This window comes from Muntiacus reevesi, chromosome 3, assembly GCF_963930625.1.
Source record: "Muntiacus reevesi chromosome 3, mMunRee1.1, whole genome shotgun sequence".
NCBI classification, from domain to species: Eukaryota; Metazoa; Chordata; class Mammalia; order Artiodactyla; family Cervidae; genus Muntiacus; species Muntiacus reevesi.
In genome coordinates this window covers 77440613-77687799 of record NC_089251.1, presented here as the reverse complement: position 1 = coordinate 77687799, position 247187 = coordinate 77440613, and the positions used below count along the sequence as shown (strand labels likewise).

The window sequence follows — 247187 nt, the reverse complement described above, 5'->3', positions numbered from 1 at the left end:
TCTTTCTCCCCAAAACTAACAGCCTCAGTCTAATCATGAGGAAAACATCAGACAAATCCCAATAGAGGGACATTCTAAAAATATCTGACTAGTATTCTTCAAAACTGTCAAGGTCACTAAAAACAAGGCAAGTCTGAGAAACTGTCATATCCAGAAGAACTTAAGAAGACATGACAACTAAATGTACTGTGGTACCCTGGACGGGATCCAGGGACAGAAAAAAGGACATTAGATTAAAAAACTAAAGAAACCTGAATAAACTATGGACTGATAGTCTCTGTATTGTATTGATTCGTTAACTATAACAAATGTAGCAGCCTCATGTAGGTTATTCATTATAGGAGGAACTGAGTGTGGGTACTTGGAAACTTTCTGTACTTCTTTCTCAGTTTTTCTGTAAATCTAAAACTGTTCTAAAAGTAAAGTTTATTATTTTTTAAAAATGCAGTGGAATTAAAAAAAAATGTAGACACAAATCAGGGTAGCAGGTTCATGACAGGTCTCAAAGGGTGAAGTTAAGTGTGCAAGACACTTCTAGTAGTAGTGGTCCAAGGGTCTGACTGTTCCTCCGCTTACCTTGATGGCTGCTGCTTCTCCTCTGCCCCCAAGGCTAACTGTGTTCCCAACTCTACGTATGCAGGCTCTTCTTAGATCTTCCATCCTTTTTCAATTACCCAGAGAACATCTCCATCTGGAATTTCCATAGGCACTACAAATCAGCTTGTCCCAGAACAAATCAGTGGCCCTCTTTATTTCCATCATGTGTAACCATACCACCAACCGCCTGCCTCTGTTCTACACAGCCCCATGCCTCAAGATTCTGACCCAAAAGCATAATAGAACATCTGTGTGGTACTTCCCTAATGGCCCAGTGGTTGAGACTTCACCTTCCAATGCAGGGAGTGCGGGCTCCTGGTCGAGGAGCTAAGATCCCACATATCCCATTGCCAAAAAGCTAAAACAGAACAGAAGCATTGTTGTAACAAATTCAATAAATGCTTTAAAAAAGGTCCACATTAAAAAAAAAAAATCTTTAAGAAAAGAGAGAGAACTTCTGTATGTCATAAACAGGCTTCCCAAAACTGACCCTTCCATGCCTCATCAAATCCTTTGTACTTTTTCCCATCTCAGGCCACATCTATTATTGGCTCAGCCTCATTTTGGGATTCCTCTTCTGCCTGGCCTCTCCACCCAGACATCTCAGCTCCTAGCTTTGGCAACTGATGTCTGTAGCCAACAGGGAGGACCCGAGGTCTGTCCGCAGCCGTGTGAGTGAGCTTGAAGGCAGATCCTACCCCTTGTAGGACCTCATGATGACTGCAACCTCAGCCAGCAAACTGACTGCAGCCTTGTACAAGACTCTGGACCATAGGCACCCAGCGAAGCCTTGCCCGCATTCCTGACCACAGAAGCTGAAATAATTGGGAATTCCCTGGTGGTCCGGCGGTTAGGATTCAGTCTTTTCATTGCAGTGGCCCAGGTTCAGTCCCTGGTCAGGGAACTAAGATTCCGCAAGCTGTGTGGCACGGCCAAAAAGCAAAAACTGAGATAATGGCTGTTATTGTGGGTTACTAGCTTTTAGGACAATTTGCTACACAGCAATAGATAACCAATACCTTCCCAAAGCCTTGTACTACCAAACTGAGTAGAGCCCAATGGCACAGACAGACACCAGATATCATTACAAAGGGCCATGTACCCAGGGCACACGGAAGGAAAGAATGAAGCTCAAGAGCAGGTGGAACCCTTTTCTTATTTATTCAAGCCAGTTGGGGAAGCCTTTTGTCAGACTGGTGAAGCCTTTTGTCTAGGCTGGCTAGTTGCCAGATAATTGCACCCGATTCCTTCTAAGGCAGCCAAGTCTAGCTGTCCAAGTTCCCTATACAAATAGATACTGTGGTACTCTTTCCAGCTGAGTAATGGAGGCAAACAGAGTATTTTTCCTATTCTTAAACCCACTTGAGGCGACAGGTGGAGCTAGTTACAGCTAGCTTCCTTCCTAACTCCAATATGCAATAGTACCATAAGGGCTACCCTGTACAGAGTTTAAGACATTTGTGTCTCCAGTTTGTTTCAAGAGTATGGAGTCAGGACACTGGCATCACTGGGAGGGTTGGGGCCAGTGAGCTGTGGCTCTTGGTATTGTACCTGCTCTGAAATAATATTCTTGGCACCCACTTTCAGGAAGGAGTGGTCAGCCCCTCTGGAATAAGATACCTAGGCAACCTTCCTGGCCGAGCTAGGGGTTCCCTGCTTCTGGCTTAGGAAAGGGCGGAAAGCCATGGTGTGGTCTTACTGGTGAAACAGACTGGACTGAGCCTCTACTCATCCCTCTGGTCTAAACACAGCCAAGTGAAGGCAGAAACTCCTCCAGAAGCCTATAGACCACACTTATGATGGGAGTTTATCAGAGTCTCAGAGTGCCTCCCAAAGCCTCCTGGGAAAGTTGTAAAGCATAGAAGTGGCAGGCCGGGACTCTACCAAGATGACCGCTGCCCATTGTGTGTTCCAAACTTATACACATTCGCAAAACCACCTGCAAGGCTCAGCTACTTTGAATAACCTGTCCTACTCTTTGGCTGCTGCATTGCCCCTGCTGGGCATCAGTACTTAACAAACTGAAGCTTGTAAGGCTTCCTGAACCAGGATGTGGTCAGGTATTTGGATAATAATCCATGTGACAGTTTTCCTTCCCCTGGAAACAGATCCAGTACCTAGGTGCACCCTGGGGTCATGTACTTGTCTCTCCTCCCTGTTCCTGACTAGGGCTCGCTGATAGGGGTTGACAGCTGGTCCAGTCTGGAACAGTCACATTCTCCTGCCTGTAAATCTGGAGCATTCAATGAATCAATATCAAGCCTGAGGGCTTGGGGAGCTGAATCCAGACTATTGCCCTAGAGAATGTGTCCATGACCTCTAGCTGCCGAGGTCCCTGAAGCTATGCTAGTTCCTATTCTTTCCAAGACTTGATTACTTAGCTCCTTTATTTCAATTCTAGAGAAGCCTTCCATTAAACTCTCTATAATATTATCTTGCAACCAAAAAAACTTAACACAAAGTTCAACATATGCACCATTTATCTGTAGTTACTGTGCTAGATTCCAGGAATTTGGGGATACAAAGATTATTTTTTAATCAATCTTTCTCCTAAAGGATTGCATTGTTCAACCTATCCTTGAATATGGCCTCAAAATGTTAAATGTTTAAAAAAAAAAATGAGGGCGGGGCGGGGGCGGGGCGGGAGGGGGGTGTGGAATTCCCTGGTGGTACAATAGTTAGGACTGCACGCTTTCACTGCGGGAGCGGTCTGGGAGCAGTTCAGTACTTGTTCAGGGAAACTGCAAGCCAATCAGTGTGACCAAAAAGAAAAAAAAAGGATGTGGGCTGACACAGGGACTTATCTTCCCTTCCTGCTGCTGGAATCTGGACAAGGCAAATTAGGAAAAGGCGTGAAGCCATGATGTGATCTTAGTGGTGAGATGGACACTGGATAGAGCCTCCAGTCATCCCTCCGGTCCAAGCACAGCCAGGTGAAGGCAGAAGCTCCTTTGAAGACAAAAACCAGGGAGGTAAGGTAAGACATAGTGGAGGGAGGAGCCACAGGAGAAAAGAACCTGGCCCCTAAATGACCTCAAGAAACAGAGTTACCTATAAAAAAAGAAAAAAGCAGTTACCTGCTGACCTACACACGTCATCTCTGATGTTATATAAGAGGGCAGTCAGCTTCTTTGCTCTTTAAGCCACTGAATTTGGGGCTTCTCTTTTGAGTAGTCTTTAGAAACCCCCACTCCCAAAACTAATACGATCGCCTCTCCATTAACAGAGATTCGGTGTTATCACGACCTCAGGTGGCCAACCTAAGTAAGGTACTTCCTTAGTCAGAGCGTGCTGACTCTAGTGAAAGTGATCATGGTTCTAGACTGGAATCTCTGCAGGGCATCAAAGACACAGAAGAGTTCCTGGGTTTGGTGGACTATATCTCTGATCTAATTCCTCTCTTTCCCACAACTTCTCTTTGATTGGTCTTCTGGGGGGAAAAAAAAGCTTTCTATTCACTGAGAATGGTTGCAACCATCATTTGGGGGAAGTTTAAGACCCTCTTCATCCCTATGTCTATGCCCACAGATCCTGACCCACAATTTACACTAGAGATAGATGCCTCCAGTCTTGCAGTGGTGCTACATTCTCTCAGAATCTGTAAGCACAGAGGCCCTAAAATTGGTGGAAGAGAAAAAAAATCAGGAGGGGGTTTATTATTAAAAAAAAAAAAAAAAAAAAAAGAGGTACTTGCAGTAAAGTCACCTTCCAGATCTAAAAGCCAACTTTTAACCTCAAGGCCCCAATACTCTATGACATACAACTGAATTATCAAAGCTTAAGCGCTTTTGGGTCTCTTGAGGGTGAAGCCTGGCAAGTGCATGGAGTCCAATTACTTTTGCATTTCGATCGATTTTAACCTCTCCTTTGCCACAGAGAACAAACTGCCAGATCAATCCATGTTTTCCCAGGTAACCTGAGTACCCAGGACTCCAAATGCTCCCTGAAGAAGTCCACAGGCAGATAACTCCATCCAGACCTAGAAATCATTGCCCAGAACGAACACCAATGTGATACCCAGGAGCTCCATCACCCAGACACACCCCCAGAGAAAGGCAGTTGCAGGAGTAGCTGCTAAGTCCATAGCTGGTTGTTTGCCCTTCTGGGTGAGGCCAGGATTCATGGCTTTGCCTGTGTCCCACACTTCTCTGGAGGTCTCCAGGGTCCTGCCAAGATGACTGATGCATTCCATGGAATGTCTCTTAGACCTACCAACACTCATCGTGCTCTGCTGTGTGAATCCAGACAAATGACAGCCACATTTACCCTCATCTCTGGGCACCCTGGAAGATGGCCTGTGCTAGAATATATTTCCAAACCCCCATTATGTCTGGACTATGATTTGTTCATTTTGTTTATTCTTCCATGTAACATTTATAGAGAAATTTCTATGTGCTAGGTACTGTTCTATTATCTGAAAGTATAAGAAAATGAAGTCTCTGTAGCTTGGGAGTTTATATTCGAGTGGAGAAAAGGAAATGATACATTAAAAAGGAAGTAACAGGGAATTCCCTGGAGGTCCATTGGTTAGGACTTTGAGATTCACTTCCAGGGCCTGGGTTCAATCCCTGGTCGGAGAACTAAGATCCTAAAAACTATGCAGTGCAACCAAAAAAAAAAAAAAAAAAAAAGTAAATATACACAGTACCTGCTAGGGCTTCTCTGGTGGCTCAGTGGTAAAGAATCCACCTGCCAATGCAGGAGACACAGATTCGATCCCTGGTCTGGGAATATCCCAACATGCCGCAGAGCAACTAAGCCCAGGTGCTACAACTACTGAGTCTGTGTTCTAGAGCCAGGAGCTGCACACGCCACTCCTGAGTCCACATGCCACAACTACTGAAACCTGTGCACCCTGGAGCCCATGCTCTGCAACAAGAGAAGCCAGCGCAATGAGAAGCCTGAGCACCACAAGTAGAGAAAAGCCCACGCAGCAACGAAGACCCAGAACAGCTCCTTACAATTGGGAAATAAAATTTAGTAATAATTTTCTTTAAGTAAGCATCCAATATGTTAGTTGCTGATGCGTGCTGTGAAGACAAAGCAGGATTACAGTGGTAGGCACTCTTTTAGATAGGGTGGTCAAGGAGTGAAGGAAAGGAGTAAGGTGTGAGGATTTCTGGAGAACAGGGAAGGAGTGCAAAGGCCCTGAGGCAGCAACATGCTTAGTGTGTTGGAGGCACACAAAGGAGACCTGCTTAACTATGTCTCCCGTTAGTCATTCCATCTGTCCCTTCCTTCCCCCACTTCCTCTCTTCTCTTCCTCACTCGCTTTCTTCCTTCCTTCCCTTCTTTACTGACAAGTGTTTTAACGTTCAGACTGAGAGAATGACTGGATGTGATCCTGAGACCACGTTCATGTGCAGCTATGAATGCTTTAAGGCATAAAGTCCTTTGACTCCAAGGTGTTGTAGGTAGACAGAGATAATACAAGCTGCAAGAGCCCAGAGAAGGTATGTTCCCTGGAAGTTAAATTTTATGTATTTCAAACCATTTTTCTTTTTCATAGAAAAAGTGCCATTTCTTGGTAAATAAAATGTCAAAATTCTCTCGTGGAGTCCCAAGACTTCCTCTTTGCTTGTTAGTGCCAGTCACTTGCTCAGAGAAACTTTGCAGTGTCCAATTACTATCAGTACATGTTAAAGATCTATCCATCCAGGAGATAGCTTGGGCTCTCTCCACAGTCCCACGTCTCTCTCTTCTCTCTCCCTTCACCCCTTTCTCTCTCTCTCTCTTTTCCTTAAGCAGCCCATATCTTTACAGCTAGCCAAAGAAATTATCTAGTTCTCTTGTAAAAGGAGCTTAGCTTTAGTAGATAGACCTGGTGATAGACCTGGTGGTTTGAATACTGGATTCACCTATGGTTAGCTGTGTGATCTTAGGAAAATCACCTACCTTCTCTGAGCATCTGCCTTCTTGTATCTCAGCCATTTTCAATTGTTTTGTTCTGCTTTTTATAAATAAACAGCTGTTGGTTTTTTTTTTTTAATTGGCCAAGCTGGGTATTTGTTGCAGCATAAGCGCTCTTTTTTTGTGGCATGTGAGCTTAGTTGTCCCATGACTTGTGGGATCTTAGCTCCTGAACCAGAAATCAAACCTGCGCCCCCTGCGCAAAGTGAGGAATCTTAACCACTGGACTGTCAGGGAAGTCCCAGAACTTTCTCTTAAAGAAAAAAAAACTGAAAGAAATAAAATTTTTTCCTGCTTATGTACTTTTTAAAAATTTCATATAATTTCATATATTTTATGTTTTCATATATTTCGTACATTTCTTATATTTTCATATATTTCATATATTTCAATATATTTCATATATTCCATATATTTTCATATATTTCATATATTTCAATATATTTCATATATTCCATATATTTTCATATATTTCATATATTCCATATATTTTCATATATTTCATATTTTTCATATATTTCATATTTTTCATATACTTCCATATATTTCATATATTTCATATATTTCCATATATTTCATATTGTCCATATATCTTCATATTTTTCATATTATTCACACATTTACATACTTTTCATATTTTTCATATATTTCATATATTTTCATTTTTTTTACTTTATTTATTTATTTATTTTTATTTTTCAGTGGGTTTTGTCATACATTGATATGAATCAGCCATAGAGTTACATGTATTCCCCATCCCAGTCCCCCATCCCACCTCCCTCTCCCCTTCATATATTTTCATATATTTCAGATATTTCAGATATTTTCATATATTTCAGATATTTTCATATATTTCATATATTTCATATTTTTCATATATCTTCATATCTTTCATATATTTCATATTTTTCATATCTTTCACACATTTTCAGATATTTCATATATTTCATATATTTCATATTTTTCATATATCTTCATATCTTTCATATATTTCATATTTTTCATATATCTTCATATTTTCATATATTTCATATTTTTCATATATTTCACACATTTTCATATATTTCATATATTTCATATTTTTCATATTTTTCATATATCTTCATATCTTTCATATATTTCACACATTATCATATTTTTCATATATCTTCATATCTTTCATATTTTTCATATATTTCCTATTTTTCATATATTTCATATTTTTCATATATCTTCATATTTTTCATATATTTCCTATTTTTCATATATTTCATATTTTTCATATATCTTCATATATTTCATATATCTCATATTTTTCATATATTTCATATTTTTCATATATTTCACACATTTTCATATTTTTCATATATTTCATATTTTCATATCTTTCATATTTTCCATATTTTCCATATATCTTCATATCTTTCATATATTTCATATTTTTCATATATCTTCATATTTTTCATATATTTCATATTTTTCATATATCTTCATATTTTTCATATATTTCATATTTTTCATATATCTTCATCTATCTTCATATCTTTCATATATTTCATATTTTTCATATATCTTCATATGTTTCATATATTTTCATATATTTCATATTTTTCATATATCTTCATATCTTTCATATTTTTCATATATCTTCATATTTTTTATATATTTCATATTTTTCATATATCTTCATATTTTTCATATATCTTCATATTTTTCATATATTTCACATATTTTCATACTCTTCATATTTTTCATATATTTCCATATATTTCATATATTTTCATATATTTCATATGTTTCATATATTTTTTCATGTATTTCATATATTATATATTTTCATATATTTCATATATTTAATATTTTTATATATTCCATATATTTTTGTATATTTCATTTTTCATATTTTTCATGTATTTCATGTATTTTCATATATTTCATATATTTCCATATATTTCATAGTTTTCATATATTTCATATATTTTCACATATTTCATATTTTTCATATATTTTATATATTTCCTATTTCATATATCTCTCTCTTAAAATCTCCAAAATCTCCTCCCTAATCCATATAGTAAATGTCCTATTTCGATAACCTATCTAAAAAAATTTCCACAAGCTCCTAGGACATCATCTTATCTACATGTCCTCATGTTATCTACATGTCCATCATCTTATCTACAGGTCCTCATATTCTTTGCCTTCCATCTGTGTTCTTAGCCCTCCCATTTACACAATACACTATCCCCTCTTCTCTACTCAAAGAAATTGCTCTAAAAATGTCCTTTCCTTCCTCCACCATAAAACTTTCCTTCCCTACCAGATCATTTCTCCAATTATTTCTCCCTTCTTAAAAAAAACACAGCAAAACAAATCAGCACTTTATCTTCCACTTCACTTCCAGCCATGGCCCTCTCTTCTTTTCATAAAATAACATCTACTTCAGTTTACCATGACAGTTGCAGTTTATATGTTATTATTAACAATGCCCTTTTCAAATGCATTCCAGTTTGGATTGCAAATTACATAGCTAGCTTACTTCTTGGTGTTAAACTCCCTAAAACTGTTGTCTGTATTCATTGTCTCCAATGTTTCACCTTTTATTCTCTCTTGTGCCCCAACGACAAACAGATCTTGTCCCCACAATTCCACTACAACTTTTTCAAGGTCGACAGCCATGTTCTTATTGTTAGATCTCACTGTCAGTTTTCACTCATCTTTTTGACCTCTGAGCAGCATTTAACAGTCAACCATTCCCTTCTTCTTAAACAATGTCTTCATTACGCTAAATTTTGGGGCACCACTGTCTGATTTTCCTTCCATCTCCACTTCATGGTCTCCTGTCCTGATTTTTCCTCACCTTTCTGGCCTCTGAACCCTTGCTTATGCACTTTTTAAAAACTGTGTCTATTGTGTGCAACTGGAAGTGTTGCATGGAGTTCTAATAGCCGTCTTGGACCTTGAGACAATAAGCTAATGAAGGTGAACAGCAAGGTAGAAAGAACCCAGGTCTTATGCGGCAGGGGATCTATCATGATTCAAGATGACTACTTGATAAATAAAACGTCAAAATTCTCTCATGGAGTCCCAAGGCTTCGTCTCTGCTTGTTAGTGGTCTAGTGGGACTTCCCTGGTGGTCTCGTGACTGGGAATCCGCCTGCCAATACAGGGGACACTGGTTCAATCCCTGGTCCAGGAAGATTCCACATTCCTTGGGACTACTGAGGCTTCGAGCCACAACTATGGAGGCCTGTGCTCTGCAACAAGAGAAGCCCATGCACCTCAACTAGAGAACAGTCCGCACTCACGGCAACTAGAGGAAGCTGGGAAGACCCAGCGCAGCCTAAATAAATACATAAAAAGGAGACTCCCAGAAGTACCGTGCACTTCTATTTGTATGTCATTGGCCAGAATTTGGTCACATGGTACATTTACCTTCAAGAGAGAATGGGAAATGCCTTTAAGATAGGTGACTTGCTGCCTTTAATAAAATCAGGGTTCTGCAACTAAGAAGGAAGAGAAAAATGTTGGCCTAAGCAATACGTCTGTACCTTTTGGGTACATGTTGATGACATGTATCTCTCTCAAAGGACCCAGAGACTAGTCCTGGAACTTTCGACATGTACATGTAGATAAAAAATAAACCACAGGAGTATATACCCTCCAAAGACCTTCCCTGGGGCCTCATACAATAAAGAGGGCATAGAGTAAATCAAGTCTGTGTACAGAGAAAGGTTGTAGACTATCTCTAAGGCAATTCTGCCTTAGTGCGGACTGGGTGATTAGGAATTTAGAGTGGTCCTTCATGGCCCATGTTTGACCAGAGCACAGGTGTCCCAACCAGAGGCTTTATTGGTTCATGTAACCAAACTATGAGAGGGGTAGAGGCAGCTGGCTTCAGAGGCAACTGGAATCAGATACTCAAATGTCACTTTCTCGCTGCATTGTCTGCATCTTTGCTTCCCAGTGAAGAATGGCTTCTTCTATTGAAGTGAAAACTTGTCTGCCATATCAGCCTCCCTTTCTCTGGCTGGAAGTTTAAAAAAAAAAAAACAAACCTGCTAGGGGAAGGCTCTGGTGCACATCACATGCCTTATCTAGTCATCAGAAGTTGAGTCTGATAAAGGAAGTTCACTTGTGGATGGACAAAACAATACTCATTAAAGCCAATATTGTGTGATAGCCTTGTAGAAATCTTAAATGAAGGGTAAAAATGATATAGGTAGAAAAATTATTTTCCCTTTGTTGTGAGTTTGCCCCCCAATTTGATGTTTGCCTTTAAGTTTTAGTCGTTCAGTAAACACTGCAAAGCACTCATTTTGCACTAGACTCCCGTGTCCTTAGGTATCCTTTCTTCAGTCCTGTTAACAGTTGATTAGGTTGCAGCTTTCACTAAACCCATTTCAATCCTAAGGATATACTTCAGACTCTTGATAGGATTTAGATATTTCTCAAGTCTTCTCAGTAACATCTATTCTAGCCACTCCTCCTATTGAGGCTCTTACCCAGTTGGCTACTGTCAACTAATGAGGGCTCCTTGCTTGTAAATTACAGAAGCCTGTTCAGATCAACTTAGGCAAAAAGGAAGACAGAATTCATGCCTCTAAGAAACTGGGCTTAGGAGGGATTGAAATTTGAAAATAGAGGGCTGTGAGATGCCAAGGCAGGCATTTTTCTCTGTGTTCCTGCCATTCTTTCTTTCTCTCTTTTTTGGACTACACTGAGGAGTCCTGCCTTTTTTCTGCTTTCTCTGCATATGATCTTTCTCTGTGTTCATGGGGAAGATAATTGCCACCCACCCACTATTCCAAAATGTGTATATACTCCTAGATCAAGTACACAGACTCCCAAGTACCTACCTCATCCACAGGTTCTTGAGTAACTGTCACACTTGAGTCAGGAGTCTTCTATTCCAGTCAGCTGTGGTCAGCGGAACAGAGTTGCAAGTGATAAACATGACCCTGGTCCCAGCTCTGTGTGGAGCCTGGGAGTGTGGGTGAGTCCTCAGAGAATGCAAGCTTGGGCTTACGTTGTTAGAATCTGTCTGAGAACTTCCTGGTACAGATCTCTAAGTGTAAAGAGAATAGTCCTGAATACCAAGGACCACTCTGTGCATTTCTTGCCTAACTTCATGGCAACAGCAGTATTTGATGACCAACTAATATCTGACCTTGAGCCTCTAGTTCTTTAATCAGCATAAGGGTTTGTTTCGGTCTCACAGAGATTGGAGGCCTCTAGAACTCCAGGTCCCAGAGATGACAGCAACAACAGAAAACAGCTTGGTCATAAGACCATTAAGATCTTTAACCCCATGGTGTGCTGTCCTCCTTCCCTTGAAATCCAGTGGTTAAAACTCCAAATTCACAATGCAGGGTGCGTAGGTTCCATCCTTGGTTGGGGAATTAAGATCTGCTATGCCACAGGGCGCAGCCAAAAAATAAAAAGTGCTGTCCTTAAAGTGACTTCTTAGTGTATTAACTAATGTCACTTGATTTATGGATTTGTGACATAATAATAATAAGAGACATGGGTAAAAGAATGCTAGATTCTTATCTCACTTGACAATTTACCCTTCAGTGATCCTCTCCATTTCTATGGTTTTTTCTTTTTTTTTCATTTCTATGGTTTTTAAGTGTCATCTCCATAGAAAAGACTTACAAATCTAAACCATAGCCCTCACCTCTAAACTTAGCTCTAGGTATAATTTCCACTTGAACTGGACATTGCTATAAATATTCCAAATTCATTATGACCAAAACAAAACTGTCTTTCTCCACAAATTTTCTCTTGCCACATTGTTAGGGGAAGCACACTGACTGAAACCGCCCACCCTGGCCAGGCACCATAGTAACCATTTGCATGAGTTGTTTTATGACAGGAGATCCTGATAAGGAATACGGAACTAATAAGCCACCACCAGCCGGAAGAGTTCAGGAAAGATTGAAAGAAGACACTACCTGTCCGTCCACTTCCCAGAATCCCTCTTGCTAGCATCCACCTTGGCTGAGCGATGCGTGCGCCACCAGGAAAGACTCTGAACTAAAATGATTGGCCAAAGACTACCCGGAAACGAATCCCATCACCATAAAACCCAAGACTGCGAGCCACGCGGCAGAGCAGTTCTCCTGGGTTCCCTTACCCTCCTGCTCTCCACCCGGGTGCCCTTTCCCAATAAAATCTCTTGCTTTGTCAACATGTGTCTCCTCGGACAATTCATTTCCGAGTGTTAGACAAGAGCCCAGTTTCGGGCCCTGGAAGGGGTCCCCCTTCCTGCAACAAATGGCGACCACGAAGGGACATCTTCTTCGCTGAGACTGACATCCTGACCACTCGGGGTACTCAGGGGCCAGCTTGCCTGCCAATGGACCAGACCCAGCGGCCGCGACTGGGACCCTTTTGTCCCTGGTCTCCTCCTGACGCGGACAACTGGCCAGAGTGCCCCGACCGGTAAGGAACAAGAGATTTTATTGACCTCCCTCCCCTTCCCTCTCTCTTTCCTCTCCTTAGCCCTTCCTATCCTTCCCGTTTTTCTAGTCCCCCGGTCCTGGACGCAGGAATCTGGTCGAAGGGCCTCAGCCTGAGCTGTGGATTGGAGACTGATCACCTCCTCTTGGCAGAGAACTCGAATTCTGGTCTTGTTTCTGGTAGGGCCGAGTTCCAGTCCTCCCTTCTCTGGAAGCCCAGGGAAAAGTCCCGTAACGCCTGGGTGTCTGCAGGTGGCAGGAGACGTCTGTAAGGCCACCCCTTTTGCCCCCCTTTCCCGCCTCCTCCTCCTCCTTCTTTCAACCTGGCTTCCTTTCCTCCTTTTGAAATCTTTAAAGACATCTCAAGTTCTGTGTCTCTATAGAAGGTTTTCTGAGAGACTGCATTCTTGTATTTAAGGGAGTGTCTGATGAGGACTGCCAGGTTTATATGTGTGCGTTTTAACTCTGTTCTGTGTCGTGATTTGTGACGGCCGTTTTGCTTTGTCTAGCCACCATTTAGACCTGCCGCCATTTTGTTAAAACTTGATTTTCTTTCCCTGTGCCTTGAGACCAGGGCTCTCAGGAACACTTATCTAGACCATCTCTAACTCCTGAGACTGAGAGAAAAAAGAAAAAGCCTTTTAAAATGTTATTTAAATTTTATATTGTAATATCTAATTCATGACCAAACTTAGAAAATGAAGCTAGATCTTGCAGTGTGTCTGTCTAAATATGTCTTGGTATGTTTTTGTCTCTGGGTAATATTTTTTAGGTTAATTTGTAAATGAGCTCTATTTAATTGGCTTAAAAAAAAAAAGGTAAGCGCTTACAAATCAAATAATTCTAAATTAAACAATAAATTCCAGGTTCAGGTGAACTGGGAAATATTCAGTATTAAATATCTGATATTAATGTTTGTTTGTTGACCTATCTAATATAGACATGTCTTAGAGTAATTAACATCAAGAAAAAGATTAAACCTAGGTTTAATATAAGTTAAATATTATATCTGTTACAAGTTTGTCAACAAGGAAATTACCTCGAGTGAAGAAACTTCTAAAAAATGTAAATGAGATATGAGTTTGTATTCTTTAAGAATATCTGTCTACAATAGTCTCCCCAGATTGGCGTAACTGAAATTTCTAAGGGTTGTGCTAAACTAAGTATTAGAAGTCTATTAAATAATTAGGTCATTTCCAAATGAAATAAGATTTTAAAACATTTACTACTAAACACTGACTTCCTTTTACAGAAAAACTAAAGAGATTTGGAACCATAAATGAATAATGTTTGATGCCATCCTAAAATGTTTTAAGAAAGCAAGGGTTTTAGAATTTATCACTGGTATTTATGTTCATCAATCTATAAAATGCTAATATAAAAGTTAGCTCTTGGTTGCTAAAGGAAAGCAGGAAGAGTGATTTCAGTAAAAAAGTATGAAAAAAATACTAAAAAGAGTTATGCATAATCAGGATTTTCTAAAATTGGATTACAATTAGTTAGATAAGTAGATTTTGTTAGGAATGACATGGGTGTAAGAAAACTGCTTAGAGCCAATTAGGTCCAAGATGGCGGAGCTGACTTTCACTAGACCTTGAGCCTTGGTATTTACGCCCATTGTGACATATCAACAAGTTAAATGATACAGCCATCAACATTGACTAAATCTGACCAAATGTTCTAAACGCTTTTAATTGATCTTTTCGATAAAAATTCCTAAATCGAATTCTTTTAAAGTTCCTTTGACCTCTAGCTAACTTTGGGGTGCTTCAGAGGGCCCCTGAAACATCCCAAAGAGAGATATTAAACTGTGTTTATTTGGTTGGTTAAATTACATGAAAAAGATTATCAAATGAGCAAAAAAATCTGCTCATGTTATAATGTATGGTAAAATTACTAATACAGATATCCTAAAAATTATATGGAGTTCTTAACATTTTGATATGTCTTGGTGTTCTAATGAGAAACCTGATGACTTCACAAAAGTTAACAAAGGACTGAATGAACCAGCGAATATGCTTATAATTTTTATGGTTTCTATCTGAAAAATTACAGGTTTAAATCTTGTGTTTTCCGGGAGTAAGGAAAACATTCCTCTCAAACTAATTATAAAAATAATTTGGTAAAATTACGTTATAAACAAAACAATTATATTTTCTCTCTATCTGACTCCTCCAGAAATTTGAAACTCTTAAGTTTCCAGTAAGTTTATCAAATGAGCTAAAAAGGTTATCTCACTAACAGGTACAAAAATCTCAAGGAATTTTTGAGACCTTAAAAAGAGAAGAGTTCACCTAGATTTGTTATTCAAAATCTGTGATAAGCCTTTGGTGTGAGTTTCCCAGCCCTGTTTTATAGTAAAAGTTCAGTCTGAGATTCTATAGGTGTTTCAGCAAAATAAAAAGTCTATAATCAATTATGGTTATATAAATCATCAGACCAAAATTAGTGAGAACAGACCTATTTTGCAAACAAAATAGCCTTAATTTGGTTATATTTGATAAAAATGAGGGTAACTTTGGAAAAAAAAAATATTTCAAAAAATGTTAAACCCCAGTTTGTTCATGGAGGTCTGCATGTAGTAAGACTCATTTCTTAGATAGTTCTTTGCTGTTATGTGATATTAATGCAAAATTTAATTAAATTCTTAAAGAACACCCTAAGTTTGTTTCTGAAGCTTACCTCAATAATCTATCTTTGGATGAAAATTGGATGCCTCATGACCTGCAACCAGGACTGGAAAAAGACATAATTTAAGGGACTGTCTCCAACGTGGATGGAAGGACTTTTTATCAGGTACTCTTAACTAACTCTTGCACAATGAAACTGAAGAAAATTAACTCTTAGATTAATTCCCACTTCCAAAGGCCCCTACACTGGATTAATCTATAGAGAAGACAGCTGACCTGATCTCACCTTAAAATGATGTTCAAACAAGAGAAACTACAGTACACCAGGATGAGAAGACAACAACATCAGAGGTAGACAGCTTGTCCAAGATGCTGGACCTGATTCATATGATCATTTATAATGTTTTCTTGACTTCTTAGACTTTTGCATATAAATCAAATGCTTTTCTATCACAGGCCTGATACTATGCTAGTTTTAAAAATCAATCCGATTGTTGGGTTTGTGACCAATTATCTGTGTCTAGCTCCGGGTTACCTTGATAAATTTCTCTACTACAAGACTCTAACTGATTGGCCCTGAGGAAATTTACTTAAAAAAATTATAGTCATATTCAGGTTACTATGATACTACCAGACGGGATCCCTTCACTGGGCCAATTAATAATGCCTACTCTGACTCTGGCCATAAATTTGAGCCTTTTTCTATTCCTCAAGCTCAATCAGAGCAACACAAGAAGTTTCAGCAAAAGAAAAAAGTCTCCCACAATTATGAGATAGATTTATGTAGATAACACTAAGCTATGGTAATTTAGGTTTAAAGTCTCTGTGTTAAAAACAATTAAATCATACTAAAGATAACCAGTCTAGTAACACTAGAAAACTGGGCTGTGTGCCTTATAGATGGCACACAGGATGGCCCCTGTCTATTGGCACCAATGTATAATTTCCCTGAAAGATAAAGATTCGTACAGAGTAGACTAAGTCAGACGACCTGGGATATACTGGGCTACATCTAATAGAAGCTCTTAAGTCTTACTCGTGACTTTACTAATACTGCTGGCTATGTTCTTTGTATTTCACCTGTTTTACAAAATTGCTGTTTCTTACACTGCCAAATGTGTGACTGAGGCCTCTGATAAAATAATATATAGTTCCTTATGAAATCGATGATGATGACAGTGTAACTCTAGATATGAGAAAAAGCAACAAGAGGGAATGTTTTCCTGGACCAGAGGCTAGTAAGACAGGTGGTCCAGAGAATTTTAGATACTGTTTTATGGCCTAATCCAGTAACAGCACATTGAGAGGCTGGTCGACAAAATCTTTGCCAAACCTGAGAATGGACATTCTGAGCACCATGGGATAAAATGGTCATGAAATGCCCCCCTCAAAGTCATTGTCAAGTTTGTGAGCAAAAAGGGGCTTTGCCAACTGAAGATTGACACTTGCCATCTACATCTACAGTGATTATATCATGGCCACTGCAACTGCTGACTTTCAACGGCCCTGAAAGGAGTTCAGGGTGAAGATCAGGAATGAGGCGCTCCGTGCTCTGGGAAAAACTGGCAGAACAGGCCTTCAGATAGTTAGATCTTTTCAAGAGATTTTATGAGTCCCAATTCTTGCATCTTCTCATACCTAGAGAAACACTGACATCATTAATGGTGCCATCTGCTTTGGCTATTAAAGAAAAAATTTTTAAATTAAAAGTCAAAATAGAGTACTCAGCTATGGTTCAGACATCCTGAAAAATAACCAGGTGTTACTATGGGTGTAATTTCAGATTAGACATTGTATTGCTAAACACTGGAGTTTTCTGAGTCGTGTCAGGCTTAGATGCTACCATTCTCAAAAGTGTCTGCTGGAAGCTAGTAACTTCTACCTTACTTTTTATAAAACTAGGCAACTGGCCACCTGGCTACAAGTCTCCCTGAAGTGCCAGGTCCAGACTGGATTTCAGGCCTATTCTCCTAAAAGAAAGAAATTTACTTTGTCTATTAAAACTCCAGTTATCCCTTCTCCAGCTACTACTAACTGGGTATGTTACAACAAAATGGCAGACCAAGGGATTGAGATTTTAATCATACAAGGCTCAAATCTAGGACTTGGAACTCAGGAATACTTCCAATTCAGTGTCTCTTCTCCAAGCTGAGGCGGTCCTGTGCCCCATTTTGACAAAAAGTTATCACAGTCATAGTTGCCCTGTTCCCTAAATAAAACTAAACAGGACTCCGCGGGGTGGCGACTCTGGAGTACAGATCTACTGAACTGTAAAATATAGGCTTTATTCAGCCTCCTTGACCTTCCCTGAGTTCCAAAGGGTAGATTCAAACAATTACCAATCAGAGAAGAAAAAAAAATACAGAAACAGAGGGGAAACAATCAAACGGTGGTACAGCCTTGAGACGGGTCCTGGTTCCGACTCAAAAAAAATATATGCATAACAATGTCTTTTGAGTTCTTCTACAGAACTAGAGCCCCCACCCAGGTGAAAGATGGTAACTTCAGACTAAACATAAGATTCTTAGAACACAGCTCTGTTGCTTGACCACCCGCCAATCATCCCAGCGGTGCCTCCTGTTTCTGGGGACCAGTGATGACCATCCTGTTAGGTCTCCTGTTTGGCCCCTGTCTATTTTACCTCTGAGAGGCGCTGACAGTTTCAAACTCAGTCACTGTTATTACAAGAGTGAAAGCTGGTTTCAGATATAAAACACCCCAACTTAGATCAGGTAGAGAGAGACTTCTACTCTACTAGGCAGGCCTACGCCCAGGCACAGCAGGAAGAAGTTACAGAAGAAAGAGACCTTCGCCCCAATTCCCAAGAAGCATCTTGAGTGTGAAGTCTCTCAGGGGGGAGTTGTTAGGGGAAGCACACTGACTGAAACCGCCCACCCTGGCCAGGCACCATAGTAACCATTTGCATGAGTTGTTTTATGACAGGAGATCCTGATAAGGAATACGGAACTAATAAGCCACCACCAGCCGGAAGAGTTCAGGAAAGATTGAAAGAAGACACTACCTGTCCGTCCACTTCCCAGAATCCCTCTTGCTAGCATCCACCTTGGCTGAGCGATGCGTGCGCCACCAGGAAAGACTCTGAACTAAAATGATTGGCCAAAGACTACCCGGAAACGAATCCCATCACCATAAAACCCAAGACTGCGAGCCACGCGGCAGAGCAGTTCTCCTGGGTTCCCTTACCCTCCTGCTCTCCACCCGGGTGCCCTTTCCCAATAAAATCTCTTGCTTTGTCAACATGTGTCTCCTCGGACAATTCATTTCCGAGTGTTAGACAAGAGCCCAGTTTCGGGCCCTGGAAGGGGTCCCCCTTCCTGCAACAACATTACCAAACCAAGCACCCAATGGCACTGACTTTTTCTTTTCCTTTTTTGGCCACCCTGAAACCATTCACCTAAGTGTGGGACTCAAACCTGGGCAAAACTCATAGTCTTCCAACTGAGATCACACACCAGGTTACAGGACTTAATGAAGCTGAGGTTCTTGATGTCTCATAGAAAAAATATGATAAACCTAGGCAGCGTATTAAAAAGCGGAGACGTTACTTTGCCAACAAAGGTCCATATAGTCAAAGCTATGGTTTTTCCAGTAGTCATGTATGGATGTGAGAGTTGGGCCATAAAGAAAGCTGAGTGCTGAAGAATTGATGCTTTTGAACTGTGGTGTTGGAGAAGACTCTTGAGAGTCCCTTGGACTGCAAGGAGATCCAACCAGTCCTTCCTAAAGGAAATCAATCCTGAATATTCATTGAAAGGACTGATGCTGAAACTGAAGTTCCAATATTTTGGCCACCTGATGCAAAGAGCTGACTCATTAGAAAAGACCCTGATGCTGGGAAAGACTGAAAGCAGGAGGAGAAGGGGACAACAGAGGATGAGATGGTTGGATGGCACCACTGACTCAATGGACATGAGTTTGAGCAAGCTCCGGGAAATAGTGATGGACAAGGAAGCCTGGTGTGTTACAGTCCATGGGGTCACAAAGAGTCGGACACTGAGCAACTGACAACAACAACATCACAGAAAGAATTCAGTGAGAGACAAAGTGATAGGTAAGAAGTGGATTTATTTAGAGAGAAACACACTCTACAGGAAGTAGAGTGGGTCATCTCAGAAGAGAGAGTAGCCTTGAAATGTGGTGTGGTTAACTTTTATGGGCTGGGTAATTTCAAAGGCTAATGAGTGGGAAGTTTATTCCAACCATCTTGGGGAAGGGGTGGAGATTTTCAGGAATTGGGTCACCATGCACTTTTTGGTCTTCGATGGTCAGCCTTGGAACTGTCATGGTGCCTGTGGGTGTGTCACATAATTTGCTGATGTGTTTCAATGAACACATACTGAGGCTCAAGGTCTAGTGGACATCGACCTTGTTGGACTAATTGGTTCTAATCAGTTTGTATCATGTCCCCGGGCTGTGTCATTCATTCTCTTCAAGTTTGCACTTTGTCCCCTTCCCTCCTATTTCAACTTTACACCCCAGGCAGGAGCTTAGTTCCCTGATCAGGGATCAAACCTATACCCCCTACAGTGGAAGTACAGATTCTTAACCACTGGACTGGGCTGCCAGGGAAGTCCCTCAGCAGCATTTCTTGTGTAATAACTACTGCCAAGCTAGAAACCTTCCTGTATCCTCTCCATCTGGTCCCTTTGTCCAACCTCAGAACTTCCCCCTTTTTGTTACGCACTCTTACGTCTTGTCTGGACCGTTGCCATGGCCTTTTCATTAACTTCCTTACTTTCTCTCCCTCTCTGTTCTCCAGTGCATCTCATTAAAAACATGAGCATCGTTGCCTCCTTCCTAAAAACAGGATCACCTACAGAGTGAAACCCAAAGTTTCTTAACGATCAAGGCTCTTAAGATTTTCTGTGTGTATGTGCCCTTAGTTGCTCAGTCATGTCGATCTCGTTGCAAACCCTTGAAACTATTTACCTCAGATTGGGTTTGAACCCATGTAGCTGGCACTCGAACCCAGTCAAAACCCCACAGGACCTGCTTTCAGGACCTAATGGAGCTCAGGTTCTTGATGTCTCATCGCAGAAAGAATTCAGTGAGGGACAAAGTGATAGGTAAGAAGCGGATTTCTTTAGATTCAGAGAGAAGCGCACTCCACAGATAGAGTGTGGGCCATCACAGAGGGTGCGTATGGCTGCTGCGAAATGTGGCATGGTTAGTTTTTATGAGTTGGGTAATTTCACATGCTAATGAGTAGAATTATTCCAATTCTTTTGGGAAAAGGGTGGAGAGTTCCAGGAATTGAGCCGCCTCCAGGGATTGGGCCACCACCCACTCCTTGGTCTTCTGACAGTGCCTTTGAGCTGCCATGAGAGAAGGAAAGATATACCCATTTGAATGCAGAGTTCCAGAGAATAGCAAGGAGAAATAAGAAAGTCTTCTTCAGTAATCAGTGCAAAGAAATAGAGGAAAATAATAGAATGGGAAAGACTAGAGATCTCTTCAAGAAAATTAGAGATACCAAGAGAACATTTCATGCAAATATGGGCTCAATAAAGGACAGAAATGGTACGAACCTAACAGAAGCAGAAGATATTAAGAAGACGTGGCAAGATACACAGAAGAACTGTACAAAAAGATCTTCACGACCAGATAATCCTGATGGTGTGATCACTGGACTAGAGCCAGACATCCTGGAATGTGAAGCCAAGTGGGCCTTAGGAAGCATCACTGTGAACAAAGCTAGTGGAGGTGATGGAATTCGAGTTGAGAGATTTTAAATCCTAAAAGATGATGCTGTAAAAGTACTCACTCAATATGCCAGCAAATTTGGAAAACACAGCAGTGGCCACAGGACTGGAAAAGGTCAGTTTTCATTTGAATCCCTAAGAAAGGCAATGCCAAAGATGCTCAAACTACCACACAGTTACACTCATCTCACACATTAGTAAAGTAATGCTCAAAATTCTCCATGCTAGACTTCAACAATACGTGAACTGTGAATTTTCAGATGTTCAAGCTGACTTTAGAAAAGGCAGAGGAACCAGAGATCAAATTGTCAACATCTGCTGGATCATCGAAAAAGCAAGAGAGTTCCAGAAAAACACCTATTTCTGCTTTATTGACTATGCCAAAGTCTTTGACTGTGTTGATCACAATAAACTGTGGAAAATTCTGAAAGAGATGGGAATACCAGACCACCTGACCTGCCTCTTGAGAAATTTTGACACAGTTCCGGAAGCAACAATTAGAACTGGACATGGAACAACAGACTGGTTCCAAATAGGAAGAGGAGTACGTCAAGGCTGTATATTGTCTCCCTGCTTATTTAACTTATATGCAGAGTACATCATGAGAAATGCCGGACTGGATGAAGCACAAACTAGAATCAAGATTGCCAGGAGAAATATCAATAACCTCAGATATGCAGATGACACCACCTTTATGGCTGAAAGTGAAGAAGAACTAAAGAGCCTCTTGATGAAAGTGAAAAAGGAAAGTGAAAAAGTTGGCTTAAAGCTCAACATTTAGAAAATGAAGATTATGACATCTGGTCACATCACTTCATGGCAAATAGATAGGGAAACAGTGGAAACAGTGGCTGACTTTTTTGGGGGGGCTCCAAAATCACTGCAAATGGTGACTGCAGCCATGAAATTAAAAGATGCTTACTCCTTGGAAGAAAAGTTACGACCAACCTAGACAGCATATTAAAAAGCAGAGCCATTACTCTGCCAACAAAGGTCCATCTAGTTTAAGGCTATGGTTTTTCCAGTAGTCCTGTATGGAGAGTTGGACTAAAAAGAAAGCTGAGCGCCAAAGAATTGATGCTTTTGATGTGTGGTGTTGGAGAAGACTCTTGAGAGTCCCTTGGATAGCAAGGAGATCCAACCAGCCCATCCTAAAGGAGAGCCAACCAGCCCATCCTAAAGGAGATCAAACCTGAATATTCATTGGAAGGACTGAGGCTGAAACTGAAGCTCCAGTACTTTGGCCACCTGATGGGAAGAACTGACTCATTTGAAAAGACCCTGATGCTGGGAAAGATTGAAGGCGGGAGGAGAAGGGGAGGACAGAGGATGAGATGGTTCGATGGCATCACCAACTCAATGGGCATGAGTTTGAATAGACTCCAGGTGTTGGTGATGGACAGGGAGGCCTGGTGTGCTGCAGTCCATGGGATCACAAAGAGTCGGACTCGACTGAATGAACTGAACTGACTGGAACTGTCATGACGCTTCTGGGTATGTCATTTAGCTTGCTGATTGAGGATCAAGGTCTAGTGGAAGTTGACTTATATGCCATCTTGGACCCGTTTGATTTCAATTGGTTTATGTGGTGTCCTTGGGCTATAAAATTGTGCCCTGCTCCTTTTCCTCCTATTATACCATGGACTGTAGCCTACCAGGCTCCTCTGTCCATGGGATTTTCCAGGCAAGAATACTGGAGTGGGTTGCCATTTCCTTCTCCAGGGGATCTTCTCAACCCAGGGATGAAACCCATGTCTCCTGCATTGGCAGGCAGGTTCTTTACCACTGAGTCACCTGGAAAGCTTCTGCTTATCCAGCTTCATCTACTATATGCGCCAGTCATCATATCTCACCTACTCCTTATATTAGGGGAAGCACACTGACTGGAACCGTCCACCCTGGTCCGGCCCTTTAGTAACCATTCGCATGAGTTGTTTTATGACAGGAGATCCTGGTAAGGAATATGGAACTAATAAGCCACCACCAACCAAAAGAGTTCGAGAAAGGTCAAAAGGAGACACTTTATGTCCGTCCACTTCCCAGAATCCCTCTCACTAGCATCCATCTTGGCTGAGTGATGTGTGCGCCACCAGGAAAGACTCTGAATTAGAATGATTGGCCAAAGACCACCGGAAACTAATCCCATCACCATAAAACCCGAGACTGTGAGCCACAGGGCAGGGTAGTTCTCCTGGGTTCCCTTACCCTCCTGCTCTCCACCCAGGTGCCCTTCCCCAGTAAAATCTCTTGCTTTGTCAGCACATGTGTCTCCTCAGACAATTCATTTCTGAGTGTTAGACAAGAGCCCAGTTTTGGGCCCTGGAAGGGGTCCCCATTCCTGCAACACTTATACCCTATTAATGTCAATTTCTCATCTTTCCCAAAACAAGCATTTTCCATCCTAGATACCAGAATATATTTGGTTGGCCAAAAAGATTGTTTGAGTTTTTCACACGATTATCGAACAACTCAAATTAACTATTTGGCCAACCCAGTGTATTCCAGGGTAATGAACAGAAATGTAATGTGCCATTATGGAGCTATGCACAAGTGCTAAGGGACCCAGAGGAGGAGCAACCATCAGCCTATGTGATTGGGCAAGAAGTATTTGTGAGGCCAGAGCAGGAATTACCAGGTGGAGTCAAGGGGGAAATGATCAGCATCAGATACTAAGGTGCAAGCAACCTAAGGGAACTTTCAGAGCATAGCATCTTTGTAGAGTAGCACTGTGTGTAGTGGGGGATGGAGGCAGGTGAATGGTGATTGTTCTAGCCCAGCTAAACTTTACAGAAGGCAGTGGTGCATATTAAGGGGAGGCTTCAAGGGATTTGCAGGACAAAGAGATCCCTCTGGAGAGTCACAAGGAACCTAAGAAAATGCAAGTCTTTGTCCTTAATTCCAGAAAGAAATGCTCTGAGTGAGATGAGAACTAGGGCTCTGAAAGACAAGTTTCTGGGATGGAGAGGAGAGCGAGGGTTCCCAGACAGAATCAATGAATTGGAGTTAATAAAAAATGGAGGGGCAGAGGGAACACTTGTGCCTGGGGAGGAGTGTCAAGGAGAAATCCAGCTTCCTACATGTCAGATAAGAGTGTAATATAATTCCTCCCTCATTAGATAAAATGTGTCAAGCTTGTGGTTTTGTGCCCGGTGCTTGGCAGATTTTTCAGAGAGTTTAAAGTTGTTAAGAGTAGTGATGGCTGAGTGGTTAAGGCATTGGACTCGAAAACCAATGGGGTCTCCCCACGCAGGTGATCCCTGGGTCAGGAAGATCCCCTGGAGGAGGATCTGGCAACCCACTCCAGTATTCTTGCCTGGAGAATCCCGGGACAGAGCAGCCTGGCGGGCTACAGTCCATGGGGTCGCAAAGAGCCGGACACAACATAAGCAATTTAGCACGCACACATGCATGCGAAGTTGATAAACCGTTTTCCATAGACTGCATGATCCTCAGAAATATGGAATCCAAGGCAGAGAACTTACAGATAGGAAATTGTCGACCCAGAGGGTCCAGCTCCCCCAAGTCACAGATGGGCGGGGTTGAGATCCCAGACCCAGCTTTCTGCCGGAGGTTTCTAAGTCTTTGGAAATACTTTCAAACTGGAAGTTCTGGTTTTTTCAATTCTTTTAAGCAGGAAATCCTGAACTTGCATTCCCAGAGAGATTCCGAGATGCGAAAGTAGGGCTCAGTATAATGCTAATCACAGTGATAATAGTAGTATTTAAAAGAAGCCATTTCCGCTAGGGTGTTTTGGAAATTCATTCTGTAGATAGCCAGGTTGGGGGAAGGGAGGGAGAGAAGGGCCTTAATAAAAAAACAAAAAGGAAAAAATTAACTTCAACTAATAGCAAAGGCAATAGATGCGCCTGGTGATTGCTTTGGGCACTTCACTGTGAATGGTAATGGGAAGGCCCCTTGCTTGCCTCCATTGTGATAGGCTTCATCAGTGGCTTCACTCAAACAAAGGCTATGGGGAGATTAGTGGAGGGTGTGGCCTGGCCCCACTCTGGGTCGAAGTCTTTGGCAGTCCAGGGCCCAGAATTAGAACGCACTCCTCTTGTCTTCCTAAGAGTGGGACACATCAGAGCACAGATGCATGTAATCAACTCTAGGGGTGGCTGCTACCAACAGTCCAGCCTGGCAACCAGATTGTTGATCAGGTTTTTTTCCTAGTCAAACCAAAAAGACTTGAAAATAATTATTTGTAGTTTCTCACATATACAGCACGCTAGAAATTTTTTCCTGCTTTTATTCCTTTTGTATATTGCAAATCTTCCCCAAGCATCCATATACATGGAATCTGTGGTACCTGATGGGTTCCCTGCTGTGAAGGTTCACATTTGGATGGGAAACAAGTGAGGAGGCATCTGTGGAGCCAACTAGCAAAACAGTTAGGGGGAAAAAAGGAAAGAAGAAAAGAAAAAGACTGGAGACAGAAATGTGATCTGGGCGGGACATGTAGACAAATAAGTATACAATATGGCAGAATGGGACACATGTCACATGGATCCCATGGCAAGAGCTGTACACAAGTTGGAACAAGGTGATATGGGAGCCAATGGGGTCAGTTTAGGAGGCTTCACAGTGTTGCGTTCTGTCCACTGAGAGGCTGAATTCTGGGCTTAAGTTTTGTCCACCAAATTAGATATAATTTTCAACTTTTAGTTTGTGCATTTTTTTCAGTTGACAATTTTATGAGCTATGGAGGACCGCCCCCCCCACTTCGTGGTGATGACTACAGTCAATGGAGAACTGTTAAAAAAATTACAGATTCTCTGGCCCCTCCCCCAAAGAATCAGATTTTGTAGTTCTGGGTGGGCTCTGGAAGTCTAGTAAAAAAATCAGTCAAAATGGCCATCATTAAAAAATCTACAAATAACAAATGCTGGAGAGGTGTGGAGAAATGGGAAACCTCCTATGTTGTCGGAGGGAATGTAAAATGGTGCAACCACTATGCAACACAGTAAGGAGGCTCCTCAAAAAACTACAAACAGAGTTGCCATATGATCCATCAATTCCTACTCCTCAGGCATATATCTAGACAAAACTCTAATTCAAAAAGATACATGATCCCCTTTGTTCATAGCTGTGCTTTTCACAATAGCCAAGACGTGGAAACAACCTAAATGCTCATGGACAGCTAAGTGGATGCTGGAATACTACTCAGCCCTAAAAAAGAATGAAATAATGCCATTTACAGCAATATGGATGGATCTAGAGATTTGCGTACTAAGTGAAGTAAGTCAGAAAGACTCATATCATATAATATTACTTAAAAGTGGAATCTAAACTAAGACACAAATGAAGTTATCTACAGAAGAGGAACAGACTCACAGACATGAAGAATAAACTCGTGGTTGCCAAGAGGGAGGGAGGTGAGTGAGGGATGGATTAGAAATTGGGGATTGGAAGATGCCAACTATTATAAACAACAAGATCCTACTGTATAACGCAGGCAACTATGTTCAATACTCTGTAATAAACCATAATGGAAAAGAATGTGAAAAAGAATGTATATATATGTATAACTTGTCGCAAAGAGTCAGACACAACTGAGCAACTGAACTGAACTGATATGTATAGCTTTGTCACTTGGCTGTCCAGCAGAAATTAACACAACATCATAAATTAACTATACTTCAGTAAAATAAATTTAAAAGCACAACAACAAGAAACAAATTGTCTTGTGCTTCTGATAATCAGCCATTGGAGTCTATTGGTGCAGTGAGGGGAACAGGCCCAAATAACCACGGGGTCATAACAGAGTGGTATGTTGGTGGTGTTAGTGCTCTAGGGAGACACTTACGCTTAAGTCAAGAAGTTTGCTCAGTAGAGTAGAAGGAAGGAAGGTCAGGTCATGGAAACACAGATACAGAAGCTGAGGCCAAGACTGAATGTTGCCCTGCTCGAGGAGCTGAGGGTAACTCCAAGTTGGTGGAGGACATGAGGAGAAGAGGATGTAAGACCAAGAAGGAAGAGTTGGGGCCAGATTGCAAAGGGCTAGCCTTGAGTATTGTGCTGAGGAGTCTAGACTCGAATGTGGAGAAAATGAAGAACCAGAGGTTACTTTTATGCACACCCATACCTTGATAGAATACTGTGAGTTCTTAAAACCATTATAGGGATTCAGTCATTCTTTCCTTCTGTCTCTTGGGTAAATTAATAAATAATTCAGAATGCGAGTGAATCTAAGTCAATCGGCAAGTTTAGGGCAGAATATGAAGAAGCCTGTCTTAAAAACCATTTTTCACTTGGATGATTGGAAAAGCTTTTTGTAACTGGACTCCTTGCTTCAGTCTGGTCCTTCTCAGATAGGTCTTCCTTTATTGGTTCTGAAACATATTTTTAAAATTCCTGGCACACATCCGTGCTTAAAGTCTTTCAGTGGTTCCCTGTAGTCTCCACAGAATAATAAAGTTTCATCCTAGCCCAGTGTACACAGGTACTCATGAACTGGTATTGTCTTAGTTATAGTAGTTTTTATTGTTTTTCTGTTTGTTGTTGGGTTTTTTGTTTGTTTGTTTGTGTAATCTAAGTTAATTTAAGGAAAATAAATGAAAATTGATTTGATGCAAGGAATAAGGGTGCAGGCTGGATACCCAAGAGAAGTGAATAATCAACTTGGCTTCAGAAAGTATATCTGTAATTTTCTATGTCTCTGGTTTTTAAAATTTGTCATTAATTTAAACAAACTGTATTTGGGAGTACATTCACTGGCAGTCCAGTGGTTAAGAACCCATGCTTCCAATGCAAGGGGCATGGGTTTGATCCCTTGTCAGGGAATTAAGATCCTGAAGCTAAAAAATAATCATAAATAAATACATAAAATTTAAAATGTTTTTGATGCCTGGAGAAGGAAATAGCAACCCAGTGCAGTATTCTTGCCTAGAAAAGTCCATGGACAGAGGAGCCTGGTGGGCTGCAGTCCATGGGGTTACATGGCTGAGCATGCATGCATGAGGGTGGAGGGAGATGGGTTGGTAGCAATAAACTGGTGGAATGAAAAAAAAATTATTTGATGAAAATGTCATGCATGCTCATTGTAATATACTTCTAACAGTATGGAAGTACACAGATGACAATTGAGTTGTTTTTCACATGCCTCCCACTCTCTGTCCCCAGATGTAACTACTGTTAGCTGCAGATCTTCTATACATTTATGTGTCTATATATTTACGCTATGTATATCTAATTGTTTATTTTTCCTAAATGCAATTGTGGGCTTCTCTGCTGGGTCAGTGGTAAAGAATCTGCCTGCCAATGCAGGAGACCAGGGTTCAATCCCTGGGTAGGAAAGATCCCATGAAGAAGGAAATGGCAACCTACTCCAGAATTCTTGCCTGGGAAATCCCATGGACAGAGGAGCCTAGCAGGCTATACTTCATGGGGTTGCAAAAGAGTTGGACATGACTTAATGACTAAACAACAGCAACAAAAATGCAATTGTACCATACATATTTTAATAGTCTGCTTTTTTTCCACTTAATACATTTCTTAGATTTTTTTTGGTGTCTAGCTTTTAGACATTTAAATTATTTTGGAAATGTCCAACCTTGTCTCTGTGAACAAATACATTTTAAAATGTGTGTTTCTATACCTGATTCAGGAAAGAGGATCAGGGTGCCTCTACCTTGGAGGTGCAAATTCTTCTATCTTTAGTGCCCAGAGAAAGATGGCTGAGGGAACACAGGGCCGTATCCTTGGGACTAGGATAAATTCTGGTCAGTCCTTAGCCAACATTTCTTTTCAAGTTGCTTAATATTTACTTTTTAAAAAACTGTTATAATTTGCCATCTGTTATCTCTTCAGTTAATTTTCCAAAGGCCTGGGCAGACTCAGTCTTCATGTTTCTCAAATTTGCATGATTCCTGGTTTCTAAACATCTCCAAGTTCCTGTTGCTGAAAGTCTCACAGGCCAATCACCTCTCTCCAGTTCTTCAACCTAAATAATCATTTCTCACAGGAGCCCCCAAACCTTCATCTGCTTCTCCCTGACAAGAATTCTCGAGGGCATAGGGGACTTCACAGTCCATGACCTCTAAGACGTTAGACAGCTGGGATTTTTGAAGTGGGAGCCAACATATAGGAAGGGTCCTCAGGCAATAATACCATTTCTCATATTTGAGTTGTTTTTACCTTTCCAAATTTTCTTTCTTTTTTAAAATATTTATATATTGACTGTGCTGAATCTTTGTTGCTGTGAGGGGGCTTTTCTCTAGTTGTGGCAAGCAGGGGCTACTCTTCATTGCAGTACTGGGGCTTCTCATCATGGTGGCTTTTCTTGTTGCTGAGCCTGGCCTCTAGGCTGTGTGGATGTCAGTAGTTGTGGCACGTGGCCTCGATAGTTGTGACCCATGGGCTTCATTGCCCCAGGGCATGTGGGACCTTCCTGACCCAGAGACAGAACCCGTGTGTCCTGCATTGGCAGGCAGTTTACCTCTGAGCCACCAGGGAAGCCCCTCTTTCTCCCCCCCTCCATAGGTAAGTTTTGTCATTGTTATATCCAACTCCCCTCCCACTGCCCCCAAATTTTCTTAGACAGTTTATGCTGCTATAACTGAATACCATAGACTGGAAGCTTATAAACAACTGAAATTTATCGCTCACAGTTGTGGAGGCTGGAAGCCTGAGATCAGGGTGCCAGTAAGATCAGGGTGTGGTGAGGATCTTCTTCTGCGTTGCAGACTTGTAGTCTCACATAGCAGGCAGAGGGCTAGAGAGCTCTCTGGGGTCTCTTTTATAAAGCCATTCATGAAGACTCCACTCTTGTGACCTAAGTATCTTTCTGAGAGCCCTCACCTCCTAACACCATCACACTGTAGGTTAGGATTTCAACATAGGAATTTTGTAGGGACAAAGATTATTCAGTCCATAATACCAAAGTTATTAAAAAAAAAAAAAGGAACTCAGACAATGATCTCTAATTTACCCTTTGTCTCTTAAAACACTTCTCTCTGTTGAATTTAAAGATAAGTTATACAGGGGACATGGCTGCCCATCACTATTTTCAGCTCTGGAGGCCCAGAAACTGTATGTGTTTATGCTAGACTAACTCACAGGAAACTCCTACAAAAGCTAAAATGCCAACTTATTGGGAATTCCTGGCAGTCCAACGGTTAGGACTCTCGCTTCCACTGCAGGTGGCACAGGTTTGGGGAACCTCTGGTCCGGGAACTAAGATCCTCCAAGTCCAGTGGTGTGGCAAAAAGTTAAAAAAAAAAAAAAAAAAAAGCTGTTTATTCAACTTTAGCCACTATTATCCTTCTAACTTAATATAAATGTAACTATGTTAGGGTCCCATTGCCTCTAGGTCCTATAGGATTAGGTCAAACCCCTTACCCTGGCATGTAAGGCCTTTGCAATCTGGCTTTGAACCAAGTTTCCGGTTGATTCTCATATGTCCTCCATGAACTTTCTATATACTCTTCCCTCTGTCTGGAATGTCCTTTCTGACTCTTTACCAGGCAAAGATTTTATTTTTAAGTGATGCTCCAGATGAAATGGCACCTTCTCTCAAAGTCTTCTCTGACCAGCCCTGCCCTTACAGCAGGGCATATTAATTGTTACCAACTCTGGGCAATTATGGCTTTTATTTTATTAGATTACAACTCATCATACTCGAATTGCTTGCTTCTTCCATTGGACAGTGAACTCCTTGAGGACCAGAAATCCATTTCATCTATTAAGATAATCCAGAGTATCAGCTAAACACAGGATCTCAATAAATGTTGAACTGAATTGAACTTCTGCCTTTGTACTTTTTGCAATTACTTCCTTTTATTTCCTAAGTTCTTATAAAAGTTAATTTTGAAAATGTCAGGCTGTCTCAGCTGTCTTTAGACGAAAGGAAGATAAAGGTGTTTGTTCATGCGGAGACTGGGAAAAAGCACATCCCTGGGGACCAGGAACAGAGACTGCTGTGGAAATACAAGTGAAGGATCCCACCAAAAGGGAAAGACACAGCAGAAGAAGCCAGGCCAAACCACAACTATTTATTTTCACCAGGAAATTACCTTTGGAGACCTTGTCTTTTCCCATAGTTGGAGATTTCTGTATATCAAAAATGAAGGGACCTAAGACTTCCCTGGTGGTTCAGTGGCTAAGACTTGGTGCTCTCAATGCAGGGGGCCAGGGTTTGATCCCTGTTTATGCAACTATAGCCCACATGCCTCAACTAGGAGTTTTCATGCTGAAACTCAAGCTCCAGCTTGCTGCAGCTAAGACCCAGTGTAGCAAAAAAAAAAAAAAAAATTTGTTTTTTTAATGGAGGGCCCTCCTACCCTGTGTTCCTTTCTGTATAGAGTGTCCTCTGGGTTTGTGTGCAGTAGGTGGAGGATGGCTTTCTAACTGGGACTTTCTCAGGTGAGGTAAGAAGAATCAAGACAAGAGGGCTGGTTCACGGTTGCCCAGCACCCCATCATCCTTCTTGCAGCTAATCAGAAGGTGAGTGTGATCACCTGGGCAGATGCGGTAGACTAGATCTCAGCAGACAGGGAAATGGACAAAAAGATCCAGAAGAATGTGTCCGGTTGGACCTTGTTCTGGTGTCTCCAAATTTCATTCCTACAGAGCCGTAATAGGGTGACCATGACTCTGAATCAATTCCTCTGCTCCTCCAACTCCCCTTTCTTCCTTCAACTCCGAAGTGCCTTGCCAACCCTTTACATCTGCCCTGGAGAGGAACTGGGATCTGAGAGTAGCGGAAAGCCATGGACCAGGAGCCCCCAGCCTTCCCCTATGATCTGCATGGTGTTTACCAAGTGCTCAACCTTGAAGTTATTTGTGGCCCTCTCTGCTTTACTGAAGAGAAATGGATTTTACCTCAACTCATGATTCCTGTTTAAATATTTAGTTTCATCAGCACAGGCCCAAGTGCCTTTTCCATTTCCCGTGGTGCCTGGGAGCCACGCTGACACCAGCATCATAAATAATGCATCAGATCCCAGCAACATGCCACTGGCTGGGAGTTGCTCCATCCCTCACATCTTGGGGCCTGCCCTCGGCTGCAGCTGGCTACCATGGAGAGTTTGGTATGGAACTTTGAAGGCTTCACCTCAAATCTCCTTCTGGACGCAATGATTGTGATGGGCAAGCAGTCCTCACTCCAGCCCGGATCTCAGGGACTTTGTGGGGGTGTGCAGAGATGTGTGTTGGTGGGGAGAGTGGGACAAGTGGGAAGACGTGGGAACACCACAGTCACACACTCCTCAGACTCTCTGCCTTTGAAGTTGCTCTTACCTGGGGAGAGCCTTCAGGCCACCAAAAGAAAGGGTCCAATCTCGGTTCCGTGTGAGTGTGGAGAAGAGACGGGACACCTGACAGGAGGAGGCAGCCAGATTTAAGGACACAGGAAGAAGACTCAGCGAAATGCTGGAACCTTCTCTCTCCCCTTCACTTCCAGAATTATGACTCCTAACTGGGAGGAGGGCTCCACCCTCTACACCCTCTATTCCATGAACACAGTTCAAATTTCACCCACCAAATCAGAAGTCTGTGGGAGGATGGAAGGGAGTTAGGACTTCCAAGGATGAACATTTCATCTCCTCTTGCAGAAACCAACCAGTGATGGGATTTGACTGGACAGTTTCTGGGCAACCTTTACCAAAACTTCAAAAAGGGTAAGCTGCCTCCAGGTGCCCTCTATTTGAAGCCAAGTCTTCAATGCTCTGATTGGTGCAATTAAATGGGAAACATTGCATTAGTTGCCACTAATAATGTGGTCCTGGCCTGGTTTTGTAAAAGAAGCTCCTTGGGGCAGCTCTGAACTACTCATGGTTTATCCTCCAAAACTTCACAAAGATAAAAGGAAACATAAACAACCATTCATTTATCCAGGAGTTCAAAATTTCACTTTGAGCCCTCCAACATTTTCTGTCCTTTTTGAAATCAAGACTGCAAATAAACTTCTGTCAGTCTCTTATAGAAAGGGCAGCAGCTACAAACCTATGGATAAAGATACATGGCAGTGATAAAAGGAGCAAATTCTAGTATTCATCCTTCAGTCTGGGGGATTCATGAGGGCCCTCTCTGCTCTTTGGAGTTATCCACGCTGTAGAATGTCTAAGGCCAGACCCTACTAATTTCTTTCAAACTGCCTAGGATTTGGACAATCAGGAAATACCAAAAGAGAAGACAGAAGGGGAGTTGGTCTCTGAAGACCACCATATTGTCAAATCCAGTGATCGATTAGTTGCTCTGGTTTATCACAACTGGACCCCACTGTTTATCACATGGGTCCTGGAACCTGGGCTTCTCAGACTTTTTTCCTAGCTTCTTAACTCTGTATTGAAGTATGTTAGCATCAAAACAAGTCTCTGTGTTTCCACTCTCCTCAGTGGAGTGTGGGTTTGTGTGTGTGTGTGTGTATAAACTTTCAGGAGGCTTTGTTTCAATCATGATATTTTACATATGGCATCACTTATAACCAAGACACTTTATTTAAGATGAAAAAAATGCAGTAAGTGGCTCATATTCATGGAATTCACATGCTCCCCATGACCAAGATGGAGTTCAGCTGAAAGAAAGGAGAATGGCCTAGGAAAACCTCAGTGACAGTATCAGACATGAGGGGAACTAACTACAGCCTACATGATTGGATGCTGTCCAATGTGATTTGGAAGAGAATTTTAAAAGGTAGCCAGTGGTCATTTCTCTCACAGCCATTGATTAGCACAGGTCTCAGAACCCCAGTTTGGGTTGGAAGGGGTCTCTTTCATTATTACATCAAATGAAATACAGGAGGAATTTTGGCTTTCCATCACATAAACTTCAGATTGGTGAGTTTTGAATCCCTAGTGCTCAGAAGAGGTTTGATGCTTCCAGAGGACACAGTCATGCTGCTTTGGTTTTTGTCTGCTTGTTTGTTTTGAAGCTGTGGGATCTTAGCTCCTTGACCAGGGATTAACCCGTGCCCCCTGCAGTGGGCGTGCAGACTGGGAGCCACTGGACCGCCCGGCAAGTGCCCAGTCATGCTTTGTTGAATTGGAAGTCAAGACTGGCCCCTTTCTATTTTGTGTTCTTCATGTTTCAGGTGATCTTTTAAAAACGTCAGTCAGATTCCTGTCACTCCGGTGTTGAAAGAGTTGACTTAAAAAATACTCACAGCATAAAAGTTGCGAGTTATGCTTTATTTAGGGGAACTTTTAGGACTTCAGGCCCAGGAGACAGCGTCTCAAGTGACCCTGAGAAAACTCTGAGGAGGCGGAAGGAGGAGCCTGGTTGTTACATAGAAGTGCTGCAACAAAGGGCAGATAGTCAGAACATGAAAACAGTATTGTTAATTAAAGAAAACCAGATATCCCAAGTTAAGGAATTTAGTGCTTTTCTCTGTATGGGAAGACGCAAGAGTCTGGGCTTACTGAAATCACTCCTTTGATATGTACCTCAGCTATCAGGGGCCAGAATCCTGTGTTTTTCAGGGTTCACCTGAGGGAGTGCCTGCAGTCTGGTGGCTGCTAGATGGCAGGTATTCTTTCCTTCCTGAGTTTCCTCAGGGTTCACCAGCTTACCTTCCATGGTGGCTGCAATTGCTGATGACTGTGACATCCTTTGCTTACTGATAGGGCAGGAAGTAGTCCATTTCTCAGAAGCCTTCCCAGTATGCTTAGAACAAAATTCAAATACTTTACCAGGGCCATTCAGGCTCTACTTGGTTGAACCCTGCTCACTTCCCTGACCTCGTCTCCTACCCACACTGGTCCTCCTAGGTCACAATCAGATCAGGCTGAGTCTTGCTTTGTGGAATTTGCCTTTGTTCTTCCCTTGTCCTGGCATGTTGCTCCCCGCATGTCCCAGCAGCTCACTCCATTCTTTCATTAGGTCTTTTTTGAGTTCTTACATCCAAGAGGTCTTCTCTGACCACCATCATTATTTTTGGTTTCCATATCCTGATTTACTTTTTGTAGTGCATTTATCATTGTATACTAGCACATCTATTGATGGATTTATTATATTTGGTCATTCTCTGTCTTCCCCACAAGAATATAAGCTCCAGGGGGCAGGTGTTCTGTCTGTCTCCTTCACTGGTGTGTCCTCAATGCCTTTAACAGTGTTCATTACTTATTTGGTGAATGAAAAGGGCAAATTTGTAGACAAGATTATATTCTTGAAAGCCCCCATTCTACTCCCCACCCTAGAAGCATTAATTGGGATCTGAGGAGCCAGAGTGCTTCCTGACAAAGGAATGGAGGGGTGAATTTGTGTATTACCTTCTTGGTAACCTGCTATTGCTCATGGGAATGTGTGATACTCTACAGGTGTACCGGGGAAGAAAGAATGGAGGGGGAGGAGGATTCTTCCACTGACAGCTGAAGGGCATAGTATCTGGGTGTTCTTTTCTGTTAGCAGTAAGCCAACTCTGTCTAAAGGACTTGAGCAGGACTTCAGTGGAGTGGTGTTGGGCCCCTTCTCTCTGTGTAACTCTTTTTTAAAAAAATATTTTAAAATTTATTTTATTTACTTATTTTTTAGTGTTTTCAGTCTTTGTTACTGCACAGGCTTCTCTCTAGTTGTGGCAAGTGGGAGCCACTCCCCAGCCATGGTGCTCAGCTTTCCTCTTGCGGTGGCCTCCTTGGTTGCAAAGCACTGGCTCTTGGGCACACGGGCCCCAGTGGTTGAGACACAGGGCCTCAGTAGTTGTGGCTCCTGGGCTCTAGAGCACAGGCTTAATATTTGTGGCACATAGGCTTAGTTGGTCCATGGCGTACGGAATTCTGTTTTCTTGGGGATGGAACCTGTGTCTCCTGCATTGACAGGTGGATTCTTTACCACTGAGCCACCAGAAAAGCCCCCTCTTTTCTTCTTTTATTCAGCTTCCATGTCCCTTAGTCTCTGCACGTAGTGCTTGGTGTTTTCTGGCTGAATCTATGTTTACTTAAAATCAAGGGGTGGTTACCATCTGGATGAGTTTCCTAGGGCTGCCGTAACTAATTACCACAACTTGGGTGGTTCAACAGCAGTAATGTATTGTCTCATAGTTCTGAAGGTCAGAAGTCAGAAATGAAGGTGCCAGCAAACTTGGTTCCTCCTGGGGGCTTTGATGGAGAATCGATTCCATGAGTCTCCCCCAGTATCTGGTGATTTTTGGCAGTCTTTGGCATTGTTTTGGCTTGTAGCTCATAACACTCATCTTGACTTCCACTTTCCCATGCCTTCTCCTCTTCATTCTGTTCCCTCTCTTCTGTTTCACACAGGGACACTTTTTGTTGGATATATGGCCAACTCTAATTCAGGATGATCTTATCTCCAGATCATTAATTTCATCTGGAAATACCCTTTTGCTAACTAAGTTCACATTCGCAGGTTCTGGTTCCAGGTAGACACATATTTGGGGGGACCACTGTGTAACCCTCTATAACATCTTAGAAGCAAGAGGGTGAGATAGGAATAGACAGATTTGTTTTTCAGGCTATGTCCCTTCCCTTCTCCTCCAGTTCTTTTCTTCCCCCAATCCCACCTTCCCACCCCAGCTGCTTTTTTCACCCTGAGAGCAGACTTCTCTTTCCCTAGCTGAGAATTTTGCCTGTGGCAGGTCAGCCCTGGGGCATGCCCCCTTGCCTTCATCATCTGTCCTGGTCAGTGACTTGCGTGGCTGTCTGCCCACATCCTGCCTGTTGCACATTTGGACCTGGACTCTGATCTCTTGGACCGAGACCGGCTAAACCTGTTTTCTCCCAAGCTGAAGGATTCAGGGAACCTGCTTCTTCCCCTGGGGCCAGGGTTTGGCTTACTCCTCAGACAAGACAGACCAGGCTCTGAGCTGATGGTGACATAGAAGAGGATATTTCTAGCCCAGATCTCTCAAACTCTGGGTCTGTTCATCCACCTCTTTTTTAATGAGGAAACATACCTGCATGTTTCCAAAGGCACCTGGAACACAACTTTTCTAAAATTGAACCTGTCAACCATCCCTTTTCCCCCAACTTGCCTCTGCTCCTGTGCTGTCTGCTCACTGAATCACACCTCTCTCTACCCAGTTGTTACCTTTTTACTTCGCGTCTCCCCAAAGGCATCAGATCTTGTATCTCCCACACCTCTGAGTTTCTCTCAAACCAATCCATATCTCTTATACTCCATGGCCTCTTACCCTTACTCTTACATCAGCCCTTTTCTCCAACCTGCTCTCTCCACCATCTCCAATCCACTCTCTTTGCTCTTGTTGTTGTTCAGTCAGTAAGTCCGGTCTGACTCTTTGAGACCCCATGGACTGCAGCACGCCAGGCTTCCCTGTCCTTTACCATCCCTTGGAGTTGCTCAAACTCATGTCCATTGAGTTGGTGATGCCATCCAACCATCTCATCCTCTGTCACCCCCTCCTCCTCTTGCCCTCAATCTTTCCCAAGAATTTTTCCAATCAGTAGGGTCTTTGCCTTAGGTGGCCAAAGATCTTTTTTGCTGTGGTCTGAGTCATTCCTACAAAGGTTCTTTGTTGCATCCCTCAGCACTTCCCATTGCCTTTTAGGTTTCTACTTCCTGACCCCACACCATGTACTGTTGCCATCTTCCATTCAAACCCACAGCACTCTAGCACTCCATAGGTTAAAAAAAAAAAAAAAAACCTCACAAAACAAAAACACACTTAAATCATTAAACCCTTTCAAAGGCTCATCCCTGTCCACCTTGTGATTTCCAGTCCCTTTTCCAGGACCTGGAGGCATTGTTGAACCTAGAGAAGGAACCTCCTTGTGGATGCCACCAAATGTCTGAGCTTGCTCTCCTTTGAGAGCATGAGAGCACCATGGCCTCCTAAAATACACACTTCCAAAAGTCAAGACTTTCTGAGATTGGCCCTGGCTTTTCATGTTTTTGGAGGATCAATGGAAGAGAAGGCCCCAGGACTGGAGAAACTAGGAAACTCTGACTCTGGTTTTCTTTCCCTTAGGGGCTCAATTGCTTTGATTCTTGCTTTCTGCTGGAATAGTCATCAGCTGGTACAACCTGGGACCACCTTGGAATAGCTGAGACAGATTGGCATTTTTCCAATAATATTTTGCTAAATAACAACATAAGTTAATAAAAGAAAAGAAAGGGGAAAAAAGAGAGAACAGATCAAAGAAAGCACAAAGGACAAAGCTATGGTACTTTATCTAAAGCCTGTTATCTGGTTCCAGATTAATTACATTCTAGACCCCCAGGCTCCTTTTTTTTTTAGGCTCCTTTCTTGAGTTCAATATCACAAAGCTCCCAGACTCTGGACAGCCCTATTTTGTTTTTTTGTTTTTTTTTCCATATATAAAAACTCCATCCTGATGTTGAAGCAAAAACCAACACTCTGTCTTATCTATAGCTTCCTTGCAGCATCCACTTTTCCAGCTAAGCTGTAGAACTCTGGGGATTGACACAGAGAACATTCTGGGCCTTTTGGCAATTCCTTATCATGATTCTTTAATCACAGCAGTCATGCCAGGAAATTTTACCCATGGAGAGGCTGGACTTTTCCTGAAGTTTCTGGCACAATCTGAGAGACCCCTCTGTTTTAGTAATGAGGATGACTGGAATAGAGAGAAAGCACCTACTAAGTATAAAGCTTAATACGTTCCCCAAACTTTGTATATTTCACTTTTTAGTACAAGCGTTAGAATTAGGTGTCAGTAGCTAGTAATGATTTGTAGAACTTGAGGATCAGAGGGGTCAAGCAACTTTTAAAGCCAAACAGCCAAGCTAGGAGTGAAGTTTGGGCTAGTTAGTGACAAGTTTCTGATCTGAACCATGCAGCCTGAGGAGGTAGAAGTGCCTTGGGTTCTTTGAAGCTACTGGCTTTTCCACCCTTCTTTGTTTTTTTTTTTTTTTTTCTATGTACAAACATTTGCTGAACTCCTTTATACACATACTTCTTTGCTATTTGGAAGTATAAAAGTTTCATAGACAAAAGTCCCTGCATTCAACTCTGCACCTGGTTCTCTATGTTAAGTCCATCATTCATGGGCACTTATTCTTCCAGATACTGAGCACCTATTATGTAGAAGACACTGGCCCAGGAGCTAGAGATGCAGGAGGTTACACACGGAATCTAGAGGAAGGAAAGAGCCTGGGTTCTACCACCATCATTACTTCCAACTAATTCTATGCCCCCAAATTTCCGAGGTCTTTCATGGGGGAATGGGGGTGGGTTGGGGCTTCTGGATAAGGCTGTTCCTAAGGAGGTAGGTATGGATGGAAGACGTTTTCTTGGCACTTTTTGCCCATTTATTGTAGTTAGTATCTGGTAAGGTGCACAAAGCTGGGGAAATGAGACAGGCAGACAAGGAATTATCAGAAATACAGAGATATTTTGAAGGGGAGAAACTGCTTACTTATTTAAAAATAATGGGAAAACCCTTTAATAGAGCTTGCGACCTATTGTTCCTTTAGAGTTTATGGTTTCCAGGTGGCCTTTCCACTTGGAGACAATCTTCCTGGCTTAGAGCATTCTAGGCCAAAGGAAAGGGCTGAATTATCCCAACACTGCTGCCAGTTTATGGTTTAACTCCAGCTAAATTATTCAGCCTATTTACGTGTCAGCTCAGAAATGGAGAGAGTGATGTCAGGTACGTCACATGTTTTCTGTGGAATCTCCAGTAAAGGGATTATGATAAATAACAGCTATGCAGTATGCATAACGGAACAGCTTTACTTTTTTCTCTAGGTCAAAAGAGTTGATGTGAGATCACAATTTGACTCACAGCGTAAAACCTTTGGGAATCTGAAACTTGCTTGAGTTAAAAAAAAAAAGCAGCAGACACCTGTTATTTGCATAGTGCTCTTTGCTGAATGGTTTACAAAGCATTTTAAGATATAATCACAACCGTTCGTTCTTACCCCACCTGTGAGGTGCAATTAGTGTGTCTCCATTTAATACTTGAAGAAACTTGAGTTACACAATCAAAGTAATTCAGACAAAGATGCTTTATATTTTAATTTTTTTATTAAAGTGCTTTATATTTTATTTTTTGCTTTCCATACTGTTGTTTTCACCTCAATTTGTGGTAATGGACGATCACAAATGCCATCACCAGACAAAGCAGAACACAGCCTTCTTTTCTGGGGACACTTCTCATCCACAGACGCCAAACCCAGAGTCAACAACACAAGGTTGTAAAGCGCCAGAAACTCCAAACAACCCACAACAGTAAGGGGTCCTCTTCATGTTTATCACCCACCAATATCTGGGAGTAGTTTGGAATGGATTGGCTTCCCTAAAGAAAGTTGTTTGTGTTCATTTAGGGTACAACCAGCTCAGATTCAACTCTATTCGGTTCTTTGTTTCTCTGAGGATCTGAAGGCTGAGAAAACAGGGGTTGTCGAGAGAATTTGCCTGGGAAAATAATAACTTTAAAAGCATTAGGCACATAACCAGTTAACAGTCCATCAACAGCGAGCTGACGGGCACCATCTCCTCCTTTGAGGAGTTGGGGTGACAGTGAACTGTAGGCCCTGTTCCCCTAACGGCAAAGGAAGCCCCCCCTCCTCTAATGGTCTCTTCTCCCAGCCGGGCTGCACTGCATATAGCCTGTCTAGAGGCAAGGCCTCCAGGTGTGGGGAAGTGGGTTCTGCTCATCCTGGTTTTGGGGTGAACGCGGATTGACACGCCAGTGGAGTTAGGGTGGAGTTGGAAGGGGGTCAGTTTTCCTAGTCCCGCCATCCTCTAGGTCTCTGCCCCGAGAAGCTGCAGGCACCTGGCATCCCCTAAGCTCCAGGGCCTTGGGGCTCCAGGCCGGTTGCCTTAACCTCACCAGGAGGAAGGCGCCCTGCTGCGAGCACTTATTTGCATCCAAGTGTTTGCATCCAGACTGGTGCTCACGTGCTGGAGGTCACACTGCCTGGAGGTCTCCAGGGACAGAGGCGGGGAGAGGAAGCCCAGTCAGGGGGTGGGCAGGTGCCGGGGTACGCTAGCTGGGGCGGCAGGCATCGGCCTGGGCCAGGACCCCAGCCCTAGGACCCTCCACTTCCAGCAAGGTCCCCCCAAGCCGCACCCCGCTCCCCAATTCCCTGCTGATCCCAGGCGCTCCGGCCTCCCCTGGCCGGGCAACTGGGCCCTCCTTAGCCCTGCGCCGGGGGCGGGCACCTGCCCCCACCCCTGGGCGTCCCCTCCCCTTCACTTCCCCCTCCCCTTGTTCCCTCCCTTCCCTCCCCCCCGCGGCGAGGAGTCGGCGGCGGCCGAGGCTGAGGCGGCGGCGGCGGCGGCGGCGGCGGCGGCGGCAGCAGCGGCGGGCGGGGCTCGGCTCGGGCTCCGCGGGCGGGAGGGCGGACATGGCGGCCAACATGTACCGGGTCGGAGGTAGGAAGGCTCGGCCCGACCCGGCCCGTCTGGGAGCGGGCCCCGGGAGTGGGGGGGTCGGGGCGAGTTCGCCCTAACGGCTGGCGGCCACGGGCGCCCGGGCTGAGGGCGCAGGCGGCTGGGGGCCTGCGGTGGGGGCCGGGGCCGCCCACCCCCGCCCCTCCCCCTCCCACCGGGGCCCGCAGAGGGGCCGGGGCCCATCCACACCCCCGCGCCCCGCCCCAGGTCTCAGGGCCAAGCCTGCACTTGAGGGTCTGAATTATCACGCACCCCCACCCCCACCCAGGAAACCCACATGGGGGCGGGGGCCGTCAAGCCCCTTCAGAGGGTGGCTTGTCCTCGCGTGGCATCCTGGCATCCGGGGTTTGGAGAGGGTAGAGGGACCCCCCCCCCCCACTCCTCCCCTTCCTGGGGGTGGGTGTGGGTGGGGGCGATGGGGGCCCAGCCAGGGGCCCAGCTGGATGGGCCTGTTTGCGGGGACAGGGCCCGACACCTCTCCGTCGTCACTCTCCCTTCCGTTTCTTGTCCGGTTCCTCCTCGCCCCCCGCCCCAATAATGGGGCTCAGAGGGGCCAGGGCACCGCAGCCTGGTCTGGGGAGTTGAGCTCTGCCTGGACGTTCGCTCTACTGTCTGCCTCCTTCCCAGCCTTCTGCAGGAGAGAGAAATAAGGTCAAACAAACTTTCTCCCTACTCACGACGCCCTCCTGTCTCTTTCCTGGTGAAATAATAATTCAGATAAGTGGCGTGTTTGTGTGTGAGACGTGCTCTTCTTCTGCTCATTAGCCGAGCTTCTTGATGGATGGTGGTGGGAATGGCCTGGCTAAATGAGGCCACTTTGCAGAAGGGAGAAGGGAAAGAGCCACTAAGCTAGACAATACAGCCCAGCCTCTCAAATAAACACACAGTGGGGAGTTTCCAGTGAGCCTATTAGATGACAGGAAAAACCACACTTGAAAATTTTTATCCTTTTTATTGAAAGGCTGCAGCAATTTCATTGTAACAAGACCCTAAAGGGATCTGGATTAAATTTGGTAAATTAGGTATTAAAAAAAAACCCGATATCAAAAAAATAAAAATAAAAAAACCGATATCACCTCCAGAGAGCTCTGCCTCTCAAAAAGTGACCTGTCTCCTTTCTCCCTGCCCCCATCCTTCGGATGGAGCTGTGAAAAAGTTGGTCAGGGTGCTTCTGCTCCGCTCACCTGATTTTTTTTTTTTAAGTTGGTGATTGAAATGTACTTTGGGCTGCTAAGCCTTTCAAGATGCTCTGAATTTGTCTTAGGTCAATAGTTTTATGTGAGAAGCATACTCCAGGGCAAATGGATTGGAGTGAAAAGATGTGGAAGCAGTTAGAGTATGAAAGACACATGTTTAGTCAGCCCTGACTCTCGGTGATAAGAGGTGTCTTTTTGTTTATTATTAAAAATTTGACACATGTGGGACAAGAGTCTAGGAGAACTTGAATAAAACATTAATCGAAGCGAAAATGCCAGGAAAATAAAGATTTGTGAATGGTAGGCACATGAGAGAATATATTAAGTTTGCATTACTAAGTTTGCTTTTACCAGGGAATGAATTATGGGCGTGCTTCATTTTGAATGTGAATTACCTAATATAAAAAGTCACAGATTGGCACGTGTGAACTTTCTGTTGAAAAGATTAAGCTCTTTACTTCCTTTACTTACAGATTATGTCTACTTTGAGAATTCCTCAAGCAATCCGTACCTCATCAGAAGGATAGAAGAACTCAACAAGGTATACATTGAGTGTTATTGATTCTAATATTAAGAAATATTTGTTTCCCATTGAAGGATAAGTGGGTAAAAGGCATAAGAGGTGATTTTACTTGCAGTTCCAGACTCTTTGAAAGTATGGATTTCAGCTTAGAGAATTATGCAGGATTCCGAATATTTCGCTTTTTATAATTACCTCTGATATTAAATATTGATATTGAATATGTAACATCTGCAGAGTTCTATAAATTGCTTGGAGCTTCTCCGAGCAGGCCACTCCAGTAACTCAGTCTCTTTATATTTGAAGTCATAATTTGTGTTTCTTCCTTTTTAGTGAATTAATTTTTTCCTCTTTCAGCTTGAGAAGAAAGACGTTAGGAAATATAGTATTTAAGGGAATTTGTAAAATTCTAGATTAGGCTAACTAATAAGAATACAGTATTGGTATAATTATAAAGTGGCTTTTTTGGTACTGTAGGCCGGAATAAATAAAACTTACACATTGTTTTGTCCATGGTCGAGGGTGTCCAGGACAGCAGCAGCATAATGACTGTTGGCAATAGTTCAACTTTTATATCGGAGGCACTCGAATAGTCATAAGCGACCTGACCAAAAATTTCTGGTGGTTCAGAGTTACCTGTGTAGCTGGTTAGAATTCTTGTGGTCAAAATGTTTGGGGGCTGTCTAGCTTATACTTTGCCCCCAAAATACCATTTGGAGAGAGAATTCTTGCTGTAAAAATGTCTGGGGGCTGTCTAGCTAATACTTTTCTCCCAAAATACCATCTGGAGATTGGTCCAGTTTTGAGTCCCTGGAAGCCAGGTCTGGCCAAGGGCATGCTTGGACGTCCTGGTTCACTTTTGGGGATATCCTAGCGACAATGCATTTTAAAAACTTCTGTAGAATTTGAGACCACCAACCACCAAATGAAGCACATGGCTGTGCAGGGTTAGGTCAGTCTGTGGATGGAAACTGCTGAGATGTTTTCCGGAAGTGCTTCTTCTTTTATGTTATTGATGTAAGGTATAAGAATTTAGGCAATTCCAGGAAATTTCTTTGTAATCCAATGGTTCGGGCTCAGCACTTTCACTGCCACAGCCCGGGTTCCATCCCTGGTTGGGGAGGAAAGATCCTGTAAGCCACTCAGTGCTACACACACACACACACAAATTGTTTTAAATAAAAGGCTTCATAAAGAATTTAGGCAATTCCACACTGTTTATGGTATCAGTTTATTTAGAAAGTTAACTAGGATCCAAAGAAAAATATTGGCCTATGAGATTGGTATTCTCTGGCTGCTCCCTGCTTTGTTTGTTCATTTGGCTCTAAGTGCGGTAAACTCTTTCTTGGCCGATACTGTTTTTCTTTGGCCATGCTGTGTGTGTGTTGTGGGATCTTAGTACCTGACCAGGGATTGAATCCAAGGCCATGGCAGTGAAAAGAGTCCTAAGCACTGGACCATCTTGGCTCTTGCTCATAGGCCCTCACCTTAGTACTGTCTAGTTGTTTGCAGTTCCTTGTACCTTGCTTTTTCCCCCATATCATTTATCACCTTCAAATACACTTTATGTGTTTATAGGCATACCTCAGAGATATGGGTTCGGTTCAGACCGCTGTAGTAAGGCAGATATTGCAGTAAAGCAAGTCACATTAATTTTTTAGTTTCCCAGTACATATAAAAGTTAGGTTTATACCATACTATAGTCTATTATGTGTAAAAAATGATGTACATGCAGGGATTTCCCTGGTGGTCCAGTGGCTGACTTTGAGGTCCCCAGTGTAGGGGGTCCGGGTTTGATCCCTGGTCTAGGGATGATCCCACATGCCACAACTAAGAGTTCTCATGCTACAGCTAAAGATCGCCATGTGCAGCAACCGAGACCCAGTGCAGCCAAAAAAAAAAAAAAAAAAAGATGTGCATGCCTCATTGAGAAATACTTTATTGCTAAAAGAAATGCTAGCTGTCATCTGAGTCTTTAGTGAATCATAACATATATTAAAGGTCACCATTACAAATGGGTCATAATAATGAAAAAGTTTGAAATGTTGCAAGATTTACCAAAATGTGACAGACACTAAGTGAGCAAATGCTGTTGGAAAAATGGCACTGATAGACTTGCTTGACCCATCAGTTTGTAAAGAAACACAGCATCTGTGAAGTTGAGTGAGCCCAAGTGCAATAAAATGAGGTGTCCCTGTATTTTCATTTCCTGATTTTGCAAACTAGAATGAAAGCTCTAGATGTGTAGTGATCTTTTCTGTTCACTAATGGATCCTAAGTGCTTTAGAATAGTGGCTGGCACATAGTTAAGGCATTCAGCAAATATTTCTTGAATTAGTGAATTTCTCAGATGTCTGATGTTAATACTTGCGCATGGCTTTACTGGTTACAAGTACTTTGGTTCATTCATTTTACAAATATTTCTAAGAGCCTGCTACCTGCCAGGTACTTTTAGATACCCACTTTTAGGAACTGAAGAATGAACGAGATAGGTCTAGTAGTGAAGATAGACATCAGCCAATTAATTCCACAAGCAGAAGGAAAATTGCATCTGTGGTAAATTTACAAACATCAGAGCATGTTGCTCTGGAAGCATATAATCTAGGGATTCAAGTTTGTCACCTCTTGAGCCTCACAGTACCTTAAACTTTTAAACTAGATGCATCATGGATTGCTGGGAAGCACCCCATGGTTAGGTAACTTAAATGTCTGGGTTACACATTTAGCTAAAACCTGGATTATTTCAGACTCCATCATTATATTACTGTTTACTTTGAAAGGCCCTCTCCTCCACATCCTCACCTTTTCCCTCTCCCTCTGCTTTCACAAGAAATCATTATTATACTAACAGTCCTTAGGGGACTAGGGCTCACCGAATTGTGAGAGATGAGATCCTCTGTAATTTCAGAGAATGGCAATTTGAGTGGATGGAGTATTGATCAAAAGGAACTGTGATTGGCTAATTAATTATTAGATATTTACATAGGACCTTTATTTTTGAAGGAGTGTGAAAGAGAGATTTCATTTTAAGTAATTCATTAAATATTTCTTGAGTTTTTATTATATAGCAGGTACCATGCTAGGCTCAGAGATACTACAGTGACCAATATGGACATAGTCTTTGCTATGCACGTAGTCTTTGGTCTACAGTGTGTAGACCCACACAGGGTCTACATTCTCATGAGGGAGACACAGACGATGAATGAACAGGTATAAAGAAAATTATCATAAATGGTGTTAATTTCTTCAAAGGAAATAAGCCAGAGTCTTGACAGAATAACAGATTGCTTCCTTGGAATAGGGATTGGATTTTAAGGACATTGAAATAGAAGCTTAAAGGATGAGAAGGAGGTAGTCTTCTTGGGATCGGGGCCATAAGAGTTCTAGAAATGCCCTGAGTGGGTCAGAGGTCAAGTTGGCCAAGTGGGGAAATTTAACATGATTGGAAAAATCCAAATAATTTGAGAATGCTTGATACATTCTAATTGATAAGCTAAGAGAAGGGACATTAACCTATTTTATTAACTTTCTTCTAATTAAGTAGGATGTGTTTTAGGATTCTCTGGTGGTCCAGTGGTTAAAACTTGGTGCTTTCCCTGCTGGGCCCCAGGTTCAGTCCCTGCTCCGGGAACTTAAGATCCTGCAAGCTGTACAGCATGACCAAAGGAGAAAAAATAAAAAGAAATATATATATATATATATATTTTTAACAAAATTCCTAGATAAGCTGTTTGTCACTATTTTTATACAAAATTCACTTTTATAGGTTGATAGTCCCTTTTTTTAAAATCTTATTTGAAATGTTACTTGTCAGTTAGAAAGCAGAACTAAGTATTTTCCTTTTTTTAAATTAAAGAATTGATTTTTGTCTCAGTTTCCCACCCCACCCCCCCCCACCCCCCCCGAACTTTCAGTTGCAAAACTAAATAAGGTGTACTCAGATAGAGTGGTGATGATCTCTTGGAGGAAGACTATAAAGTTAAAATAGAAAACAGCTTTTGGGAAAATTTTAGTTAGTCACTCTAGTTTGGGTGTTGCTCTTCTAAAGATTCAGTCTGCACACATGTTGAAAGAAAGCTTTGTGCATGTAATAATGAGGTACAGTCTCAGGAAGTTTTGGAAATTATGCTTGTGGGTAAATTTGATGTTATTTGCTATGGATATATTTTTTGGATGTATTATGTCGTATAATTTGTGTGTATCTTAATATTTTGTATATTTTATTAGCCATCCAGTTTGCCCTGAGATTTATTTTAATGTTTAGGGTCTTTTTTTTGTTTGTTTTTTGCTGGGGAGAAGGGAACCACTAACTTGAGCATCTAATCTTGTCCCCCATCTCAATCTATATTTGCACATACAATATTTTACACATAATTTCAGGAGATCCCCTCAAAGCCCTTTTGATGTAACCCAAATTAAGGCTCCTCCTGACGTTTAGGATTTGTTGGGAATAAGGACAGAAATTGGGGAAAGAAAGTTCCTTTCCATTTGTTCTAGTTGAAGCAGACTGTGTACTTTCCATGTTGGAAAGTGTTTGGTTATTTTGTTTTTTAAGAATGTACTTTCTTAAGGATAGAAATGGCCATGAGTATGAGGTGGACTCAAAGCCCCTTATTGCTGGAGGGTGTTTTTCTAGCCGTGTTTGACAGAATAGAGATTTAAGAGACTGCACCCTAAGTGGAGAAAAGAACAGAGTACATTGCTGTTCATTGTATGATGTTCTTTATACCTGTCTCCACTTTTCCCACCTGGGGGTTTGTTCAGATCTTTCTTTTTTCTTAGACTACTCTGTCCTCCAGGCTCCACTTATTGGACTTTCTTTCTTTTCTAGTCAACTAAGGACCCTGTACCCCTTTCCTCCTCCTTGAAACTTTTTCTGCTCTCCCCAACTGGTGGTACTTCCTGCCTCCAGCAGTAAGAAATGGAGTCTGGAGGGGAAGAGAAAGGAGTAAAGGAAAATAGTGTTGGTAATTTGTCAGGGATGTTTTACTTTTATACTTAGGTTATGGGGAACTGGTGAAGGTTTCTGGGTGACGACATGATGCCCACTGGGCTCTGGAAGGTTGGAGAGGAGGTGCCATATGAACAGGCGTCTCTGCTGGAGCGGAGGCTCCGTGCGGGTGGGCCCCAGCGGCCCCAGCACTTAGCTCACGCTGAGTGAGGCACGAGAAGAGGGCGGAAGAGCTTTGGTGACTGTGTAGACACAGCTTTTAGCCTTGATCTTCAGAACTGTGCTGCTTAAATTATTTGGGGTGGAGGAGTTTTAAAAATACTCAATATCTTAGGCTGCTTTTGTAAAATTTGAACGAGAGTAGAAAAATGAAATTTAAAGTAGGCTTATAAAAATGCAAGCCCCATTTTTTGTTATTAGATTCAAAAGATAGGAAATTAACTCTCAAATACCATAAGACACTTCATTTCTGTACTGATTTCTGTTACACAGTAACAGCTGTATACTGGGCCTTAGACTACAGTTTCAGTAGTTCAACTTTAGAGGAATACTTGAAGGGGGTGTGTGTGTGTGTGCACACATGCACGTGTGCGTATAATAGAGAAGAGGAATTCTGTAGCTGTAAACTACCTAATAGCCAAGTGTGTACATGATTCAGGAGAGAATATTTGTTTTGAGCTATGCCTGTCTCCCACAAGCAGGTTTAAATAAGAATTTAATTGGCTTTATAGAGTATCCCTGTTGAAGGAACTCATCAGTGAGGCAGAAAAAAAACATGTATACCTTAAAACTCTTGCTTTAGGTTTTTAATATGCTTTTGTCTCAAGAAGAGAAAAAATGATAAAGCATGGGTAATTGAAGTCATTGATAGATTTTATTTACATGAAAATATTGGCCTGTTCATTGGCAGACTGTGGGATCATTGCTTCTGGAGGATGTATTTGATCACGATATTGTGAATATAGAAGCACTTTGGTTAGGATTTAATATGATTTCAGTTTTAAGGGGCAATATTTCTACAAGACTATTCTTCATTCTAGAATACTGCTGCTGAACTTCATAAAATTGACACATTTACTGCAGCACATACATATTCTTATTTCTTTGTGTCTGAGTGTATCAGTAAGCCCAGAGAAATTCTGAAAATTTGTTCTCAAATTTGTTTGGAATTGGAGGTCACAATAGCATTTTGTTGTAATCTATGTGTTTTTACAGTGAACTTTGTAGTGAACGATTGACCTTGAAAGCGCTTAGAATTCATGAAGAATAGGAGGGTAGGAGCCTGGGCCCCAACTGCAGTAAATTACAGTCTAACTGAATATTGATTGCATTCTAGACTGTAGTCAAAAAGAAATAAGAGCTTCAGTGTTCATAACTCAAGGCTTTTAATACTTTCATATGTGAAGGTAGACCAAATTCTACCAAGAATATTGAGCATTATGGGTTCATAGATTCCCTTGAGGTGAGAATGCTTTCACAAGCTATCTGGTTCACCTCATCTGTTGATTTGCCCTGCACCTGCAAAGTGTCACCATCCATCGAACTCGGGGGTCTTTAGGAGAGGCTGGGTGACTTTGCGCTTAGTCTGTGCCTCTGGGAGAGGGTTTGGAGGACTTACATTTAAATGTTTTAAGTTATGCTGTGGCTTTTTAAATTTGGGGGATTAGTTTCTTAAGGCTAATCAGAGTTAACTATGTCTGGCTTTAGCCATTAAAGCTGTCTGATCACTTTAGTTTAATTGATGCCAGTGAGTTATTTTATGTTTGACATTTCAGTTTCACTTGGAACTTTTACAAATGTTGCTAGTCCTTATTTGAATTTTTTAGCTCTCCATCCTGCAGCTGTGGTTGGCACAGTAAGTGAGAGTGATCTTATAATTGTGCTGTCTCTAGTTTTGTTTTATAAACTACTTGAGTCTAATATTCAGTCCAGATGACTTTTATTTTTCTTATTTCTTAGACTGCAACTGGCAACGTGGAAGCAAAAGTAGTGTGCTTTTATAGACGACGAGATATTTCCAACACGCTTATAATGCTTGCAGACAAGCATGCTAGTAAGTTAATTGTCTTTTTCTTGGAAAAAACTTAAAATGTGTTTTGAGTCTCTTTTTTTCATGATATTAGGAAAAATACTGTGTTACCTCTAACTTTTTAGTTTCTCATGTGTTTTTCTCTTAGTTTAGATGGGAGTAGGTTTTTTGGGTGGCTCTTGGTTTTAGTATGTATATTTTTAGGATACAACATATATTTATTAATTAGTCAAAAGGTTGAAATTAGAAGTCTTTGCAAATAGGCTTTAGCAGACAATCAGGGCAGTGTTTTGTCATCTCCCGTTTTTCACGGTGGTTTGAAGTTTTGAATATGAGGAAATTAATACTTCACTGGTATTTTGGAGGACTTTTTTTCCTCCTCTCTGAAACAACTGGGTTATATTTACTGTTTGTAAAATTCTGAGTGTTATTATATGTTTGTAGTAGTAGGTAAGTGTGGAGAAAAAAGTTTGCTAAAGAAAGAAGTGCAAGGTGATAGATAATGGAAAATTCTTGAAGGTAGCAGCTCTGAGTATTTCTTTGCAGTTTGTCATTTTGTGTTCTTTCCTCCCAGTCAACAGCTTTGACACATCCTAGCACCACCCCCCTGTTTTTTTAAAGCAACAGAGGATCAATGAAAAAGTGATTTAAATTTTAAAAAAGAAGTAAAGTAGTTTAAGTACTTTGTCTTAATAGCCATTTTCATCCTTCAAAATATGTAATAAGATTAGGATCCTATGTATGTGTGGATGTTAGTCACTCAGTCGTGTCCCCATGGACTGTAGCCCACCAGGCTCCTTTGTCCATGGGATTCTCCAAGCAAGAATACTGGAGTGGGTTGCCATTTTCTTCTCTACATGTATGTGTATTTTTCAGTTTAATACTATGATGTGTCAAACTCTGGTCTTGGGGATCCTCAAGCTTGTGAAGTGTTTTGGTAAGGGAGGAAAGGAAGCTGTTGTGCAAACAGGTTGGTTCTCTGTCTGCCTGAGATTTCCCCACTGTGTTGCCAATTTAACCAAGCAGATTGGTAGTCTGTCTTGTAACTTAAATTCCTACTATATTTTCTACTGTAGTTTTATATATATATTTTAAATTTCTTTCCATTTTTGTAGAGAAAGTGGTAATTATGATATGGGTTATTCTGTAGTATTTTACAAATTATATATTGACAGATTCAGGGCAGTTGTATTTGTTCCTCATGTATGAGATCAAAGTATTGCTTTTTAAAATGACTTACTAATCAGTTATTTATCTGTAGCTGAAATCTAGAAATTCAACATGTCATTAAAGCATGCAAAACTATTTGGATTTTATTCACCATTTACAACATAAACTTAAGAAACATAAAATGTCTCACTGACATTCATGTACTTTTGGACTTAGTTTAGCTTCTCATGTAATTTGTCATTGCAAAGGTAGTGAGGTGTTGAGATTGTTAGGGAGTTTGCTGACTGCTTGCAGAGGGTCTCAGCATGGCTGCCTTTTGGAGCTGTCTATTTTAGGCTTGTACATAGAAAATCAGGTTTTTCAGAATTGATTAGGCTCTTTGTATTGATTCATAGAAATGAAATTCTAAGAAAATTAAGAATCAGTCAAACTACATAGTGGTAGTCATGCAGTTTAAAGCAATACCTGGGTTCAGATTCTGGTTGGTTACTTGCTGCCTGCCTTGGCAAAAATTCTGAACTTCTCATTCATCTGCATTTTCCTTATTTGTAAAATGAGGTTGAAAAAAAATCACCTCATTTTGAATTATATTTTTATCACAGTTAAGAAAAAATTAAAGGAGGGAATTCCCGGGCAGCACAGTGGTTAGGACTCCATGCTTTCATTACTGGTGGCCTAGTTTCAATCCCTGGTGGGGGAACTAAGATCCCACAGCCATATGGCATGCCCAAAAAAAAAAAAAAAAAAAAAAAAAATCTAAAATTGCATACTTTAAGGAAAAAAATTAAAGGCTAAGGGAAAAATTATGCCAGCAATGATGTGATGACTCAAGGAATGATTTATAATGGGTGCTTAATAAATGTCAGTTTTCCTCCCTCAGTGATTTGTAGATCATCTGTTTGGATGGATTACTTCTATCTACATTTATCTGTTTTCTTCCATTATTTATTGATTTTATTCTCAAAATTAACTGTATATCCATGTACAATAGAGTTAGAGGTATTAACTGTACTTTTGTTTCGGTATTGACTAAACCTTCACACGAAGAGAATAAAAATTGCCTGAATAGTTCATGCTTTATAAAGAGATTTTTAAGGAGGGATTAATGGAGAAAATGTCACATGAAAAACCAGAGTCCTGGATGTGGGTGCCACTTAATTTTCCTGAATCTTAGTTTTTCCACTTCGTTGTGGACTTCTTTAAAACTTTTTATTGCAGAAAATTTCAAACATAAAAGTACAGGTATAATACACATGATGTTTTCCATTATTCTGCTTTAACAGTTATTAATACATGATCAACTAATTCATCTAAACCCCTACTTGTCCCATTATTTTGAGGCTCATCAGAGAAATCTTACTTATCTGCATATATTTCAGAATATATTTCTAAAAGATACAGCCTCATCCAGACTTTGAGGAAGTGCCAAAAATATACAAGGAGCTTCAGGATGCTCTTGACCCAGATCCAGCAATTAACATTTTATCATTCTTTATATATATATAATGTATATATTTCCTGAACCATTTGAGAGTAAGTGGGGCTTTAGAGTGTTTTTCCTAAATGTACTAGAATTCTTTTACATAACCACAGTTTAGTGTAAAGGTCTCAGGAAACCTAGTATTTACAACAAAACTATTACCTCTTTCACAGTCCTTATTCAGATTTCATGTCTCAACAGTGTTCTGAGTAGCTATGTATTTTTTCCTTAGTCTAGGATAAAATCCAGAATCACACACTGTGTTTTATTGTTGTGTATCCTTGATAATGGAACCAGTTCCTCAGTCTCTGTTTTTTGACCTTAACATTTTTGAAGAAAGTAGGTCAGTTATTTTGTTGAATATGGTTCAGTTTCTGTTTGTGTAATGTTTCCTCGTAATTAGATTCAGGTTATGTATTTTTTTTGTAGGGATGCTGTAGTGATGTGTCCTTCTCCATCCATAGTGGTGATATTAGGTTTGATTACTTGGTTAAGGTGGTGTTCCTTTGTATCCAGTAAGTTATTTTGGGGGAGGTACCTGGCAACTGGGTTTCCCTGATAGCTCAGTTGGTAAAAAATCCACCTGCAATGCAGGAAACCCCAGTTTGATTCCTGGGTCAGGAAGATCCGTTGGAGAAGGGATAGGCTACCCACTCCAGTGTTCTTGGGCTTCCCTTGTGGCTCAGCTGGTAAAGAATCTGCTTGCAGTGCAGGAGACCTGGGTTCTATCCCTGGGTTGGGAAGATCCCCTGGAGAAGGGAAAGGCTACCCACTCCAGTATTCTGGCTTGGAGAATTCCATGGACTGTTTATGTGACCCATGGGGTCACAAAGAGTAGGATGCGACTGAGCGACTTTCATTTCACTTCACTTCACCTGGCAACTACCTAAATATCTTGTTTTTGGTCCAACATCAGTGCACTTGTTTTATCATCCATTGATCATTTAGGATTCTGTAAACTTTGGTATCCTTAAATACCTAGTTTTCACATTTTTGCTTTTATAGTATTTTTTCATGTTTATAATTTGTTTACATCAGGATCCGAATAAGGTGATTGGTTGGTAAGACTCTTAAGTTTTTTTTTTTCTTCTCATCCATTTTAATAATTGATAAATACTTAATGTAGCAAATGGAATCATACAGTTTGTGTGTTTTTTTGTGTCTGGCTTTTTACTTAGCATAATGTTTTCAAGTTTCTTCCATTTTATAGTATGAATTACATCATTCCTGTTTATAGTTAAGTGATATCATATTGGGTGGTTGTACTACATTTTGTTTATTTATTCACCAGTTGATGGGCACTTGTATTGTTTCCTTTTCCTTAATTATGAATGATGCTGTTATGAACATTTCTGTACAAGTTTTTGTGGGGACATCCTTAAGTCTTTTAATCTATAGATCCCTATTGTTTCATATTTTATCTCAGTATTTTGTTGAAGATACCAGGTGGCCCATCCTGTTGAGTTTTCTTTGGCTTGAAGTTTGTTGATTGCATCTCTGTTGTGTCCTTTATGTTTTGCTGTAGGTGGATAGTTAGATCCAGATTCTAGAGGGTCAAAAATCTAGGTGTTTTTTTTTGGTGGAATGGGGCTGGGGGTAAACGATCCCTTCACGGGTAGCATTGTGTACTTATGTTATGAGGTCTCTAAAATACTGTTGCCTGTCTCTTTTTAGTAGCATTTTACTTAGAAATAATCTAAGATTTACAAAAAATCTATTAAAAACATTACCAGGAATTTCATATGTCCTTCATTCAGATTCCCCAAATGTTAACAGTTTTACTATATTTATTCTGTTATTCTGTCCTGTTTATTGTTTAGTCGCTAAGTCACGTCTGACTCTTTGCGACTCCGTGGACTGTAGCCCACCAGGCTCCTCTGTCCATGGGGTTCCCAGGCAAGAATACTGCAGTGGGGTGCCATTCCCTTCTCCAGCGGATCTTCCTGACCCAGGGATTGAACCTGTGCTTCCTGCATTGGCAGGTGGACTCTTTACCACTGAGTCATCAGGGAAGCCCATTAATTCTATGTACATATTAATGTATTTGAATTGTCTGAAAATAAATTGATATATTTCCCCTAACCCCTAAAGATAACTTCAGTGTGTATCTTCTAAGAATGAGGATGTTCTCTTTTCTAACACCAGCCTGATGATATATGAACTTAATCAGATTTTGTAAAATTTCCTATCAATGCCTTTTATAACAAAAAATTAAGAATTTTTAATTTTCTTTTTTTTGTGGAGTTATAAATCATTGATTGATGATTACTTTTATTCATTTATTCATCAAGGCTGTAAAAATTGTGCATTTAAAACTATCATTTCCTCATGTATTGTGTGGAATATTTCTATGAAGAGAAATATTCCCTCTCTCAACCAGCTTGTTCTTCTGGTGTAGATCAGGTTAAATGCTTGATGAGGTTTTTGCCCTTTTTAGTTACCAGTTTTTCAAAAATAGTAAAGTGGTTCCTGGGCTTCCCTGGTAGCTCAGCTGGTAAAGAATCTACTTGCAATGCAGGAGACCAGATTCGATCCCTGGGTTGGGAAGATCCCCTGGAGGAGGGTATGGCAACCCACTCCAGTATTCGTGCCTGGAGAATCCCCGTGGACAGAGGGACCTGGGGGGCTACAGTCCATGGGGTCACAAGGAGTTGGACATGACTGAGCAGCTAAACACAGCACAGGGTGATTCCTCGCATTCTCCAAAGATCACCAACTTACCTCTTTTTTAGTTTCATCATGAGTGCAAGTGTTTGTCCGTATTTGATATTTATTATCAATTATTATCTTCATTGACACTCAAGTTGTTTTGTTTTTGGCTAGTGGCGCTTATTTCAGTTTGTCCTGGAGTCATTTTGAAATGATCCCAGGGGTCTTTATTATCTTAGTTTCTGATATCGTAAGATGTTTCACCTCATCTTTTATACTTCTTGCCCCAAACCTTTGTCTCCAGAGTCCTGATTGCTTTTACTGGGAAATGGCCTTGGAGACCACAATCTGAGCGTTAAGGATGGATCTTTGAGAGAGGGTGGTGCTGTTCCTAGGTTGTTGTGCATTTTGTGGTATATTCTTCAGAATCAAAAGAAATCCTACTTGAGTACTTGTTATTGATTCTTCTTTTCTAAGGTAATTTCACTGAAAGCTGGCATATGTACTTTTTTGAGTTTTAAAAGCAGCCATGGTTCCCTTAATTTAGAAGAAATGGAATTTGTCATTAAATGAGTGATACCAGTTTGATATGGATCTGGTTCTCAGGACTGATGGATTCTTTGAAAATGAAGACTTTCATTCATACTCTTTTTGACTTTTCACTTATTTTAGATGTTTTTGACATATTATGTATTGTGATTTTTAAAATGTAAAGCTTTAGGAAATTAAACTTTGTGTCACTTTCATTTTTAACCGGACAGGCAGAAGGATAAAGTGTTTTCTGTACTTGCAGCTCTCTTCCTTTCTTAGAGTTTTCTTCCCAGCTTCTCCGTTGTGTCACTCACTCTGGGCTGAAGTTGGGACAGGGAAAAATGGCTCAAATAGGATAGTTCTTTTACTTTCTAGTGCTTGTTCTGTTTGCCACTACTTTCCCACTCCAACACCCACATGTGTGGAGCTTTGTGGAAGGAGAAAAGGAAGGGAGATGGGACGATTTTATTCTTCCTCAGGTTTATAAAACCACAATTAGCTGTTGGAGAGAATCAGGGAGTTGATCCTGCCTACCTTAAGTCCTGTTCATAAACTTACTGATCAAGTAAGTTATCAACTTACTGATGTTTCTGACACTTTTGTGTTATTGTAAGTAGAGTCAGAAAGCAGGGTTGACATTAATCTTAAAATTTTAAACAATAAGACGCTATGGGATATGATATTGTTAGGCAGTAAGGTTGTGATTTGTTGAAGGTGAAAGGTGAGGTGACTTCTATACCCGGTTCTAATCACCACCTAGTCTGAGTCATAAGCTCTTACAAAATGTTTTGGTGTCAGAGGGCATATTGGGAACTTTGTTTTTTAAGATTCATGCAGTATATAATTCAGAGTTATTAAAAAGATGTAGAATGTTTAATGTCTTACAGAATTTTGGGACTAAAATGGGATTTTGTAAAAAAGTTGGCACTTCTTTTGAAAAGATTTAGAACCAGTAATCACAATTGATTGTTGCGTCGTAGTACCGAAATTGGATGTTTTAAATACATGAGTTCTGTCCTTCCCAGTTTTCTTTCCTGGCCTTAGCACACAGTTTATGCATTCTGAGTGCTTAGTGTTAAGTTCTTCAATGTTGAGACCATGGTTTTGGTTATCTTTCCAGCGTTCATGGGTCTTGTTCATTATAGTTGCTCCAAAAGTGTTTGTAGCTTTGAATTTAACAGGGGAACAGATTTGAAGAACAACCAGGCTACCAGTTGTTTTGATTTAGCATCTTGGTTGGCTGAAAATAGTCTGTGGTGGTTTTAAAATATGGTCCTTAGCTTCTTTGACATTCCTTCCATTGATAGGTGGAGTCCATGTCTTCTCCCCCAGGATCTGGGTGAGGTTGTAGGAGTAATACTGTATAACTCTCAAGGCTAGGTCATAGAAGGCCGTGCAGCGTCTACTTGGTTTTCTTGTAATGTTTGCTGTCAGGATATTTCTGCTGGAACTCAACCATTATTCTGTTAGTACTTGGAGTCTGCATTACACAGACTACATGGAGAGGCCATTTGTAGGTCCCATGGTTGACCTGTCGGAGCCCAGGTGCCACACATATGCCTGGAGGAGCCACCAGCTGATCTAGCCCCAGCCATTTGAGTTCGTGTTGAGGTCCCAGTCACTGTGAGCAGAGACAAGAGTTCTGTGAATTCCTCACCCACTGAACATGTGAGGAAAGAAAAACGGTTGTTTTGTGCCATTAAGTTTTGGGGTGATTTGTAACTCAACAATAGATGATGTAACTGAGACAGGCTCATAATAGGTTTTCCTGTTATGGCATATTTTCAGTGACAGCTTAAAATCAATGTCTAAGCTTATGACTGCCTACTAAAAGTATTTAATGAACTATTAGTTTTCTTTAAGTAAACTTTACTTTCTTTTGACAGATTGATTAAACGAAGAGATCTTGTCCCCATGCCTTACTCCATCCTTACAAATGATTTTTGGCCACGCTGAGCACGTCAGAAAAAATGCCCTCTTTATTATTCTGTAGTGAAATTTATTGATCATATAACTTATAATGTAAAAATAAAACTAAAACTCAATATTATGTTCTAAACTTTAAAAGGAGAAAAAATTTATACTAAGATAATAGAATATTTTGTAATATAATAGGATCATATATACTGTATTTCAATATGTGTAAATGCTGAGGCATGACAATAGTGGAAGATACAATGAAATTGTGAAATGTTTGCACAGAATTACTAGCAATGCAGCAGTTATAAATTAGATTGATATTTTGTACTAGGAACTCTAATATTTGCTGAAATTTTTCAAAATGGTACTATTGGTATGTTCTGAACAAAATGAAATATAGTCTTTCCTCTTTTTACATGATGACTTCATTCCTGGAAAAGTCAGTTATATTAAAACCATACCTCAAATATTTTGTGTTCTCATACATTCCCTGTAGCTTAGAGGGTAAAGAATCTGCCCGCACTGTGGGAGATCTGGGTTTGGTTCCTGGGTTGGGAAGATTCCCCTGGAGGATGGCATAACAACCCACTCCAGTGTTCTTGCTTAGAGAAAATCCCCACGGAAAGGGGTGCCTGGCGGGTTACAGTCCATGGGGTTGCAAAGAGTTGGACATGACTGAGTGAATAAGCACATACATAAAATGGAATTTGCTCTAGTCTCAGATTACAGAATCATATTTTTCACTTACATAAATTCACATAGGGGAACTTCCATGGTGGTCCAGTGGCTAAGACTGAGCGCTTAGTGTAAGGGACCTGGGTTTGATCCCTGCTTGGGGAACTAGATCCCACAGGCTGCAACTAAGAGTTTGTATGCCACAAATAAAAATTACATATGCCACAACTATAAAAGATTTGCATGCTGCAGCTAAGACCCAACATGGCTAAATAAATAAATAGTTTTTAAAATGTCCAAAAAAAATGTCCAGAGGGACATTTTGAAGTCATGTGAATCATGGACTGTCCTTCGCTGTATTCCTATATGTCTATAGGATATCTAACATCCTTGTCTTCTGTCTATGAAATGTTAATACTGCTCCCATTGTGGTAGTAGTGTCCACCCACCTCGCCCTTTCCAAAGGAGTCCTTGGGTTATGGGGTGGAACCATGGCGCTAAACACATTTTCATAAAGCAAAAGCTGTAGCTCACTGTTGACCAATATATTTGCTAATGTTCACCGTAATACTGGGACCATGGAAGTTACTTGGTGTGTACAAATTAAACAGTAACAAAATCTTAATATTTTCCCTAATTCCCCCAATTAAAGATTAAAGTTGCAAACAGTAAAAAGTTAAAGTTATTTATATTCAGCTAGGATTGATACTGTCTTGACCTAGAAGGTAAAAGAGAATTTGGCAGTACCTGGCAAATTAAAGCTCAGTGTTTTTATCACTGCATACTAATCATAGACAAGCGCTCAAAGAAGTGTGCATTGATAATAACAACAGCAACAACAAAAGAGAGAAGTGTAAGTGTCCAGCAGTAAGATATTGAACTAAGTAATAAATAAACTGTGTTTATATTCTGGAGTGCCTTGTAGCCATTTAAATGAATACATAGATTTGTGTGTATCATCATGGACAGATGGCACAATATATAATTGAATTAAGTAGTTTAGATGAATTTGTAGGATATAACTCTAGGTTTGAAATAAATATAAAGTAAAATTTTATAAACACTAATGTGTGAATTTCAATATATGTATGTGTACATGGTATTCATGTACATATTAACCTTGTAAAACAAAAACAGTTATAAAGAATATTCAGAGTAAGGAAATGTTTTGAAAAATTGAAATGCTATTGAAATAAACCAATGAATGAATAATAAATACTGCTAGATTTAAGTAATAAAAATAAATGAGAGAAAGGAATAAATTATTAAAAAGTAGCACACTTCCCTAGAGAAGCAGGGCAAGAATCTTTAGGTTAAATGAATGAAAGAAAGATACTTCATTTTAGAACACTAAAGAAAAATTGAGGATCCTGAAGTTTTTGTAGAGAAAGTTTTCAATGAAGGAATGAGGATCAGATTTCTTCAGTACATACTTGAAGAGCAAGTTATTTAAAGTTGAGAACTCAATAACTGAATTGCCACATAGAGGTATTTTTCAACACATAAGTAATATATAAATCAATAATTTAGGAATAAAATTCCAGACTATTCAAACATTAGAAATGGGAAAGAGAAACAAAAATCTTCTAAAAGTCATTTTGAAAAAAGGGAAGAAGTAAAAATTTTCCAAAACTTTTTTTAGAAAGTTTTGAGAAAATTTTGAGAAAGTTCATATTAGTTATAGCTTTTAAGGATAACCAGTGGAAAGATGCAGATAAATCATTTGAGGAACTTCCCTGATGGTCCAGTGGTTAAGAATCCCTCTTCCAAAGTGGGAGATGTGGACTTGATCTCTGGTTGGAGAACTGGGATCCCACATGCTGTGTTGCAACTAAGGCTCACCCACCACAACTAGAGAGAAGCCCATGAAGATCCCACATGCATCAGTGAAGATCTTGAGTGCTGCAACTAAATCTCAATGCTGCCAAATAAATAAATGTTAAAATCATTTGATAAAAAAAATCACTTGATTTTACAATACTTCATCTGCATTACTAGATTAATAGATGAGGTTAAAGTGAAAGTCACTCAGTCATGTCTGACTCTTTGCAACCCCATGGACTATACAGTCCATGGAATTCTGCAGGCCAAAATACTGGAGTGGGTAACCTTTCCCTTCTCCAGATCTTCCCAACCCAGAGATCCAACCCAGGTCTCCCGCAATGCAGGTGGATTCTTTACCAGCTGAGCCACAAGGGAAACTCAAGAATACTGGGGTGAGTAGTCTGTCCCTTCTCCAGTGGATCTTTTACCAACTGAGCTATCAGGGAAGCCCAGATGAGGTTAAAATGGTCATAAATAGGCCCCCACTCAACAGAATAAGGAAAGCAAACAATAACATAAGAGGACCAGAATGAGTCCAAACATATCAGTGACAAAATATGTGAATGGCATAAATTCTGTTAAGAGACAGACTGGTAATTCATAACACTCATATACAAAAGATGCCTAAAGAAAACCTTAACAAATAGTGAAAAGCAGAAACTACACACAAAAAATTTTTTTCCACACCCCCTACTTGTGGGATCTTACTTAGTTCCTCAACTAGGAATCAAACCTGCACTCTTAGCAGTGAAAGCACTGAGTCCTAACCACTGGACCGCCAGGGAATTCCTCACAAATAATATTCTGTTCAAAGGCAATGACGTAAACAATAAAAGTAACAATAAAAAGAAAATAAGCTATGTTACAATCCAGTTTGGTAATTTAAGAAACATGTTTATGTATGCCTTTGTGTTGAAGGAGAGATAAAACCTGCAGTTGTGAAAGTTTCCAAAAAGAATGACACTAAAAATAGTAATCTTAGAAACCTCTGGGTTGAGGCCAGAGTGATAGTCATAAGAAAATTTAAAGCCTTCAAAGCAACCCTTGAATAAAATGACTAAAAATAATTATTAAAGCCAGGCATTCAAGGTAGCATTGAAAAATAAATGCAAAAAAAGGAGTTAAATATAAAAGCAAAATTTAATGAAATAGGGGAAAATGTAGAAGTTACAAAATCAGAAGCTGGTTTTTTAAATAGTAGTTTTTCCCCAAGTTAATCTGTTAGTTTAAGGAAATCCCAATCAGAATCCCAGTAGGACTTTGTATGGAACTTGGCTAGGTGCTTCTGTCATATACTGGGAGAAGAATAAAAGCAGAAAAGTGAAAAGATTTGTCTTGTTTTCTGGTAAATGCTTTTAAGGTTACATACTTTTCTTTGGGAACCTGTGGTCGTCTCCCCTAGGTTTTGCTGTGTAATGCTTTATTCACTTCTGAGTAGTATGAGTTTTTCAAACAAATGGAGAAGAGCACAATGAACCTGCATTTAATCATCACATGTCTTCAACAGTTAATCAACATAAGCTTATTTCATGGACACCCTGCTTTCTCCACCTCAGACCCCAACTCAAATCTCAGCACATACTTTCTTTGTAAATGCATCTTTTTTTTTTTAATTTTTTTTTTTTTTGTAAATGCATCTTTTTTAACCTAATATTTATTTATATGAATAGGCTTAGTTTGTCTGATCTATTGATTACTAATCTTAATTACATCTGTTAAGTTTGTTGGTCTGTTTCTCCTTGCATTTCTAATAGATTTTGGTCTTGAAGTAAAGATGCCAGGTACTTGAAATGTTTGGTCTTGAGATGGATTCTTTTTAAATATAATAGAAAATATTTTTCACTAATGCTTTTTACTTTGAATTCCTTTTCTTTTTTTTCTGTTATTATTTTGGCCATGTGCACTGAGATCTTAGTTCCCTGACCAGGGATCAAACTCAGGCCCCCAGCAGTTGAAGTGCAGAGTCTTAACCACTGGACTGCCAGGAAATTCCCTTTTCTGATGTTATTGCTGTTCCCATTTTTGTTGTTACTAGCATTTGTCTAGTTTATACATTTTTTGTTTTTATTTTTTTAGGTTTAAAATTTTTTTATTATCATTTTTAATGAATTAATTTATTTTAATTGGAGGACAATCACTTCACAAGACTGGTGGCCCCTGCCACACCTTGACACGAGTCATCCAGGGGTGCACATGTGCCCCCCCCAGCCCCCTGCTACCATCCTGAACCCCTCTCCTACCTCCCTCCCCACCCCATCCCTCTGGGTTGTCCCAGAGCACTGGCTTTTGAGTGCCCTGCTTTATGGATCGAACTTGGCTCTGGTCATCTATTTTACATATGGCAATATACATTACCTGTTCTCTCGGGTTTGTTTTTTTTTAAAGAATATTATGCTTTTTGAACCACATAAAACTGGGGTTTTGTTTGTTTTGTTTTTGATCTTTTTAAACTTGTTCTGAGAACCTTGAACTTCAGTAAGGACGTTTAATCCTTTTAATTATATTTTAATTCCTCTGTGTGTATGTGTTTTCTCCTTCCTCTGTTGGTTTGATCACATTGTCTATTTGTCAGGGAGGTATTCATCCTATTTGTAGTCTCACAGTTTTCCTCACATTTTTATTTTACTTGTTAAAAAACTTTTTGCTTTTAGAAAGGTAATATTTGATTATGAATCAGCAATTAAAAAGTACAGAAGTGGGGCTCCCCTGGTGGTCCAGTAGTTGAGATTCGCCTGCCGATCTGGGAGACATGGGTTTGCTCCCTTCTCTGGGAACGTCCCACGTGTCATGGAGCCGCTCAGCCCGTACGCCCACATGCCTCAGCTGTTGAAGCCCCTGAACCCTAGAGCCCATGCTTTGCAACAAGAGAAGCCTCCACACTGAGAAGCCCGTGCATCGCAGCTAGAGAAAGCCTACTCATAGCAACGAAGACCCAGCACAACCAAAAATAAAGAAATCTTAAAAAAAAAAGACAAAAGTATATTCAGTGCAAAAACTCCCCATATCAGGTCTCCGGAGACCCAGTTCTCCCCCACAGATCACCATTATTCCTAATTTTAGTGTCTTTTCCACAAAAAATTAGTGTTCATAGAAGGAAATCATTCGTATGTGTATACACATATTTTCCCCCACCTTTTTTCTTTTTACAGAAATGATTGTATAGTACAGTGGCTTTCGTATTTTTTGCTTTAGAATTTCCATTAATAATTTTTAAAAGTTTTATTTCCTTAATACATTTGAAATTTGACATCTAAAATTTTTCATCAAAAAATTTAAATAGTTGCAGAGATAAAGTATCTGGTGTGTTGCAGATAGTGACATTTAAAAATGAATGACTAGGGACTTCCCTGGTGGCCCAGTGGCTAAGACTCCATGCTCCCAGTGCAGAAGGCCTAGGTTCGATGCCTGCTCAGGGAACTAGGTTCCACAGGAAATATTAAAAAAAAAAAAAAAAGAATGACTAGGGAATTCCGTGGCAGTCCTGTGGTAAGGACTTTGTGCTTCCACTGCTGGGGGCTTGGGTTTGACCCCTGGTCACAGAACTAAGATCCCACAAACCACATGGCCAAAAAATAGAAAAAAACAATTTGCCCACTGTCACAGGTTAAAAAAACAGCATGAACAAGCTCTTAAACAGTTTGAAATTTTATGTGATCCATTTGTCTCCTTTCCACTTTGCATTTTCTGCAGAATTTTAGCCTAATGTATTTTATGCTTGAAAGTTTTATCATCATACTGTTTTCTGCAACAAAAATTTTACATTAATTAAAATTTAAAAACACTTTGTATGTTTTGAGTTTGTAAGACCCAGAGTCTTAATTTCTTTTGGACTTATAATTATAGTACAAATATTTACTAAAAATGTAATTATTCATAATTTAAATGTTCATAATTACTAAACACAAAAGGACATTTTCATTGGAAATCAAGACGGGTGGGGGGTTTCCTCTCACCTCATTTGGTTAAGGAATCCTTGCATTGCTTCTTGGTATTTTGTTTCTGATTTTTATGTTTGTTCTGACAAATTTTTTTCATTTAAATAGATGAGAATGGTGGCATTTTGCTCATTTATTCATTTATCAAATATATTTTGAGCTCCTCCTCCGTTATGGACACTCTTCTAAGCTTGGATGATAAGCATTGAACAAGCAGAAGTCCCTGCCCTCAGAGTCTCTTTGTTCTTCTGAGTTGTATGTGAAAAATCATATAGTGGTTTTACATCAAAAGTTATTTTTAATGATTTAGCAGCTGACAATTCAATTATGTCCTCCTTCAGTCTTGTCAAAAGCAGAGAATTTGAAACCAGCGGAGTTGGAAGAGGTTTGTTAACCAGTCATCAGTCATTCATGATCTCATTTTCTGAGAAGCAGAATAAAAAGGCTTTACCAAGACCTAACAAATGACTGTTAATTATATTTCTTACTCTTTGACCTATATAGATTTTATCACTTAGGGTCTACCAGATAAACAACTAGTTGGAGATTTTATGTATATATAAATATATAATATCCTATACACGTAAACATAATCTCCAGCTGGTTTATATAAATATATAAAGAGATTTGTTGCAAGTAATTCACTTAAATGATTGTGGGGCTGGCCAGGTGAAATTTTTTCTTTCTTACGGAAATCTGAGTTTTGCTCTTGAGACCTTTCATTTGATTGAATGAAACCCACCCAGATTGTTGAGGAGAATTGCCTTTACTCAAATTCAGCTGATGTTAATCATATCTACATAATACTTTCACGGCAACACCCAGTTAGAATTTAAATAGCTAGGGACCATAGCCTTACCCAATTTGACACACAAAACTAACCATAGGAACCTTATTTAAACCAATATGCTCAGAAAAGCTTGGGGAAGTTGAAATAATGTTCATTCGAAATATACCTTTGCATTTTAAATTTTACTCTGATAAAATGTTTGTATCTAATGACTGTGAGCACACACACACACACACAATGTTTGTACTTATGTGTTTAAATACATAATGTAAATTGATGAATAGAGCATAATATGATCTGGATTTAAATATATTTTCATCGGATTGTTGGAGCTGTGGATTTCATTTATTCAGTGGAAAATGACTACCAGTAAAACTTTAATGGCAAAGCCAGTCCTTATTGACAAAAACCAGGCAGCTAAATCATACTTTCTGTCAGAAAGTCTCATTTTTCCAATTTTAATAAATAAGTACTGTGCGTCCCCAAGGCAACCATCTCCTGAATTCTAAGATAGATTCCTGGATAACACTCAGAGCCTTGCTGTGATAGACTAAGGACTTCAGCATTTTTTACAGACTCTTTTTTTTTTTCCCCTTGGGACTGTTTTCACAGGAGTGTTTTTTTGTTGTTTCTTTGGCTGCAACATACTGTATGTGGGATCTTACACATACAGTGTATATATACACTGTTCCCCTCTCTCCCCCACCAGGGATCAAACCCGGGATCCCTATATTGGAAGTGTGGAGTTCAACTACTGAAACACCAGGGGAGTCCCAGGAGTGTGGTGTATTTTTTGATTACCATTCAGGGGTTGGAGAAAATGAAGTCTTTTTAGTTGTTCGTATAGCTAGCTATCAGTCAGATTGACAAGTAGACACCTGATGGGAGTGTCAAATATTTCTGAATTCATAACATACATTGGCCAAAACACCGTAATTGTGATACCACACTTTGACTCTGAAGTATGTATAAGACACAGAATCTGTCCTGTGAATTTCAGATATCCTGGCTAACAGGATTCTCTGTCCCTGTTTTGTCACCAGCGGGCTCTTTGTTTTGTGCGCTGGAGGTTTTTACTCCCTCGGGCTGTGCTGCACTTTAGGATTTAGAGTGGTGGAGAGGTAAGAGTGATGGAGGTGAGAAAATCCTTTGGCTGGTAAATGTGGAAGTTGGTCTGTTAATAAAAGTTGAATTCCTTAAACCTGTGTTTCTGTGTATTCCTTACAGTGTTTTCTGTACCCCTAGAGGGGTTCAGGCTCACATTTTGAAGACTTCTGGTAACACTATACCATTTTTCCTGGGCCATATTTTTTTCTTACCTTGGAGGGCCTTCCATATCTGTGTGTACTTTTTAATTTATTTTTAATGGCTGCATTGTATCCCATAGTTCGATGTTCTTACTGTAATTTAACCAGTCTTGTAACTGGTGGAGGATTGCGTTTTTCATTTTTTGCTGTCAGTTCTTCAGAGTACATATCATTTAGCATATGTATGAGGAACAGCATCTGTATCTAGGATAGATTCCTACAATTGCAGTTGCGGGATTAAAATGCTTTGTAATCTTGATGTGCTGCGCTTGGTCTTTTGAGTCTGACTCTTTGCAACCCCATGGACTGTAGCCCGCCAGGCTTCTCTGTCCATGGAGTTCTCCAGGCAAGAATACTGGAGTGGGTTCCCAATGCCCTTCCCCTGGGATCTTCCTGACCCAGGGTCGAACCTGGGTCTCCTGCACTGCAGGCGGATGCTTTACCAGCGGAGCCACCAGGGAATCCTGGAATCTCGAGAGGTATTGCCAGGTGGCCCAGTCCATCTCAGGCAGGGTATCAGTTTAGACCTGCCAGCAGCAAAAGAGTGCCTGTTGGCATGCTTACCAGTACACTTTACTATCAGACTTTTGATCTTAACTTAATCTAATAGGTGAAAAATGGAACCTTGGTATAATTTTATTTTACATTTCTTAGGGAAATGTGGATTTCTTATAAAGTGTTAGTTGTCCAGTCGTGTCTGACTCTTTGTGAACACCTGGACTGGGCTTCTCTGTCCATGAGATTCCCCAGGCAAGAATACTAGATAGAGTGGGTTGCTGTTTCCTTTTCCAGAGTATCTTCCCTGCCTAGGAATTGAACCTATGTCTCCTGCCTTGCAGGCAGATTCTTTACCATCTGAGCCACCAGGGAAGCCACTGATGGCTTTTATTTGTTATAAAAACCACTTTTATTTCCTTTTCTATGAACTGTTTGTATCATTTGCCTTTTTTATGTTAAGTAACTTGTGCTAAATGTGTAGTGGGAAAAAGTCTTCAGGTAGCTCAGTACTGTGTTTTTTTTTAATCCAAGCTATCTTGTTTTTTCCCCTCCACCATTCCAAGCTATCTTTATTTTTGAACTACATTTATATTTTGCTTTGGCCTTATCTAAATTTTTTTCCACTAAGTGTCTGTGGGTAATGGGCTTTCTAAAGCTTTGCATACCTTAAAGTGTCTTTACCTTACTATCATGCTTAATGCTAGTTTGACTCTTAATTAAATTCTAGGTTCGAAATAGTTTTCTCTCAAAACTTAGAATTATTTTGCCCGATTATCTTCTGGAATGCAGTGTTGTTGATAACAAGTCTGATGTCAGTATGATTCTTTCTCTTGTGTATCATATTTTCCCTCCGGATGCTTTTTCTCTTTTAGAATTGGCATTCTGAAAAAAAAAAAAAAAAAATAGAATTGGCATTCTGAAATCTCGCCAGACCCTGTCTGTGTGTTGGACTATTTCAGTATACCATTCTATGTGTTTTTGGTGGTTATGTTGGAGTGAGGGAGGACCTGTAATTTGTTTTCAGCTCAGAGGTGTTTTCTTCTAGGATTTCTAGCTTTGTTATGCCTCTCTTCTCTCTATTATAGAATTCCTAGTAACAAATGTTTGTAACTTCTGTTAACTGATCTTATTCTTTTCATTTTTTAGGCCTCTTGTGTGGTTTACTGGGAGAATTCTTTGATATAATACTCCAGCTCACTTATTTGACCAACAGCTGTATTTATTCTGAATTCATTCAACTCAGTTGTTGAAATTGTAATTCTTCCGAGAGTAATACTGTTGGAAAAGAGAAGGGAAAATAAAGCAATAACAGAAAGCTGCCCTGGTATTCGAAGAACCTTTTTTTGTTTCCAGTTTTTGTGCTTTGACCACAAATGTTATTAGCAGTGATAAGGCTAAACATATTTGACTCCTAGATGTCTGTGGTATATTCTTGGGCAGTTTCATGTTATGAGTACATAGCCCATCGGTCTTAGACTGTGAAGTATGTAGGAACATAGACCTCAGCCTTACATTCTCCTTTAAAAAAAAACAAAAACTTTGGCCATGCTGCCTGGCATATGGGATCTTAGTTCCCCAACCAGGAATTGAACCCAAGGCCTTGCCATGAAAGTGTGGAGTCTTAACTACTGACTGCCAAAGAGGTCCCAGTACTCTTCTTTTTTGAATCCATGTCCAAATGTGGCTAATCTGAGACCCTGAGTCCCAACTCCATCCGTCCCTGGAGAACCTTCTCAGTCTTTTCCAGGCAGCTACTACTGGTTGGTTGGAGTTGGCACGAAGATCTATTTTTTGTCACTGCATTAAAAGTAATAAACAGTCATTCATAAGGACATTTTTCTCTTGCTGTTTTATAGTGTTTTTTATTTTTGTAAATGACATTTTACAATTAGCAATAACGGCAAGTTTGTGTCTCATTAACCAGATTATTATCAACTGTAAATATTACAGAGGTATATTGTTTGGCAAGTTAATTATGTTTTATGATACACATTTTCTTATTGATCTGTTACCTTGAATGTTAATGGCTGCTATTATCTTTTTAAAGCAAGTACTATATTAATACTTTAAAATTGATGTCACATTGCTTATTGATTATTAAATGAGGCATTCCAGTAATTAAATGAGGATATTCCAATAATATCCAATCGATACTCTTAAACTTCTTTAAAGGACTTGGGTTAGCTTATTTTGTGGGCTGGAAGGATATAGACTTCATGTTTTGTATTTTCATATGACTGGTTGAAGGAATATCATTTTTGTAGTCAGAGTAGCTAGAGTAAATCTAATCTAAAATTTTCCACAGGTAATCTTTAAAGAAAAACCTATCCACTGAAGTGTATATATTGAATTCTGTAACTTCCTACTGCTGCGTCTATTTCTACTAGGCTTTTATCTTTATATATTGCCCTTTATTTAGAATGGGACTTCCCTAGTGGCTCATTGATAAAGAATCTGCCTGCCAGTGCAGGAGACACAGGTTCGATCCCTGGGTCAGGAAGATCCCCTGGAGAAGGAAATGTCAACCCACTCTACTGTTCTTGACCTGGAGAATTCCATGGACAGAGGAGCCTGATAGGCTACAGTTCGTGGGGTGGCATAGAGTCAGGCATGTCTTAGCAACTAAACAATGACAACATAGCCAGGAAGTTGGAAAATGGTCTCCTAAAGCCTCAGTCCAAGGTTTTAGAAATCTTATCAAGAAGCTGCTGATGGCTGCCGCATTCTTGACATCTAGGAACTTGGAGAATGGACCTTGCTTCATAGAAAGCCGCACCTTCTCAACTTTGCTAATGGCTAAGAGTCTGAGGAAGATGGCCCCTGTCTCATAGCCTCCCACTATATCTTACTAGTTCCCATGCACAGCTCGGGGTGCATAGGAAGCTGGGAACTTATTTTAAGCTTTCTGATCTCTCCAAAGGGAGGGAAGGAGGTTGAGAAAATCTGAATATTTACTATAGTGGTGTTAAGATGGATGATAGTGATGTTGGTGGATAAGGATTATTTTTGCCATGGTTAGTGTACCTCATTCAGAATAATGTATCGAGTGGTAACATTCTAGAACTAGAACTGGAAATTCCAAATCCAGTTATTTTTTCAGTGGGCTGTGCACCTTCTAATCTCTTATTCTTTATTAATTATTGTTATTTTTCCTTTATTAATTAAATAATTCACTGAGCATCTCAGGTGGCTGTTCCCGGTGCTCTGAATATTTATAGTGAGCAGACACTGTCCCTGCTCTCAGAAAGCCTTTAGTCCTGTGGGTTACAGACAGAGCTGTTTTACTGCAGTATAGAAAATGCTGTGGTAGAGGGGACTTTCCCAGGAAGGACTTTGACCCCTGGAATAGCTTCAAATGCCATCTGATACAATATCTTGGTTCTGACCAACTTCTTTGCCTATCTTGGTTCTAACCAGCTTCTTGGCATAAATTATTATTATGGCTGTGCCTCATGACATGCAGGATCTTAGTTCCCTGACCAAGGATTGAACCTGTGCCCTATACAATGGAAATGTGGAGTCCTAACCACTGGACCACCTGGGAATTCCCATAATTATTTTTATAAAATCATTTCTCTTAACACAGTTTTTTCCCCATGATCCCTTGACTTTGTCTTTTGTTCGTTCTGGCTTCAACCCAGTGTATAAAACTTAAAATAATCTTTAAAGCTACATGGATATTTTTATATTGGTTAGCCAAACTTGCTTTACATTTAAGAGTATCCATAATTCATGCAGGTAAAACTGCAATTCCTGAGAGGATATCATGTGAACTTGGCAGAAAATTATTGAAGGTTATGGTGTTAGACATCTCTAGAGATAACAAAATATTTTATTTCCTTTTTTTTTAATAATTGTTTTTTCCTTTAAGGTGTAATATGACTGACTCTTACTGAGTTTTCATAGTTCAAGCAGCAAATCCATTTGTTCTTTCAATGTTGTTTTCAGACTACTCAGTACTCTATACAGTTGGAGAAATGTTTTCCACATTCTTCCCTATTTTAACAGACTTTTTAACTTGCTTAGGATTGTATATCTTTTTATATAAATTACTATAAGTAAGACAGATTTCCCTGGTGGCTCAGATGATACAGAGTCTGCCTGCAATGCAGGAGACCCAGGTTCAATCCCTGGGTCAGGAAGATCCCCTAGAGAAGGAAATGGTAACCCATTCCAGTATTCTTGCCTTGAAAATCCCATGGATGGAGTAACCTGGCAGGTTATAGTCCATGGGGTTGCAAAGAGTCAGACATGACTGAGTCACTTCACTTTCACCATATGTAGGACTAGATGGATTAGATGAAAGTTTTAGAAATTATGAAGCTCATTAGTGAAAGGTTTCCAGGAGGAGATATCCTGCAGAAAATGTCTGTAAGAAATGTAGTTGTGATCCTGTATCCTATGACTGATTCTTGTTTCTAGTTTGTCCATGGTAGACTATAAATTTTCTTACACTTGGTTTCCAGACTAAAGTTTTGAAAAGGATTATATCCTATAGTATGTGATGGCTCATATTTCTTATGTTGGTAATTCATATATCACATAATTCACAATGTTAAATAACATGTACTGTTATAGAATTATTCTAGATTATTTAGTAGTTTACAGTAAAATGGAGTAAAAAAAATGCGTATGACTGGTCTAACAAATAGATTTTCATGAAGTTATCTGTTTTGTCTTTCTTTACTTGGTGGAATGATTAGATCAGAGTGTATGTACAATTCTTAAGATTTTTAATATGTTCCTGAGGAGCCTTCCAGAAAGTATGAATCAGTTTATTTTCATACTTTGATATCATTTTGTCCTTTCTTGTATTTTCTTTTGGAAGTTTCATGGTTTTTCTCTTTAACTAAAGTTTATGACTCATTTATAGTTAATCTTTGTGTTATGGTGCAAGGTGCCCCTGCTTGGTTCCTTTTTGGGGGGCTGCGTGTGTGTTCAGTTGATTCAGCCCTGCTTGTTGAAAAGACTCTTTTCTCCATTCTATTGCCTTTGTGCCTCTGTCACATCAGTTGGTTTTAAATAAGTGCATCTCTTTCTGTCCTTTCTCTTCTGTTCCTTTCATCCATTTCTTGCTCTTGTTGCCATTTTCACCATCAACATGCTTTGGATTATTGTATCTTTCTACTACTACTTGAAATCAAGTAATATTAGCCCTCCAACTTTGATTTGCTCTTTTTTAGACTTGCTTTGGCTATTCTAGATCCTCTGCATTTTTATATAAACTTTAGAATCAGCTTGTGAGTTTTTACAAAAATAAAAAGGTCTGTTGGGATTTTGGTTGTGATTTCATTACATCTACTTGGATAAGAATTGATGGCTTTATAATACTGAGTCTTCTAATCACGAACACATGGATTAGTGGTTTCTTCCTTCTCACTGTTGGGTAGTACTCTGAAAAGGCAAAAAGATAGGACACTAAAAGATGAACTCCCCAGGTTGGTAAGTGCCCAGTATGCTACTAGAGATCAGTGGAGAAATAACTCAAGAAAGATTGAAGGGATGGAGCCAAAGCAAAAACAACACCCAGTTGTGGATGAGACTGGTATTAGAAGCAAGGTCCGATGCTGTAAAGAGCAATATTGCATAGGAACCTGGAATGTTAGGTCCATGAATCAAGGCAAATAGGAAGTGGTCAAACAGAAGATGGCAAGAGTGAACGTCGACATTCTAGGAATCAGCAAACTAAAATGAACTGGAATGGGTGAATTTAACTGAAATGACCATTATATCTACTACTGTGGTCAGGAACCCCTTAGAAGAAATGGAGTAGCCATCATAGTCAACAAAAGAGTCCGAAATGCAGTACTTGGATACAATCTCAAAAACGATAGAATGATTTCTGTTCGTTTCCAAGATAAGCCATTCAATATCATGGTAATCCAAGTCTATGCCCTGACCAGTAATGCTGAAGAAGCTGAAGTTGAATGGTTCTTTGAAGACCTACAAGACCTTTGAGAACTAACACCCAAAAAAGATGTCCTTTTCTTTATAGGGGACTGGAATGCAAAAGTAGGAAGTGAAGAAACACCTGGAGTAACAGGCAAATTTGGCCTTGGAGTACAGAATGAAATAGGGCAAAGGCTAATAAGAGTTTTGCCAAGAGAACACACTTGTCACAGCAAACACCCTCTTCCAACAATACAAGAGAAGACTCCACACATGGACATCACCAGATGGTCAACACCGAAATTAGATTGATTATGTTCTTTGCAGCCAAAGATGGAGAAGCTCTATACAGCCAGCAAAAACAAGACCAGGAGCTGAGTACTGCTCAGATCATGAACTCCTTATTGCCAAATTCAGATTTAAATTGAAGAAAGTGGGGGAAAACCACTAGGCCATTCAGGTATGACCTGAATCAAATTCCTTATGATTATACAGTGAGAGTGAGAAATAGATTTAAGGGACAAGATCTGATAGGCAAATGCCTGATAAACTATGGATGGAGGTTCATGACATTGTACAGGATACAGGGATCAAGACCATTCCCAAGAAAAAGGAATGCAAAAAGGCAAAATGGCTGTCTGAGGAGGCCTTACAAATAGCTGTGAAAAGAAGAGAAGCAAAACGCAAAGGAGGAAAGGAAAGATATAAGCATCTGAATGCAGAGTTCCAAAGAATAGCAAGGAGAGATAAGAAAGCCTTCCTCAGCAATCAATGCAAAGAATTAGAGGAAAACAGTAGAATGGGAAAGACTAGAGATCTCTTCAAGAAAATTAGAGATATCAAGGGAACGTTTGATGCTAAGATGAGCTCAATAAAGGACAAAAATGGTATGGACCTAACAGAAGCAGAAGATATTAAGAAGAAGTGGCAAGAATACACAGAAGAACTGTACAAAAAAGATCTTCATGAACCAGATAATCATGATGGTGTGATCACTCACCTAGAGCCAGGCATCCTGGAATGTGAAGTCAAGTGGGCCTTAGGAAACATCACTACAAACAAAGCTAGTAGAGGTGATGGAATTCCAGTTGAGCTCTTTCAAATCCTAAAAGATGATGCTGTGAAAGTGCTCACTCAATATGCCAGCAAGTTTGGAAAACTCAGCAGTGGCCACAGGACTGGAAAAGGTCCATTTTCACTCCAATCCCTAAGAAAGGCAGCGCCAAAGAATGCTCAAACTACCGCACAGTTGACTCATCTCACATGCTAGTAAAGTAATGCTCACAATTCTCCAAGCCAGGCTTCAGCATTACCTGAACCATGAACTTCCAGATGTTCAAGCTGGTTTTTGAAAGGTCAGAGGAACCAGAGATCAAATTGCCAGTATCCGCTGGATCATTGAAAAAGCAAGAGAGTTCCAGAAAAACATCTATTTCTGCTTTATTGACTATGCCAAAGCCTTTGACTGTGTGGATCACAATACACTTTAGAAAATTCTGAAATAGATGGGAATACCAGACCACCTGACTTGCCTCTTAAGAAACCTGTATGTAGGTCAGGAAGCAACAGTTAGAACTGGACTTGGGACAACAGACTGGTTCCAAATAGGAAAAGTAGTACGTCAAGGCTGTGTATTGTCACCCTGCTTATTTAACTTATATGCAGAGTACATCATGAGAAACACTGGGCTGGAGGAAGCACAAGCTGGAATCAAGATTGCCAGGAGAAATATCAGTAACCTCAGATATGCAGATGACACCATCCTTATGGCAGATAATGAAGAGCTAAAGAGCCTCTTGATGAAAGTCAAAGAGGAGAGTGAAAAAGTTGGCATAAAGCTCAACATTCAGAAAACGAAGATCATGGCATCTGGTCCCATCACTTCATGGCAGATAGATGGGGAAACAGTGGGTGACTTTATTTTTTTGGACTCCAAAATCACTGCAGATGGTGACTGCAGCCATGAAATTAAAAGATGCTACTCCTTGGAAGGAAAGTTATGACCAACCTAGACAGCATATTAAACAGCAGAGACATTACTCTGCCAACAAAGGTCCATCTAGTCAAGGCTATGGTTTTTCCAGTAGTCATGTATGGATGTGAGAGTTGGACTATAAAGAAAGCTGAGCACCAAAGAATTGATGCTTTTGAACTATGGTGTTGGAGAAGACGCTTGAGAGTCCCTTGGACTGCAAGGAGATCCTACCAGTCCATCCTAAAGGAGATTAGTCCTGTTTGTTCATTGGAAGGACTGATGTTGATGTTGATGTTGAGGCTGAAACTCCAATACTTTGGCCACCAGATGGGAAGAGCTGACTCATTTAAAAAGACCCTGATGCTGGGAAAGATTGAGGGCAGGAGGAGAAGGGGACGACAGAGGATGAGATGGTTGGATGGCATCACTGACTCAATGGACATGGGTTTGGGTGAACTCTGGGAGTTGGTGATGGACACGAAGGCCTGATGTGCTGCAGTTCATGGGGCCTTAAAAAGGCAGACACGATTGAGCGACTGAACTGAAGTATTCTATTGTATGGAGGTACCACAGTTTGTCTACTCCTCTTTTTGTGGACATTTCAGTGTTTTCAGTTCTTGGCTATTACAGATAAAGTTGCTTTGAACAGGCATACATTTTTCTCTTGGTTTGTAGTGGAGTGGCTTAATCATTTGGTATGGATTTTTTTTTTTTTTTTTTGGGGTATGGATATTTTTAACCCTTTATTTATTTGGTTGTATTGAGTCTTAGTTTTGCCACAGGCTTTAGAGTATGCAGGCTCAGTAGTTGAACTGTGGTGGCTTAGCTGTCCCTTGGCATGCAGGATCTTAGTTTCCGACCAGAGATTGAACCCATGTCTGCTACATTGGAAGGCAGATTTTTAAGCCCTGGACCACCAGGGAAGTCCCTTTTTAAGAAACTGTGTGGAGAAGAAAACAGCAACCAGCTCCAGTATTCTTGCCTGGAAAAATCCATGGACAGGGGAGACTGGCAGGCTGCAGTCCATGGGGTTGCATGACTGAGCTTGTATGCATGAGGTTGGAGGGAGATGAGTTGGTAGCAGTAAACTGGTAGAACTAAAAAGAAAGAAAGAAAGAAACTGCAAACTCTTTGCCAAGGTGAATCTACCATTTTACATGCTCATCTGCAATGTGGGGGAGTTATGGTTTCCTCACATCTTTGCCAACACTTCATGAAGTCAGTCTTTTTAATTTTAGGCCTCCTAATAGATATGTAGCAGTCATTGTACATTTTAACTTCTTGTGTCCTGTAATTTTTATGTTACAGGATGTTTTATGTTCCTGTAAATCTTCTTAAGCCTTGTTCTGTGATGCACTTAAGTTACTTGCAAACAGTTTGGTCCTTTTGGTTGTTGACTTTATGACTTAATGTATATTTGTGGGTCCAGCACAGTCAGTGCTCATCTAGGGCTTATTTGTTCCCTAGTACTTAAGCAAGACCTTTCTGTGTACTCTACCCACTACGCCGTGAGTTATGAGTTGTACTAGTGTAGTTGTTTGAAAACAAGCATTGTTCCTGGCTCCCTGGGAGCACAGGGCACTGTTGCCGCTGATTCTCTCCCTCGCTTACGGCAGTTTCCTCACTTGCATTCACTGGTGGGTGCTACGCTCGAGGATTACTGGCTGTGATCTCCAGGTTTTCTCACTGTCTTCTGAACTGCGGTTGCTTTGGTCTCCCTGGTCTGTCACCTTTGTCTCCTCACCTGGGAGTCACCCAGGCTCTGCCTCAGTTTCCCCTCCTCTGTTGCCTGGAAACTCTGCCAAGGCAATAAATAGGGCCTGTGTTACGGCTCACTGTTTTTGCTTCCTGTCCCTCAGGGGTTACTGTTCTCCACTGCCTCATGTGCCAGTGGCCTGATGCTTCAGGTATAGTATTAAGTTTTGATTTGGAGGGGGGGTAAATTTGCCTGACTTTTTTTCCACTCAGCGCTGCGTCCGTGGGATCCCGTGGGATCCATCTATGTTATGCTTGTATCGCTTGTTCTTTGTTTTGGTCCAGTAGTAGTCATTCTCATGGTGATGGACATTCAGGTGGTTTCCTGTATTGGCTCCTGTGAATAAAACTGCTATGAACATTCTTTTGGTGTACTTAAGTTCTCATTCCTCTTGGGTAAACACTGATGATTAGGATTGTTGGTTTGTGGGGCAGGTGTAAATATACTTTAGTAGTATATTGCAAACTGATTTCCACAGTGGTTGAACCAGTTTTTCACTTTGTATGTGAATTCTTGGGCTATATTCTTGAAGAGACTTGGCATTTTCAGTCTTTCAAAGTTTAGCTGTTATGGGACAGCAGGTTTTCTTTTAGGAGGCCACAGCATAATACTTAGGTTAAGTAATACGAGGGCTGAAGTAACCAATTCTCCTGCTTTGCCTGAGACTGAGGAATTCTCTGAATGTAAGACTTTAGTGTTTGTTTGTTTGTTTGTTTTTTCTTGGTGGCTCAGGTGGCAAAGAATCCGCCTGCCATGTGGGAGACTTGGGTTTGATCCCTGGGTTGGGAAGATCCCCTGGAGAAGGGAACGGCTGCCCACTCCAGGATTCTGGCCTGGAGAATCCCATGCACTGCATAGTCCACGGGGTCACAGAGTCAGACACAACTGAGCGACTTTCAGTTTCACTTTAAAGCTTTATCTGTTTAAGACTGTGCTGGGTCTTGGTTGCTGCGCGGGCTTTTCTCTCTTTGTATTGAGCGGGTGCTGCCCTCCAGCTGCTGTGTGCGGGCCTCTCGTTGCAGTAGCCTCTTGCTGCGAAGCAAGAGTTCTGGGGTGCGCAGTCTTCAGTAGTTGCTGTTCCCGGGCTCTGGAGCACAGGCTGAATAACTGTGGTGCACGGACTTAGGTGCCACGAGGCCAGGGATCGAACCTGTGTCTCCTGGATTGGCAGGCTGAGCCACTGAGCCACCAGAAAGCCCACGAGTTCTAGTGTTAAAACCAGGATAGTTCCAGTCACCTTACATGAGGCGCTCAGCATATTTAGGCAGCAGAATGTGAAGGTGAAAGCAGGAGACTCACAAGGTTCAAGCCAAACCCAGGTACAGATAAGGCCTTACCCAGCGGTTGTGTTCTCTAGTCAGAAAGACGGGTCCACTCACGCCACCACCTTTATCTTTCAGATCCCAGCATAAACTGTTTCTTCAGAGAAGGGTCGACTGGCCTCTCAGGCCGTGTTAATTTCCTTTGTTGTATTTGTGGAACACCTTATATAACCTTATAATACTTGCCACACTTGCCATATTTTTATTTGAAATCTTTATCAGGGCAGGACATTTATGTCTTCCTCATAGATATCCCCGCAACATATTGGTAGGGACATCAATAAATTTTATTTTTTTTTCTTCTCTTGGGGGATGGGGTGTGGTTGTTGGGGGGGGGGAGTAGGTGAAACATGGCAGGGTAGATCATTAGAAGATTTATAAACCATGAAACTTCTTAAAAATCAAGAAAGAGAGAAATGTGTTGTAGGAAGATGCTGGCTGCTATATCTATAATGAATGGGAGAAGATGATGGACTTGGGGTTCTGGAAATTTTGGTTACTTGTACATCCTTTTGTTTCTTAAGTTTTAAAATTGATAGCAAATGAGAAAATGCATGGTGGCATTTTAAGGCTGCATAAAATTCCAGATGGACTTTGAATATGTTATAAGATTGGGCAGCCTTTGCCAGATGCAGTGTTCTTTGAATAAATAAATGTAAAGCAGAAATAGCTTAAATTTCTGATGGGATCCTAACTTGCTATAAAACAACTTATGAGTCATTGTATCTCACTGTGTGAAGATAAAATTTCTGTGACAGGTTTCTTAAACCCAGTAAAGTAAGAAAGCCTTGTTTCAGCCACTTCATGTTTCTCTTTTCAAGTTAGACTTTGAGTTATTATTTCTTTTGATAAGTCAGTTGTTCCTGAATATCTTTCACGGCATATGTGGTGAAAACAGTTTTCATGATAATACTAAGCTGTCACTAGATGGTCTTCCTGATTCTCTCAGGAGTATTTGGCAGAGTTTTTGCACTTGTCTGACAAGTTGATGACATCACCATTCAGGATAATTCAATATGTGCTTGTGATTTCCTGTGTTTTCAAAAATTTCTTCATTTTATTTTCTAACACAATATTGATAGATATAACCCATGTAAGCAAAACTTTTTTGAAGTCTTTGATGGGATTGAAGAGATAAAGGAGTTCAGAGACTAAATAGCTTGAGAACAGCTGGTATAGGTATTCTGTGCTCCCCCAAAATGTTTTAAAATTAGTGTCTTATACTCTTTTCAACTTTATATGTGATTTTCTTACTTCTTAACTTTTCATCCACTCCCAGTATCTCCCTGTTTATCTCATGCATTTCTTTACAGAAGGGCAGTAAACTCTTGGTGCTTTCCTGTTTTTGAGCTCCAAAATAGGCCACTTTTCTGTTTTGCTCCTCTCCTTTTCTAGTCTTCAGAACCCAAAAGTTAGTTGTATATTTGTAATCATGTGTATATTTCAAAAATTGACGTTATACAGAATGTCACTTGAATTTTACATTTTGGAAAGATGATGGAAAGTTGTAGAGAAGGAAATACAGGTAATGAAATGATTATCAACTGCAGTGGTTGTCTCATTAAGAAAAAAACAGTTTATCATGGATTAGAGTTTAGTTACAGTTTTCCTTCTATTGAGTCCTATTCATTTTTTTATTTTTATTCAACTTTTATTGAAGTTTCTAGGAAGCAGAAAAGTGAATACTGTGCTAATTATGAAACTGCCAGCCAACTTTGTCCTCTCTTATAAAGCCTAGATTCTTTTAGGGCTGTGGGCATTGCTTCTCAGCCCCATTGCTTTTCTGCTTCCCCCATAGGTGTATTGCTATCTCATCTTTGGTGTATCTTTTTCCATTCGTCTGTTTATAACTTTTACATATGTACCTATTTATCTAGAGCATTGTTTTTGCCTTTTAAAAAATGATATTTTGCATATGTGTCCCTCTACAGATTGCCTTCTTGCTCAATATCAAGTTTTTGCAGTTTGTTGGTGTGTGGATTCACTCATTAATTTTTAACTGCCGAGTAGAAATTCATTACATAACTATACTGAAATTTATTGTTCTTTTTGCATTTCATTTCCCTTCCGCCCTTTTTTCCGAGGTTAGCTTGTTCTCTTTTATATTATTCATATACCATATATAACTTGCCACTTTGTTTTTATTTCTTTAATTTTAAAAAATGTTTATTTTTATTTATTTATTTGACTGCACTGGGTCTTAGTTGCAGCACTCTGGATCTTTAGTCGTGGTACGTGAATGGTTAGTTGTGTCACGCCAGATCTAGTTCCCTGACCAGGAATCGAACCCAGGCCCTCTGCATTGGGAGCCTGGAGTCTTAGCCTCTGGACCACCAGGGAAATCCCCACTTACCTCTCTAAAAAGTGTTTTTTAGTATATTCACAAATTTATGCAACTGTAACTATTATTTAATTCCGGGGAATTTTTTTTTAAATTACTCCAGAAAGAAACCCCATACCCATTAGCAGTCCCCGCTCTGGTTCCTCCTGCACTAATCCTCTGTCAACCACCTGTCTACTTCCTGTCTCTCTTTATTTGCCTGCTCTGGATTTTTCATAACAGTGGTGTCATGTAACATGTGACCTTTTGTGTCTTTCTCTTTTGTAATGTTTCATTTAGTTTAATGTCTCAAAGTTCGTGTTGTAGCATGAACCAGCACTTCTTTCCTCTTTATGGCTGAGTGATAAATATGCCATTGTGTGGATATCCTACATTTATTTATCCATTTATCAGGCATTTGGGTTGTTCTACTTTTTTGGCAGTTAGGAATAATGCTGCTATAAGCATTCGCATACAAGTTTTGTGTTAACATGTTTTCAGTTCTTCTGGGTATATACCTAGGAAAGGAATTGCTTGGTTACATGGTAACTCTGTTCAACTATTTGAGGAAGCATTGCGCTATTTTACAGTGCAGCTGCACCATTTGACATTCCCATGGATAATGTACAAAGATTACAATTTCTCTACATTTTTGCTTATTATCTTTTTGATTATAGTCATTCTAGTCGATGTGAAAAATCTCATGGTGGTTTTGATTTGCATTTTCCCTTGTGACTAATGACGTTAAACATCTTTCCATGTACTAATTGGCTCTTTGTGTATCTTTTTGAAGAAATGTCTGTTCAGATTCTTTGTCTATTATTTAATTGGGTTGTCTTTTTATTGTTACAAGAGTTCTTTATTCCGGGTATTAGACCCTTATGAGTTACATGATTTGCAGACATTTTCTCCCATTCCATGTCTCTTTGCTTTCTTGAGAGTACCCTTTTAATCACAAAAATTTTAACACTAATTTTAATTTACCTGTCTTTTCTCTGGTTTCTTATGATTTGTTTAGGGTGCTGTAGTGAGGAAACTATTGCTTAGTCTAAGGTCATGAAGATTTACACTTGTGTTTCATTCTAAGCATTTTATAAAATTTTTAGCTCTTACATTTAGGTCTTTGATACATTTTGAATTAATGGTGTGAGAGTCCAGCTCTATTCATTATATATGGGTGTCTGGTTGTTGTTAGCACCATTTGTAGAAGACTGTTCATTCCCCTGGACTTTCCAGGTGGCTCAGTGGTAAAGAATCTGCCTGCCAATGCAGGAGACATGGGTTCGCTCCCTGGGAAGATTCCCTGGAGAAGGAAATGGCAACCCCTCCAGTATTCTTGCCTGGGAAATCCCCTGAACAGGGGAGCCTGGTGAGGTACACAAACAGTTGGACATGACTCTTTGTGTAGAGTTGGACGCCACTCTTTGGAGCCCAATGGAGTCACAAAGAGTTGGACACAACTGAGCAACTGAGCACTCACGCACTGTCGTTCCCCCGATGATTGTCTTGGCACTCTTGTCCAAAATCATTCTGATTAATCTGTGCCTGTTCTTATGTCAGTACCTCATAGTCCTGGTTGTCATAGCTTTTATCCTCTTTTTTTTTGGCCACACAACATGCAAGTTTTTAGTTCCCCAACAGGGTTTCCTGGTAGCTCAAACGATAAAGAATGCACCTGCCATGCGGGAAACCTGGGTTTGATCCCTGGGTTGGGAAGATCCCCTAGAAGAGGTCATGGCAACCCACTCCAGTATTCTTGCCTGGAGAATCCCCATGGACAGAGAAGCCTGGCGGGCTACGGTCCGTGGGGTCACAAAGAGTTGGACACAAGTGAGTGACTAAGCGCACACACATATAACCAGGGGTCAAACCCTTGCCCCCTTCAGGGGATGCATGGAGTCTTAACCACCGGGCCACTAGGGAAGTCTCTGGGGTTGTAGCTTTGAAGTAAGCTTTGAAATCTGAAAGTGTGAGTCCTTCTAAATTTGTTCATGGCAGTTGAGGGTTGCTTATGTCCATATGCATGCCCGTATGAATTTTAGAATTAGTTGGCCAATTTTTGTGAAAAAGGCTACTGGAATTTTGGTAGGGGTTGCACTGAATCTGTAAATCAATTTAGGGAGTATTGCCATCTTAACCCGGAGAAGGCAATGGCACCCCACTCCAGTATTCTTGCCTGGAAAACCCCATGGATGGAGGAACCTGGTAGGCTGCAGTCTGTGAGGTCGCTAAGAGTCGTACATGGCTGAGCGACTTCACTTTCACTTTTCACTTTCATGCATTGGAGAAGGAAATGGCAACCCACTCTAGTGTTCTTGCCCGGAGAATCCCAGGGACGGGGGAGCCTGGTGGGCTGCCGTCTATGGGGTCGCACAGAGTCAGACACGACTGAAGTGACTTAGCAGCAGCAGCAGCCATCTTAACCATATTAAATCCTCCAATATGTGAACATAGTTTTTCCATTTATTTAGGTCTCTTTAAAATTTCTTGTAAGAATGTTTTGTCATTTTTAGTATATGAGTTTTGTCTTTTGTTAAATATATTCCTGAGTATTTTTTTTCCTTTCGATGCTATTGTAAATGAAATATTCTTAGTTTCAGTCTGAATTGTTCAGTGCTATTGATGAAACTATCATAGGTGTTTGTTGATTGATCACTTGCCTCTAGATTACCAAATCTTTTCTTTCTTTCTTTAATGTTTATATATTTATTTGGCTGCCTGGGATCTTCCATCTTTAGTTGCAGCATGTGGGTTTTTTAGTTATGGGCATATGAAGAAGCTCTCAGTTGCAGCTTGTGGGATCCAGTTCCCTGACCAGGGATTGAATCCAAGTCCCCTACATTGGGAGTGTGGAGTCCTAGCCACTGGGCTACCAGGGAAGTCCCTGCCAAACCTTTTCTTTGTCTTCATTCAGATAGTTCCCTGAAAGCTCAACTATCATAAAAATCCTTCTAATTTTATTCAACTTGCCTCTTTTTTTTTTTTTCTTACCAGGCAGGCTTGAGTTGCATCAATACTGAGCTATTTTCAGTCAAATAATATGCCTTCAAACACTTGAGTACTTCTTAAATGTATCTCTAGACAAAATTTTAACCACCTGCTTTTCTGTATGTTCTGTACCAGCTCACATCATCACTGTGGGCTGATAGTTCATTAAAATGGAGACCTGAGGATGTTTGTTTGAGAATAACCTGTGGAAAACTCTCCTTCTACCTGCCCGCTCCATACCCCCCATCCTAACTAGCATGTAGAAATTATAATTTTGATTAGTTCTGAAAAATAGCCAGTTCAGGCAAACTGAAAGTGAAAGTCACTCAGGTGTGTCTGACTCTTTGCAACCCCATGACTATACAGTCCGTGGAGTTCTCCAGGCTAGAATACTGGAGAAGGTAGCCTTTCCCTTCTCCAGGGGATCTTCCCAACCCAGGGATCGAACCCAGGTTCCCCGCATTGCGGGCAGATTCTTTACAAGCTGAGGCACAAGGGAAACCCAAAAATACTGGAGTGGGTAGCTTATCCCTTCTCCAGGGGATCTTCCCAACCCAGGAATTGAACTGGGATCTCCTGCCTTGAAGGCGGATTCTTTACCAGCTGAGCTATCAGGGAAGCAAAGTCCTGAGAATCAATAATGACTTTTCCTTGCCTAGGTTCTGTCCCTCTTTGTTCAGATACCTAAATTGTCTGTTGCCTGTTCTGGCCCGGTTACGTGTCACCTGCCCACTCTCTCAAATTTTACCTGAGTCCATGACTGTAACCTGCTGTGGAAATTGATCTGTATCCCATACTTGGATGCTCTCTTTCTTCAGATTACTCAGCTAGTTTGATTTCTTCTCTGACACCTGCTTCCTGGACATTGTTTTTGCTAGCGTTACCTAGCCTTTTCAGACTGTGTGTGTAGTTAGCCTTGCTGACTACCACTCTGGGGCCGTGGGTTCTTTCTCATCCTGCAGTCTAAAGCTTTGAAATTTGTAGGGTCCTTGCTGGGTTGATCTCAGTTAAGTACAGTGATACTTATTTTATAAATATATATGTATGTGTATTGTTTGTTAAAACTTCCACAATCCCTTGGTGTGGTTTCTTTCTGTATTCTGTCTCCAGTTTATGACCCTAGTACCTTAGTGCTTAATAAACTGTACTGAAGCCTTGCCAACTGGTATCAGTCTTTTCTGTTGCTGTACTATTTTAGTGGGACCTCTACTTTAATAACTTTTAGAAGGTAGCAAATTTGATATTCCATCAAACTTGGTAAATGGTTTTAAAAAACTATAAATGTATTACCATGGACATGGTTTTTCATGATAGTCATATTCGATCTGTTAAATTTTTAATTGTCTAAATGTCGGTTTTTGCTGTTATAGTTGGCTTAGTGTTTTTAGAATGTTAATGTGATGGGAGTCATTCTTGTTCAGAAGCCAGTATAAATTTATACAAAAATGTAAATGAAACTTAACTAGTAAACTTGAGAAAATGAGTTTTAGATGCTTTAGTTTTAGATGTTTTGGTGATTTCTGTGTTTGGTTAGGTTGAACTTAAGAAATTTTATTCCTTTTCCCCCAATATCAAGAGATTGCACAAGGAAATAAGATTTGCTGTTGTTACCATTATTTGTAGAGCTTGCTGCTATTTTATCCCTAAAGGGTATACATTAGAATACAGTTAGCTGTGTTTTATGGAACAACAATTTATCAAATCCTAATTAGATAAAGAGTACAATTTTGTATATAATATTTGCTGGTGCTAATAGTGCCAGTGCAGCGATAACTTCATTGATCTCCACTGGTGAAATGTTATTTTACTTGCAAGTAAATGGCTCTTTTAGTGTTGTGTTTCTATTTGAGTAGTTAATTATAAAGAACATTCAAAGAATTTTAAATCACATTATTCAGTTTTTGAACTTGGTGGATCTTTTTCTTTTTTTTTTTTTGGATCTTTTTCTAAATCAGTTTTTAATTTTTGCAAGTTCATTTTCAATTCAGAGTTTTAAATGTTTGAGGGTAGAAAACATTTGATACTTAGTCTAGTCATTGCCCTCATACCATTTAAAAGAACAACAGCTAGAGGGTCACACATGATAAAATTTCCTGCAGTCCTGGATCCTTATGTAAGAAATTTGTAGAAAAGGTTGTGAGGAGCAGAAATGTGTTGCTGTTGGTGCGTGTTTTGCCAGTCAGTGTCCAAAAATTAAAGCCTCTGAGGCCACACCTGGGGCTTTACTTGCTGTGAGAGAAGCCAGCCACCCCTTCCTTAACTCTGAGTTCTCAGTACTCTGGCTGTTCCCATAGACACACAGTCTCGTCTGGTCCAGGGAAGGCTGCAGAGCATCTGTGAGCCTCTGCAAGTATGGATTCCAACAAACTGGAAAATTCTTAAAAGAGATGGGACTACCAGACCATCTTACCTGCCTCCTGCGAAACCTGTATGCAGGTCAAGAAACAACAGTTAGAACCAGGCATGAAATAACGGACTGGTTCCAAACTGCTGCACGCCAGGCTTCCCTGTCTATCAGCATCTCCCAGAGTTGGCTCAAACTCATGTCACCATCCATAGTGATTATGGAGCCCAAGAAAATACAGTCTGTCACTCTTTCCATTATTTCCACAACTATTTACCATGAAGTGATGAGACTGGATACCATGATCTTCGTTTTTTGAATGTTGAGTTTTAAGCCGGCTTTTTCAGTCTCCTCTTTCACTTTCTTAAGAGGTGCTTCAGTTCCTCTTCGCTTTCTGCCATAAGGATGGTGTCATCTGTATATCTGAGGTTATTCATATTTCTCCCAGTAATCTTGATCCAGCTTGTGCTTCATTCAGCCCAGCATTTCTCATGATGTAATCCACATATAACTTAAATAAGCAGGGTGAAAATATATAGCCTTGACGTATTCCTTTCCCAATTTGAAACCAGTCCATTGTCCTATGTCCGGTTCTAACTGTTGATTCTTGACCTGCTTACAGGTTTTGTAGGAGACAGGTAAGGTGGTCTGGTATTCCCATCTCTTTAGGAATTTTCCATAGTTTATTGTGATCCACACAGTCAAAGACTTTAGCATAATCAATGAAGAGAAGTAGATGTTTTTCCTGGAATTCTCTTGCTTTTTCTATGGTCCAATGGATTTGTGTATTACTAGCACTAGACATCAGAAGTGAAAAAAATTGTAAAGAAGTTCATATTTATGTATGGGTATTATAATCCATGCATTGATGATGAAGCAGCAGCAATATGACTCCTTATAGTAGTCTCCTGGGATTGTCATTGCTTCACAGTAACCTAGCCTATACTTAGGGCAAGTACACTATTGGAAACATTGTTGCATTTTTTAAAAAAATCACTTACCTGTGATAATATGCTTATGAATAGTTTTTCCAAATACAGGAGAGAGGCATAAGTGTTAGTCATTCAGTCGTATCTGACTCTTTGTAGCCATGAGGCTTCTCTGTCCATGGCAAGAATGTTGGAGTGGGTAGCCGTTTCCTTCTCCAGGGAATCTTCTCGACCCAGGGATCCAACCTGGTTCTCCTGCATTGCGGGCAGATTCTTTACAGTCTGAGCCACCAGGGAAGCCCCTGTGTAGCGAAATGAATGGTAATGTAATTCTTTGAAAGGAATGTTGTAAAATGCTAAGAAAACTAACGTGGTATTAGTTTTTATTAAATATCACTCACCTCATGCCTGTGTAAGGTCAGACTAGTATCTGCATGTTTTATGAATTGATGACCGCTTTTATTAATTTTCTTGACTATTTTTAAATTTAAAAAATTAATTATTTTTGGCTAGTTCTTTGTTCCTATGAGAGGACTTTCTCTAGTTGCAGCAAGTGGGGATCCCTCTGTAGTTGCGGTGCAAGGGCTTCCCATTGCGGTGGCTTCTCTTGTGGATCTCAGGCTCTAGGGCATGTGGGCTTCCTGGTTGCAGAGCGTGGGCTCTGTAGCTGTGACACTCAGGCTTAGTTACCCTGTAGCATGTGAGATTTTCTTGGAGCAAGTGAACCTGTGTCTCCTGCATTGGCAGGCGGATTCTTTACCACTGAGCCACCAGGGAAGTCCCTTCTTGATATTTCTAAGCTACAGGGCTCATCTGTAAATATTTTCAATTGTTGCAAACCTCCGGAAAATTTCCAGTATACTGTATTTAAGTCTAGATATAAGTGGACCCGTTAAGTTCAAGCTCACATCGTTCAGAGGCGGACTTGGTTCAGCGAATGCAAGTTTGGCCTTACTCTATTTTCAGAGGTGATAGTTTACCGTGTGGTTCTAGGTTGAATGTCGTGTTTCCTCTTGGATGGCATTGCTCTGTCTTCTTAGCATGCGGTATTGCCGTTCGTCTGTGATTCCCACGCAGATTCTGGTTTCTTTGGTGTGCTTATCCTTTGTTCCCGTAAATGGTGGTAGTCTTCTCATGCCATTACTTAAAAAAAAGTTAAGTAGGCTGGTAATTCAGTCAGGACACTCATTCTTACTGGACACTTGGTAAGGGGAAATTTTCTTGAATCATTCTTTGATAAGTCTTTCCTCATCCCCACTCTCCCCTCCCTAGACCGCTCCCCCTCCACACACACTCAAAAAAGACGTTAGAGAGTCTTCTTTATTGTTTCTTTTTGGAACTTTTATTAGTTGGATGTTGGATCACATGCATTCTTCTTTAATTTTTTAATCTTTTGGTTTTCAGTTGTCTTAATTTTGGGGAGATTTCATTAGTGTTGTCTTCTAATTCTTCTATTAGTTTTATTTGTGTTATCAAGCTTGAAATGTGTTAACACTCTTTGTTTTCTGATTATACTATTTTTAAACGGAGTGTTCTGGGATACAGTTATTGTGTGATAGATAGACTTTTGGTGCTCTTCTCCTGCTTTTTTGATCTCACCCCACTTTCCCTTCTCACAGTACTTGGTCGCTTCAAGAACTGAATCAGTACATGCTCTCTGCCACACTTCTCCACAGCATCCTTTCTGTACACACTTAGATTGTCACTTCCTCCTCTTGACTGTGTGTAGTTTATTTTTTTTAACATCTCTTTTTCATCTTCTAAAACCGTTGTTGTTGAAAATCTTCCATTGTTGCTTCATTTTTTATTGTCATTGAAATGTTAGTATATTTTCATTGCTATTTTGGTGTGATTTCTTGGGGGAAGAGGAGATACATAAGATATATGCATTGTTTCATCTGCCATCTTAAAATTGGAGTTCTTCGTTTGAGGCCTGTGTAACTAAATGTTATGGTTGTAATTCATATTACAAGTTAAATGTGTAAGTTTAAAATCAATTAGTTTGAACAAAATATTGAATTAAAGCCTGATTCAGTCTATCTTAATAACCAAAGTAGATAATACAGTTTGTAATAATGCATTTTTTGAATTTTATTTGTGTAGAAGAAATTGAGGAAGAATCTGAAACAACAGTCGAGGCTGACTTGACCGATAAACAGAAACATCAGTTGAAACATAGGGAACTCTTTTTGTCTCGCCAATACGAATCTCTGCCCGCAACACATATCAGGTAAGAACTTTTTAGAAGTTGGTCTGATATTCTCAGTAATACTATGACAGTTGAAAGAAACAAAACGAAAACAACCTTTTTGAAGCATTTCCCAAACTCAACAGTCTTGCTCAAATCAGTTCACTAAGGGCTTCATTATGTAGTCTTATCTTGAAAATTTATAGTTTATATTAGCATTTTAAAGCCCTGCACATGTTATGCAGCCAAGTAACCATGTTGGCTTTGTTTTAATCCGGACTTTTCCAGTCGTTTAAGTTATCTATTAGCATCTTGCGGAACAGTGTCCAGCAGACAGCATTTTGGGGAGTGCTGGTCTTCTCCAGATACCTAGAAAAAAGTAGAGTTACTAGGGTCCAAGAACTAGAACCTCAGATCTGCTTCCCAGACAAGTGTCTCTTGACCTTGTAGGATACAGCACCTTTTATTTATTTATTTTGGAGGGCCTCTGGGATGAAAATTTTTTTTTCTTTACTGCTGACTCACTTGCATCTGCTCTGTGCATTGATGGAATGAAAAGTGAATTCAGTCCCTGGTTTGTAGCTTGGGGAGAATGGTGGTGGTCTTTTTCATCTGGTGGTGGTAAGATTTAGGCATAGGTTAAGCTCATTTTAAGTGCTGTCTGCAGTAGGTACATCTTAGAGGTATAACAAAATGTTTGAACTCAAAAAACAGGCAGTTACTGACCCTCAGTGTCAGGAAAGCTTCCGAAGGAGTTGGCATTTACTCAGCCTTTGAGAGATTGGGGGGCATCTTTGAGGTAAAAGGAAACAGGTGAGCATGGGTGTGGGCAGGGAGAAGCTTGTGTCTAGGGTGGTGGGTGTGGGGGGATGCAGTGTTTTTGTCCCCTCTTGTTAAAGAAGTTCCTTCAATTTTTGTTTTGTTCACAATCTTTATTCTTTTATTCAACCCTTCACTAGTTATGATTGACTTAAAAGCTGTTTATGTACAGAAATAAAATGTAATGACTATTTATTTTAAAAAATGGTCCCTTCCTCTTTAATCCTGAATGTCGATATTGTATCTAAGTCTGTCTTCTTTGGGCTCAAACACCTTTGGAGACTTCCTGAAACTCTGGGTTGGTCTTCATAACACTCCACAATCCCCCCGACCTTTGTGTATCTTGTACTTCTCTTTTCAGAAATGGACGCAGAGATCCTTCCTCTAAGACAGGAAATGTATGACAAAGATACTAGAATCCCTTTTTTCCAAATCTTTTCAGAGATAGCTTGATCCTCCTCAATAGTTAGCATCATATATAATTGCTTTTCTTTTTTTTTTTTTTTTTTTTTAAGATTTTTTAGGGAGCACTGTGCTTAGATTGGTGAGAGTTAGTATTAATATGTTCTGTGTGACTTAGGGTCCTTTGTTAGAAAAGATAATCAGGCCAGATAATGTGAGAACAGTCACTTAACCTAAAAATAGGGGTATTTCAAAAAATAGGAAAGTAAGTTACTTTTCGCTGAAAGAGATGAAACATGAACACATATTTTGTAATTTTCTTAAAGATACAGGTAACTAATAAATGCTGAAGAGCCATATGCATTTATCATTTAATTGGAAGAAACTAGAGTATAAAGATTCATTTTAAGCTCAAGAAGTTATGTGGCCAGTCATAAGACTCTTGCCAGAATGAGAATCTGACAAATGGTTTTAAAAATGTATCCAAAACACGCAAGTATATTTTTAATTTACCCTCCTGATAGCTTGGAATCTGTTTATAAGAAATGTTGGTTTCCTTTAACAGATTGCTTGGAATGGAAAAACTAGTGAAGTATTTTTCATCTTTCACAAGGACTGAGAGGGTATATTGCAATGGAATTATCAAGACATGCCTTTGTTGAACATGGAAATTACATAGACTACATGATCATTCAGTCATGTTGAACACATTTTCTGAATATATTCTCAATTAGGGAGGTCACTAACTGCTTGATTAAAAAAAGACAAGGTCCGCAGCTTATAAACTTCAGTTTACCCTGTGCCAATTCTTTTGAATTACGAGGAAGAGAGATAGATATTTGGGGCATTTGTTTTCGGATTTTTTTTTTGTTCTCAGAGTTGAGAGGTTTTCTCACCTTTGGCTCTCATTTTCAAACAGCTGAATGAAATTAGGGGCAGTCTCTGGCCAAAGCATGACACCGTGCTAACCATCCCTCACGTTGGTGTAGAACAAGTGCACTTTGGAGTGATCTTGACATTTTGCTAATGTTGAAGTCATGCCCTATCTGTTGTGCTGTAACAGGAGAAAATGACTGAAGTCCCATTGTTCTTTGGCAGCAAAGAGGGGTAATTTTATGAATACTGGCTTTTTATTCTCAGAGACGTTATCAAGTGCCCAGAATCTCCTTGTGCTGTATGGAACAGGGGAGCAAACCTGACTGAGGCATCCCTGAGGTCTTTTGTAGTTTTTGTGATCTATAATATTAACCAGATGTTACAAACTTCCAGAGTGGCAGGAAGAGACGGCTTTTCAGGAAGAGCCTTCCTTTTTATTTCATTGAAAGAAATGAATAGGACCAGGACTGTTCTGGGTAGAGTTAGCAATTCACCTTTTGTTTGTGAGATAGGTGGGGCTGAACATGAGAATTCCTTTGGAACATTATTTGGGGAGTAAAGGCAAGAGACAGCATGCTTCCTGTATAGTGCCTTAGGTCACTAATAATAGATTGTATGCTGCTTGGGTTATATAAAGCACTGTAAAATTTATTTTTATGCTAGCTAGACCCATCACAGTGTGTGTGTGATGTGTGTGTGTGTGTGTGTGTGTGTGTGTATAAAATACTGTTTTTTCCAGTTTATATACAGACAGTTTCAGTTATATACAGCCCATGTTTATTGAACTTGGCTTTTAAAAATTGTAGTATTTATTGAGTCTTTATGTAAGTGTTATTCCATTTGTTTTACATGTATTTTATTTGATTTTCATGATGAGTTTGTAATGTGTGTATCAGAGACAGAAAGAAAGCTACATTTTAGTAGCTTGTTGGGTAGATAGGCTCTTTAATTTCCTATTTCTTTTTTCACATAATTTTTTTGTTTACTCAAGTTGAATGGTCAGAACTGAATTAAAAACTGAGTTAAGCACATAAACTATACTATCATACAATGTTAGAGATATAAATAGTGACTGGGAACTAGCTACTTGATTGAGGGCCTAAGTTTGTGGATGTGTCTTGCATTTGGTCCAGTGTCACTTTTTCCTTACCTTGAAAGCACAAAGCTTGGTTTTTTAAAAGCTAATTACAGCATTGTACATGTAGTGATTAATACCACTTCCCTGCCTCTGGTGTAGCCAGTTAGTCATATTTAATTAGCGCCAATCCTTTCCTGCTTGCCAACCTTGGGATCTGGATCACAGCCTTTGAAGTCATGCTTCATTGTGTCTTAAAAGCATTTTGTTAGGTACCTGTTGATTATTGGCCCCAACATGTCCTGTTGTAAGGCTTTTGGACTGGATGATTTCTCCAAGTCTTGTTATGAGCAGTGAGTAGTGATAGAGCAACCATTATATCCGTGTTGTTAGACCTGGCCCTTGCTCAGAGCATCACTGGTGAGGATCCTGCCTTCCTCATTGCTTAACCTTGACAAAATCCAGAGACACTCTTATAGAACCTAAATTTAGTGTCTGTAGTAGATCTTAAGGGCTTCCCTGGTGGCTCAGTTGTTAAAGAATCTGCCTGCTATGGAAGGAGACCTGGGTTTGATCACTGGGTTGGGAAGATCCCCTGGAGGAGAGCGTGGTAACCCACTCCAGAATTCTCGCCTGGAGAATAGCCTGGGGGCTGAGGTCCATGGGGTCCCAAAGAGTCAGACACAGACCCGACTTAGTGACTAAGCACAGGAGAACACAGTAGGTCTTAAAGATACAGGTGCACATAGTGTTCAAGCTGTCTGTTAATGACAGGGTGCTTCAGAGAAAACCTTACATTCTTTTCCTCTTAAACAGTTTTTAGCTTGGGATTCCACAATGTGATTATGGTCATCACCATCCCCACCATCATTGCCCCATAGAAGACTGGCTATGGCCACAGTTTATAATGAACTTCTCTTGGTTCAAGCAATGCTATGTTGCTTCTGCATTCTCACCTCCAAAATAAGCTTTCTTAATTCTGTTAAAAAAGTATGTTTAGCAGCTGTTAAAAATCTTGGGTTTTATATGTAATTTGTCTAGGTTCTTCACGTCAGACATCATCTTGGAGGGTAAGATTCTAGAAGCTCATTATCTCTTTTCTTTCTCCTGCTTGCTATGGAACACAGCACCCAATAGTCAGTCAGACTTTGAAGTTTTCATAGTTCTCATTTAATTTTATTTTTGTCCTTCAAGGAAATAAAAGTCATCAACAGAATAATCTTCTCTCAAGTACTCCTAACCTTAAATGAAGTTTTAGGTTGTGTGCCTTTCTCTGTTCGTGAAAATTAAAGATTGATATATGGAATCACAGGTTGCTTAGGACTTTGAGGGAAAGTGAGATATTCAGAGCCAACATCGAGCTTTTACATGGAGGGCTAGGCTAAGGATAGGAAGTCTATTTTGTGTACGTATTATTCGTCATCAAACAAAATGAATTTACAAGCCATATATAGCAACCATGAGAAAGGGGGAAATGGAAGAATTTCTAGCCAATAAGAGGTATTTGGGGGGTGGGATACTGAAGTTCTTGTCTTAACACCCAGTGTTGATGAGGGTAGGGAAACATAACTCTTAGATATTCAAGTGTTATTATAGTAAGAGAAATAAAATTTTAATGTGTGAATATCCTTTGACCTAGCAATTCTACTTTTTGATTTTATCTAACAGAGGCTCTTAGGAAAGGGTGTAGAAATATATATACTGATACGTTCATTGAAGAATTGTTTTGTGTATTGAATTTTAAAGATATTTGTTGCAAATAAATGAAATTTTCATTCCTAACTCAGTCTGCATCATAAATATAAATAGGAACTTGGTATTTGGTAGATTTCAGGATTATTTTACTATCAGAAAATGCAAGCAACTTTCATATTTATACTTTTCTATATTTCTACCTGCTTTGAAATGAGAACATTTTAGGCATATAATGGAAGAAGTATTATTTAAAATTTTGTGTATTAGATAGGGAAAATGCCAGTTTTGTGTTCATTTTAACTCCATGCCTTGCCTGACAACCTGGCTGGTTTTAATGAAGACAGAATAGGCAGGAATCTACTAAAAACTAAACTCTTCTTTATCCCCCATCCCCCAGTAGTAGTAAAGTGGTAACATTAGCTACTGCTATATTAGCTACATTTGATAGCTGACCTATTTCTAATTTAAGGGTACATTTTCCAAATATGTTTTTTGCAAAATGCTGTTTCCTTCAAGAATTATTCTGTCAATTCATATTCCCATCACAGTACATTATGAATATGCCCATTTTGCTGTTTCTTGAAAAATACTGCATGTTAAAATTGAATATTACTACATATTAAAATTGTAAAATAAACTTATTGTTTATTTTATGATAATGGAAGAATTATAATTTACTGTTGAAAAGGGGGAAAAAAACATGAAAAAAGGTGCAGACACAAACCCCTGTAATCTCTCCACCCAGCAGCACTGACATTTTGGTGTATCTCCAGTGTGTTTTTCTTTTCTTATCTTGTGCACATTCTTTGGGTTTGGACTGTGCATTGTTGGGAGTTTACTGGGTATGGCAGAGGAGCTACACTCCCCAAGTGCAGCTTCCTCCCTTGTTAAGTGGTGTTGATTTTTCAGTGCTGCTATTGTCATCTTTGCTCTTTCTAGGTTGGTTTGTTTTTAAATATGTGAGAAATATGGTTGGAAAATGAATGATGGAACAGTAGGAGGAGAGGGGGAGGACAGTTAAATAAAGGCTGGAAAAATTCCATTCTTGAGACATTAACAGACATGCCTGATAGGTTTGATATATCTGAAGTAGCAGAATGAGAGTAACAATACTTTGGGCAACTGCCTGGCTGTCCAGTGGTTGGGACTTGGTGCTTTCACTGCTATGAGTGTGCCCCGCACCCCGCCCCTCTAAAAAAAAAAGAATCCTTTGTCATCCAGAAAGACTGATGCTCATTCAGAAACCAATCCAAGTGTTACTGTCTTGGACTGGGCAAAGATTTCTCAGGATCATGAAGATATTCTTCTGTTTTCTTGAAGTTTTACTGTTCCTCCTTTTATATTTAGGTCTGTTTTATGTATATGGTGTGAATAGAGGTCAGTTAAATGCTAAGTTTAAAAAGATATGATGTACAATATCATCAAGCAGTATCAAACACCTAGGAATAAATTATAAGAAGGATGTCTTTAAAGAAAAGGGAGATGTGTAAAAATTCCACATAGAAACTATGGAGTATTGCTAAAGGAATTAAATTAAAGACTTAGTAAAGTAAACGTGTAACAGTGTGTCTGCTTTTCCCAAGTTGATCCAAAGATTCAGTGTAATTCCAAAGAAAAACTTAGCAGGGTCCTGTGTGTGTGTGTGTGTGTGTGTGTGTGTGTGTAAATTAAGAAGCTGAGTCCAAAATCTGTGGTAATGGAAAGGACCAAGAATGTTTCAGAGCATGGTTCGTATTCTTCTGGGTATCCCCCCATACACATTCAGGAGGGGCCTTGTGAGATCAAAACTATTTTCATATCAACAGTAGGTGTTACTTACCTTTTCCCTGTATTGATTTTGCCAAAACAAAATCTTGTGCAAAAGCAATGGTGGGTCAACTGCTGGCACCAAGCCAGCTGGAATCAAGTCATTGTCACCAAACTGGACTGTAGTTATCACTGTATTGTATGTATTTGCAATTAAAAAGTAAAGGGGAAAAGAGGCAAATTGCACTTAAGAATGTCCTTTGCAAAACAGTACAGTTTTTCAATTTTAATAAATCTCAAATGCCTTTTAAAAAAAAATTGAAGAAAAATTCACACAACATATTAACTATTGTACGGTATACAGGGTACATTTCATTGGCATTCAAGGCACTGATAATGTTGTGCAACCCATCACCTTTCCCTATTTCAGGAGATTACACATCTCTGTTTTACGATGTATCCGTCAAATCACTGTGCTCTACCCCTTAAACTTGTATGTCAATTATACCTCCATAAAACTGGAAGGAGCAAAAAGAGGTCACACATCTTTTTAGCCTTCCATGTACTGAAATGAGAAGTATGCATGAATCACTTTGGCTGTATGCGCAAGCGTGATGGTTATCTTGAGAAAAAACTCATGGTCTTGTTTGAAATATGAGCTGCACTATTAAATAGCTACCTTTGTCATGGAATACCATGTTTGCCTGAAAAAGCCACTGAGAGATAAACTGTTTTTTTTAAGACACGACCATATGGTGGATGTTTTTTGAAAATGAAGTAAACTAGTTACTCATGTGAAAACTTAGTTGTCTGTTAAGCCAGACATTGAAGAAATTTGTAAAACTGTAAAATAGTACCACTGTTTTCATTAATTTTGGAGGGGAAAATATGGTAGTTATTAATAGCAAATATTTGCTAATGTATAATATTTATTTTTATTTTAAATTAGTTGATGTTAAATTTTAAATTTTAATATCTTTCTAAGGTAAATATTGATAGATATAGCCCACAAAGACAGAAGTTCTTTGAGGTCCTCAATAATTTTTAGAAACGTAAAGAGATCTTGAGATCTAAAAGTTTGAGAATCATGATAAAGTCAGTCTTTAAGAATAATAATGTTAGAGGCTTATATCATTTGATATTAAGACACTTGTATAGCTACGGTAATTGATGTAGGGCAGTACGGGTAAGTGGGTTGTGAAATAAACCAGTGGGGTAGGATAGAAAAGCCAGAACAGACTTGCGTATATAGCAAAGTTGGTAATTTGATGAAAACTCCTTTGCAGTGTGGGCTTTCCTGGTGGCTCAAGGGTAAAGAATCCACCTGCAGTGCAGGAGACCTAGATTCCATCCCTGGGTTGGGAAGATCCTTTGGAGAAGGGGATGGCCACCCAATCCAGTATTCTTTACTGGAGAATTCCATGGACAGAGGAACCTGTCAGGCTACAGTCAGTCCATGGGATTGTGAAGATTCAGACACGACTGAGTGACTGCCACACTTACACACCTGGAGTTCCATTAATCACAATTCTTATGGAGTAGTGATATTCTAATTATACTGTTCCTTCTTCATATACTAGTTAGAAGGCTTCTGTGGTTTTTAGTTGTGACTCTTAATTTTAGTTTTATGTTTTAGTGTATAACTAAAACTTTTATATTTTAGTGTATAACAGCAGAGGCTATCAACTTTATCAGACTTAATCTCTGTTTTACATATTTCTTTAAACTTCGTATGCTATTGTGGAATGAAATTCATAGATTATTACTACACATGTGGTACATAATTTGTCTTGGAATTGAATTTTGGGTTAAAGATGACTAACCCCATTGTCCTCAAACATCTATTGTCATTGAAAGTAGTTTATATCACATAGGTTCTCCACACCCTGCATATTACCCAAATTTCCCTTTGTTAAAAGCTTAAAATTCTCTTACCCATTGTTTTCTGCAGTTTCAGTGATGACCTTGCTGGTGAGGTGGTTGTGGTGGTTTAGTCGCTAAGTCGTGTCCGACTGTTGCAACCCCATGGAGCCTGCCAGGCTCCTCTGTCCATGGGATTCTCCAGGCAAGAATACTGGAGTGGGTTGCCATTCCTTTCTACAGGGGATCTTCCCAACCCAGGAATCGAACCCAGGTCTCCTTCAATGCATGCAGGTTCTTTACCGATTGAGCTATGAGGGAATCCCTGGTGGTGAGGTAGATGATTTTAATTGGAAGACAACTGTCTTTGTAGCTGAGCTTTTTTCCCCTAATATTTTATATATACCTTTCTCTTTGCCAGTGGTTTTGGCCTTTTTTAAAAAATTTAGTACAGGCTTTGTTTTATTACTATTTTTTTCTTGTGATAACACTGGCATCTAACATTATATAAGTTTCCTGTGTACAATATTATATTTCTTCTTTACTATGCACTACAGTGTGCTTACCACTGGAGTTTATTTTATTTTCTGTTACCATACAGTTGATGCCCTTTACCCATTTCAGCCTCCCCAGGCCCCTTTCCCTCTGGTAACCACTCTTCTTTACTTTGTATCTGTGTGTTTGGTTTGTTCCTTTATTTTGCTTTTTGTTCATCTGTTTGATTCCACATATGAGTGAAATCTTAGAGTATATGTCTTTCTCTAATTTATTTCACTTTCACAGTACCATCAAAGTCCATCCATGTTGTGGCAAATGGCAAGATTTCATCTTTTTTTTTATGGCTGATTGGTCTTCCCACGTAGATCAGTTGTAAAGAATCTGCCTGCAGTGCTAGAGACCTGGGTTCTATTCCTGGGTCAGGAAGATCCCCTGGAGAAGGAAATGGCAGCCCACTCCAGTATTCTTGCCTGGAGAATCCCATGGATAGAGGAGGCTGGAGGGCCACAGTCCATAGGGTCTCAAGAGTTGGACATGACTTAGCACTATCTTTCTTCCTATGGCTGATTAATATTCTATTGCATATATATCGTACATTTTTATCCATTCATTCGATGATGAGCACTTCAGGTATTTCCATCTTTTGGCTATTATAAATAATCCTGCAGTGAACAAGGAGTGGGGAATACACACATTTTCAAATTAGTGTTTTTATAGTCTGTGGATGAATTCCCAGAAGTGGAATAGCTTGATAACACAATAATTCTATTGTTAATCTTTGAGGAATCAACATACTATTGGGTTGGCCAAAACGTTCTTTGAGGGTTTTCCATAGCATCTTATGGTTGAGTGAAGTTTTTGGTCAACCCAAGATGGTAAAGAATCTGCCTGCAATGCGGGAGATCTGGGTTTGATCCCTGGGTCTGGAAGATCCTCTGAAGAAGGGAATGGCTACCCACTCCAGTATTTCTGCCTGAAATTTCTTGGACAGAGTAGCCTGGCGGGCTATAGTCAGCCCATAGGGTTGCAAAGAGTTGAATGTGACTGAGCAATTAACAGTTAATATTTTCCATAGTGGCTGCACAAGTTCCCATGAACAGTGTATGAGGGTTCCCTTTTCTCCACATTCTTGTCAACACTTGTTATTTTTTGCCTTTTTGATAATAGCAGTTCTAGCTCTAGCATGTGTGAGGTGATATCTCATTGTGGTTTTGATTTATATTTGCCTAGTAATTAGTGATGTTGAATATCTTTGCATGTGCCTGTTGGCCATCTTTATGTCTTCTTTTGAGATTCATCTCCTCTGCCTGGTTTTTAATCAAATTATTAAGTTTTTTTTGTTTTGTTTTGTTTTTGTGTTAGATCTCCCAGATTGGTTGTCTCCTGTTTTTATTTTTTTAAAAACTTGCTTATTTGTTTTTGGTTTTGAGCTAAATCTTTGAATTTTATCTTCTATCTGGTAATGTTTTAATTTTGGAACCATATTTTTAAAATTTCTCAACCTTTTGTCTTCTGCATATTCCTTTTCAATACATCCTATTTTTGTTTTATGAATGTGCTATCCTCACAAATGTTTTTAAGCATTCTAATTGTATCTTCAAATTTCTCTTTGTTGTGTAAGTCACCCCTGTTTCCTCTAGTTTCAGGTTTTTTTAAAAAGTTTTTTGTATTTATCTTTTGTTCTGTAATCTTTTTGCAAATATTAGGTGATTCATAGTGGTCTATACTTTTTTAAAACTAAGGGAATAGTGAGGCTAAACAGGAGTGACATTTATATGGACAGACTGCTGGTAGACTTCTTTCTATTAGCATATATAATGGACTTTTCCAGGTTCTGTTCTTAAGACTGGAATTTTCCTTTCTGGTCTCTTTGTCTTTTTCTTTGTAAAAGCCCACGGTATTTCCTGGCAGTCTTGATGCTGAAAACTTGGCCTCTGTGTAGTGGTGCCAAGTTGAATGTTGGAGACAGAGTTTTGGGTAAGATAGAAAAGAATAGCCTTATTGTTTGGCTAGCTAAAGTGGGGACACGGGGGACTCCTGCCTTCGAAAACTGTGTCCCATCCTGGAAGGATTTGATGAGGGGTTTTATGACAACAGTTCAAGGATGGGATTGCTGACAAGATTAGGGTGTGGAGCAGAGCCTAGGTTTAGTTCAGTTCAGTCACTCAGTCGTGCCCGACTCTTTGCGACTCCATGAATTGCAGCACGCCAGGCCTCCCTGTCCATCACCAACTCCCGGAGTTTACTCAAACTCATGCCCATCAAGTTGGTGATACCATCCAGCCATCTCATCCTCTGTCACCCCCTTCTCCTCCTGCCCCTAATCCCTTCCAGCATCAGGGTCTTTTCCAATGATTCAGCTCTTCATATGAGGCGGCCAAAGTACTGGAGTTTCAGCTTCAGCATCAGTCCTTTGAACACCCAGGATTGATCTCCTTTAGGATGGACTGGTTGGATCTCCTTGCAGTCCAAGGGATTCTCAAGAGTCCTCTCCAACACCACAATTCAGAAGCATCAATTTTTCGGCACTCAGCTTTCTTCACAGTCCAACTCTCACATCCGTACATGACCACTGGAAAAACCATAGCCTTGACCAGACGGACTTTGTTGGCAAAGTATTGTCTCTGCTTTTTAATATGCTATCTAGGTTGGTCATAACTTTCCTTCCAAGGAGTAAGCGTCCTTTAATTTCATGGCTGCAGTCACCATCTGCAGTGATTTTGGAGCCCAAAAAGATAAAGTCTGACACTGTTTCCACTGTCTCCCCATCTATTTCCCATGAGGTGATGGGACCAGATGCCATGATCTTAGTTTTCTGAATGTTGAGCTTTAAGCCAACTTTTTCACTCTCCTCTTTCACTTTCATCAAGAGGCTTTTTAGTTCCTCTTCACTTTCTGCCATAAGGGTGGTGTCATCTGCATATCTGAGGTTATTAATATTTTTCCCGGCAGTCTTGATTCCAGCTTGTGCTTCTTCCAGCCAGCGTTTCTCATGATGTACTCTGCATATAAGTTAAATAAGCAGGGTGACAATATACAGCCTTGATGTACTCCTTTTCTTATTTGGAACCAGTCTGTTGTTCCATGTCCAGTTCTAACTGTTGTTTCCTGACCTGCATACAGGTTTCTCAAGAGGCAGGTCAGGTGGTCTGGTATTCCCATCTCTTTCAGAATTTTCCACAGTTTATTGCGATCCACACAGTCGAAGGCTTTCGCGTAGTCAATAAAGCAGAAATAGATGTTTTTCTGGAACTCTCTTGCTTTTTCAATGACCCAGCGGATACTGGCAATTTGCTCTCTGGTTCCTCTGCCTTTTCTAAAACCAGCTTGAACATCTGGAAGTTCATGGTTCAGGTATTGCTGAAGCCTGGCTTGGAGAATTTTGAGCATTACTTTATTAGTGTGTGAGATGAGTGCAATTGTGCAGTAGTTTGAGCATTCTTTGGCATTGCCTTTCTTGGGGATTGTAATGAAAACTGACCTTTTCCAGTCGTGTGGCCACTGCTGAGTTTTCCAAATTTGCTGGCATATTGAGTGAGCACTTTCACAGCATGATCCTTCAGGACTTGAAATAACTCAACTGAACTTCCATGACATCCACTAGCTTTGTTCGTAGTGATGCCCACTTGACTTCACATTCTAGAATGTCTGGCTCTAGGTCAGTGATCACACCATTGTGATTATCTGGGTCGTGAAGATCTTTTTTGTTCTTCTGTGTATGCTTGCCACCTCTTCTTAATATCCTCTACTTCTGTTAGGTCCATACCATTTTGGTCCTTTATAGAACCCATCTTTGCCTGAAATGTTCCCTTGATATCTCTGTTTTCTTGAAGAGATCTCTAGTCTTTCCCATTCTGTTGTTTTCCTCTATTTCTTTGCATCGATCTCTGAGGAAGGCTTTCTTTTTTTTTTTTGAGGAAGGCTTTCTTATCTCTCCTGGCTATTCTTTGGAACTCTGCATTCAAATGGGAATGTCTTTCCTTTTCTCCTTTGCTTTTCGCTTCTCTTCTTTTCACAGCTATTTGTAAGGCCTCCTCAGACAACCATTTTGCCTTTTTGCATTTCTTTTCCTTGGGGATGGTCTTGATCCCTGTCTCCTGTACAATGTCATGAACCTCCGTCCATGAGGCTCTCTGTCTATCAGATCTAGTCCCTTAAATCTATTTCTCACTTCCACTGTATAGTCATAAGGGATTTGATTTAGGTCATACCTGAATGGTTTAGTGGTTTTCCCTACTTTCTTCAGTTTAAGTCTGAATTTGGCAATAAGGAGTTCATGATCTGAGCCACAGTCAGCTCCTGGTCTTGTTTTTGCTGACTGTATAGAGCTTCTCCATCTTTGCCTGCAAAGAATATAGTCAATCTGATTTTGGTGTTGACCATCTGGTGATGTCCATGTGTAGAGTCTTCTCTTGTGTTGTTGGAAGAGGGTGTTTGCTATGATCAGTGTGTTCTCTTGGCAAAACTCTATTAGCCTTTGCCCTGCTTCATTCCGTACTCCAAGGCCAAATTTGCCTGTTACTCCAGGTGTTTCTTGACTTCCTACTTTTGCATTCCAGTCCCCTATAATGAAAAGGACATCTTATTTGGGTGTTAGTTCTAAAAGGTCTTGTAGGTCTTTATAGAACCGTTCAACTTCAGCTTCTTCAGCATTACTGGTTGGGGCAGAGCCTACATTCCTTTAATGTGGTCTCAGGTAGTCTCTTGATGATCTGCTCTGATTTCCTTTAATCTGGTCTCAGATGATCTGGGGCTTCCCAGGTAGTAAAGAACCTGCCTGCCTGTGCAGGAGACACAGTTTCTATCCCTGGGTTGGAAAGATCCCCTGGAGGAGGGCCAGGGTCGCAAAGAGCTGCATGTGACTGAAGCAACTTAGCAGATAGATGGTCTACTCTGGAATGAAGAATGCAGGCATTTTCCATTTGGGGGGTTTTAGTTCTGTAAAGAGCTCAAAAGTGATTTGTTACAAGTATCATTTGAGGTGGAACCCAGACCCTGACCCAAGACTGTGCTATTGTTTCTTGGCTGTGCCTCTCTTGTCTCTGTTTACCCTTCCTTCACTGATTAGCTACTGTTTGAATCTGCTCTTTGGAACTCAGGGAAGGTCAAGGAGGCTGGAGTCTGGTCCTACAAACAAGCAGCCAGGACTCAGAGGCTTCTGTGCCCAGGAGCTCTGCAGAGTCCTGCTTTGTCCTACTGTCCAGTCCAAGTACTAACTAGGTTCAGCCCTGTTTAGCTTCTGAGATCAGATGAGATTGGGTGTGTTTTGGATAATATGTTCCTAGATAAGACTGGAATTTCTTCAGGGCTCTGCTGGGTAGATCAGTTTCATTTCCCCTAGCATCAGGTCACTGTGCATGTTTTGAACCTTGTCTCAATTGTTGTTTGTTGTCTGATTGTATTGAGTAAAATTACCAATACTATGTTTAATAGTAATAATGTTAAGTGGACATTTGTGCCTTATTATGATCTTAGTGAAAATATCTCTAGTGTTTTCCTATTAAATAAAATGCTCATCTTGGGCTTTGGTTTGCTGTGCTCGGTCTGTCTTACCTGTCTGTCTTCAAGAATTTTTTGACATCTTTTATGTGCTGATGACCTTCTCATTGTACTGATTTTAGGTTCTTTTGTTTCTAATGCTCTTGCTGTTGTTTTAAAGGCATCTGAGAAAAAAGGAGATAACCCCTGGGCTTTGCCTGTCATTAGTTCATTATTATTGTGAGACTCCAAGTAAAAGTACTTTGCAGTATTGGAGTTTATATCTTTGTTTGTCTTTGTGAAACTAGTTATGAAGTTGTTTGAAAATGTTTTGTGATTCTAAGTTATTCAACATTAAAAAAAATGTTTTCATACATTTCAAGAGGTTTAATCTGAAAATCTTTTTGGTTCTTGCTTTACCTTGAGTTGGACTTCCCTGGTGGCTCAGAGGTTAAAGCGTCTGGCTGCATCTGCCTGCAGTGCGGGAGACCTGGTTTCAATCCCTGGGTTGGGAAGATCCCCTGGAGAAGGAAATGGCAACCCACTCCAGTATTCTTGCCTGGAGAATCCCATGAACGGAGGAGCCTGGTGGGCTACAGTCCATGGGGTCGCGAAGAGTCGGACACAACTGAGCAACTTCACTTCGCTTCACTTACCTTGAGTAGTTAATTTTTGAAGGTAGACTTTTTCTCTAGGTGGTCATGCATATCAGAAATTAATAAATGAACAGAAAACAGTTAGCTATATGAAGAATCTTTTTAGAAATAAAATAATATGGGGACTTCCCTGGTGGTCCAGTGGTTAGGACTCTGTGCTTCTCCTACAGAAGGTGTAAGTTTGATCCCTGATCAGAAAACTCTCATGTGGTGTGGCCAAAAGACAAACAAAAACAAACAAATAAAAGTGTTCCAAAGACTGTAAAACTATAGTTAGTAGTGTTACCAAACAAAGTTTGTGTACTCCAAATAGTGGGGTCAGATAAAGGTTCCAGTTTGGAGCAGTGAAAGGTTTATTATAGGGCCAAGAAAGGATAACGAGCGTGGCTCATGCTCAAAAACCTGGAACTTCCCAGTGGATTATGGGGAGTTTTATAGTAAAATTTGGGGTGAGGGCTGCAGGGCATGCAGTGGCTTTCTTCCAAGTGGTTGATGGTGAGGTACCAGAGCAGTACTCCAAGAATCTTGCACTCAGCCCAAAGTTGCCATCCTCCACATGGGTGTAGGGGGGGCTTGGTTCCTACAAAAGAACTAAAAAATACTCAAAATATTATTCTATGTATTCCTTGAGGTGGAATCTGGATCCAGGGTTGCACTATTGTTTCTTGACTGCTCCTCTTCTGATTCTGCATTTCCTCCCTTCCCTGATTAGCTACTATGTGGATGTGTCTTTTAGGATTCAGGGAACCTCAGGGCATCTGAGCCATGCTTGGTTTCAGTAGGTGGACGTTGATGGGAATAGTTTGCCATAGTGAATTTATGAATTACTGAGATTGGGCATAGTTACCCAATTTGGATTAATGCTTGGACTAACCTAGGATCCAAAAGCAGTGAATTTGTTGTCAGGATTAAGGAAAAGTGATTTGGCCCCCCATTTACAAACTTGAACATTTTGAGGGGAAGGGGTACATATTGTATACAGTTCAGAAATAAAAATGTGGGATAAATAATAAAATGTTCCTCTCCTATACAGTCCCCAGCTCATTAATGTTCCTAGAATCTTATGTTTATTTCTAGAAACAATGTGTATAGAAGCAATAAGGTGTGTGTTAGTGTCTTTAAGTAAATAGTGAAATAAATTATGACATTGTTATGTTCTGCTTGTCAAATCATAAAGATGTACCCTGTTGCTTTTCAAAGGTTGTGCTCTGCCTCCTTCCCTCCTGTTTCATGCTCCTTTCCTCAGCCCCATCCGGGCCCACAGTGTTGCCTCTACAATCTTCTGGAGGGACAACCAGAAAATAACTGGCCTTGGGAGGGAAGTACTGTATAATATCCAACCCCTTAATCCTACCCAGCACTGGTCACATTGAAGATCTTGGGGATGCCCAACTCCAGTCCGGGGGTCCCAGGAGGTCAACCTGCCTTGACCTGCCTAGGGATCTTGTCCTCGAATGGTTGTCGTGCCTCAACCTGCTCAGGGATCCGCCAGTCCCAGGGGTCCCAGGAGGTCGTCATGCCTCGACCTGCCCAGGGACCCAATTCTCGGGAGGCTGTCACTCCTCGACCTGCCCGGGGATTCAATCTCTAGGAGGCTGTCATGCCTCAGCCTGCCTGGAGATCTGCACCCTGACCCGGGGATGCCTGGCTCTCAGGTTGCAACAGTACTGGGTAGGATGAGCTTCAGAAAGACTCACCCCTAAGGAAGTCTACCCATGGAAATAGAAGGAAGCCTATTACTTGTGGAACTGTGTCCAGTCTCAGCAATAACTCAGGAGCTCAACAAGAACCCCGTTGCCTTTCTGGAAAGGCTAAAAGAGGCCCTCCAAAAGTCTACCAATCTGGACTTAGACTCTTATGAGGAACAGGTGATTTTCCTGTCCCAGTGTGCATCAGATGTCAGAATTAAGTTACAACAGCTACAGCAGCAGGACCCTGCTGCCTCTTTGGATGAGATGATCCAGACAGTCACCAATACTTTTTATAACAGAGAACAGGAGACGGAGGCCAAGGCCCAGGAGAGGGAGAGAAGGAAAGAGGCAAGGCATGCCCAGATGCTGGCCACGCTCCAGGGAAGCCCTGTGGCAAACCCCAAGTCCTTGAAGGACAAGGCACGAGGCAAACGCCTAATCTGTAGACAGGCAGGGCATTGGGCCAAAGAGTGTCCAAACTGTGATAAGTCTCCTAAAACATGGCTTGCTACAAATGCCATCAACTGGGACATTGGGTGGCACTCTGCCCTCAGGACCCAAGAGCCTCAAGGTCAAGCGCCAAGCCTTCCCGCACGATGGTTCAACAGAACTGACGCGGCCTGCTCCAGCCAGCCCCCCTGTCACAGATAATCACCATGGGGCTGGAGCCAAGGGTGCAACTGGATGTGGCAGAAACCTTGGACCACTGGAGAAAACCCCGAGAGAGATTGTTGGAAGATCGTCTGACCAATTCTGAGGAAATCTGGTACACTGATAGAAGCAGCTTTGTCTTAGATGGAAAAAGAAGAGCCGGGTATGCAGTAGTCTCCAATTTTGAGACCATAGAAGCTAAGCCTCTGCCACCAGGTCAACAAGCTACAACATGCGATGCCAGTTCAACAAAGACACAAAACTACAGCCGACCATGGAAAATATCACTCACCCTTATATGGACACTGCTATGAGCACTCTGAGGCCTGAGACTAGCAAGAGGGGGAGGCCCAATACTCTTCGCCATCCCAATTCAGCAGAAAGTAGCCAGAGAGACCTCAACACCTCTATTACCAAAGAATTGGGCCTCCCATCTCTTGAGGGGGCAATGTTAGGTAGTTAGAATAGGAAACAGGAGTCCAAAATGGGTGTGGCTAAAGGACAAGGAAGGGGAAAGCCTGCGAAAATAGAACAAATTAAGGTCAAAGGGAGGTCCGAGGACTGGAGTGAAGACCTCAGGTAGAACAAACAGCACTCCTGGCTAAGCCCAATTTGCATAGGGCAGGCCCAGGGGGAGGAAAAAACATATAAAAGGAGGGGCCAAAGCACTTTCTTTCTCTCACCCCTGCGTGCGTGCGTGCGCGTGCTCTTTCTCTCTCTCTCTTTCCTGTCTCTCTACCTCTGTGTCTCTCTCCCTCTCTCTCCCCTGCACGCTGGCACATTCATCCACTCTCTTCTCTTCCTATCTTTGGGTTGGCATGCCCCCACGCTTCGAAGATGGATTCTCCTGCTATCTTCTAAATAAAATAGAGCTGTAACACTGATTTGTCTAAGAGCTATAACATGGTTTGTCCAAGACCCGAGAGCTGTGCCGTGCCGAGGGCTTTAATGTCCGCCGCTCCAAATCTTTGTTGTAATGAGACAGAACCGAGGAGCATACACTTGCCTGACACATTCAGTCCAATGGCTGTTTTATATTTCTAATTTATTCTTGTTGTTCAGTTGCTCAGTTGTGTCTGACTCTTTGCGACCCTATGGGCTGCAGCATACCAGGCTTCCCTGTCCTTCACCATCTGTGGGAGCTTACTCAAATTCATGTCCATTGAGTTGGCCATCCAAACCATCCTCTATTTGTCCCCTTCTCCTCCTGTCTTCAGTTTTTCCCAGCATCAGGGTTTTGTCTTATGAGTCAGCTCTTCACATCAGATGGCCAAAGTATTGGATCTTCACCATCAGTCCTTCTAGTGAATATTGAGGATTGATTTCCTTTAGGATTGACTAGTTTGATTTCCTTGCATCCAAGGGCCTCTCAAGAGTCTTCTCCAACACCACATTTCAAAAGCATCAATTCTTTGGCACTCAGCTTTCTTTATGGTCCAAATCTTACATCTATACGTGACTACTGGAAAAACCATAGCTTTGACTAGACGGACCTTTGTCGGCAAAGTAATGTCTCTGCTTTTTATTTTTTTATTTTATTTTTTTATTATTATTATTTTTTTTTGCCAAATCAGAACATGACAATCAGCACAGTGTCTCTGTCCGCCCGTCAGTAAGTTCATCATCTCTGGTTTCTGAGAACTCTAGAGGCCAAAGGTGTTGTACCAAACTTCCCAGATGTTTCAGAATGAGACCGCAACAACCCCTGCCCCGAATACCCTTTTCAGCCTGCTGGTCTAGATTTCTGCACCTCTTTAACACTAGAGCCAAACAAGGTCCTCCTGCCAAAGGGCTCAGGACTTGGATCTCGAATGTTGAGATCGAAATCCAGGAATAGTCCACGGTTTGAAAACGGTCTGGCCCAGGCCCCACAACCCAAGGCCTCTCACCAGCTGACAGGCAGGCCCCAAACCATCCTCAATTCCCGGATATTTTCAGGAAATAGACCTGACCGCGGGTTCCGCTGAGTGCCCGGTGCTATTACAGCGGAACCCCGGAGCCGGATGAGCCGAGATAGCGGGGATGTGCGCGGATTCAGCCATGCCACCACGACAAAGAGGAAGCCGCCATGACACTACATACCATCCCGCCGTCAGAAGCTGCCGGTAGAGAGCCTCTGCTTTTTAATATGCTGTCTAGGTTGGTCGTAGCTTTACTTCCAGGGAGCAAGTGTCTTTTAATAACATTGCTGCAGTCACCATCTGCAGTGATTTTGGAACCCAAGAAAATATAAGTCTGTCACTATTTTCATTGTTTCCCCATCTATTTGCCATGAAGTGATGGGACCAGATGCCATGATCTTAGTTTTTTGAATATTGAGTTTTAAGCCAGCTTTTGCACTCTCATCTTTCACTTTCTTCAAGAGGCTCTTTAACCTCTTTGCTTTCTCATAAGGGTTGGTGTTATCTGCATATCTACAGTTATTGATGTTTCTCCCAACAATTTTGATTCCTGCTGTGCTTCGTCAGTTCAGTTTAGTCACTCTGTAGTGTCTGACTCTTTGTGACCCCGTGGACTGCAGCACGCCAGGCCTCCCTGTCCATCATCAACTCCTGGAGCTTACTCAGACTCATGTCCATTGAGTCAGTGATGCCATCCAACCATCTCATCCTCTTCATCCCCTTCTTCTCCTGCCTTCAAACTTTCCCAGCATAAGGGTCTTTTCTAGTCAGTCAGTTCTTTGCATCAGGTGGCCAAAGTTTTGGAGCTTCAGCTTCAGCGTCAGTCCTTCCAATGAATATTCAGTACTGATTTCCTTTAGGATTGACTGGTTGGATCTCCTTCATCTAGCCTGATATTTCGCATGATGTACTCTGCATATAAGTTAAATAAGCAGGGTGATAAAGCTGAGCACCGAAGAATTGATACTTTTGAATTGTGGTGTTGGAGAAGACTCTTGTGAGTCCCTTAGACTGCAAGGAGATCCAGCCAGTCAATCCTAAAGGAAATAAGTTGGTGATGGACTGGGAAGCTTGTGCAGTCCATGGGATTGCAAAGAGTCAGACACTACTGAGTGACTGAACTAAAGCAGGGTAGCAATATATTGCCTTGATGTACTTCTTTCCCAATTTAGAGCCAGTCTGTTCCATGTCCAGTTCTAACTGTTGCTTCTTGACCTGCATACAGGTTTCACAGGAGACCGGTAAGGTGGTCTGGTAGTCCCATCTCTTTTAAGAATTTTCCTCAGTTTGTTGTGATCCACACAGTCAAAGGCTTTGGTGTACTCAATAAAGCAGAAGTAGATGTTTCTCTGGAACTTTCTTGCTTCTTCTATGATCCAATGGATGTTGGCAATTTGATCTCTGGTTCCTCTGCCTTTTCTGCATCCAGCTTGGACATCTGGACATTCTCAGTTCACATACTCTTGAAGCCTGACTTGGAAAATTTTGAGCATTACTTTGCTAACGTGTGAAATGAGTGCAGTTGTGTGGTAGTTTGAACATTCTTTGGCATTTCCTTTCTTTGGGATTGGAATGAAAGCTGAGCTTTTCCAGTGCTGTGGCCCCTGCTGAGTTTTCCAAATTTGCTGGCATACTGAGTGCAACATTTAACAGCATCATCTTTTAGAACCTGAAATAGCTCAACTGGAATTCCATCACCTCCACTGACTCTGTTCGTAGTGATGCTTCCTAAGACCCACCTGACTTTGGACTCCAGGATGTCTGGCTCTAGTTCAGTGATTGCACCATTGTGGTTATCGGGGTCATGAAGATCTTTTTAATGTAGTTCTTCTGTGTATTCGTGCCACCTTTTTAAAAACATCTTCTTATCTGTTAGGTCCATACCATTTCTGTCCTTTACTGTGCCCATTTGCTGAGTTTTCCATATTTGTTGGCATATTGAGTGCAGCACTTTCACAGCATCATCTTTTAGAACTTGAAATAGCTCAGCTGGAATTCTATCACCTTCACTCGCTTTGTTCGTAATCCAGTAATTGATGGATATTTGCTTCATTTTAGTCTTTTACTGTTACAAATAATACTGCAAAGAGCAAATTTGTGCATAGGTCATTTCACATGTTGAATTATGCGATTGTGTACAAATTAAATTACAAAGTAAAACAGTAAAAAAATGTCTTAATTATGCTTTTTGTATTTGTATTTCTTTCTTCATGTTTCTATATTGGTCAAAGCAGGGGAATTGAACTGAAAGGATTTGTAATTTGTGGATTTATGATGTCTCTGTTGAGACCTTTTTAAAATCTTCAGAGAAAGCAAATTTTTACAGATTCGTGTTTATTGATAAATAAGTAGTAATGAAACTGTAACTCTGGAATTTAAATCTACTGTGTTTTAACTGAGATCGCACATCTTGTATCAGGCTTAATGAAGCTGAAGTTCTTGATGTCTTGTAGCAGAAAGAATTCAGTGAGAGACAAAGTGATAGATAAGAAGTGGATTTATTTAGAAAGAAGCACACTCCACAGACAGTGTGAGCCATCTCAGAAGGCGAGAGGGGTACAGAGTATGGGTTTGTCAGTTTTTGTGAGGGGTAGGATATTTCATAGGCCAATGAGTGGGAGGACTATTCCAACCATTTTGGGCAAGGAGGAGGGACTTCCAGAAATTGGACCACCGTGCACTTGTTGACCTTTGTGACTGACTTTGGAAATGTCATGGTGCCTGTGGGTGTGTCATTCAGTTCTCTAATGTGTTACAGTGGGCTTACCTGGTGGCTCAGCTGGTAAAGAATCGGCCTGCAATGTGGGAGACCTGGGTTCGACCCCTGGGTTGGGAAGATCCCGTGGAGGAGGGCATGGCAACCCACTCCAGTTTTCTTGTTTGGAGAATCCCCATGGAACGAGGAGCCTGGTGGCCTACTGTCCATGGAGCCACAAAAAGCTGAACACAGCTGAGTGACTAAGCACACATGTGTTACAGTGAGAGTATCAGTTCAGTTCAGTTGCTCAGTTGTGTCTAACTCTTTGCAACCCCATGAATTGTAGCACGCCAGGACTCCCTGTCCATCACCAACTCCCGGAGTTTACGCAAACTCATGTCCATCAAGTTGGTGATGCCATCCAGCCATCTCATCCTCTGTCATCCCCTTCTCCTCCTGCCCCCAGTCCCTCCCAGCATCAGGGTCTTTTCCAGTGAGTCAGCTCTTTGCATGAGGTGGCCAAAGTATTGGAGTTTCTGCTTCAGCATCAGTCCTTCCAATGAATATTCAGGTTTGATCTCCTTTAGGATGGGCTGGTTGGATCTCCTTGCTATCCAAGGGACTCTCAAGAGTCTTCTCCAACACCACAGATCAAAAGCATCAATTTTTTGGCGCTCAGCTTTCTTCACCGTCCAACTCTCACATCCGTACATGACCACTGGAAAAACCATAGCCTTTACTAGACAGACCTTTGTTGGCAAAGTAATGTCTCTGCTTTTTAATGTGCTATCTAGGTTGATCATAACTTTCCTTCCAAGGAGTAAGGGTCTTTTAATTTCATGGCTGCAGTCACCATCTGCAGTGATTTAGGAGCCCCCCAAAATAAAGTCAGCCACTGTTTCCCCATCTATTTGCCATGAAGTGATGGGACCAGATGCCATGATCTTAGTTTTCTGAATTTGGAGCATTAAGCCAACTTTTTCACTCTCCTCTTTTACTTTGATCAAGAGGCTTTTTAGTTCCTCTTCACTCTCTGCCGTAAGGGTGGTGTCATCCGCATATCTGAGGTTATTGATATTTCTCCCGGCAATCTTGATTCCAGCTTGTGCTTCTTCCAGCCCCGCGTTTCTCATGATGTACTCTGCATATAAGTTAAATAAGCAGGGTGACAATATACAGCCTTGACGTCCTACTGTTCCTGTTTGGAACCAGTCTGTTGTTCGCTGTGTACTGAGGCTCAGAGTCTAGTGGACTTAGATTGTCTGCCGTCTTGGACTTGGTTTGGTTCTAATCAGTTTGTGTTGTGTTCTCGGGCTGTCATTCTTTTAAAGGTTGTGCCCTGCCCCCTTCCCTCCTGTTTTAGTAATGTTAAGTTTAAAGTGTATAAATAATAAAATAGAACCCCACTGTGAATTAGCAATCTCTCTCTAGAGTTGAATACTAATGTTAAAGAAACTAATAAAAGCAATTTTCTTTCTGTACATTTCAAAGTGCCAGTATTTTTATTTTAAGATGTTAGATTTTTGCGATTTTCTTGGTATCTGTAAACAAAATTTGAATTAGCCAAAACAGTGCTATTGAGACCGTAAGTAGTGCTACTTACAGAGATGAATGTAGCATAAAGAAGTTACTTAGCATGCTTAGGCTTTTAGGAGAAGCAGGACTAGAGGAAAATCAGAAACTGGAGAAAAATCATATCACAATTTAACATTTTTAAGTCTACATGTTTAGCACATTTTTTTCTCAACTGTTTTGTTTATGCTGTGTAATCTTTCCTTTGAAATGATTAACCCTAGTGGTTGAAGTGTTTTCATTTTTTTAATTTTATTTTGGAATTTATTTTATTTATTTATTTATTTTTATCTTTTTTTTCCCATTTATTTTTATTAGTTGGAGGCTAATTACTTTACAATGAAATGTTTTCTTTTGCAACTAAAATGATAATGAAGAAAAGCAGTGGGTATATACCACAGTAAAGCCAGGCTATACTGTGGAACAGTGCTGCTGTTCCACACGGTTGTACAAAGAAACGCTTATGAGACTTTCTTAGTATCAAAACAATTTATTGGTCATCTTTTCTTGGAGAAGAGGTACTTCCTAGTGCCTTTTGAACATTTCACTTTCTCCTAGTTATAAAGGGGAAAGTGGCACCAAGAGAGGATTCTTTTCCCTTGAATTTCTCTTTGAAAGTTTCTTTCATGTTTGTTATCAGTATCAGGGATTCATATCTTGTTGCTTTGGTTCTCTCCACATGCCATAAACACAAGGGGGCTTTCTAAAACATTGCTTGTCATGTTTCTTCACAGAATCCACTGAGCTATTACATTAAGCTCGACCTTCTCTTCTTGGTTTTTTATTCCTCTAGCTCACCTACCTACTCATAGAGGTGTTTCAGTTTTTCTGTTTTGTTTCTTGGGGGCCTGCTTTAACTTTTATTTGTTAACATCTGTTAAAGTAGTATTAACAACAGAAATTCTATATTTGAATAGAAATACTTAAAGTGTCCAGATTTCTTTCTCCTTTATTCTCTTCCTTTTAATAATCCAAAATTGTAGAAAATTACATTTTTTCGCTTGTATAGGCAGTCCTTAAATATTTGTTAGTAAGATATAGTTAAGAAAACCATGGTTAATCAATATCGTGTTCTTATGCAGGAGCACTCTTGTCTCCTAAGGAACATTTGACAAAGTCTGGACAGTTTCGGTTTTCGCATCTGGTTTGGGACTCCTGTCATCTACTGACTCAGCCAGTGGTGCTGCCAGGGTTGAGAAAACCTGATTTAATGTCATCATAACTCTTGCTCCCTTGGTGCATGTACGTGTCTGTGTGTATACACACAAATTTATATCCTTGATCTTATTAGGACCCTCCCCCTTCGCCTTAAATATACGTATATAGCTGTCTAAAATTGTCTCAGGCAGTTATGTGCCTGCTTCTCATTTTTCGGTTGTTTTCAACTTCTCTAACACTGACTTTGGCGCTTACACTACTCTTACACTGCTACTATTCATTTTCAACTTTGGAAATGTCTCTTTGCTTCCTCTCCTCCATTCCCTTTTGTTGTCCAGCATATCACAGTTTTATTTAACTTAATAATCATCTCTATTTTAGGAGCACATAAATATTCCTCACATAATTGTCTCGTACAACCTTTTGTTTTCCTTGGAATTAATAATTGTTTTGCCTTTTCCTTTTGATTAATCTTCTAAAATGTAAAACATTTTAGTCCTTGCTTATCTGAAAATGTTTTTCACACTTGACTGATGATTTGTTTAGGGATATAATTCTGGTTTGGAAATAATTTCCCTCAGAATTTTGAATCTTCTCTTTTGTCCTATCTTACATTGCTGCTGTTGAGAAACATAATCTTCTGAAAGCATTTTAAATTTTTGAACTTTATTTTTAAAAATTTGTTCATTGTGTTAGTGGATTAAATGGTGTATAAAACTATTTGCTGAATTTCCAATCACAGAACCAGGTATGATTCTTTATATGAAAAAAGTGTTCAGAATTCAGTTTGTGGCTAATATCAGACTCATAAGACCAGTGACACAGATGCCGCTTTTTTGAAAGGAGGGAGTCTTAAAAAGTAAGCCTTTTAAAAAAAAAAAAAAAAGTAAGCCTTTTAATTTGGGATACTTTCTGATTTGCAGATAAAGCTTCAAGGATGGCATAGAGAGTTTCCATGTACACTTCATTCAGTTTCTGCTTAATGTTTACAATTTATTTATCATGTCATCTTTATCAAAACTAAGAAATTCACATAGGTATATTACTGTTAACTAAACTCCAGACTTTATTCAGACATTAAGCATTCTTTTCTCTGACGTCCTTTCACTGTTCCCGGATTTACCCTGACATTGCCTTTAGGCATCATGTCTTCATCATCTCCTCTGGTCTGTAATAGTGCCCCTGTCTTTCCTTGTTTTTCATGACCTTGTTAGTTATGAAGAATAATATATATATTTTTAATAATGACTTTATTGAGATATTGTGGGGGTTAAATTAGTGGTCAGCTTGACTGGGCTACTGTCACACTCAGATGTCTGGGTAAAAAACTCTGTGTTTGTCCATGAGGGTGTTTCCAGAAGAGATTATTTGAATCAGTAGACTGAGTAAAGCAGTTTATCTTTCCCAGTGTGAGGGAAACCTCTTCCCATCAGTTGAGGGTCTGAAAAGAGCAAAAAGGTAGAAAAGGGAATTCTCCCTTTCTGTGTCTGACTAAGCTGGGACCTCAGTGTTTTCCTCTCTGACTGGGATTTGTAGCAGCAGCACTCTTGATCCTCAGGCCTTTGGACCTGGACTAGAACTGCACGTTTTTGTTTGCTCATTCATCACTTGATGGAAATGTGGATTGTTTCTACTTTTTGCCTATTGTAAATAATGCCGCTGTGAACATCTGTGCACAAGTTTTTGTGTGGATGTCTGTTTTCTTTTCTCATGGTATTGTACTTACGTGTGGAATTGCTGGGTCAGATGGCAGCTCTGTGTTTAACATTTTGAGGAACTGCCAAACTGTTTTCGCAAGTGACTGCACAGTTTTGTATCCTCATTAGCAAAGTGTTAGTGTTCTAGTTTTGCCACATCCATGTCAACACTTGTTATTGTCTGTGTTTTTCATTTTAGCCCATCTTTGTGGTTTTCTATGAACTGTATCTCACTGTGGTTTTGATTTTGCATTTTCCTAATGGCTAAGAATGTTGAGCGTCTTCACCCCACCACAACAGCAAATTATTTCTTTGCATATTTCAAAAAGTGAAATGTAATTGACATACAACATTATGTTAGTTTCAGGTGTACTACATAGTGATTTGACATTTGCATGCATTACGAGATGATCACAATAAGACTAGTAACCGTCTGTCTCCCATACCAAGTTACTTCAGTATCACTGACTGTATTCCTTATGCTCCATATTATTACATTCCCATGACTTTTTAATTTTCTGATTGGATGTTTGTACCTCTTGATCCCCTTCACCTATTTGCCCCCATGCACTGCTGCCCGCCCTCATCTCTGCCCCTTCCCCTTTGGCAACCACATTTGTTCTCTGTGAGTCTGTTTTCCTTTTGTTTTATTTTTTTGTTTTTACATTCCACATGTAAGTGAGAGATCACATGGCCGTTTGTCTCTCTTTGTCTGATTTATTTCATACCCTCTAGATCTATCTATGTTTTTGCAAATGGCAAGATTTCTTTTTTTTTTTTAATGGAAAAATACCTTTCTTTATTGAAGAAATAATGACTTTCAGTGAACACGGCAGGTTTAAAATTCATGTTTACTGTGCCTAAGGACCACCTGGTCATGCTTGTTAACCACATAGATTCTTGGATCCCTTCCAAGATATTTGGATTCAATTATCTTCCTGTGACACTAAGAAATTTTCATTTTTCCAGGTCCTGGACCATTGTACTTGTCTGTGTGTTCGTGAAGGGAAGACTTCAGATAGTGGGGGAAATGGATGCTAATTTAAACTTCCTTGTTTTCCACTTGTACAAATGGGTAACATCTTTGGTTAAGAGGAAAAATAACCTGGGTGCACATTTTACATAAGGTTTTCGAGTCCTGTGGGATTGTGCTAACATCTTGTTAAGGAAACAGCAGATTTCAGGCTGATTGGCACCTGCTATTAAACATGGGACTGTATTGTGTTGTAATAATTACATTTTTCTCTGTCCCTGTACTCTGCAGTTTCTGAAATAGAATATTTATATATATTATTTGAAATATATTTAAAAAAAACTTTTGAATCATATGTGGGAAAATATCTGTAGAAATTCTGTGCTCCTGTGTGGTTTCCTGTCGAAAAGCAGTATGAATGATTATATGGGCCTTGAGTGATCTTTCTCAGTGTTACAGTCTTTCCTATGTTTTATATTGTTAATGTTTTGGTATCTTTATTCCTTATGGTTTAGTGCTGTGGAAGAGACACAGGTTCATTGCTTGAGATTCAGGATAAAACAATTGCATTATCTATATTCAGAATTTGTTAATAGTTCCTTTAGTTTGCAGTTAGCTTAAAACTTATCATGTTTTTTCCTGTGAGCCAAGATTTGTTCAGCATAACGGAAGCCAACACTTTAAATCTCTTTTTAAACTACTTTATCAACAGCTCTTGGAGTGGTAGTACATGTGTTAATTACATATTCATGTTTACTTCATAAAATAATTCTGACTCAATCTCTTACTTTGTTAGCTGTTAATATATGTACATGAAAATTTAAGTGTCACATTTTGTTTCTAATGGGAAAGGTACAGTATAGCTAAATTAAAGAAAAATTAAAAGTTAAAATTGTCTATTATCCTTTCTATTTGCATAAAATCTGTATCTCCAAAGATATTTTACATTTTAGATTGATTGGGGTGTCTGTGCTTTTATTGGTTTTGTAATCATCTTGGGCCTCTAAAACCAGCATAACCAGTGTTTCCTTACCTCCTGATGTAAATATGAAAATAATGGTTTAGTGATTCGGTTTAGCATCTTTTTTCATGGACTTTCCTGGAGGTCCAGTGGCTAAGAGTCTGTCTGCCAATGCAGGCAGGGGACATGGGGTCTGATCCCTGGTCCAGGAAGATCTACATGCCGCGGGGCAACTAAGCCTGTGTACCTGTGCTCTAGAGTCCATGTGCCTCAAAAGGAGAAGCCACTACAATGAGAAGCCGATACACTGCAACTAGAGAGTAGTCCCTCACCACTGCAACCAGAGAAAGCCCGCATGCAGCAGTGAAGACCCAGCGTGGCCGTAAATCAATGAATAATTCTTTAAAAAAAAAAATCTTCTATCATTTCAGGCAGTATGGAGGCACCTTTATGCTATATTCTTTTTATGAATTTTCAGTGTCTATTATCTTATAAAGTTCAAGTGATACCTATTAAAATAACATTTATAGCATCTGCTCCTTCCCATTTTTTTTTAAAACCTGACTATAGAGAACTTAAAAGATTTTATGATTTCTAGGTGGAGTAAGTATTAAATGTTAGAAATACTGCTTTGTCAGCTGTTACTGAGGCAAGAGAAGTAAATGAAACTATTTTTGGAAATCCCTTTTGTTCCTTAAGCACTCTTGCATGTGTGAGCACATATTCACAGGCCATAGAAGTTCTTCTATGGCAGTAGTAGATGTGCTAACAGCAGCAGAGCAGTTCCCCTTCTCGTAATTCTGTCCTTTGCATGAGCATGTCGGGTAATTATTGATTTTGAGTGTTATATGCACTGAAGTAATGGTGTTATTTTTTTCTGCTTCAGTACTATGCATGAATAAAATATATTGGAAAAACAAGAAACCTTCATAACTCCCAGTAACCGAATTACGGATTTGACAGGATAGTATAGAAGTACCACATGCTCTCAGAGAAACCTTTTGAAGTGATAGCAACCTGAGATGGTTAACAGAGAAAGATATTTTTCTCTTTAAAGATATTTTTTCTATTTAAAAATAGAAAAATTAAAAAAAAATTTTTTTTTTAATTTAGTTTTAAGGAACATACAGTTGCAAAATGCTTAGTGTAGTTTTTGACTTATGTGTTAGTGTTTTACTTTTGCTTTTGGTAATTTTTTCCTTTGAACTGTGTTTCACTCTGATAATCCAACAACAAACTTCCTATGTAATGTGTATTTGATGCATTTGTTTTTACATGTTAATTCATGGGGAGCAAGTAGTTACTGTTGTTTAGAAAACCAAGTGATATTATGACATTTAAAAAGTATTTTGTGAGCCCTGACCAATATCTGTAACTTGAATAGTCTCTCAGAATTCTCCTGTCAAATTTGTAGCTATATTGAATTTTTCAGGCTGGGAAGATAATTTTAAAAGTGGTATTAAATACCACTACGTGAATAACCATAATTTTTCTCAGGTCTAGACAGGCCTTTTTTAAACAGCATTTCATTTTCAAGTACACACCCAGCTATGATCAAAGGTAAATGCCATGAGACTTCAAGATCCGTGAATCTGTTGATTTTTATTTGCCCCTTGCTCTATAGGAGTTCCTTGTGTTTAAATTTTAACTAGTTTTAACTATTGAAACTAGAGCAGTTTCAATAAAGGTAAGTTAGCAATAAAGGTATAGTTACATCAGGTAATCCTGAGGTAAATGTGTATTATTTTTATGTTCTTGTATGCTGTGGCTACTATAAAAATTTGAAGATTATTTTAGGCACTGGTTTACATGATGATTTCTTTAAAAATCCCTTGTATAAAATTACCTCATATTAACTCTTTACAGATTCAAAAACTAACTTTGTCTGAAGATTACAATGTATTCTTCTTTCTTTTCTTCTTAAAGAGTTATGAAATACCCATAAAATATTTTATGTTGCAAGGATTTACTGCCTAACACCCGTTCCTTCCCCAGGTTAGCCTTTCAACATGTCTACAGCCTTGTTTTTTAGGTTCCATAACACCAAGATGTAGAGTCAGTTCAAGTATATACGTGTCTAGATGTTCCTAACTGCCATCTAGTTTCTCAATACTACCTTTACATTTTGAATATTCCTAACTTTGTGTACATCATCTCTGTGAAGGCATGGTGGCTTTTCTTGCATTTATTCACTTTTATTCTCTTTCAACAGGGGGAAATGCAGTGTTGCCCTTCTGAATGAGACAGAGTCAGTATTGTCATATCTTGATAAAGAGGTAATTCACAATTACAATTGTTTGTGTTTTTCCCTCTTTATTTCATACAAAGCCTGTACTTTTGTATTATTTCTTCTTCTAACAAATTATTGCATAATGATAGCAATAATTATGGTAAAAGTATAATGATTAGAATGTATTCAGGTAATTTCATTTTTCTGGTTAACTGAGATAAAAGTTGGCAAAAACCTCCATGTCTGTCTGTCTGTCTTTGCTTCGTAATGAAAAGTTGGTAAAGTATAGCACATGATTGAATTGGTAGTGAGAGAACTTTTTTGGGGGGAAGAACTAATTTGGGCTTTATGAAATAAATAACTTAAAAATACTTGGTCCTCTTCCTTTTTTTTTTTTTGAAGTAAATAACTTTTCTTTTAGGCTCTTTGCAGAGAAAATTTTACCATTGGTGGTCTGCTTTCTTTACTGGAATCCTAATAAATTTTGTCACCTAAGAATAATTTTTTCTGTAACCTTCAAGAGACGTCATAAACATTTTTATGAAATTGAATTAGAGCATGGACGTCATTGAAGGGAGGAAATTCTCGTAAGCAGACTATTTTACATTTTGCAGTTTTATGTGACTTTTATCAATTTTATTGTGGGGAAAATACTTTACTATTAATGGTTCAGTGTTTAACCTTTATAATTTCATAGTGTTTATTTTCCCAGAATCTTTATTACATATATATTTTAAAAAGCAAAATTAAAGGGACATATTTTCTTTTTAAAAAATAGTTTTCTATTCTCAAAAGTGTTGCTCCCTTATCTCAAATGAAGTAAACATTACAGAAAAAGATTGATGCAAACATGTATAACTACTATGCACCAGAAACCTAATAAAATTAGAAGGAAAGTAAGTATTCAAGGCAGAAAAAAAGGCTAATGGTCTTGTGAAATTTGGAAAAGAGGTGGGGTTTATTGTCACTCTGTCGAACAGAATGATGGAAAATATGGATTGATGATGCTCAGAAATTATCTTTCATTCACAGAAGCAGAAATAAAAAGAAGAAATAGTGAATATGTTTTAGTATATTATGTTGTATTTGGCTGTTCCTAGAGCGGGTTTCTTTTTTTTTTTTTTTGGCTGCGTTGTGTTTGTGTGGCTTGCAGAATCTTAGTTACCCGACTGGGGATTGAACCCAGGCCACTGAGTGAAAGCGCAGAGACCTCATCACTGGACCACTTGGAAATTCTCTGATTTTTTAAAGATGATATTTGTTACCTTCTAATTTGTTAACAATTTGTATCTGCTAAGGATTGCAGTAGATGAAAATTTGCAAAGTCTTTATGATTTTTTTTCCTATCCTCTTGCTTTTTAACCTCAGTCCTTTATCAATCTACTGTTCTTTAATAGGCCCTTTCAGGGTCTAATACGGAGAATCATGCAGTAGATGACTCTCACATCCGTGGGACAGGGAGGTGGAGGGGAACAAAAGGCAAGACTTCGTTGGTTCAGATGATTTCTAGTGGTTGTGCAGAATTCAGCTCAAGACTGTTGGCTATAGGTCATTTTATCCTTTAGGTCCAGTGAGTAGGTTGTTTGCTCTTTTAAGTGACCATGGAATGTCAGGTGGGTATGCTGGTGATGATAGAATGTATAGTTATGTTTGTATGCTTACCCATATATACATATGTTTTAGAATTTAAAGGACAACCTCAGAATTATAATTAATGGACAATTGTACTTAAATAGGTAATTGTAATTAAGTGATGCAGTGTGACATATTAGTAAACTGCATATAAACTAAGTTCTATAGTTTTAATGTGAAATGTGTCTGCATTTTAGTATTTTTGATGAAATGTGGGATGGGCACTCTCAAAGTAAGAGTTTCACGCGTCTACGAAGGCACTCTTACTGTTTGGTGTGGGCTTTACAGCTTTAAAATGATTACTGGATTTCAGTGGTCTTTATTTGACTTTAGCTTAACTTTTAGAACAATTAATGGTTTTCTGTTAGACTAACTAAACAAATAATAGTTAACACTTTATTATCCACCTTGATTGTAAGGTATTTGTTTTCATTTTATTTAATTTTATATTGTTTACCTGATGATAGTAGCGTTATGCTTTCCTTAAAGATTTATAAATTTATTCACCAAAATGAAATTTTATGCCCTGTGGAGTTTTATCGTTTCATTATTATGACACTGGATTTATTGCTTTATAAAAAGTAGAAGGAATTAGGTTTATGTCGATATTTCTGTCTTCTGTCATCTTTTTTCCCAGGATACCTTTTTCTACTCATTGGTCTATGATCCCTCAGTGAAAACACTATTAGCTGACAAAGGTGAAATCAGAGTGGGACCTAGATATCAAGCAGACATTCCAGAAATGCTCTTAGAAGGTATGTTTTTCTTTTGAGTTTCAAATCCTGTGAAAACAAATTTCCTTGAAACTGGAGTATTTTCATCAGATGGAAAAAGCACTTTCAGGCTAAAGTTTAAAAGTAATGACCTCTTCCGATTTTAGAAACAAACAGCAATGAAAAATAATTTATTTGATCAATTATTCATTTTTCATTTCACATTTTCATGAGTTTCCTACCTGTGTTTTTCTTTTAAATGCAACTTTAAGAGCATTAATGTTGAACTTGTATTTTAATGTGACAGACTCACGCTTTGAGATTTGATGTGCCTTCACGTCATCTGTCTGAGGTAGTCATGGAATCTAGTGAACACTTACATTCTGGTGGGGATTTTGGCTGAACTGGGAAGTTTGTAGACCAGAGAGATTTAAAACTTTGCATTTTAAAAATATATCTTCCTGGCAAGACTTAATTTTTCTTTTTTCTGTCGTAACTGTATACTTAAAACCTTTATTTTCTGATTTGAAAAGTAAAACATTCTTAACATTAAAAAAATGAAATACAAAATAAAGTGTAATATAGAAAATGAACACCACACTCTTTTCTTCATTCCAAACCCGTATTTCAATTCAGTTCAATCACTCAGTCGTGTCTGACTCTTTGCAACCCATGGACTGCACAGGCTTCCCTGTCCATCACCAACTCTTGGAGCTTGCTCAAACTCATGTCCTCTGAGTTGGTAATTGCCATCCAACCATCTCATCCTCTGTCATCCCCTTCTCCTCCTGCCTTCAGTCTTTCCCAGCATCAGTCTTTTCTAAGGAGTCAGTTCTTTGCATCAGGTGGCCAAAGTATTAGAGCTTCAGCTTCAGCATCGGTCCTTCCAATGAATATTCAGGACTAATTTCCTTTAGGATTGACTGGTTTGATCTCCTTGCTGTTCAAGAGATTCTCAAGAGTCTTCTCTAACACCACAGTTCAAAAGTGCTCAGCTTTCTTTAAGGTACAACTCTTACATCCATACATGACTACTGGAAAAACCGTAACTTTGACTAGATGGACCTTTGTTGGCAAAGTAATGTCTCTGCTCTTTAATATGTTGTCTAGGTTGGTCATAACTTTTCTTCCAAGGAGCAAGCGTCTTTTAATTTCATGTCTGCAGGCTGACAAAACATGGTTCCCTGGAGAAGGGAATGGCAGACCACTTGAGTATTCTTGCCTTGAGAACCCCATGAACAGTATGACAAGGCAAAACCCATATTTTATTTTGGTAATGGCTATGGCTCATAATCCATTCAGGAATGGTCTTTGCGCAGTGGCAAGTTGCAGGTTATTCTGCAACTGCTTCTTTCAGTTAATGGTGTATTTTTTGCATCTTCCCTAATGAGGAGAATGACTATTCATTTTGTGACTGTAGAGCTCTTAATTCTGCATGGATGTGCCATAATTTGTTTCCTTTACTAGTACCCCTGTTGATAGACATTTAGGTTATTACATTTAAAAAAATTCCTTTTGGCTGCACTGGGTCTTCATTGCAGTGTGCAGGCTCTTCATTGTGGTATTCAGGCTTTCCTAGTTGGGGAGCGTGGGCTCTCAAGTGTGAGGGCTTAGTTGCAGTATGTGGTGTCTTAGTTCCTTGATCAGGTATTGAACTCTGGGCCCCCTGCATTGGGAACGCAGAGTCTTATCCACTGGAGCACCAGGGAAGTCCCTACATCTTTTGAGCAAATGATACTGCTAGAAAATCTTCACACATACTTATGCTGTGTAAACATTTTTCAAGCATAGTTTCCTGGAAGTATTGAAAATGCCACTTTGCCCTTCAAAAAGGCTATATTAATTTTTGTATGAGCAAATCAGATGCATTCACTGATAGATTATTAGCGCCCCCATTTTGTTACACTATTGTATTAGCTTTTCATTTTTGTTTCTTTTTTTATTATTATTTTTAAAAGTTGAAATTATGCTTTCCTTAGTTATTTTTAGCTATTCTGTAAATTTCTTGTGTATTTTCTATTTGGTTATTTATATGTATTGGCAAGAGTATTTTGCATATTAAAGGTAAACAAATGTAGAAGTATTTGTCTGTGAGTATTGTACATGTTACCTCCTCACTTACGAAATGTTAATGATTTTATATTTAAATGTTTTATTTATTTTTGTTATACTGAAATTTAGAATTTTGTCATAGAGAGGTTTAGAAATTATTCCTTAAGGTTTTTATAATTTGCATTGTTTACCATGCTTTCCTATAGGAAGCGTATGCAGAAAAGTTAAATCAACACAGGGTAGAGTTTATGAACCATAGCACACACTGTGGTTGGTGGGTTATCATTGTCAGTGGTGGGCAGATGGGTGGTTGTGGATAATACTAGGTTGCAGACTTCTGCATTTTTATGAACTCAGTACCAGGAAAGGTCAGTCAGTAATGACTAAGCTTTGAGAATAGATTGCCATGTCTGCACGCAACTGTGTTTAGAAGTTTTGTTTTGTTGTGTCTGTGTTTTTTTAAAGAGATTGTAAGTAGTGAACCGGTTTATTATAGGCTCCTGCTGTTTGGCAACCCCTTGGACTATGGCCCACCAGGCTCCTCTGTCCATGGTATTTCCCAGGCAAGATTACTGGACTGGAGTGCCATTTCCTTCTCCATTATGACTGAGAGATTGCATTTGTTGGCATTCTGATCTGTACAAATCAACTTGTGTTCCCAAAATAATTTTGGATATTTATATAGTCCTTAATGCTTGATCTTAGACTTTGTTGTTTTATTTTTGAAAGCATTTGATTTTTAAATTTTACAAAACTGCACTGAGTATCCTTTAGATAATGGATAATTTTGTACTCTGGATATAACTAGAAAACATGTTCCCTGGAAAGAAATTGCTAAGCTGTAAGGTGTTGTGTCTGAAATTTTATACAGAATGACAATTGACTTCCAAGTAATCATTTCCAGATTATTTTTCCCTGTTTCAGTTGAGGTATACTTTATATATAGTGCATTTCACCGACTTTTGTGTGCAATTCTTTGAGTTTTGGACAAATGTATAGCCCTTTGTGAGATATTCAGCAAGTCACCTCCACACAGACCGAGAGCCAGGTGTGTCCCTGGTGCGTGCGTCCGCAGCACCTGGCCCACGTTCTGCATCCCCTCAGCAGCCCTCTGTGACTCCTCCCTGCACTCTGGTCTCACCCCTTTTCAGAACTATGTAGGCATGTTGTTCATGTAATCTTATGTGCTATTTTTATTATTTGACTTTTTTCTCTTTTTTAAATTTAATTGGAGGCTAATTAACTTTACAGTATTGTGGTGGTTTTTGCCACACATTCACATGTATCAGCCATGGGTATACATGTGTTCCCCATCCTGAACCCCGCTCCCACCTCCCTCACCATCCCATCCCTCAGGGTCATCCCTGAGCACCAGCCCTGAGCACCAGCCCTGAGCACCCTCTCTCTTATTTGACTTTTTAAAATGTAGGATTGTCTGAGCTACTGATTGTGTGACTCTTTTTCTCAGTAAAAATTTGAATGTATTTTATGAAGTATAGTTGATTTACAATGTTGTATTTTTAATTTCATCTTAAAATGTGTGTATATATATTTATTGAAGTATTTTAATTTTTTATTTTAATCAATTAAAAAAAATTTTGGCCACACTTAGGCTTGTGCCATCTCAGTTCCCTGACCATGGACTAAACCTGGGCCATGACAGTGAAAGCTCCGAATCCTAACCATCTGGGAATACTCTATTATTTTTTTTTTAAGTGTGTGATTCTCTCTTGAGCACCGAGCATAAGCCTAAGTGTATAGAAAGCCTAGAAAATTTTGTGTATTGCTCATGTAAAGATAAATGCTGAAGCAAGTAATAAAGTTGGGATATTTCCAGTTATAGTGGGCAGAAAAATCAGCTCACAGAATCTCATGAGTTCCCACCTACCTGAAAAACGTTTAAATGTGATATTGCCCCTGAAATGCATAAAGCTGGTTAGAGTTATATAATTGGAAAGCATATCTACCTGGCTTAAAGTAAAAAGAAATATATTTTAAGGAAATAAAATCATGTATAAAATGCAATAGTTTATTCTACAGTATATCGTAGTGAGGATTTGAAGTTCTTGAGGGTGAGAATCTTGAGGTTCTTCTTTCAGGTAAAAGGAGTGATTCTTAACAGCTTATGGCATTCAGGGAGTTACACCGGTTACCTGTCAAAGGCATTCTATGTATTTAAAATATGACTAAATGTTCCTTAATATAATAAATCTCATAATTCATTAACAAGTATTAATTGGCTTTAATATAGTGTTTGTCTTGATAGTGTTCTGGGTGGTTGGTTTACAAATGTTATTTAGTTAATAGACCCCTTTCTTACTATACAAGGTCACCTTCAATAAGAAAGTCAGGTTGTTGTGGGTGAGATGGAAGCGAAGGGCCCACTGAGTCAATTTGAAGGCCATATTCAGTACTTCACATCTCTTTTTTTTTTTTTTATTAAAATACTGAGTTTATTTCACATGTATATTTTTGTCTCCCCACCATTTCCATCTGTCTGACCACCACTACTACTGTTCCTATCATAACATTCCATACATACTTAAAACCAAGCAAAGGGTGGAGTTCCATCTTTAAAAACTAAACAGGCATTTTGGACAACACATTCGTGGCAATGGAACGTGGACAACATTTATCAGACATGGTAGGGAAAGTTCTCACTCTGCATTATAAAAAGGACAGCCAGATATCAACTGTTACAGAAATGAAATAAGACGGAAAATTTTTAACAAAGTGTTTAAACTGTTTTCTTAAAGAGACTTCCTCCACTGCCAGAGATCTTGAATAGCCTCCTGGTCAGTCATCCGGAAACAATTCTTCACATAATTGATAAACTTGGCTTCCACTTTGGGAAGTGAACCACCTTTTTCTATACTTGCTTGCATTTTTGCTTTAATGTCTTCTACAGAGCTAGGTCCTTTCGGTGTTTTAGGTGTTTTTTCCTGTTTTTTGAAGGATTCTTGACCTTTTGATCTTGGTGTTGATGGTTTTGAGTCTTTTCCATTTTGGTTCGATTTTTGTGCATTTTTGACTGGAGTATCTCGTACAGATTTCTTTATTGGAGCTTTTTCTTCAACTTCCTCATCAAAATCATCATCATCATCATCATCTTCATCATCATCGTCATCTTCATCATCATCGTCATCTTCATCATCATCGTCATCTTCATCAGCAGCAAGCTTTACTTTTTTCTGGGGAACCTTGCTACCACTTCCAGGGGCAGAACGCTTTCCAGATATACTTAGGAGTTTCACATCCTCCTCCTCTTCATCTTCTGACTCTGCATCTTCCTCCACAGCTACTAAGTGCTGTCCACTGATATGCACAGGCCCTGAACCACACTTCAACTGTAAGACCACAGGTGGTGTAATTTCAAAGCCCCCAAGAGAAACCGTTGGCTGTACAGACATTTTCAAAGTTGCCAGTGTTACTTTAATTGGACTGCCTTCATAATTCATCACCTCTGCTTCAACAATGTGTAACTCATCCTTTGCTCCAGCCCCTAAACTGACCGTTCTTAAAGATAACTGGTGCTCATTTTCATCATTATCCACCTTGAAGTGATAATCTCTGTCAGCCTTCAGTTCACAACCGAAAAGATAGTTCTGGGGCCTCAAGGGGCTCATGTCCATGTCCATTGAATCCTCCATGGGTGGCGGCACGCACTTACGTGGGAGAGAAGCCGGACGGAATTAAACGACTACTATTCGAACGAACAACTGCGCAGGACGGAATCACACCAGGGCAGTACTTCACATCTCTTAGAATCCCATTTCTTCATTGCACAGTCAAAATCCCCAGTCTTCACAGTTAGACATGCTTATTGTGAAGTCTTTTGGAACATAGTATTGGAAGGACCTCCACTGTTTTCCCTTTTCTTTTTCTCACTTTTTTAAATCTTAAAACTTATTTTCTTGCAAGCAGTATGAATTATGATAGCAAATGTAATTATACTGGGAACAAAAAGTATAGTAGTCCCTTAGATCACCCCTTCTAACCCTGTAGTAACCACTGTTACTAATTTAACACGATCTCACAGACTGTTACATAAATATGTATAGACATCCATGAAATTATGTTCTGTGCAATATTCCATCATGTGATAGATCCACATTTATCTGTTTTGTGTATGTTTAAAGGTTGGGCAAATTTTCCCTCAGTTGTTCTTTAACATTTCTTGGTTGTGTGTGGGGGGTGTGGGCTATCATGTCATAGTTTTTTTTCTTACTGTTGAAGTTTATCATCAATTTGTCAATTTCCTCTTTTCCAGATTTCATTAGGATTCTAATTCAAATTGTATTAATGTTAACATTACTTTGGGAGGTAATTGATTATTTTATAATATTTTGCAATATATGGTTCTACTTCTGAGTTTTCTACTCTATTACTCTGATCTGTTTATGCTCTAATAACTCACTGTTTTAATCATAGAAGCTTTGTAGTATGTGTTAATATCTGGTGAGGCTAGTTCCCCCTCTTACTTTTCCAAGCTTGAAAAAAAAAGTCTTCCTTCCTAGTTTTATGTGAGTTGCAGTTAATTCTTAAGTTAATTTAAGGAAAACAGACATTTTTATGATTTTTGAAATGTCCTTCTCTGTTGGACACTACTTTTGGATTCATGGAAGTCTTTTGTTTGGTTGTTTTGCTTTATTATAGATTTTATCTGTTTCTTGTTAAGTTTATTTTAAAGTTTGTAACTTATTATTAGCTTTATTTATAGATACTCATCCTTAACAGTGAAAAACACTGTATTTTTTTCATCATAAATAAAAGTCACTTTGGACTCTCATTTCAACTGGAAGCATTTAGCATATCCAAAATGTTTTTTTCACTTGTAATCAGACAACCAACTAGATGCAAGATTTGAAGAACACGCTGTTTAAAAATATTTATTTTGGCTATGTCGGTTCTTTTTGGGGCATGTGGGCTCTTTTGTTGTGGTATGCTAGCTTCTTTCTGTTTGGGCTGCGCGTGCTAAGCTCTGGATCAGGTCACGCAGGCTTAGTTGCCTCTGGGCATGTGGGATCTTAGTTCCCCGACTAGGGATCGAATCTGTGTTCCCTGCATTGGAAGGCAGATTCCTGATCAGTGGACCATCAAGGAAGTCCTAAGAACCTCCTTTTTCTAAGTAATGTATTTTCTGAGAAGGAGTTAGGTTGGCAGATAGACACACCGTCAGTTAAAACATATTTGAAAAACACAGACATTGCCCTCATAGAAACTTTCATACATAGCTAGTACCTGGTTGCAGAGAAATCAAGTAGTAGAAAGCATCATGTTTAAGGACAGGTATTTAGGGCTTGATGCAGTCTGTGCTTACTAATAACCCTTTTACTTGTCTTAAGTGGATATGTTCAGACCAGTAGCCAGATTCCAGTATGCATTGGCATGGGATGTAAAACTTGAATTAATATCCTAAGTAGGTGGAAGCATCAGCCCCATGCCAGAATATTTTACAGGCTTGCTTTCTTTGTGAATGTGTCCTGGTGAATTTTAAGACGTTGTTGTGGCATTTGTCTTGCTGGTGAATATTTCTTTTTTGTGGCTTCAGAATTTAAAAATTCATTTATGGCTACCCATTGTCTAACAAACTCTTAAGATCTGGAAAAATGAGTATGTAGCTTGCAAACGAAGGTAAAAGTTGCTTTTGAGATTTAAAATCTTTATTGAGTTTGAATAAATACCTAAAGAATTTTCCAAAGAAAAAAGATGTCATATGTAATACATTTTGAATTATTATTTAGTTGTATTGTAACACTGGAATTTTAAGAAAGAAATTGAAAAGTATTATAACATTAAATTATTAAAGGAAAATGACTTTGGATTCACAATTTTGGGTGTAATCTGGCTGCACTGTATTTTAGCTGAGTAACCTTGGGAGAATTATTCAATCTCTCCAAGTTCCCATTCCTTTTTCTATAACACATCAGCGTGTTGTGGTGGTGAAGTGAAGTAACTCTTATAAGGCGTTTAGCACAGCACCCACTGCTTAGTGTTAGCTTCTGCAGTTGCTTCTGCTGGGCCACCGCTGCCTGCTGCTATGAAGTAAGTAGCTCTCGTCTATATTTGGGAACTTAGGCTGTGTCCTTATATGCTTTTAAAACTTGGATTAACTCATATACAGTCAGTCAATAGAAAAGTATCAGTATAGTGTGGAGATTATGTCAGTTATCTGAGGCCTTTCCAAGCAGTTATTCTCGCAGATGAAGAGCATTTAAGAGAAACAAAAGATGAAAATTCTCCTGAAGTGCCGTCCTCCAGAGCAAGTAGTAGCCTCAAAGACTGGGGTGCTTCCACTGTGTTGACAGTATATGTGTCATATTAGAGTTACAGATGGATGAGGAATATTTTCCCCAATGTTTGTAAAAACTTGCACCCTAGATTTTATTTTCAATTTTGTTGAAACCGTGCACAGTGACCTTCATCTCAGTGGAGGAAGTGGAAGTCCAAGGTTTAGGGAGATAAAGGACTGACTGACCTTTGTGCTTCGTACAATGTCAGTGGAGATTTAACTGTGTTGGTATTTTTATTATGATTGTTACTTTTTTTTTTAAAGTTACCAAGTTACCAAGCTCTGGTTACCAAGTTTGTAGGTCTTTAAAGTTTTGTCCTATCTTTTCATAAACACTATTATTTTTAACTGTCTAATTTTGCAGAATGTGTTTCCTATAGTGTGGTGGATGTTAATCAACTGAAAAACATCAGACCATAATAAGTAGTGCGGGTAGATAACTGGTTGCAACTGTGTAAAAGTACTAATTTATAACCCAGGACAATTTTGTCTTCCATGGGACATGAGATGATGTCTGTGACGTTTTAGACATGTTTGGTTGTCACAGCTGGAGGATGGGGAGACGCTACCGGAATCTAGTGAGTGGAGATCAGGGGTGCTGCTGAATACACAGTATCACACTCACCCCACAGTTACTGTTCTCCCCCATACACAGTTTACAGAGAAACCCTATTGTAAAGGGTTTTGGGGACATAGTGGGCACAAAATAAATGTTGGTTAATATTTACATAATTACAAAAATATTTAAATTTTCAAATATGAATTTTATGACCTGGTTTATTTCTGTGGGTTTTGATTCTGTCTTTGTGCCGATACAACTTCATTTGATTACTGTCGATGTAGATTATAATCCCACCCAGTTTAGATAATCTTTCATTATTTCCAGTAATGATAATATTCTTTGTATGTAGAGATAAATATTTGAATTATTTTATTGGTTTTCAAAACTAAACTTTGTTAAATTTAAGTTGAAATACTTGTGCAGAAACAATAGCCTTAAGATTTTAAATTTGCCCATTCATATCCATTTTAGTTCACTGATTCTTAAAATATTGATGTTCACTCTTGCCATCTTCTGTTTGACTACTTCTAATTTACCTTGATTCATGGATCTGACATTCCAGGTTCCTATGCAGTGTTGTTCTGTACAGCTTTAGACTTGACTTCCATCACCAGTCACAGCCACACTGGGCGTTGTTTTCGCTTTGCCTCTGGGCTTCCTTTGTGGCTCAGACGGTAAAGCATCTGCCTGCAATGAGGGGGACCTGGGTTCATTCCCCAGGCCGGGAAGATCCCCTGGAGAAGAAAATGGCAACCCACTCCAGTACTCTTGCCTGGAAAATTCCATGGATGGAGTAGCCTGGTAGGCTACAGGCCATGGGATCACAAAGAATCAGACATGACTGAGCAGCTTCACTCTGTCTCTTCATTCTTTCTGGAGTTATTTCTCCACTGATCTCCAGTAGCATATTGGACACCTACCAACCCAGGGAGTTCCATCTTTCAGTGTCCTACCTTTTTGCCTTTTCATACTGTTCTTGGGGTTCTCAAGGCAAGAATACTGAAGTAGTTTGCCATTCCCTTCTCCAGTAGACCATGTGTTGTCAGAACTCTCCACCATGACCCATCCATCTTGGGTGGCCCTACATGGCCTGGTTCATAGTTTCATTGAGTTAAGCAAGGCTGTGGTCCATGTGATCAGTTTGATGTTTTCTGTGATTGTGTTTTTCATTCTTTCTGCCCTCTGACTGATAAGGATAAGAGGCTTATGGAAGCTTCCTGTTAGGAGAGACTGACTGTGGGGGAAATAGTCTTGTTCTGTCTTGTTCTGATGGGCGGGGCCATGCTCATTAAATCTTTAATCCAGTTTTCTGTTGATGGATGGGGCTGTGTTTCCTCCCTGTTGTTTGATCTGAGACAAAACTATGGTGGCAAAACTATGATAATGAAGATAATGGAGACCTCCTTCAAAAGGTCCCATGCACAAACAACTGTACTCAGTGCCCCTGACCCTGCAGCAGGCCACCTCAACCCACACCTCCCCTGGAGACTCCTGGACACTCACGGACAAGTCTGGGTCAGTCTCTTGTGGGGTCACTGCTCCTTTCTCCTGAGTCCTGGTGTGCACCAGATTTTATTTGTGCCCTCAAAGAGTCTGTTTCTTCAGTCCTGTGTAGGTTCTATAATCAAATCTTACTCCAAAGTCAAATTACCTGGGGGTTCTCAGTCCCTTTGCCACATCCTCAGGTTGGGGAATCTGTTGTGGGTCCTAGAACTTTCTTAACAGTGCAAGAATTTCTTTGGTATAATTATTCTGCAGTTTGTGGGTTGTCTGCTCGGCAGCACAATGGTGAGGTTAATGGCAACCTTCTCCAAGAGGGCTTATGCCACAGGCTGTGTGACCAGGTCTCCTGCAACCAAAGCCCCTGCCCATGCAGCAGGCCACTGCTGACCCGTACCTCCACAGGAGACACTGACACACAGTTCTGGCTCAGTCTCTGTGGGTCTCTGGGTCCTGGTGCACAAGGTTTTGTTTGAACCTCCAAGTGTTCCTGTCAGGTATGGGGTTTTGATTCTAGACATGCTTTCACCCCTCCTACCATCTTACTGGGGCTTCTCCTTTGCCCTTGGACGTGGGATATCTTTTTATGGTGGGATCCAACATTCTCCTGTTGATGGTTGTTCAGCAGTGAGTTGTAATTTTGGAGTTCTTGCAGGAGAAGATGAGTGCACATCCTTCTACTCCGCCATCTTGTTATGTGGCGAGAACAAACTGGTCATAGCAAACACCCTCTTCCAACAACACAAGAGAAGACTCTACACATGGACATCACCAGATGTTCAGTACCAAAATCAGATTGATTATATTCTTTGCAGCCAAAGATGGAGAAGCTCTATACAGTCAGCAGAAACAAGACCAGGAGCTGACTGTGGCTCAGATCATGAACTCCTTATTGCCAAACTCAAACTTAAATTGAAGGAAGTATGGAAAACCTCTAGACCATTCAGGTATCACCTAAATCAAATCCCTTATGATTATACAGTGGAAGTGACAAATAAATTCAAAGGACTAGATCTGATAGAGTGCCTGAAGAACTATGGACGGAGGTTCATGATATTATATAGGAGGCAGTGATCAAGACCATCCCCAAGGAAAAGAAATGCAAAAAGGCAAAATGGTTGTCTGAGGAGGCCTTACAAATAGCTGAGAAAAGAAGAGAAGCAAAAGGCAAAGGAGAAAAGGAAAGATATTCCCATTTGAATGCAGACTTCCAAAGAATAGCAAGGAGAGATAAGAAAGCCTACCTCAGTGATCAGTGCAAAGAAATAGAGGAAAACAACAGAATGGGAAAGACTAGAGATCTCTTCAGAAAAAAATTAGAGATACCAAGGGAACATTTCATGCAAAGATTGGCACAATAAAGGACAGAAATGGTATGGACATAACAGAAGCAGAAGATATTAAGAAGAGGTGGTGGCAAGAATACATAGAAGAACTGTACCATAAAAATCTTCATGACCCAGATAACCACGATGATGTGATCACTGGACTAGAGCCAGACATTCTGGAATGCAAAGTCAAGTGGACCTTAGGAAGCATCACTACGAACAAAGCTAGTGGAGGGAATGGAATTCCAGTTTGTGCTATTTCAAATCCTAAAGATGATGCTGTTAAAGTGCTCACTCAATATGCCAGCAAATTTGGAAAACTCAGCAGTGGCCACAGGTCTGGAAAAGGTCAGTTTTCATTCCAATCCCAAAGAAAGGCAATGCCAGAGAATGCTCAAACTACTGCACAATTGCACTCATCTCACACGCTAGCAAGTAATGCTCAAAATTCTCCAAGCTAGGCTTCCGCAATATGTGAACCATGAACTTCCAGACGTTCAAGCTGGATTTAGAAAAGGCGGAGCAACCAGAGATCAAATTACCAATATCCGTTGGACCATCGAAAAAGCAAGAGAGTTCCAGAAAAACATCTGCTTTATTGACTATACCAAAGCCTTTGACTGTGTGGGTCACAACCAACTGTGGAAAATTCCTAAAGAGATGGGAATACCAGACCACCTAACCTGCCTCCTGAGAAATCTGTATGCAGGTCAAGAAGCAACAGTTAGAACCAGACATGGAACAATAGAGTGGTTCCAAATCAGGAAAGGAGTACGTCAAGGCTGTATATTGTCACCCTGCTTATTTAACTTATATGCAGAGTACATCATGAGAAATGGCAGGCTGGATGAGGCACAAGCTGGAATCAAGATTGCCTGGAGAAATATCACTAACCTCAGATACGCTGATGACATCACCCTTTTGGTAGAAAGCGAAGAAGAACTAAAGAGTCTCTTGATGAAAGTGAAAGAGGAGAATGGAAAAGCTGGCTTAAAACTCAACATTCAGAAAACGAAGATCATGGCATCTGGTCCCATCACTTCATGGCAAATAGATGGGGAAACAATGGAAACAGAGACTTTATTTTTGGGGGCTCCAAAATCACTGCAGATGGTGACTTCAGCCATGAAATTAAAAGACACTTGCTCCTTGGAAGAAAAGCTATGACCAACCTAGACAGCATATTAAAAAGCAGAGACATTACTTTGCCAGCAAAAAAGTCCATCTAGTTCAAGCTATGGTTTTTGCAGTAGTCATGTATGGATGTGAGAGTTGGAATATAAAAAAAGCTGAGTGCTGAAGAATTGATGCTTTTGAATTGTGTTGGAGAAAACTCTTGAGGATGCCTTGGTCTGCAAGAAGATCCAACCAGTCAATCCTAAAGGAAATCAGTCCTGGATGTTCATTTTAAGGACTGATGCTGAGGCTGAAACTCCAATACTTTGGTCACCTGATGCGAAGAATTGACTCCTTGGAAAAGACCCTGGTGCTGGAAAAGATTGAAAGCAGGAGGAGAAGGGGAGGACAGGGGATGAGATGATTGGTTGACATCACCAACTCAATGGACATGAGTTTGAGCAAGCTCCGGGAGTTGGTGATGGACAGGGAAGTCTGGTGTGCTAGAGTCCATGGGGTCTCCAAGAGGTAGACATGATTGAGCACCTGAACTGAATTGAACTGAACTGAAGATCTTGAAATCTTCTGTATTTGTCATCTTTTACTTTCTGAGAGTCTTGTAATTTCTTTATATAAACACGAATGCTAAGTTGGTTCAGTCACGTCCAACTCTTTGCAGCCCCAGGGGCTGTAGCCACCAGGCTCCTCTGCCCGTGGGACTCTGCAGACGAGAATACAGGAGTGGACCATTCCCTTCTCCAGGCGGTCTCCTGGACCCTGGGTTCGAACCCATGTGTCTAATGTCTCCTGCATTGGCAGATAGGTTCTTTACCACTAACACCACTTTCAATTTTGTTTCTTAGTAATTTATATTTTTGTTGCCATAATATATGGATTTATTTATATAATTTTATTTTTTTTACATTTTTGTTTTCATTGTCTTTGGAATGCCTCTGAGTTTTATATATTCATTTTTTAAAATTTTACTTTTCTTATGATTTATTTTTAAAACCTATTTTTATTGAGATATAATTATCATATAACTGTATGTTTAATGTTTTCATATGATTACATTTATATGGTGCAGTTTGAGTACCACCAAAGCATTAGCCATCTATCGTGTCGTGTAATTATTACTTCTTTTTTGTGGTGGGAGCAAAGATGTAGGCTCTTAGCAACTTTGAAGTTTATGCTGATAGTAGCGGTGTTGCTATCTGTAATCACTGTGCCCTGCATTACCTTCTATTTTAAGTGTGTCTGCTGAAACAAAATCTCCCTATTCCCCCCCACCCCCTTTCCACCCCCCATCACCACCATTCTACTCTGTATTTATGAGTTTGACTTTTAAGATTCCACATAGAAGTTATATCACACACTATTTGTTTCTATTAACTTTCCTTTGATGCATAACTTAAAACAGTGCCCAAAACTTTTATAATGTTAATAAAAATGGTGATAAAATGGCATCTGAGTTTCTGAATTGAATATAATATATTCTGATGGTTGTTGTAGAGAAAATGAATTATATTTAGAACAAAGAATATATCTAATTGTCCATCAAAGGATCTGTAAGATGCTATCTTCATACAGCCTTAGTTCTTCCAGTCTTTGAAGAACATTTTGTGCTCTTTGGGGGCATACTTAAGAAGTAGTTTGTTATTACTTTCTAAAAATCTTAAATTGTAGTTGAAGGGTTAGAGCGAACCTTTAAAATCATTGCTGAATCTATATTTTTTCAAAATTATGAAGAGGAACATATGAAGCAAAAAATAGGATGCTATATGTAATTAGTTGGTAAATACAGTTTGTAGGAATTCACAGATTAGAGAGATCTTCGTGGGTGAATGTGGGACCAGAGCAGATTGGAATTGCCCAGATTATCATAAATGGAGGAAGAAAGTGAGATTATTGCAGTCACTGGAATGAACATGACCAGCGTATAGAATTCATCTTGGTTCTGTCTTTGGCTTATAGTACATTCCCCAAAACCATTCTCCAGATTGCTGTTAGCTTTGTTGAGTATTTGGTTATATAGATTCTAGAGCTTCTTAAAAGATTTTCCCTTGTGAAAAGGGATTAAACTGATATAAATGTATTATGTGATGAATCCAAAATGGGGAATTCTCTAGAGTGACTTTAAATAGAACATTCTGTATTTTTTGTTGTTGTTATTTTTGTTCCCATCCCATGGTATTGTTTGTTTCAGTTGTTAGTAGAAAGACACTCAAGAGTGTTTTATTATTGTTTATAGCAAATTTATTTAGAATTCTTATACTGAATTCTCTTTATTCTGTATGCTACAAAATGTATGGATAGGATTGAAGTTTATCAATTTAACTAACTTAAATTTGAAAAGTCAATGTCAGTTTTATTAGCCTTACATCCTGGAATATATAATAGAAGGGGCTTCATATTGAATATCATCTTCATTTCATTTTGTATTATTTGAAAATATAGATTACAAATGTAGATTTAATATTTTTTTTTTTACTGTTCCTCTTACTTAAAAGTGTGTTTCTTGAAGATACATGGAAGTACAATTGCTTCATTTTTCTTTCAAAAGTTTCATGTTTACAGACTTTTGGGTTTGTAACTGGTTTTTTAAAATGAATCAGTTGAATGTTGTGGCTCAGCATGTGTTGTAAGGAAAAATAATGAAAACCAAAATCCTTTTAAATACCTTATATGTCTTTGGACTAGGATTCAGTCTGGTCTGTTTGTGCTTTTTTATTGGTGGTGGTTTTTTCTCTGGTTACCTACCTGCCTTTGCAGAGGGAGCAAGATGGACAGGCCCGCCCCGCCCCCTGGCCCTGAGGGTAGTGGCTGTAATTAGCAGATTGCAGATGGTTGGGGTGGGGATTCTGTGGCCCCCTTCTCCTTTTGAACCTCAGCTCCTGCTTTCTCCCGGCCTAGGAGGGAACACATCATAAGCCCATAGCCTGGATTCATCAGTCACCAGGGGCTGTTCAGCCTCACAGTCTGTCATTCAGCGCAAGTCGCTCTGCTTGAGATTAAGATGCCGTGATCAAAACCAAAACAAAGCCCAGACCAGTCCCTAGCCTGATAGGAAAGTCATAGCTGTAAATTAGAATCCAGTTGCCTGCCACGTCCATTACTATCCTTTGTCCTAACATGAAATCTTGCATGATGGTCTATCATCTTGTGACACATTCCTAAAAGAAAGCATCTTGTATTAGCCTCAGTCTTTTCCTCAGTCTCTTGATTGTTTCCGTCTCTCTGTTAATGCCAACACTGTCTATGTAATTCTCAAGGCTGGAAACCTTCCCCTTAAACCAGTCTGTCATTGATACCCCTAAATATCCTCTCTAGGCTCTTTATTATCCCTGTCAATACCTGTCTCTCTGTCTGTGTCACATGTCTCTGTAGAGCAGATTACTCCATTGCTAAGTGTAAGATGTGAAATTTGGTTCTCGTTCTGACACTCTCCTGCTAACAAGGCAAGGGCGTCGTATTACTTCCAGACAGACATCTATTCAGAAACCCTGTGCAGCATCTTCAGTAGTATTTTTATAACCCACTTCTTAACAGCTGTCTCTTCTCATTCCCTTTGATACATGCACTCCTGACAAAGTTTGCTCCTTTTCTACCACATCCTTAAACCCCACGACTTTGTTCCTATTCTCATTTACTTTCAGTTCTCTCCCGCTGCCAGTGTATCCACACCCTTCAGTTTTTTCGCAGGAACGCCACCTCCTGCATGACATCATTCTCTAGCTAGCCTGAAATGATTTCTGTCCTCTTCAGGATCTTGCAGTCATATGTGTATGTCTTTGCGACACCTGTTCCTATTCGTTTGTATCGTAGTTCTTTATGAGTAAGTTTTATCGTTTGAGTGTCTTGCAAGAGAGCTTTCTTTTGTGTCTCTATCTCCTTTAGCAAGGCTTGGAGCCTCACACATGTGAATACTCAGGAAAGACATGTTGATGACTAAGTAAAGACATCACATGGTTAGTTTGGTTGTGTTACCAACATTCTCTTTACAGAGTGTTCTACATCTGCTATCTGAAGAAATGTACACAAACCATGAACATTTACCTTACAGTTTTAAAGTCGTGGTGACCACAGTCGTCAATCATATGTGACGGTGTATGTGCCTTGTGAGTAACGACTCTGTTTTCTTTGTTCTCGGACAGGAGAATCAGATGAGAGAGAACAGTCAAAATTGGAAGTGAAGGTTTGGGACCCAAATAGCCCACTTACAGACCGACAGATTGACCAATTTTTAGTTGTAGCCCGGTGAGTATGGCGTGGTTGAGTCAAGCTATATATATACACACACACATATATTATATGTATAATATGAAAGAATTCATAGAAAATTTGTGAGTTTTCCTTTCTTTGTGTTCTACTTTTTCATTAGTTGTATTCTTCTGTGTAAAAAAGCCTAATATTCATCACACTACTTCCTAAATACTATGGCTTATTTATTTATTTTAATAATATTGATTTATTGGCATTAGTTTTTGTTTTAAAAATGAAAATAATTTTTATTGATTACTAAAATAAATGCTCCTTGTAAAAATTTCAGCACTGCAGAAAATTATAAAGAAGAAATTCAACAGCTGAAATCCTGTATCTTTAATTAAAGTAGTGATCTCTTTTAAGCCCGTGAGGGGCTGCTGCTACTGCTGCTGCGGCTAAGTCGCTTCAGTCGTGTCCGACTGTGCGACCCCATAGATGGCAGCCCACCAGGCTCCCCCGTCCCTGGGATTCTCCATGCAAGGACACTGGAGTGGGTTGCCATTTCCTTCTCCACATGAGGGACTCTTCAGGTGTAAATGATAATGTGCCCCTCTGATTGCAACCACATGTGAGTTAGGTCGGTTGCCAGGTGTAAGGCTTTCCTTAGGAGTTCTGAGTCCGACTCCCTGACTGTCTCGTGTGCCCCCTGCCCCTTTTCTTGAGAAAATGAATGGGATAGAAGTCTAGTTTTTTTGTTTTGTTTTTTAGAAGTTTAGTTTTATTTTTTCAATTATAAAAGTAAATGATATTCTTGAAGGAATTGCTACAAAACAGAAGTAAAAGATATTATCAGAGCATTGTCATAGCAAAAAAATTGGAAAAAACCCGAAAGTACATGAGCAAGCAGTTGACGAGTGAATTGAGGTTTATTTAGTAATGGAGTATTTACAACAATTAAAATGGATTTAACTTACAGTGATTAAAAGGATGAAATAGGGCTATACATAGCCTCAAAAATAGTGTTGAATAAAGAAAAAGTATGATCAACTGATAAAAATAGTTTACAGTGGGGACTTCCCTGGTGGTCCAATGGTTAAGACTTTGCCTTCCAGTGAAGGGGGTATGGGTTCAAACCCTAGTTGGGGAGTTAAGATCCCACATGCCTGTCACCAAAAAATCAGAAACAATATTGTAACAAATTCAATAAAGACTTTAAAAAAAGAAAAAGTTTACAATATGCAAACAATGTCTTATTATTTCATTATGGGCTTATGTTTGCACATGGATATTATGTATGCATGTATGAGTTCTGGGAACGTATATGGGGGTTCTAATGAAATTTATAATATTTATTTCCTTAAAGAATGAACCAGATGTGGGAAAATATTATCTTTTTAGCTTAGTTTTTGATCTATTTATTTTATTGAAATATGTTTGATTTACAGTAGTATATTAGTTTCAGGTGTACAACATAGTGTTTCAGTATTTTTATAGATTATATTCCATCTAAAGTTATTACAGAGTAATGGCTGTATTTGACTTTGCTGTACAGTATATATTTATTGCTTCAAACATGGCAAAATATTAGAGTGAGGTAGATCTGGACATAATTATAATCATCTCCATTATATTCTCTAATTTTTTGTTGAATGTTTGTCATAATGCAAAGGACAGAAGCCCTTAGCCCATCCTTTGTACTGTTCATAGTGTTGATCACCATGGAAGTTATGCACTGTTATCGGTGGCTAGGCATTCAGACTCCAGAGCCCAGATGCCTAGCCACTAACTGATTAGATGAAGAGACTTGGTTGGTGTACGTTGCTGGGGAGGAGCCAATCAGTGAAATAGATGAGACTGAAATGAAGATTTGGGACTGAATCATTGGTGGAATTGCTGGCCTGGAGTCTCCAGACAGGTTACCTGGATTTTGGTTTATTTAGTAGGCTTTGCAGTTTCAGATTTGATTTTTATTGTTGTTTCCTTTTCCTGATTGCCAAGGGCCATGTTTTCTTTTTTCTTGAAGCCAGCATGAGAGGCACCAAGGAGATACTCCCTGTATCTTTTTCAAGTTTTGTTTTTTAAGGAAAAAAAAAAAAAAAATCTAAGTACAACTTAAGACCCAGTTAAGTACCACCGCACATTCCAGTGTCGAGCATTGGTGCAGAGGTGGGGCAACCGGTTACCCACATGTCCTATTGGTTGTAGCGCAAGTTGGTACAGCTGCTCTGGAAAACTGTTTGCTGTCATCTAACACACACATCCCTAAAGTTTCAGTCCTAAATATATACCCAGCAGAAATGCATGCATCTGTGTGCCAGAATATAGTATAAAGATGGCAGCAGTGGCACTACCATAGTAGCCCCAGACTGGAAACAAATGTTCACCAACAGCAGGGCGGGGGTGGGACACCACGCCAAGTAATGCTCCACAGCAAGGAAGATGGATGAACACAGCTACAGCGGGCAGCACGGGTGAACCCACAAACCTGGTTTTGAACAAAAGAAGCTGGTTATGAAGAGTGCGCAGTGCGTGATTCTGTTTAAGTTCTCTCTTGAGCAAACCTACCTTGAGTGTTAGAATCTGGGATGCTTGCTCCCCTTGGGGACACGTAGTGGCTGGGAAGGAACACAGTCACCTGAGTGCTGTCAGGATCCGGGTCTTGACCTGCATGCTGCTGACATGGATGCATTGACTTTGTGGTGTCGAAAGAGTGGTACAATGTGTGCTTTCTGCACATGTTTTATATTTTAATTAAAACCTTAAAAAAAAATCTTCCTCAGCTAACATGTTAAAGCGTAGACAACAAGCACGAAATCTCTTCATGTTTTATTTCTTGAAGTTGGAGTTCTCTATATATGGAAAAGCCTTCTAAATCATTAAATTTAAATCAGTATTGTGATAATTGTTTTTCTTTCCTTAAATGGAAATCTGTTACATGTTCCTCAAAGGAATATGTAACTACAGTTGTAATAGGTTGCTACAGTTGACGATATCTCATTTCAAGGGAAAAACATTACTGAAATTTCACCATTTGGGCTAAAAAGGTGGTCACAACTTGCTTTACAGTAATAGTCAAATTCTGCATCTAATGTATTTCTCATTTTTGAAACACAGTTGTATACCAGATGGTTAACTACATGAAATTTCACTATAGATCTTTCCCTTGTTAATGCCACACAAGCTTCTTAATTTAATTATAATGACCTATATGTATAGTGAATTGGCTTATCATTTCTTAAATTGTAAAGAAGATACTTTTTATCTGATATTTAAATCTTAAACATCAAAGAACTTGTTTGACTTTTACAATTGTTCGTTTACTACCCAGATTTTTTTTTTTCAAGATAAAAGAACAACAGTGCCTTAATCTTTCCTCTTTGTTGTTATGGTTTATCCAGTGCTGTTGGGACTTTTGCTCGAGCCCTTGATTGTAGCAGTTCTGTGAGGCAGCCTAGTTTGCATATGAGTGCAGCTGCAGCTTCTCGAGACATCACCCTGGTAAGATGCTGTTTGAAATTTGGGGCTTACTATTTCTTCTGCTGCTTGTTTAATTTAAAAGCTGATATAGCAATGTTATGGACCTGAGAACTTCCCGGCTCTAAGGCCTGCTGTTAGGTTGATTTGGCTTGGCTGGTAAGTTAACTGGGCTGTCTCATTTCTAAGTCACCCCCTTATGTTTGTGAGACAAGCAAGAATGACTATTCACTGAGTGGGTACAAAATGATTAAAAAAAAAACATTTTGGAGAAAAACATTTTGGATCAGTATTCTGATCCTCCTGTCTTGACTTTTGTGCTTTTTTCATGTACTGTGTCTATGTACGTAAATGGTTATAGCTCACATGTAGTGCTTTACAATTTAAGTGAAAGTGACCATTTCTTGAAACCATTGCTATAGGAATCCTTTTGTTGTGTCGTTATTTAGTATCAGTATTTAAAGTTTTTTTTTTTTTTTGGTCTGTTCATTAGCAAAAAGTTCTGTTTTCCCAAATTATTTCATTATATTATGGTTACTTTCTTTTAAGACTATTTCCTTTCTTCCCTATTTGATCAAATGAGGCTTTCCACATTCGGTTTATACCCCTGATGCCTGCTGTGGCTGGAGCTCGGCACTTGCTTCTTGCTCTGCATCCTCCATCAAAGCAGACCTGCATACTTTTGCCTGTTGAACTGCCTTAGTGTATTGATTTCCACACCCTCTGAGATAGGCATGGTATGACACTCATGTTATTTGTACAAACGGGAAAACTGAGGTTTGACAAGGTTAAATTGTTTGATATTCGTTACAGATAATAAAAATTAGCATTTTAGTAAATCCATGACTGATTCATGTCAATGTATGGCAAAAACCACTACAATATTGTAAAATAATTAGCTTCCAACTAATAAAAATAAATGAAAAAAAAATAAAAGAAGACACACAAAAAAGTTAGCGTTTTGTTTTCTGATGGAGTACAATTACAGGTTTTATTGCTTTATACTCCAGTTTCAAATGTTTTACACAAAATATTTATCATGATAATATAAAAATTTGTACTAGAATGTGTGACAAATTTGTTTCTTACAAAGCTTTCTTGTATTTTTGTACAATTAGAGGTGTAAACATTAATAGTCTATAGTCTTTAAGGAACCTTTTTCTTTATCCTTTCTCAAAGACTAGAATATTGTTTATAGAAAAGAGTTTTGTTATCTTGTTTCTACATTAATTTTTAATGAAAATTTAGAGGTTTCAAGATAGATTTGTATTTTGGTTGCTTAGCACTTTTAGATGCAAAAGTATATGTGTGAGTTTGTGTGAATCAAAACTACATGGAATCTAATCACTATCTGTACACATAAAATTTTCCCCGATTCTAAAATTAATTATTCTTATTATGAAAAAAAAAAATAAAGTACAGCAGCAACCAAAAAAAAAAGTTTTGTCCTCTTTACCCAAAGTGGAATATTCTTATCATTTTGTTATGTTTCCTTTTGGCGATTTTCTATGCATTGTAAACAATATACTAGCAAATTACAGAATAGTACAGAGGATAAAATAATCATAAAATACGATGCAATGCCACCTAAAGCAGATATTAGTATTTTATTAGTTCTTTGCAATAAACGATTTTTCCACCACTATCAGTCAGTTCAGTCGCTCAGTTGTGTCCAACTCTTTGCAACCCCAGGACTGCAGCATGCCAGGCCTCCCTGTCCATCACTAACTCCTGGAGCTTGCTCAAACTCATGTCCATCGAGGCGGTGATGCCATCCATCTCATCCTTTGCTGTCCCCTTCTCCTCCTGCCCTCAATCCTTCCCAGCATCAGGGTCTTTTCCAATGAGCCATTCCACCACTATATTACTGATGAAATCTCTAATATTCTCTCCCTGATCTTTTCCCCCATCCTCTCTCTGTACCTCTGACCCTGCTCATCACTGCCTCCTGAGAAGAGGCAGCTGCTGTATCTAGTGTACTGTGTATCTAGTCCTGCTTTTCTAGATGTGCTATGTTTTGATGTTTCCAAAAACCACATAAACATTGTCTTACATGTGTTTACGTTTACTTTGTTACATTTTGCTATTTGTTTATTGGTGAGATGGCGCCATGTTAATAAATATGTACCTCCTTCACTCACTTTTACTGGTTGGTAATACTTGTAGTATTCTTTCACAGAATACTACTCCGTATTATGTATGTATTCTTTTACCAGTCATTGAACATCTGGAGTGCTTTAAAAGCGTTTTCCCTTTGCTATTACCCATGACGCTGCATTGGGAATTCTAACACATGTCTTTTCTGAGCATGTGTGCCAGCTTTCTAGGCTGTGATTAGGATTGGAATAATTATTCATAGTGATTCATAGGATAGTGCTCATTTTCAGTTTGACCACATGCATCAAAATGATTCTATACACCATACTAGAGATTTGTAATCCTGTAAGCAGTTAATGACTGTACTTCTTTCTGCCTCCATTTCCTTACATTCTCTTCAACGCTTGGACACTTGGTATGTTCAGACTAAAATTTTTTACTAATCTCACACTATTTTATTTTAATTTATAATTCCCTGAGTACTTAATGAGGCTTAGCATGTTTTCATATTGACTCTTCAGATTTTTTTTTTTGTATTTTAGATTAATGTATCCTTTGTCCATTCTTCACTTATATTATTGTTCTGTTTTTTTCCTAATAGTTCTGAAGTATTTTTCGTATGTAAGACAAATAAATTTGGAGTTTGTTTTTAAGAATGAAATGAGGTAGCAGTCTCATTTTTTTCTCCACATGGAAAATTAATTATTCCAGCATGTTTTATTGAATTTGTTGTTGCCTCAGAATTTTGTAATGCCTCTTCTATCTTATTTCATGATCCTAAAAATGTTTAGGATTCTTAATCTGGTCTCTTGTTTCATTGACCTATTTGTCCCTGTGAAAGCACCATATTATAATAAATTTTGATGCTGATTATAAGTTCCACATGACTTTGTTTTTAACATAGAGTTGAAGTCATTTAAAAAAAGTGTTTTATAGTGTGCCTCCCCTCTACCTCATGTTTTTCCTAACACTATAACATAACAGTTTCATATAAGAATCTGCAATTTTTTTTTCTAATGTTGCATGGTTTTGCCTTGTATAGAGAAACTGTCACTTATGTAGTCAGTCTCTTGTGATATGACAATGTTCTTATAATGGTTCCCAGATTATTAAGGGGGGATATAAAAAATAATAATATTATTATTATTTGCTGTTGTAATCCAGCAAATTCCCTCTACACTGAGGAGTGAGACTACAAAGCCAGTTCCTGAGATGCGACAGGGCTCTTGTGACAAGACAGCTGGGGCTGGGATTTGCCTTAAGTTCAGTCTGACAGGTGAAGAGCAGGTATGTGGGCTCTTGGCTCACAGCTGCAGCTCTGCTTCCCACTGCTGGTAACTGGTGGGACAACCTGTGAATTTCTTTTAGAAGAGGGCAGTATTTGTTTTTGTTCAGTTGAAGGCCATTGTAAAAAGAAACATTTTAAAGGGGATACAATCTTTATATCTTAATTAGTTTAACTATATGGTGTGTGTGTGTGGTATTCTTTTTTAATACTTGCGTATTGCATGCCATCTAGGTAGGTACTTTCACACCCTCCAGTTGTTATCATCTCTTCTGTTTTTATTTTGTTTAGTATTTAGCACTTTGGAGTCACTTTTTAATTACATTATTATCTTAAATTATGTGTTGTATTATAATTTTTTTAAGCATCAGTATGCTCAGAGGAAATTGGGTTTGTATACAGCTTGTTTGTACAGCTGGTTTAAGAGATAGGATCTGGATCTTGACTCCTGAGGAGTTCTCTCCGTCAGATTACCTCTTCTGGTTTGTTCTTGTTAAAGTAGCTTGAGTTTAAACATCATGGTTGTCTGTCTTGGATCAGGCAATGCTGAAGACTGGTTCTTTTTGTCTACAACATTTATGTGTCTTGGTTTCCTGCTCTACCTAGTCTAGGTTCAACTTCACTTGGACTTCCTGTATGTTCTTATGTTGAGATTGTATTACTTTCAGTTGCATAAAATTGACACCTTTTTAGAAGTCTTGAAAGTAGGGTGAAGTTACTGCCTCTTGTTATTTCAGAGGCCATGCCTTCACCTTTAATCCTGTTTGCCCAGTGGTGTCTGGACCTACTACTTTGGTGCTAAAACATGAGATCTTAAGGCCTTTCTATAAAAATGAATGGCAGTGGTTTAGAATTAACATTATGCTGATAAAAGAGTTTGTGGATTGTTTCCAAGAACAGTGTGCAAAAGGTCGCTAAGTTGTTTTGTGCCATTAAATGAAAATGGCTTCATCATTTAGTTGAATTTGAAGATTTGGATTCTCATTTTGCTTTCGTTGGTCACAAACCCACAGGTTAGTACCTTTCTCTATCAGATGACCAGACCATGGATCTGGAGAGCACAGAGAAGGGCTGGGTTGTGGAGCTGCTGCAACCTAGGTTCCCTCTTGGGGTGATCTCGTCTGACTTGTCCTCTGAGAACTACGGTTAGCTTTCAGCTGACACATCTGCTTGTCCAAGACAGTGTATGCCAGTTTATCGAATCACCAGTAATATTTTGGGAGCAGGTAATTGTGCTGCCTGCAGGATTGTTGGATCTAACTTCCTCATTTTGAGACCTGTTACAAACATAGCTGGGCTGTGAATTTCAAACCCTATTAGTCTAAGCCACATAATAAGATTTATATTTGTTAAAACATTGACGTCACAGAGGCTTCATAGATTTCACGTTCATTTCACTAAAATATTAAGTATACTTAGTACAATATTGTACTTAGTACGATATGCAAAGAAAGAAAAAAATCAGTTTACACCAGTCCCCACATTCACTCTCCTTTCCTTCTGCTTTGTGGACACAGAATTCCTTGGAACAAAGTAAGCTAAGAAGTGGTTAGTTAGTAATAGCTGATGGACGTCCTAGACTGCTCCTTTCTGCTTGTGGCCGGGAGGGCCAGGTGCCACGTGCATTATTAGGGAGCCGTTGCTGGAGGAAAGCCTCTGTCTCTGAGAATAGTTATTTGCAGAAGTACCGGGTTTCTCTTTTGTCTGGACTCTGAGTGCCAAAACAGGTGGGAGAGTAGGACTCAAAGCTTTTTGAGTTTGGGGGGGCTTTAGAAATCTTTTAGGATGGATTATATTAGAGATAATGGTTAAATAACTTACATAAACCTAGAAACGTAGGTTTCATGACGCTAAAGTCTGGTTCTGAGAAAGGGTTGACTTAGTAGGGAGAAAATCACATGCTGGAACATCTCTAATTTCTGTATTATTTCTGATCTTTTAAAAATGCAACTTTGATTTTGCTTTCCCTTACCTTATATAAGATAGTGTCTTTTTATTTGTTTTAGTGTCTTTTCATTGCACTTAGGGTAAAAACCCAGATCCTTCGAACAGTCCCCAGGCCTTGGCAGTCACCATTCTACTTTATATCTCTTAGAATTTGATTACTCTAGGTACCTCATACAAGTGGAACCATATATTGGCCCTTTGGTGGCTTGCTCAGCATAACAATCTTGAAGAGAGTTCATCCATATTGTAGTATATGTCAGCATTTCCTGCCTTTTAAGGCTGAATAACAATCCATTGTTTGTATATGTTACATTTTGTTTATCCATTCATCTGTCAGTAGGAGCTTGAGTTGCTTCTACCTTTTGGCTACTGTGACTAATGCTGCTATGAACATGGGTATACAAATGAATGTACTTTTTTTATTCTTTTTTTTTTCCCCTCTAGTTCTGTAGCTTTTGGTCCATATAGCCTTGTGCAAGTTGTTTAACCTCACTGTGTCTGAGCTTTCTCTTCAGCAATGGTAATAATAAAGTCTTTCTGCTCTGAGGTTATAGATTGACAAGAAGAGGGTACGCAGACGTGCCCCTGTTAGTTGCTGATATATGTATGTAAGCATATAGAAGTTGATGGAACTGCGTTGGCTTGCCAGAGTATACCTTGGGGCTGGTATACTCTTGAGGGGCATAGAGCTCACCGTGTCATTGACTGTCCAGATTGGGTGTAAGGCAACTCATTTATTGCTATGTCACAAGTCTTTTTTTTTTTTTTTTTAAATATTATTTTATTAGTTGGAGGCCAATCACTTTGTCACAAGTCTTTTTGAGCTTCCATCAATATTCCAGAAGCAATTGTGTTCAGCACTTTCTCTGTCTTCATTTAAGGTGATGTTTGCAAACACTGAGCTCATCTGGCTCTTGCAGCCCCATCTTCACTAGAAGAGAAAGCAGGCGGTGCCTCAGTGTCCCCCTTCAACCTCCAGAAAAGCCTGCCTCTGACTTACCTTGTGGCATCACCTTGAGGATTAAACAGGATAATATTTGTAGATCATTTAGAAGAGTGTCTGGCGCTTTATAAGAGCTCAATAAACATTAGTTGTTATTGTTGAGCTGCTGATGATGATGATACATTTCCTTCCCCCCATCTTTGTTGCGTCTCATTTAGTTTCCTCTGATTTTATAGCGTTATTGATTGCAAAGGTTTTTTTCATGCCATATTTACTGTCATTGTAGTAGATTATCAAGTTTGAATGTGATCGTTAGGCTATGATTAACCATACATTTTAACCATTTTAACATAGTTGTTACAGGGAAATCACTTATAGTTTAAAGATCTTGTGCTCCAAACAAGCTATACTTTTTACAAAAAAAATTTTTCCCATCAAAAAAAATTAGAAAAAATAGCTTCTTTTTCTGAGAAGAGAAAAATTTATTTAACCAACAGTAGTTTTATCCCTCAGATACTCTGTTAAAATGCCAGCTGTTGACCATAGACTTCACTATTTTTTTGTGATTCCTGTTCACATCAGATACTTCGTTTAGGGCTTTGAGGGTACTGCGAATTGAGATCAGTTTGGAAATCACAGTCATTACATCATTTAAAGAAATTGTACTCAGTACAGTACATTAGTATAAATCTAATGAACATTTTAGGCATCAACTTACATTAAAAAAAAAAATCTAGTCTTCACAATGAATGTAAAATTGATTAAATGAGAATTCATGTAATTTTTAAAACTCATTTTGCTAGAACTTAAGAGTACTTCTGAGTATCCATGTATACAAGACTAAAATTAGAATTTGAACTAATGGATTGCCACTGCAGTAAAACATACAAAACATGAAATTTTCCTTCCTTCTAAATACAGTATTAAGGCAGTACTTGACTACATTAAGCACATTTTCATTTTGTCTGATGATCTAATGCAGGTAAGAATTTAAAAATGATATAAAATGACCTTAGAGACACTTCCAACTGTCTTGGGGGCAATTGTTTCCTTGTGTTAAGCATCTGTTTATCCATCTCTTTCTTTTAAATTTGAGTGTAAATTTGTTTTTGTTTTATTTTTTGTTTTCAGTGTATGTTGCCTTTTACTTGACTTTTCCTCCCATGCATTTTACACTAATAAAAGAAACACTAGAAAATCACTGCACAATTGAACTATGGGGCAATGTAGTGAAAATTGTTTTGACTTCTTTGTTGAGGGTTCATGGTGAAGAGATTTGAATTTATAAGTGTGTGTTAATGAAGGCTTGCTGTTACATTTCTTAAAACTTTATTTTTGTATTTTGAGATAATGTAAAAATAGTACTTACTCTCCTCACCCTGATTCCCCAATATTAACATTTACCATGTTTCCTTTATCATTCTTTCTCTATATTCATATTATTATTTCTGAACTGTTTGAGAGTAAGTTTGGGCTTCCCTTATAGCTCAGTTGGTAAAGAATCTACCTGCAGTGCAGGAGACCCGGGTTCGATCCCTGGGTTGGGAAGATCCCTTGGAGAAGTAAATGACAACCCACTCCAGTATCTTTGCCTAGAAAATCTCAGGGGCAGAGGAGCCTGGTGGGCTGCAGTCCATGGGGTTGCAGAGTCAGGCATGACTGAGCGATTAACACTTACTTACTTACAGATTAGATGTGCCTTTATTTCAAAGTATTTGAGGAGGTATTTCCTGAAAGAACAAGGATCGTTTCTCACTTAACCACAGTACAGTTTTCAGACTCAGGAAATGAACATATAATACTGTTATCTAATCTAAAGGCTTTAGTCAGATTTGCTAGTTGTCTCAGTAAGGTCAGGAGAAAAAAATTTTCTTTCTCATCCAAGATGTACTTGAGAATCACTTACTGCGTTTAGTTGTCTTATCTCCTTAATTACTCTCAATCCTAAGCAGTTCTTCACTCTTTTTGTCTTTTGCGACCATGGCATTTTAAAGAGTGTAGGCCACTTACTTTGTGGAATATCCTTCCATTTGGGATATGGTTATAATTTGATTAATAATTAGAGTAAGTTTTTATTCTGTCTAAGTCATTTGATCAGCTACATCAGGAGGTTTTGTTTTTCCTTAAGTTTTCAAATATAGCAACATAATCTTTCATAGTAATTTTGTTTGTTTTTGGCCATGCTGTGCAGCTTGTGGCGTCTTAGTTCCCTGACCAGAAATTAAACCATGCCCTCTGCAGTGGAAGCGTGGAATCCTAATCACTGGGATTAGGGAATATTCCTGTTATTCCTGTTATTGTTTATGTGTCATTTCTTATTTTTTTCCTTGATAGTTTTGCTAGAAAATTCTTTTTCTTGTCTAAAAGAATGAGATTTTAGGTTTGTTGATTTTCTTTATTATATATTTGTTTTCTATTTATTATTTTCTTCCTTCTTCTTTTCTTTGGCTTTACCCTGATATTCCTATACCAACTTTACAAGACCAATTTTTAGCTCATTAATATTTATCTACTTTTCTGTTATTAGTAATTAGGATTATAAATGTCCCTATATATCTCATATTTTAGTATGTAGCATTTTCATTATCACTGGTTCTAAGTATTTCCTAATTTACTTTGTAATTTTGCATTTGATTGGGAGTTAATTTCCAAGGAAATGCAGTTTATAAATCTATCTTAATTGCTTTGGGGCTTGTGGTCAGAGAACGTGTATGATACCAATTATTTTAACATATTGTAATTCTCTCTAAGACCTGGAATATCCAAGGGTTTTGCTCCCTCAGAGGTGAAAGTGGTCTTGCCCGTTTTCACCTTAGCTTAGTACAAAGCTGACTTTCTGTTTGGTCTGTTGTCTCTTGCAGCAGTTTAGAAATACCCTCCAGGTAAAAGCTCAGATCTGTGTGGAAGCTCACCTCTCATACCTCCTCTTTCTGAATTATCTTAGCCTGCATTGTTTGTTCTTCAGTGTCTCCGCACAGTTGTATTCTGTGTTTGTCTGGTTTGTGTCTAGAATCAGAGCCGGGGGAAGACCCCACAGTTATGCGCCAAGTAAGTGGGAAGTGACATTAGGGCCACGGGGTTACCATCGCCTGCCACCCCTAGAGCTTTCTCTTGATGATAATGAAAGTGTGAGTTCACAGAAGAACATGTCTCTGGGTGTCTTACAGATTGATATGAGTAAATGACAACCAGGTCCTCACAAATCTGATTATGAATGAAGGCTTTTCCTTTGAGTGCTGTGCACTGAAGCAAAAATTAATTGGATGACATGCCACTTATATATAAAAATGTTTGTTTTGATCATGGTTTGAAGTTTAGTCATGAGAATTTCTATTTGTACTTGGAAAAAACCATATGCTCATTAATTTTAAAATAGACTTGATAGTCTGAATGCTGTATATTGTGCTGGTGTTATACATATAAGATTTTTTGTAAAACTCTTTTTAACTGAACAAATCAGTAGTTAGTACTGAATATATATGGGTGTCATTTTGTCATTGCCAAAATGTTACATGTTGGGTTCCTGGGAAACAGATTCTGCGATGAGATTTGAATGCTGGAAATGTATTAAGGAGCACTGTTGGGATATACACCTGTGGAAGAGGAGGGAGGGAGGCAGAATTGAACAGAGGGAGAAGGTGGGCTCTGATGCTGTAGGAATGAAGACCTCAGCCTGTACACTCCTGCGTCATTGGATGCAGGCTGCCCCAGGAGATGGGGGAGATGAATCTTTCTTAAATTGAGATCATTCCAAAGAGGAGCAGCAGCTATAGGCTGTTTGCTCTGCTCACAGCACTGCTAGCATTGGGTGAATAAGCTCTTAATTCCCCAAAGGGAAAAAGATAGGTTGAACTGCCCAGAATGTCATCACTTTATAAACAACAAGCATTAATATCTTGTGCACCGCTCTACGGATTATCTAGGGTTCTGCTGAACTATACTGGGCTGATTCAGGTGTGAAACTGTAGGTTGGGTCCTGCTGTGTATCTCTCTCCTCTTCTGTTGGCAAACATCAGTAGCACAAGTCTAAATGCACAGACTCATGTCAAGGCTCTGTTATGTCACGCAGCGTTAACATCCAGTTGGCCACACAAGTCACATAGCTAGACCCAACCTCAATGGAGTGGAAGAATACACGCTCTTGGAGGCCCACAGAGGGAGTGAATATTTGCTGAACAATAGTCCAGTTTACCATAATGTAATTCTGTTTGATGAACAAAAGATGAGAATTCCACTGCCAAAATTTCATTGTCAGTCTTTCTCCTAAAATACTTCTGTTTGTCATCTCCATCTGTTTTGAATGAGATGAAATGTGACAACACCTTCACCACTATTTGGCAGAGAGAAGAGCTTGTGCTGAGCTGTTATGATTTTTAAAATTTAGTTTTGAATGGATTCTGTATCTGTGTGTATCTGTATCTCTATTTAGAAGATGGTGTCTTCACAAAGTATTTAGCTGGAGGGAGGATTTTCAGTTTTAAGTTCTTTATCTTATTTTCAATTGAGATATACATATAATAAAGTATATTAAGTACACTTAGATGCCCAGCTTATAAAGTTTTACATGTATGTACATGCATATATAACCACCACCGAGATCTAGGTGATGAACAAGGATCCCTTATGTTCCTTCCAAATCAGTGATCTCCTCTTCTCAGGTAATCATTATTCTGACTTCTCTCATCATAAATTGTTATTTTTCCCAAAATTCACATAAATGGACTCAGCCAGTATGTTCTCTTATATGTCTAGCTCCTCGAGTTTTTATCTTAACTGATAAAACAGTAGGTTGTTGGTTATATGTCATGCTCTTGTGTCTTTTCTTAGCTTATTTCTGTGAGTCTTCACTGGATATTGTCTCCTCTGTTTTAGAAAGTATATTTTGTGCTTTACTTGGCTTTTTAGGGTTGGATTAAACTATACAAAAGTTCATTCTGAGGAAGGTTCTTTCTATGTGTGTCTGAAAGATGGCATTAATATGGACTCTGAACAAATAACATGATCCTCTGGTTTCCTTTGTGATCCTTTCTGGTCATTGATTTTAACAGAATTATTCCTTAGGCATTCCACAGTGCCTGTGTCTCATGGGATGTTTATTTTCTTCACACAGTGATCATTACTGCACTTTCCTCTGGGCTGTGGTGTAAATGTGGGCTTGGAGGTTTCATAGCTATGGTCACCCTTAGTCCAACCCATTCTTTCCAGTTGATTTGTGACACAAGGCAGGAGCTAGTCTTCAAAAGCAAAGCTTTGCTTCAGTGTTTAGAGATACAAACACACTGTAAAGAACAGAGTCTTTAAAACAACCTGATCACTTGGGGTTTGGGTTACTGTTATTTGTAGAGGCTAGGATATTTTTCATACTTTGAAGCTTTATTAGATACTAGCCCATCATCATTTTTAAAAGTACCTATAAGAAAGGCATTTTCATTCATCTAACATGAACAAAAACACTGAAAATCCATTCATGCTTCAAATGGTTGGTATAATATCAGCTGAGAGAAACTCATTTAATTCTGTGACTTCTGGTTTCAGAGCACCTGTGTATTATAAAAATTACTTGTACCTCCTGAGGAATCTCAACACAGTTAATTTGTATAACTGTTGATTTTTTAATACCATTAACTTTTTTTTTGTTATGCACTGTAAAATTTGGAGTTTTGAAAATCATTGTTTATGGGAATATATTATTAACTGAAGGGATCCCTAAATGGCATTTGTCTTTGCATTTTCATAGATCAGTTATCTAGAAACAATAGTTTTTTATTTTCAAGGATGGTGTAAGAGTGAATTAACAGTGTATGTACAGTTAAATTGCTGAATCTGTCAACTGAGAGGTTATCTAGAAAGATGAAGTTTAGTTGATTTTGAAGTTTGCAGAACTCAAGTGAAGAATCAAGATCAGTTCCAATATTTTTGTAACCCCTGCTGCAGAAGAGTAAGAAGAGAAGAAATTCACTTGCAAGTTGAAGTTATTATTCCATGATTGTGACAGAACAAAAGACTACACATGGTCAGTGTGGTCTTAGCTGAGATAATAACTAGAAAATTGATAATGAAATCTCTACATGTTTTTGTTTTGTGGAATCCAGTGATTTGAGGGGAGGTGTTAACCCTTGTAAAAGTGGTTAATTACTGTTCCTAATCATGTCCTAAATTCTGCCTGTTCTGTCAACAAATTCATATTCCATACCCTATTCAACATCTTAATGTTATCACAGTGTAAGTACATATTTTTTAGTCATATTGTAGCCAATTTTTTTTCTCTTTAATAGATATTAGCTGCTATTTGAGCTTACTTTATGCTTTTGTACCAGTAGGGAACTGTCCCCTACCAGTTATTTCAGGACCATAGCTAAATTTTTATAACATCAGTTCAGCTCAGTTGTTCAATCATGTCCAACTCTTTTCAACTCCATGGACTTCAGCACACCAGGCTTCCCTGTCCATCACCAACTTCTGGAGCCTACTCAAACTCATGTCCATTGCATCAGTGATGCCATTCAACCATCTCATCCTCTGTCGTCCCCTTCTCCTGCCTTCAGTCTTTCCCATCTTTAGATTCTTTTCCAATGAGTTGGTTCTTCGCATCAGGTGACTAAAGTAAAACATAGATGTGGCTCTCTCCCCATTTATGAAATTTTTAGTTAATTATCAGAAGATACTTTGTGTAAAAGGTTTAACATGTGGCTTTCACATGTTAGAAAGCTTAAACAGAACTAGCTCCCACTTGACAAGGATTTGATCACCAACCACATCTGCGCCACACCTACATGCTTATCTAGACACAGAGCCGACCATCCTGTTCTGCAGTTTTCCTCCTACACATACAAATATGTGTGCATATTGTGAACGAATCTTTTTAAAATAAGCTAGACCCAAGGTACTTTTGAAAAAAGCCAGTTACACTACCCAAATTTTATATTTCCTCCCTTTCTAATTGCTTTTCCGCTCACTCACCTTTGGAATATGTATGAAATCCACACTGGCCTAGGTAGCTGTTTCAAACAAGCCTGGTCATCTGTTCTTGGTCTTACAGAATTTCAACCAAGTTACTATTTTTACATGGATATATTGTTTTGTTTGTTTTGTTTTGTTTAACATGGATGTGTAATTTTGTCTTAACCATCATTCTCAGTTTCATGGTGTTTTTCCTCCAGCTCTCATTCCTAGTATATCATTCTCTTAATACAACCTGAAAATATTTTTTCTCACTCTCTTATACATCACTGTATTTTTCCCTTGTCAAAGAAGGCTGTGCCAGCCTTATGCAATAGCTGAAGTGACTCTGGCACTTTGAACCAATAGAATGGTGAAACTTAACTGGGTTCCCATTTTAATTCCTGAAGGTCCTAGATCTTCATGGTTAGAAGATCTAGCCATTTGTCACTCTAAGAAGTGAATACATTTTTTTTTAAATACACATCTTAAAAGGTACAAATCATCATTTCCTTGAAAGCAATATGTGATGTCTTAAATAATCGAAAAATCTGTTGTTTAAATTTTTCTTAATTATGTTACTTAAAAAATACTAAGTATATTGTTGTTAATTAAGTCCATCATGCATTTTAATATTTCTGTTCTTAAATAATCAAGAAAATTTGCCTTTCTGGCTAATCTCTTCTCTCCATTTTATTTTTTTAGTTTCATGCTATGGACACATTGTATAGGCACGGCTACGATTTGAGCAGTGCAATTAGTGTCTTAGTACCTCTTGGGGGACCTGTTTTATGCAGAGATGAAATGGAAGAATGGTCCGCCTCTGAAGCTAGTTTATTTGAAGAGGCATTGGAAAAATATGGCAAAGACTTCAATGACATACGTCAAGACTTTGTAAGTAAAAAATTGTGAATTAAGTAAAATGTTGGAGTGGGAATATTTTACCTCTTAAAAATTTGGTAAACCTTAAGCTATTCATTAGCAAGCCTATGACTTAGTAATTTTTGTCTGCGCAGCATAGAATGCAGGTCAGTATTGTGGAGAGAGACATTGACATTTGTCCTGAGAAGTAATTGTAAGTAAGACCCAGGGTCGGGAAGCCCCAGATTCTTGTTATAAACCTTGGCAGTATGAATTCATCCTCTTCACCTCTCTCTGAATTCCAGGTTTAATTTATGCACAGCTTTTCTAACCATTTGCACTAGATACTTCTGATCTCTGCTTTTTAAGCTTGTTGTTCTCCTTTAGACCTTCAGTATTTTTCTGGTTATCTTACTAATCATTGAGCCTGAATTTGATACAGACCTCTAATACAGAAACAACCAGTACCAAGCAAAGCAGGAGGATTTGCTTTTCAGGTTTTCAATCTTTACTCTTCCTGATAGTGTACATGATCTTACTTGTTTTTTAAATACTAGGTAATTGTGTCTACTATTGTATACTTGCTTTGTCTTATGGAATTGCTGTTTTTAATTAAGCTTACAGTCTCTTTGAAATGGGGAAGTTTCTATTTGTGAAGTTCATAAATAGCCTTCTATATAAGTCATTTTTTTTATTTATGAAAAAAGACTCTTTATAATAGACTATGACGTATATAATGTGAGCCAATATCCTGCCTTTTTATGTTGTTGCATCTTTTTAAAATTATTCTGAAGGAAAATTTTACTTATCAATATGAGTTGATATATTAAATCCCAAACATGATAATTAAAGCTGTTAGTGTCACTGGCATTTGTTTTGGCAAAACTTTACTCACACCCAGATTGTTATATGTCATGGTTTCAATTTATAGGGTGTGCAGCTGGTAATTTAAAATGCATTGGTGGCATTTAGCTTCAGATGGCCAGAATAACACAGCATTGCAGAGTTACTAATGTAATATACAGTAACTACACCACTAAATAGAAACTGCAGAAACCAAACCCCCTAAAGAACAAAGTCTGCAGATCTGATGAAGGAGTAGAAGATGAGAAGCACCAAAGTGAAGCTGTTTTTCCCTGCACTGAGTGTGGCATGCTCACTTTATGTCCTGGTAATCATTCTGAACTCCGTTCAATTCAACAAATGTTTGGTGAGCTCCTGCAGCACACTAGGCATGCATCAGAGATGTAATGTGGACCTTACCTCAGAGAATGGTTTGTAGTCATGATCAAGAGATCGAAAGATAAGCCCTCAAGTAAAATATAGTGTAATCATTTCTTTCAGCCATAAGGACAAGTATTGTGAAAGTGGTGGGAAGGGAGCTATTGGTTGTGCCAGTCAACTCAGGAGTCTCTTCAGGGAGTTAACTGGCATTTCATTTCTGGACCCCTGACGCGTAAAAGGGGAGAATAGATTGACAGGTATACACTGAGGTGTGAAACTTGTAGACAGTCCTCCTGGGCACTTAATACAGGACTAGGAAATAACGCTCAGCAGCAGCTTAATGAAATACATACACTTGGACATAGAAGCTGGCATTCATAGGAGGTAAAATAATGATGTGAAAATGAGTATAACAGCAATAATGCTGTTAGATGGGTTTTTGTTGCCTTCATGACCTAATAAAATTTTTGTAAATTTGTCACGTTATATATTAGTTTTTTCTGAAGGTAGTTAGAATGCTTGTCAATGAGCCTGTCCTCATTAGGACTGTTGTATTTTGGAGATTTGAATTAGCCACCAGTGTCAAAAACCTTGGGTTTCCCAAATGACTCAAGTGGTAAAGGACCTTTTGCAATGCAGGAGATGTGGGTTCGATCCCTGGGTCAGGAAGATTCACCAGAGGAGGGCAGGGCAATACACTCCAGTATTCTTGCCGGGAAAATCCTATGGACAGAAGAGCCAGAGGACAACGGTCCATGAGGTTGCAAAAAATGTGATACAATTAAGCAACTGAGCATGTCAAAAACCTAAAAGAAGACAAACTATCAGAAGCCTAACTGTTCAAAGGGTTTTTGTTTAGTGTAGTTTTGGATAGTTTTTTGTAGTTTTGGCTGTTTGTTTTTAATCATTGTAGCCTTTGCCTTATTTAATTTTTGGTTGAAATATAGCTGATTTACAATTTTACTTTCTGTTATTATGTATATATACACATTTAAAAATATTCCTCCCCTTTGTGGTTTATCACAGAATATTTTGAATATAATTGCCTGTGCTGTACAATAGAACCTTGTTTATCCATTCTGTATATAATAGTTTGCAGTTGTTAACCCCATCTTGAGTGTTGTTAACTTATTATCTCTCCCCTCCACCACCCTATACTTGAAGTATATAAACTTAAAGGCCATATATGACAAGCCTCCAGCTACCATCCTCATTGGTGAAAAGCAAGTATATGAAAAGGTGTTCAACATCACTAATCATCAGGGCAGTACAAATCAAAGTCACAACAAGATGTTGCCTCATATCCGTTAGCTATAATTTTTTTAAAATGAGAGATGACAGATGCTGGTGGGGATGTGGAGACGTGTTGGCATGAATTCTTTAAATGTTTGGTGAAGTCATCTGGTTCTGGGCTTTTCTTTGTTGGAAGATTTTTGATTACTGATGCAGTCTTCTGTTCACATTTTCTGTTTCTTCATGATTCAGTCTGGATTGTATATTTCTAGGAATTTATTCATTTTTTCCTAGATTATACAATTTGGTGGCATGTAATTGTTCATAGCAGTCACTTAGGATCCTTTTATGTTTCTGTGATGTCATTTGTAATGTCTTTCACTTCTGATTCTGTTTATTTCAATCTTCTCTTTGTTTTTTCTTCGTCTATGGGCTTCCCTTGTAGCTTAGTCAGTAAAGAATTTCCCTGCAGTGCAGGAGACCGGGTTTGATCCCTGGGTTGGGAAGATCCCCTGGAGAAGGAAATGGCAACCCACTCCAGTATCCTTGCCTGGAAAATCTCATGGACAGAGGATATAGTCCACGGGATCGCAAAGAGTCGGGCACGACTGAGCAACTAACACTTGCTAGCACTTACTCACTTCTGATTCTGTTTATTTCAGTCTTCTCTTAGTTTTCTTAGTCTTAGTTTTTTCTTAGTCTAGCCACTGGTTTGTAGATTTTGTTTATTTTTTACTTTTTTTTTTCTTCCCCCCCAAAACCAGCTCTTCGTTTATAGATAATTTCTGTTATTTCTTTGTTTCTTCTGCATTTATTTCTGCTTTGATCTTCTTTTTCTGCTAATTGGAATAAATTTCTTTTCATTCTTTTTTTTTTTTAATCTTTTCCTCCTCTGACTGGATAATTTCTAATGACCTGTCATTGAGTTCACAGATTTTTCTGCTTGATCAAGTCTGTTGTTGATGATCATCATTGTATTTTTCATTTAATTCATTGTATTCTTCAGCTTTAGAATTTGTTCGGCTTTTCTCAAATGATTTCTTTCTGTTGAACTTCTTGTTTTTTTGTTCATTGGCTTCTTAATTTTATTGAATTTTCTATCTGTGTTTTTCTTATAGCTCACTCAACTTCTTTAAAACAGTTCTTCTAAAGTCTTGGTCACAGAATCCTAGATCTATTTCTTTGGGGTTAGTTTCTTAGAAAATTACTGTTCCTTTGGGGGTATCATGTTACTTTTAGTTTTCATGTTTCTCATAGCTTTATGTTAATGTCTGTGCATTTGATTGAACACATACCACAGACTTTACAGACTAGTAGTGGGCAGTGGGTGCAAGGGCACCAGGTGAGTGGTGTGTATTAGTTCCAGCTCCTGGGCAGGCTCACTGGTGTAGTACACTTTCAGCCCCACGAGCAGAAGTCAGAAAGTTGCAGGTGTCAGTGTCAGTAAAGATTGCAGCGGCAGAGAGGGCTGTTGGGGACCTCCTGACCCCTCTTTCTCCCACAGTGCTTGTCATGGGCAGGGGGATCCCTCTTGGTGCTGAGCCTGGGTTTGGAGTGCCTCTGTGGTGGCCGTGGTGCCTGAGGTGGGGGCATGCGTGGATCACTGAAGCTGGGGTGGAGTGTGTGTGCTCACACAGTGTGTGTTCTGGTGCTGGGGATGTGAGCTCATGTGGAGGAGCCGGGGGTCTGGGCCGTGCATGTCTCCTGGGAGGGGTGCAATAACGTCTCCTTCTCTAGGAGGCCAGCAGCAGCAGTGGCTCTTGGTTATTACCTTGCTGGCAGAAGCTGCCAGTTTTCTCTGCAGAGGAGGCTGCTGAGGTTCACTCCAACAAACCCGACAGAATCCCCTAGTGGGCAAGCTGCCCGTATTCCACACTGCTGAGGGGCTGCTGAGTCCTCAGTGACCAGGGCTGTCAGCCTTCTCTGCAGAGCAGGCTGCTGGTGACTGCAGTGGTGTCTGCTGGCTGGCTTACGCTGATGTCCTCCACTCTTCGTTGTTCTCAGCCATCTCCAGGTGTTCCAGCTGAAGTCCATCTCCTCAGTGATCTTTTCTGTGCAGTTGTTCTCCACTTGGAACTACACGGTGTTGTTGCAGGTTCTTATTTGACTCTATTATTCTCCCAGGGCAAGTTTCACTTGTTGATAACTGTCTAATTATTGCACCAAGACCGGTACATCCTCCTCTCTCTTGCCAGCATCTCTCTCTCCCTGTCCATTTTGTCTAGTTTGTTGTCATAAAGTTGTTCATAATTTTATTATACTTTTAAGTTCTGTGGGATGGATTTATAATGATGTCTCCTCTCACATTGCTGATACTGGTAATTTGGCTCTTTTTTCATCTTTAGTGTGGCCAGGGAGGTTATCAATTTTATTGATCTTTACAAAGAACCAGTTTTTTATTTGATTGATTTTTCTGTTTTCTGTTCCTTTGATTTCTGCTTTTCTGTTTATTATTTCTTTCCTTCAACTTGCTCTGGGCTTATGTTCTTTGTGTTTTCCTAGTTTTGTTTTTATTTCTGTTTTGTTTTGTTTTTTTTGGTAAAGTTGGAGCTTAGATCATTACTTTGAAACTTTTCTTCTAACGTAATCATTTATTAGTAATATACTTTTGGCTGACAGTGAATTCAGGTTTGACCGAGAATTGACTTCCGCATTGTTTGAAAAACTTTACTGTCCCTTTTGAAAAGATATTTCATTCTTTATAGAATTCATTAAAAATCTTTTTAAGTATTCTGAGGATGTCTCTCTCGCTGGCCTACATGGCCTCTGATGAGAAGTCCCTGTGTGTGTAGCTGTTTCTTTTCCCTCGTGCTGCAGACTGTCTCTTCACTCTGGGTTGGGAGCAGGTTTTGCCGGTGCAGTGTACGCTGGTAGGCTTCTCTGTGTACGTACTGTCCTTGTAGCTCACTGAGTTTCCTGGAGCTGAGCTTTGCTGTCTGTGTTAGTTTGTTTATACTGATCTGTCTTCTAGTACACGGATTCTTTTCTTGGCTATGTCCAGTATACTGATAAACTTGTTAAAGGAATTCTTCAATACGGTACCATATATTCCTAACATTCCCATTTTATTTTTGTGCCTGTTGTCTTTGTATAAATTCCCCGTCTATTCATGTGTATTGTCCGCCCTTTCACCAGATCCTTTAGTATACTAATATAGTCTCACTGACTAGGTTTGGATTTCCTTACTGTTTGGCTGCCTTCAGTGGACCACTGTACTGCAGGGCCTAGTATTTCATGTACCGTCTTTGAACCCCACAGGACCCCAAAAGCTTAACTGAATTTCCCCTTTCTTGCCAGATATGCCCCTCACCCAGCAGGAAAGGGTGAGGGACTTATGTCTCATGCACCCCATATGGCTAATACACCTAGCCGCCCACCCCCAGCCTTCAGCCTAATGTGTTTCATTTCCCTGCCAGCAGGCAGAATTATTGACACAAGCCAACCACATCCTTCTGTGGGAACCTTTTTCCAGAACCAGGCATATCTCACCCTCTTGTTACATGGCACCGCATTCTGCAGCCCCTGCTGGACTCTCCATTCCCAAGTGCTCCCTTCATCTTGTACAGTGAGTGTCCTCTTCCCCTGGGCTGTGAGTCTAAGTAACTGCTATCAACTTCATTTGTGTCTGGTGTCATGTTTGTATGTCTGGCCACCTTCCAGTGTTTTGAAGGTTAGGTCCCTCCCTCACTGGAAGGGTGAATGGGGGTGAACTGAACATCCACAGACTTCAAAGTCTTGCCTGTGCTCACTGTGGGGCCTGGGCTTCCCAGGTGGCGCTAGTGGTAAAGAACCTGCCTGCCAATGCCGGAGATGTGAGTTTGATCCCGGGATCAGGAGGATCCCCTGGAGAAAGAAATGGCAACCCACGACAGTACTCTTGCCTGGAGAATCCCAGGGACTGGGGAGTCTGGCGGGCTGCTGTCCATAGGGTCATAAAGAGTTGGACACGACTGAGGCAACTTAGTAATGTGGGGCCTGGAAAGCAGGGAGTTTTTTTATTTTTCGGTGTGCCTGTCCCATCCTTGGCAGGCCTTGCACTGTCGAGCCTCCCTCTGCCTTTTCGCCCTTCCCCCTGTGGTAGAGTGGTGTTGGTGGTCCACGGTAAGGGCTTGGGCTTTCTTCGCTGTCCTGTTCCTCCCCAGTCCCGTGCCCGTGTCTCAGCGGTGGTGCTCCCACAGCAGTCTGCCGTTCTTCCAGCTCCCTCGTGGCAACCAGTCTCTGCCTCGTGCAGCCTTTTGTTAGCAGGGATTCTTGGATGTGAGCAAATTTCCAGGCCCTCTCCACTGGCCGCGACGTGTTGCCTGGGACTAGGGGGTGGGACAGTTTCTAGTCCATCTCCAGTGGCAGATGCTTTGCTTTGTGTAAGTGAAGGATCTGGAAAGCAAGGGGCTGTCTTGGCCGGTGGCAGCAGATCACCGTTGTGCACACCCACACCACCGTCCCTGGGCACCTGTCTTGCCCTGTCCCAGTTCTTCCTGCTGAGTATCTGATGGAGAAAGGGAGTGTGTTAATTCCCTCTGTGCTCTTCATCTTAGAAAGTTTGATGAATTGTATGTTCAGTTTCATTTCTTCATTTTCCCTTATGGTTTCCTTTTTGATCCATGGGTTATTTAGAAGTAAGTTCTACATGCTTGTAGGGTTTTTTCCCCATATATATTTTTGATTATGAATTCCAGTTTAATTCTGTTGTTTTCAGAAAGCATACTTTGTTAAACACACACACAAACTTTACATTTTGAAGATATGATTAACTCTACCTTGGTATATGGTTTGTTGATAGTATGTAGTATATGGTGTAGTATATATAATAAATGGTGACTACCATATACTCTTGAAAAGAACAGGTATTTTGCTGTTAGGTATAATATTCTATAAATGTTACTTGGGTCAGGCTTATTAATAGTGTTGTTCAAGTCTTCTGGAGAGTTCTATTACTTGTTGAGAGTAGTATTAAAAGTCTGTAGATAGAGTTGTAGATTTTTCTAATTTTTAAAAAAAATATTTATTTTCATTGGAGGCTAATTACTTTACAGTATTGTAGTGGTTTTTGCCATGCATTGACATGAATTGTATTAGGTTTTTGCTTTAAATATGTTGACTTTCTGTTGTTATGCACATACACATTTAGGATTGTTATGTTCTTGTGATGAATTGACCTTTTACTGTTTACATTATGCTTCTTTATCCCTGGGATAATATTCCCTGTGGCAAAATCTGATTTTTCTTCTATTAACATAACCGTTCCAGCTTTATTGTTGACATGATATATTTTGTTTCCATCCTTTTTACTTTTGTTTATGTCCAAAGTGGGCTTTTTGTACACATAATAAGTTGAATCTTTTTTTTTTCCCAACCAATCTAACAATCTCTGCCTTTTACTTCAAGTGTTTAGACCACTTGCCTTTAATATAATTGTTAATAATATAATTAACCATTTAAATCCATCATTTTAATGTGTTTTCCATTTGTCCCATTGTTCTTTTCCTTTTTTAATAATTTTCTTATGACTCCTATTTTATCTCTTCTAGTGGCTTACTAATTAAACTTTTGTTTAGTGGTTTACAATATATGTCTTTAATGTACCACAGTTTGCCTTCAAATAAATACTGCTTAGATTACATAGATTGTAAGAGCCATGAAACAGTACACTTCCAGTTCCTCTTTCCTACTCTTGTGCTTTAGTTGTCATGCATTTTATCCCATGTTCTAAGTTCCACAGTGAATTATTCCTGTTTCTTGCTCTGGGCAGTCGGTGATTTTTTAAGAGATTAATCCCCCCAATATTTACTTACTTACTGTTATTTATTTTTTAAAAATTCACCATTTCTGCCCCTCCTCGTTTCTTTGTGTGATTCAAATTTCCACCACCACCAAGGCGGGGGGGTCTCTCGGGTTTCCTGCTCTGGCTCAGTTCTTTCTCAGGAACACCTTATGGAGATCTGTGCCAAGTGTGTTTGAATTCCCCTTCCATAGATGCTAAATGGTTGTTCTAGCCCTCTATTGACCTTTAATAATTTGATAAGTTTTTTGTTGTTCTTACCTTTATTTTTGTTCATCACTTGTTTCTATTCTGTGCCAAAGTAAAAATATTTAGTGAGTCCTATCTCTCTTCACAGTGGCTTGGAAATTTAACTTAGTTCAGTTGATTGTCTTATAATCTTAGCGCTCTGATGGACTAAAGAGTTGGTATGGTTTTGAAAAAAAATTTTTGTTTTTCCCCTCATCTTTAGAGTGAGGAAGATATTCTCTTGTGAATTTCTACATCCTAAACAGGACCTGAAATATGCAGAGGAACCTGAAAAATCTAAAGTGCAAGATAGCAAAGTCCATCCCCCCTCATACAGTGGAGTCCTTTGTCATAGGAACTCTTTTCATTGAAGGGTATTTCCTGGCTATTGTATCATTTAAACTTCAGTTGCAGATAACAGACTTATAAGAGCTGTTTTAAACTGAATGGGGTTTAATTTTAGAAATTAGATACTTAAAATCATTGATAGGGTTGGAGAAGTAGGCTCAAGCTGGATCTCAGAATAATACCACATAAATGATCCCAGGTGAGCTCTTACCTCTGCCCACTGTGGGAATTGAGAAGCTGCTGGGTTAACATCTGAGCCAGGGTCACACTGCTGTAGCCATGATCTTGAGATCAGGAAACCTCTGGCAGACTCATGGGATCTCGAACAATTCTGTGCCTCCTACTTTTACTGCTGCAAGATGGATCCCTCTTGATATGCACCATCCATACTGTGCCTGCTTAATTTACTTCTGAACTTGTCTTACACATATACATCTGACTGGCAGAAATGAATCACAGGGGAGTCTTAGAAATACCATGTTTGGATTTCTAGCCTTGGTAGCATAAGAAAGTGAACTAGCAGGAAGTTGGAAAGGATACTGAGCAAGTCATAGTTAGAGACAGTAGAATCCATTTGAGTGAGCCAGTTTGAGGAGGAAGAAATTTATTAAAGGATGTCAGAAAGCTAACAGACCTCCAGAAGGACCAAGGATCCATGTTCCAATGCTTCACAGCCAGGACTTCTGAAGCCAACAGCACTGCCTGACCCCCCAACGGCGACCCTCCAGCAGGAATCCCCCCAGCCCCCCATCATGTTTGCTGCCTCTGCCCACCCACCTCTGCCCACCACTCTTCTACCCCAACTCTGTCAGTAAGTGCCATGTATCTCGGCTCTGTTCTTAGAACATGCTACTTTTTACCAAGTTTTGTATTAGAGTAATTTTGATTATAAGTGAGGGAAACTCAGCCTCACCTAGTTTAGAATAAAAGATAGTATTTTGGTTATATTAGGATTCTTAGTTGCTAAGTACACACTTCACTACATCTAATTTAAGCTGAAAGTCATATAGAATATTAAGTTCTCATTAAAGTCTCTGGGAAGACTAGGGCCCTAGGTTTGGATGCTGCCCATGCCCTCTGCTATTTGAAAGAAAGGTCAGCACAGTTGCCGGCTACAGTCCATGGGGTCACAAAGGAGTCGAACACAACTCAGCGACCAAACACCACCAGTTACCCCTGAATCATTAGAAAATGTGGTGCTGTTTCTTTAGATGAGGAGGCTTAAATTTAACGTCACAGCATCCATCTCTGATGTTTATTCCTCTTCTGCTTTTAGCCACAGCCCTGGCTTTATAACTTGTAACTTCTGCATTAAATTATAAAGGTAAAAACACACCGCCAACAACAGACCTTAAATAAAAATAGAAAGGGAAGTCGGTGCAGAAGGAAAATAATTATACTGAGCAAGGAATGAAATAGATGTTTCTCTAGTCTTCCAGTCTCCCTTTGTGAAACACTTTCTGATGCCTTAGGTGTCATTCAAAGTAGAACACCACCCCCTCCGCCTCCCCTGACTGAGTTTCGTATCAGAGTACTTTTGATTATAAGTGAGGGAAACTCAGCCTCACCTAGTTTAGAAGGAAAGATAGATATTTTGGTTATATTAGGTTTCTTAGTTGCTAAGTACACAATTCACTACATCTGATTTAAGCCAAAAGGCATATAGGATATTAAGTTCTCATAAAATCTCTGGGAAGACTAGAGACCTAGGTTTGGATGCTGCCCATGCCCTCTGCTATTTGAAAGAAAGGTCAACACAATGTCTTAGATGATCAGAGTTCATCTCGTCTGGTGGGGTGACCCACACCTTCACTCCTGCAGGTTCTGGGTCCTGGGTCAAAGGCAGTGTTCTGTGGAAATAAGTCATTCTTAAGTCTGTGTATGGTATTGCTAGCCAATGCATTTCAAGCAAAAAGGAAAATCGTAATCTAGAATAATTGTCCATTCAGTAAAAACAGATAACTGCTTTCTAGGACGCTGAGAGGCTAGTCTAGCGGACACGTTCCCAGGAATGGAGCTGTGCTGGAGGCCTGTGTACTTTGTCCCTTGCAGGTTAGATACTTGGAGGAGTCAGATCAGAGTCGGTAAGAGAGATCCCTCTGGTGGCCCCCACGTGTGTGTCTATTTTGTTTGTGTCCTTTGAGCAGGCATTGAGGGGCTAGGGAAAGAGGCCGGCTGGCGGCCACAGAGGGGATCATCTTGGCCAGCAGATGAATGAGAAACCGCCTGTGCAGAGGACCTTTGTGAGCACAGGGGCTCAAATATCCTCACAGCCAGACCCCCTCCAGGTGTCTGTCCCACAGATCTCTCTTCTAAGCTTCATCGCAGCCAGTCCTCTAAGCTGTTCCTTTCAAGACCCTGATCATTGTGTCAAAGAAATGACCATTGTCCACAGGTGGGTGTAGATTAGTACCTCTGGCCATCTCTCTTGCAATTCAAAGTACAACTCCAGATGTCCACTTTAATGGTCTGCCCTCCACAAGGGTCTCCCCTCTTCACTGTGCTTCAGTCACTCCTGCTTGGGGCTGAAATGCTACAGAATCTAATTCCAGTTGGTGCCAGCATCATGCAGAGCCATCTGTTGCATTTGGATTTTTTCCTCTTCAGTTGGCATATCGTAGGGAACTCCCATGAAACCAGAGTGAGGGTTGAGGGAGAGATGATGGTTCATCAGAAGTAGACACAGACATGACCTACACTTCTTGATGACAGTGTGGTGGTGCTGAGCACAGCTGATTAGGACTTTATGACTTAGATAAAATCTGGCTCATGAGGAAGCTTGGGTTACATGGTCACTTGGTTTTCTTTTTTCAGACTACCAGGTAAACTGCTTGCCAGGGGCTGTTTCCCGAAAGAATAATTAGGAGATAAGAAGTCTTGCTTTGCTTAAAATCCTATGCCTAGGATTTTGCTTTAGTCAGCTCCTTAACACTGCCCCACAGACCCTTTCAGCTCCATTAGACTGCTTTATGTTAAATTGGAGAAAATTATATTTGCTTTGACTGCAGTTGAAATGCCAGCTATGCTGATCTGTCCCTGTAAGGAGGCCACATTTCTTGAAGGTGCCACCCATCTAAACATAAAGATAATTTCGCTTTTCTAAACTCCCACTTATTTTTCTCTTCAGGCCAAACAGTTAAATATGGACGTGATAGGAATGTCATGAATGAATGTAGGTCACAAACAGACCCCTAGCTGCACTGGGGTCTGGGAAGAACTAGTTGAAGCCAGTGGTACATTAGGACAAGCTCAGTGAGGGTCAGAGGGTGCTGACTCACCCATCAGTAAATCTGCCTCAACAGCTAACAATTGAATGTTACCATTCTGTTTGAAGTGCCCTGATTGGCTTCTTGAATGAATAACAGATCTCCCTTTACTGAGGGACATACTAAATATTTTCTTCCATCTTGGGTCTCATAAGTAGACACTCATTGGGCCATTTTTGAATAATTATGGAAAATAGCAGACAAGTTTCCTACTTTGCTGATCTGTACCACACTTGGCTGTGCTCTTTTTCGGAGACTTAGGTTCTCATTTTATTTACAACAAAATAGATTAAAGTAGAGCAGTTTTTGAAAAGATGAAAAGTACTACAGAAGCTACAGACCAATGACCCCTAGCTGTGGATGTCATCTTTGGAAGTTAAAGAACTCAGGCCAGACTCCAAAATACTATTTCTAAAAATTATCCTTCAATCCCACCATAGCCCGAGAAGAACTGATTAAGTCATGAAATGTTATCAGTCATAAGGTTTATAATTTTAAACAAAATGGGGGCTGAGAAATGTGTTGTATCAACATCTCTAGCTGAATAGAACTTGTTTGGGGACCCTTTGCTCAGAATTAATTTCAGTTTTCTTCAACATTTCTACTAGAATGTGTCTCCCATGTAGGTTATTGCCTCATTATTTTTAAGAAGTGATTTTAAAGGAAAATAGTTCCTACAGTAGCTTGTTTTCATTATCATGTTACATATTTTTTCAGCTCCCTTGGAAATCATTGACTAGCATCATTGAATATTATTACATGTGGAAAACTACTGACAGATATGTGCAGCAGGTAATTTTTTCATGTTGCTACCAATATAGTTGCATTAAAATGAGCTATTTACACATTAATATTTCTTAGCAGTATACTTAGTTTTAAATTTTAGTTTTAAAATAAGTTTGCTTTATCTTTTCTAGACCACTATAAACTATGTAATTTCATATCTTTAGCATATCATTTTAAGATTTTAGTCTCAATATTTTCTTTACTTCAGATTCCATTATGATAAATATTTTGAAAAGATAGCAGGAAAGATCCACCAGAGAGGTATTGTTTTCCTTGCATGTTCCTGGTGCTTCATCTCTTTGTTGGTATAGTTGACAGAAATGACTTCAGATGTGTAAAAGTTCTGAAACCTCCTGGACATTTGTGTGATTATACCCCCCGGTGACCTTAAATGTAGTAGTTAGTCTTTACTAGTTTAATGTCTTTACTATTTACTGTACATAAATACAGAACTTTTCCCCAAAAATTATCTCTAAAAGCAGAGATTAACTTATTTTTTAAATCTTCCCCAAGGGGTAATTCTCTCAATTACTACTTTTGGAGGAAAGGTGTATTTTCCTCAGGTGACCTAGTATATTATATTCTTCTAGATATGTGTCAGAACTGGTAGAGACAAAGGGGCAAATAGATTTAACAGGCATTTTTTCCCCCTAAGTACATGCTCACCCAATGCCACCCAATGCTGTAAAAATACAATTTAAAGGATCACTAAAAAAATTACCCTAGTGAGTTGTTGAGGTTGTGAATAGTGAATAGATACCCATGGCTTGTTGAAAAATGTCCAGTGTCGTCATCATAATTCAGAAAGTGCTTCTTTCAAACTAGCATCCAAAACCAAGCAAGATGGTTCTTTAGCACATATGTCTGCCATCTTCTCATCTGTTCTTGACTTTACAAATAAAGTTTGCTTGCGTGCCCCCCGCCACCCCCAGGATCTACTTAGGTAGATGGGAAGACCATGTGCTCTGGAAATCTTTGTTATTCAAAGTGAAAAGAGTTTCTAGAGATGGTGGCAATGATGGCATCGAGGATGGTTGAAACGTGTTTGAATTAAATTTTTTCCAAAAATTTCAACTCCTTATTTAAAAGTTTTAAGTTGTCTCCTTAAATTTTTTTATTTCCTTCTCATTGAGAAAATGAAGGCTTCCCTTGTATTCTGATTTGTCGTAATTTTGAATATCCACCATACATTATTTTCTTTCTCTATTTGCATTTACTGTTGTGTTGATCCATCTCTCGCTTTGATTATATAATCTTTTCACCATGCCTTTCCCTGTATTTGGCTCCTAATTGGTTCCTAAAAATCTGGCATGAGTTCAATCAAGCTTTAGAGTTGACTGCATATCTCCCAAGATTTGAGGGTAAATGCTTATTTAATTGGACTTAATTACTGTCTCTTTCTTTTGCATAGACTTTGGAAACTAATCATCTCTGAGTAATTTTCTAAAAGCAAAGATCATTGTTTATTTTTTATCCCTCCCAGAAAGGCAAAAAAGAAATAAAATAGAAACTAAATGTGAAAAGTATAAATGATTACTTATAAGTTTGATTTATCTGCTCCTGGAGGGATGGGAAATGGAGTTTCTCATTGCTTTATTTTTAAAATTTGTGTCTAAAATGTTTTTAATATTTGTTCTGTACCTCAGAATCTAGTGATTTTTCTTAGAAGTTTCTGCAGTTTAAGAACATGTGCATGAAAAAAAACCTCATCTTAAAAAGGCAGTTTTTGAATTATGTTTTAATGTTTTATTTTCTTGTGAATTTTTTAAGACAGATGAAGTGGTAATAATTATTTTGACATTGTGTGTAAAATATTTCATCTATCTTTTCAACTAGAAACGTCTAAAGGCAGCAGAAGCTGAGAGTAAACTGAAACAAGTGTATATCCCAACTTAGTAAGTAATGGAAATCTTATAAAATATTTGCCATGGTATTAATTCTATCCAAAACAAAATATTTACATTTTTGTCATTTTCAGCAGATTTGAATTTCTTTGTGTATCTTATTTTCTTCCACTACAAAGCACAATTTGCTTTCCATTATAATGCCACTGCAGTGATTTTATTTTAGAAAGAAAAATGGCTAGTGGGGGAAACCCCAGGTTGACTAACAAAAGGACCAGAGCAAAAATGCCATCAAAGCTTCAGAGAAAGTATTAGAAAACTAACCTATGAAAATATTATTTGAAGCAAATGTGTATCAGAAAGCTAGCAACTTTTGAGACTTCTGTATTGTATAATGTATTTTATTTGTGTAATGTGCATTACCCTTTTGAGGTATGTTTTTATTTTATGGAGGATTTTACTTTGTTTGGGGAAAGTGTTAGGGAACATAATTAGAACCAAACTTTGCAAATATTGGATAAACAATGAATAGGTCTTGATTGTTTCAGATGCCTAGCATTCTGTCATTATCCTCTGGGTTCAGGAATGTTGCATATTAAAGTGAATGGCAGTTTTCATTTGCTACATTTTAAATGAATTATCTTTTTTTTTGAGGTCATAAGTTTGACAGTTTATTTGTTCAAGCAGATTTAGTTTATTGAGCACCATGTATATACTGCTATCCTAGGTTCTTTGGGGATTAAAATGAAATTCACTACAAAATTCTATGTACTGATTCAAACTTTTTCAGTATAGTTATCGTATACCTAGCCTTTTCTTTACTGAATTTCAATACATTAATACATATTTTAATACATTAATACATATTTTAATACATAAGAGGCCTCATAGACGATGAATTGTTATATTTCTTATTAGTCTTTTTTTCTCAAGGTAGATAACATGTAATTTATAAGGTCAATAATTTTTATTCAGAGCTATAATGTCCTTTCTAAAATATTAAATGTTTTATTTGACTAATCTATAAAAGAACAACTCCCCAAAGAAAGCAGTGTTATGATTCATGTGTCTTAGATTTTCAAAAGCAAGCATACCAGCATTCCTACACTTTGCAGTGCTGTCACATTAAAGGAAAAGTAACTGGTATTCACCAAATACCACAAATAGTTGTTTCTATTCAGTTTTGCATTGGCTTTGGAGTCTTTTTTTTTTTTTTTTCACTTCGTTCTTTTTAATGGGTGAAAATATTCCATTGTATCAAGGTGCCATAATTTATCCAGTCCTCAGCCATCCCTGACAGAGATAACGGAGTTTAGTCTTTTAGATCTTATATCTGATGAATCAAACTGGATATTCGTAGGTCCAGGATTTATTTCATGATTTCCCTCAGGGATGAGAAGATGCCTAGAATCACTATCCCTATTTGCCATTTTTCTCAGACTCTAAGCACTGAAGAAATCAGTCCTGAGCAGGCCAAGCCCAGAAACTCAGAGCGTTTGGCAGGAAGGAGTACGCCTCTTCCCCAGTCTTCTCAACTTGCCACAGCCTGGAGTCTTGATCTAAGTCGAAGACTAGTCTGTGGGTCAAATCTCACCTGCCACCAGTTTTTGTAAATAAAGTGTTTACAGAACAGCCATGTTCTATAAATCATATATGTAAATAGAAGTTATGAATCTGTTTTGAGTTGGATAAGAATCTGAGTTCTTTGAACAATTTCCCAGTTAACTCTGAAATACTATTTTAAAACAGATTGTAGATTATGTTGGTTTTTTGACCATACCACATGGCTTGTCACGTGCCAGGGATCGAACATGAGTCCACACCCACAGTAGTAAAAGCACTGAGTCTTAACCACAGGACCGAGAATTATTTTTCACTCTTACTTGTTTGAACCTGAGAGTCTCCTATATGCGAAGCACTCTGTTCGGTACTAGAGGTGGATCAGTTAAGAAGACAGGTGGTCTTCTGGAACCTGCATTCTAGTGTGGGGGAGACAGAGGCCAAACAGTTAGTCACCCAGTGTGACAAGTACTGTGATGGGGAAGAAGAGTTTGTGTGAGAGTTTATCCTGGGGACCACACTCAGGTGATGCTGTCAGGGAAGGTTCCTCGTGGAGGTGAGTTTGAGTGAACTCGAGGCAGGGGATTAACTAACTGGGTGATGGGAGCTTTCCAGGCTGATCGAATCCTGAGATGGGAAGGGGCAGAACATAGTTAAGGAGCAGAGAGAAAGATAGTGTGGCTGATATGAAGAGAGTGGTGAGCCATGAGAGGCCAGTATGGTGGGCAGGGGCCAGGGGTTAGCCCTCTGATGAACACTGGAATTGGATTTGAAAGAAGGAAGTGTCATGATCAGTTTTGTATGCACTTTAAGATGACTGGCTGTATTTTGGAAAATGGTTTGGGGAGTCAGGGGAGTGGCTGTAAGGACACCAATTATGAAGTTCTTGGAGAAGAAAGATGATAACAACTTGACCTAGACCTGTGGCCTGGACAGTGCATGCCACTTGGAGGTGATTGACTTGTATGGAGGGGTAGAGGGGAGATGTTGAATCCCAGGTTTCTGGCTAGCTTTAATTAGGTGGATTGCTGTGCTGTTCACCATGATGAGAAGCTGCAGCAGAGAACCAGGTTGGGTCATTTTGAGTTTGCTTTCTTCAAAAAGAGGTGTTGAGTATGTTGTCAGATATGTTGTTCTTAAACTCAGAAGAAACTTCTGGGCTAGAGGTCCAAATTTGAGCTTCACCTGCATATAATATTGTTCTTGAAACTACAGATTTCTTAGAGTAATAAGAAATCAGAGCCTTGGACCAAACTTGAGGAAATCTAGTATTTCTATATCAGATAGAGTATGACAGCTGAAAAAAGAATAGCCAAGTGAGTGCATTATCACACAGCCAGCCCAAGAGAGGAGTGTCTTTCAAGGAGGGAAAGAGGTTAACAGTGTCAAATGCTAATGAAAAATAGCCAGGGAATGTAGCAACATGGAGGTGGTTGGTGACAGTGAAGATTGGCAGCTCTCAAGAAAATTGGCTGAAAAGGCAAATTCCTGGTGTTGAGGGTTGAGTCTGGATAGAGTAATGGAGATTTTTTTTTTTAAATAGGAGAGATATGTTTCCATGGTAAATTTAGGTCCAGGAAAGAGAATCAAGTGCACAAAGTTCTCAAGAGGGCAGGAGAGCTGGAGTCTGGAGCACAGAGGAGGGGAGGAAGGATTTGGGCTTTAGCTAAAGGAAGGGAAGCTTCATATGATGCAGCTTTTAAAACTTTTATTAAAATCGTCACATTAGCATCAACCATTTGTCCCCTGAGAATTAATCTATAGGTTCTTGGTTTTGAAAAGCATATGTATAGTGGTTCACCTGTCTATATTCCACCTTTTCATACTCATTTTCCTTTTCTGATTATTGTAATTAAAGTCAGTGGTTTATTCAGCCACATAACATTCTAGATTCATTTGAAAAACTGAAGTTGTGTTTATTACTCTTTTGCTTTTTTCAGGCTGCTCAACTGTAAATTTGTATTAGCTCTCTTTTAACACATATATATTTGGCCCTGTGTTAAATGTCAGATATTTTCATATTTAGAGAAAATCTTCTGAAATTGACATTACCAGCCATTTGACTTCAAGGGGTATCATTTCTGTCTATGTATAGTAGATTTTTACATACCCTTGGAAATCTCAGTCATTCTGAATCACCACTTTTAATTTTATATGTTTCCAATTGAAATCTATGAGGAGAAATACTTTTTGTCTAGTTTAAAATGTGTTTTTAAAACCAATTTGTCTTTAAAATACATTGCTGGCACAAATAAGAAGTATCAATAATAGCCCTGTTTATAGAATAGGGCTTTTGGTGCACACAGAGGTTAGATGGTTTCTTCTGGGGGGGGTGGTGATAGGGTGTCACTTAAGAGTTACAGTATCACTGGTGGAAAGAAATCTTAACTTGTCATCAGGTCAAGTTTACATATTAGGCTTTCACTGGTAAATGTAAGTGTGGGAATGAGAAGGAACAAAAAGGAAACTCATGAGTCTACTCTCTGCTGAAACTTCAAATGTCTTTCTTAAAGGTTGTGAACTCTCTTTACTTCACTGGCCATAGGAATAGATATAGTCTGCATGTAGTCATTCAGCATTCATTACTAACAAATAATTTGCTAATTTATTTTGTTTATTTTCTGCCCAGCATGTAGACATGAAAGCTCCTCTAGAATGAAAGTTCTTTGTATCAACACTTTTCTTTTCTTTACTGGACCCTGAATAAATATGTTAGGTGAATTAAGAGAGTACTTGAGGACATACTGTGTACACCTAGGTGTACAGTGTTCTTGGGCGTGACTGACAAGCAGGGCAGTTAGGCTACCCCAGATGGGAAAAAGTGAGCCGTGTTGGCACAGTAAATGCCATAACAGTCCAGGCTACATGTTTCTGCGGAATTATGGCCTCTGGGAATCTGATAAATATTACCTTTTTCCTCTTAGAAAGAAATGCCTTGGATACATTTATTGGTTTTTCTAATTTCAAGTGCTCTGTAATCATCTTCATAAAAATTTAAACATAATAGAAATGATGAGTGGTCACAGTCTCCTGAAATGCTTTTCAGTTCAGTTTAGTCACTCAGTCATGTCCGACTCTTTGCGACCCCATGAATCGCAGCACGCCAGGCCTCCCTGTCTGTCCATCACCAACTCCCAGAGTTTACTCAAACTCATGCCCATCGAGGCGGTGATGCCATCCAGCCATCTCATCCTCTGTTGTCCCCTTCTCCTCCTGCCCCCAATCCCTCCCATCATCAGGGTCTTTTCCAATGAGTCAACTCTTCGCGTGAGGTGGCCAAAGTATTGGAGTTTCAGCTTCAGCATCAGTCCTTCTAATGAACAGGAGTTTCAGCTTCAGCATCAGTCCTTCCAATGAACACCCAGGACTGATCTCCTTTAGGATGGACTGGTTGGATCTCCTTGCAGTCCAAAGGACTCTCAAGAGTCTTCTCCAACACCACAGTTCAAAAGCATCAATTCTTCAACACTCAGCTTTCTTCACCTCTCACAATAAGCCCAGCTGATATCCACAGTGTCACTGTTGACATGCAGCTTTTGTGCAGTCCCCTTGAGGGCCAGTGCATAGGGTCAGCAGCTTTCACTGTAGCAGCAGGAATGGGCAGTGGTTTTCCCTAAACACAGCACACTGCTTAATTTATTTAATCCAGAAATTATTTTGTCATGATAAATAATAAAATTTAATAACTTGCATCTTCCAAAATTTCAGACAATATCCTAAGGAAATTGTGTCTGGGTGAGGAAGAGCTATGACTCTACTTATTTTGTGAGTGTCACGCTTATGAGATTGGTTTTTACATAGCCTCGGTTTGTAAAAATAAATGGTTTGGGTTCATTTAAGCACCTTATTTTTATTTCTTCTTCACCAAACATTCAAATGTTTATGTGTGGTTAAGATAAATTAATAATGAAATGTAGAGCCTTTTGCCTTGTTATACAAGTCATTTTTATCACTTCACTTTATATTTCATTGAAAGCAGCAAACCAAATCCCAACCAAATATCCACCAGCAATGGCAAACCTGGTGCTGTGAATGGAGCCGTGGGAACCACATTCCAGCCGCAAAACCCTCTCCTGGGGCGAGCCTGTGAGAGCTGCTATGGTGAGTTTTCTCCAGCAGGGCTTCTTCCCCTCTCCACCCCCAGCCCCCCAGGGACTGGGCTGGCAGCATCCGGTGGGAGGTGTGGGGGTCAACCCTGCGTGGAGAGCAGGATAACAGCCTCAGAGTGAATAGATGCCCATCCTTACCTTCTGGTTGGACTCTTAGTTTAGCTGTTAGGTCCCTTTGATTTTCTTCGGTGGTGTCCTGGGTTTGTTGAGTATTCCACAGCAGTGCGTGCTAAGCTGCATTCAGAGCTGTTTCTAGCTTTGTGTAAACCATGGTCCCACGAAATATACCAATATATCTTTTGGTGTTTCTCACTATATTTTGACAAATTAAAGGCTCCACATAACTTTGTAGGAAGGACTTACTGCTAGAAACTGCTGTTTATGGTCCTCAGACCAGTTGCCTTAGAGCACTGGCTTGGGAGATGCTGTTTTATGATCCTCTTTGTCTCGGGGCCCCAGTGTATTTATCAGTATTTTTCCTTGTTAAAAAAACCTACCTGATGCCGGCAGCATTATATTTGCCTTGAATGTTAAGTTGAGTTGGTGAGATGAACTGTTAGGTAGTCGAAACTTTCTCTCTTTTTTGGCTGCACCTCCCTGCATGTGGAATCTTGGTTCCCTGACCAGGGGTTGAAGCCATGTCCTCTGCAGTGGCAGTGCTGAGTCCTCACCGCTGGACTGCCATGCAGGTCCCAGATACATTTTTTATATTTCTTTAAAACCTCAAACAACACAATAGTCTCTTAAACAGGGCTTTGGTGACACAATCATCCATATATCCTTCCAGTCACAGCAGCCTGGTGTGGAAGAGGGAAGCACACCAGCATTGACTAAAGAAATCTTGGTGCCTGCTTTTTGTCTCAGCAGCTCCCTGGGAAGGGAGTTAGCCCGCTGCCCTGAGGACGTGGGGATGAGGGACGTTTCTGACTCCGCTCCATGCTCCATACCAGGCGGCAGCATTAGAAAAGGCATTAAAGCCAAATCACGTAATTAGCTTTCCTACAACCAAGGAAGAAGGTGTGAGCCGGACAGATTGCTGTCTTAATAGAAATAGCACATGCCTAACCATTTTCTGTACCATGAGAGTGCAAGGGGAAACACTTTGTGGAAAATTAGATTCTTTTGGTCAGAATTTTACATGGATTGCATAGCTGTTTTTGCATTAGGGAAAATCTTAGATTTTGAACTTCATTTATATTTAAGTGAAAGTAGAAAGACTCCTAAAGAAATGCTAGTGGCTTAATGTGTCTTATTTTTGCTTTACAAACCCCTTTCATTTTATATGTAGTCTCACATATCCCTTTAAATATTTATTCCACCATTTTTATATGTGCATGACAAAAAAGCAGTTTTAATTTTATAATCTTTTGAGGTCCATGTATTAAATTATCTATTATAAATTATATTTTAATATAATATACATATCAAATTTATCTTTATAGAAAGAATTTGATGTTTTCTATTTGTCAGTCTAATTGAATTTGAGTTAATTGTATAAAGAGAAAGGCATTTGTTGACATATTAAAATGACATATCATGATTAATTTGGATAAAAATACATATTTAAATACAAGTGAAATTTTATATTCAGAATCCAAAATAAGTCCATGTCTAATATTTAGAATTTTTAAAATTTGTGTTTAAAAAAACTCAGCTTGACTTATTTGACTATTTGGTTTGAAATTACAAGAGGGAACATTTTTAGGTTGCAGTTTGCCTGGAGTCCCCCCAGAATAATACATGATGGGGTTCATAAGAAATAGTATGACTGTAGTGATCACTATATCATCCTTTTTTTTTTTTAGTCATCCCTTTCTGACATTGTCTTGTGAAGTATTAGTTGATACCCCGATGTGCTGTTTGAACATGTTAACCTGATGAAGGCAACGTTGCAGGTCAAGGGCAGAATATTCCTAAGCAAACTTGCAGAATTACAATAACTTTATGTACCTCGTTAACTACACCATCAGTGTTTTCTGTCTTAAACTTCAGATCCATTGTGGGAATACTTAAAATTGTTATATGGCAGTTATTTAAACTTCAGAGCAAAATAACATAGGCCTGTAGTGTTCAGCTCAGGAATAAATCAGCTGAGCTCTCAGGTCTTAATCGTGCTGTGATCTCTGCTGCACATGCTCATTTGATAGGGACTTAGAGTCTTGAAACGGATTCTGTTTCTAAAGAGAGAAAAAGTGAAATAATTGTTTTATCTATTGATTAAAATAAAGGAATGAAAAACAGATAACCTATTTCTGTCCAACTTCTACCTTTATCTGTGGGAGTCCCTCTAAGCACCTTAAACCCTGAGCTAGTTTCTGAACCATAGATTTGGAAACCAGGATTTAGTTTAATACCTTCCTGGTAACTTATCTCCAGAAACATACACAATAGAGGATGTTTTTAATGAACCAACAAAAATTCCTTCAGCAGCATAATGTGTAATAGAGGGCACTTAATAAGGGCCACAGGCATTTGACATGTAGAGAAATAAATGGCTGAATGAAATCTGACTTGAAAAATACATGCGTGTATCAGACGTTCCTATTTGCTGGGTAAACTGGAAGAAGAAAGATGAGATTGTAAACTAAAGATGGCTTTGGACTATTTTTGAAATGTCTGTCTGTATATGTATTGCTGTTAAAAGTTACATCACATTCTTATTTTACTTATTTTTTCCTCTGTCTTTAGCTACACAGTCTCATCAGTGGTATTCTTGGGGCCCACCTAATATGCAGTGTAGGTTATGTGCAACCTGTTGGCTCTATTGGAAAAAATATGGAGGCCTGAAGATGCCCACCCAGTCGGAAGAGGAGAAGTTACCTCCTAGCCCAGCTACCGAGGTACACAAGCAGTGGTCTTTTTAGTGCTGAGAAATGCCATGTTTTTCAGCGCCTGAATCACTCCTCGCAAACAGAAGTAGAGTATAGGAAAACTTAAAAATAAACCAAGCTATTATAGCTAGTATAGTACTGAAATGTTTAGGGTAGGTGTGGAGAGGGGCAGGGACAAATCCAGCTTTTTCAGGTATTCAGTCTTGAGAGATTACTTAGACAGAAGAACAATGTGTGTGGGAGGTGTTAGCATGACAAGAGAGCCTACAAGTTAAATATTGGTTTTAATGGCTTTTTTGGAAACAGTTTGCAACCTTTACCATGTTGAAAATATGCTTTATTGCATAAAGTAATAAATACCAATTGAGCATTCTTCCTGTTCCTGAGCTATCATGGGTAAAAGAGGAGAGCCTGGACTCAATCTTGGGGTGAACCACAGTTTAAATGTGATTTGGCAAAATTCTCATAGATGGCAGATAATAGGTGTTTACCTATTGAAAACTAGCAAGATTTAAGGACCCTCACGTCAATATTTGGGACTTCCCTGATGGTAAGAATCCACTGTAATGCAGGAGACCTGGGTTCATTTCCTGGGTCAGGAAGATCCCCTGGAAAGGGAATGGCTACCCAATCCAATGTTCTTGCCTGGAGCACTGCATGGCCAGAGGAGCCTGGTGGACTAGTCCATGGGTCACAAGGAGTTGGACACAACTAGCGACTAACACACACTTCAGTGTTAAAATAATAATACTGTTACTCCTGGCAATTTTTCACTCTTGTGAATATGATTTGGGATTGCTAAAGGTCAGTTTAGGAGGAAAAAGTATAGGATCATAGACACCCCGCTTCCACCCAGCTTCCTTCTCTAGTCCCCACCTCCTACTCCAAAGCACACACTTTGAAATTCGCTCACCCTGTATTAAGTCATGTATTCTTCAGTGAAAGACGTACACTCGCCCTTTTCTTTGAGCAGAGTGCAGCGGTGTGTATGTGACACGTTCTGGTCTCACATGTTGTCGGTGTCTGGTTTACAGGACCCGCGAGCTAGAAGCCATATGTCTCGCCAGGCCATGCAGGGGATGCCAGTCCGAAACTCTGGGAGCCCGAAGTCTGCAGTGAAGACCCGTCAAGCTTTCTTCCTTCACACTACATATTTCACAAAATTTGCTCGGCAGGTCTGCAAAAATACCCTCCGGCTGCGGCAGGCAGCAAGACGGCCGTTTGTTCCTATTAATTATGCTGCCATTAGGGCAGAATGTAAGATGCTTTTAAATTCTTAACCTTATATGTTGTGCTTCTGACCATCTTCTCTCTTCCCTCTCTCTCTCTCTGTTTTTATTTTTGTTTGCAATAAACATAAGTTCTTGTGTGCAGCCTTTTATTTGGTTTATTTTTTTTTTTAACATTGTTTTGTCTGCTGCCATTTGTATCACGCCAACCTGAAAAGGAAACATTGAAACTTCTGCAGTCTTTGTGAGAAAGTAGTGCTCAGCAAAAGATAGGTGGGAGGTGATCTTACCCAGTGGGGTTTTGTGATGGAGTTGCCTAAAAGCCCTTATTGGGGAAGCAGCTTTACCCATAAGGTAGAATAAGAATAAAGCTTGCCAATTTACACTAATGAGAAATTGTTCGTCTTTGTAAACTTCTCAGTTTCCCACAAACCCTTTACAGTTATATAATATTCTGGAAATTTCAGTGTTTCATAACAAATTAGAAGATTTAACAAGCTGTAAATGAGTTTTAAAGTCTTTTGGGTGAATTTTCTGAAAAACACATTTAGTTTTTACAAGCTAGTGTCTGAATTTGTGTTTGAGCATTCTATTTGTCCAGTTTGACTTCCATTTCATAATTATATGGCATATATATTAGTATATAACACATCATTTTATTACTCTCATTTTCAACACATTCAGTCTTGCTTATGTTTGTTGTTGTTAGAACAAGTGTCATATGTTCCAGTGAATTGCAGGTTGTTCTCATATTACCATGTACCCCTAAACGTGTCCATAATTTGTGTGTGAGCTCTGATTCTAGCCTTGTTACTTTTAGGTACGTTCCTGGTTAGCGTGTTAGAGCCATGGAAGTTTTTTCCCCTGTGGGAGAAGAAAACTTGCTGTCTGACTTAATAGAAGGGAAATCTTAAAGAAATTCAGTAGATACTTTATCTGTGAGAAATTTCTTATTATGAGGTATTCCATTTTGATTTAAAGAAGGTATCTGTAAAAGGAGTGATGATTGAAAAGTAGTTTTTGTTACTGAAGATAATTTTCAGCAGAACAGTTGAAAGGCTTTAAAACGTACAAGTAAAAGCTTTAAAAGAAGAAGAGTGCTTTGTAAAGGGAGTAGAAATTGGAAGTAATCTCTGCGTCCCATGAGGGCAAACCTAGCTGCATGAGACTCATATATTTGGGAACTTAGGCATATCTACTGACGTTTCGTGCTATTTTTGTGCTAGTGTTTCTGAGTTCATGGATTTATGTTATCATTTTCTTACCATTTTAAGGAACTAGAAAACATTTATATCTACCTAAACTGCTTAACTGATTTAAAGACATATTTTTATAAATAATTTCTTAAATATGAGGAATAAAAAATATTATGAGAAAGAAAATGAATGAAATTCTTCCATTAAAATTAGCCAGGCTCCAGGATCATCTTTGTATCTTTGAATGGAAAAGAAACATCACCAACTTAATTGACTTCTGAGGAAGCTTTTTCTCATTAAGCTTCTGTTAATTTCTCAGTTAATTTGCAAATTGCCTTTATTTTGATGATTCTTCAGTGAAGTATGTTTTTTTCTGTCACCTCATTTTGATTTGTTGCAGTTGAAAGGCTGTGCCACTAAAAAGGGTCAGGATTAAATTACCTGTATTATATTTCTACAAACATAGCTATCATAATGATGATGATCATGATAAAAGAACAGAGGCGTTTGTTGTGATGAGATTCAAGGGTCATATTTTATTTTGTAGTTAGCTTCACTGATCAAGTTTGTAGAATCAGATTCTCAGAATAATTTTACATTGGAACTTAAAGTGTAAAAGTTTCACCAGCCATGTACTCAGTCCTGGTCCCCGCAACCAGCAAGCAGCTAATGAATTCTTCCTAGCATCTAGGTGCTTCTTGCATCATCTCATATGTGTACCTTGTTACAACCTGTTAAACAGATTTTTTTGATCTTGGCTTGTTAGTAAGATTAGGTGTTAAATAACCTGATGTGTGTACACAACCATGTTTGTGGTCCAGTGGGAGGGTAAAGCTATATGATTACTATTTTTTTAATACAAGCTTTCCTTGGCTTCTCAAAGGTAGTGGTGACCCTGTCCCTCCCCGTAAAAGTTAAGTCACTATGATGCGGTATGAATGCACTTTCAGATCAGGTGAAACTTTATAATTCTAAAGGTATTGATGGATCAAGAGCTCCAATTTGTATGTTTAGTATAATTCTTCATAATGTTGGAAAAGGGAAATAGTTTTCCCCATGAACTTGAGATTCTTCCTCTTGTAAGAACTACAGAAGCTGATGCCTGTGGCTTCTGGCCTTGACAGCACCACTACAGCAGTATCATAGCCAGAGTTTATGGGATGACAGATGGTGTGAGAGTGAAGAAGTAGGGAGCGGGATAGATAAATTCTCAATTACATGAGGGAGAGCATAGTCATACCTTTGAGTTTTCACAGGTTAATCCTTGTTTAGACGAATTTTTGCCGTTAACAACAGCATTCTCTGACCTTTATTTTCATTAAGAAACGGGTGTCAGAGAATACAGTAGAGTGAGTAGGCGAATCTTTGTTTGCATGTCCATAAAGTATCTCAAGGAAAATGTATGTAAGAGTAAGGTCCTCTGAAAGGGAAACTTGGGAGGGTGAGGGAAAGGGGTGGGAAGGAAACTTACTACTGCATCTTTCTAAACTTTTTCAGTTTTGAGTCATGGAAATATATTTCCTATTCTTAAAAAATTTTAACCTGAAATAAACATATGGTATAACCAACATGTGTTTTATAGATATAGATATAAAAGGGATTTATACAACCAAACCCCAAAATACCTATTTAATAATATACCTTTATATGTGATTATGTAAGTCCATACTGAAAATTACTAATATAAGTACAGAGCCTGAACCAGTTCTAACATGTAAATAGTGCTTAATACAAGTGGATTGCGGGACCAAAAACCAAAACACTTCATAAGGAGAAGTATGATGTCCTGGACAAGATTCGCAGAACGACTGCATGGTTGTTAACACAGCATCAGGTTTCAGACAGCCTGTCTCTTCTCCCTCTTGACACCCCTCCCCTCATTAAAAAAATGCCATGATGTAATGATGGTGTTCCTCCTTTGTTACTGTTATCAGACATCACCACTGAGTTTACTGGATAACTTGTCAAAAATCTGTAAAGTCACCCAACACCTGATGAGTGCATGGTTTCTATCTGAGACTTAGGATACAGAGACTGGGGTTAAATATGAGCAGTATGTTAGCATTCAATAGATGAAGCAAAAGTTCCTAGAGAAGTGGATCCAAATGACTTAGGTGCCCCCCTCTGTAGCTTACATGAATAATTAAGTCATTTTTGAGTTGATAACACACTGGATTTTAATGATAGCACCATTCCCCAGTATGAATGTCTTCAAAGGGGAACCTGGAGTCCCTTTTCCCTGAACATGATAATTCAACTTCAGAAGTATCCCAGGGGCCCACATTTAGAAGAAACTTGTTATATTTATTTTGAGTTTTCTAGAGGTTTCTCAGCAAAAGTTAATAATTATATAAAGTTTTTGAAATTTTAAGTTCTAACTTTAGGAGAGAACACTTCTGGCTTATTTATTTTGATAGTCTGTTATTTTAGTAAAAACTTGTCTTCTAATGGATGTTTTTAAATTTTTCTAAAGGTACAAAAATGGCTACAAGTCTGACCAAATCAACCCCATTCCCATTCATACCTTTTTAGAGCTAACCATTGTCATCCCTGTCGAAAGTATCCAGAGATGACCATGTGTATCTAACAGACTAGGTGTCTTCTTTGTTTTTGTACAAATGCTAATGTCTACATTGCTCTGTACCTTGCCTTTTTTATTTGATGGATCTTGGAGGCCATTTCATACCAATTCATTGAGAGCTACCTCCTTTTATCAGCTGCATAATAGTCTATATTTTGTACTTGAGTCAGTTCCCCTATTTTAAAACATTTTAGGTTGTTTCCAGTCACTATTATAAGTAATGTTGCAACAAATATTCTTATATAGATACCTTTTAAGACTGGTATGTGTACCTTACAGGTGTGTGTATGCAGTGTGTGCTCAGGCGCTCAGTCGTGTCCAGCTCTTGGTGATCCCATATGATCCCTAACAGTAAAACATCTGGGTCAAGCAGCTTTCATTTTGAATTTTGCTAGTCACTGCCCAGTTGTCCTTAGAAAAACTATGATTTACTCTCCCACCACAGTGTCTACAGAGTGCCTGTTTCTCTAGAACCTTGCCAGCAGTGTTATTGATCTCTGAAACCCTTAACTAGTTGGTAAGTGACATGTAAGTTATATCAGCTTGCATTTCTCATTTTGAATAAGGTAAAAAATTTTGCATATGTTTGAAAACCATTTGTATTTCCTTTTTCATCGACTGTTTTTGCCCTGGCCTGTTTTCTGTTAAAAATCATACCAGCTTGTGGGAACTTTTTGGATTTTAAGGTAGTTAGCTCTTGATCTGCAATTCAAATATTGGGTTGGTCAAAAACTTTGTTCAGGTTTCCCATAAGCGAGTATGGCAGAACCCAAACAAACTTTTTGGCCAACCCAGTATTTTCCCCCGTTTTGTCCTTGATTTTCTTGATGCTGTGTTGGCCAAGCAGGTTTTATTTTGTTTTTTTTTTAAGTAGTTGAATCTTTTTTTTCTTTTTTTAATGGCACATCGGTTTTGTGTCTTGTTTAGAAATGCCTTTATAAGAAAATTTTCTCATAAGAAAATTCTATGAATGGTTTTACTATGATAGCAATTTTGAAGGCCCATGCGGGAGACCTGGGTTTGATCCCTCGGTTGGGAATATCCCCTGGAGAAGAGAAAGGCTACCCGCTCCAGTATTCTGGCCTGGAGAATTCCATGTACTGTATAGTCCATGCGGTCGCGAAGAGTCACACATTACTGAGCGACTTTCATGTGAGATAGTTTTGCGAATTTTAATTCAGTATGTACTTTTTGCAAGCTTTCTATTTTCCCCTCTAATATTTCTACAGCATCTTAGAAAGATAGCCATGCGTTACCCAAAAATGGGTAACTTTTTTTCAAGTTTATCTCAAGAAAGTAGAGCTCAGCCTTCCAGGAGCCACGAAAATACGCCTCATACTTGGTCAAGTGTTTGGAGTGAGATGAGGATGTTCTCGCTCTGGCTGGATTTTGATTCTTTCTGGTTTCTGGGCATTTCTCAGTTTGCATTCTTTCCCTGTGTGCTTTTAATACATACTAATTAATCCTCTTTAAATAGAGTTAGGTGAATAACTTGAGAACAAGGTTCCACTGGCCTGGTCTTGAGTACAGATCACAGTTTTTTTTAACCAGCTCAAGTGTGGCCCTGAGCGTCTATGTTTATGATCACTCCCTCCAGACAGAAGCTTTTTCTCTTTTCTGCTGGTATTCAGTATAATCGCTTAATGGTTGCAGTTTTTATGTTAAATAGTCTTAGCACCCACCTCTCACCTTGATTTATTCGTGGTTGAGACTGATTTTCTTGCCACCAACTATACTTCCTTTATAATGATGATTGATGAAACGTGGATCCTTGTAAAGAGCTTTGATCTCCCACTCAAGTGCTCTGTAAGTTGTCACTTAGAACACTGCATAATTAATCCTACTAATTTAGTGAGAAATTAAAAGCAGATTAATATAAAGTGAAATGGTCTTTGGGTATTGTGTTGGTGACTCTTGATGGTTTTTTTTGATTATTGTCAAGGTGACAGTCATGTGGGAGTTCATCGCTTGGAGTCGCTTTGGCATTTTTCCTTTGGGCCTTAGAAATGAGTAAAGACTGAAGTAAATCTTATTACTAACAATACAGTAATGGTTTTTGCCCAAAACATTGAGGAAATACTAAGATGATTCATTGAAACTTTATTTTATTAATAGAATAATTTTCTCTTCCTAAATGGAACTTGAATTTTTGATGAATTAATAATACTGGGAAAGAATTATTACTATTAATTCATAGTGATGTGACAGGTGTTCATTCCTTGCAGGGTTTGGGCTGCATGTTAATGTTTGTTTAGATTACTCCTCCAAAATATGCTTATTATATTTCTGCCTGTAACATCACTATTATTCAACAACAGGTGAAAAGCTTCATAGCTTAGTAATTTTATTTTATTTTTCCTCAAAGGAAATCAGCTGAGTAGGAGGAGAAGAAATTGGACCATTTATAGTTGTCAGTGATTGCATAGTAATTAGCCAGTGCTTGGGATACATAATTCAGATTCCAGGCTCTGCGTTATGTGCTTTGTCTATTTCAATATTTTTAAATGCTACTTTCCCACCTTTTTCTGTTTAGCAGTTACTGGAGAAGAATTTCCTGATGAGAGGGTTAGAGCTTATGAAAAAGTTAATTTTTAATTTTAAATTATTTGAAGTTCCAGATTGAATTATACATTTTAACACTAATTGTGCAGAGAATCCCTGTGGATGTCAAAACTTCCTGTGTATAGGCCTAGAAATGTGGTCTCAATCACAAAAAATCTATAGGGACATTTTTGACAAAAGGCATAAACAGCAGAATCATATCTGCTAAAGCTACTCGGTTAAGCTTTATGACAATAGCTGCAAATTTAAAAAGCGTTTCAATGCATGTATTTTGGTCACTTCAAACTCTGTAACTTAACTCTTGTATGAGATGCAGCCATCTTTCACATCTATTCTTCATCCTAATGACAGCTAATTAAAACAGTGTGTTGTGTGCTTTATTTTTCTCTGAAATGACTGTGATATGAACTTTGTGAACAAATATCCATTACAGAATTTTACTATTCTGACTATTGGATGCAATACCTGTCTGCATACAGGAAACCTTGTCAGTCTCAGTGCTAATGACATCATAATAGGATATGAAGGACAGAAAACTAGTGATAAAATCAAGTGGCCCATTTTTACTTGGGGGAGGCTCATCTAATGGAACTAAAGTTAATCGAGATAGATGAAGACTCCTCCATAGAGATTCATTCCATTGAGGTCAGGGCTGGTCACGTCTGTTGCCTTTTGTCAGCCATCATTTTTGTCTTCCATGCCAGATTTATCTTACATTAGGACTGATAACACCTCATATTTTATGGAAGCTTCTCTACTGTAATATAGAAATGGCACGGCTAAACAGGAAGCATATTTCCACTATTTACAGATGTGCGAACCCGGAAAGAAAGCATGTGCGTGTAAGATGTGTTAGCTGTTTCATAAGGGACTTTAAAGCGAGTGTTCCCCAGGTAAAACCCCATTCAGTAATTTGGAACCAGAACTGGAACCAGTTTATTCTTAAACCCTAGAGGAAATCATGAAGGAAACTGGAGGATTTTTTTGTACTGTTTTTCACTTGCACCTTTTATTTCTGTCATGTGTGTAGCATAGGCAGAGAAATCAGCCTCACTGGTTGTCTCCGTGTTTCTTTCTCCTCAGATGCAGACAGACATGCGGATCTATCTGGAAGTCCCCTGAAAAGCAAAAGCACGAGGAAGCCTTTGGCATGTATCATTGGGTATTTAGGTGGGTACTTCTTAATAGAAGAAAAGCTTGGAGAACAGTATTTGTATCTTATCACCGGCTACTCAAAATTGACATACCTATATTAAATGTAAGCCTTTCAAGTAGCTAAAATTGGATACCTTCATATGAATGATCGATTTATTTTATTTGAGAAGTGTTTGATTACCAAGACACACAGAGAACATAATACAGAGTTAGAGATAGGTTTACTTTTCCTAAAAATGTAATTGAATAAAAATGCAATGTATATTTATGTATATAGATACAGTTAAGCAAGAAGAGGGAAAAGAATCACTAAATTATTAGAGGAGGAATATTCTTTTTTTTTTAATTGAAGTATAACTGACTTACAATGTTATATTAGTTTCAGGTGTACCACATGAATGATTTGACATTTATACATATTACAGGATGATCACCATGATAATTCTAATTACCGTCTGTCCCCATCCCAAGTTATTATAAAATTAAGGATGAATATTCTTTTTTTTCCCTTTGGCTGCATCACATGGCTTGCAGGGCCTTATTTTGCTGACCAGGGATTGAATCCAGGCCCAAGACAATGAAAGTGCTGAGTCCTAACTACTGGACTGCCAGGGAATTCTTAAGGGTGAATTTTTTTTTTCTTTTTAAGATTTTTTTTGATGGGGACCATTTTTAAAGTCTTTTTTGAATTTGTTACAATATTATTTCTGTTTTATGTTTTGGTTTTTTTGCTCCAAGGCATGTGATATCTTAGCTCCCCAGCCAGGGATTGAACCTGCACCCCCTGCATTGGAAGGTGAAGTCTTAGCCACTGGACCACCAGGGAAGTCCCAAGATGAATATTTTTAATATTTTGATATAAACCCTTCCACTATTTTCAAACCCACCTCACCCCTTCCCTTAAATAGAGAAAGATTCATGTACTTTTTTTTAAATAAAAAGAGATAAAACTGGTGTTTAAACCACCTTTAAACAATATTTATAGTTTTGATGTACCAATTAAGGTTACTTGAAGGGGAGCATTAGTATTGCTTTCTGGTTTTTATCCTGTTATTTAACTTGAAAGTCACCAAATATGGTAGTTCCATTTATATTTTGAAATATAATAATTAAGAATAATGTAATATTACCAAGAAATAACCTTTTTTGGGCAAAGTTTTAAGATAAATAATTTGTGGAATAGTGGTTTCTAAAATGGTTCCTATTATACCTAGGAGCTATAATGGCATGTTTTTATGCTTCTAATATTCTTGCTTTTTCATCTTCTCAGTAAAAATGAACTATGTGCACATAGTTGCATATAGCTCAGAGTTGCTTATTATTTTGTCAGAAAGATTTATACTTATGAAGTGTCCAGACTTAAGAGGTCCAGTCTTTTAAAAATCAAAGTGTAGTGCTCATTTTGGCAGCATATATACTAAAATTGGAATGATACAGAGAAGATTAGCATGGCCCCTGCGCAAGAATGACACGCAAATTCGTGAAGCATTCCATATTTTTAATGTATGACAAAACTCACTGCAATGTTGCGAAGTAATTAGCCTCCAACTAATAAAAATACTTGAAAAAAAAAATCCAAGTGTAGTCTTAAACTTGGTATATTATCTGGTCCTTATCAGATCATCCTAGGAGCCAGAGTGCACAGCTTCCTCTTTGATGTTACTTTGCCACCTTATTTCTTATTTTATTCCTTCAGGGCCTAAAGACTTGCTTTGATATCCCCCTAAAATATCACATGGTTATCACAGGTACAGCCTAACTCGTGGTGATCTAGTCCTTGAAGTTTTCTAACTATGTTCCCTTGCAGGGCCTAATCCTAGAAGCCTCTCTCACGTTGCAAAGGAAAGTATCTGATCATAAGATGACCATAAGAAATAGAATATGACATTGCATATTAGCATTTCCGTAGGTAATTGTATGTTTTTCCTATGGGCAAACTGGTCTCTGTCTCTACCAGACAAACCCACAGCGGTGCTGTCCTTACTAACTGAACCACTTCCCTACAGAACACATTTCTGAGTATTTACTATGTGCAAGACACTTCACTAAGTTATTTAGGGAACACTAAGATGAATACAGCCTTTCCCTCAAAGATCCTCCACTAGTGAGGAAGGCGTGCAGGTGAAGACAGTTGAGCTCTTCCTAAATTTCAGTACATAATGCTGATATCCGGGGTGGCTTGTGCATGGTTGGCATGCTGGGTGGCAACTCAGGATCAGTGAGCAGGTTCAGCTTCAGAGAAGAGGTTGCCTGGTTTAGTAGTAGATGGAGGTCCTTAAATTCAGTTTCTGCAGTGTTGCAATTTATGTCCATCTACTTGATCCAAAAAGTATTAACTAGTGCAGGGCTATGTGACTGACAGCAACATACTTCACTTAAACACACGTGTACCACACACACCTTACAGTTTTGTGATAGATCCTCTGGCAAAGCTTTTCTTCTGCTGCTTCCTAACACTAGTATTGGGAGTTGGGTGTCAGATTTCATCTGTATCTGCTTTTGGCCGGAAGTGACTGACCCTGGTCCCGTATTCTGGGTGCAGGGCCAGAGGAGGAATCCTGTTTTCTCAGAAAGCTGCCACACACCAGATGTGCTGCATCCCTTGTCCCTGGTGTGATGGAGTGCAGAGGTAGTGTTTTTTGAGGCTGCCTCTCCAGATAGTCTTTGAATTTCTAATTCCTTCAAAAGTCAGATGCCTTATTCCCTTAGTAAATCTTGTGTTTAAGTGACTCCTGAAGTGGCTTTTTTTTTTTCCTTCTTGTACTCACAACATGAAGCTCAGAGCTTCAGCTCGCAGGAGCAGAACCAGCTCCCTTTTGATAAACAAAGACATGGTAACAGCACTTGAAGTTGATTCATTATGCAAGTCCTTGGGAAAACCGGCTGGTTCGTAAGGAACCGGCTCTCAGCTCATTAAGAAATAAGATGTGTGCTTGTTAGCCGGTGGTAAGTGCACACAGATTTTTAATGCCATGTTCTGAGTTGAGAAACCTTTCTTCCCCCTGTCAGAGATCCATCCTTCGAAGAAACCTAATGTAATTCGATCTACACCAAGCCTGCAAACCCCAACCACCAAGCGGATGCTAGCCACCCCGAATCACACGTCTCTGAGCATTTTGGGGAAAAGAAACTACAGTCATCACAATGGCCTGGATGGTATGTAAGCCCAGGAATTCTGGGGACTGATCCCATAGGCCAGGGCCTCTCTGCCCTTGACTGCTCTGGAGTGTCATCTGCCATGTGCGTGAATGTATAACAGGCAGGTTCTTCTTCCCTCTGATTGGACTGTGCAGAAAGGGGGATATAAGGGAAGGCTGTGTGTACCACAGTGAAGACATTTTGCCAACTGCTATTTCTCCATCTTCTCAGAAGGGAGCTTTTTGCTCCCATTTCCTGTTAGGAGGCTGGTTTGGAAATGAAGTCTGTATTTAGCAGGTTGCCTCTGCTGGATAATAATGCTCTCGCTGTGATGCACACCCACTGCTCACCTCTGTTTTCTTGAGCAGAAGGGATTATTTTTGCCTCGTGTCTGAGACAGCAGTGCTCTCTGGGGGGTTCTTTGGTGTTCTGTGGATCATTTTGAATTTGGCCTTTGTCCCTGACTTCATTCACCTTATAAATTTTCTTAATTGCTCAAGAGTACTATAAGTCATGAAAAGAATTACCTGGGTGATGTCCTAAATACAGAAATAATAATTTGTTTGAAATGGGAAAAACTGAGAAATATCATCTCTTATCCAAAGTACTTCTCCTGGGCTTGGCCATATAATGACTCTTCAGGGGGAATTGAATTATCTTCCCATTCGGACTATAAACACAAGCATTATAAATCATCTGGGCAGTACATACTGTTCATTTCAGTAGTCCTAGAGTTTGAAGCTGTCTTGATTGTTTAAATGTTGGCATTTATTTATGAATAAAACTCCAGGCTTTTCATGACTTGTGGGACTCTAAATTCCTTCAATGGCAGTAAGTTATTTATAATGAGGCCCTAGAGCAAGGATGTGGAGGAGACCTTCTAGCAATAATTTCCCATGGTGGTTTTCCTTCTGTATGATTTTGATGGTCATAGTGATGTCAAGATGAATAAAAAATTGAGGGTGAAGAGTTTAGTTTGCATTTATAGGGTATCAATGTGCAGCAGATATGGCTTTGGAGAATTTAGCTACGTAATAGTCTTGCAGAAATACTTCCTTGTTAATGAGAATATCAGCCATCCTTGCCTCAATATGCCTGATGTCTAGTCAGCAGAGGTCCAAGGAAGGATTGTGTCAAAATGTGGAGACGGGATTGCGTTCCAGCTTTTCCTTGCCTGCAGCATGGGACCCTTAGATTCAACCTTAAATGGAATCAAGAATCTTTCTTTTCCATCTTATCACCTCCCTGGGCAGTCTAGGTATATAGTCCTACTGCAGAAAGTAAGTTCTTATTTATTTTATAGTTATATATTCTGTATGGTAAAAAGAGTCTTGTTATGACTGATGTTGGAAGGCTGGCTCTCTCCACTCACACCCATGGTGGTGGTCACTCTGGGCCCCAGTCCTACCCCTGGTTGTAGCTCCTTTTGTCTTCCCTTGCATCACAGGACCTTGTCTCTTTGGAATTTCTAGAAGGTGCCACCATGTAGTGCTCTCTGTTTAGGGTTATTTGTCCCATTTCCTTCAGACAGATACTGTTGTGAGGGCATTTATTCTCTGCTCTGAACAGGAGGCACAGACAAGAGCACCCGATGAATCCCCGGGTTTATGTTGTTCAGGACCTTCAACCTTGTTAAGGAAAAGACACTTGTCTCAGTTTCAGAGGAACCGTAGCCATTGCACTCTTCTCAAGACCCATTTGTCTCTGCTTCCCTGTCGTGGTGCAGAGAGGAAGGCTGATTACCTGTGCCTTACCTGCGTTATCTCATCTGATTCAGTTGACAGAAGGTTCCAGGTCAGGGGACTTGACTGTTTTGCATACCATGGTATCTCTGCTGCCTGGCATAGTGCCTGGAACTTAGCAGGTGATCAATAAATGTTAGTTGAATAAATGAAAGTGATTGAGAAAAATGAGACCTGGAGAGGTGAATTAAATTTTCCAAAGTTACCAAAGTTGCATAAATGCGTTGGGGTTCCTATTCAGGTGTGACTGATTTCAGAGTCTGCTCTTTTACCCACTGTTATAAATGAAGTTGTGGCTCTCAAATGTGCTGTATTAGCAAAGTAGAAACTACATAAGTTATTTTAACAGCTCATTTAATATGAGAAATCAATGTGATAGATGTTGAAGGACAGAATGGGTAAACAGGGAACACTGTTGGACAGTGGGGTGGGGAGAAGAAACAACCGCCATCACTAGAGCTGGGGGAACAACACGGAGAAATGGGGGTCATCACAGCTAGAAGCCCAAGGAGCTGGGACTCAGACCCTTGAGGAAAGAGCATTGCTCTGTCGGTGCCGGCATCTCTCAGCAAGTGTGATGAGGCTGCTTCTGGGAGTGTGAAGTGAAACTGGGAACTGAAACCCACTGCGGCTGACAGGAACAAGGAGAAGCAAGTCTCTTGCCCAGCCTTGCAGGTACCCTCTAGCCCACCCCACCTCACCTACTGGTGTAACAGGGATCTGAATGGCACAGGAGAAAAGCATTTGCAGAGTCCCAACTGCACCCAGCAGCACAAAGGTGAGTTTAAGTAGATGGATGTGCAACTGAGAGGCAAGAGGGTCACAGAAGCACATACTTCAGAAAATGTCCCCATTTTTGTATTCCCAGTGGACCTGTTCCTTGGGATAATGGGTCTATTGCTTACTTCCTTAGGATATAAGACACTGACTCACCTGAGTTTCCAAGGTGAACTCAAAGTACTAGAAAAAAATCTTAGGCTAATAGTTAATTTTCATGAGAGAGTTAATACCATTATACACTGGAATTGATAACGCACAAATTCATGGAAGAGTCTTACTCTGTGTGATTCAATAATAAAATCAATTAGCACTGCTATGTAATTATCAGCATGTCAGACAGATGAGCTCACCAGACAGGATGTTGGTGGACAGAACTCGTCCACCTGGAAGCGAAACCTGATTGTACTGGAATATCCAGCCAGGTCTCAGCTGTCTGCTGCTTCCTTCTGCTTCTTGCTCCCTTTGCTCAGCCTCCACCTTCAGTTGGAGGTTCTTCGTGGTGGGAAAAGAGCCTCTGAATTCCTGCTGGTAGATGGTTTTTTCAGTTCAGTCGCTAAGTCGTGTCCAACTTCTGCGACCCCATGGACTGCAACACACCAGGCTTCCCTGTCCGTCACCAGCTCCCGGAGCTTGCTCAAACTCATGATAGTTTTTTACCTGACATTAAAAAAAAAAAAAAAAAAAAAAAACCAGACTGGGCAGCTTCTTCTTATCTTCTGAAAGTCACTGTCTTTCACCTGGCCTTGACCCTTTAAAGGCCCTGGTGTGACTAGGGCCTGGGAGTCAGCATTCTGTATCTTTTTAACTCATGGTACTTAGCCACCCACAGACCTCTGTGGCTGTCCTAAGGGAACTTAGATTCTAAGGGTAAAAACACAACCTGCACACATAAAAAGCCTCATATTTTGGAGTCAGTACAGACCTACCCAGATCCATATCAATGTCCGTTTATTTTAGTCTTTGTCGTCAGACTGTATAGTTCCAGTGGTGGCCACATGCCATCAGAGTGCTTTCCAAATCCTGCCTCCTTTTCTGACTTAGAGGTGACAGTCTTATTGCCAGCAAACCAAATGCCTCCCACATCCAGCTGACTTGGGTAACTCCAATGACTGTGAAAACAGAAGGCCCTGAGACCAGTGGGGATAGAAGAGGCATTACTCACCATGTCTGGGAGCCCCAAAGGGAGGGCAGCAGGGAAGATGGGATTTGTCTCTGCCATGCAAAAAAGAACATCTGACTGTTTGGAGTGAGATGGGATGAATTGCTGACTTCTCTAATAATTTCCTGTGTGACTTTGGGTAAATCATTTGGTTTCCATAACCATTTTTTTTCTTCTCTTCTGTAATACAAATACAGATTTCATTTGGCTTAACCAAGTTGTTATGATTAAAAATTTTCACCTACTTTATACCACTTGATCTTCCAAACTCTTTATGAGGTAGATGTTATAACCCTCATTTTAATAATGAAAAACCCCAAGTTCAAAGAGGTGAAGGGATTTGCCCAAAGTCACCCTGCTAGCAATTAGCAGACATGAGATTTTAAACTCCAAATCTAAGGTTGTTTCCACTGGTGAATAAGGATCCCTGATCTGTGTGTTGAGTACAGCACATACCTGGGAGACATTTCTGGTTTTTTTGTGTGTATCAAAGCTGGGTTTGTATTTGTAAACACAGAGAGGAACATAGAGGGCATTTTTCTTTGCTCAAGACTGTGAACCACAAGCAAAGCTGTCAACTCCATCTCTTGCCTCTGCATAGCTCCTCTGCCTGTATGATACTCCCTCCTTTTTCTGGAACTTAGGGGATAGGAGCTATATTAGTGTCAGAGAGAGGGGAGAAAAAAGAAATAGAGAAAAACCACAAACACCTAAAGGTGAGATATGTTTCAATTATATTTCCAGTATCGACTCTGGTGCATAGTGAGTGTTCATTAAGTGTTACCCTGGAGTAGGAAATAGTAACCCACTCCAGTATCTTGCCTGGGAAATCCCCTGGACAGGGGAGCCTAGTAGGCTACAGACAATGGGGTTGCAAAAGTGTTGGACATGACTGAGCACGCACACATAACATTATTAAGATTTCATCTCCTCCTTTAAAGAAGCGATATTATTGTTTTATTTTGAAAACTATTAAATGACCAAAGTTTTTATAGTCATATGTGAATTGTATATGAATAATGTCAGTGCTTTCCTTATAATTTCATTTCTTACCTAAAGGTATGATTCTCAAAACAATGACTCTTGGATTTGCTTAAAGGTAAATGGATATGTTCCAGTGTATATTTGCACATAGACAGGGCCAGTATTTATAAAGAAAAACTACCCTTGTTTAGGTGATTTAGAAAAGTATTCAAGATAAAATTAAGTTTATAAAGAGGGCCCATTTAGCTTCCCGAAGGTTCCTATGGTTAGAGACCCTACAGCAAAGGGGACAGAACAGCATCATCCTGAGACAGTGAAGTCTTTTTCAGAGTGAAGGCTGAGTCGGAAAAGACTCCAGAAGGACTGTACAGGTATTTCCTAACCCCCTAAAGAGATGCCCCGGGATCACCTCCCTACCTAGTGTCAGATGTTTGTGTTTTGGTATATCAGCAGACCTTCCATTGCACTGGACAGGGACAGCGGGCCTTCCTACTGTGTCTCCATCTTTATCACATGGGGATCTTTGAGAACAGCTTCTGCTGTGTAGTAATGCAGACCAAGGGAACATCCGCAGGAGGTGCTCTCACCCTTCCTCTGAGATGGCATGGCCTTTGTCCCAGGGGTGCTACGGAAACAGGACTCTGTGTCAGGAAAACCAAAGCAGCAGTTTCAGAAGAGAGGTGAGCTTTCAGTGGGACAGAGTCAGGGCCTGTGAGCCAAGGAAACTGATGAACTGATGTACAATAAACTTTTTAATCTGCTCTCCTCCTGCTTATTTCCCCTGAGGTTTGTGAGTATACCGCAGATGTTATCTTTCTTATTTGTTTTCTGCGTTGACTAATATCATTTCTCAGTGTCTTTATACAATGAAGCGGGTATCTGATGGGGATGCCTCTAAGTATAATACTATGATCTGGTATGTGAAGACTGTCCTTTGGGCGACTTATTTCTGAAATCAGTGATTCAAGAGCTCCAACTGTTTGCTTCCCACCCTGGGAAATGGGTGGAGGTGAGGCCATTGTACCAGTGAGAGAGCTCTGGGAATGCATCTGCTGTCTTCACAAATCCCAATAAAAATAGACTGCCAGGAGCAGCTGATGGCACTCCTAGGCATGCTTAGGCCCGGACTGCCTTCTGTCAAACATTTTTATGTCATTTCAAAAGACTATGATTTTTTTTGAATCTCCTAAAACTTTTTTTTTGAAGAACATTGAGTGCTCCTGGACTCACCTCTGGTCTCCTGTTCTCAAGCTATAATGTTAAAACCTGATTAAATATATTAAAGTACCTTTGAGTTTCTTTTTTTCTTCAGTTTTTATAATGGATTATTATGGCACCAGAGTTTATTGAACGTGAAGCAGTTATAGAAGATTATCTAATGTATCTGGAGAGTTTCAGGATGGTTAAAGCATTATCTGAGGGTAGCGGATATTCTCTCACACTCTGAATCCATAGGAGTGGGGGTTCTGGAGGAAGACTGGCCCAGGTACCTTAGGTGTGAGGAATCAGTAGCTTGGTGTTTTGGCATATTCTGGAAAGATGGCAAGCTGGCCACCTCAGGGTCCATTGCTGGGTTTACTAGTAAATATCACAGTTTCTCCCAGAGAATACTCTGCATCCTGCCCCTGAGGAAAATGCTAGTGCATGAGCCTATAAGTGGTCTAGGCTTAAGACTCTCAGCAATATGGAGGGCTTTACTTGTAGTTCAGTCACTAATCTGCCTGCAATGCAGGAGACCCTGGTTCGATTCCTGGGTTGGGAAGACCCCCTGGAGAAGGAAATGGCAACCCACTGCAGTATTCTTGCCTGGAGAATCTCATGGACAGAGGAGCTTGGCAGGCCCATGCGGTCACAAGAATCAGACACGACTTAGCAACTAAACCACCACCTGCAAATGGAGATTTTAGAAGAGCGACCCAAGTCCTTGGTAGTTACTCAGAGGCCGACGGCTGTGAGAACCAGCTCTGGCTCCCTCAGTAAGTCTCTTTACCTTCAGGGGTCATGCAAGGAAATCTTTGTGACCAGCCTATCCCTGTGAGCTCCCATCCTCAGTGACGCAGAGGGGGAACCTCTGAGAAAGGAAGTCAACCTCTGACTGGAAATCTGAGTCCTGATTTTGAGGGGTAATGGTAGATGCTTGGGAAAGGAGAGGAAAGAAGTCAGCAGAGGGTGGGAGCTGCGCCCTTGAGAAGCGAATCTTCCTCAGCAGAGAGTGGACTCATTCACCTGAGGAGCAGTCCACGGCTCCTTGATGCTGGCTTTGAGAAACCCAGCGGGACGTCAGCGTTAGATCTTGATGCCCCGGGAAAGTGAAGACCAACTCTAGAAGCCAGCTGATCTAGGCATCCCCCTGCCCAGTCTCTTCAGATCCCGGTGAAGAAGTGAGAAGTCTTCTGAATCTGCAGAGCCCCCAGAGCAAGGACTCCAGAAGATTAGTCACAGCCTCCTTGATTGGGAGACTCCCACTGGGTTCTTGTTAAGCGTCCCAGCCTTGCTCATTATTTTCCTTCAGTGTTTCTTGTTTTCCCTTCCAGATGACTGAGCACTCTTTAAGCTCAGAAAACATCTGAGTTATAATGTATAGCATTTTCTTCCCTCAACCAAATATTTAGTTTTGTCAGCAACTATTTACATATACATGAATATGAAAAGTCATTAATGTAAAACTGAGGAACAAGCTTGGAGGCAGCTTTGTTAGATGAGCCTCCCTGAGAAGATGTGTGCAGAGACCCTTCCCACGATTGTCCCACTGCAGCTTCAGTGAGTGCCTGCTGGAACCCTTTGGGGGCCATGAGTGAGTCCTGGGGAAACAGGGCGCTTACATTTAAGGTATCTGGGACCAGACAGCAGAAAAAAGGATCAAGATACTGGATACTGGACCTCTTACATTGGTTTCTGATTTTCTTCTTGTTTTCCTCCAGTTTTCTTCCCCTGTGTCTTTTTACTCTACTTTCTGCAGAGTACTACTTTACCCTACTTTACATTCCAACCAGGCTTGTCTAATTTCTCCCTAAAAGTTGCCAATTTTTACTTCATATAATTTTGAAATTCTGTTATTGGATATATATGTCGTTGGACTTTTGTATGTCTTTTTGACCTTTTTATCACTAGGAAATGATCCTTTTTGCTTCTGTTAATATTCCTCTATTTTGTCTGATATTGAAATGAATGTACCAGTTTTCTTTTTCTCTTGTTTTTAGTTTAAATGAATTAAAAACTCAGAAGATAATGATTCTTATCGCATCTCTAAAGTCAGCACAGGTTGTTCTAGCAAGATTTTAAATACCCTATAAAGCTATTTTCCATTATCATTTAATTTAAAAACAGCTTTACTGAGGCATAATGGACATTCAGTAAATTATACATATTTAAAATATTCAGCTTGATAAGTTTAACATACACACACACACACACACACACCAGGAACCATCACCATAATCAAGATAATAAACTTGCCTGTCACCCTCAAAAATTTCCTTGCACTCCTTTATAATTGGCCCTCTTGTCGTCCCTATCACCCCCATGTCATCCCAGGCGGCTGCTGATCTGCTTTTTAACACCATAGATTAGGTTACATTTTCTAGAATTTTATTAAATGGAGTCATGCAATATTTACTCTTTATTTGTCAGTTTGAATAGTGTTTGGAGATCTACAAGTTCACTGATTGTTTTTTCAGCAGTACCAAATCTTATGTTAATCCATCCAATGAATTATTCATTTCATATTTTGTATTTTTCAGTTTTAGAATTCCCATTTAGGTCTTTGATATTCCTCCTAAAATATACCATATTGTCCCCCACACATCCATCTTTTCCAATGTATTTTTATTTTTTATTTTTTTTAATTATTTTTTATTTTGTTTTATTTTTTTATTAGTTGGAGGCTAATTACTTCACAACATTTCAGTGGGTTTTGTCATACATTGACATGAATCAGCCATAGAGTTACACGTATTCCCCATCCCGATCCCCCCTCCCACCTCCCTCCAATGTATTTTTAAAACATACTTATAGTAAATATTTTAAGTCCATATCTGCTAATTCTAACATCTGAATCATCCATTAATTATCTTATACTGATTGTTTTTTTCTTTTGATTATGGGTTGCATTTTCCTGTTTCCCAGGTCTAACAGTTTTTAATGAATACTGGTCAGTGTGGATGATAAGTTGTGGAGAATCAAGATTCTGTTATTTTCCTCAGTAAAGTATGTTTTTTTTTTTTTTTCCTGTAGAGTATTAAGATATGTTCTAACAAGAATTAAATTTGATGATCACCTCTTAAGTCTCCTGCATTGGTAGGAGGGTTCTTTACCACTAGCACCACTTGGCTTTATTAGGGCTTGTCTATTTCAGTTTTGCTCCTAGTTCCATGAGATTTCAGTGGAAAGACCAAGTTGTTTGCCCCATCCTTCTAACTTAGTAGAATTTGAATTCCGAACTCTGTCTTCCCAGCACTGGACAGCTGCTGAGGTTGTTGCTTAGCCTTTTTTAACCTTTTAGCTGATGTTTTCCAGTGGGCTCCTTGGAGTCTCATTTTGTGTGTGAGTAGTTCTGAGATCGGCCAATGATTTGAGGGGAGTGTGTATGTTAATCTGGGGACTCCCCCTTACCTGTGTCCTTCCTTTTAGGATCTCTTCCCTCAATTTCCAGCTGTATTGGCAGCCTTGAGCTCTGATGTGTCCCTCATTCCTCAGCTCAGTCAGACTGCAGCTTTCTGCTGGAACCAAATCCCTCTTGTACTGCATGGAACTGCTCACAGGGGTACTGTTAACAGAGAATCTCACCTAGTCTCGCCTTTTTTCAAGTCATCTCTCTTCCAGTTTATGCTTAATTTTGGTTGCTCTCCACTATCTTCAAACACTTGCTTTTATATTTTATATAGAATTTATCACTGTTTTTGGCTGGAGGGTTAACCCAAGCTAAATTAACCCACCATTATAGGAAGCAGAAGAATTGAGCTTTTGAACTGTGGTGCTGGAGATGACTCTTGAGAGTCTCTTAAGAGTCTCTCTTAAGAGAGACTTAACAGCAAGATCAAACCAGTCAATCCTAAAGGAAATCAACCTTGAATATTCATTGAAAGGACTGATGCTGAAGCTGAAGCTCCACTACTTTGACTCACACTGCTTTGATATGAAGAACCGACTCATTGGAAAAGACTCTGATGTGGGGAAAGATTGAGGGCAGGAGGAGAAGGGGACAACAGAGGATGAGATAGTTGGATGGCATCACTGATTCAATGGACATGAATTTGAGCAAGCTCGGGTAGATGGTGAAGGACAGGGAAGCCTGGCGTGCTGTAGTCTAAGGGGTCGCAAAGCGCTGGACACAACTGAGTGACTGAACAACAACAATAGGAAGCAGAACTCTTCAGTCCTTCTCCAGCCTCCCTGCCAACTCTGTTGGTTCTCTCAATTTATTTTGAAATAATATACTGTTTGTGTTTTGTGGACACTGTGTCCTTCCTTACCTGTCTGAGGATATGAATGATAGTGGTTTCTGTTTCTTGAGTTTTCTTCATGAATAATCCATTCTTCCAATGTGTGTTTTTCTCTGTTTTGGTCTCTAATGGTTGTGTTAGAGGTTTCTTCCTGCTGACCTTTGGTTGTGTAATAGTGTTTAAGAGTAGGAAACTAAAGTCAGATGAGAGCTCTGTGCCTCAGCCTGCAGTGCACTTCGCAGAAAGCTGATCAGACCAGGCTGTTTGTTGAGTGGCCCGAGGGTCGGTATCCTCAGGTCTTTTCTGTGGGCTGGGCAGATTTCCCAGAGAAGATGCTTTCCATCTACCTTAGTCCATTCAGGCTCCTGTAACAAAATACTACAGATGGGTACTGTAAACAACAGAAATTTGTTACAGTTCTAAAGGCAGGGAAGTCCATGCATGACCAGGGTGCCAGCATAATTGGCTTCTGATGAAGGGCCTCTTCTGGGTTGCAGACTGCTGTCTTCTTGCTGTGTCATCACATGATGATAGGAGCTAGGGAGCATGTGGGGTCTCTTTTATAAGAACATTAATCCCACTCATGAGCTTCCCAGGAGGTGCTAGTGGCAAAGAATTCATCTGCCAATGCAGGAGACACAGACAGGGGTTTTATCCCTGGGTGGGGAGGATCCCCTTGAGTAGGAAATGGCACCCTATTACAGTATTCTTTTTTTTTTTTTTAAGTCTTTATTGAATTTGTTACAATATTGCTTCTGTTTGTTTTTTTGGCTGCAAGGCATGTGGGATCTTGGCTCCCTAACCAGAGATCGAACCTGCACCCCCTGAATTGGAAGGCAAAGTCTTAACCACGGGACCGCCAGGGAAGTCCCCCTATTACGTATCCTTCCCTGGAAAGTTCCATGAGCAGAGGAGCCTGGCAGGCTCCAGTCCATGGGGCTGCAAAGAGCCGGACATGACTGAGCACGACACAGCAGTCCCATTCACAGGGGTTAGGCCCTCGTGACCTGAGTCCTTCCCAAAGGGTCTGAACTCTGATGCCGTCACACTGGGCATTAGGACGTCAACATACGGATTTTGTGGGGACACAAACATTCAGACCACAGCATAGTCTCTCTTTGAGGATGACGTTTTGGCTACCTGCTTCCTGGGAGCTCAAGGGGAAGCAGGCTGGAGGTCTTACCATTCCGTGGATATGCGTTCACGTGATCCCTCAGTCTGGGCACTGGCAGCCCTGCATGGTGCCTTGTGTTCCCTAGGCCCGCAGCCCCCTGTTTGGTCCTCTTCAGAGAATAACTCTCCAGACCTGTGGGAGGTGGGCAGCTGCCGAGGGGTGTGGAGTCAGGAGAGCTTCTAGGAGTCCAGCAACCTCAGACAGCTTTCAACTGATCTCTGCCGCAGTCTCCCCTCCCCGCCCCCCTCGAGGTGTCTGGTGTCCATTCCCGAGCTATTTTCTGCACACTGGACAGCTTTTCACACTGCCAGCTTCAGGTTTGGCTTTCTTGAATGCATGGGCTGTTATCGCTTGTTTATCTGTTTTCCAGACTCTAGAATCCTGATGGTGGTTTCTCCTCTGGGTTTCAGAAGGGGAAGAAATTAACTCAGATACTGGTAGCTGGAAACCTTAAAAAAAAAAAATTGTTTCTAGTGCAGCAGTTGGTTAGAGTAAAGAACCTCCAAGTCCAGGGACATTAAGTACGTGTGTGTGTGTGTGTGTGTGTGTGTGTGTGTTAATTGCTCAGTTGTGTCTAACTCTTTGCGACCCTATGGACTGTAGTTCACTAGGTTCCTCTGTCCATGGAATTTACCAGGCAAGAATACTGGAGTGGTTGCCATTCCCTTCTCCAGCAGATCTTCCCGACCTAGGGATCAAACCCGGGTCTCCTGCTTTACAGGTAGATTCTTTACCATTTGAGTCACCAGGGAAGCCCTTTAAGTACTTATGAAAAGTCAAAGCAAAAGGGAAAATTTTGTAAAAATAATAAGTGCTTATGAATCGGAGTTAGTATAGACAAAAGTAGCAAATGTAGATTGATGCATATGAGAATTTATTTAGACAAAAGTAGCAAATGTAGATTGATGCATATGAGAATTTATTTATAAAGTGTAAACAGAAATGATCTGGGCTACATCATCTAGAAGGAGACCTGAGAATGGGTGTAGATCTCTTTCTGGGGCCCTGTGTATCTGGGACCCTTCACGTGGCTCTGGTTTCCTGCTACAAGGAAATGCAGTGGGGCTGAGGAAGCTTTGAGCAGGGAGACATGCTGGTGTTACAAGCGCAGGTGGTAAGCACTGGGATGCTTCAGCCCAGAATGCAAGAGGTGACATATCTCAGCTTAAAACCATGGCCAGTGTGGAGAAAGCAGGTGTGAACCTGGATGCTAGATCCTGAGCTGGTGAGAGGAGAGGGTTGCTCTCAAACCTGGGGCAGGTAAGCTTAGCTCAAATAGAGAAAGCACAATTTACCATGGTAGGCCAGAAACTTTGGGAGCTATTTACAAGTGACTCTTCGGGCAGATGGCTTAATTCCATAGGTGGGTGGATAAATGAATGGCAGCGTGGTCCCCCCCCACCACTCCCCACACACACACAAGAGAGGCTTCTGAGAAATACTGGGGATGCTGACACACACATAATCCGTAATTTAGACACTGCAGAGAGCAGTGTGCTCTCACTGGGATGGATGGAGAATGGAGCAGCTTAGAGTAGCAGGAAAAACTCTACCTGAATTAAGAAGATCTGAGTTCAAATCCTGACTACTCAACTTCCTCGCCATGCGGCCTTGAGCAAGTGCCTAACCTTGCTTACCCTCACAAGGGTCTGGTGAAAGCTTGTTCCATAGCCTATGGAACAAAGCAGGTTAGCCCAGTCCTGAACTGAACTGGCTGGGTTTTAATTGGACACATACTTGCTGAGCCCTCTCAAATACCAGGCTGTGTGCATATATCTCCCCTATTCTAGAAAGGCTCATGAAGTGAAGGCGCAGCTCTGCTCTATCCTGCAGACCTTCCTCAGGATGGCGGGAGGCTGTGAAGGTGAGCGTCCCTGTCTCCTAGCCCCGTGTCCTCTCCCGGTTGCAGAGCGTGTGAGGGGAGAGAGTATCCAGGCCCTGCCTTGGCCCGAGCCCCTGATCCCGTCTCAGCAGACACCCCCCAGTTCCCTCCTAGCCACTTACCTAGTAAACAGGCAAAAGTTTTCACAAGCTACTGTGTGACACCAGGTGGTGACAGTGTGGTTGGCCGACACGTCCGCTTCTCATTCCCTTGTTTCTCTTGAGAGTCTCTAGATGCGCAGCTCTGGAACAGGAGAGTTGAAGTTTTGAGGGGGAAGTGGGGGCATTGGGAAGGAGGGACACTGTGACACAGTGGGTGTTTGGGGTCACTCCCCTCCTACGGAAAAATATGTCCCTAGCTTCCGAGCGCCTACATCGTATGATTAATTATGGTCACCTCAGATCAGGGCATGCCTCCTGGAGGCCTGTTGCGTTCCCCATTCCCTAGCGTCCGGCCAGAGAGGTTCCACGATGTTGCTCCAGTATGCGTGTCAGCACTTGCCTGCCTGGCTGGTGACCACTGCACCTGCCCTTCCAAACTCCAGCTGTCAAGATACCTCAGTGTCACTCACAGATTTTCGTGGCCTCAATTAAACTTTCCTTTGGTCCACCCTTCAATGACATTGCGAGCTTCATTTGAATCAATGCCCAGCCTCCTTTCCTTGAAGGCTGTGAAGATGGTGGTGGGAAGTCTGATCCATCCTTCCCTCTCCCCTCGCCTCTGCCATCAGCACCTGTCTAACTTCGACCCTGTTTCTTTCCTTTTCCAGAACTCACATGCTGCGTGTCAGACTGAGCTATTGCTGATTAATCCTATAATCCAAGACTTGCTACACTATCCTGCTGATGTCCATAGCCATGCCCAGGAAGGAGGTGGCCCCATTCCCAGCGTATCCCGGGGGAGACCTCCGCGTGCACCCCACGGAGCCTTGACCAGGCCGGGGAAGAGACTGCAGGAGCACATGTCCCCAAAGCTGCGTCTCCTCTTGTGAATCAGTGTCCCCTTGCTTTCCTCTAGAGACCTCGCTGCCCCAGAGCGGGACCTGCCTGGGGAATTGAGGGGCTGGGGGAGCTACTCCGAGACCTCCTTCTCCGGCACTCTGAACCCCGGGCACCGCGGCTCCGGGGCAGTGGGGCTGCTGCAGGCTCAGAGCCGCTGCCGCCCTGCATGTGCCAGCTTCGCTCTGTCGTCGGCTGTGTCAGTGTGGACTCGAGGGATATGGCATGTTTCTAAATGGATTTTTCTTAAGAAATGTGCCATTGTTGATGTAGTTCAGGATGTTCCCCCCATCCCAGCTGTCACTGTCCCTCAGCTTTTTCTCAGTAGGCTTCATTCCCCATTTTTTTAGTGGGGAAATTTTGTCCTTCACCCTCTGCATCCTGTATTTGTCCCCCTACCTTCATCCCTCCCAGGTACAGAATTACCTGTGGTTCTGACAAAAGATAAGCAAATCGTCTTTGGGGAGCCTGTGGACTCTCTATCTCATCCATGCTTTGTTGTTGGAAAGAGGCTGGCATTCTCTTGGTTCTGCTTAGTCCCAGGCAGTCCAGCGAGAGCAGGTATTAACGTGAGCTGAGCGTGTGTATCACGGTGACCAGCCGTCATGTCCTGCCCTGTTCCTTCACAGCCAAACCAGCCGCTGCAGCCAGGTTGGTCCTTCTAGGACTCTCATTCATCCAGGTTAATTTTAAGCAGGTGGAGTCTGTGTGGCCTGTAAGGTGAAGTAAGAGAGCTGTGTCTGCAGGTGAGTCTGTGTGGAAGCCCCGCCTTCACCACCCTGGTAACCCGGCCATTTCTGTGAGCACCTGTGCCTAGACCCCCGGAGACCTGTCTGTGACCCTGTTTCTGCTGTCTGCCCTGGTACAGGCCCTGCCGGCCTCACAGGGGGGCCGCTCTGCCCTTTGTGTACACAGCTGCGGGGACAGGAAAAACTTAATGCCCCATTTGCTCCCCGAGCAGATGTGAGTCTGCTGCTTCCCTGCCTTTGTTTGCAGGGACAGGCTGCAGGGCACAGGGTCACAGCGACATGAAAGACAATGGGAGTGTGGCCTCCCTGCGGCCCCTGGAGCGTGCGGCCAGAGGCAAACTGGGTGGCTGACAGCAGGTGCCTCCAACGGCCAGCTGCCTGCAGGACAAAGTGTCTCCAAATGAGCTGAATGCCTCCCCCCGCCACCCAGGCAGAGTGAGGTTTCCCTAAAATGACCATGACACTCCAGACGTCTGGTCTTCGCATGCTGGGCTCAGCTCAGCAGAGGACGTGATGCGTGATGACTGAGGGTGATGCTCGAAGCACGCGCTGCCTTTTCCTTTTCCAGTCTCGCAGGCACTGTGGCTTCTCTCCCCAGGAGGGGTTGGCTCTCATCTTAGTTTTTGAGGGATGACCCCGGGGACATTCTCACCACTGCCAACCCTTGGAGCTGTCCAGGTTTTGGCTTGGGGCCCCATGGGTGGGCCTGTGTCGGATGCTCAGTGAGCTGGGTGGGGTGGCAGACATTGCCGTCAGGGTCCCACAGAGAAGCTCCTTCTGTAAAGCCCCAGGGGGAGAGAAGGCAGCCAGTTCTTGCATCACCAGCCACGTGCCACGTCCTCTAAAGAAAGAGACGCAACCAAGCTGTGTCCCCATGCCCTGCCCTGGATTTGCTGCGATAGATACAGAACGTGGAATGGTTCCTTCACCTTGTCCCTGTCCTCTCCTGACCCACATGGGACCATGACTTGTGGTTAAAGGAGCCATTAGCTGCCGTGACTTTGCTGCCAGCTTGTTGGGGAGAGACCCTTCTTTCCCAGGCGAGGAGCTTTGGAGACCGGGGCCAGGCCAGGGCTGCAGGAAGAACAGGGAGGCCCAGGCCGGCTCCAGTTCATGCTTAAATGTGGGACAAGTGCACCCCAATAGCTCTCCCTTCGCTGTGTGGTGAAAACTCCGGGTTCCGCAGCCCTGCCCTCCTACGGGAGGGTTCCTGGCTAAGATCTCAGGCTCCCACTTCATCTCGGGAAAGCCCTCCAGCACTGAACCTTCAGGGACTAGAGGATGGACGCCAAGGAGCCTCTAGTGTCTGCCATTGCTGAGTGAGCAGTTGGTGCCGAGAGGCTTTCCCGGCCAGCCCGCTTTGTTGGGGCCACAGTGTCACTGCTGTGGGTGTCAGTGGCACGTCAGCACTGTGAGCAGCGAGCGTGTGGGTGACAGGCAACGCCCAGCTGCAGGTTTCCCAGCAGACGTGCCCAGGGCTGCCGTGCACCCTCGGAGAAGGACACTAAGGCCCGAGAGTCAGCCTCCCTTCCCCCGTCACCCCCACCCACCCCGCGGTGGAGCAGGAGAGGACACAACTGCTTCCTAGCTTGCCTTTCGTGATTCTACCTTGTCCACAGCCTGGGTTCTATCAGTCAGCATCCAACCAAGAAAACCAGAGAAGTCTATTTAAAACAGAGGGGTTTTAATCCAGGAAATTGTTTAAATGAGAAAGAAGAAGGCCTGAGACACTACTGAGGGGTAACCGGAAACGGGGACCCACAGAGCTGGTGGGACCAGATCCTCGGGATCAGGCCACTAGGTGGGGCCTGGGTCTGCAGAGGGCCTACGTGATGGGAGCTGAAGCCGAGAAGAGACCTGGGCCCTGCCAGAAACATACCCCCCATGCCCCGCCCCAGGCAAAGAGGGAGCAGAATTAGCCTGGCTTCTCCCTTCCCCACGCCCTCCAGATTTCTGCGTTAGCTAAATGCAGCTGGAAACCAGCTGACCTGGGAGCTTGGGACAGGCCACCTGCAGTCAGTCCCCCAGCTCTTAGAGCAGAGCAGCGGAAGGCAAGTGGTGGGTCAGAGGGCAAGCAGTTCCAGGACACGTGTGGCCTTGGTCCGCTCTCTGTCACGTCCAAGCCCACTGTGGATTCCCCATGCTGTCCCAAGACCCCGGTGAGTGGAGGTGGAGGTAGCTGCCCTGGTGGGTTCTGTAGGTTCTCTTTGACTCTGCTTGGGAGGAAAGTGCTTTGGGGAGGTGGGGGAGGGGTTTTATTCGTAACAGTTATCCCAGTTCTCCTTTGGGGGAATTTACTCATTTAGCAGACCCACTTCGCCTGTCCCCTCAGGGAGGCTGTGTCCCAGTTTTCTGTCCATCCCGGCCCATTCCTCTTCCCCCAGTCTCTGGTTTCTCTGCTGGAGAACACCCACCCAGACCACACATCAATGGTCATGAGTGTTTCCCCAGGATAATTCATTCAGCGTGTGCTATTACAGAGTGGTCTGTCTGTAAGTAGATGTCATCCACTGATCAATTTGTATCCTGTTTCCAATAAACTTCTGGAAATTCTGCCTGGTTTTATGCTGCCCTTTGCTGGGACAGTGGCTCAGCTGTAAGGCTGGGTGCAGGGGCAGGCCCCCCCCAGCCCCCAGGCCTAGGTGCTTCCTCCCCTGTGTGGCTCTGGGGCCAGGCCCATTAGTCTGACATCCCCGCCCCAGCTACACGGAGGTGCTCAGAGGCCTTTCCCCAAGGTTGGCACTTTCTCATAAGCCACAGTCTGAGGACATGGCGGTTTCATGAGGCTGAGCTGCGCCAGGGGTGGCTTTGACCCTGTGTCCCCTAGGCCTGGAGGTGGGAGAAGCCCCAGGCAGACCTCTCTCCATCAATCCCCTTCGCACTGCCGTGCCAGAGCCAGGTGGCGGGGACGCGTGCGGGGCCGCTCCCATGGTGATGTGCTGCACTCCATCCAGGGGGTTGACAGGAAGGCCAGTGAGGTGGGTGCAGGTGACACAGTTGAAGTCCAGCGCCCTCGTCTACATCCCACCCTCCTCAGCTCTCAGAGTTGGAAACCAACATGTCTGAGTTGACGACCTAAAAGGCATCAGGAGCCTGATCTGAATGCCCAGCTTCCTTCAGTACTTCCCAGGCCCCCGAGTGTGAAAGCAGCTTGGTAGAAATTACTCTCTGTTGAGTATTTTACTGGTTCAAACTTTTTGACTGTGGTGTAGACTCTGCCTCAGTGGCTGTACTGGGGCCATCATTGTAGGCTCCCCAGGACGTCTCCAGCCTGTGTTTTTGAAGTATGCCTGTTTGCAACCCTTGTTTGCTAAGACTTGAGAGAGATGTAAAAAAAAAAAAAAAGAGACTGAATTCCTTCCTTTCAAGAGATTCACTAGAGAAGCAAGATATCCATGCGCGATGTTACAGGACACTAGAAAAGGTTGTAGAGGGGGCAAGGCCCTGCCAGTCCTTGCAGAAGTCCCAAGAGAAGAGGGCTCAGCAAGGCTGGATGGGGCAGAGCAGGCTTTGTGGAAGCAGAGGGACCCTCAAAGTGCAAGCCAGCAGCCCTGTCTCTGTGAAATCCCTAACGCCCTGGTTCTGACTCAAGTGTCTCCCTCTTTCTGGAAGCTCACCTACAGAGTGCCATCTGCCCTCTCTTTCAAGGGGTACCGGCCTTAAGATCCGTTGCCAGGACTGGGTTTTTATAGTCAAGAGGTTTCCATTTGTCCTGCTCTTGCTCCCAGACTAACTGCAGGGGGTCACTGGAGGAAACCATTTAGCCTGCAGGGACCACCCCAGAGGTGTGAGTGACACCCTCACCAGGCCTCTCTGGGCTGCTTGCTGAGCCTGCCCATTTATATGTCCTTTGGGAGCTTGTTTTCTTATTCCCAGAACCAGCTGTTCTAACCCTTGGTTACCCCTGAAGCTCTCACCCCCTGAGAGCCAAGTCTTCTAAGAATCCCTTCACCTGCGTTCCCCTTCACTGCAGGTGCCCTTCGGCCTCTGGAGAACCCTCCTGGTACCCACATGTTGGATCGTTTCCCGCCCCCCTCTCCCTCCTTAGAGGCTTGCAGTAGAGTGTCTTGACTCAGGCCAGACTGCCACTTACTACTGGGTGACCCTGGGCAAGTTACTTGACCTCTCTGTGCCTCAGTTTACTCGTCTGTAAGATGGGATCATAGTATGTACCTCACAGAACTAACTAAATTAGTGTGTGTAAAGTGTTTCGCATGGGGCCTGGGACAGAGTGTTTGTTATTGCTCTGTCATCATCCTCTCCCTGCTGCCCTCATCTCCACCCTCTCTCCCTTCTCAGGCCGCTTAAACTTCCCCATCCAGTCAACAGAACAAAACAGGCAAACCACCACAGGTCCTCTCTTAGCTTCGCCTGAAGCTCTTGTCTTATCTCCCTTTACTAGCAAACTTGTTTAAAGAAGAAAGCCTTGTCTCCATTCCTTGAAGTCTCATTAATTTCTCAGCACAGTACAGGCCTTCATGGCTTCCATTCTGCCCCACCCCAGCCACCCACTGCGACTGCCATCGTAAGGCCACCAGAGACCTCCTAATTGCTACATCCAGCCCATCTTGCGGCCACCCTCTTTGAGCTTTCTTGAGCACTTGACGTGGTTGTCATCATGTTACTTGTCTTTGTTACTCTTCATTACACTCACTCCTTTATTCTCTACCCAGAGCAACACTGAGCCACATTCAGATATTACTTAAGAGTCATTTCCCAGGGTTTTTTACAAAGACAAATTTCAGAATAGTAGTAGTCCCCTGTGAGAAGAAAGCACTTTCCTTAATTTGGTGTTTCTCATTCCAGTGTATGATTTTATACAATGACTACATATGTATGAATCCATAACCAAAATGGAATATTTCGCATATAATTAAATTTTATGCAGACAATAACCTATCACTTCTTGAAAAGTTATTTTTAACAGCACAGACTATCCTGTGTTAATCCAGGGTGTCAGTACAGGAAGCTTGACCACACAGAGTCGGACACACACGTTGGTTCTCACATCAGCTTTCTTCAGCATGCAATTAGGAATTTTGAAAATACTGAGGCACTTTGCAGTCTGTCTGGGTATTTTATGTTTGGCTTTTACCCTCGTAAAAGATGGCTGTAGTGTATTCCTTTTTTTTTTTTTTTTTTTTTTTTTTTACTTCTTTCATGCTCTTTTTAAAATTGCTGCATTCCTGATTTCCTTCCTATTTAAAGGTTTCTTCTGGGCATTTCACCAGGTCTTCCTTTGTGTGTCCTTTACTTGTGGGGATTTTTTTTTAAGGATGGTTCTTGGTCCTCTTCACTCTTCCCCAGGTGACCTCATCCATTCCTTGTAAGAGGTCAGCTCCCACTGTTTCCAGTCCTAAATGTGCCGCTGTACCTACTTGCCTGCAGGTCCTCCCAGCTCCTCCAACCTGTCTTAACTGTATCTTCTCCTCTGAACCTCCTGCAGCCCCTGTTTCTCCAGTATGTCACTCGCCAGCCGTCACCCACAGAGTCACCTCTCTTCCCGACCTGGGCTGCGCCTATCTGTACCTGTGTGCTGTCTGCCGCTGCCCTCACTTGGAACACAGACTGTTTCCTACTCAGGTTGTCTCCCCTACCTCTCACCAGTCTGTCCAACTGTTACCAGAGTAACTACTGATCAACATGTAAGACTGGGGTTTCCCTGGTGGTTCAGTGGGTTAAGAATCCACCTGCCAATGCAGGAGACACAGGTTCGATCCCTAGTCCAGGAAGATTCCGAAATCCTGCAGGCAACTAAGCCCGTGAACCGTAACTACTGAGCCCACATGCCCTAGAGCCCATGCTCCACAAGAGAAGCCACTGCAATAAGAACTCTTCGCACTGCAACTAGAGGATAGCCCCATGCTCGCCGCAACTAGAAAAAGCCTGAGTGTAGCATTGAAGACCCAGCCAAAAAAGAAAAATAAGCAGGCTGGCCATCGTTGACTTCTTGGAAACCTCACACACACTTGCTTTCCTGCTGGATTGTCCTGCGCTCGCAGGGCCCAGCCCGCCTCTCCTGCTGTCCCCTGACTCCATCCCTAGGCTTCCTGCTCCCTTGGCTCGTTGCTCTCCTCACCCTCCCCGTGCCCACCGGCTCTTCTCACAGCTCCGTGCCCTTGTTCATGCCCTTCCCTCTGCCGTGGGTGTGTTCCCTTTGCTCCTTTCCTCGTCCTCCACATGGAGCGCACGCGCACCCCCGCACCCCCACCCCAACCCTGTCTGCCATGCTCATTGGTGTGTGACTTCCTCGAGATCCCCCTGGCGTGGGCTGCCGCTTGGCCCAGAGGTGCTCAAGGTCAGAGGCGAATCATCTGCCTTTGTGGCTTGGGGTCTGGGCCATGGTGTGTGCCTAGCAAATGCGTGATTAGTGGCTTCAGGCCTGTCAGCCCCATCATGCCTGCCTGCCCCCTGCACGTGAGTCCCTGGGGTAAAGTCAGCTTCAAGGTGAGGGGCAGGGAGGACCCAGGGCAGATGCAGGGTTGTGGGCCCAAGGCCTGTGATCAGCATCTACCTGGGACTCCTCGAGGGAAAGAGACGGCAGTGACAGGCTACGGGGACCGTCGAGTCATTTCTCTTACATGAAGTCAGGCGAGTGAGCCCAGCTCCTGAGGGGCGAGAGGACATGGCGGTGTGGAGGGGAAGGGTCCAGGGAAGGAGGACCAAGGAAAGGGAGGCAGAGGGAGCCCCGCTGGCCACTAGAGCTGCTCAGCCACCAGACAGGTACAAACGCGGGGAGAGACGGTGCCAGAAGGAAGGTGCTGGGTGCTCATGCAGAGTACAGTATATATTAGTGCCCCCTGGAGGTGGGGGCTTCACGAGAAAGTGCTTAAATCCCAGACTCCAGGAGCATTTGGTCTTAGAACTGACGAATCTCAGGCCAAGGGTGGCCAGCTTCTTCCCGTGGCAGCAGAGGGTGGGGAGTCCTAGGAGTGGCTCTACAGTGAGAGGCAACAGCATAGTGGAGGGATGGAGCAGGGTCCATGTAGGGCAGAGATGCCCGAAGAGCCCCTTGGAGGGACCCAGGTGGCACAGCCCTTTCCATCACTTGGTTTGGCTTCTCAGTATCTCTGTGGGTTTCTGACAGTAGTTGGTGAGTTTTCAGGAATGGGAAAAGTGGACGGAGACACACTGGGAGGTGGGTTTTAATACACACCCAACTTGTCCCCCAGGCCACCTCCCCCTGCCTGACACATTCTATCTCCCACCATAACATCCACATGGCATTCATGTGCCTCCCTCCTGGGACACAGGTGACTCTCCTTGGATTGGCCACCACTCTTGAGGACTTTTAACTGAGGAAGGGCATCCCTGTCCATGATATCAGAGGGTTGGGCTGAGAGGATGAAAACAGGTGGGGAGAGGGGGCTTGCTCCCATTGTCAGACCCTGTATCTGAGGGCCAGGGGTCTGTGACTGGGGTGATGAGTAGGGAACACATCCCAGGCCCTTCTGTCCCCCTCAGTGGGGAGAGGGTGTGTGTACTGGGGGCAGATGTTCATTCTCCTGAGATGGCTAGGGTTGGGGATGCATGGGGTTCAGGAGGAGTATATTTGGGGCTTTAGTGACCTCTGAATAGCCCTTTGGAAGCCTTGAAAGCCATGCACCCCCAGTGACTTCCACCGTGGACTGTAGGGAAAACCACTACACGTGCCCCACCCCCTAAAAGAAACCCTTGTTTCATGCCAGGTACACATCTTGTGCCTGGGGAGCCCCAGGTCAACAGATGGGTTAGCCCAGAGGGTCTCAGACGCTGACACAGGCATATGGAATAGAATAGGAAGGAGGCGAGGTGGGCAAGATGGCTCTGGTCCTGGGGGAGGGAGGGCAGTGAGCTGGCTCTGGTGACCGGAGGCCCCTTCCTGTCCTGGTGGGTAGCAGTCACCACAGGTTCCAGGACCAGGGAAGGGTACTTGGGGCTAAGAAAAGCCAGGGGAGGGGGTCCAGGAGCCTGAACTGGGTGGAGATGATAACTTCCCAGGCTGAAGATCCCCACATCGTCCCAGAGGAGAGCAGGTTGGGGGCCTCCTGGGGATCCAGGTGGGCCACCCATCCTGGGAGCCTGAGGACCTCTCCCGGGGAGTGTTCTGACTTTAAGGACATATGAGGCTCCAGGATTCCTGTGGAAGGATGGTGCCCTGGATAGCTTCTCCACTCTGTCCCCAGAGTGTCCCTTCATCTTGGGGAACTCACTTTGAACCCTCCTGATTGCCAGATGAACCTGCAGATACTTACTGGTTTTCCTTAGATCAGTTGAGATAGGCTTGCATTTTCGAAAGGAAGTTTATTAATATTGAAAAAAAAAAAAAAAAACAACCAACTGGAGATCGTAGAAAAAACAGCTGTCCAATTTTGAAAAAGACCCTGATGCTAGGAAAGATTGAGGGCAACAGGAGAAGGGGGTGACAGGATGAGATGGTTAGATGGCATTACTGACTCAATGCACAAGAGTTTCAGCAAACTCCAGGAGATAATGAAGAACAGGGAAACCTGCTGTGCTGCAGTCCATGGGGTCACAAACAGTTGGACATGACCTGGCAACTGAACAACAACAAAATTTCTAAAGGAAGACTTCTGCTCTCGCAGTTCCCTGGCTCTGACCTGGGACAAGGCAGCTGTGGCCCAGTGCTGAGCTGGCAGTCCCTGGCTGTTTCCACCTGCCACCGTGCTCTGTGCTGTCAGGACATCATCCCCACGACATCAGACACACGACTCCAAGCCCAGGCCCTCTTCTCTCCCTGCCACCCACCTGGCTCCTGCAGCGGTCCTTTGGTCGGTTGAGGGGCCCTTGCTGGCAACCGTCCAGGGCCGAACCCTGGCCCTCCAGCCCAGGACCAGGCATTCCTCCGTCCTGAGGCACCCGCAGCAGAACCCCAGTTCTGGGAGGGGCCTTCCTGGTCAGTCTTCCTCCGAGACCTCCGCCTGCAGCCTCCCTGTGGCCGCCGCCTTCCTAGAGCATGCCCTGCGCCTGGCGGAGGGCCAGTAGGTGCTCCTGTCGCCGTCTGAGCCTTGCCAGCCCTGGGCGAGGCCCAGCAGCGCCCGCCCCTGGCGGAGGAAGCTGGGGCTGGAGAAGCAATAGAGCACAGGGTCTAGGACGCTGTTGAGGTAAGTGAAGGCCAGGGAGCCGTGGAAGAGCTGCGAGCAGAGATCCAGGGCGCGGCAGGCACGCAGGCGGAAGGCCACGATGGAAGCGACGCCGAAGACCACGCTAGGCAGGAAGCAGACAGTGTAGACGCCCACCACGGCGGCGAGGACGCGCATGGCCCTCCGCGGGCCCGCCTGCCCGTCCAGGCCGCGGCGGCGGATGGTGAGCGTGATGCTCACGATGGCAAAGAGGATGAGCGCCAGCGGCAGGAAGAACTCCACCACGAACAGGGCCTGGTGCCATCTGAGCGAGGCCGAGGGTCTCGTGCCCAGCCGGTAACTGAGGCAGGACCGGCTGGAGTGGGTGGTCAGCAGCAGGTGCCCGTTGAGGAGCAGGAGTGCCCCCCAGAGACCCCCGGCCACGCGGGCAGCGCCCCCAACCGAGGCCCTGCTCAGCGCGTGGTGTGGCCGCGCCACCTTCAGGTAGCGGTTGAGCGCCACGGCCGTGAGGAAGACCACGCTGGCCGTGCGGTTGGTGGCGATCAAGAACAGGTTGACTTTGCAGGCGGTGTCACCGAAGCGCCAGGTCTCGTGGAGGAGGTAGTAATCGACGCGAAGGGGCAGGTTGAGGATCAGGAGGAAATCCGCGACCACCAGGCTGACCAGGAACACGGTGTTGGACGTCCAGGGCCGCGTGCGCAAGCAGAAGATGAAGAAGGCCAGGCTGTTCCCCACCAGGCCCAGGACAAACTCCATGCCCAGGACTGGCGCCAGGAGGGCAGACACGATGGGGGAGGAGGCCGGGTGGCAAGAAGCAGTGGCCTCTCCAGGTGACCCCAAGGCAGTGGTCAGGGCCGAGGGAGAGGAGGACGGGGGAGAGGGAGGGAGGGAGAGAGGGAGCCAGGAGGGAGAGAGAGAAGGAAGGGGAGCGGGATGGCTCAGGTTAGGAAATCCCATGGGCTGCTTGGGCCGTGGACCTGAGAGACGTTTCTCCCGCTGTCCGACCCCTGCGCAATTGCCGGGGGTCATGCTCACTATCAGCTGGCCAGCACAGTGACTCAATATCCTGGGGGTTTCATCATCATCCTTGCAGCCACCAAGAAACACCCTGTGTTCCTATTTGCACGCGAAGAGGAACCCTGCTGCTCTCCCTCCCTCTCCACCTCCCCAGAGTAGAGAGTGGCCAGCCTGTGAAGTCTCTAAACCCAACCTCAGACTGGAATCTGCACTGCCTCTGGCACACCAGGATGAGGGCTCCGCAGGGTGAGTGGAGGCCCAGAGGAGCCCTGAAGCAGGAGGAAGGCCTGGCTGAGGTGTGGTTGGGGAGCGTGTTTACAGCCCTGAGTGGTCAGACATTTGCTTGCCTGAAGGCAGGAGCTGGTCCTGACAACTCACAGCTCTCGGGACCATGCAGGCCACCCTGGGCCCCCACCCCACTCCCATCACAGATACAGACTGGGTGGCTCCCTGCCCCCACCAACTCTGGCAGCAAGAACTGTGGAGCCAACAAGATGTTGTCTTGGGAGAAGGAGGCGGAGGGTCCAGTTGACACCTTGACCGTTATGCTCACTGCCTAGTGGGAACAGCCTGCTGTCTTGATTCTCAGATTCCTGACAGTTCCAGAGTCTGTGATGGTCCCAGGTCCACATCCATGAAGTACATCCCACGTGCAGAGGGCTCCCCTGCCAAGTTTCTACTGCCATGCCCTGGGGACCTGGGGGCTTCTCCCACAAACAGAACAATCCTGAGAATCCTCGAGTTGCTCTGCCACTGTTCATCCCACTTGGTGGGCCATCACCCAGCATTCACTGCAGAGACAGGAGCAGAAGGCTAGGGCTGGTTTCAGACAAGGTCTAAATCCTGTTCTCCCATTGTGTGGTGCTCTCATGAGTCCATGGGGCCAGGCCTGTGGGCAGAGATGGAGTAACCTGGGACAGCACCAAGAGAGGCTGTGGTTCCAAGCTCTAGTATCAGACCCCCCCTGACCCCCACCCTCGACCCTGGCTGCCCCTGTGCTATATGACTGTGGTCAGCAGATGCCCCATGCTGCCAGCTCAGTCTGAGTCTTGGGGTTTCAGACAGTGGACACTGGCCTCTCTCCCCAGACACCACCCCCTCCCCCAAGCCTCTCCCCTGCCCTGGGCTCCCACTGTCCAAGGCTGAGAGCAGATAGGGTGTAGGGTGGTGGGACCACCAGCCTGAGCTTTGAATGCAGACAAGCCTGGGTTGGAAACAGAGCTGCCTGCTTCCAAAGCTGTCTAAGCCTCAACTGTAAGATGTGGTGTCACCACTTTCTTAGGCAGTTGTAAGGATTCAGTGAGGTCATTTCTGTAAAAACTTCTGGCAAATTCCCTGGCACAGAGTTGGTGGTCAGAAAAACAGGGGACCTAGTTTTCATGATTTTCGTCTTGGATTAGACACATCCTTAGAACTAGGGAACCCTTCTTGTGGCCATCTGGGCACACAGGACGGGGGGCGGGGCTCCTGGGACACTGATGTTCCCTCTTCGCATCCTGTACAGAGGAATGCCTCACTGCCCTAGAGTGATGGAAAGGTAGGGAGAGGCTGCTGGTGTTTATTCCTGGTTGGCCGGAGAGGAAGTCCTCTAGAGGGGTGGTGGGTGAAGGTCCAGACAGCCTTCACGGCCTTTCAGCAAAGTCAGAGTCTCCTTTGGCGGTTTGTCAGTGGAGGGGATCCAAAAAGTGAGCTGGCAGGCATGTATAGGGGAGGCAGGGTTCAGACCAGGTTTTCCGGAGGAAGCCTAGACTCTACCCAGGGACCTGTTTCATCCAGACACAGCTTCAGTTCCCTCAACGAGCGACCCCTCACGAACTTCTCCTTGAAGTCCCAGGATACTGAGCCCCAATCTCCTGCTGCAACTTCCATGATTCATCTCGATCCACTGCTTCATCCTCAACTCCCAAACTCCTGGGCCCCACAGGGGCCTGTACATAGAGAGGGGGGAGCAGGGGGATGGGGCCAGGTGGCGCTCCCCCTACCACCAAGCCCCTCTGAGGCTCGTCACAATCTTCATGTATTAACCGTGGTTAACTCCACCCGGGGGATTTTGTGTTTTTATGTATTTCTACATTTTCTACAATGAGCACAAATCATTCCTGTTATTGGGGAGAAAAATCCTCAACAGATGCTATTTCTTAAAGTTATGTAAAAAGAATAAGTGAGAAAGAGGCAGAGAGACTTCAGCCATGCCCCCAGGACAGGCACAGCAGCACGCATGGAGGGGCACACACAGCCCGAGCACTTCTCTAAGCAAGCAGGGGGACTCGAGCCCAGAGCTTCCACACGTCCATGGTCAGCTGGTGCCCAGACTCCCACATACACCCAGTCAGGGAGCACTCAGTGTCCGACAGAGACCACAGGCCGTGTGTGTGCAGACCCGCAGGCGCTTGTCGGCCAGCAAGCCTTTATTGAGGGCTTCTTGGCGGCAGGCGAGAGCTGCACTGAGCCTGTGGATGGAGGGCGGTGAGGAGCCGGCCCCAGGCAGCACCCCACCCGGCAGAAGCCGCAGAGCAGTGGGCTGAGGGCTGTCAGGGGAGAAGGGGAGCTGCGGCCCCCAGGAAGCCGGCAGCCTAGCCGAGAGGACAGGAGGAGAGTGGATGATGATCGTGTCCAGGGCCCAGTTCGGGGGACACTGAGTCTCTGAGCAGCAGTGTACGTAGGAACAGTGGGGCTGGGAGAGTTACTTGGCCAGGGTGGGTGCTCTGGGCCCACAGTGGGAGGATCAGTCATCCCAGGGACTTCTTGCAGGCAGGATCCTGGGTCACAGACAGGGCCACGGAGCCTTGTCCTCGCTCCCAGCCATACCTGTGGAGATGCAGGTGGGCAGGGTCAGATAAGGACCCCAGGGACCCCAGGGAAAGGAGGGCAGGTCCACGGCAGGGGGTAGATCCTCCCCGGGGACTCACAGAGTCCCAGCTGGCACCAGGAGGCTGTCATCAGGGGTCAGGTTCAGGCGCTGTTCTTCCATCGTCACCACTGAGGAGCCCTCCTAGGAAAGAGGAGTAGGAGAAGTGGATGGAGCCTGTTGGGCCACAACAACTGTCTGAGCATCCCTGAGAGAGCTTGGCAAGGAGGCCCTGGGAACTGGTCCATACTGTGGGCATCCAAGGCCCCAGAGCAGCCCGGTTCCCAGGTGCAGGCAGGAGGCGTGCCACCCTCTCCCCGGACCCCACTTGCCATCTGCCACAGCCATACGTCCACATCCTGTCTCAGGCCTTGGCTGCTGCCTTGTCCGTGGACCATCACCTGGTGGGAAGTGACACAGGTCTTTCTGGTGCATCCTACCCCACGTAGGAGAGGGCTTTGAACCTGGCCCCCAGACACCAGCCCTGTGTGGGGCAGGGGTGGGGCCCACAACACAGCCTCATTTCCGTATGCAGAGCAGAGGCCTGGTCTTAGAGAGGAAGGCTGCCCAGGCCCTCCCCACCCCCTTCCCGTCCCAGCCACCTGCTCCTTGGGATCACACATGCCTGCCCTTCACAGGCACATGGATATCTGCTCCCTCTGACGCTCAACACAACTACTGCTGACCTGTACGGAGGCACACCTACCAGGGACATGTGTGTGAACACGGCACAGGGCAGAGCCACAGAACACACACGTGAACTCCCCAGAGGATGCCCTTCTCCCTTCCTCTGTGTGATGTTCACAGTCTGACCTAAGGAGGTGGAGGGAGTTGGGAGGGGATGAGCAAGAGGGACAGGGAGGCTGAGCCTCTCTGACCTGCATCAGCTCGGAAACCCACAACCGCTGTGTGGGCCATGCTCCTACCAGCCCTGAGTGGGCCTCAGTAGATATTTGCTGGAGTGAATTGGAGCGGGGAGGAGGAGGGGGTCAGAGAATGGGGTGGGAGGGGCTTGGTGGGGCATGCTGGCTCTCATGGCCCTGTGTGAGCTCAGGGCTGGGCTGGCCAGGCCTCTTAGGGTAGGTCTGCATCCAGTGAGCGTCCCTCCACAGGGGTGTCTAATGCAAACTCCCAGGGATGTGACAGTGACCAGCTGTAAAGCACAAGCAAACGTGAGCCTCCTGGCAGGTCTCCACGTTGCCACACTCGCCCTGACGATCTGGTCCTCACACAGGCCACAGTGATCTTTCTGAACCACCACTCTAGTCTGGTCACCCGCCCTGCTCAACACTTAGATGAAAGTCTCTTGTCTCTAGCATAAGTCCTTGCACCTTGCCCAGCCCAGGAGAGCTGCTCGCACATGGGCACTGCCTGCTACGCTGGCCATCTAGCAGCTGTGCCTCTGCCCCTACTTCCCTGTCCTGGTTTCCCAACCTCAGCTATTTGCAATGCCAGCCTGTTTCAAGCCTCCATGCCTTTACTCAGGCTTCTCCTTCCCCTGGAATGCACGCTCCATCTCCCTTTCTTCCTTTTGCAAACTCCTACAATAGGTTTAAAACTCAGCTTATACATCACCTTCTCCAGGAAGTTGTCCTGTCTTCCCTCACAGCCTGGTTCCTCCTTTATCGTCCTATGACTTCCTGTAGCCTCTCTACCACAGAACATATCACATAATCATGGCAATTGTTAATGAACTCTTCCATTTATCAGGCCATACACACTCTGAGGGAGTGACTCTATCTTATTTTCCTACTAAAGCCTAAAACATAATAGACACTCAGTAAATGTTGAATGAAAGGAGACCAGCTTTGGGTCTCTGTGCAACTCTCCACCCAACCCTCACCCCCAAATATCTCTCCCTCCTGGCTCCCAAGGCTATGCTTGGTCAAAGGCCCAGAAGTCCTGGCAGGGGGATGACCCTAAACTCCCAGGAACCCCTCAGTGGATGGGGCAACCCCCTAATCCCTATTCTGAAGTCAAAGAAAGATTGCTGGGGACCATGTAGCCTCCATGGGCTTCCACTCACAGCAAAGCCATCATTCTCAGAGTAAGGGAGGAAACAAGAAGGCCTATGCTTGTGTCCATGACTTGCCTGTGAGTGTGAGTGTGTGTGTGTATGAGTGTGTCTATGTATGAGTGAGTGTGTGTGTGTGTCCATGTGTGATTAGCTCCCATCTCCCAGGGCTGCTGGGCTGATGCCCTGGGTGACCCAAGGCTGCATTACCTGGCTCTCATAGGTGTCCCCAAACAAGCTGAGGGGCGTGCCCGCCTGCAGCTCCTTGCGGTGGCCATCCAGCCAGGCCTCCAGGCACATGGGCTCCATGACGGATCGTGTGCTCAGGGGGAATGGCGGTTCCTTGAGCAGCTGGTCTGCACCCACGGCACAGATGTGGTCAGTGTCCCCTGGCTCCGCCCACCCAGTCCCAGCAGGCCTGGTTCCCAGGGGTCCCAGCTCCCAGTCACTGGAATGGGCTCTGTCTCCAGCCCAGGCACCAAGTAGCCATGTGGGGGTATATTTCATGCCATCTTCTTGTGCCTTGAGTACAGGGCAGAGTACTCAAAAGGAGACTCTGGAACCAGGGCCAAGACCCACCCTTCCCTGGAAAAGGTCAGGGGAGGGAGAGAGAGAAAGATGGTTCCCAGGGGCCTCACCAGGGTTGGGCTTTCCTGTTCTGTACTGCTCAGAGCTGAAGAACCTGCAGGGACAAAGGAGGAGGGGGCTAAAGACACATGTGTGTGTGCGCGCGCGCACACACACACACACACACACACACACACTCCGAAGTGCAGGAGCCCACACATGGCACACTCATGGCACCCTCATATGATCTGCTGTATAGCCACACTCCTTTCCCCTGCCTCCACTCCACAGGGGTGGAGCTTCCCAATCTGGGGCCCTTCCATCCTGGGAGGGGCAGATTTTCTCCCTAAATCCTGGGCATCATTACTGCTGGTGGATACCCCCCAGAGCCCTGCTGGGCTGGGTCTGCTTGCCCCCGGCCAGAGCCCAGGACTTCAGGAGGGCAAGGGGCAGGGGCTGGGGGCTCACTCCTGGATGATGGGGGCCAACTGCGTGCCGAGGTCCTCGCAGTAGAACCACTTCTCATACAGGACGTCTGTGGTGTCCCCGACGTAGTACCTGCCAGAACAAAGGACAGGCACCCAGCTCTTCACCTGGGCGTTGCAGGGCAGCCTCCCTCAGGCCTGGCTCTGCTTGTGGACGACTGGGCCCGGCTGGCTCCGCCGAGCTGACCACCTGCTACATCCTGTTAGCGCGACCTAGTGGCCAATGCGCCCACCCACACCCAGCTCTCCCTGGAGGCCCTGTGTGGCCCCAGTGTGGGAGGGCTGTTATCCACCCCACTCCCATAGCTCTTCCTGGCTCGCCAAACATAACCATTTACCAAGCAGATAGAGCTCTGAGGTTCAGGGGGAAACTATGCAACTTGGCAGCGATTATACAACCTGTCAGTGGCCAAAACAGGACAGGTTGGAGACAGTCTTAGAAGCCTAGAGAGCATCAGTGCAAGTGTTTTTCTAAAAGAAGAAGCTGGGGCTGAGTCCGATTCCAGCCCTGCGGCTGGATTCCCACCGGCCTGCTGGCAGTCTAGGTCAGAGCACACGAAACCTCAAGGATTCAGCGTGCCACAGATGCCCCCGAGGTAGGAGGGGTCCTTCTCCTTTTGGGGTCATGGATGCCTTTGAGAACTAGAGCAAAGTGCTGTGTCTCTTCTCTGGAGGAAGGATCATATGTCTCTAGCAGATTTCCTGTGCCTGGAGAACCCCATGAGCAGAGGAGCCTGGCAGGCTACAATCCACAGGGCCACAAAGACCCCACAAAACCCATGGATTCAACTGAGTGACTTGAGCGTGCACACAAGACTCCCTGAAGCCCACCCAGGCCCCCAACCCAGCCTGGCAGGCAACTCCACTGGCCTGAGTATCTGGCAGACTGGGACCGGGCCTCAGGATCCTGTGTAGGCAGTGCATCTACTGACTAACTGCCTGATCCCCAAACTTAGCTCCCAGGACCAGGCCAGCTCTGCTCTTCAGCTCCCCCCAAAAAGAGAAGTGGTTCTGCTTACAGACAATGGTTCATAGACACACAGTGCATCCACCCTTCCTGACACCCTAAGTTCAATCCTGGGATGGAGCTGGCTACCAGAAAGTCTCATAACTGGACCTCAATGCCTTCCAGGAATTGCCTTCAGAGTAGCATTTTAATGTTGAGCCCCTGGCTTTTATTAAAGGTCAAAAGCAGATGAAATCTGTTATTGACTTTGCTGTAAAAATGTTCCCGAAGATGCTGTCCTCTCCATTACTAAAGACTCCCTATATAAAGCCCCACTGAAAATTTTATTTTCACATTTAAGGCCAGGCAGCTATTTCTGCAAGACTATTCTGCAGTAGGTTTGCATGCAGTCATTAACATCGTGGTTTTTGCAAAGCATTTAATGGTATGAGAAGTACTCATGAGTTTTTCTTTTTTTAATGTAAAAACAAACTCAAACTCATACTTGCAATAAAACTACAATGTTGTAAGGAACAGATATGCATGGAAAAAAAGATGAGATAGAAAGTGCTTTGTTAGGGTTTTTTGGTGGGATGACTTTTTTTCTGTGTGTTTTCTCTTTATTTTTGTTTTATTGAGATATCTTTCGCATACTATAAAATTTACCCTTCTTCCGACAAGTGATTTTAATTTTGTTCATTTTGCTTTCTTGTACATTTTCCAGATTTCAAGGACAAACCTGTAGAACTTTGGTAATTATAAAAAAGGGAAACATTTTAAAAATGTCCTTTATAACAGAAGATGTGGGGCAAAGGATCCTGATTTCAGTAGCTTGTTGGGAAATTTAAATTTCTTAGTTAAAAAATACCTCAAAAATTGCTTAGCTTTTGGAAAAATGAGCCACAAGTTTAGTCCTCCTTTCAGGGGATATTAATCAGGTAACTGATTGGAACCGGATGTGACCTCAGCTATAGAAACACAGCACCCATCTCTGCACCCACGTTCGTCCCCTCCTAGGTGCTGACTCACACTGCCATCTTGTCCGGCCCAGACCAGACTTTGTATTTCTCTATAGTTGCAGTGTGGCCACTTTCTAGCCAACTCAACTTCCCTGGGGCTCTATTTCTTCATCTGTCGAGTACAGAGGATAACAGTACCCACTGGATAAGGTGATAGGATTGTTGTGAGGATCAAAGGAATAAACATAAAGTGGTGCCCGACAGATTGCAAATGTTATACAAATGTCAGCGCTGGGTGTGGAATGAGCTGGGGTAGAGAAACAGCAGAGGGCCGCACTAATGGAGACTGACTAAACTCTGGAATTAGAGACTGGGAGAAGCAGCAGTGTTCCAGGCTGCCCTGGAGTATGATTTTGGCATCCCCCCACCCCTGCCCCGCCCTTCCCAGCAGACTTCAGTGCAGAAAGCATGGATTCTGGGACTTCCCTGGGCATCCAATGTTTAAGACTCTATGCTTCCAATGCAGGGGTTGTGGCTTTGATCCCTGGTCAGGGAACTAAGATTCCACTCGTTCTGGGCCTGGTCATTAGGTATCAGGTTAATGGGCTCCCAGGGGTTCACAGAGAATACACCCTCCCCTGCATCATCAGACCCACCCTGCTACCTACCCAAATCCTTCCCCATCTGCCAGCAAATGTAGGATCTCCATTGCCACCAACCCTCTCAGTGGTGGTTGAGTGGCTTTCTTGGATCTGTCTGGGATCCTTTCCCCTGCTGCTTGCCCCTCTAACTCTGCTCCAGACCCCCGATCTGACCCATTTACCTGAGCCCATCTAGTTCCGTTTTCAGCCGCCTCCGCTCAATCACCAGCCCCACTGTGTTGGCAAACCTCTGCGGAGAGTGGGGGACCCCAGCAGGCAGGAGGAAGATCTGCACGGATGGGGACAAGGTGCCAGCAGGGTTACAGTCCCCCACGGAGACCTCAGTGCTGCAGTGCCCCGGGGCCTCTGCAGCTGACCACGATCCGGCCCAGCCCCCTCTCTGGCCAGCCCCTACCCCAGGAACCAGAGAGGATGTCAGGCTGGGCTGAGATGGGCATGAGGAAGTGCCTGAGGATGGGGCTGAGGCAGGTCGGACAGGTGGGAGGGCAGGAAAGGCTGGGAGGCCAAGACTCCACCAAAGCCAGCAGAGTGGACACCGTGGGCTCCTGTTCCAGGCCCCAGCCTCACCTCTCCCTGCCGAATGACCACATCCCGATGTTTCCCTCGCTCCAGGACTCGGAGAAGCATGTCCCCCTCCAGCTGGTAAAACACCTGTGAGACAGGACATCGGACAGGCTCTGACCTCCCCACTCCCTCTTCCGCGTCTTTGGCCTGAGTTCTGCCCAGAAAACCTGAGAAACTTCCCGAAGGCCCCAGAGTTTATGAGCAGCTTAGTCACTCCTGCCTGAGGCCCCAGCTTCCCCTGACACAGGCAGTAGATAAAAGTGCCGGGGACATGTGAGGGTAATACTTTCACGTTAAAGTGATGATCAAGATACCCAGGACACCTTAGGTGGTGTCTGGCTTGGGGGCAGGAGGCTGGCTGAGATGCCCACTGGATAATTTAGGGACCCATCGCCCAGGTAAGGAGAACCACCCCTTGACTGTGTCCCAGGGGCTGGGCAAGCACGTGACTGACAGACCTTGTTTTATTGTGCGGTGCTTTATTGCAGTTCCCAGATATTGCCTTTCTCTTTTCTTTTTTTTAACAAATTGAAGGTTTGTGACAACCCTGCATCGAGCAAATCTATTGATACCATTTTCCCAACAGTATTATTTCTAAATTAAGGTATATATATATATTTTTTAGACATAATACAATTGCACACTTAATAGACTACAGCATATTATAAATATTTACATGCGGTAGGAAACCAAAAAATTCACATGGCTCACTTTATTGAAATATTTGCTCTCTTTTAGTGGTCTGGAACCGAGCCTGCACTATCTCTGAGGCATGCCTGAACATTATCAGAACTCTTTATAACAACCTCCAAAAATATTGTCAGCCCCATTCTGCAGAAAAGAAAAAAGAAAGGCTCGGAGAGTGAAGTGACTTGCTCCAGGTTTTACAGTTAGTCCTGGAGTAGCCGTGTGGACCTGAGTGTAGCTCTGGAGCCAGTGCTGGCTCCTCTGGCCACAATGAGGCCCTGGAAAGGGGCTGGGCTGGTCCAAACCCCTCTGGAGATCGGCTGGCCATGGGAATGTTGTGCTCAGTCCTGGGAGCTGGGATGAATGGGGGTGGTGCTTTGAGGATGGAAGCCCTTATTTCCTGCTGATCTCCCTGGGGTGCAGCGGGGTGGTGCTGCAGAGCTCCTACTGCACTCCTACTGCACTTGTCCTCTTCCACCCTAAGTCCCTGATTAATGTGTTTACTGAGATCACCCATGGCACTGGGAGGAGGAGGAGGAAGACATATTTTCTCTCTACCAGTAACCACATTGCATGGGTGTTAAAAACCCCAGCCAAATAGTTGAAGGGTTGTTATTAATAATAACAATTACTATTCTCATGTAAGGAGTTAGAGGAGATAAAGGTTCTTGCCCCAGAGTCTACTAAGAGAAAGTAAGTGGGCTCAGGAAAACTAGAGAAATGTGACTTTGCAGTCTGACACATGGGCAAGCTGACACAACGCCCCTGAAGGGCAATTTGGCAAAGGGCAGAAAGAGCCTTCACAGCTCATGCCTCTATAAGGGTTTCTTGGGATGCCAGACTTTTCATGCTGAACTTGACCTAGTCATTCCATCTCTAGAAAAGTGGCTTCAGGGAGTCAGAAGTGCACCTGCCTTGTGGTGGACATGCATGACTGTTTTATCACAGTGTGTGGTAGTTTAAGGCATCACCTGGACCTCAGCTCAGCCAGTCACCATGTACCTTTGGCCAATTCAGTTAGTCTTTCTATGCCTCCATTTCTTTATCTATAAAATGATAGTATCTACTCAGAATGTTGTCCAGGATGCTGTATACAAAGATAGCCAATACATAGTTAGCACTCAGTAATCTCTAGCTATTAATATTAGTGATGGAAAGAATAGAAAAACTAATGCTAATAATAACAAGAAGGGAAATCGCATTATTTTATGACAGAGACAAAATATGGAACATTATGCAGCCATTAAAAGCTATGTTTTTGCATAACTGTCAGTAAAATGGAAAAATGCTAAAGTTATCCAGTTAAAGCAAGATTCAAAATGACATCCAGCAGGATTCTATTTATTGTTGTTGTGAAGTCACTAAGCCATGTCTGAGAATTCTAATTACATAGTGTATAATACATGTATAAACCAGACTGTGTTCACAGTGCCCCCGTGAGTGGTGGGATTATGAATGAGGTACATATTTACATTTGTCTTTTCTGTATTCTGCACATTTTCTACAATAAACAATCTTTACTCATATTATTTAATATAATTCATGCAAGTTATTTAAAACAAATAAGAAAAAACCTATCAGTCTCTCTTAGGGAACAATTCTGCAAACTCCCCCAAACCCTCTCAGCTAGGAGAAAGCCTCTATGTGTATGTATGTGGGGGGATGTCCTTTCATGGTTGGAGGGAGAGGAGGAAGGGCCTAGAGAATTCTAAGGAGATGGCCATAGCCCTTAGGCCCTGCAAATATCACAGAAAACAGGAGTCGGGGGTGGGGCTGGAGTGATGGTCGGGGCCAAAGTCAAGCCCTTTCTGGCAGGCTACACGGTATTAGTGGCCATTAAACAAAAACATAGAAAGGAAGAGGAATTTCAGAGCCCTGCCCTGTGATGGGTGGGCGGTGGCGGGTGGGGGGTGTTCCCCGGTGGCTCAGCAGTAAAGAATCCACCTGCCAATGCAGGAGACTCGGGTTCAATCCTTAGGCTGGGAAGATCCCCTGGAGGAGGAAATGGCAACCCACTCCAGTATTCTTGCCTAGGAAATTCTATGGACAGAGGAGCCTGATGGGCTACAGTCCATGGGTTCACAAAAGAGTTAGACACAACTGAGCGACTAAACAACACAACCTATGATGAGGGACAGGCCTCATCAGCAGAGATGCAGATCCTGAATAGCAGAAAATCCCAAACAGCCACGGGCAATCCAAAAGGAATGATGCTCTATTTGGAAGTAAATGATGTTTGGGGCCTGGGGCTAACTGGAAGATTAACTGTACCTGCTCAAGCAGCTGCTGAATCAAATCTGGCCTGCGCAGCCTGGAAAGGCCTTACAGGCAGGTGGGGCCAGAGAGGGGCTGATGGTGCAGAGAACCCAAGCACCCCCACTCTCTGCCAGGCTCTGTACACATACCCTACACACATTGCATCCTTCCACCAGGCAGGGGCTGATGTCCCCCATCAACTGCAAGGAAATTCACGCAGGCTCAGAGAGGTGGCGTGCATATGTGCTCAGTCATGTCCGACTCTGTGACCCTGTAGACTGTAGCCTGTCAGGCTCCTCTGTCCATGGGATTTCCCAGCCAAGAATACTGGAGTGGGTTGCCATTTCCTACTCCAGAGGTCTTCCTGACCCAGGTGTCAAACCCAAGTCTCCTGCAGTTCCTGCATTGGCAGGCAGATTCTTTACCACTCCACTACCAAACGACCCCCCTGGGTGATGGGAGGTGAAAGAAAGTGAAAGTGAAAGTCGCTCAGTCATGTCTGACTCTTTGTGACCCCCTGGTCTATACAGTCCATGGAATTCTCCAGGCCAGAATACTGCAGTGGGTAGCCTTTCCCTTCTCCAGGGGATCTTCCCAACCCAGGGATCAAACTGGGGTCTCCTGCATTGCAGGTGGGTTCTTTACCAACTGAACTATCAAGGAAGCCCATCCAAATCACGTGGTTGGTAAGAGGCAGACTCCAGGTCCACCTGACTCCCAGCCCAGGCTCTCTTGCACCTGTTCACCCCAAGGGAAGGAATGGGGTAAGTGGAGCGCGTGTGGTGGGTGAAGCCTGGGCACCCGAAAGGCAGAGACCTGAGGTCAGCCAGGAGAAAAATTCAGCTCAGTGACTTCCCTTCCCTCACTGGAGTCTCCTTTGTTCCAGCTGGGTGAGGACAGGCAGGGACAGCAAACACACCGACACTCAGTCCTGTGGCTGCCAGGGTCTGACCTGCGGCTGGCACTCTCCCTCACCTTAGGTGGAATCAAGCCATCAAAAACAACCTCTAGCCAAATTCCTCCCAGCCACCTGAGTGTCCCTCCAGAGCGAGACACCTGCTCATGTCATCCCTCCTCAGCAGCTAGCAATCCAGCAGTCAGGGCTTGGTTTGGACCCCTCAGTGGATAGTCGTCCACCGGAGTGGGTGGGGTGGAGTCTGGTGACCAAGCTGGACCCTGGACCTTGAACCCTAGCAGCAGGTCCTCCGGGAAGATAGGTGCCCCCCGACCATGACGATCCTTTGCCACCAGAGATCCTGAGAGCTGGGAACCCATCTGTGTCTCTCAAGGGGACCCATCTTTTTACTTTTGATTTACTTTTGCTTACTCACTTTGGGGTAGGTAGTATAGAAACACAGCTCAAAATTCAAGGTTCAAAAGGGTTTTCAGTACAAATCCCTCCTCCCACCTGCCCGCCTGTTCATCAGATAGCTCCCAGCAACTGATGTGCCTTGTACCTGCTAGATAAGGAGGGAGGCCTCCCAGTCCTAACCCTTCCCAGAGAACTTGGCTCCTGGGAACAGAGTGGAGCCCCAGGTCCCTCTCAGCATCTGGGTCCCATTTTGGAGGCCAATCTTGCATTGTTCAGGTGTGGGGGTGAAGGGACTTGGGCATCCCCTTGGACCATGGATGGCCCCTGTGTCCAGGGGCTGATGCCCAACAGCTGGAGCCTCTCACCCCCGCAAAGCCTGGGCTCTTTCCTGTGGCTTCTCCAGCAGGGTTCCTTCAAGGATGGAGCTGTCAAGGGGGTCACTGGTGCCCACAACTTCCAGGCAGCAGTTTCACACCGTGGTTTTAGTTGTGTCCCCCTCCCCCCCATCCACAGGCTCTGGTCCCTGCAGGGGAAGTGACCCTCGCTCAGGGCTGGGTCAGGGGAGTGGGCAGTTCGCAGGCCTACCTCCTCACCCTCCTCGATGTGGTAGTCCTTCCTGGAGTTGGGACCCCCCACGAACATGATTTTGAGCTGCTCCTGGTGCCTGCAATGGATGAGGGGGGTGAGATCCTGAACGGACTCATGGGAGAGGACAGGAGGGTTGCAGGGGCCTGTGGGGGGTCTGGAGGAGGCCTGGGTACACTTGGGAGAGGGAGAGGGCTATTTCTGTCACTGTCCCTGAAAGTCTCCATTTTTGTCTGCATGTGCATCCAAGGGTCTGGGTGTGTGTGTGTCTGTGACTGTGTGTGTGCCCACGTCCTTCCTCTGCTCAAAACCCTCAAGCCTCGGGACTTCCCCGATGATCTAATGGCTAAGACTCCACGCTCCCGATGCAGGGGGTCTGGGTTTGATCCCTGGTCAGGGAACTAGATCCCACATGCAGCAACTAAGATCTGGCGCAGCCAGTTCAATAAAAGCAACTTTCCAGCAGCTTCCTATGTTTCCTCTGCCTTATATTCATTCATACGTTGAAATCCTAACCCCAGTACCACAGAAGATGACCTAATTGGGAACTAGGGTAATTGCAGGTGTAATTAGCTAAGCTATGATGAGATCACACTGCCATGGGGTGGGGGGAGTGCTCTAACCTAATATGACTGGTGTCTGGAAGACTGGAAGATTTAGACACAGTCACACTTACAAAGAGAATGCCATGTGAAGATAAAGGCAGAGAGCGGAGTGATGCTGCAGAAGCAAGGAATGCAAAGGTTGCAGCCGAACCTTCGGGATCAAGGAGAAGCTCGGAGCAGCGTCTCCCTCACAGCACGAGGGGACACAGCAGCCCTCGTGGGCTTCCCCCTTCCATCTGCCCTGGGGCTCACCACACCTGCCTGCCTGCCTACCGGTACCCCTTGTTTGTTTCTATGTCTTGGCTGCCTCCTCCCACCAGAATGTCCGCTCCAGCAGGAAGGGGCTTCTGTCACTTTCTTCCTGTCTACCTCCGGGGTCCAGAACTGTGCCTGGCATGTGGTTGGTGCTCACATGCTCACATCTGCTGAATGAGTGAAGGGAGGACCTGTACTTTGTGGTTACTAGTATCAGGGCAGTGCTGGAGAGCGGGGTGGGGGCCTGGAGGCTGGTGCAGCCTGGAAGTGCCCAGGGCGATGAGGGTGGAAGCACAGCAGCGGCGTGGGGCTGGAGAGGAGCAGATGAATGTGAGTCACCATGAGGGGGAGGAGGTGGAGGACTGAAGTGAGACTATGGAGAGAGATGGAGGGGAGAGTTGGGGGTGACAAAAGCACTAGAAGAGAGAAGGTTTGGGGGTAGGGGATGTTGACTGTTACTGCAGTATTGCACAGTCACAAGAGGGTGGACTTTGGAGTCAAACTCTTGCATGGGCTTGGACCCTGCCCCACACCAGCTTTGTGACATTGGGAAAGTGCCTTGTTAAGATTTCCCACCCTAGACTAGGACTTCCCTTGTGGCCTAGTGGCTAAGACTCCATGCTCCCAGGGCAGGGGCCTGGGTTCAATCTCTGGTCAGGGAACTGGATCTCGCATGCCACAACTAAAGATCCTGCATGCCACAGATCTCAAGTGCTGTGACCAAGACCCAGCACAGCCAAATAAATAAATATTAAGAAAAACAAATCCCACCTCATAGGGCTACTGGGAGAATTAGATGAGATGATATGAAAACACCTGGTAGTCTCCAACTAGCCAAGGTGTTAGTGATTGGAGCTGGGTGGCTTGAAAAGCTACCTGGTTGATGTTCTGTGAACCCAGCAAACACAAGACTGTGACCCTGGAGCTGGGGAGCGCAGAAGGGCCCCACCATGCAGGTGACTGAAGGGGAAGGAGGTGAAGAGGCCACAGGGACGGCCTGAGACCTCAGCTGGAGGAAGACTGTGCTGGACCAGGGTCAGCCCTGTTGGGTGCTGGGGGCAGAGGTGGCTACGGAGGCCTGGTGGAAATCTGTGTGTGTGCCCAGCTGCAGAGGGGGCCAGGAAGAGCACCAGAGAGCCTGCCCCAGGAGCTGACCCTCTGACTTCACCCTCCGCCTGCAGCTTCCTGGACCCAGTAGGGGTGTAATACTGGGCGGTTCCCAGACCTCGGTTCTATTATTATTCTGGGGCATCAACCTCGCTGCCCCCCAATTTCTGAGAATCAGTGGGGGTTGGAGTGCTGCTTCTCAGCCCTGGAAGGCAGGGCTACCACTTAGCACCAGCATCTCTCTCATCTCGGTCGGTCACCCAGCTTCCTCAGACGGCAAGGCCACAGTTTCCATGCAGTCACCAGAAAGAGGAACAGAGGAGGGTGGCGAAACCCGGAACAGTCTGTCCTCACCCTCCTATGAACACCACGAGGATGGCATCCCCCTTTCTGCAAGCTTCCGGGTGGAGGAACTCGGAGCGGGAGATTGAGGGGAGCAGTTGTAAGGATGGCGAGGAGGTAAGAACAGAGGGCAGGAGGGTGGGGGCGTGCGTGGGACTCACAGGAGCTTGTTGCAGACCGGGGGCAGGAAGGAGCCCCGGTTCTCCTCCACCCACGCCTTCACTTTCACTGGGCGCTCCATGGTCTCCCGGGAGCCGCACTCCTGAGCCGAGTCCTCCGCTCTGTCGAAGGGGCGCGCCTCTGCCCGGACACCTATTGGCCGCCTGGTTAATAAGCATCCTGAGGGTCAAAGGGCGGGGCAACAACCGGCACTCGTCTTGGCCCCTCTCGGACTTTGGTCTGGAACTTCACCCCCCACCTCGCGCTCGGTACTGCCCAGCCGGCCGCTCGCCACATCCCGGGCTCCCTGCCCACTCGCATGAGAGTGGAGCGCCCGATCCAGGCTTAGGACACGGGATCCAGAACCTTCCTGGTCCCTTGCCCCCAGACTTTCCGCCTGGGACCCAGGGAGACCCCCAAAGAAATCCTGTAGGGAGGAGAAGGCGGGTTTGGAAACCCAAGCGCCTGATCACTGGGTTGCTGACACTGGGTTGAGGCCTCAGCTTCCTCATCTGTAGACTGGGAATGTCGGGGTTGCACAGCGGCCTCCATAGGCCCCGACTGATGTTAGTCCCCTGTCCGGTCACTAGGGCAGAGGTCAGGCTCTGTCAGTGACTGGCTGGAGAGAGGACGGAGCAGCGGCGGGGAGCGCAACGCTGGGAGGCCGCGATGCTAGACAGGGACCCGCCAGGCCGGGCTTGGGGCCTCGCCCCTCACCTGCGCTCGCAGGTGGCAGGCAGAGCGCCGACAGGGTGCCTGGCGCTGTTCTGAGCTCCTTTCGTGTCTTGGGGCATACTCAAATCACACCACAGTTTACGAGGAGTTTCACAGATGCAGAACCGGACACTGGGACCGGGAATCTGAGGTGAGGTGAGGAGGGCGGACAAACCTAATGCGCTGATGATTCCAGCCTGGGGTGAGAGCCGCTAGCCCGGATCCTCGCGAGCGGGCGGAGACGCGATCCTTGCCTGTGTGGGTGCGGAGGCGGGGAAGGCCAATTGGACACCTGATTTCTTCTCTTTCTTCCAGACTCAGAATTCTTGGGAAGATTGCAAGTGTTGGAAGAGGGCCGGGGGGCGGGGGCGGGGAAAGGAACAGAGCTGACACCAGAATCTAGACTGGAGAGTTTAAGAAATTCGAAACTCCTCCGACTCCTGTTCCCCATCCCATCTTGGCCCCTCCCTGCTACGTAGGGTTGGGGGGTTTTCTCATTATCCTCAGTCACAGCGCTCCTGGTGCAAATGAAAACCCAGTCAGGTAGCAAAAAAGATACCTGCCCTCCCTCGCTGGGAGCCTCCTGTTTCCTCTCCACGCACCCCCTTCCCTTTCTCCCTCCTTTTTCTTTTTATTTATTTAGAACTTTTTTTTTTTTGCTGAGTGTTTCTAGAATCTTGTTTGGCACCAAAACAACTCAAACCATCTTCTTTATCTTTCTCATCTACAAGTAAGCAGAGGAGATTTAAACAATGACACATGAAACACCAAGGATCTAGGATGTGTGAGGTTTGCGTTGGATGTTTGTTAAATGGAAGGGTGGGTGGGTGTGTGTGTGGATAAAGGCATGAATGAATTCCCACTAAAAGGGGAAACAAAAACCAAAAAACTCCATGATTTCAGCCCAACAGAAGTTGTGATATGTAGTTCAAGGAAAACAATGACAGTTATCCTGCATCTTATTTTTTTAAACTTTTTATTTTATATGGGAGTCTAGTTGATAAACTGGAGAAGGCAATGACACCCCACTCCAGTACTCTTGCCTGGAAAATCCCATGGACAGAGGAGCCTGGTAGGCTGCAGTCCATGAGGTCGCTAAGAATGGGACAGGACTGAGCAACTTCACTTTCACTTTTCACTTTTATGCACTGGAGAAGGAAATGGCAACCTACTCCAGTGTTCTTGCCTGGAGAATCCCAGGGACGGGGGAGCCTGGTGGGCTGCCGTCTATGGGGTCGCACAGTCGGACACGACTGACGCAACTTAGCAGCAGCAGCAGTTGATAAACAATGTTATATTAGCTTCAGGTGTACAGAAAAGTGATTCAGTTATACATACACATACATCTATTCTTTCTCAAATTCTTTTCCCATTGGTTATATAATATTTTTAAAAACCTCTTTATTTTATATTGAGGTATAGCCAATGAATAATGTGATAGTTTTAGGTAAAGAGCAAAGGGGCTCAGCTATATGTATACATGTATCCATTCTCCTCCAAATTTCCCTCCCATCCAGGCTGCCACATAACACTGAGCAGAGTTACATGTGCTATGCAGTAGGTTCTCCTTGGTTATCCGTTTCAAATTTTTTGCCAATCCCAAACTCCCTAACTATCCCTCCCTACCACCCTTCCCCCACCCCTGGTAACCATCTACAAAATTTACAAACAGCTTAATATCATTTAAAAAAACCCAATTAAAAAATGGGCAAAAGACCTAAATAGATGCCTTTCTAAAGAAGACTTACAGATGGCCAAGAGGCACATGAAAAGATGTTCAACGTCATCTTTGAACAGAGACGTTCCAAGAGAAATGCAAATAAGAACTACAATGAGATATCACCTCACACTAGTTAGAATGGCTATCATCAAAACCACCACAAATAATAAATGCTGGAGAGGGTGTGGAGAGAAGGGACCCCTTCTGCACTGTTGGAGGGAATGTAAATTGGTAGAGCCACTCAGGAGAACAGTATGGAAGTTCTTAAAGAAACTAAAAATAGAGCTACCATACAATCTTGCGATTCTACTCCTGGGTATGTATCTGGAGAAAAATATGGTTTGCAAGGACACATGCACCCCAATGTTCACTGCAGCACTGTTTACAATAGCCAAGACATGGAAGCAAACTAAATGTTCGTTGACAGAAGAATGGATAAAGAAGATGTGGTACATATATACAATGAAATATTCCACAGCCATTAAAAGAATAAAATAATGCAGCGACTTGTATGAATTTAGAGACTGTCATACTGAGTGAAGTAAGTCAGACAAAGAGAAATATCATATGATATCACTTGTATGTGGAATCTTAAAAAAAAGACATACAAATGAACTTATTAACAAAACAGAAACATACTCTCATTTTAACCTAACTAGTCAAACAACATGGATAATTGAGGCTACAATTGATTGTCTGAGGTCTGAACTATCCAGATTAACCTTAAATACAGGCTAGATAATTTGCCACATAGTTTCTGTAAAGTATGCCCTTTAGTTTGTGCTGCATAGATAAAACACCATGTCAATTCAATTGGCAAGCCTTCTAGCTTGGGTGTTGGGCACCATTTGATCCAATGTTCAGAAAATAAATTTTTACTGATTTTCAACAATTCAAATTTTATTTGAATTTCAACAATTCAAATTTTATCTGCGTGTTCTGGCATTGTTTGGTCACAGTCATCTGAACTGCTTCCAGTTATTGACCCATGAGTTCCTTCTAGTTTCTGGATCTTACCTGCTCACAGCAGCCATCTCTCCCCTCTGCACGAAGCAGTTCATTGCACCATGGTATGAGAAGCTGTCTTTACCTTAGGACCAGAGCTCATCAGAGCCTCTCCTGGTCGCTGGTGCCTGGCTTTGGTCTCCCCTGGATGGCAGCTGCCTGCCCAGGTCACTAAAATCAGTAGACATTTCTAGGCTTTACTGAGTCTGACTGCTGCTAACAGTCTGATCTCTTCAATCTCTCAATGAACAGAAGTTTTTTCTCCAGCTGATCCTATCTGAGCTTACCTTGATCTGTCTCTTTCTCCCACTTTCCCTCCCTTTCATATAGTTCAGCAAATGTTTAAGAACATGAGGGCTAGATCATGAATTGTACTAGTTATTTGGAAATCTGGGTTCTGGTTCTGTTATCTCTTTTATTTGTATTATTTACAAGTGTGTTTACATTTTTTAGATACATGATTGGTTTGAGGGGTTTTTGTTGTATTTTGTTCAGTTATCATTTTGTTTGTAATTTCTAATTTTATTGCATTGTGGTGACTGAAGATGGTCTATGTATTATTTGGGGATGGGGGTGTGTTAAAATTTCCTTTGCAGCTTAGTCTATGGTCAATTTTTGTGAATGTGTATTCTCTGCTTAGAATGTAGTTCTATATGTTTCTATTAGCCTAACCTGTTGTGTTACACAAATAATCTCTTTCCTAATTTATCAAGGTGCTCATGGGTGCAAATAATAGGGACCCCAGTTAAACAGTTAGAAATGGACATGGAACAACAGATTGGTTCCAAATAGGAAAAGGAGTACATCAAGGCTGTATATTGTCACCCTGCTTATTTAACTTATATGCAGAGTACATCAAGAGATACTCCGGGCTGGAGGAAGCACAAGCTGGAATCAAGATTGCCAGGAGAAATATCAATAACCTCAGATATGGAGATGACACCACCCTTATGGGAGAAAGTGAAGAAGAACTAAAGAGCCTCTTGATGAAAGTGAAAGAGGAGAGTGAAAAAGTTGGCTTAAAGCTCAACATTCAGAACACTAAGATCATGGCATCTGGTCCCATCACTTCATGGCAGATAGATGGGGAAACAGTGGAACCAGTGGCTGACTTTATATTTCTGGGCTCCAAAATCACTGCAGATGGTGATTGCAGCCATGAAATTAAAAGACGCCCACTCCTTGGAAGGAAAGTTATGACCAACCTAGATAGCATATTAAAAAGCAGAGACGTTACTTTGCCAACAAAGGTCCGTCTAGTCAAGGCTATGGTTTTTCTAGTAGTGGTCAAGTATGGATGTGAGAGTTGGACTGTAAAGAAAGCTGAGCGCCGAAGAATTGATGCTTTTGAACTGTGGTGTTGGAGAAGACTCTTGAGAGTCCCTTGGACTACAAGGAGATCCAACCAGTCTATCCTAAAGGAGATCAGTCCTGGGTGTTCACTGGAAGGACAGATGCTGAAGCTGAAACTCCAATACTTTGGCCACCGGATGCAAAGAGCTGACTCACTGGAAAAGACCCTGATAAAGATTGAAGGCAGGAGGAGAAGGGGATGACAGAGGATGAGATGGTTGTATGGCACCATCGACTCGATGGACATGGGTTTGGGTGGATTCTGGGAGTTGGTGATGGACAGAGAGGCCTGGCCTGCTGCGGTTCATGGGGTCGCAAAGAGTCGGACACGACTGAGTGACTGAACTAAACCAGTTAAACAGTGGCTTAACCATGAGAAAGTGAAACTTATGTAACTGGATGCCCAGAGGCAGGATGAGCCTATGACCCAGTGGTGTCGTCACAGACCCTGTCTTTTCCATCCTCAGATCTGCTATCTGTAGCATAGATTCTTCCCAGGGTTTGCCCCAAGGGGCCATGAGATGTAAACTAACCACAGTTTTTCCTTTAAATAAGGGGTTTTCAACCTTGGTACCATTCACATTTTGGGTGGAAAGTTGTTGTGGGGCTTGTCCTTTGCATTGTAGGATGTTTAACACATTTATGGCATCTCCCAATTAGATGCCAATATCTTCTCCCCAGTTGGGACAAACAAAAATGTCTTCAGACATTGCCAAATGCCCCTGGGGTGGGGGAAATTGCCCACAAGTGAGAACCAGGTGTATTTACTGGCAATAAAGTTTCACATACCCCAACCTGAACCCATTCCTGGAGTGAAAGGAGGGATATTCTGATTGATTTATTCAAATTAAAATTTGTACTTGAAGCTGGAAGCAGAGTTGGCTTCCCTCAAAGTCTGTGGCCATATGGGAGGGGTGGGGTAGTCACACAAAACTCTGACTCATGACTGAGAGGTAGGAAATGATGCTCGGAAGGTAGTGAACCATGTCTGCTACTCTTGAATTTTACTGTTTTCTTTGACCCACTGCCCCCTCTACCTTCTATTCCAATGTGTCTAGTATTTATTCTTAGCTGAAAAAACTTTTTTTTTGGCCATGCAGCAAGGCATGTGGGATCTTACTTCCCCAGTCAGGGATCAAACCTGTGTCCCCTGCATTGTAAGTGAGGAGGCTTAACTTCCGGACTGCCAGGCAAGTCCCATAGTAGTTATTCTCTAAACATGTGCATGAATGTAAACTTGTAATTTCTAACATGTACTGTTAACAAGAATCTGTATCCACCCCTAGATCAAGACAAGAATAAAGGAATCTGGACAAGATCTAACTCCCTGCTGGAATTCCCTACTGGTAACTTCTACATTGATATTTTAGATTCTTATTTAAAAGTTTCATATCGGCAATAGTTAGATGTCTTAATATGTTTCCTAATGTATTAACCAGTTATTAATTGTCTCTCAGCCCCAAACTCACTTTCTATACTCTGCATTACAATATAGGGGCTGGGATTCTGCAAACTCCATTTATGCTTTACCAGCTGGTTTTATTAGGCCCTGCAAAGTGGAGGTAATGGAGGGAGACTGCAGGGATGGAAGAGGGAGAAGGGACTTTGCTCTTTCCTGACTGCTTCCTGTCTGTCTCCTGTCTGCCTGTGGCTCCTGGGCTCATCACCTTGGCTTTTTCCTTTAGCAGTTTCTAAATCCAATTTGCAGTTTTTCCAGTTCTTGAAGAATCAGCTTTAAAGTGACCCCATCAGAGATACCAATTCCAGAGGCTGGCGTGACCTCTCAGAGGTCTGAGTTTCAATTCTGTGGAAGTCTTCCTCCACCTTTCAAGATTTAGTAATTCAACTTCTTTGGTTCCCTCAGCCCTAGGGGATAGAAACTGCTTCTTACAGTTGTTACCTCTGTGATACTGCAGATTTTTTGTTTTACTTTTTAGTTACTAGTTAGCAAGTTTAAACCTAGTTAACAATTCTCTGTATTACATTCTCTTTGTTAAATAACTGGCATGATTTCTGTCTCCTGACTGATATACTTTAATAAGCTTCATTCTCTATACTTTAAAGGCTTTTTTATGGCTGTGACTTGCAACTCAGGGAGGGTTGCTGCTGCTGCTAAGTCGCTTCTGTCGTGTCCGACTCTATGTGACCCTATGGACCACCAGGCTCCTCCAACCACAGGATTCTCTAGGCAAGAATGCTGGAGTGGGTTGCCATTTCCTTCTCCACACGGAGGGTTAGGTTCTAAGATTGAGGCATCAGATCTTAAAGGGGCTGACCCTCCAATATACTGCATCTCTAATGTGATCAAAGTTGGCTGTTGGCCCTGAGATGGAGCCTGCAACCTCAGCTAAGACCCCACTGGACAGGGAAGGGCAGGGCAAGGCAGCTGAGAAGAAAACCCTTCATCTGCATGGTGGTCACTGTTAGCTTTTCAGGGCTGCAAAGAGAGCAGGAAGTGGATGTCTCCTTGTCACCTCAAAGGCGAAAGTCCTCGGAGAGACATTCACTGGCCAGCTCTGCCATGAGATTTCAGTTTGGCTTATATAGCTGCTACATTTCCTTCTTCTGACTGAGGGCCCCTCTCCTCCCTCCTTCCTCCTGTGGAGATGATATTCTATCCATGGTCCTCTTTTCCCTCTTTGCCAGGAGCCACAAATACTGCCTCCTTTCTAATCACTCTGTATTAGACACTCCCACTGCCCTCTTCCCCTATTCCCCAACATCCTGTGGCATCTCCCTCATTCTTCCAAGCATGGATCTCAAGCCTTGGACAGGAATAGACATATGTGGGCTCTTATGAGACCAGGACACTGTGGACAGTGGCTGAACTTGGCATTTCTTGTAGCCCAGGTGTCATGGAGGAATTCATATTTACTACCTACAGAAAAGGAAACAGAAATATCAGCCACTCCCATAACTTAATTTAAAAAATGATCAAAACCTCCAAAACAAAAAAAGACAAAAACAACAAAATGATGGGTGAAAGGTTTGAACATTTCATAAAGATTCACAATAGCCAATAAGCATTTCAAAAAATGCTTTATACCATTAGTCATAAGGGATATACAAATTAAATCTACAATGAAATATTATTACACACCCAGTAGAACAGCTAAAATTAAAAAGATTACCAATACTAAGTGGTGACAAGTATGCAGAGCAATTAGAATGCCCCCCCAAATTAAACACTTTTGTGCATCAAAGGACACTATCAAGAGAGTGAAAAGGCAAACCACAAAATAGGACAGAATATTTGTAAATAATATCCAAAAAAGTGAAAGCAGGACCTTGACCAGCTATTTGTGTACCCACTTTCATAGCATCATAATTCACAATAACCCAAAGATGGCAGAAATCTGACTGCCTATTGACTGATGAATGGATAAACAAAATGTGGTATATACATACAACGGAAAAAGAATGAAATTTTAACACATGTTGCAACATGGATAAACCTTGAAAACTTTATGCTAACTGAATTAAGCCATACATAACAGGGTAAATGGTATATGATTCCACTTATATGAGGTACCTAGAATAGCCTGGAGAATCCTATAGACAGAGGAGCCTGGCAGGCTATAGTCCATGGGTTGCAAAGAGTTGGACACGACTGAAGAGATTTAGCAGCAGCAGCAATCAGAATAGTGAAACTTGTAAAGACAGAGAGTACAATAAAGGTTATCAGGAGCTGAGCGAAGGGGGATGGAAAGTTTACTGTTTCATTGGTACCAATTTTCAGTTTGGGATGGTGAAAAAGTTCTGGAGATGGACAGTGGTAATAGCTGCACAACAATATAAATGTACTTAATGCCATTGAATTGTACACTTTTCTTTTTGGCTGCACCGCACGACTGGCAGGATCCCTGACTAGGAATTGAACCTGGACCACAGCAGTGAAAGCGCTGAGTCCTAACCACTGGACCACCTGGGAACTCCCTGAATTGTGCACTTAAAACGGTTAAAATGGCAAGTTTTACCTTATGTATATTTTACCATGATTAAAAAATGCTTTCAAAAAACTATACAAAAACCTATCTTACAGAAAAATGATACTGATGAACCTATTTGCAGGAATAGAGATGCATGGAGAACAGACTTGTGGAACAGGGAGGCAAGGAGATGGCGGGATGAACTGAGAGAGTAGCAGTGATGAATACACACTACCATGTGTAAAGTGGCTAGCTAGTGGGAAGTTGCTGTATAGTGCTGGGAGTTCAGCCGGGTGCTCGGTGAAGAGCTTGAGGGGTGGGAGGGAGGCGCCAGAGGGGATATGTGTATACTATGGCTGATTCACGTTGTTGTGTGGCAGAAGTCAACACTACATTGTAAAGCAATTATCCTCCAAGTAACAAAAGAAAAAAAATCTATCTTAAGATCCAGCAATTCCACCCCTGTATTTACTGAAAAGAAATGAAAACAAAAGGACTTGTAAAAGAGTGTTTCCAGAGGCTTTGTTTATAATAGCTCCAAACAGGAAATAACCCAAGATGTCCATTAATAGGAGAAAGGCTAACCAACTGTGGTGTATACATGTAAAGAAATATTACTGAAGTCACTCAATCAATTGGTGGCTAAACAGAGATATGCACAAAGGTGGTTTTACTCCAGTTCCTTACCTTTTTTCAACTTCACAGGGTGACCTTTCCTACTTAAACTCCAAAATTTCGGCCTAAGGATATCCCTGAATGTTTCTGAAACCCCAGAGTTCCACAGCTGCCTCTGCTGAGGCTCTCCCTTCCTCCTCCCAAGGGGAAGACTCCCCGCCCCCCATCATTATCTGTGCATAGTTTCTAAGACCTGACATCCCGTACCTGGTCCAGTAGGTGTGGGTTCACCTGTTGCCAGAACTGACAGAGCAACTCCCTCATCTTCTCGGCAGGAGGGCTTTGGGGGGCATTTTTTGGGTGCCCCAGCATACCTGGATCCTACTTTTCATTTCTCTAGTGCTCCTAGCTTTACTTGGCCTTTCCCGTGTTTCTAGTTAGAACCCTCCGGCCACCATCATGCCATATCTCTGTGAGCCCTGGTTGGTGCCTCTTTTGGGTGACCCCCTCATGGGACTCTTTCTCCAAGGCACATTGAGCACTCTACTCCATAGAGTGTTGAGGGTATGGACACCTTGAGTGATACAATTTGTATCCTGGTTCTACCACTTACTAATGTAGCCTCACTGTGCCTCAGTTTCCTCATCTGTAAAATAAAATACTACTACTACTTACTTCATAGGATTGGCATGAAGATTAAATTGGTTGATAAGGTATTAAGTTCTTAGAACACTGCCTGGCACATGGTAAGCATTGTGTTATTATTTTTTTTTAACTGACCTACCCCCATGTTTTCCATATTCTTTGAAAGATTTTGCTCTCATGACAAGTGAAAGAAATAATTAGGATCCAGCCAGAATTCACTCAGGACGCAGTAATTTGAACAGGGAAAATTCAATATAAAGAACTGTTAACTACTAAGCGGGGTAAAAGAAATCCTAAAGGATACAGGAATAACGGAGAAAGCGAGCAGCCTCTACCTCCAGAGATAACAGAGAAAACCCACGGAAGGATAAACTTGGAAAGGGCCCTCCCTCTCCACCGAAGCTGAGGCTCGGAACTCTCTGGTGGGTGCGCGGTGGGGGCTTACTGGATGGCAGAGAAGTTTGCTGAGGCGCTGCAGGCTGGGGCTGGCAAGCAGGAAACTGTGCTGGGGGGATGGCAAAATCTGACTGGAAGCCGCCCACTGGCAGCTGTGCTGTAGAAGCTAGAAGAGCGCTGGAGGGAGGAAGAGAAGACCCTTCAGCATTCTTGTGGCACCTTCCATCCACTGATGGGGCACAACAGTGGTGCTGGTAGGCGAGACCACAGGGCAGAGATGGTGTTTCCAGCAGAGAAGCACTAAATTAACAGCTGACACACACCCTGTTCACGTTCTCATAATTAAACGGCATTTAATAGGGAATCCTTCCTATTTGTGTTTTATGTGTTTGTAGCCTGGTAGCTCAGTGGTAAAGAATCGGCCTGCCAAGCAGGAGACGCAGGTTTGACCCCTGAGTCAGGAAGATCCCCTGGAGAAGGAAATGGCAATCCATTCCAGTATCCTTGCCTGGGAAATCCCCTGGACAGAGGTGCCTGGTGGGCTACAGTCCATGGGGTTGTCAAGAGTCAGACACGAATTAGCAACTAAACAACAACAGGCAGTACATAGCAGGCTATGGTGAGGACAGCCCTATGCTCCTAGTGGTCGGCTGCAGTCACCAATCACGCTGATGTTGTTACAGCGCCCCCTTTCACTCTCAGAAATGTCCCTGTTTGGAGGATAAAAATGTGGTCACACAAACTCTTCACATACTATTTTCTGTCAAACTATTCCCACTGGTAATAGAAACACAATGAATACAGACACACAAATCTGCTTGAAGACAGCCCAGGTGTGGAGGGGTCCAGATTCAGGAAGAAGTGCAGCCTGAGCTGCTTTGCTCCGTGAAGCATTGTTTGGTTTGTAGGTGGGAGAAACCAAGAGGCTGAAAAGCTGAGCCAAAAGCAACAGTTCTCAAGAGTGATATATGATTTTTAAAATGTACATCTGGGTTTGTCTAAAAGAACTCTTTTAATACGTACGAAATAAAGTCTGATATGAAAGCACAGTGTTGTTAAAATGGCAGCATCTTTCCTTTCTTTAATATCACATGAAGTCACGGTACATTTTATAGGATAGGACAACTTATATTTGATGAAATATGGTGTATTTGTCCCCATGTTTGAATGTCTCTGTGGCAGAGATTCCTGGAAGTGGAACTGCTGGGTCAAAGGACATGTATTTGATAGATTCTGCTTAACTGTCTTAAAAAAACAAAAAGACTGAACAGTGTCCATTTCCCCACACTCTTTCTAATACTGAAATGCCATCAGTCTTTAAATGTTTTCTCCTCTGACAGACTCTCACCGTCATTTCAGCTTCTATCTGGAGTCAAGGGAATCTGTACTTTCCCAAATTGTCATGTTCTTCTCCTGTGTGTAATTGGTTCAAATCTGCATCACACTTCCCTAGAGCTTGGGCCATCAGACCTACACATCTTTCTCCTCCAAAGGGCAAATAAAGGGTCATTTCTCCATGTGGTGCTGGTAAGGATCATGGACTATTAGGATAGGAAGGGATTTTAGATGTTGCCAAATCCTAGAAGTTCTGAAAGACATTCAAGATGGTTCTCACTGTTACAGGTGATAGAGCATCTTTTCTATTTCTACTTAGAAAAATAATAAAAGAATTCTTCAGTCAACCTCTTGCCCCATGAATGTGAGATCACTCTGGGGACATCTGATGCCTGCTAACCAGCACCTGCAGGGGTCCTTGAATACCAGGTGTGTGTTTAAGATTCAGCCGCAGTCGTGGGTCCTAAGTGGTGAGTTTTGACTCCTCTGCAGCACCTAAGATCATATATTGCTTCATATACAACCATAATGGAATGCTGGCTAAAAACATAAAATATAAAAAGTTTGCTAAAATAAAGTAAAAGAAGACCATAAAATGAAAATTCTACAAATCTAGTTCAAGATGATCTTCATTTACTTGATGTGCAAATTGCATTCGGCTAATCAAAATGTTTATCTTGTATGTCAGAAGCAAAAACCAAAAAGACAAAATATAGTGATCATTATATCCAGTTTGGTCTTTCATTATTAGGAATAAAGATCAGCCATACCCACTTCATGTTAATTGCAGAATGGTGCTTACACATAGCAGCCAGAACCCTTCTGTTTTAGCTCATCATTTAGACACAAAAAACATGAAAGTAATAAAAATAAACCAGTTTTTAAAGTGCAAAAAGCATAAATTCTAAACATTCATTTAGGAAAGCAGTTTGTGTCTATTTTTTGATGCTACAATGAGTCATTACATTTCATACATTTTAATATACACTTGTCCTAAGACCAGTATATGCTCTTTTAAAGACTGTTAACAAAGCATGCTTTTCTTTTACATAAGTAAAAAAAAAAAAAAGTAAATCAAACATTTTGCATTACATGATAAATGGGAAGTTGGAACTAGTCTTATGATACTATGGATATTATTCAAGTTTATTTTAATATCATACATATATCTAAAATAAGTTTTAAGAATCACTTGTTACACATCACACAAATTATTACATGATTAAATCATCACAAGCTGTTGTCAAGAATATACATGGTAAAAGGAATTCTCCAGTCAAGATAGGATAGAAAACTCTTATCTGGTTTAGACCTCACAGTTAACAAATGAGGAAACAGAAAGGGTAAGAGATTTACTTAAAGTCACACAGCCAGCGAGGGCCAGACTCAGACTCTTAGTTCAGTGCTCTTCAGGATGGGTGTGTATGAGGGTAAGTGATTTGAAGGTCTCAGTATACTTACTCCTGCTGAAAAATCTCTCTAGTAGCAAAGGTTCTGACACTACCCTCTCTAGGTTCAGCACTGCCCTCACCAGGTTCCTCCTTCAGAGCCCTAATTTCCTTGGGGATTAAGCTATTTTAGTTCTAAAAGGCCGTATTAGGTGTTGCCTTCCATTCCTGTGCAACCAGGGTCAGTCAATATCTGCTGAACCAAAACTGTAAAGGGTCTCATACAAAGCAATATCTGCTTGAACCAACACAAGATCTGAAAGTGAAGCGTGGAAAGGGGAGTTGGACCACCAGGGGGCTATCTTTGCTCCTTAGAGTTCACCAGAAATATTCTACCTGAGGAGCTAGCAGCAAGAAAGAGCAGACTGCAAATGCTACTGGATCTGAGAAGATGCTGTGTTGGAGTCCATAACTTACTTTCTTGTCTTTCAGGAAATTTACCCCTTTCAATTTAGGGGAAAAATGATTCCCACCTGTGGGCAAACCATACCTTTACCTTTAGAGCTTGTTCCATGTTTTAGGAGGGACTTATTTCAAAGGCTCACTCTCTGCTGTTCTTGATTTACCAGGGACCCGGCAAAGTGGGCTCCAAGGAGCCCTAATTCTGGCGTTTTGTAAACAGTTCTGCATCCACCATCAGCCTGGTATCTGAAGGGATCTTGCAGGGGTGTTGACCATCCTTCCTGAGCTCTGGATGTGTCTCTCATAGTTCAAAAACCATCTGGAGAGGCTTACCTATCTCCTTTCCCTGGGTACACAACACAGTATGCACAAAACATTGACTTTCCTGAAAACACCCCCTTCAGAGGTCCCTACCTTACCCAGAGCCTGTGTCTGTCACCTCATCCTCTGCCTGATCATTCTAGTCTCTTCTGCTCCAATTTCTAGACTTTTCTACAATCCTACTCTTGACTTCATCACCCAAACACAACCTGTTAATGACAGTCATCATCATCAAGATGATTGAGCTTCCCTGGGGCTCAGAGGGTAAAGGTTCCCGACTGCAATGTAGGAGACTGGGGGTTCAATCCCTGGGTTGGGAAGATCTGGAGAAGGAAATGGCAACAGGCTCCAGTATTTCTGCCTGAAGAATCCCAAAGACAGAAGAGCCCTGGCGAGCCCGTCCATAGGTTGCAAAGAGCCCGACATGACTGAGCAACTTAACACTTACCTTCCCTTCAGCACGGTGATTATGCATGATCGTTATTCTGCCCCCATCCCTTGCTCATGTTCGTTTTGAAATTTATTGACATA

The 247187-nt window shown here is 41.6% G+C and overlaps 3 protein-coding genes, 1 long non-coding RNA gene, 2 other non-coding genes and 1 pseudogene across 9 annotated transcripts; 3 read left to right on the top strand and 4 right to left on the bottom strand.

The window, feature by feature from the left end:
• The first annotated feature begins 41432 nt into the window (after positions 1–41432).
• On the top strand, positions 41433–226626 carry MTA3 (metastasis associated 1 family member 3). Of its 4 annotated transcripts, XM_065929367.1 has the most exons (18): positions 41433–41557; positions 43245–43312; positions 50202–50295; positions 88677–88803; positions 119381–119444; positions 121668–121785; positions 138748–138850; positions 142195–142294; positions 156187–156375; positions 169138–169212; positions 171043–171101; positions 176587–176711; positions 179408–179559; positions 180585–180807; positions 188202–188288; positions 191283–191429; positions 224005–224032; positions 226204–226626. In XM_065929367.1, exons 1-18 carry the CDS (start codon positions 41530–41532, stop codon positions 226232–226234), a joined length of 1818 nt encoding a protein of 605 aa, XP_065785439.1. In that variant the 5' UTR covers positions 41433–41529; the 3' UTR covers positions 226235–226626. The 4 variants fall into 4 exon arrangements, with proteins under 4 accessions (XP_065785439.1, XP_065785440.1, XP_065785441.1 ...); XM_065929368.1 differs by lacking the exons at positions 224005–224032; positions 226204–226626 and adding an exon at positions 205343–208851; XM_065929369.1 differs by lacking the exons at positions 224005–224032; positions 226204–226626 and adding an exon at positions 192981–193137.
• LOC136165806 (small nucleolar RNA SNORD43) lies at positions 107775–107838 on the bottom strand. The gene has a single exon (XR_010662776.1). It is a non-coding gene; the product is annotated as a small nucleolar RNA SNORD43 (small nucleolar RNA).
• On the bottom strand, positions 126446–127534 carry LOC136164433 (nucleophosmin pseudogene; annotated as a pseudogene).
• Positions 189667–189773, top strand: LOC136165636 (U6 spliceosomal RNA). The gene has a single exon (XR_010662641.1). It is a non-coding gene; the product is annotated as a U6 spliceosomal RNA (small nuclear RNA).
• Positions 214643–217360, bottom strand: OXER1 (oxoeicosanoid receptor 1). The gene has a single exon (XM_065927381.1). The coding sequence runs from the start codon at positions 216430–216432 to the stop codon at positions 215218–215220; it is 1215 nt and encodes a 404-aa protein (XP_065783453.1). The 5' UTR covers positions 216433–217360; the 3' UTR covers positions 214643–215217.
• HAAO (3-hydroxyanthranilate 3,4-dioxygenase) lies at positions 218430–232934 on the bottom strand. Its single transcript, XM_065929371.1, has 10 exons — positions 232776–232934; positions 230306–230384; positions 225469–225552; positions 225063–225169; positions 222318–222407; positions 221921–221964; positions 221493–221638; positions 219601–219669; positions 219330–219412; positions 218430–219228 (listed from the first exon to the last, which is right to left on the bottom strand). The coding sequence occupies exons 1-10, from the start codon at positions 232853–232855 to the stop codon at positions 219150–219152; spliced, it is 861 nt and encodes a 286-aa protein (XP_065785443.1). The 5' UTR covers positions 232856–232934; the 3' UTR covers positions 218430–219149.
• Positions 232676–242974, top strand: LOC136164435 (uncharacterized). The gene is made up of 3 exons (XR_010662353.1): positions 232676–232731; positions 238852–238911; positions 241424–242974. It is a non-coding gene; the product is annotated as an uncharacterized lncRNA (long non-coding RNA).
• The last annotated feature ends 4213 nt before the right edge of the window (positions 242975–247187 follow it).

What these genes read in the sequence shown, in the direction of transcription:
- MTA3 (XM_065929367.1), top strand. Translation starts at nt 41,530, where the DNA reads ATGGCGGCCAACATGTACCGGGTCGGAG. An exon ending in CTCCTAGCCCAGCTACCGAG is followed by an intron (nt 179,560 to 180,584) that starts GTACACAAGCAG and finishes TCTGGTTTACAG; the next exon opens with GACCCGCGAGCTAGAAGCCA. An exon ending in TGCTGCCATTAGGGCAGAAT is followed by an intron (nt 180,808 to 188,201) that starts GTAAGATGCTTT and finishes CTTTCTCCTCAG; the next exon opens with ATGCAGACAGACATGCGGAT.
- OXER1 (XM_065927381.1), bottom strand. Translation starts at nt 216,432, where the DNA reads ATGACCCCCGGCAATTGCGCAGGGGTCGGACAGCGGGAGAAACGTCTC.
- HAAO (XM_065929371.1), bottom strand. Translation starts at nt 232,855, where the DNA reads ATGGAGCGCCCAGTGAAAGTGAAGGCGTGGGTGGAGGAGAACCGGGGC. An exon ending in ACGGAACTAGATGGGCTCAG is followed by an intron (nt 222,408 to 225,062) that starts GTAAATGGGTCA and finishes TTGTTCTGGCAG; the next exon opens with GTACTACGTCGGGGACACCA. An exon ending in AACAGGAAAGCCCAACCCTG is followed by an intron (nt 221,639 to 221,920) that starts GTGAGGCCCCTG and finishes CCGTGGGTGCAG; the next exon opens with ACCAGCTGCTCAAGGAACCG.